Below are 288,358 nucleotides of genomic sequence, written 5' to 3' on the forward strand. Positions count from 1 at the left end.
TTAACAGGTGTAGATTCATCCCTTTGTGATAATTTGTCACTTGTTGTCATAGGTGTGCTTACCAGTTTCATTTTCTACCATTCCTTTGAACAATTTAAACTTTCCAAGTGCTTCTGATTTTTCTGTAAGAAAAGTAACCCAACACATTCTAGAGTAGTCATCAATGATTAGCATGAAATATCTCACACCTTGTAAGCTTTTAGTTCTAGCTAGACCACATAAATTAGTGTGAATCAAATCAAGAGCATTATTGGATTTTTCTGGAATACTTTTGAAACTAGCTCTAACTTCCAAATTGACATTCCTTACATACTGTATTATGAGGTTTGACAATTTTAGGTAAATCTCTAACTGCCTTAGTAGTACTGATTTTCACCATACAATCAAAGTTTACATGATAGAGTCTCTTATGCCATAACCAACTTTCATCTATATGTGCAATCAAGCATATCTTTTCACTGTAATTCAAATAAAAGATATTACCTCTAGTCTGATTACCGGTTGCAATTTCCAAACCAGTTCTATTCATGATTTTGCATTTTCCATTTTTGAATTGTAACTGAAATCCTTTCTCAACTAATTGACCAACACTCAAAAGATTATTCTTTAATCCTTCAACAAAGTAAACATTGTCCGTGTTGTGCTTACCATCAAGAGATATTGTACCCTTACCTTTGACTAAACAAGCTTTGTCATCTCCAAATCTCACTAAGCCCCCATTGTATTCTTGAAAGTTCAAGAATTTACCTTTGTCTCCTGTCATATGATGTGAGCATTTTGAATCAATGATCCATTCATCCTTTACTTCAACTTTAGCTACCAAGGCCTATTCTACCGATTGAGCAGTAGGTGTCAGTTGATCTTCTGTTATAGAAACAAAAACCCATCCATTGTCTGTTGGATCCTCATCAGAATCATCAGTCACACCTTCATCAACAATGTAACAAGATTTGTCTTTATTCTTCTTAAATCTGTATCTCTGATATTCAGGGTTAGGCTTATATGTTCTTCTAGCTTCTTCTCTTAGTCTAGCATGTCTATCAGGGCATCTTGAAGCCATATGACCAATCTTATTACAGTTAAAACATTTAAAGGGTGCTTTACCTTCATACTTACTTCCAACTGGACCTTTAGGCATTTTTCTTGCAAATAGTGCTTCAAGTTCTTCATTTTCTTTCCTGCTTTCTTCAAGTTCTCTTGCATAAAAGGTTTTCCAATCAGATTTGTCAAATGATGGAGTAGATGATGTTGATTCTTTAAAGGCCAAATCTATCTTTATAGTAGCAACAAGACCAAATTCTTCAATTTCAAAAGATGAAAGTTTCCCAATCAATGTATCCCTAGTTATTGATGTATTAGGCATTGTTCTTAACTCATTTATAGCAGTGAATTTCATTTTATATGCTGGTGGCAATCCTCTTATAACTTTTGAAACAATTTCATCCTCACTTAAGGTTCCTCCACAATATTTAATACCCAAAACAATCTCATTTACTCTTTCCATAAAAGCAAAAATCCTTTCATCTTCTTCCATTTTTAGATGTTCATACCTGACCCGGAAGCTTTCAAGTTTTGCAATTTTGACTGTGGAATCTCCTTCATTCAGTGTTTCCAAATGATCCCAAATAGCTTTAGCAGTAGACCTATCTGATAGTCCCATGATTTGTTGATCTGATAATGCGCTCAAAAGTGCTTCTCTAGCTTTGCAATCATTTTCCTCATCTTTAGTCAAGCTGGGTGGAGTGGGCTGACTCTGAGTAGGAGCAGTATAACCATTCTTTGTAACATCACAGCTGTCCTTTCTAATGCAATTTAGGTGTGTCTCCATTCTGATCTTCCATATGCCATAGTTGGTTCCATCGAGTTTAGGACTGTCCTTCCTGAAATAGTTAGTAGACTTTGGATCTCCTCAAGCTGTTAAACTTCTGCAAAAGAGGACTACACTCTGATACTAATTGTTAGGTCCCAAAGACAACCGAGAGGGGGGGGGGTGAATCAGTTGTCAAATAAATTCAAACCAAAAATTTTTTAACCAACTTAATGCTTGATACCGGTAAACCAATTTAATATGTCGGTAGACAGTTTTAACAGTTAATTGCTATACCAGTAAGGATTAGTGCATGAAACATAAAGACAAAGTCATCCACAACACATAACACCAATATTTGTACGTGGAAACCCTGTAAGGGGAAAAACCACTGTGGGAAACCTTACCCATGATCAGATGATACTACTACAGATAGTAAGTGTACATAAATGGGGTCTGCACATGTAGAAAGGCCAAGCGCCTAGAGCTCATTGCTCAATCACAAAATGGGAGTCACACTGACTATAGTTGGATGGTTAAATCCAATAAGAATGTACTGCACAAAATAGCATCTTCATATGTTGGATTTAGTACCGGTGTAGTTCTAATTGTCTTCACAAAAAACCCTCCTTCAATCTTCAAATGATGTCTGTGTGTATAGCTCTGCTTATTCTCGCATATACCTTCACACAATCCTTTTTTGCATTCCCCATTTGATCTTACAAATAAGATCTTACATTTATACCATAATCGAAGACCAATTTTAGTAGGTTGGCTCTACAAGATATTATAATAAAAACATTTTACAAATAATACTATATCCGATGCAATAACCGATTCAACATGTTGGCTTAGCCATGCTGATCTGGAAAAGATAAACCTATCGGTGTAACCTGGACCTATTTGCCGGTAACAGTAAATATGCAAATATGAATATACCAATAAACAAAACTCCAAGACAAAGTGTCCACACGATGTCTTCGATATAACCAAGTGTTTTCCATATCATTCCAAGTGCCGGTGATCATTATATCTTTCCGGTGTACCAGATACTGGTGACTGTGCATGAGTCACTTGCTTGCCGGTGAATGTTGCTGATTCTCCAAAGTGCCAGAGTTGATAAGTGTTTAGTAGGTGTTGACATCAACGACAAAACCATACCAAAATACCAACAGTCGATATCACCACTCTGATCTCTTTTAGGAAAACTCCTCTTTTTTTGTTCCACTCTGTATGTAACTCTTTCTGCGAGGTTGTTGACTACTCAGACATCGTGTTATATGCACTTGTAAGAGTAGCTTCTCTCTTAATACTCTATTTTTCTTCACTTCTTTGTATTCTTTCTTTTTCACTTACTCACACTTTTTGTATATATTCAAAACTCATACTTTTTTTTTTAACCAACTCTAGCACATTCAATACATTTTTTCTTGGCAATTATCTCCATTCTTCAAGAGTTTTCCCTCCAAAACATAACAGGTTTTTCCAACTGGACTTTCATTCTAGAAACTACAATCCCCAAATGATTTTCCTCCAAAATAAAAATTTTGAACAAAAAAACCCACTAATAACTCTTTCCCTCTTTTAATTTTTGATCATGACTGGAGATCTTCTTTGATACGAATACATCTTGCAGATTCAATGTCCAACCAAAAAGAATGATATTTATTTGTCCATTCAACATTCACATGTTAAGCCAGATGGCGTACGATGAGACCCATCAATAACTGCCTCTAATCACAAAAGTTCCACATGTAGAATGTAGTGTCCACCCTTGATTTGACCTATTTTGACTAGAGTTGACTTTTATATTATGCTTGATAGACTTATCTAGACTATATTTGATTATTTGGATGATGATTATTCATTTGCTTTAGTTACTTATTATTGATGTTAGACACTATTGGACATATGCTATTTTGATGATCTATATGGATGTTGGTACTATCATGATTGATCATGTGATTTGATGATATATGTCCTCGATGGATTTTATATGCTCACTATGTGATGGATTATCGATAGATTTGATTTATCATGGTTTTGATGATGATTATGATTACGCTAACCCTACTCCATGATTACATTTGATGAGATGTTTATGAGATGTGTTTGACTATTGTTTAACCATCTTCGTGATAGAGATGATTCCACATCACTCATTGCGAGCGGGATCTGTCGTCGCGATTCACTATCACTTGCTTGTTCTATATATGTATATGTATATATTGTATTGTCGTTTTATGGTTGTAGGACTTTGTAGGTACCAAACATCGACTCCACTTGTCTTCACAGGTCTGAGCGTGTCTTTAGTTCCAATGGGTTATATCAGTTAGTAAGCTTGGTCTTCTTGCTATTGTGAGTTCAGTTTATGTTGGTTGATTTACTTGATTATGTTAGAGTAATTATGTGGCTCTTGATGTGTGGTTTTATATTTAGTAATGTTTATTTTAATGTATTTAATTTATTAGTTTTGAATATTTAATTATTTGGCATTTAAATTTATTTGATAATTAATGTTTATTGATTTTATGATTATTTAATATTTGATAAGCCTTATTGTTGTTTAATATTTATTTTATATTTGTGATTTAATCTTTAATGGTATTTGATTATTTAATTATTTATTTGAATTTCTATGGTTTAGTATTTATTTGATATCTTATATTTATTTGGTTCTTTATTTTATTTTATTAGCTTTCGATTTATTTAATTTTAATCCCCATTTGGATTATTTATTTATAACTTATGGTTATTTAATAGTTTGACTTTTATTTCCTAAGTGGGGTGTATGAACACATTAAATTAAAATAATAATAAAACATTCCCACTTAGATGGATAAGTATATTTTATATTTACTATACCTACCCTTTACTCTCATTGGCTAAATTCAAAATGGGAGAATAAATTATAATATATGGTGGGTTGGTAAAATATATCAAAAAATGGAATATTTTGATTGGCCGAGATTGAGGCTAGAGTTTTTGGTTATTGTTGCTTTTTATTTTCATTCCCGTGGTGGTTTTCGGGTTGGCTATTCTCTGGAAATTTTTCCAGCAAGCATTCCTCCCTGGTTTTGGATTTCTTTTACTCTTAGTTTTGGCTAGAGCTTGGTTGGATTTTGGTTTGGCTTTGTGGGAGCTCTTCTTCAACTTCATTCCATCACTTCAGGTTGCAAGTTGGAGTTCTTTTACTCTTGAATTTTGATTCTAATGGTTTCTCTGTGTATGCATTGTGCCTACAAGTGTATTAAGCTTTGGTTGAAATATTACAACATTTTATTGTTTAAATATTGTTTGGAGATTAATATTTGGGGAGGAAACCTTATATTATTTGGGATTTTATATAGTTGCTAGGAATAATTTTCTGGTTGTTTGGGAATACCATTTCATGGCTTTGTCAGATTTATGTATAAGCTTGGGTTGTTGAATATCTTATTTTGTATGGGAATTTGTATGGATATTTTTCCCCTTTGTGATTCTTATAGTCTAAGAGTGTTTGGATTTGGTTTCATTGGTTCTTCTGTGAGTTTTGAAGTGGTTCTATATGTATTTTTCCGTGAAGAAATTTTGGTTGGATCTTGAGTTATGGTCTGAATTTATTTACTTTGTTCATACCAATGTATTCCTTGTTTCTAATGTCTCTATTCATGTGTTTTTTGATCCCCTTTGTTTAAGTTGGAATTTATTTTTCTGCCATAAGTTTTCTAAGTTTTTTGTGTGAAATATATAAATGCGTTGTTCCAATGAAAGCGTTGTTTTAATGTGTAAAAGGGTTGTTCTATATTGTGTAAGCGTTGTTTTGCACAACATATGCACAATTCTAGAAATGTTTGTTCTGTCCTACAGGATGAAAGCGTTGTTCAATTGGACATAAGCACTGTTCTATGGGATAAAAGCGCTAAACTGTCTGTGTTCTATGTTTTCTTAGTTTTGGTCATTTTTGAGGTATTGTCCCGAGTTGATTTTTGTACCAGAGGCTTTATTTGAGGTCTGCTAATATTTCCCAGTTTTGGGTTTGATCAGTTTTTATGTATTTTGATGGTTTAAGTACATTTATTTCTCTATGCCATCGTTGATGTTATGGATCCTCTTCCATATTGATAAGCCATGGTTATTTGAGATGATTATAATATTGTTTTGGACCAACAAGTGAGTTGGCCTTGCTGTGATAGTCTCTTTTATTTGATGGCAGATTTTGATGGCTTGATATGCCTTTGTTTATGGCTGGCCAAGAGACTCATTTTTCTATATTAATGTTGTTGTAGCCTTGTATATATTGTGAGAGTATGCGTGGAAGTTATTGGATACATTGAGTGTCATTTTCATGTTTTATTTTGGATAGAGCCTCTTGTGATTTATTGTTGGGATATGTTAGGAGGAGTGGGCTTCATTGTGATGATCGGGGTCATGAGAGATAGGCTTGTTTGAGGTTACTTATAAGGATGCATGAAGTCTAAATGACCAAGGCACATTGGATTTTACCATGATTTGTAAATAAGTGATAACCTAATAATTGATGGGTTGGGTAGCTAGATTAATTAATAAGATGATAAATTGATTTGTGCCTCATGACTTAGTCCTAGGGAGGATGTTTTAGGATAAGAATGAGAAATCTGTGAAGATGGTAAGCTAATCTCCCTTAGTCTCTCATAGGTTGAGATGGATCCACATGTCCATCTGGCTAGTGCCTTATGTTATTATGTTTTGAGGATGGCATGTGATGACACTCCACTCCTACCTGTGTTCCCCCTTTATGATTTATGATTATTCTTATTGGATGCATTTATGTCTTGACAAGTTTTACGCATCTGGGAGTTTATTCTTGTTGTATTGTGTGAGTTCTTGCTTGAGAGTCCTTGTGTGGTTAGTCTCTTTGGTTAGAGTGTCAGCTTAGGTTTAGAGTGTGTGTTGGGACCTTGTGTCATCTCCTAGCATGGGGGGTGGTTCCTTTGGTTCCACATGGTTGGGTGGTTGGTTCTGTTTATCCATTGGGATGTTCTCTTGGATTCTTCTTGTGTGGATGTGGATTCTTCTTCATGATGGACTATTGATGTACCTTGTAGCAGATTTATGTAATGAATAAGAAGGAATGCATGTAATGTAATATTCTTGTGTATAGTAGATGGATTCTTTTAGTAGAAGGAGCTATTCTCACGATGTATTTAATGTACTTGTATTTGTAAGATGAATTATAGTTGGAATAGAAATGGATTTTCATTATGGTTCAATTGTATTATTTCATGGAATGTTAGGAAGCAAGTTATAATGTAAATTAATCTTGAAAGAGAAATATTCATAGATAAGAGATTAATATGTTAGAAGATGTTAATTGAATTTAGTAAAGATGAATGATTCATATAGATGCATTGGTAAAAAGGAAATTATTCATATCATGAGGAATAAGTAACGTTCTAGGTTGCATATCTCATGGTTAGAGGAATAGAATATGATGCATTAAATAAAGATGAAATATACCTATCATGTGTGTAGTATGTTATTATGGTGGTGAATTAAGTAATGATGTTGAAGTACACTAGGGAAACGTTAATGATGTTATGTTAATTCCGCTTGCGTTATTTCATGAAATGAGCAATGATGTATGTTCATATTGGTTAATTGATAAATGAATGTAAATAGATGGAGATGCTATGTGTTGCATTAGTTGTTATTAGATATTAATTAAGAAAAAAATTATCTCCATTTGCATGTTATTGTTTAGTTTCTTAGGGTATTTTGGCGGGCATTACATAGAAGAAATCCACAATAAATTTTCATGATCCATTGATGTGTTTCACGGATCACATAACATGCATGTTATACACATCACAAGACAACAAATCCTCCTTCATGCAGGCTAGTAGAATAACATGCTTTCTACTGATTCTGTTAACCCACATCATTTCTTCCCATGCCTTTTTCCCCATGTGGGTTGGTTGGATGTGTAGATAGGAATCTGGAAATCATCAAAGCAAGTATAAACATTAGCCTAGCTCAATCATGAAAACTGAAATGCAGTGATAACAATCCTAATTACACTCAATGAAAACATGAAAACAAGACATTCAAAATGAGATTTAAGCAAACCAAATGCAGATGTCTCCTTCATGTGGCTCCATTGTCCTTCTTTCTCCTTCAAATAGCTTTGTTTGTGGATCTCACCTACTAGTGCATAAGCATGATGTGAAAGCAAGTAGACAAGACGATAGCACAAGAATACTAGAAGCGTGATTGATTCGACCAGGGACTTTGATTGAAGAAATTCATCCAATTTATAGACAAATTGGAGAAAAGATTAGATTAGCATGAAAGTGATTCGAATAGAAATTCAAATCAGGAATAGCAAAATTATGACAAGTGTATGACAAATTGCTATGCAAGGATTTATGATGATTTATGACAATTTATAACAAATTTCTATGCAAGAATTTATGACAAGTTTTTGAAATAGAAATAGACATTAGAAGCAATTAGAAAATTAGGTTAGAAATGATGACTTGGAATTTAGGAAATTGATGAAAATTAGGTAAATTAATTAATAATTTCTCATTCATTAATTAATTCACAAAGAGAGGAGAAATTAGTTAGCCAATTAAATAAACATTTAATTGTGACAAGAAGACTTAGGATAAATAAATAAATTATTTAACCTAGAGGGAAAATGACAAACAAGGTTAAATGAATAAATCATAAAACCTTAGAAGATGAATTAGAAATGCAAGGACGACAATTAGGTCTTGACAAAAGATAATTGATGTCGATTTGATCATGGTTCTGATTAACAAAGGACCAATGCTGACAAATGATTTGATTAATAAATGTGCCAATTGACGAGGAACAATGACTAATTGATCCAAATTGACATGATTGAGAAGGACGACGATAGATGACAAATCGATCGCAAAATGACAAGATTGACAAGTTGATAAGGATCGACCAAAATCATGACTGAAAATTGTTATCGAGAAGACCTAATTCGGAAGCGAGAAAAATAAGGAATGCAGAAGAAGGAATCGATGCTCGCAAATGATAAAGATCAAGTGCGCAACATGGAAGAAATGTTAATGTGATGCAAAAACCCTAAAATAAGGCAATGCGCAAATGTTAAAGTATGACTCCGCAAGCGTTGACCATTTTTAGATGTCTACATTTTGCCCCTCTTTGAGACAATGAGATTTTAAGTGTTGTTTCAAAGAACAATAATGAAAATGCCACAGACAATGACAATGACATATGCATGCCCCCTCGAGGAATTGGCCGGAAAAATCCAGAAAAGAGGCCAATTGATCGATAAGAATGATAGAAGATGATAGGTTTGAACGGATCGCCAAGACTGATGGAAGAAATGTTAGTAAGCAGAAATTAGACAGAGGACAGATAGAGATGAAGGAAAACTTGCTTTCACAAATGCACATAAGTAGGTGAGAACCTTTATTTAATGTAGCAAAGCGGATGCAGAGCATCATGGCATTGAAGGCCAGAGCTGGAACGCAACCCCTTTTGCAAAAGATAGACACATTGTACACAAGGAATGAGTGAAGCATCCTAGGGTGCATACATCAAGGGTCGAGGTATGTGCGGCGTTCACAAAGGGAACATACTTATCATAGACACCGAATGATATAGTTGCCCCAGTTTGTGACAAACATTCCACAAACAACAAACACAACAAAACAAGGAAAGGGACCATGAACCATTCCGGTCACTCTAAATCACTCAGTGACATCATCGAGCAACATAGGAACATGATCGAAGCCAAAGATAAATCAGTAAAAAGATAAGACTCGCTAATTCCAACAAGTCAAACAAACATCTTGATCTTCATTGTCAAAAGTTGAAAGTGTTGATAGGATGATCATGCTGTCTAGTTTCAGGACATGCGGTACCCCGTCTAAGATAGGACACAGTCTGGTTTCGAGTATACCACACCTTGTATAAGACCCATGATAGTAGTGACAAGGACAAATCATATTGATGCTGACGTGCGATGGATAAGTCAACTTTGATCAGTTTGAATGTCTAGTTTGATTGAAAAAGTTCATCTGTTAATACGTGAGTTCATTAAAGCACAGTGTGTGATTGATTGTCATTGGAGGTATGCTCAGCGATCTATCTATGCACAAAGGGGATCATTTATTGACAAAATGCAAAATGCCAAAGAAATTGTTTTTTTGGATTTTAATGTTTTGAAATTTTTTTGTTCATTTTTCAGGACTTTATTTGGCTTTTTGGGGATTTTTTCAAGACATTATTTGATTTTTAGGGATTTTTTCAGGACATTATTTGATTTTTTTGGATTTTTTTCAGGACATTATTTGATTTTTTTGGATTTTTTCAGGACATTATTTGATTTTTTTTAGGACAATATTTGATTTTTAGAGATTTTGCCCCCAGTGTCTAGCAAGGCAAGGAATATGACAGGTGAATAAATAGGCTTTCTAAAATGATGGTGGATAGAGGGAAGACAAAGGCCTTTTATCATGGAGACAATACAGATGCAATTTTCAAGGGCTATTGTGTGATGGGACAAGAGACTGGATATGACAATGTAAAGCAGGAACATGGCATGAAGGACATGTCAAGAGGTTTTTGAAACCATGTTTAAATTTTGCGTCCTTATGTTAGATCAAGATCAAGGAATAAAAAAGAGTGTATGGATAGTGATAAGATATGGATAGGATAAGCAAGACCAAGAATGGATAAGGGACATGGACTGAAGGTCGGGATAGGATACGGGATAGTGGCAAAAAGTTGCAATAAGATAGGGAATATGGATGAAAGGTTGTAATAAGCAAATGGATAAATGACCAAAAGCTATGATGGACTAAAAGCTGCAAACAAGATGCGTGATGCTCATGAAGATCCTCAGCCTTGTCAAGATCAAAGGTGGAAAGAGGAAATGGACATGAGGGACAATAGGATATGAAGGGTAATGACAGGGGTTCAATAGGATAATGGAACAATGAAGGACAAAAGGATATGATAGGATAAAACTTGCCCCCAAGTGTGGTGTGCAAGAAGTTCATAAATTACGCATGACACCTGTTTGCCAGGTTTTCATCACGGTACTTTGCCAAGGTGCCTGTTTACCAGGTTTTCACTAGAGGGCGAATTATTTTTGCTTTACTTTTTTTCTTTCTTTTTTTTTTTCTTTTTTTCCATTTTTTTTTGTATTTTGAATTTTTCAATAGAAGTTGGACACATGATAGGGGATGGAAGAAGGACTCAAGCATATTTTTGTTTTGTTTTGGATAGTAGCCTTGAAAAAAATGGACCATGACCTTTAAAAGCATGCTCAAAGACGTTGGTAGGATAAGGACATGGAAAATAAGATGAAACTAAGGCGAGGATTTATGCAAAGGATTGGATCAAAGGGATGGAAGGATGGAAAATATGCATTGGATAATAGGTAGGGTATTGGAAGAATTGGGCTTGAGTGGATGGAAATGCTGGCAAGATCAACATTGGAACACACCTTGATGGGTGGTGGATTGATGGAGGAAAAATGGATCTCAAATTGTGAGATTTGGATGGAGGAAAGGATAGTGATTTTGGGACATAAGGGCCCAAAATGGATGAAGAAGGTGATGGAGGAATAGATTTGAGAGGTTTGGATGGAGGAATAGCAACTTTGGATGCCAAGTTGGATGTTTCTTTAGGCTTTTGTGCTTCAAGGAGCCGCTTAGGGATCCACATGGTTTTTGATTTTTCATGCTTTTGTGGTTCCTTGGAGTGCATTGCCAACACAAGGGATTTAGGAACCCATATAGATTTTAACTTTTGTTTTTGAGCAATGAGCCTTTATGACCTTTTGGATTTTTCCTTTTCTTTTTGGATCATATTTTTCTTTGCTTTGACATGTTGATCCTTGAATACATGTGGATTTTTAGACTTATGACTTTTATACTTGGCATCCAAATTGCTTGGAGGGGGAAAGGAATGCATGGATGGATATGAATGAAATGGAGTTCTTATGGATGGATGAAATTTACTCAAATATGTGTTCCTTTGTTGACCTTTCATACAGGACGAAGGGATATAAGGACCTAAGATGGATGGAAGGTATGATGGGGAAGGGATATGTTTGGATTTTGAAGGGATGTTGGATTTAGTAGGGGTACCCACGTCTTGAGGAATTTCACTGAGGCCATGACCCTTAATATTTTCTTTAACATGAAGGGATTCTTTCTTATGAAGATCTACTCCTTTGCCTTTATGAATATCTTGACTTGTAGGATACTCTTTTCTTTGGGAAGAAGACGCGAGTCCATTATGAGGTGGATATTATATGAGAGAAATAATGAGATCTTGAAGTGGATCAGATTTCACCAAAGTGGAAGAACCCATTGTGCATGTTGAGGGTTCATGAACATCTTGCACTGACATGTTAGAATCATGAGGGGGATTAGGATCATGAGGGGGACTAGGATTGTGTAGTGGACATGGTTCAATGACAGGCTCTTCAAGAGATGGAATGGGAAAAATAATGGGATCATCAAAATAAATGCAATCTTGGAGTGTATATGGAGCATTAGGACAAGGAGATGGAGCAACAAGTGGATCTTGTGGAGGATCTGAAGGAATAATTTGATCTTGACAAGGAGGAAGATCATTGGAATCCTCTTTAAAGGTGCTTTGCTCTTGACTTTCAATGGGATCATCATAAAGGATGGAAAGGATATCTTGATCTTTCTCAGGAAGTGGAATGTCAATGGGATTTGAAAGGACATTGTGTTCATGAAATGGAAGGGGATCATTTGGGACTGGATGAACTGGGATATCTTGATCTTGCCCGGGGAATGGAGTGTCAATAGGACTTTGGATAGGATGGACAAGAATAGGGGAATCATCATGAGTTTCTGGGAAGATGAGATCTTGGTCAACAATTGGATGGGATGATAAGGTTTTGGGATCTTGATCTTGATCTATTTTAACACATGTTTCTTTATGCTCTAAATTATCCTCTTGACATGGGGTTAGACTTTGGATATGCATGGGGGATTCTGACAAGGGATCAATGGTTTGGCATGAAGGAAATGCACTTTGAACATTTGTGATGGATTCTGGCAAGGAATCAATACTTGAACATGAGGAAGAGGGACTTTGAATGGGGTCCTCTAAAACAGGTAATGGCAATAAAGTGCATGGTGGCATTGGGTCTTGTATTTCTGAAACATGACAAGGATGTGCATCATGAATTGGATTATCTTGGCAATCAATTATGGATAGCCCTTGAATAATGTCATCCTTGGGTGTATTTTTTGATGAGGACAATATGGAAGGTTCTTGTGAAACTTCCAAAGGTGTAGGGATAGATGCCACTGGAGAGTCAATTTGCTTGCGAGGGGATGAGGCATTGCTAGACATAAGTGTATTATTTTGATCTTCTTCAAAGAACTCGCTTGGTAGGTTCCTGAAGAGCATTGCAATAAAGCCACCTTTCTTTCGAGGTTTTGACATGGTTGTATCTGGAATTTGAACGTGTTTTTGGTTTGATGTCATGTTTTGATATTGGACTTGGTTCAATTGTTCTGACATGTTTGAAACTTGGCTTGGTGTGTGCTGCAACCTTTGTTTTTGAATGTTTGGTTGTGGTTGTTGACATTGATATGTTGATTGAACTTGTTGATATTCCACCATTTGTTGAACTATTTGTGGACATTGTATAGTTGGTTGGACATATTGTTGAAATTGGACCATTGGTTGTATTGGTTGTATATGTTGAACAATTGGTTGAACCATTGGTTGTATTGGTTGAAAATCTGATTGATAGTAAACACCTTCTTGTTCTTGTTGTGGAGGCACATAATGTTGAAATTGATGTTGTCTCCTTTCTTGAAATTGTTTCATCATCTCTATTTGTGAGAGGAGAGCTGGTATGTCTGATCGTTCAAGAAGAGATCTTACATCAATTGGCTCAATCTTTGGATTTCGACCTGGAAATTTTTGAAACATTTTGGACATTTGTGATCTATTCTTCTCAATGTTTTTCACTCTTTGTTCCAAAATCTCATTTTCTTGAGCTAGTTTCTCCTCTAGTTTTTATGTTTGGAGACTTGTTTCATCATAAAAAGTTTGATCAATGTTGTTTTGTTGTTGGGTTGGATAGAATTGTGATTGCCTTGGATTAAAATTCGATTGCATTATCGGTTGATACGTCAAACTTTGTTGCATCATTGGTGCTTGGAACCTTGTTTCAATAGACATGTCACTATGCAATGCAACTAATGGGATTGACAAATGCAACCTAAAAGGATGACAATGCAACTTAATGTTTTTGTTGTTTTTCAAGATTTTGACAAACTCATGAATGCAATTCTAAAAATGAGACCCTTAGGAAATTGAAATGATGTCTAGACCTCAAAGGACAAAAGGACCAAGTGACAATAGGACAAATGACAATGTCTCCCCTATATGCTTGGATACTAAGCTAGGTTTGACCAAATGACATTGATGACAAAAGACAAAAGTTTGATAAGGTCTAGACTTCCTAACAATGACTTAGGATTTATCAAAGATTTGGATTACTCAAGTATGACAAAACCTAGTGTTGACACTATATGCAAAGGGACAATTACTATGCAAATGACCCTAATATGATATGATAATGACCTAAGCTTAATGAAGAGACCTAGGGTATGCAAATGTGACCTAATGTTATGAGGACAAAGATGCAAATGCAAATATATGACAATGTCAACCTAAGACAAAACCTAAGGTTGAATTATGAAATGGTATTACTCTAATGCAAGAGGACACATGCAAATGGATGACCCTTATTGATATGCAAAGGAGTATGACCTAGGTGAAACCTAACCTTGGTAGTTGACAATGAATTTGCAAAATGCAAACCTAGGATGAACCTAAATCTAAGTGACATGAATGTTGAGGCAAGATTTTGAAAAATGTTTGACAACCATGTTTGAAGATGTTTTGAACTTTGTTGGATGAAATGTTCTTGTGTTTAACCTTGTTTTGAATCAATTTGTCTTGTTTTTTGAAATGAGACACAACTCAACTTTTGACAAGCAAAGAAGACAAGATACTTCAACTTAGACTCAAGACAATCATGCTCATTCACACATTTCTTATGGATGGAAAGGATAGTAGGTACTTGAGAGGTAGACTCGTTATGAGATTCAAGGAGAATACATAGATGCTTGACCCCACGGGCTCCCCTCCACAACACTCACTTCTTAGGGCAGCCAAGCATCAATCCCCATGGAAATATCCCCATGGCGAACTTAGTATCTCTTCCAAGTATCCGAACTTGTCCTTCTCAAGCAACTAGAAGGATTTTTGGCCTCTAAATACAAGGTGTTTAGTAAGGATTTCTGTTAAGTGTTACTCCTTGGTGTCACGCAAGCATGATTGAGACATTAAGCCCACCAAGATACCAAACAAATGTAGTCACGCAAGCATGATTTAGACCATGAGGCCCTACTTAGATGTTGATATGAGAAAGAGTTCAAGGGTCATCACTTCCCAAGTAACTGCAATTCCCACGTAACCCTTCCTTCAAAGCTTTCGCCCCTCAGGTATTTATCTATAGTGAGTTAGAATGCCAAGGTATTCTAGCTATACTCACTTTGGGTCGTTCCCTTCTCATGATTGTCACTTGAGCAAATGGTCGGGAAGGCAGGCCCTCTAAAGGTAACAGACAATCTGAGCCATGAGAATGGTATCAAAGATCTAGATTTCTGATCACCCTAAGAAGGATGAGAGCATACTCTCCTACTCCAATGTCAAACTTGACAAACAAAGAAAACACATGTTCATTCCATCCTATTTAGCAATAATACTAGGTGCCTAATTATGAATTACAAACACAAAGTTTAGTTGGAGAACAAGGCAACCTGCAAAACCACCAAGTCTGAAATTTAATTTGCTTAGTCTTTGTCTAGCGAACCTGCATACAATGTGTTAGTAGTTTCATTTTTTGTCTTTGTCATGCGTAATGCCAAGGTGCTACATAGAGAATCAGTACCAAAAACCAAAAAGCAGAAACAGAATGCAAAACAAAGCAATTTGCAAGTAAAAACACTGCTTTTTACCTCTATTTTTGGCCTTACACAGGCACAAAATGTCTTACACAGGTGCAAAAATCAGTAACACAGGTGCAAAATGCAGTAACACAGGCATAGATCCCTTTGACTTAGGTGCAGACGTCCTTGACATAGGCGCAGATTGCTTGACACAGGCGCATATATCTCCTACACAGGTGCAGAAGTGCCCAGAAAGCCCTGCATTACCTTGTTTCTTGGGTTTTTCACCTGCAAACCAACTCAAAAGCACTCAAAAGAATGGTTAGGGGGTTAGTTCATGTCAGGTTCACCAATTAATGTAGATAGGAAATTGAGGATCATCAAAGTAATATGGGAATTTGGCCTAGGTCAATCACAAAAACTGAAATACAGTGATAACAATCCTAATTACACTCAATGAAAACATGAAAACAAGACATTCAAAATGAGATTTAAGCAAACCAAATGTAGATGTCTCCTTCATGTGGCTCCATTGTCCTTCTTTCTCCTTCAAATAGCTTTGTTTGTGGATCTCACCTACTAGTGCATAAGCATGATGTAAAAGCAAGTAGACAAGACGATAGCGCAAGAATACTAGAAGAGTGATTGATTCGACCAGGGACTTTGATTGAAGAAATTCATCCAATTTATAGACAAATTGGAGAAGATCAGATTAGCATGAAAGTGATTCGAATGGAAATTCAAATTAGGAATAGCAAAATTATGACAAGTGTATGACAAATTGCTATGCAAGGATTTATGACGATTTATGACAATTTATGACAAGTGTATGACAAATTGCTATGCAAGGATTTATGACGATTTATGACAATTTATGACAAATTGCTATGCAAGAATTTATGACAAGTTTTTGAAATAGAAATAGGCATTAGAAGAAATTAGAAAATTAGGTTAGAAATGATGACTTGGAATTTAGGAAATTGATGAAAATTAGGTAAATTAATTAATAATTTCTCATTCATTAATTAATTCACAAAGAGAGGAGAAATTAGTTAGCCAATTAAATAAACATTTAATTGTGACAAGAAGACTTAGGATAAATAAATAAATTATTTAACCTAGAGGGAAAATGACAAACAAGGTTAAATGAATAAATCATAAAACCTTAGCAGATGATTTAGAAATGCAAGGATGACAATTAGGTCTTGACAAAAGATAATTGATGTCGATTTGATCATGATTCTAATTAACAAAGGACCAATGCTGACAAATGATTTGATTGATAAATGTGCCAATTGACGAGGAAAAATGACTAATTGATCCAAATTGACATGATTGAGAAGGACAATGATCGATGACAAATAGATCGCAAAATGACAAGATTGACAAGTTGATAAGGATTGACCAAAATCATGACTGAAAATTGTTATCGACAAGACCTAATTCGAAAGTGAGAAAAATGAGGAATGCAGAAGATGGACTTGATGCTCGCAAACGATAAAGACCAAGTGCGCAACATGGAAGAAATGTTAATGCGACGCAAAAACCCTAAAACAAGGCAATGCGCAAATGTTAAAGTATGACTCCGCAAACGTTGACCATTTTTAGATGTCTACAAGATGCATCTATCCTCTTTGGTATTTTTGCCCCACAAGTCCATAATTCTCATGTTCATCATATTGCGGGATGGCGAGAAACATCACATTTCTTCCTTTTGTGTTACCTCGCAGAACCATTTCTCTCCAATCTTGCATGCTGCGAGATGGTGGGATGCCTTTATCCTTCTTAAAATTCTTATCCCACATGATCATCACCTTTCTCATTTCCATGTTGTGGGATGGTGGGGAACATCATTTTCCTTGCACAAATGTTATCCCATAGGATTATCTTACACATGTATAACATGTTGCAGGATGGCAGGATAACCCCACACTTTTGCCTTCTTGTTATCCCATAGAGCATCCTTCTACTAAGATCCTTAGTCACAGGATAGTGGGGGCACATAACCTGTTGTGTTATTGACTTCTTCGTCACAATTTAGCGACTAGTCCATAAAGTGTTTTTCCTTAGGTGTTTCTTGCTGCAGGATGGCGAGGTGACTAACCCGTCATGTTATTGACTTCATTCGCCACAATGCAATGTTACCCTGCATGGTCACTTATCTTGAATTGTTCATGCTGTAGGATAGCGGGGTCCCCATAACCATCATGTTATTGACATTCTTGAGAAATTTCTTTAGCTTTATAGGTAGTCATAACCTGCATGTTATTGAGAACTATGAATGATACTCCCTATAACTACATGCGACTAACATCGCGTGTTATACACATCTACAACTAACTTTTTATGAGTTAGACCATATTTCACAATATATTTCCAACACAATAGCTAATGAATTTTTTGTCTAATTTCTAGTCCCAATAGCACCTCCCATGCTTGCCTTCTATATCACCATATGGGACTAACACAATGTGTATATGATGTTGCAACAACACTTTTGCCAAACTGTCAATCTAATCTAAATTTGATCTTCAATTGGAACTCTCTACTGCATCTTCTCAATTGTTGACATGAATGATGATATAATGCCAACAACCTCCCCCTTTGGCATTGATGTCAACACACAGACTAGGATTCTCTTCTCTCTCCCTTTGAAAACAATGGCAAAGGGCTTGATAGACAACATACTCAGACTTGTTCACTGTAGAAAATGTGCATTCTCCCCCTGTGAGCAATTCTGCCAATACCGTCTGAAAGCTAGATGAACCATTATTACAATATAAAAAGCAGTGCCAATATTGCTTACAAAAATTTCAAAAACTACCCCTAAGACAAACATGAGATTCAAGGATGAAAAAATGGTAAAACTGTATGCTCCCCTGGACCATAAACTTTAAAATATGCTTAAGTGTTGAAAGGAGGTGGGACAACGCCCAACTTGTATCTTAGATATTCAAAGTTGTCTTTTGGCAGTGGCTTAGTGAAGATATCATCTACTTGTTCACTAGTGCACAAATATTCAAATTTTACCTCTTTCTCCACAACCTTTTCCATGAGAAAATGATACTTGATTGCAATGTGCTTTGTCCTTGAATGCATGATAGGGTTCTTTGATATATTTATAGCACTTGAATTATCTCACATGATATAAATGGGTTTTGAAAATTCTACTTGAATTTCCTTGAGTGTCTGCTTCATCCATAAGACTTGTGAGCAACATGTGGAAGCTGCAATGTATTCAGCTTTAGCAGTTGATAGAACCTAAAAATTTGTCCTGCAAAAATTTTGGTCGCCTGGTAAAAATTGTTTATTTTTGGCTAAACTAGGTCTCTGATGTACCTTTTAGGACTTAGGGTTCTCCTTCATTTGTCAAGATTTTGTTTATCTAACCCTAAGTATGCTCTATTTTCTTGTTACCTTTTTGGGTTTTAAAAATAACTATGGGTCATTGACTCATTGGTGGGGCCATGTTATGTCCCTAGGTCCTTTGTTATGTAATCTGACCCCTTTTAATTTTTTATTTTTCCTAAGTTTGGCCCCCGACTTAGAATTCCCACAATCATTTTTATAACCGAAGTGTTTTTTATTCCTGCTAAGTGTCCCCGTAATGCCACAAAGACTTTTTTTGACCATCCTATCCATTGCGACATTGCGACGAGCTGCCATGTGTCACAAAATTTATGGCTGAAACAAATATTTAAAAAGGCTTTTAATATCCTATTTTGTCAAATGTTAGCAGGGATGAGTTAAAGCTCGGCCCACTAAACGATGAATCTTTTTGCACATGCTGAAAATACATGGAGATGCTTAAAAGTTGATCAAAAGGTGCTCGAGCGTTAGTAGCTTAAGCTAAATGGTTGCCTAGCGGACAAATTAAAGATCGCTTTGAACAGACAACCCTTGTGATCCCGCGATCAAAATATGCAAGGGTGTTAACCATCGCGACATCGCAGGATGATGCCATGTGTCCTCAATGAGAGGTTGGAGTTGAAGGTGGGGCCACATGGATGAGTTGTAAGGTAGAGATGACATGGAGTTTTCTCATTGGATAAAGATGGGATCATATGCCAACATAGATTGTCAATGTCAAATTGACTAATGAAGATTGTTCAATTTGCCAGCATGGAGGAAGATCTATGGTCAAGTTTTAAACTTAATTCAAAAGTATTTTGAGTCATTTCATCACTCGCGCAAGCAGTAATGGCAGATGGGACATAGGTCTGCCAACACAAAGGCATTAAAGGAGCAATTTCCGCCCATTTCCAATCACTATAGACTTTCAAACAAGAGCGGAGAGTGTTTTAGGAGCTAAAGGACATCATTGCAATCTTTCGAAGTGCATAATTAGGGTTCACGGTGTAAAAAATTGTAAGTCAAAGACATAGTTTTCTCTATTGAATTTCAAATTTTGAACATTGGGATTTATTTCAATTTGTAGGGAAAGTGTTTTGATATGAACAAGGGTGGGGAATTTCCAGTAGAATTTTAAAATCCTAGATCTATTGTAGTAGCTATCAGGATTTTGAAAATTCTCGGTTTCCTATAGAATTTAGATCAGGAACCCTTGGTTTTCATAATGGCACCCCAAAGACCACACTCTACCAATATTGAATATCAAAAGAGGAATCTCTATGATGATTTATTGGACCAATTAAAGTCATCAACAAATGATAAACACCATGTGCAGAGGTTTGTGCATGGACACTCTAGGTGAGGGTTTAGTCAACACAACTTACAAGATATTAGATGTAAGGGTGCCTATGTCGAGGTTAAGCATGTTCAAGTTATGATTTGGTTAGAGGAATATACCAGCCCCATTTTCATATGCATGGAAATATGATTTGGGAAAATTGGTTGTACCTACTATGTTTATGGATATGAACTTGTTGAGAGCAGTCGAAGATAAGTATGACCCAATCTTAAGGGTTGTGAGGGGAAGCAAAGGAGAAGTTTTGTTGACCATCTGGAGGGAGGAATTTTAGGAAGTTTTTTATTTGTATGAACCTTCTGCATCCTTGGAACCTATAGATTTGGAGGAACTAAAGAAAGAAAATGAGAAGACAAGGTATCTAATCAGAGCAAGATTGCAACCATCTCACTTGGATATGGTGGCAAATAGACAATATTATATTGGCCCAAGTACTGAAGAACCTTTTCCAATTGATGCCTTTGCACATTATTTCAAAGCCACCTTTTCACACTGTCATATTTTAGGTTTTCACCCAGGCACAGTAATCCCAAAAGCATAGATGCACATGGGGATTCAGATTCAACATCCACATTTTGCAGTGATCTATGATTTTTCTCCATACTTTGCAGACAAGATACCTGAGGGATTGCTATAGATTAAAAAGGGTGACCTTAGTACCTCATTCTACTGGTATTTCATGTTTATGTACATGATCTTGTACAAAAATAAAAATTTCTTTGTAGAAGAAATGGAATTGAGAAGGGTGGTGGATGGAGAAAACATGCCAGTACAAGTTTGGAGCATGGATATGTCATGGGACAGAAATGATGCAAGCTATGTAATATTTGACAATTGCTTTGCATCCAGGCTTAGGGCTTGGTTGATAGTAAATCCACCAAGAATTCCAATAGAATTGCATTTTTTTTAGGCCAATGGAAAGAAGGCCAGAATTGAAGCTTGTGCATAATTGGGGGGATATCATTTTGTATTCTGTGAGCATAGTTATAAGAATATATGGTTTTCATGGACAACCATATATATTGCCTTTCAATAATCCACCGAGGTTAGGATTTGCAGAAGTTATGTGGCAATTGGGCTACATATATGAAGATGTGCTGACCAAGAGAGGTAAAGGCACCTTTATCCTTGATTACACTATAGTCCCATATTTTGTGATTCTTAAAGGAAGATGGGTCCATTTTGAAAAGTTTCTTTCTCCTTATTGCTTGAGAGTTAGCATCAAGAGGCATAGTGACCTAGAGGGTTTTTATCAGATGTTTAGAAAAAGAATCAAAGGAACCCAATTGCCTCATTATTTTGATTTTCCAAAAAACTTGATGACGAATGAGTTTGATTTGGATAAACAAGAAGTCAAAAGAAAAATATTGATGGCTTATAAGAATTTGCTTGATAAAGTCTATAGATTGGACCCAAAGTATGATCCGTTGAGAAAATTCAGACCATTTAATAAGAAAATGGATTATTTGATGAATTTTTTTTATGAAGTCATGTATGAATTAATGGATGAGTTGGAGCAGTTGGAGATAACAAGCGGCCAAGAATGAGGAGAACCTCCAACATTAGCAGCCCAATAAAGGCCATTGTCAAATCCTACACAACAAAAGCACCGAGTGTAGAGATCAACATCACTAGAAGAAGGGGGACTAGAGGAGGTGAGACCTATTCACATGCCTTCAAGAGAGAGGGTTATTTACAAAAGAATAAGAGATGAAAGTGATAGTGAAAATGAACAAGAGATAAAGAGGAAGGGGAAGGGGATAATGGAACAAGAAAAGCCCCTTGAACCTCAGCATGAGCCTCTTAAAGGGGTAATTATTATAGATGTTGAATCATCACTTGAAAAAAACTTTTCACCTCCTCCTTCACCTCCTCCATCTAAAAGGAAGAAAATTGACAAGCCTGAAGAACAACCTACACAAGAACCAGAGGAGGAGAATGTGATCATTCTTACTAATGAAGCATTGCAGGTTGGAGTCCCATCTCCACCAAGGTCATTGGATTGGGACCTTACTCCATGAGACATACAAGGAAAATCCATTTGGGACACGAGGAAGGAGGCATGTGATAAATTCCTGGAAGATGAGACATTTATTCATAGCCAAGCATTTTTATAGTTGGCCTGGGCAACTAAAGTTGAAGAGTATAAAAGTAGATGTATTGAGAGGAATAAGAGAAATCCTGACAACGATGATAAGGAAATTGAAGAAGATGTTAAAAGTGAAATGATGAAATATTTTAGGGCCATCACTCTTATAGAGGGAAGAAGAATTGTTAACCAAGAAGGGGTATTAACTCTTCTAGAATGGGACATTGCAGATGTTGTAGCTTTTGATGCAATAAGGAAAAATGAGCGGCCTTTATATAATTTAGAAGAAGAAGTTAGATTGGCATTGCAGGGGTCTACCTACAGCCAATAATATGCCATATTGGCTATATGGTTGTTAACTAAAGGGACTATAAGACGTAACATAACATATATAAACCCCAATTTAAGGGGAAGTATGATTATAAAAAGAACTTCAAAGACATCGGTGGTGGAACTAACTGCCCTAACAGTAAATGTGGCAAGGTTGGCACAAGAAACAACTAAGAGGGAAAAGACAGATAGAGAAGAATTACCAAAGAAATATGAACAAGTATTTGTAGAGTATAATAAACTTCAATAGAAGAATATTGAATTAGAAACTACAGATCAACTGTTGCAACAAAAGCAATTAGAAGCCCCTCCTGATTTGCCTTCAACATTTAGAACACCTTCAACCACTCCCACAGAATCAACTTCTAAGTCTCTAGTTGGAATTGAAACCTCTATTTCTGCCATGGAGCCAATTATTGAGGAGCCTACATATTCAGTTGATCCAACCAAGGCTCAAATGCTTGAGAAAATTAAGGATTTGGAGTGCCAAATCAAAGACACAGAGGAAAGAGTTGTCTTAAAAAAAGAAAGAGATGGTGAACACAATTTTGAGCCATTTAAATGAGACAATTGATAGTAGGTTACACAATATTCATTCATTATATTCTTTATTGTTTGAAGGCATAAAGAATTTTGACAAGGACCAAGAGGTAGTTGCACCATTATTTGGTAAATAAGTGCATAGAGCTAATGAAATAAAAATGATGTTCATGACTTCCAAGTTTCATACTGATAAACCTCAAGCACAAGTCAACCAACCTATTTGTTGGAGAAGTCATTACAATAATTTTAGTCTCTGCTAGAGAGTCTAGAGAAGAAAATTAGAGAATTGATGAAGAGTTTCAATGAATTGCAAGATACATTATTACTTGGGATTATGGAAGAGAGTGTAAATGTTAAACCATTCCAATCATGGAAAGAGAAGGCAGAGAAGGTAATTAATTCTCAAGTAGAATCAATATGTGATTACTCTGATATAGATATGCTTGAAGATAGTATGGATAAGATTACCAATACAGACACATTTTTTGAAACTTTTGAGAGGGAATCCAACCAAGTAGTTGTTGAATATACTCCATATAGGACAAAGGTAGATGAGGTTATGAATTTTGAATGACTATCAGAAGAGGAGTATAATAATTGGGTTAAAATATATTTGAATGAAGAATAAGGTAGAAACAAGCAGTTAGATACCTACTGTCAGAAAAAACAACTTGGTTCCCAGTTTTGGCATCTTGCAGTGGTTATTACCTCGGGAAGTGAATCCAGAACACCATGGGCCAGCACCAATATCATCTCTGGCATTTCTAAGAAGGCCAAACATAAAGAATGTTTCAAGAAACAATTAGAATATTTTGCCACTAACGAATATTGTTGTAACAAGAGTCACAAGTGGTCCAATTAGCTTGTGACATGTGTTTTCTCAGGCCTGAAGCTTGTTTGCTCCCTTGTTTTATAAAAGGGAATCCAGGGCCGTATAAAAGGGTCTTTTCTGGTTTCTATAATTTTTGGTTCCAGATGAGCCCTAGTAGAGAGTCATAGGTGAAGTTGAGAAAAATTTGTAAATTTGATACAAAGCAAATAGTTAGAAAGTTCAACGTTGAATTCTATCAAGTTTTTGAATCCTTGGAATGTATATTGTTTTTTGGCAGAGCTAGTAATTAAATTCAAAAGGACAAAAGTCAGATCTATTTATCTCCAGTGTATAATTCTATCATATTTTGAATGAAATAAATCAAGGGTTTCTTTTCATTCAGCTCATTGTTGTGGTGTGTGTAATTTCTATTTCTTGCTTTAATCTAATGGATTAATTAAAATGCTTGAATAAAATTATAGGTTGGTAGGACTTGTGTAGGGATTTCAATAAGAAGTTTTGTTGGAATCCAAGAACACTGAGAGGGAGTGGTGAATCAGTGTTTTGCCGATATAATCAATTTTAACCTTATTAACAATGTAGTTCAATAATAAATAAACATGAAAGAATATAACAAATAGAAATGAAGCAACCACAAGAGAATACTGTTGGTATTACATTAAGTTTGTTGGTATGATGATATTGAGAAGGTTGTTGGAGATTGATGATATAATTGATAAAGGATGATTATTATCTTAATGATATTATTTTGTCATTGATGTCAAGCAATTGATTTTCTAATTTAGTATGATGTTGCCATATCTTAAAGAGTATGTTTTGATGAACATAAAGATGTCAGTAAGTGACACTAAAAGAATGTGAAAATGAAGGGGAGTAATAAGTTATTCAATGGGAAACTATTACCAAGTTAGACAGTGATGAGATTTGACAGTTCTAATACTTAATATAAGTACAGATCCAATAGCCAACAAGATGAGAGGGGGGGGGGTGAATCATACAAACTTAATCCTCCATAAAAACATCAGATTCAACCTCGGTAACATATATATCAGTCATATAACCAAAACTGTCAAACATGCAAACTCAAAAGCATATGAACAATATAAACCTCATAACACCAGATTTAATGTGGAAACCCAAATAGGGAAAAACCACTGTGGGATTTCGGACCCACTAAGAAATATACTCTTCTAGAGTATGCTCGGTTAAAAGTAAATCCTATTAAAGATTACAAACACATTGCTAGATGTGACCCGGTTAAGGGATTTCCCTCAGATCTGTTAGGATCTTCACTTTGTTAGAAGTGACCTTGTCAAAGGATTTCAAACACTCAATCAGAATGTCACCTTGCTAGAGGATTTACATATAAGACTGTTAAGTCCACTCGGTTAAGAGATTTCCTGTCACTTTCACAAAATAACAGTAACAAAAATCTATCTGCAACTTCACATCTAAAATGCTAAAGCAGATTCCTATTTGTTCAATACAATCTAGACATAGAACTAATCTTGTCTATCTACTAGGCATCAATACTCTGTTATTCTCACAGGTCTTCAAGCTTTTGTGCTCGATAATCACTATGTAGCATCCCTGTGCATACACTTTCCTACATACATTGTTTATCAATAGTTTCCTATTTATAAACAATCTTCTAACCACTTAATCTCCCTGATCACATTTCCCATGATCAATCATAGCCATCAGATCTTCAATCTTGTCCAGGTTCAATGTATTCTTCGATCTAAAAAATGTTTTGCCTCGCCTTGGAACTTGCATTTTCACCTTGGAACTTGTGTTAGGGTATTGCAGTTCAATCTGAGCTGTAGATCTTCCTACTGACTTTCCATTGCCTTAGATTCGTTAACAAACTTCTTCCATGGCTTGCCAATCATTGATTTGCTCCAGCTCATCAACTTCCTTCATTAAATATCACATGTAAACATTTAATGCATTCTGTTATAGCTCAGTTGTAACTCGGTGAATACTAAACTTCACTCGGTAGACATTCTGCCTTCATTAACTAATAGCGATAACCTTAGGGTTTACTGAATAGGTTCCTTAGGGTTTACCGACTAGGTTCTTTGCCTGATAACATAGTATAGTATTAACCTTTACATTTTACAACGTATGTATGATGTTAAAACAATCTAAAACATCATGATCTCATCATTGTCTGACTCGGTAGTAGTTTCCCATTGAATAACTTATCCCCTTATTCATCATATTCTTTCCCGTGTCTTTTACCGACTTCTTTATAATCTTCATATCATACTTCTCAAGATATGGCAACATCATGCTGAATTAGAAAATCAATTTCTTGAAATCAATGACAAAATAATAATATCAAGATAGTAAAACATCTTTAATCAGTTATGTCCATAATCATCAACAACCTTCTCAATATCCTTATTGAAATGTCAACAATCTTTTATTGTCTATTATAATGTAATATTGCCAACAATCTCCCCCTTTGGCATTGATAGAAAAACCAATTGATTTGATATTTAAAAGATTCAGATTGCTGTGATTCTGAAATGCTTGAAATGCTCTCCCCCAATCATTAGACTTCTCTTCTGTTTTCAGTCTTTATTTCAATCTATAGTGTTTTCTCAATCTTCTCCCCCTTTGGTAGGTCTTCTCTCATACAGTAGTCTTCTCCCCCTTTGACAACAATGCCAAAAAGAAAAGAACTAAAACATAATTTGTTTCTGTTAAGAAGTTATTTTCTGCTGTTGTGTATCAACTGAGTCTCGGTCAGAACATTTGTCTTCAATTCCTGTTCCCTGTATCATTCTTTGTATTATTCTAGTATTAACTCCAGTACACTTTTAGAAAAACATTCTAAAGTGTGTAACTCCAACATCAACTCCCCAAAAGATATTTAATAGAGTCATCAGATTGATGCTTTCACTGAACTTGGTCAGTGAGTAGAAGATAGGGGTAGGACCCCTAACTTACTTCTGAGATATTCAAAAGTGTCCTTTGGTAGTGGCTTGGTGAAGATATCTGCTATTTGCTCCTTTGTGCTAACATATTCCAACACCACTTTCTTCTCTTGAGCTTCTTCTCTAAGATAATGATATTTGATAGATATGTGCTTTGTCTTAGAGTGCATAACAAGATTCTTTGAAATATTAATGACACTAGTATTGTCACAGAATATAGTTACTGGCTCAGTAACTTTTTCATTTATACCTTCTAACAGTTTTTTGATCCATACAATGTTGGTGCAATTCAGTGCTGCAACAATGTATTCAACTTCTACTGTTGACTGTGAAACACATCCTTATTTCTTGCTAAGCCAACTCACTAGTCTTTCTCCTAAAAAGAAAGCTCCTCCACTTGTGCTTTTCCTGTCATAAATGTTGCCTGCCCAATCAGCATCAGTATAAACTTTTAAATCAAAATCATTTCCTTTCTAATATACTAAGCCATAATCCTCAGTGCCTTTTAAGTATCTGAAAATTCTTTTGATTGCCATCATGTGAGTTTCCTTAGGATCTCCAGAAAATCTTGCAACAATACCTACTGCTTGTGCTATATCTGGTTTGCTGTGAACAACATATTGTAGTTTTCCAGTCATGGATCGGTAGAGTGTCTCATCAACAGATGTAGATTCATCATTCTTTGATACTTTACAGTTGGTAGTCATAGGAGTACTTACTGGTTTTGAATCCTCCATTCCAAATTTCTTCAAGATTTCCTTTATGTACTTGGATTGAGTAATGAAAATCTCATTTTTCATTTGCAGTATCTGTAAACCTATAAAATACTTTATCTCACCGATTAATGAAATCTCAAATTCTTTGCTCATTTCATTTCCAAAGTTCTTGCATAAAGAGTCATTTCCACAAAATATAATATCATCAACAAATATGGCTGAGATCAGTATTCTATTTTCATCATTCTTCATGTACATGTTGTTGTTCTCACTTGTCCTTATAAAACCAATCTTAATCAAATAAAAGTGCAATCTCTCATACCATGCTCTAGGTGCTTGTTTCAGACCATATAAATCTTTGTTCAATTTACATACCTGATCTTTATCATTGTCTTCAACAAATCCTTCAGGTTGTTCAATGAAAACTTCTTCTTCTAATATTCCATTCAGAAATGCAGATTTGACATCCATTTGATATATCTTGAAGTTCTTGAAAGTAGCATATGCCAACAATGTTCTTACTCCTTCAAGTCTAGCAACAGGTGCAAAAGTCTCACCATAATCAATTCCTTCTTCTTGGGCATAACCTTTGCAAACTAGTCTTGCTTTGTTCCGAATGACCTCACCCTTTTCATTTAGCTTGTTTCTGAAGATCCACTTTGTACCGATTACATTTTTGTCCTTCAGTCTTGGGACTAGTGTCCATGTGTCATTCTTCTTGATTTGATCAATCTCTTCTGTCATAGCATTTATCCAATCTTCACTATTAAATGCCTCTTTCACTATTCTCAGTTCAAATTCAGATATCAAACATGTGTTCTGTCTTAGTTTGTTCCTTGTCATCACTGGATCATCCTTATCTCCTATAATCTGACTTGGTGCATGATGTCTTCTAACATACTTGGGTAATACAGGCTCGATAGGCTCTATATGATCTTCTTCATCACTCAGTAACTAGATATTTTCTTCATTTTCTTCAACAGTTTTCTCGATAGGACTTCTCAGTTGCACATAGACAAATCCATCATAGTCTTCTGGTTCTTTGGAATTTCCTTCATCATTTCTTTCTGCAAATTCTTCAATTTTCACATTTGCACTTTCTACTATTTTGTTAGATGATTTGATCAGACATTTAAATGCTTTGCTTCTAGAAGAATATCCTAGAAATGTTCCTTCTTCACTTTTTTGATCAAACTTGCCATTTCTATAATCTTTATGAACATAGCACTTACTTCCAAAGATTTTAAAATAACTTACATTAGGTTTCTTGCCATACCAGACTTCATAAGGTGTCTTCAAAGTACCTTTCTTCAATTGAACTTGGTTCAAGGTGTAAACAGCTGTGCTTATTGCTTCTCTCCAAAATGTTTGTGGAACTTTCTTTTCAATCATTAGTGTTCTAGCACAATCCACAATAGATCTATTTCTTCTTTCAGCTATTCCATTCTGCTATGGAGTTCTCGATGTAGAGACTTGTCTTTTTATACCATGATCATTGCAAAATAGGTTGAACTCATCAGATGTGAACTCTCCTCCTCTATCTGATCTAAGATATTTCAGTTGTCTTCCTATTTCATTTTCAACTCTAGCCTTGTACCATTTAAACATTTGAAAAGCTTATGATTTTTCTTTTAAAAACATTACTGACATCATCCTTGAATAATCATCCACAAATAATATGAAATATTTATCACCATAATAACTTTGAACTTTCATAGGACCACAAAGATCAGTATGCACAAGATCTAAAATTCCCTTAGAAGTGTAAGACTTACTTGTAAAGCTTGATCTTGTCTTCTTACCCATCTGACATCCTCGACACATAGCATTCTCAGGTTTTTCAAGACTCGGTAGACCTCTTACTTGGTGCTTCTTACTTATTTTGATCAGATTATCAAAATTAACATGACAAAACCTTTTATGCCATAACCAGGTATCATCAATCTTTGCATACAAACACTTATTGTGAGTTGAATCAAGGTGAAATGTATTACCTTTTGTTTGCGTCCCGGTAGCAGCTAACTTTCCATTCTTGTCATGAACTTCAACAATTCCTTTCTGAAATTCTATTCGGTAACCTGTGCTATTTAGCTGTGCTACACTCAACAAATTGTATTTCAAACCTTCAACCCAATAAACATCATTTCATCTTGCATTATCAAGAAGTGTTATGGATCCTTTACCTCTTACCGGACATGGTGCATCATTACCAAATCTAACATAGCCTCCATCATAATCTTCTAACATAACAAACTTGTGTTTATCTCCTGTCATATGATGTGAGCATCCACTATCTATAATCCAAGAATCATTAGTGTTTATGTGAGATATTAGGGCTTTTTCTTCATACCTTTCTTCATTTGATCCATCCTTGATAGCCACATAAATAACTTCCTATGTATCAGTCTCATCTGATTTATCATCGTTAGATTCCTCATCAGTAATTAAGCATGTCTTTCTATCTCTTCTTCTGAAGTCTCGGTGTCCTCTGTAATGGTTATCTTTCTGTTTGTCATCTCGGTAATCTCTCTTTTTAGTGAAATCTTTGTCAGGACAGTTAGAAGCCATATGTCCAATCTTACCACAATTGAAACATTTCAAAGGTAGTTTTCCTTTATACTTACCTTTGCCTCTCGGTAACCTGTTGGCCAATAGTGCTTCAAACTCTTCTTGCTTTCTGATTTCTTCATACAGTTTGTGTACTTCTTCCATGTTCTTCCGAAATCTTTCACTTGCTCCACTGTGATCTCCTTCAGAGTACTTATACTTTCTTTCATTGTAATCATTAGATTCATTCAGATGAAAAGAACTAAATGCAGATTCAACTTTATTTACCGATGACCCACTGTTATCAAAATTACTTAACTCAAATGCATGTATCTTACCAATAGTAGCATCCAAAGAAACTGGCATATTAGGTACAGACCTCAATTCATTGATTGCAGAGACTCGGATTGTATAGGCAGGTAGAAGGGTTCTTAACAACTTACTTGTTACATCCTTTTCTTCAATAGTTCCTCCTGCTCCTTTGATTTGATTTACAATCTCCTTTAGTCTTGTACTATACTGGGTTATGTTCTCACCTTCATTCATCCTCATAGATTCAAGTTGTCCTCTTAAACTATCTACTTTTGCTCTTTGAACATGTTCATCTCCTCCATATACTGATGTGAGCTTATCCCACATTGCCTTTGCATCATTGCAGCCTTCTAGATCATTAAACTCTGAGTCAGTCAATGCAGATGTTATTTCAATCATTGCTTGAATATGTTCTTGCTTCGCCTTTATCTCTTCCATAGTCAATGGATAGGTGCTCGGTGCAACAAAATCATTCTCCAGATAGTATATAGCATATTCTCCAACTCTTGATATATGTAGCTTCATCCTTTTCTGCCATGTAGAGAAACTTGACTTATTCAGCTTCGGTGCATTCCTCTTATACATCTTTGGATCTTTAACTCAAGTGCCTTTAAATTTTCCTTTCGGAGTCCAAAGCTCTGATACCAATTGATAGTTCTGATACTTAATATAAACAAGATGAGAGGGGGGGGGGGTGAATCATACAAACTTAATCCTCCATAAAAACATCAGATTCAACCTCGGTAACATATATATCAGTCATATAACCAAAAAATGTCAAACATGCAAACTCAAAAGCATATGAACAATATAAACCTCATAACACCAGATTTAACATGGAAACCCATATAGGGAAAAACCACTATGGGATTTCAGACCCACTAAGAAATATACTCTTCTAGAGTATGCTCGGTTAAAAGAAAATCCTGTTAAAGATTACAAACACATTGCTAGATGTGACCTGGTTAAGGGATTTCCCTCAGATTTGTTACGATCTTCACTTTGTTAGAAGTGACCTTGTCAAAGGATTTCAAACACTCAATCATAATGTCACCTTGCTAGAGGATTTACATATAAGACTATTAAGTCCACTTGGTTAAGAGATTTCCTATCACTTTCACAAAATAACAGTAATAAAAATCTATCTACAACTTCACATCTAAAATGCTAAAGCAGATTCCTATTTGTTCAATACAATCTAGACATAGAACTAATCTTGTCTATCTGCTGGGCATCAATACTCTATTATTCTAACAGGTCTTCAAGCTTCTATGCTCGGTAATCACTATGTAGCATCCCTGCGCATACACTTGCCCGCATACACTGTTTATCAACAGTTTCCTATTTATAAACAATCTTCTAACCGCTTAATCTCCTTGATCACATTTCCCATGATCAATCATAGCCATCAGATCTTCAATCTTGTCTAGGTTCAATGTATTCTTCGATCTAAAAACATTTTACCCCGCCTTGGAACTTGCATTTTCACCTTGGAACTTGTGTTAGGGTATTGCAGTTCAATCTGAGTTGTAGATCTTCCTACCAACTTTCCATTGCTTAGATTCGTTAACAAACTTCTTCCATGGCTTGCCAATCATTGATCCACTCCATCTCATCAGCTTCCTTCATTAAATATCACATGTAAACATTCAATGCATTCTGTTATAGCTCAGTTGTAACTCGGTGAATACTAAACTTCACTCGGTAGACATTCTACCTTCATTAACCGATAGCGATAACCTTAGGGTTTACCGAATAGGTTCCTTAGGGTTTACTGACTAGGTTCTTTGCCTGATAACATAGTATAGTATTAACCTTTACATTTTACAACATATGTATGATGTTAAAACAATCTAAAACATCATGATCTCATCATTGTCTGACTTGGTAGTAGTTGCCCATTGAATAACTTATCCCCTTATTCATCATATTCTTTCCTGTGTCTTTTACCGACTTCTTTATAATCTTCATATCCTACTTCTCAAGATATGGCAACATCATACTAAATTAGAAAATCAATTTCTTGACATCAATGACAAAATAATAATATCAAGATAGTAAAACATCTTTAATCAGTTATGTCCATAATCATCAACAACCTTCTCAATATCCTTATTGAAATGTCAACAATCTTTCATTGTCTGTTATAATGTAATATTGCCAATAGAGATTATGTTATTTTGATTGTTTTGATACCTATATATGTGTATTCGAAGACTGAATAAGAAGGAGAAAAGATTTCATGTAATAGAATGAGTAAAGGTTTGATACTATTCTATTTTACCGAGCAAGGAGTTAGTCAGTAAATTCCAAGGTTATCGATGTAAGTTAAAGAAGAAAGAAGTCACCAAGTGTCGTCAGCAAGCAAAGCTACCAAGACAGTAACCGAGATGAATACATAATGTCTACCGAGTAAAGTTCAGATTTAACTGAGTATCAACCGAGCAGTAACAAAATACATTGGATGAATAAATACATTATTAAATGAAGGATGCCAATGAGCTAGAGATTTATAGAAGATTGGAATATCGTGCAAGAAGTTTGTTAAGGATCAACAACAATGAAAATTCAAGAGTTAGATCTACAACACAGATTGAGTGGTCCTAACCGAGCACAAGTACCAAGGAAGGAATACAAGTTTCAAGGCAAGATAAAACATTTTTTAGTTCAAAGGATTCAATGAACTTAGTCAAGTTTGAAGATCTGATGGCTAAGATTAATCATGGGAAATGTGATTAAGGAGATTAAGTGGTTAGGAATTTCTTATAAATAAGGAAAAGTTGGTGAACAATGTATGCAGGAAAATATAAGAACAACGATGCTGTTGAAGTGATTACAAAGTACAGAAGATTGAAGATCTGATTGAAGAACAGAGTGAGAAGCCCAACAAGGAGGAAGATAAGTCTTATGACAAGATTATTTTGAGCACATAGAGTCTGCTATAACATTTCAGATGTGAAGTTGCAGATATATTTTATTACTGTTATTTATTTTTGTAAGTGACAAGAAATCTCTTAACCGAGTGGACCTAACAGTCTTATTTGTAAATCCTCTAGCAAGGTAACATTCTAATTGAGTGTTTGAAATCCTTTGACAAGGTCACTTCTAACAAAGTGCAAGATTCTGATAGATCTGAGGGAAATCCCTTGACCGGGTCACATATAACAATGTGTTTATGTAATCTTTAACAGGATTGGCTTTTAATCGAGCATACTGTAGAAGAGTATATTTTCTTTGTGGTCTGGAATCCCATAGTGGTTTTTCCCTATTTGGGTTTCCACGTTAAATCTGGTGTTAAATGTGTTTTGATGTTTCAATTTTATCAATTTATGAGTTTTAATGATTTACACTTATAGTTGCATGTCAAGTAAGTTCTACCGAGGTTGAATCTAATTAGAACATTGAATTGTGAGTTTATCTGATTCACCCCCCCCTCTCATTTAATTAACAATTGGTATCAGAGCTAGAACTCCAAAAGAAAATTTTAAAGGAACTTGAGGCAAGATCTGAAGATGTATAAAAGAGATGCACCAAAGTTGAACAAGTCAAGTTTCACCACATGGTAGAAAAGGATGAAGCTGCATTTATCAGGAATTGGAGAATATGCAACATATTATCTAGAGAATGATTACACTACACCTAGCACCTACCCTATGACAATGGAAGAAATAAAGGCAAAGAAAGAACATATTCAAGCAATGATTGAAATAACATCAACATTGACCGACTGAGAGTTTAATGATCTAGAAGGTTGTAATGATCCCAAAGCTATGTGGAATAAGCTTACATCTATGTATGGTGGTGATGAACATGTTCAAAGAGCAAAAGTAGACAGTCTAAGAGGTCAACTTGAATCCATGAGAATGAATGAAGGTGAGAACATAATCCAATACAGTACAAGGTTAAAGGAAACTGTCAATCAAATCAAAGGAGCAGGAGGAACTATTGAAGAAAAGGATGTAACAAGTAAGTTGCTGAGAACACTTCTACCTACTTATGCCATTCGAGTCTCTGCAATTAATAAATTAAGTTCTATACCAAACATGCCAGTCTCTTTGGATGCTACTATCGGTAAGCTACATGCTTTTGAGTTAAGTAATTTTGATAACAGTGGGTCTTCGGTAAACAAAGTTGAATCTGCATTCAGTTCTTTTCATCTTGGTGAATCTAATGATTACAATGATAGAATGTATAAGTATGCTAAAGGAAATCATAGTGGAGCAAGTGAGAGATCTCGCAAAAACATGGAAGTACACAAACTATATGAGGAAATTAGAAAGCAAGAAGAGTTTGAAGCATTATTGGCCAGAAGGTTACCGAGAGGCAAAGGTAAGTATAAAGGAAAGTTACCTTTAAAATGTTTTAACTATGATAAAATTGGACATATGGCTTCTAACTGTCCTGACAAAGAATCTAGTGAAAAGAGAGAATACCGAGATGACAGACAGAAAGACAACCAATACAGAGGGCATTGAGACTTCAGAAGGAGAGATGGAAAGATGCCTAGTAGCTGATGAGGAATCCAATGATGACAAATCTGATGGGACTGAGACAGAGGAAGTTGTATATGTAGCTATCAAAGATGGATCAGATGAAGAAAGGTATGAAGAAAAAGCCTTAATATCACATGTAACTAATAATGATTCTTGGATCATAGATAGTGGATGCTCACATCACATGACAGGTCATAAACACAAGTTTGTTAAATTAGAAGATTATGATGGAGGTTATGTAAGATTTGGTAATGATGCACCATGTCCTGTGAAAGGTAAAGGTTCTATCACACTTCTTGACAATGCTAAATGTGATGATGTATATTGGGTTGAAGGTCTGAAATACAATTTGTTGAGTGTAGCACAACTAAACAATATAGGATACTGAATAGAATTTTAGAAAGGAATTTTCAAAGTTCATGACAAACATGGAAAGTTGGCTGCTACCGAGACTCAAACAAGAGGTAATACATTTCATCTTGACTCAACTCGGAACGATTTTTTGTATGAAAAAATAGAAGATACCTGGCTATGGCATAAAAGGTTTTGTCATGTAAATTTTGATAACCTGATCAAAATAAGTAAGAAGCACTGTGTAAGAGGTCTGTCGAGCTTGGAAAAACCTGAGAATGCAATATGCCGAGGATTCCAGATGGGTAAGATGAAAAAATCAAGCTTTACAAGTAAGTCTTACACTTCTAAAGGAATTTTAGATCTTGTGCACACTGATCTTTGTGGTCATATGAAAGTTCAAAGTTATTATGGTGATAAATACTTCATATTATTTGTAGATGATTACTCAAGAATGATGTTAGTTATGTTTTTAAAAGAGAAATCAGAAGCCTTTCAAATGTTCAAATGGTATAAGGAAAGAGTTGAAAATGAAACAGGAAGACAGTTGAAATGTCTAAGATCTGATAGAAGAGGAGAGTTCATTTCAGATGAATTTAACTTATTTTGCAATGATCATGGTATAGAGAGACAAGTGTCTGCACCGAGAACACCACAACAAAATGGGATAGCTGAAAGAAGAAACAAATCAATTGTAGATTATGCCAGAACTTTGATGATAGAAAAGAGAGTACCTCAAATATTTTGGAGAGAAGCAATAAGCACTACAGTTTACACCCTGAACTAAGTACAACTGAAGAAAGGAACTATGAAGACACTGTATGAAATCTGGTATGACAAGAAACCAAATGGAAGTTATTTTAAAATATTTGGAAGTAGATGTTATGTTCACAAAGATGACAAAAATAGAAAATTTGATCAGAAAAGTGAGGAAGGAACATTTCTTGGTTATTCCTCTATGAGTTAAGCATTTAAATGTTTGATTAAATCATCTAACAAAATAGTGGAAAGTGCAAATGTGAAAATTGATGAATTTGCAGAAAGGAATGATGAAGGAAATTTCAAAGAAATAGAGGATTATGAAGAGTTTGTATATGTACAACCAAGAAGTCCTACCTAGAAAGTTGATGAAGAAAATACTCAGTTATCGACTGATGAAGAAGATCATACAGAGCCTACCAAGCCTATATTAGCAAAATATGTCAAAAGAAATCATGCATCAAGTCAGATTATAGGAGATAAGGATGCTCCAGTGATGACAAGGAACAAACTGAGACATAACACATGTCTGATATCCGAGTTTGAACTGAGGATAGTAAAAGAGGAATTAAGCATGAAGATTGGGTGAATTCTATGATAGAAGAGATTGATGAAATCAAGAAAAATGAAACATGGACACTGGTCCCAAGACCAAAAGAGAAAAATGTAATCGGTACAAAGTGGATTTTCAGAAATAAGCTAAATGAAAAAGGTGAGGTCATTCGGAATAAAGTAAGGCTAGTTTGAAAAGGTTATGCTCAAGAAGAAGGAATAGACTATGGTGAGACTTTTACACCTGTGGCAAGACTTGAGGGAGTGAGAACATTGTTGGCATATGCTGCTTACAAAAATTTCAAGGTATATCAAATGGATGTTAAATCTACATTTTTGAATGGTATACTAGAAGAAGAAGTCTATATTGAACAACCTGAAGGATTTATTGAAGAGAAGAATAAAGATCAGGTATGTAAGTTGAACAAAGCTTTATATGGCCTAAAGCAAGCACCTAGAGCATGGCATGAAAGATTGCACTCCTACTTAATAAAGATTGGATTTATAGGACTAGTGAAAACAACATGTATATGAAGAATGATGAGGATAATGGAATACTGATTTCAGCCATATTTGTTGATGATATTATTTTTTGTGGACATGATTCTTTATGCAAGAACTTTGGAAATGAAATGTGCAAAGAATTTGAGATGTCATTAATCGGTGAAATAAAGTATTTTATAGGGGATTCTAAACCTGTAAGTACTCCTATGACTACTAACTCTAAACTATCAAAGAATGATGAATTTGCATCTATTGATGAGACACTTTACCATCTATGATTGGAAAGTTGCAATATGTAGTTCACAGTAGGCCTGATATAGCACACACAGTAGGTATAGCTGCAAGATTTTCTACAGATCCCAAAGAAACCCATATGACATCAATCAAGAGAATTTTCAGATACTTGAGAGGCACTGAAGATTATGGTTTACTATATAAAAGAGGAATGATTTTGACTTAAAGTCTATACTGATGCTGATTGGGCAGGAAATATTGATGACAGGATAAGGACAAGTGGTGGAGCTTTCTTTTTGGGAGAAAGACTAGTGAGTTGGCTTAGCAAGAAACAAGGATGCATTTCCCAATCAACTGCTGAAGTTGAATATGTCACTGCAGCATTGATTTGTACCAATATAGCATGGATCAAACAACTGTTGGAAGGTATGAATGAGACAATTACCAAACCAGTAACTATATTTTGTGATAATACAAGTGCTATTAACATTTCAAAGAATCCAGTAATGCACTCTAAGACAAAGCATATTTCTATAAAGTATCATTATCTAAGAGAAGAAGTTCAAGAAAAGAAAGTTGTGCTGGAATATGTTAGAACAAAGGAACAAATAGAAAACATCTTCACAAAGCCACTACCAAGGGACACTTTTGAGTATCTCAGAAGTAAGTTAGGGGTCCTACCCCTATCTAGTACTCACTGATAGAGTTCGGTGAAAGAATCAATTCTATGACTCTACAAAATACTATTTGTGAGTTGATGCTGATTTACACACTTTAGGAGATTGTCTAAAGTTGTGCAAGAAATAGTGAGTGAAGACAAGATGCCCTGACTGAGACTAAGATGATACATTTGTATATATTTTAACAGTAAGGATATTACTTCACAGGGGAAGTAATCATGGATCAGTTTTACTTTTGGCATTGTTGTCAAAGGGGGAGAAGACTAATAACCAGGGAGAAGATTACAGGAGAAGTTTACAGCTCAAGGATAATAGGAGAAGAATAACAACAATTCAAATCAATTGGAATAAATCAAGTTGGTATTGCCATCAATGCCAAAGGGGGAGATTGTTGGCATTACATTAAGTTTGTTGGTATGATGATATTGAGAAGGTTGTTGGAGATTGATGATATGATTGATAAAGGATGATTACTGTCTTAATGATATTATTTTGTCATTGATGTCAAGCAATTGATTTTCTGATTTAGTATGATGTTGCCATATCTTAAAGAGTATGTTTTGATGAGTATAAAGATGTTGGTAAGTGGCACTGAAAGAATGTGAAAATGAAGGGGAGTAATAAGTTATTTAATGGGCAACTATTACCGAGTTAGACAGTGATGAGATTATGTTATTTTGATTGTTTTGATACCTATATATGTGTATTCGAAGACTGAATAAGAAGGAGAAAAGATTTCATGTAATAGAATGAGTAAAGGTTTGATACTATTCTATTTTACTGAGCAAGGAGCCAGTCGGTAAATTCCAAGGTTATCGATATCGGTTAAAGAAGAAAGAATTCACCGAGTGTCATCAGCAAGCAAAGCTATCGAGACAGTAACTGAGATGAATGCAAAATGTCTACCGAGTAAAGTTCAGATTTAATTGAGTATCAACCGAGCAGTAAAATATTGCATTGGATGAATAAATACATTATTAAATGAAGGATGCCAATGAGCTGGAGATTTATAGAAGATTGGAATGTCATGCAAGAAGTTTTTTAAGGATCAACGACAATGAAAATTAAAGAGTTAGGTCTACAACACAGATTGAACGGTCCTAACCGAGCACAAGTACCAAGGAAGGAATACAAGTTTCAAGGTAAGATAAAATGTTTTTTAGTTTGAAGGATTCAATGAACCTAGTCAAGTTTGAAGATCTGGTGGCTAAGATTAATCATGGGAAATGTGACTAAGGAGATTAAGTAGTTAGGAATTGCTTATAAATAAGGAAAAGATGATGAACAATGTATGCGGGCAAATAGAAGAACAACAATGCTGCTGAAGTGATTACAAAGTACAGAAGATTGAAGATCTGATTGAAGAACAGAGTGAGAAGCCTAGAAAGGAGGAAGATAAGTCTTATGACAAGATTATTTTGAGCACATAGAGTCTACTATAACATTTCAGATGTGAAGTTGCAGATATATTTTATTACTGTTATTTATTTTTGTAAGTGATAGGAAATCTCTTAACTGAGTGGACCTAACAGTCTTATTTGTAAATCCTCTAGCAAGGTAACATTCTAATTGAGTGTTTTAAATCCTTTGACAAGGTCACTTCTAACAAAGTGCAAGATTCTGATAGATTTGAGGGAAATACCTTGACCGGGTCACATATAACAATGTGTTTATGTAATCTTTAACAGGATTGGTTTTTAACCGAGCATACTCTAGAAGAGTATATTTTCTTTATGGGTCCAAAATCCCATAGTGGTTTTTCTCTATTTGGGTTTCCACATTAAATCTGGTGTTAAATGTGTTTTGATGTTTCAAGTTTATCAGTTTATGAGTTTGAATGATTTACAGTCATAGTTGCATGTCAAGTAAGTTCTACCGAGGTTGAATCTGATTAGAACATTGAATTGTGAGTTTATTTGATTCAGCCCCCCCCTCTCATTTAACTAACAAATACACCATAACAAAAATATTTATACATGGAAAACCTTAAAGAGAAAAAACCACAATGGGATTGGTGACCCACAATATCTACCACTGGCCAAATTAATAAATATTACAATAGGGGCCTGCACATGTAGGAAGGCCAACAACCTAGAGCACACTGCTCATCACAAAAGGAGCCTCACTGACTACAAACACCACATATGGAGTTACAAATAAAATTATGAACTTTGAGAGTGCATCTGCTATGCTGGATGAGTTTCAGTTAAAGCACAGTCTGTACCAGTTTACACTATGTCCTTGCTTACTAGTATCTTGCTTCACTTCCCAAACCTCTAAACCAATATCCAAGACTGACGACAAAATATTACATTTGCATTCTGTCAATCAAGACTGCTCGCACAATATCACATCACTATATTCCATTACATTCTATTACCTTCTCAAAATAACCTAACTGGACTAACTTAAATACCCTTCCCAAACACAAACATAAATGCCTTTTGTCGGCTTACAATGATATTACAATTTATTTACATGTTGGCCTAAACAAAAATAAATTCATTAAACTTCGAGACCAATGCCTTTGATCGTTGCTGTGTAGACCCCGCCAGATCAATCTCCCAAGTCGGCCTCATATACTAGTTCCTAGTTTGTCGGTTTCCTTTGCCTTTGGATGCTGTCGGTTGCCAAACAATGTATACTGATGAGTACTGGTTAAGTGACCAACCTAAAATGGTGTGTGTTTCCATCAATGACAACACAACTAAGCCAGATGAGTGTCAATTGCCAACAAGTTTTAGGCCTGGTTACAAATAAGATTTATTGTAAGGCAATAATATCTTATACTTATATACTAGGGTAACATTCTGTCAAATATCAATATGAAATGTGAATTCAATTTCCCAATGGGATAAGGCATCGATCTAGGCTAAATACTGCTCTTGCTATTAGTATTTTGTCTGATTCATCTTTGGTTTGATATTTCTTGATAAGTAACTAATATCTTTTCATTTTTATGTATGTTTGTTGTTATCTCATGCTCCAATTGGTTGAGGATCAATGCAAAATTATCCACTCCTACAACATTCTCCCTTTATGTTGAGCATTTTATATGAGATTATCTGCTTTGTTGTAGTGTTATTTGCAATTGTGGTGCTGAGGTTGTAAATTTGCTAAGGGATCACCCTCCTAGGTTTTGTAGAGCCCAAAGTGCAGAAGGATTTGTTAGAATCCTTTTCAGGTGGTCCAAGTCCTGGAGATTATTGAGTATTGGAGTTGGCTCCTCCATAGATAACTGAAAGAGCAACTTGGTTGCTACATCAGATAGCGTAAATCCTATTGAGGAACCAACAAAATGGAAACTCTCCTGGGGACATTGTTGTGAGATTACTCAGTGTTGTTGTCCATTGTGCATTTGAAAAGAGTTTTCGATGTGTTTATGTGGTTTGAAGGTTGAGTCGGTTGATCTGTGTCTATCGTCCACATTTTCTGTCGTGTTGAGTGTTTCTGGTCATTTGTGAGAATACATTGTTTTTGTAAGTATCCTTTGAAAATTGCCAAATATTTGTAGATATTTGGTATCCCTATATTATTTGGGTAGCAAAAAAGAAGTCTTTGTGCTAGTGTGTGTGTATATTTGAATAACTTCAAAAAATTTCAAAGGATCTTCATTATGAGTAAAGAAAAGAATATTAGAAGCTATGTGAAGCAACATCTAGAAGAGAGATTGGCGGGTGAGCTTCCAAAAACTCAAAAGATGAGTTGTACAAGAAGAGATGTAGAAACCAACAATAATCCCTCATCATGGATACCAAAGCATACAAATGCAATTAGTCTTCTTTATATCTTGCTCCTAAAAGTTTTGAAATGTCCTCCAAAGGTTCTGAATCAGATAGTATGGGATTTGTTGATTAATTATTTAAGACACCTGTTCAAGAGGAAGTGCAACAACAGACTAAGGAAGTAACACAAGTACAATACTCTAAAAAGAGAAGAGGTCGGAGTAGAAGTCAAAGTCACCAGAGAGAAAGTACTACTAGTGTAGCTCCTCCTCTGGGCCTTACAAAAGGAACTTCTTTATCATTTGAAAGAGTTTAGGAACAAGGAGATATGAATTTGATAGATCTAGACGACTCCTCTAGATCTAAAATAACTTTACTAGACCCTAAAGAGTTTTTGGAGAGGTAGACACTTTGAGAAAGGAAATCAAAAAACAAATCGAGCTAAGAAAAGGAGTCTAAAGTTGTCAATGTTGTGATTGAAAGAGATAGGTTATTAAGACAACTAGCCCCACTTAAGGCCTTGAATTATGAATAACCAAAACCAAATGTTGAGGGTCCTGTCTTGAGAGAAAACCTTGATAGGAAAACATAACAGATTCCTAGAGAAAAACCTAAAGACCAAATTAATCCTAAACAAAAGCCATTAGACCCTATTAAGCCTCAAGCCCATAAGACTGAAATGGACAAAGGTAAACACAAGTTATCTGAAATAAATATCAATGATCAGAAGATTGTTTGTGCCCCAGATCTAAATCAACAATCACAAGGATTGTCCCAGGCTGATATGGAACTAGAAAAGGCAAGCAAGGAAAGTGGGGCTCTTAAAAAAGAGTTAGAGAGAGTAGAGATGGAAGCTGCCATAGTAGAAATGAAGAGGAAGATAAGTTTCCTAAAATTGTCTACACAAAATAATGTCTCATCTACTATTGTCTCATCCAATATTTAAGGTATTTCTAGTTCAAGCCCATAGGCACAACATAGTGATAATTTCCCCAGCCAAAATGTCCAAGGTACTAGTTCTGCAGGAACTACCAACAAAGGGCAAGGAGGTCAAAATATTCCTCAAAATACAACTCAGTCCCAAGTTCCTAAGATGCAAAACACTGGAACAAATACAGGTAGCCAAAATGTCAGAGGATAGTCTCAGAGAAGGCCTATCCATCTGGAGAGATACAAACACTTGCATTTTGATGGGATCCCTGGTTACCCTAACCAAATTGTAGATGATTTGAGAGAAAAAATAAGAAAGTTTGTAGGAAATAATTATATAAAAATAGAGGAGCATATAAAAGCCTTCATGGATAAGTTAAATGATTATGAGGTGGAGCATGAGGATGTAGTAATGAAGCTATTTGTGTAGTCTTTGACAGAAGATGCCAGAGACTGGTACAGGGGATTACCTGCTGCAAGCATTAGTTCTTGGGAGGAATTTAAAAATTATTTTAAGGAAAAATATGGTGATAAGGTTAATCCAAGTTTTATGTTGAATGAGTTTAATAACATAAAGAAGATACCCAATGAAGTTGTAAATGATTTCAACATAAGGTTTCAAAAGGCTATGCATAAATTGTTTCAGGTTTTAAGGTTGGAAAAAAATGTTTGTCGGAAAAATTATTTCAATGCATTTGATGGAAATATTGCATACCTTCTAATAGATAAATATCCTCAAACTTTGAGAGATGCATTCAGGATGGCAGTTAACATTGAAAGCAATAGGAGAGCTTCTGGTAAGCTAGGAAGAAGATAGGATCCTAAATTGTTTAAGAGCTCTAAGGAGAAAATAGAAAAGTCTTTAGGCTCAAAATGTAAGGATGAAGACAAATTAGATAAGTTACTTAGTACCCTAGAATACATCAAGTATACTGTTGCAAAGAATGAGAAAGGCAGTGGACAAGAGAAGCAACAATTTAATGGGGTTAACAGACTTCCAAGATTGCAAAAATACTCTTATAATACTAACTAGAAAGATGGTAAGCTAGTTCAACAAAATCAAAAGAGTAAGAAGGAGCACCAGACTCCTGACCCTTTGCAAAAGCCTACAACAAATGTAATTGAGGATAGTCCATGGTATATTTCTTGTCAATCTCCACATTCATCCGAGTTTTATGCAGTTGCACAATTGATTGCTGCCAATGAAAAATCACAAGAGGATGAAGAGAATGAAGTGTTCAAGGATGATAATGTGGATTATCTGATGATTACTTCTTATCTAGAAGAGGTAGATTTCTCTTCTGGTAATGAGTCTTAGGATTTGGATGTGGATGATGAGAGGTAAAGGGAAGAATCATATCACCAACAAGTGTTTTATGATAAATAATCTGATGTTGATGACCAGAGGTGCAATGCTTAGGAAGGTGAAGATACAATGTTATTAAGAAGACCTTTTGATGAGGAAATTGCCAAATTAATAATTGCTATGGCTGCCCAAGTAAAAGGAAATTACCATTTGAGAAATAGGACAGTAGGGGAGGATCAAGGAAAACCTTTTGGTATTTCATTAAACTCCAAACATAAGGGTAAATAAGTGAAAGAAGGTAATAAAAAAGATGCAGTCAAGATAAAAAAGGTTAGAAATAAATCATGGGTTAAGAAGGCTGAGGTCTCAAAACCTAAGGAGGAAACCACTTCACTAAAGGTGAAGACCAAAGTGAGTGAGAAGTCTTCTAAGATTGTTGGAGATAACCTGAAGCATAAACAAATCAATGAAAGTAACAAATTAAAGGAAAGTGAAGAAAAGCTAGGTATGTCTTATGTTGTTCCAGATTGTACACCTATAGATATGTTGCAGTTGCTTTCTCAAATTACTGTTAAAGTCCCTTTATTAGAGATGATGAGCATTGATGACCACAAGGAAAAGGCTATGTCCTAGTTCAAAAGTACTTCATCAGTTAAGATTGAACATGTAAATGATTCTCATCATGTCAAGGGGGAAGGAAGTGAAACTGAAAAGAAAAATAAAGAGTTAGAGAGAATTGTGTCACAAATTCCCCCAATGTATCTTGAGAGTACAATAAATGAGTTCTTGGAAAATGTTCATCCTTTCTTTTTAAGTGTCATTATTAATGGAAAGCAATTAAAAAACTATATGATTGATTCTGGGGCCTCAAACACTATTATGCCAGTAAAAATTATGGAAGCTATGGGTATGGATGTTGATACTGTTCAAGGTAAATGTTATGCTATGGATGCAAGGGAGGTACCTATAATAGGGACTATTAGAGCATTGCCTTACAAACTTGTAGCATTCCCTAAAAAGGAATTGACAATGGATGTTCTAGTTATATATATTCCACCTCTGTATGGGATGTTGTTATCAAGAAAGTGGAGTCATTCTATGGGAGGAAGTTTGTAGTGTGACTTGTCTTATGCAACTTTCTATATTGATGTAAAGCATGTGAAGATTGATAGAGAGCCTAGAGTACCACATATGATTGAGGATGACCCAGATGAGAATATGACTTGTTTTATTGACATTGACATAAATGCTTTCAGAGTTGAGGATATTCCAGGAAAGGATGAAGAAAGACCTGCACCACTTGATAAATAAGTTGATAAGTCATTAAAGGATGAGGAAATTTGGACTATGTACTTTTATGGAGCTAGTTCAAAAGAAGGTTCAGGTGCAAGAGTGTTGCTAGTATCACCCTGTGGAAAAACATTTAAATTTTCTTTCATGTTGTCTTTCACATGTACAAATAATGTGGCAAGATATGAAGCATTGTTGTTGGGGTTGAGACTTGCACAAAAACATGGGATAAAGAAGCTTAAAGTTGTTGGAGATTCAAAGTTAGTCATATCCTAGGTTAGATCCAAGTATGCATCAAAGAATAAGAGATTGAAGGAGTATATAAATGTTGTATGGGATGAACTAGAAAATTTTGATGCATTTGGTATTGATTGGATACAAAGAAGTCACAATGCAGTGGCAGACATGCTAGCTAACATAGCATTGAGGCCAAATGATATAATTTTTGTAGGAATATCAAAGGTTGAGGCTATGACTAGACCATCAATTCCTAATAATATTGAAAATTGGCAAATTTTTAATGATGATGAGGATATATTGGGGTTTATAAAATGTATAGATAAGTATGAAGGTCAATAAATTGATTTTAGTGGTTTTGTAGAAATACCATATGAAAAGGAAATGGTTTTTCGGAATGAAGTAATTCAGTTGAGGACTAACAAGATTCCAAAAGGTTTATTTGTATTGGAAAGAGTGTTTGATCATCAGGATAAGGCAAAAGTAACAACTACTGCTCCACATCCTGAAGACTTGGAAGAGATTATTCTTGGAATTGAAGGAGCACCAAGGAAAGTATACATTGGTAAGAAAATGTCATCCAAAGTCAGGATAATGTTGATTGACCTATTGAGGAAATACAAAAATGTTTTTTCTTGGTCATATGATGACTTGAAGGCTTATCGAGAAGATTTATTCCAACATGAGATTCCATTAAAGGAAGGTGCCAAGCCTTTCAGATAGAAGCAAAGACCAATCAACCCTACTTTATCACCCAAGATGCAAGAAGAATTGATGAAGATGAGGGATGTTGGTATTATCAAGCCTATTATACATTCATCACAGGTGTCTAACTTGGTGCCTATAAGAAAGAAGAATGGAGATATCAGGTTCTGTGTTGATTTCAAAAATTTGAAAGTATTTTCATTAAAAGATAATTATCCATTACCAAATATGGAAGCAATGCTACAAAGAGTCACAGGTTGTGAGCTTCTGTCAATGATGGATGGATTCTCAAGTTATAACCAAGTAGTGGTTAAAGAATTAGGACAATACAAGACAAAATTTACAACACCTTGGGGGATATATGTGTATGTAAGGATGCCATTTGGGCCTACCAATGTAGGAGCAACTTTTTAAAGAGCGATGGATGGTTTCATTTTCTGATTTCATTAATACGTTTCTAGTAGTATACCAAGATGATTTGATAGCTTATTCCAAGAAGGAAGATGAACATTGTGAGCATTTGGAGAAATGTTTTAGTAGAGCTTTGGAATATGGTATTATTTGAACCCAAAGAAGTGTGCATTTGGAGTCAGTGGAGGCGATTGTTGGGCCATATTGTGTCAAAAGATGGTGTGAGGATTGATCCAGAAAGGGTGGCCACAATTGATAAAACACCTCAACCAAAAATTGTAAAAGGGATTCAATCATTTTTTGGGAAAGTTAATTTCCTAAGGAGGCTTGTGACAAATTTTGCAGAGATAAGTAGACCAATTTCTAAGATGCTGAAGAAAGGATCAAAATTGGATTGGGAAGGAAAACCAACCAAGGCATTTCTAGACATAAAACAAGCTATTAAAGATGCTCCAATATTGAAGACTCTAGATTACAACAAACCAATGCAAATATTTTCATTTGCACATTTCCATACTATTGTGGTTGTGTTATTGCAAAAGAAATTAGAAGGTTTTGAACAACCAATTGCATTTTTCAGCAAGTCATTACAAGCTACAGAATTGAAATATAAAATAAATGAGAAGAAATCATATACACCAATGAAGGTTGTTAAGGATTTTAGGAGATATTTAATGGGAGCAAAAGTAATCACTTATGTGCCTAGTGTTGCAGTAAAGGATATCTTCACACAACAAGAAGTATCAGGAACAAGGAGTAGATGGATCAATAGGATCCAAGAGTTCAATATTGATATCCAGATCACTAAGTTAGTGAGGGGTCAAGGATTGGCAAAATTAATGGTTCAAAGAAGCTTGGATGCAAATTAGAGAAATGTTGTAGAAGAATAATACAAAGCTTATCTTTGTGATAGGGATGGTTTTGAGTGGTATGATAATATAATATACTACTTACAGAAAATGAAGTGTCCTGAAAATATGAGTGAAAATGAGAAGAGGACATTGAAATCACATGCTCTCAAATACATCATAGTAAGTGGAAAACTTTGGTGGAGAAATATAGGTGTACTGCTGAAGTGTGTGAACCAAGATCAGGCTAATGAATTATTGTCAGAAATGCATAGTGGGGTTTGTGGAGGACATTATATGGCCAAGACAACTGCACACAAGGTGTTAAGAGCTAGGTTTTGGTGGCCAACAATGTTTAAAGATTGTTAGTCCCCCCCCCGCTTTTTTTTTGAGTTTCAATTCAAAAGTCATTCTTTAATTATTATTTTCATTTTAAGTTGTGTGTTTCCTTCCTTTGAACTTAAGTGATTGAACCTTGTCTTAGTTCAAAGTTCAAGTTCAATGTCCACTTTAAAGTTAGTTGCCTTCATGACTTTGTTTCATGGTAAAAGGCAAGCGCTATTGTTGAAATTTCATGTTGAACTTGAACCTTTGAACCTTTTGGTTGAAGGTTGAAGGTTCAAAGTTAGTTGTGTATCAGTCTTATCTTTGCTCATTCATTGTCTTTTGTTTTTTATGTCATGAAGACTATTTTGTGTTGTGTTCTATGTATCTTCTCAGAGTTGAACTTGAACCCTTGAACCTTTTGGTTCTTGGTTTAAGGTTCAACATTCGAAATTCATAATCTGAGGCCTCATTCAAAAGTGGTGTGCATATCATGGAGGGAAAATGATGGCGGGAAAGGGAATATTCTGGGAAGTTCAGGATTTCAGTTTCTAATTATGGCAAGTAATTATGGTAATTTGTGTGACATGTAATGGAGTGATCAAAATTAAATGCATGTCGGATATCCATCAAATCGGGTGTCAATTCACATAAACTTACTTAATTAGTGAAGCTAGCAAGGATTTGAGTGAGATTTTATTCATTTTTGTTGTATAAACTAACAATCTCTCAAGTATTTTCTCAGTAGCTGTGAAAGCGAAGGAGGTCAAAGGTATTGTATCTGCACTTAGAAGGTTTCAGGAATTTGCTGTCAGGATCAGGTAATGAAAACAAAGGATCAAGAAAATTAAAACTGCAGACTTAGGAGAATCTTATCTAAGTTCCTCCCCTATTTGCCTCACACGCTCCCGCAGCAAGAAGAACAATTAGAAACTTCCCACAAATCCACTTGTGGTAGATTTGGAATCTGAAGAAGAAATTCAAGGGATGATGGATTCCCAGGTACCGAACAAGCTCACTGTTGATGCTAATGACAAGGGAAAGGAGATTCAAGAATCAGGGGACTCTGTAAATGCCATGACTATTGTTATGACTAGCCAACAAACACCTCCACCCAAAGAAACATCTACTGTCCCCAAATGGTTAAGCACTTCACTTAGAAAGAAATGAAATGTAATTCCAGTCTCTATTCCAATGGAAGATATGGTTAGTAAATATTTGGGGAGAACGTCAAAGTCCAAGAAACTCAAAATTGAAGCAATGATAGATGTAGATGATTAAATAGGGCATTGGGTTGCAGAGGTGGCTCAACCTCCAACAGTTAAAGATGCTGAGACCATCACTGAAAAAGGCTTTGTTATTGAGAAAGTTGATTTAGGGTCGGCCTCTCGAGCTGCCGACACCAAACACCTGGAGACCTCCACCAAAGAGAATTCTGACCAGGACTTTGAAGGATGAAAAAGATAAAAATGAAATGAAACAGATTATAATGCAGATGGCTCACTACATCAATTCCATACAAGATCCGAATCTACAACCTCTTTCCCAAGTACCTTTGTCATTTGATTCAAAGTCACCAATGAACCAAAAATTGCTTGATTGGGTTCAGATAAGTCAGATGGTAGAAGACATTTTTAGTGAGTGGCTGGAATTTATTGCTCAGCAAGGCATAATCTATATCTTTGATCTAATTAAGGTATTTGGAAGTGTAGAGTCTGTGGGCAAGGAATTAGAAACATAAATAATCACCTGGGAGAAAGAGAAAAGCAAATGGGTAGCTATGCCGAAACAAATGAGAGATACCCAAAGGTATGGAGTCATGAACTTCTTGGTAGAAAGACCAGTGCATGGTCTAGACAACAATGTTCTTTTTGTATGTAAAGAAAATATTGAATGGAGGAACTCAATTATTGAACAATGACATGAAGAATCAATCAAACTTTGAAGGAGTTAAAAGAATTAATTAATATTATGCAAAAAAAATATGAAGTGCATAGATATTCAACTCCTGAAAGATGATAGGCAGACACTTGAAGATTCAACTAATATGATTCAAACCTTCAAGGATCAAGCTCAACAAATCTAGGAAGCAAAATCCTTAACAATAGAAGACTTCTCAAAAATTGCATGCATTGAATCCATGCTAGTTGTTTGCTTTGATCATCTCGAGACACATAAGGGAAAATTTGTATAGGTGAGAAAGAAGAAGGATGTTTGGAAGCAACGAATACTTCATATTGGTCTTCCACATTACCAGCTCATCCTCAACTTCTCTACATCTCATTTGGAATGGCGCAATATCCGTAGCACTCCTTTGTCTCAGGAGAAACAAGTGGATTCCATGTTAACTGTCGGAGCTTGATCACATAGCCGTTGCTTGTGATTTATGCTGCTTTTCCTATTTTGGTAGTTTCTTTTTAGTTATAGGGATAGACTTTTTTGGACTCTCGGGGAGAGCTAGACATTTTACTCTGTTTTTAATTGTAATGAACTATCATGGCCTGGTGGCTATATATACTCTATTATAAGCCTTGTAAAAGGTCCGAATTGTTTTTCGTTGAGATAGGACATAAGCTTTATATTTTTACAATGCTATGTATTCTGAAGGAAAGACAATTTGATCTCTGAATGAAATTGCAGCATATCTCATCTTTGAAATCTGTGTATTTGTGAATTGAAGTGTGAATCTCTATGGAGATTTGATTCAATTGCGGAATTTGTCATCTTTTTGATGCAATGTATGTGAATGTGCAAAAAGAAAAACTTTTGAAATGTCTATCTTGCCGATTAAAGGAATGAAAGTCTGTGAGCTTTTAAAAAAAATGTGCTTAAAAATATTTGCGGTATTTATTTTGTGTTGACAAATGAATGCTTAAATACCTTTAATGCTTTCTGGTAAAAAGTGTGCATAGAAATTGTTGTAACCTAAGCTTATTGAAAATCATTCTTGGGGAGTTGTACCCATATACAGAGGTTAACTGTTTAAGCAATTATCCAACTGTTGGTGTGTTTTATCTTTTGTTTATGAGCATGCAGAAGTTAAAGAATTAAATTGTGTGAAAGACAAATCTATTAACCAACAAAGATGTATATCAGTTAGTAAAGAAATGTGATGCTTGCCAAAGGTTTTTCTGGAAAGTTAAAGTTTTCAGGGAACTTGCCACTAAAACCACTTTATGTACAAGCTCCATTCCAACAATAAGGGATTGAATTTATTGGGGAGATAGCATGTAAATCAAGTGGTGGTCATTCCTGGATCTTGCTAGCCACTGATTATTTTACAAAGTGGGTTGAGGCAATTCCAACCAAGAAGGCAACAATCAAGGGTGTGATTGATTTTCTGATGAATAATATATTGACAAGGTTTGGATGCCCAGAAAAAATAGTATCAGACAATGCAATGAGTTTTAGGTTTGAAGAATACACAATTTTTGGTGAAAAACATGGGATTTAAATATCATATTCATCACCTTACCACCCACAAGGTAATGGGCAAGTAGAATTGAGAAATAAAAGTTTGATAAAAATCATCAAGAGGATTCTTGAAAAGGATAAGAAGACTTGGGATTCAAAGCTAAGACTAGCAGTTTGGACAGACAGGGTAACATTGAAGAAGGCAATAGGTTGTTCTCCTTTTGATTTAGTATATGGGATAAATGCAAGTTTACCTCAGAATAACCTGATAGAAATGTACAAGTTTTTCCAAGCTTATGATGATGATATTGATAGTGAGATGCAGTTGAGAGTTGATGCTCTAATCGAGATGGATGAAACTAAAAGGGAAGCTCATGCTAGAAATGCTAAGCTACAAATGCAAGTTAAAAACTTATATGATAAAATAGCAACTACAAGGAGTTTCTAAGTAAATGATTTAGTCTTGATGTGGAATGTTAGATTGGAGGACAGGGGAAAGCATGGGAAGTTTGATGATATCTAGTTAGGCCCTTATGTAATCTAGAGTAAGTGGGGAGAAGATTCTTATTTTCTCCAAGAGGTTAATGGTGATATTCTTGAACTTCCAGTTCATGGATTGTTCTTGAAACATTATTTCACTTGAAATAATTTTCCATGAATAGTAGTGTTAGGTCTTGTATATAGTTTAGAGTAGGTTTCTTTCCTGTTGGGTGGTCTTGTCCGCACTTTTCCCTTCTTGGTTTGCTTTGTAATTGGTTTGCTTCACCTAAGATTTTGGATCCTCACTTCATTCTAAAATAATGAATGTCCCCAACTAGAGCCACTAATAGGACCTAAAAAATTGTCTTGCATAAATTTTGGTCACTTGGGAAAAATTATTTATTTATGGCTAAATTGGGTCTCTGTTGTGCCTTTTAAGGCTTAGGGTTCTCCTTCATTTTACAAGACTTTGTTTATCTAGTCCTGAGTATGTTATATTTGCTTGTTACCTTTTTGGATTTTAAAAATAACTATGGGTCATTGACTCATTGGTAGGGCCATGTTATGTCCCTAGGTCCTTTGTTATGTACCCCGACCCCTTTTAATTTTTAATTTTTCCTAATTTTTGGCCCCCGACTTAGGCTTCCCATGGTAATTTTTATAACCAAAGTGTTTTTTGTTCCTGCTAAGTGTCCTCGCAATGCCACAAAGACTTTTTTGACCGTCCTATCCATTGCGGCAATGCGACAAGCCGCCATGTGTCCTAGAGTTGCCATGTGTCAAGAAATTCATGGCTGAAACAAATGTTTAAAAAGTCTTTTAATATCCTATTTTGTTAAATGTCAGCGGGGATGAGTTAAAGCTCGACCAACTAAAATATGAATCTTTTTGCACGTTGAAAATGGATGGAGATGGTTTAAAGTTGATCAAAAGGTGCTCAAGTATTAGCGACCTAAGCTGAATGGTTGCCTAGCAGAAAGATTAAAGATTGCCTTGATTGGATGGTCCTCGTGATCCTACGATCAAAAAGTGTAGGCGTATTAACCTCCATGACATCATGGGATGATGCCACGTGTCCCTGATAAGAGGTCAGAGTTGTAAGGTAGAATTGACACAAATTTTGCTCATTGGACGAAGATGGGATCATATGCCAGTGCAGATTGTCAATATCAGATTGACTAATGAAGATTGTTTGATTCGCTAGCATGGAGGAAGATCTACACTCAAGTTTTAAACTCAATTCAAAAGTATTTTCATTCATTTCATCGCTCGCGCCAGAAGTAATGATGGACGGGACGTAGGTCTGCCAACACAGAAGCATTAAAGGAGCAATTTATGCCCATTTTCAATCACCAGAGGAAATCAAATGAGAGCGAAGAGTGTTTTAGGAGCTGAAGGAGATCAATGCAAGCTTTCAAACCATAAAATTAGGGTTCACGTTGTAAAATTATAAGTTGAAGCCATAGTTTTCTCTCTTGAATTTTAAATTCTGAACATTGGGATTGATTTCAATTTGTAGGGAGTGTTTTGATATGAACAAGGGTGGGGAATTTGCAGTAGAATTTTAAAATCCTAGATATATTGTAGTAGTTTCTAGGCTTTTGAAAAGTCTTTGTTTCTTGTACAATTTAGATCAGGAACCCCAGGTTTTCATAATGGTTCCCCAAAGACCACACTCTGGAAATATTGAAAATCAAAACATGAATCTCTATGATGATTTCTTGGACCAATTAAAGTTGTCAACAAATGATAAACACTGAGGGCAGAGGTTTGCGCATGGAGAGACTCTAGGTGATGGTTTAGTCAACAAAGGTTACAATATATCAGATGCAAGGGTGTCTATATCAGAGTTAAGCATGTTTAAGCTATGGTTTGGTCAGAGGAATCTACCAGCCCCATTTTCACAGGCATGACAATATGATTTGGGAAAATTGGTTGTATCTATCGTGTTCGTGGATGTGGACTTGTTGAGAGAAGTGGCAGATAAGTATGACCCAATCTCAAGGGTTGTGAGGGGAAGTAAAGGAGAAGTTATGTCAACCATCCAGAGGGAGGAATTTTAGGAATTTTTTGATTTCTATGAACCTTCTGCATCCCTGGAACCTATAGATTTGGAGGAACTAAGAAAGAATATGAGAAGAAAAGGTGTATAATTAGAGAAAAATTGCTCCCATCTCACTAGGCTAAGGCAGCAGATAGACAATATTATATTGGCTCAGGTGTTGAAAAACCTTTTCCAATTGATACCTTTGCACATTATTTCAAAGACACCTTTTTCACACTATGTTAGATTTTAGGTTACCACCCAGACACAGTAATCCCAAAATAATATATGCACATGGGGATTCAGATTCAACACCCACATTTTGCAGTGATATATGATTTTTCTCCATACCTTGCAGACAAGATACATGAGGGATTGCTATAGATTAAAAAGGGTGACATTAGTACCTCATTCTACTAGTATTCCATGCTTATGTACATGATCTTGTACAAAAATGAAGATTTATTTGTAGAAGAAATGACATTGAGAAGGGTGGTGGATGGAGAAAACATGCTAGTACAAGTTTGGAGCATGGATATGTCATGGGACAGAAAGGATGTGAGCTAAGTAAGATTTGACAATTTCTTTGCATCCAGGTTTAGGGCTTGGTTGATAGTAAATCCACCAAGGATTCCAATAGAATTGCATGATTTTTTGAAGCCAATAGAAAGAAGGCCAAAATTGAAGTTTGAGCATAATCTGGGGCATATCATTCCCTATTTTGTGAGCACAGTTATAAGAATATATGGTTTTCATGGACAACCACATATATTGTCTTTCAATGTTCCACTAAGGTTAGGATTTGCAGAAGTCATGTGGCAATTGGGCTGCATACATGAAGATGAGCTAACCAAGAGAGGCAAAGGCACCTTTTTCCCTGATTAAACTATAGTCCCATATTTTATGATTCTTAAAAAAGGATGGATCCATTTTGAAAAGGTTCTTTCTCCTTATTGCTTGAGAGTTATCATCAAGAGGCATAGTGACCCAGAGGGTTTTTATAAGATGTTTAGCTACCTCATTATTTTAGATTTTCAGAAGACTTGATCAGGAATGAGTTTGATTTGGATAAGCAAGAGGTTTGAAGAGAAATATGGATGGCTTATAATAATTTGCTTGATAAAGTCCATATATTGGACCCAAAGTATGATCTGTTGATAAAAATTAGACCATTTTATAAGAAAATGCATTATTTGATGGAAAATTGTGATGAAGTCATGTATGACTTAATGCATGATTTGGAGCAGTTAGAGATAAAAAGTGGCCAAGAAAGAGGAGAAGAAACTCCAATATTAGCAGCCCAACAAAGGCCATTGTCAAATCTTGCACAACAAAAGCTTTGAGTGCAGAGATCAACATCACCAAAAGAAGGGGGACTAGAGGATGTGAAACCTATTCACATGCCTTCAAGAGGGAGGGTTATTTACAAAAGAATAAGAGATGAAGGTGACAATGAAAAGGAACAAGAGATAAAGAGGAAGGGGAAGGGGATAATGGAACAAGAAAAGCCCCTTGAACCTCAGCATGGGCTTCTTAAAGGGGTAATTATTACAGATGTTTGATCTTCATCTAAAAAAAGCTTTTCACCTCCTCCATCTAAAAGGTAGGAAATTGACAAGCCTGAAGAATAGCCTGCACAAGAACTAGAGGAAGAGAATGTGATCATTCTCACTAATGAAGAGTTGTAGGTTGGACTCTCATCTCCACCAAGGTCATTAGATTGGGACCTTACTCCACTAGAAATACAAGGAAAAGCCATTCAGGACACGAGGAAGGAGGCATGTGACAAATTCCTAGAAGATGAGATATTTGTTCACAACCAAGCAGTTTTACAGTTGGTCTAGATAACTAAAGTTGAAGAGTATAAAAGTAGATGTGCTAAGAGGAAGGAAAAAAATCCCGATAGAGGTGATAACGAAATTGAAGAAGTTAAAAGTGAAATGTTGAAAGAACTTAGGGCCATCACTCCTACAGAGGAAAGAAGAATTGTTAACCAAGAAGGGGTATTGATTCTTCTAGAATGGGATATTGCAGATGTTGTAGCTTTTGATGCACTTAGGAAATCTGAGTAGCCTTTATATAATTCAGAGGAAGAAGTTAGATTAGCATTGCAAGGATCTGCCTAAAACCAAGAATATGCCACATTTGCAATATGGTTGTTAGCTAAAGGGGATATAAGACCTGACATAGCGGACATAAACCCCAATTTGAGGGAAAGTGATTATAAAAAGAGCTTTAGAGACTTTGATGGTGGAAGAAAATGACCTAACAGTAAATGTGGCAAGGTTGGCACGGTAAACAACTAGGAGGGAAAAGGTAGATAGAGAAGAATACCAAAGAAAATATGAATAGGTATTTGCAAAGTATAATAAAGTTCAATAGAAGAATATTGAATTGGAAACTACAGTTCAACTATTGCAACAAAAGCAATTAGAAGCCCCTCTTTATTTTCCTTCAACATCTAGAACACCTCCAACCACTCCCATTGAATCAACTTCTAAGTCTCCAGTTGGAATTGAACCTTTTGTTTCTGCTATGGAGCCAATTATTGAGGAGCCTACATATTCAATTGATCCAACCAAGTCTCAAATGCTTGAGAAAATAAAGGATTTGGAGCGCCAAATCAAAGACATAGAGGAAAGAGTTGTCTTAGAAAAGAAAGAGATAGTGAACACAATTTTGAGCCATTTAAATGAGAAAATTGATAGTAGGTTACATAGTATTCATTCATTATATTTTTTATTGTTTGAAGCCATAAAGAATTTTGATAGGGACTAAGAGGTAGTTGTGCCATTATTTGGTAAATGGGTGCATAGAGCTAATAAACTAAAAATGATGTTCATGGCTTCCAAGTTTCATGCTGATAAACCTCAAGCACTTCAACCAACCTATTTGTTCATGGTGATTACAAGAATTTCAGACTCTACTAGAGAGTTTAGAGAAGAAAATTAGAGAATTGATTAAGAGTTTCAATGAATTGCTAGATACATTGTTGCCTGGGATTATGGAAGAGAGTGGAAATGTTAAACCATTGAAATTATGGAAAGAGAAGGCAAAAAAGGTATTTAATTCTTAAGTAGAATTAATATGTGATTACTCTGATATAGATATGCTTCAGGATAGTATGGACAAGATTATCAATATAGGCACATTTTTTGAAACTTTTGAGAGGGAAGCCAACCAAGTAGCTATTAAATATACTCCATATAGGACGAAGGCAAATGAGGTTATGAATTTTGAATGGCCATCAAAAGAGGAGTTAATAATTGGGTTTAAATGTATTTGAATGAAGAATGAGGTTGAAACAAGCAATTAGCTACCTACGGTCATAAATAACAACTTGGTTCCCAGTTTTGGCATCTTGCAATGGTTATTACCTCAAGAAGTGAATCCAGAACACCATGAGCCAACACCAGTATCATCTTTGGTAGTTTCTAAGAAGGCCAAACATAAAGAATGTTTCAAGAAACAGTTAGAATATTTTTCCACTAAGGGATATTATTGTAAGAAGAGTCACAAGTGATCCAATTAGCTTGTGACGTGTGTTTTCTCAGGCCTGAAGCTTGTGTACTCCCTTGTTTTACAAAAGGGAATTTAGGGTCGTGTAAAATGGTTTCTTTTTGGTTTCTAGAATTTTTGGTTGTAGATGAGTCCTAGTAGAGAGTCATAGGTGAAGTTGAGAACAATTTGTAAATCTGATACAAAGCAAATAGTTAGAAAGTTCAGTATTAAATTCTATCAAGTTTTTGAATCCATAGAATGTATATTATTTTTTAGGCAGAGCTAGTATTTGAATTCAAAAGGACAAAAGTCAGATCTATTTATCTCTAGTGTACAATTCTGTCATATTTTGAATGAAATAAATCAAGGGTTTCTTTTGATTCAACTCACTATTGTGGTGTGTGTATGATGTAGGAGCACTCCCGATCAATGAGTAATCTTGCATCAACCAAAAATATTTCCTTTCAGTTTTGTTCTTGTTTAGTTCATTGTGCAGTTTTTTGTGTTCTTACCAGTTGGTATCGGTAGTTGCTTTCTTTTCATGGAAAATATTATTTTTGGTTTCTAGGATGGTTCATGTGCTTAATTTTATATTTTTAGTTCATTTGGGTTCTTTTCAGGTCAATTATCGCTTCTAGTTGACTGTTTCTGGGTTCTAGGATAGTTCTTGTGCTTACCGGTTGGTTTTCCTTCGTTGCCGGTGTGATTATTGGCACGTGGATCTATTTTGGGTCTTGTTTGATGTTCTTTGGCATGTGGCCAACCCTCCTACTGAACCACACCTCTTGGTTGTTATTTTCTGGAAAGATTTCTTTAATTCCTAGGGCCGACCTAGTTACACATTTCATTTTCCTGCATTGGTAAATGTAATCTTATGAGATCAACCTGGATATGTTCCAGTGGGTATAAATATGATGTTATGTAATTATTTGTAGGGGTAGAGGAAGTAGAATAAAGAATAAGGATTGAGATTCACATTTTGTGATCCAGTTGATTCTGAGAGTCCTGGTCGGATTGTATCTAGCTAATAGATTGCATGTAACCGATTAACTACCGAATGTTGTTGTTGAAATAATAGCTAGTGTGAGGCCCTACCCTGACCCATCCTAGTATTTCAATGATTTTCTTGTTGGAACTATTATGGATGCTCTATTTTATTGCATTATGGATGTAGGACTTTATATGATCACAGGAATTTGATAACATTGATATATTGGTGCTTCATTTCTATGCTTTGTGGATATAGAATTTTATATGATTCTAGAATAGGATAACATTGAGACGTTTTATATAATTATTTGATTTGCAGGACTTTATTATGATGCTAGAAATATGGTTGCATATCTTATGAATGGATTAAATTATGAGGATTATGATGAATTGCTTCTGTGAATTGCCTTGATATGTGGTAAATTGTATTTTATAATGTCAATTCTATGCAGAGTGATTGAATTGTATTCTTAATTATGTGTTTAATATTATATGAGGCTATTGGAAAGTACTAATGTTTAAATTGAGATGCGCAGGAAATTATCCATGTGACCATTGAAATATTATGGAGAATCAAGCTTAGTCCTATTTAAATTCGTAAAACTAGGGGTTGTCTATTTGGAGAGACAACACCCCATATGTATCATATTTTATTTGTAAATGTAATTGTTTGCATGTGTGTAAATTGTATTCATTAAATTTGTTTAAATCATTCAAGGGACAATTTCCATGTGTATAATTGTGATGTGGAATTATTTTGTAGTGTCACTTGACACATATGTTGTATGTTGTGTTGGCAATTGTCATGTCACCTTTTTGAGAGATTTACTTTTTGTTCAATTGTTATATTTTCTAATTATCCTTGAAGGTTCCAAGAAATCTAGGATAGTGAGCCATAAGGAGGGTCAACTCAGAGTTGACCCGCAGGTTAACTTTAGCTAGACTCTCAAAGGGTTAAATCAACTCCTAGAGTCAGTTTTGGGGCATTTTTATTGGGCCTCATGGGGTACCTATGGGTGAGGCCAAATTTGGCCATGTGTCTTTCCCCTAGGGCTTGTTTAACCACCCAAAAAAGTGGGTTTTTCTAGATGGTCTAATATCATCTTTAGGAGTGCCATCCTTGGTTAGATAACCTTCTTGGTAGATGTTATTCCTCTTCCCCATTTCGTTCCTCTTCTTGAGGTGCCTTGGTTAGGGAGTGTGTAAGAACTAGGGAAGACCAACCAATGGGAGTCCCTCACTCTATCCAAGAGGTTGGAAGGAGTGAGAGAAGCCTTCTTAGGCTAGAGATAGAGGCTTAGTGAGCTAATCACCCACTCTCCATCTTTGGAGATTTTGGACAATTTTTGGAGAAATAAAAAACCAGTTTGAGAATAGGAAATTTGGCTAAGTGTTACAGAAAAGCTTTGTGGATTGGGTTGCTCTTCTCCAAGCTATCCCTAGAAAACCCCTTGGTAGATTCAAGGTTGGTGTTTTTCTTACTTGTTTATTTAAAATTTGTTTGTAGGATGCTTGAATGTAAATGTTGTATCCTTCCTTGCATTGTATTTGTGAAAGTTTTATGTGATTCTTTTCCTATTTCTATTTATGCATTTTGTTGTGTTTTGGGAGTATCCAAGACCATCTTACCCTTGGGAGGGAAAAGTGGTCTTGGGGGTGGAAAGAGTTTGACAGCCTTAGAGTGAGAAGCTCTCATCATGAGAGTGATCTCAAGGGTTTGTCCATGTGACCCTTGTTGGATAGTTTTGTTTATGCATTCGGGGGTCATAAGGGGAGAAAAATGGCATGTTTGCCTATGGGGGTCACAAGAATATGGGGGTTAAGGAGATTTTTGTTGTGTTATTGGATGCCATGAGTTGGCTGTGAGTTACTATCTAGCAGATCTCCTCAAAGGTACTTGGTCCCCTTCCACCCTTGTAAAACATTACAATATGTGATTAAGTTTCAGCCTTGGGAATGGGAATGTGTTTGTTGTGTGTTTCCCCTTGCTTGTTTGTGTTTGCTTGAGTGTAACCCATCTAGGACTTGGTTCTCCAAGCTCGGGGGTGACTTCTAGTAAGCCTAGGCTGGGAGGTGAGCACCCCATGGTCACAGCCCTATGTTTTGTATGCAGGTCGCTTGGAAAGAGGAAATAAAGCTAGGATGTTGCTGATTTGTTTTTAATTGCAAAAAGAAATAAAAATGTAATTATTGTGATTATTTGGAAAGATAGAAATGTGTTATTTAGTTAAGTCCTCATCTAATAGGGATGAGAGACTAATTGGGTATTTTATCCATTTGTAAAAGTTGACAACTTGAGTTTGTACATTCTTATCAGAAAAGCATTTTTATTTAAATTCTGTAATATATTATGCTGCTGTTAATTTTATTTAAATCTGCCTTAAATTGAAATCTGTTATTCATTTATCTCTGCAAATTATATAGAAAAAAAAAGAAGGGATATGTAGAAAATGTTATGTTAATGTTATTAGTATTTTCTGTGCTATTCATATGCTGTTGCAAATGTATTTACTACTAGCATTTTCTTAAATAAATAAAAAAGAAAGGAGAAAATAGAAAGCTAAAGTAGATAGTTTTATTTTCTTCCCACAAATGACCATATGACATAGAAAGTAAATTTGAAATGCATTTATTCCAATATGCAATTAGATAGATGCATTCCTTACATCTATAACAAAAAATAATAATAATAAAACCTATTTATAGTTTTTTTGCTTGATGCTATCATTACTGTCATAAAATGTATGCTGTTTTAAAAAAGAAAATATATGCAAAATTAGACTTAGACAATGAGGGTATAAGTTAACCTTTTCATGTTAAATAAATCATTTCAAAAAAAAAATTTAACTATATCTATCTAAGGGCTGCCTGTACATTCTGAACATTCCTGCATGTTAATGTCTAAATTTATTCTTTGGAAAAGAAAAAAAAAAAGAAACCCTAACCCTAAGAGAATGATATGCATATATATATATATATATATAAAATTGCACATAAATATAAACAAAGTACCAATCCCAAAGGCCGAACCACTATGTTACACATAGTGGGCGACGCCGGAGGTGCCGCCACTATGTTCACACACAATGGACGACACTGCTCACCACTGTGTGTACACATAGCGGACGACACTGACGACCACTGTGTTTACACACAGTGGACGGAACCGCCCACCACTGTGTGTATGCACAGTGGCATCCAGGGGAGCCCCTCACTATAAACTCCGACCTCCACTCGACCTCTGCCCCTCCTTTCGGCCGTCGCCTTGCCTTATTTCAGTCGCCGCCTCATGGCCATCAAACCTGCACAACACACACAGTACACACACACACTCAAAATAAAATAAAATATAACAAACCCTTACCCATTTTAGGTTAGGGCAAAAACAAATAAAGAAAAGAAAGAGTAGAATGCTTGATATAAAAAAATGCTACCCTAACCCAATTTCGGTTAGGGTTAGCATTTAAAATAACAGAGTATAATAAAAATGCAACCCTAGCCCATATTCAGGTTAGGGTTTGCATGTAAAAATAATGGGAGGGAATTTGAATGAAGTTTTTAAATTACAACTTATAATTTAGGGTTATTTATAAGTTGCATTATAAAATTTAATGGGCATAGTTGGTTCTTTTAATTAAAGAGATATACATGTATAAATAGGTATCAAAATAAAATTGTTCACCCAAATTGTTTATATGTATATAATTCATATATATGCTATATTTTTACATATAGGTATATATACAATTAATTATACATATTTAAGGTTAAGTTGAAAACCTATTTAATTTTATTTTACTAAGTTTTATATAGTTATCATATCGCATTATTGACGTAAATTTTATCAAGGATTTTTAATAAGGATATTTCATAGATAATTTTTGTATTTAATTAAATAGGGACGTCAAGTTAAATTTAATTTGAGGGAAATTTGTAAATGAGAAATACTAATTATTCTAAACAAATTTTTAGCCTATAAGGCTAATTTTGGCCAAATGATTTATTAGTCGAAAGTTGAAGGTTTGGGGGAGATTAAAATTGGCTATAGTATAATTTAGATTTATTTGGCAAATAACATTATTAAATTTGTAACCTTATTTGTTAAATTTAAATAATGAATTTGCATGTGCCCAATTAATTAAATTTTAAATTTAAGATAGCATATCCTTGTTTTGGCCTAGGATGTCTTAAATGCAATTGAGATATTTAAATACCCCTCGACTTTAATTAGCGGCAATTTATTTAAGATTATTAAATTAACTAATTAAATTTGCGACAACCCTCTTGAGAATAATTAATCTTCATTAATTAATGTTGCTTAATTGAGTTAGTTAATTAATCCAATTTTAAAAAACAATTCTATTTACATCCTAGTTAAGACAAAACTTATTTGATTCCACTTTAAATGTAGATTATTTTGTGAGTTTATGTTCAAAAAAAAAAATTGTTGTTCTGTTTTTTGCCCAAAAGTTTGGGCACGACATTTTGGTATTAGAGCCAAGTTTCCAACAATAGGAACCTTTCTCCATTATGTTTCACTTTAATTATTTAATTTATTAAAGTTTTTCCCAAAAATTATTTATTTATTTTATTTTATTTTCTCATAAGGATGCCTCCGACTACGTGACAAGCTCACAAGCGTGGAAGGGGTCCTAAGCATATGCGTATGGCATACGAAGATGTTTTCAGGGAGGAACCAGTTCTGGAAGGGAACCCAGAGGCCCCTCTTGAACCACCAATTGACCCAAACCGTGACATCTTATTAGCACTTCAGAACCTGATTGGGATAGTAGAGGATAGGCTTCCAGCAGTAGACCGTCATGCAGAAAACCAGAACTCATGGACCCTTAGATCAATAGATAGGGAATAGAGTAGGAGTCCACCTCCTAATTCCTTAGAGGGCCAGGCTGAGCATGAGCTTGAGTCCTTTCATCTACCTAGACCACCTCCAGTGGCCGCACCTGTTTATATTGAGAGGACACGTCAAGAACTAGGGGATCTGATAAGAGAGGTTTTGCACCTCCAGCCACCATCTTTTGGGGGATCTACCGACGGGGTAGAAGATGAGGCTTGGCTTTTGAGCCTAGATCCGTGCTTCACATTGCGTTCTTACAAAAGCAATTTGAAGGCATGAGTTGTAGTCTACCTTTTGAGATCGACGGCCTCCACATGGTGGAGACAGGAGGAATACAAGTGTGGTCTAGTTGCAAACACCCTCACATGGGAGATCTTCACAGAGAGGTTCAGGGAGAGATAGTTGTCAGAGCACTTTAGGCAGCGTAGGATAGATGAGTTCCACGACCTCCAAAAGAAGAGTCTCTCAGTGACCCAGTACGAGAGAAAGTTCATTGAGCTCCTAACTTATGTAGACTACGTGAAGGACGAGACACTTCTCATCAACCGATTTATCAGGGGGCTTAATGCCATGATAGCAGAACTGGTGAGGATGGATGCTCCAGGGAGCCTTCAGGTTTCTGTGGAGAAGGGCTTGATAGCTGAGGAGATTTAGGTCAGGCTACAGGACACGAGGGATTAGTTTCAGAACCGAAACCCAGAACCCCAGTCTTTCGGGTTTTAGAAACCCCACTGGAAAGGCAACCATAGAAATGCATTGGGGTCCTATAAACCCCCTCCTCCACAACAGTCACAACAGAGTCAAAGGCAGAGGCCCCCTCAGGGACAACAGGGCTCCAAGCCCAAGTAGTGGCAGTCACAGGGTCCTAGATGCGATCAGAGAGCACAGGGTACATACACACTTTTAGCATGAACTTAGCAATCCTCTAGGGGTGGGTACAGTGGTTTGAGCAGGACAGGTGGGCAACCTTTTTCTAGGCCTCAGGGCACATAGTTTCAGGCACGTGGTGCTTGTTTCACATGTGGAGCCATGGGGAACATGGCGAGAGAGTGCCCACAGGGTCAGATGGCAGGTAGTCAGAGGATGGCAACATCACAACCTACAGTTGGAGATATGGGCAAGTCCCATAGGGTCTTCATAGCGATTGACAACCGCCAGGCAGAGCACTAGGCCACGATCATTGAGGCTGTAGGTATGATCAAAGGTATTGGTATTTCTATATTATTTGACTCAGGAGAGACTGAATCCTTTATATCACCATTGGTTGTGGAGCGTTGTAGGCTAGTGGCAGTTAGGCAAGGTGTTAGTTGGGAAGTGGAGTTAGCATCAGGGGCTAGAGTGTTAGTGGATTCAGAGGTTAGGGGATGTCCACTCTAGATTGCTAATACCACCACCCTAGTAGACCTTAGAGTTACACCACTCGGATCTTATGGCATCGTACTTGGTATGGATTGGCTTTATGCCCACAGATCCAAGATGGATTGTTGCTTGAAAAAGATCAAGTGCGAGGATGATCATGGTGCTCCCATAGTAATCACTAGGATTCAGAGGCTCGTGTCTCTTCGTATGATTTCCACTATGCAACTTAAGTGGAGCATACAAAAGGGATGCCAGTTGTTTGCTATCACCATCAGTGATAGAGAAGAAGAAAATGAGAAGGAGCCATCCCTAGATGATCATCCCATCCTTGAGGCATTTGCAGATGTGTTTCCAGTTGAGCTACCTGGTATGCCACTTAGCAGAGAGATTGACTTCCACATAGATCTGGTACCAGGAGCCGAGCCAGTTTTGAAAGCACCTTATAGGATTACCACACATGAACTTAATGAGCTCAAGATGCAACTAGAGGAACTCTTAGAGAAGGGTCACATTCATCCTAGTGTCTCCCCTTGGGGCACACTAGTCATCTTCATGAAGAAGAAGGATGGGTCCCTTCAGTTATGCATGGATTACAGGCAACTAAACAAAGTAACCATCAAGAACCATTATCCCTTGCCCAGGATCAATGACTTGTTTGATCAGCTTCAGGGTGCTAAAGTGTTTTCCAAAATAGATCTGAAGTTAGGGTATCATCAGTTGAGGATTGTGGAGAGTGATATCCACAAGACCACATTTCATACCAGATATGGCCACTATGAGTTCACTATGGTCCCATTTGGTCTTACACATGCTCCAACTGTATTCATGAGTATCATAAATGGGGTATTCTGCACTTTCCTTGACCAATTTGTGATTTTGTTCCTTGATGACATATTGATATATTCTCAGAATGAGAAGGAGCATGAGGAGCATTTGAGGTAGGTTTTGTAGTGTTTGAGGGACAACCAGTTGTTCACCAGTTTGTCGAAGTGTGCTTTCTTTAGATCAGAGGTCAAGTACCTTGGGTATGTTATATCCGGTGATGGGATCTCAATTGACCCATCAAAGATTAGAGCTATTATGGATTGGCCAGCGCCAACCAGTGTGACAGGGGTCAGGAGCTTCATGGGTCTAGCAGGGTACTACAAACACTTTGTTGAGGGATTTTCCAGAGTTGCACACCCCATCACATCCCTCGAGCGAAAGTGAAAGAAATTTGAATGCACAAAGAGGTGTGAAAGGGATTTTCAGGATCTAAAAATGGCACTCACTAGTGCACCTATCCTCATTGTGCTAGACCCCACGACTGATTTCATGGTATGCACGGATGCTTCCTTAGATGGATTAGGAGCAGTCCTTATGTAGGAGGGTCGAGTTATAGCTTACGAGTCTAGGAAGCTTAAGACTCATGAGCTTAACTACCCTACGCATGACCTAGAGCTTGCAGCAGTAGTACATGCACTTGTGAGGTGGAAACACTTCCTTTTGGGTCATCACTTCGAGCTTCATTCAGACCATCAGAGTTTGCAGTACATCTTCACCCAGCCTAATCTTAATGCCTATCAGAGGAGATGGATTGAATTCCTATGCGAGTATGATTTTGTTGTACACTACATCAAGGGGAAAGAGAAAGTAGTTGCAGATGCCTTGAGTAGGAGACAACATGAGGTATACTTTGTATCTATGAGCATAGATTTGAGAGACCGCATATTGCAGCGGTTGCCAAAGGATGGATGGTATCTAGAGGTTTGTCAGAGGATTCAATCTCAAGAGACCCTGGAGGGGAAGTATGTGGATTACTCTTTAGAGTCCAATGGACTATTATGCCATAGAGGGCGCATCTACGTACCTTCTCTTGGGGGATTGTGAGAGTTCATTGTCATGGAGGCTCATAGAGATCCTTATGCAGCGCATCCCAGGGTTAAGAAGATGCATGTAGACTTGAGGCAGTTATATCATTGGCTAGGTATGCGGCAACTTATTGCCGAGTTAGTAGCCTGATGCCTTGAGTGTTAGAGAGTCAAGGCAGAGCACCGCCATCCAGGTGGGTTGCTCCAGTCTCATACTATACCAAAGTGGAAGTGGGATACTATATCCATGGATTTCATCATTGGTCTTCCCATGTCATCTCGTCGCCATGATGCTATCTTGGTGACAGTTGACAAGTTGACCAAAGTGGCCCACTTCTCACTAGTCCAGACTAGATCCATAGCACCAGCAGTGGCACAGGTGTTCTTGTGAGACATTGTCAGGCTTCATGGTGTTCCTCACAAGATTATTTCTGATAGGGACTCCCTCTTCACTTCTTCCTTTTGGAAGGCATTACAGGCAGCAATGGGCACCAAGCTCAACTTCAGCACAACCTATCATCCAGAAATGGATGGACAGACAGAGCAGGTTAACCAGGTGTTAGAGGATATGCTCTACATGTACGTCATGGATCATCAGACCAGATGGGAGGAGTACCTTCATTAAGTAGAGTTTGCCTATAATAATGGGCATCACACTTCTTTGGGGATGCCACCTTTTTAGGCATCGTATGGCAGATCTTGCAGGACACCTTTGAGTGTGGACCATATTGAGGATAGAGTGGCCATAGGCCTTGAGATGGTTTGGGATATGCAGCAGTAGGTAATTTTGATTAGACAATGCCTTAGAGAGGCACAGGATAGGCAGAAGAAATATGCAGATGCAAAGAGGATAGACCGGAGTTACATGGTTGGGGATAGAGTTTTTTTGAGAGTGCGGCCGCATAAGAGTCCAATCCATTATGGAAAGGGTTCTAAGCTCGCACCTCACTTTGTCAGACCTTTTGAAATCCTTGAGAGGATAGGACCAGTTGCTTATCACCTAGCATTGCCACCTAGCCTATCACGCATCCATGATGTGCTTCATGTATCAGTTTTGAGGAAGTATATCTATGATGAGTCTCATATTTTAGATTGGGATGCCTTGCAGGTGGAGTTGGACGGGAAAATAGCTTTGGAGCCCATTCACATTTTGGTTCACTAGATGTTGGCCCTTCAAGGTCGAGAGATGGATTGGGTTAGTGTCTAGTGAGATTGCTATGATGAGGTTACAGCTTCATGGGAGGATGCAACATGTATGAGATCACAGTACCCTCGTCTTTTTTATGAACTCCAGGAGGACGTTCATGCCTAGAGGGGGAAGGTGTGAGGCCCTACCCCGACCCATCCTAGTATTTCAGTGATTTTCTTCTTGGAACTATTATGGATGCTCTATTTTATTACATTATGGATGTAGGACTTTATATGATCACATGAATTTGATAAAATTGATATATTGGTGCTTCATTTCTATGCTTTGTGGATATAGAATTTTATATGATTCTAGAATAGGATAACATTGAGATGTTGTATGTCATTATTTTATTTCTAGGACTTTATTATGATGCTATAAATATGGTTGCATATCTTATGAATGGATTAAACTACGAGGATTATGATGAATTGCTTATGTGAATTTCCTTGATATGTGGTAAATTGTATTGTATAATGTCAATTCTATGCAGAGTGATTGAATTGTATTCTTAATTATGTGTTTAATATTATATGAGGCTATTGGAAAGTACTAATGTTTAAATTGAGATGCGCATGAAATTATCCATGTGACCATGGAAATATTATGGAGAATCAAGCCTAGTCCTATCTACATTCGTAAAACTAGGGGTTGTTTATTTGGAGAGACAACACCCCGTATGTATCATATTTTATTCGTAAATGTAATTGTTTGCATGTGTGTAAATTGTATTCATTAAATTTGTTTAAATCATTCAAGGGAAAATTGCCATGTGTATAATTGTGATGTGGAATGATTTTGTAGTGTCACTTGACACATATGTTGTATGTTGTGTTGGCAATTGTCATGTCACCTTTTTGAGAGATTTACTTTTTGTTTGATTGTTATATTTCCTAATTATCCTTGAAGGTTCCAAGAAATCTAGGATAGTGAGCCATAAGGAGGGTCAACTCAGAGTTGACCCACAGGTTAACTTTAGGTGGACTTTCAAAGGGTTAAATCAACACCTAGATTCAGTTTTGGGGCATTTTTATTGGGCCTCATGGGGTACCTATGGGTGAGGGCCAAATTTGGCCATGTGTCTTTCCCCTGGGGCTTGTTTAACCACCCAAAAAAGTGGGTTTTCCTAGATGGTCGAATTTCATCTTTAGGAGTGCCATCCTTGGTTAGATAACCTACTTGGTAGATGTTATTCCTCTTCCCCATTTCATTCCTCTTCTTGAGGTTCGTTGGTTAGGGAGTGTGCAAGAACTAGGGAAGACCAACCAATGGGAGTCCCTCACTCTATCCAAGAGGTTGGAAGGAGTGAGAGAAGCCTTCTTAGGCTAGATATTGAGGATTAGTGAGCTAATCACCCACTCTTCATCTTTGGAGATTTTGGACAATTTTTGGAGAAAAAAAAAAACCAGTTTGAGAATAGGAAATTTGGCTAAGTGTTGTAGAAAAGTTTTCTGGATTGGGCTGCTCTTCTCCAAGCTATCCCTAGAAAATCCCTTGGAAGATTCAAGGTTGGTGTTTTCCTTACTTGTTTATTTGAAATCTGTTTGTAGGATGCTTGAATGTAAATAGTGTATCCTTCCTTGCATTGTATTTGTGAATGGTTTATTTGATTCTTTTCCTATTTCTGCTTATGCATTTTTTTGTTTTTTGGGAGTATCCAAGACCATCTTACCCTTGGGAGGGAAAAGTGGTCTTGGGGATAGAAGGAGGAGTTTGACAGCCTTAGAGTGAGAGGCTCTCATCATGAGAGTGATCTCAAGGGTTTGTCCATGTGACCCTTGCTGCACAGTTTTGTTTATGCATTTGGGGGTCATAAGAAGAGAAAAATGACATGTTTGCCTATGGGGGTCGTAAGGATATGGGGGTTAAGAAGATTTTTGTTATGTTATTGGATGCCATGAGTTGGCTGTGACTTACTATCTAGCAGATCTCCTCAAAGGTACTTGGTCCACTTCCACCCTAGTAAAACATCACAATATGTCATGAAGTTTCAACCTTGGGAATGGGAATGTGTTTGTTGTGTTTTTCCCCTTCCTTGTTTGTATTTGCTTGAGCGTAACCCATCTAGGACTTGGTTCTCTAAGCTCGGGGGTGGCTTCTAGTAAGCCTAGGCTGGGAGGTGAGCACCCCATGGTCACAACCTTATGTTTTGTGTGCAGGTTGCTTGGAAAGAGGAAAGAAAGCTAGGATGTTGTTGATTTGTTTTTAGTTGCAGAAAGAAATAAATATGTAATTATTGTAATTATTTGGAAAGATAGAAATGTGTTATTTAGTTAAGTCCTCATCTAATAGGGATGAGAGACTAATTGGGTATTTTACCCATTTGTAAAAGTTGACAACTTGAGTTCATACATTCTTATCAGAAAAGCATTTTTATTTAAATTCTGTAATATATTATGCTGTTGTTAATTTTATTTAAATCTACCTTAAACTGAAATCTGTTATTCATTTATCTCTGCAAATTATATAGGAAAAAAAACAAGGGATATGCAGAAAATGTTATGTTAATGTTATTAGTATTTTCTGTGCTATTCATATGCTGCTGCAAATGTATTTACTACTATCATTTTCTTAAATAAAAAAAAAGAAAGGAGAAAATAGAAAGCTAAAGTAGATAGTTTTATTTCCTTCCCACAAATGACCATATGACATAGAAAGTAAATTTGAAATGCATTTATCCCAGTATGCAATTAGATATATGCATTCCTTACATCTATAACAAAAAATAATAATAATAAAACCTATTTATAGTTTTTTTGCTTGCTACTATCATTACTGTTATAAAATGTATTGTTGTTTTAAAAAAGAAAATATATGTAGAATTAGACTTAGACAATGAGGGTATAAGTTAACCTTTTTATGTTAAATAAATCATTTCAAAAAAATATATATAACTATATCTATCTAAGGGCTGCTTATACATTCCTTACATTCCTGCATGTTAATGTCTAAATTTATTCTTTGGAAAAGAAAAAAAAAAGGAAACCCTAACCCTAAGAGAATGATATATATATATATATATATATATATATATATATATATATATATTTATTTATATTTTGAATATTTCAAAAAAAAATATTAGCAAAAAAAAAACAAAGGGGGAGTACCAGTCCCAAAGGCCGAACCACTGTGTTACACATAGTGGGCGGCGCGGGAGGTGTCGCCATTGTGGGTAGACACAGTGAATGGCCCCGGGCCGCCACTGTGTTTACACACAGTGGACGACACCGCTCGCCACTGTGTGTACGCATAGTGGACGATATCGGCCTAAACACAGTGGATGACACCGTCTGCCACTGTGTGTATGCACAGTGGCATCTGGGAGAGCCCCTCACTGTAAAATCTGACCTCCACTCAGCCTTTGGCCCTCCTTTCGGCCACCACCTAGCCTCATTTCGGTCGACGCCTCATGGCCATCAAACCTGCACAACACACATAGTACACACACACACACTCAAAATAAAATAAAATATAACAAACCCTAACTCATTTTGGGTTAGGGCAAAAACAAATAAAGAAAAGAAAGAGTAGAATTCTTGATATAAATAAATGCTACCCTAACCCAATTTCGGTTAGGGTTAGCATTTAAAATAACAGAGTATGATAAAAATGCAACCCTAGCCCATATTCGGGTTAGGGTTTGCATGTAAAAATAATGGGAGGAATTTGAATGAAGTTTTTAAATTACAACTTATAATTTAGGGTTATTTATAAGGTGCATTATAAAATTTAAAGGGCATAGTTGGTTCTTTTAATTAAAGAGATATACATGTATAAATAGGTATCTATATAAAATTGTTCACCCAAATTGTTTATATGTATATAACTCATATATATGCTATATTTTTACATATAGGTATATATACAATTAATTATACATATTTGAGGTTAAGTTGAAAACCTATTTAATTTTATTTTATTAAGTTTTATATAGTTATCATATCGCATTATTGATGTAAATTTTATCAAGGATTTTTAATAAGGATGTTTCATAGATAATTTTTGTATTTAAATAAATAGGGACGTCAAGTTAAATTTAATTTGGGGGAAATTTGTAAATGAGAAATACTAATTATTCTAAATGAATTTTTAGCCTATAAGGCCAATTTTGGCCAAATGATTTATTAGTTGAAAGTTGAAGGTTTGGGGGAGATTAAAATTGGCTATAGTATAATTTAGATTTATTTGGCAAATAACATTATTAAATTTGTAACCTTATTGGTTAAATTTAAATAACGAATTTGCATGCGCCCAATTAATTAAATTTTAAATTTAAGATAGCTTATCCTTGTTTTGGCTTGGGATGTCTTAAATGCAATTGAGATTTTTAAATACCCCTCGACTTTAATTAGCGGCAATTTATTTAAGATTATTAAATTAACTAATTAAATTTGCGACAACCCTCTTGGGAATAATTGATCTTCATTAATTAATGTCGCTTAATTTAGTTAGTTAATTAATCCAATTTTAGAAAACAATTCTATTTACATCCTAGTTAAGACAAAACTTATTTGATTCCACTTTAAATGTAGATTATTTTGTGAGTATGTTGTTCAAAAAAAATTTGTTGTTCTGTTTTTTGCTCAAAAGTTTGGGCATGACATTTTGGTATCAGAGCCAAGTTTCCAACACTAGGAACCTTTCTCCATTATGTTTTGCTTTAATTATCATGTTCTGAGGCCCACTTGGCCAAATAGTCAGCCGCTCCATTCCATTCACGAGGAATGTGGATGAAGGACACCTGTTCCATTAAAGAGCTAATTTGGAGAATCTGTCAAACAATCCCTGCCAACTGCCACTGAATCCCACTCACCTTCTGCTCAGACAACAAGTTAACAACAATTTGTGAATCCAATTCACAAATAACCTTCCTATGACCCAACACCAAAGCCCGCTCAAGTGCATAAAGAATTGCAAAACCCTCCATAAAATTATTAGACTGCCATCCTTTATGCATTGAAAAGAAGAAAACAACCTCCCCCCTACTATTCCTGCCAACACCACCTATTCTAGTAGGGCTTGGGTCGCCCCTAGATGAGTCATCAGTGTTAATCTTGATAAAATCATCCCGAGGGGGTATCCACCTTCCCACACTTTGCACCTTCTTCATAGCCTGTCTACCTCTCCTGACACAAGCTGAGGTAGGAGACAACTCTTGCAAGCCAAGCCTACTCACAATATCTGCCTCATCTCTACCCAGTGGGAAATTCACCTCACATTTAGCTTCCACTGTCTCCCAAATCATAGCAGTGATCCTATTCCAAACTTGTTGAACAAACAGTTTGGCCTCACGAAAGATCCTCCTATTCCTTTTGAGCCAGATCTGCCATAGAATGAAGATGGACCCAATATACCAGACAGTCTAGAGGAAGGAGGATGGGATAGGATGTCTACCCAAACTGCTCCAAAATTCCACCAGAGAATCTGCATGGACACAAGGATGCTTCCACACCCCCCACTGATAGTTCCAGATAAGCATAGAGAAGGGGCATCTGAAGAATAGGTGTGACGTATCTTCCTCTCAGTTATCACACAAGACATAGATAGAAGGTCCCAAGAATCCCCACTTGCAGATATTGTCCCAAGTTAGACATCTATTCCAGGCCAAAGTCAAAGCAAAGCAGTTACACTTCGGCCAAGAAACATTATTCCACACCTGTTTCCACCATTTCACTTCTCTTCCCTCAATTCTTTGGCTCAACAATTCCCAATATCCACTAGCCACAAAAAAAATGCCCTTAGGATTTGGAGACCAAGAAAGCCCATCCCTACCCTTGAGGGAGCTACAATGTCTACTCGCCAATATACCCTGCAACTCAACACACTCTTCCTCCATCCCAACAACCGGCCATTCATTAGGAGTCTTCCACCGCTCCAAGTCCAGCTGACTGCACCTATAAATAGCCTTAAAGTCACTCACCCTTGACCATCCCACTTCCAAAAACCTCTGACTTAGGTTCCCAAGGTTAGGAAACTGATCAAGGATGGGAGGGTATCCATCCCAAGAGTCATTCCAGAAAAGGACATCTTCCCCCCTTCTACAAATCCAAAAAAGACCTGCCTTAATGAGAGAAGCCCCCCTCTTGAGAGTATACCAAATCGACGAGCCCTTTCCTTCAAGCGGATATCTAGGGATTTCCTCCATTGGGATCCTCTGCATATATTTGTTGGCCAAAATTCTAGCCCAACCTCGATCCTGCTCAACACACCACCTCCAGTTTAGTTTAGCTGCAAGTGCTTCCCCAAAAAGAATAAACTATCTTAACCCAAGCCCCCCTGACTACTTCAGGCTACACACCAGGCCCCAATTGACAAGACTCAATTTGGAAGAGGAGAGATTACCTGCCCCTAAGAATTGCCTAGCCAGAGAATCCAAACCCTTCATGAACCACTTAGGAGCCACCTGAAGCATACATCGATAGATCAGAAGAGCCTGAACCACTGACTAAATCAATTGCACCCTCCGAGCAAAGGATAACCATCCATGAGTCTAGTGATCAACCTTCGAGCGAAATTTATCCAAGATCCCCTGCCACGACTCCCTAGGAGGGTTGCCAGGAGAAATAGGAATACCCAAATAAGTCAAGGGCAGGAAGCCAACTTGGAATCTCAAGATAAGAGCAATCCTCCTTTGAATAGATTCAAGAGTGTTGAAAAAGAGGATAGAAGATTTATCATCATTGATCAACTAGCTTGAAGCCACAAGATAAACATCCAGGACCTTATGCAGATTAGTAGCTTCATTGATCCGAGCCAGCCCCATAAGGGTTGTGTCATCCACAAACTACAAATGAGACCATGGCTATAGGTCATTACCCCATCTCCAACCCTGAATAATACCCAGGCCCACATTATGCTTAACCAGCCTCCCCAGACCCTCAGCAAGAAGAATGAATAAATAAGGGGAGAGGGGATCCCCTTGGCAGAGACCCCTAGAAGCACCAAATAGCTCAGTATGGTCCCCATTGATAAGCATAGAGAAAGAAGTGTACATAGCACAACTCATAACCCACTGGATCCACTCATCAGCAAAACCAAAAGCCTTGAGGATCTTCTGAAGGAAGGACCACCAAACTCTATCGTAAGCCTTAGCCATATCCAGCTTGATAAACATATATTTTTCCTTGGAGGTTTCCATAGAATGAATGGTCTCTGTAGCAATGACTACCCCATCCAAAATTTGGCACCCTTCCACAAACCTACTCTGCTCCTCAAAAATAACACTCCCCAGGCACTTCTTCAATCTATCCGCTATCAACTTAGAGATGATCTTATAAATCACATTGCAGAGAGAGATAGGGTAGAACTGGCCTAACCGATCGACCCCTTCACACTTAGGGATTAGAGAAATGAAGGTCACATTCAATGCCTGAAGCATCTGCTTATTCCTCTGGGACTCCTGGACCACTTCCAATAAATCCATCTTGATAATATCCCAGAACTCTTGAAAGAATTCAACGAAGAACCCATCCGGTCCAGGAGCCTTTCCTTTCCTCATGTGGAAGACAATCCTCTCAAGTTCTTCCAACAAAATAGGACACAAAAGCTGCTCATTCATCTCCCTCGAGACAAGAGAAGGAATGCAAGCTAGAACCAAGTTCTCCTCCATTGTTTCCCCCTGAGAGTCCTCCCTAAAGAGGGACTGGAAAAACTTAAGCGACTCCCTAGACATCTCCTGCAAGGATAATCACTTCTCACCTCTATCATTAACCAGAATAGGGATGGAATTTCCATCTCTCCTTGCTTTCACTGAGTTGAAGAAGAAAGCAGTGTTCTTGTCCCCCTCCTTTAGCCAATCAATACGAGCTCTCTGCTTCCAATAAATTTCTTCCCTAAGCTCCCATTCCTCAACCACCTTGACAGCCCTGTCTTCCTCTCTAAGCAAGTCCTCAGACAAACCATGCTCTCTGATTTCACTGGTGATCTCATTCAACACAATTTGAGCAGCTTTCTTCTCATGAAAAATGTTCCCGAAACCTTTTTGGTTCCACTGTTTAAGCTAAAGCTTAACAAATTACAGTTGCTTCGCAAAAGAGTACATGGCAGTGCCAAAGGTCGGCCTCCCTTTCCTCCACCATTCCACAACAAGAGCCTGCAAAGAAGGGTCCCAAAGCCACATAAGTTGGAATTTTAATGAAGGCGAGCGGGTAACTCGAGCCGAAGAAGAAACTATCTTGATGGTCCAGTGATCCAACCCTCTCCAGTCAAGAATCTCAGAACTTGTGGACCACCCTCCACCAATCCAAAAGCTAGAAACCAAAAAATAATCCAACCGTTCTGCAATCCAATACTCTCCCTCCCTCCTGTTGTTCCAAGTAAACAAACCATTGCCAGGCTTAATGTCAACTAGCTGCAGCAAGGAGATACTATCCTGAAAAAGGAAAGAAGAAGGTTCCAACCGCATTACACCCCCCTTCTTTTCACTCAACTCTAGGATGGCATTGAAGTCTCCTGCCATAATCCAAGGATGAAAAGGGGCCAACCTTCGCATACTAGAAACATGAGACCATAAGTTTTGTTTACCTTGAAGATCAGTGGAAGCATAGACATTCAAAAACAAGATGAATTCCTCAGTCTCAAGACTAGATAGCACCTCAGATAATGAGGATTTGGAGGTAGCTCACCAGACAAGGCGAAACCTTAAAAGGTTCCAAAGATAGGCCACCCCTCCTGAGGAACCAACTGCCCCAACACACTGACACTCGCCTCGCCCCCATAGCTTTGGCATGATACCCATCATACTCTCCATTGAAAGTTTAGTTTCTTGTAAGAATAGGACATCAAGTGAATGATTCCTAATCAAATCCTGAACAAATTTTTGTCTAGGGCCGTTGTTAAAACCCCTTACATTCCATGAGAGCACAATCATTTAGGAGGATTGGAAAAGTGCAAATCCAGAGTCTTTACTAACCCTGACTCAACCAAATTCTCCCCCATCAATTTTATCTTATCCAGATCCTTCTTTCTGCTAGCCTTTGAGCTCTTCTCTGAAGCACTTTTCTTAATAACTTTTTGATGTAGACCTAGGTGAATGGAGGACTTATTACTTTTAACCCCAGCCGGTCCCAATTTCAAGTCTATTGGAGAACCCTCCCCCTCAGCCAAATTCACCTCAATACCAAGAACCAGGCCCAACTATACCCCTATTGTCTATTCCATCTCCATTTGTTGGCTTCCAACCACTAGCAGGGCCTGGGTAGAGTCCTCCATTACACTTTTAGGGACCCCTCCTAATGCACCTTGATCTAGATGGGTTAACCCTAGATTTACTTCCTGATGGCTCAGGTCATCCAAGGCCTCAAATCTGTTAAAGGTATCCTCCTCACATCTCTCCTGTAAGGGCCCCTTTTGTCCTCTGTTCCTATTCTTTGTCTTAACTAAGACAAAACCATCAGCACCCTCTACCACAACCGACATGGCAGCTTTCCCTTTCTCAGCCCTATCAAGGCTCGGTTCTGACTACTGAGGTTGTCATACCACCGGTTTGTATCTAGGACACTTACGCTATAAATGACCATACTCATGACATAGACGACATCAAAATGGTAAAGTCTCATAATCTAATTGTTGAACCCAAGAATAAGAGCCTACACACATATCTATAGCATCTGGCAAGGGTTTACTAAGATCTATTTCAACACACATACGTGCAAAGGTCATTACCTTTCTCCCTAGAGTTTGCGAAGAGGATCCCATTGGCCTCCCAAGTAGAGCAGAAAGCATCCATAGTACATCCTCCTAACAACATTCCACTGGAAGACGTGGTAACCAAACCCACACTGGAACCCTATTTGGGAGCTCCTTTGAAGGATTAAACCCCGCATGCCACTGTTTAATGAATAATCTCACCTGGTTGTAAAAATACGGGCCTCCTTCAATGACCCTATTGTGATCCTCCATGCAGTGGAAAGTAACCATTAAGTAGTTATTTGCTAGAAGCATAATCTCCATTTGCCCTTCCGGTGCCCAAGTCCGTTGCGCCCAGTTTTCCAAAAACTGCAGGGAAACCCTCATTCCCAAAAACTTGCAGTATAGCGAGTGATTTGAAAAATATTCAATGTCTTCAGCTATTATCTCAGGAGGAATGATCAGCTTCGGCCTCTCACTACATCTCTCCAGACAACCATTAATCTTCACCATGTGAGAGCTACCAACATTCCCAGATCCTGAATCAGAAGAGAAGAGATTATTGTTAAACATCTTCATACTCTGAAGTGGGGGTTTTGAGCCCACCGCAACACGAAAATCCATGGCTGGAGCAACTTGTGAGGCCTCCCCACCCAAACTCGCCATCGGGCCACAAAAAAAATTGAAAAATAACAAAGACAAAAGGGCCAAGGGCCCACACCCCAAAGGGCCCCCCACGGAGGCTCGGCACCGAAGGCACCTCCCCTCACCAACACCACCAAAGAGAGACCTGCCAAAAATCCTTGTCACACAAGATAGCCATGACTACAATAGGCAAAAACTGCACCCCCACGTAGTCTCCACACCTCCCGGTGACCACGCCCACACCCACAACCGAACCCTACCAACACCTTCCGCCACAGTCTTTCCCTGACACCCTGCACTTCCCACCCCCGCATGAAACTGCACCAGAACCACCTGTGAGCTAGGGTCGCAAAACCCTAGCTTGGCCAATTTGTATGCCAGACCAGGCTGTAGATCTCCTTCACATATGTGCTAAATATTGTGCATGTCAAGCTCCATTCTAGTTCAGATCAGTGCATCTTCAGGTAGTAGACTCATTAGCAGATTTGTTGGGTGATATCAGGTTGTGACAATTATCTACCTTATAGCCGAAACCTTGCCTGTGCATCTTCAAATTAGGGTCTACACATAAAGGAATTCATATTGACAAAGCACTACCCTAGATTGGGAGTTTTATCAGATAAGTGATCTGACCCTTATTGTAATTGTAATTTTCTCATACTAAATGGTTTTGATCTAGATCTTTGATGCTGGGTTTTTCCTCCAAGAGGGCGGTTTTCCTAGGGTATATTGTGTTTTGTGTCTCTTATGTGTTTACATTTAAGTTAATTTATGAGTTTACTTAAATCTGATCACTAAAACTAACATGGTATTAGAGCTAGATTCCTTCTATAAGGCCTAACAACTTGAAGGAAGAACTTGTACTTCATCTTTTGCAGATTAGGGCTAAATAAGTCTACGGTGAATCAGAAAGTTCAACAACAATGTCTGCTTGACAATTTGAAGGCATCAATGGGACAATAGCAAGAATAAGATTTTGGGTGTTCTCATTCCTCTATTATCAATTGTAGGGTCCACTTGGTTTGGAGATTTGCATCTGATTGCCTTATTGTTATTGGTGTCTTAACTAGTGCACACAGTTCTCTTCCTTGTTAACTACTTCATCTGTGGTTGCCTTCATATGTCGGTTTGTGCACTTATTCTTAGATCTTAGTATTCCTTTAAGGGTTGCATAACTATCTTCCTAGGGTTTGTAACAATCACCCTAGTTCGAGCTTTGTTCTTGTGTTAAGAATTTGTTCTAATCCAGTTCAAATAATTGAAGTTAGTATTTGGTTATGCCCTACTCTCTATTTTGAGCATGTTTATTTCTCAACCTATTTGATGTGGTTTTCTATGAATATGTAATGATCCAAATTGATGCATTGATCTAAATACATCCTTGGCACTTAAGATTTCAGCATGTGTATTCAAATATAAAACTAGGAGTATTATGATGGATATAACAACAAGAACAAATAGGAAGATTGAAAGGAATAAATTTATAAGATATCTAGAAATATGGAACTTTTTGTGTCCTCTAATCATTGGTGTGGTAGGAATGTACAGGTAAGATGCCTTAGTCATCCTATTTAGTATCTATGCCCAATGATGACCTTACTATCTTCTTCTGATGATACTTGTTGTACAGTTTTGATGCATCATATTCTATCTAAATATTGAAATGCTTAATAGTCTTGCTGCTCTAGCATTACATACTATCTTGTTGTGTCTCCTAACATCATACGGACTATATTCGCTATTCTATAATAAGGTTGGCATGTAGGACTGGGACTATGTAACACTTGGTTCTCTTCAACTCTTTATAAAATCTCTCATGTTCTTTGCTATACATTTATTATAACCTTGCTTTGTTCCTCTTGTGTAGAGGATTGCCTTTAGCTCTAATGCATTTTCTGTCATGGCTTTCACTATCCTCACATAATATTCATTGTGATATTATCTCTTCAATTTGAGCATACTGCCTATTACATTTTTTGAAGTAAGTATTCACTTGATGATGAAACCTAAGATGAATGAGGTATCTAACTTATTGAAGTTGTCTTTTGATCATACGCTTGTGCTCAACTACAATGTGTATCCTTTTCAGTGGTTGATACTCACATCTGATTTTACACATTGTCTAGAAAGACAATTTGGCTTATATACCTTGCTTATGGATTTTGTAAAATGTTAGATTATCAAGGTTTTCTAAGGTCATACACTTGCCTTAGTTTTCTGATATGATCAGACACAACTAACTCTCTGTTACTCAACTATGTAAAATAATTTTACATTTAAAGAATGTTGTGTAGCTTTACACTATGATTGAGGTTGATCATAGACTGACAATATCCTTTTGAGAAATCTTGGCATATGTTGTCAATGGTGGAAGTCTAGTCAATAAAGAGATAAGTTATTTTACATGTTAATTCATTCTATTGGGATATTTAATCATGTTGATGCTTCTCTTCAAGATATTCTTGAATTACCATGCCTTCAAGCTTAACAGGGTGCTTAGTTTCTTCACTTGAAGGTATGCCATGACCATAATGATTGTGCTATGGGTCCATTTCGTAAAAGTGAATTAAGGAAAAGATTTAAATTTCTCTTCTTTGATTTATGGTAACTTATGTTGGTTGCCTTCCTTGATTGATTCTTATATTATGCAATCTTCATGAGACTTGGTTACCACAATTTTATATTAAGAATCAAGAGGGAGCTCCATATGGAAGTTTTTGAGAAAATATGAAGCTAGATGTGTAGCTCATAGTTATAAGGAAACATTTTCTCTTGCTGCTAGATATACTTATATTAGAACCATTATAGCTAATACTGCAGGCTGGAAGTTGGATATAAAGACTGTTTTCTTAATGTTGTCTATATTGAATAACTAGAAGGTTATGAGATTCAAGATAGAGAATCTCATGTGTGCAGATTAAAGAAAATATCTTTACAGCCTCAAGCAAGCTTCTTGAGCTTGGTATGAGAAGATTGACAAGTATTTGATTAGTTTAGGCTCTTGCAAGAATGATGCTGATTCTAACCTTTACTTTAAAAGTAATTTTTGGTGAAATGTTAATTCTATATGAGTTATTTCTAATTGGTGAAAATAGTCTCATCTCTACATGAAGAAAGAATTACCTTCAGAGTTTGAAATGAAGGACTTAGGATTAATGCATTACTTTCCTGGGTTAGAAGTATGGCATGATCTAATGAAATTATTCTAAGTCAAGGAAGTATATTGAATAGATTTGGAATGATGGATTGTGAACCTATGTCTACTCCTATGGAAACTAAATTGAAGAAATTGAGTTCATTTTTGTAGATCCATCAGAGTAAAGATAGTTGATTGAATCCTTGATGCATTTGTTATCAGCCATTTTATGAACAAACCAAAGCATGTTCATCTTGCTCCAACCAAGCATATTCTGAGATATTTGCCAAGAACAGTTGGCTATAGGCTGAAGTATCCAATTAACATTGTCATCACCCTAGAAGGCTACTCTGATTCTAATTGGGCAGGAAGTGTTAGAACACTTCAAGAATTTGCTTCAACTTGAGTTCTCTAATTTCTTGGGCCAGTAGGAACCAGTCCTCAGTTGCATTGAGCACTGCTGAAGCTGAGTACATTGTGAAGCAGTGTGGCTTCACAAAGTTTCTTTCTAGGTTGTTTGGACAACCTTGGGAACCCTCAGTCATTAATTGTAACAATTAGAATTGTATTGAGATGTTTGTTGATTCTGTGTTTCATGACAAGCCAAAACATGTGAAAACTCATTCTCACTATGTTCATGATATGGTATAGAAAGGTGCCATTCAGCCAAATATGTCAGCACCAATGATAAGATTGCAATTGGCTGAGAGGGAGTCTCAGTCCTAGTGATGCATTAAGTTGAATCTTCCACCCTCTACGGGCAATGAAAGGTGGAGTCACCCTCTATGGGAAATGCAAGGTGACATTGGATCCTTCTCTAGGAGAAGGTTGAGGTGAAAGACCTCCTCCACCCTCTGCAGGTAATGCAAGGTGGCAGGTTATTCTTCTCAGTAGAGAAGTTTTGAGGTGTAGGACCTCCTCTCACCCTTTGCAGGCAATGCAAGGTGGATCCATCCTCTACAGGAAATGCAAGATGGATACCATGAACGAAGTTCATGATGTATATTTTTATATTCTTCTTGCAGGTGTGCACTCATCCTCTGCAGGAAATGTAAGAAGAATTTCATGGAAAAGTCCATCATGCATGACCACACTATGACTTGGATAGTTGGTTAAATCCTCCCTATCTAAGAGGGAGTGTTGAAATTATAGCTAGATCCGATTATGTTTCAAATTTCAATGTTTCTTAAATGCAATTCAAATTTGGTGTATAACTTGTGCGATTAAATTACTATTGGGCTAGGCCAAAATCACACCATGTAACTTGTGATTAAGTTAAATGTAAGGGAGACTCATAATGTAACTTGTAATTGAGTCCAACCTCAAATGAAATGTGTGATATGCAATTATTTATATAACTTGTAATCAAATTATTGGGTTGGGCACCAAACTTGTCAAAAGGAAAATAATATGAAGAATTCAACCTAATGAGGATAGGCCGACCTATGTAAACAAGACTCAATCATGGAAATCACATATATACATTCAATCAATCATTTCTAGCAATAAAATATTTTGCCCTAGCGAATATCCTCTATGATCTTCTTCAACAAATTGGTCTTCACAAAATCAAGGAATTGCTTCATAATAGCTGGGCCAATTCGTATGCTAGACCAGGCTGTATATCTCCTTCACATATGTGCTAAATATTGTGCATGTCAAGCTCCATTCTAGTTTGGATTTGTGCATCTTCAGGTAGTAGGCTTATTGGTAGATTTTTTGGGTGATATCAAGTTGTGACAATCATCTACCTTATAGCTGAAACCCTGCCTGTGCATCTTCAAATTAGGGTCTGCACATAAAGGAATTCATATTGATAAAGCACTGCCTTAGACTGGGAGTCTTATCAAATAAGTGATCAAATCCTTATTGTAATTATAATTTTCTCATACTAAAGGGTTTTGATCTGGATCTTTGATGCTGGGTTTTTCCTCCAAGAGTGAGGTTTTCCCAGGGCATATTGTGTTTTGTGTCTCTTGTGTGTTTACATCTAAGTTAATTTCTGAGTTTACTTAAATCTGATCACTAAAACTAATGGTTCTTTGTTGATTATATGATGATAACTAGATGATTGTCAAAAGTTCTAAAGCAATAATATGATTTGTTTATGTGATCTTGTTATGTTTTCTTGTTGCTTTTTTTGTATTACTCTTATTGCATAAGCTAGTTGATTCTCTTTGAGGGTTTTACCAGTTATGGCTGCATCAAGTGGTATCAGAAGTGGTTATGGACTAACTGGTGGAAGAATTGTTTGTGAACATTGAGAAATTCCTTTGGGTGGACAAATCGCCGATTGGAGGCAGGTTGCGTGTGTGTTCAATAGATCATCGAGGGGAGGCAATTCAAAATGGTAGTCATATCGCCGAGTTGAGGCAATTCACTAGAGTGGAAGAGGAGATGTTGCCTAGAAGGAAAAACACCTGGAGGGTAGAGAAGATGATGGAATACTTCAAGAATGAAGTGAGGAATGAAATCTAAAATTCTTTGGCTGGTTTGCGAAGAAATTATGAATCTGAGGATGAATATGAAGAAGTTGGTGAAGAGCTTGAAGAAGCTAGAGGACCAGAAGATGAAAGAGAGGAAAGATTCCTGAGGGTAGTGGCACGCAAGCTCATAAAGTTGAAGTTTCCAAATTTTACGAACACTGAACCCAGAGGATCTAATCGATTGGATCATAGAGTTGGAGGATTACTTCGAGTTTGAGGATGTCAAGGACCCATAAATAGTCTGATTGGCACAAACTAAGTTGAAAGGGCATGCTGCCTTGTGGTGGAAAGAATTGTAGAAAGATAGAGTAGAGAATGGTGAATTGAAGATCACCCGGTGGAGACAAATGGTTGCAAGATTAAAGGCCAAGTTCATATCAGGAGACTATGAATTGAAGTTATTTAAGAAGTTGCAGAACTTGAAACAAAGAAACATGACTGTGAAGATATATACTAAGGAATTCTACAAGGTGGTGATTAGATCTAGACATAGAGAGATGGACAGAGAAAAGGTGGTGAGGGACATAAATGGACTTGCTTTTAACATTCAGGATGAGATGAGTATGTTGAGGGTTTCCACAATTGAAGAAGCTTACCAATATGATTTGAAGGCTGGGGAGAAGATGAGAACACAACCAAATAGAGGGAAGGAGAAATTCAAAGGACAAATGAGTGACAATATGAAGAAATCAGTTGAGGAAGATGAATCAAAACCTAAGTGGATTAAAGAACCGGAGCAGAAGACACAGAGGAAAGGCACTAGCAGTACCAGTAGAGAATTTCCTCACAAATGTTACAAGTGTGGAGAAACCGGACATAGATTCTATGAATGTAAGTAGGGAATGGAAAGAAGCTATGTGGAAAATGAGGAACTAGAAGGTGAAGGTACCAGATCTGACTGTGCACTGGAGAAAGGAGAATCCCTTATGTTTAGAAAAAAGGATACCGAATCTACTCAGAGGAAGAGTCTTTTCTAGATTGCGTGTAAATTGGGTGGTAAGTGTTGCAAGGTTATTGTAGATAGTGGAAGTACTGACAATTTGGTATTTGAGGAGATGGTTGTGAAGTTTGGATTAAAGAGGCTTGATCATCCTTTTCCTTATAAGGTAAGTTGGTTGCAAGATGATGAGAAGATAGAGATAAAGGAGCAATGTTTGGTGAATTTTAATATTGGGCCTTTCAGGGATGAGGTTCTATGTGAGGTTGTATCTATGAGTGCTTGTCATGTCTTGTTGGGAAAACCTTGGCAATTTGATAGAGGATCTATTTATGAATATAGAAGAAACCTAGTCACTATTGAGAAGGATGGGTAGAAGTTCACATTGATTTCTTTGGAGAAAGAGAAGGAGGTGAAGAATCTGAGTCCTGAGAAAAGTTGTAGTATTGAGAAATCAGTGGCAGAGGTTATACTGAAAGGTTTTAAGAAAGATATTATAGAACCAGTTGCAGAGGTTATACTAGAGGGTGACATTAGTTTGTAGAAGGATTTGACAGATGAGCCTAAAGGACATATAAAACTGGATGACAGAGAGCTTATGGTGAAAAATTGGATGAAGTCTTGTAGCAGAAACAAATTAGAGTTGTAGAAGAAAGAGAGCAGTAAACAAAGACAATGTGCAGATCTAAAGGAAATGAAGATAAACAAAGAGAGTCAGGGGTTGGAGAAGCCGATTGAGGCACCAGAGGAGCTAAAGAAGAGGTTGGCAGATAAAGAAGATGTTTAGATAAAAAATAAGAATGGAGTCTTTATTTTGAATCCTTTTAGATGTTCATGAGTTGCCTCTCATGGAACATATTTTTCTACCTAGGTTGTCTGTGCAGGAGCACCCCCAGTTGATGAGCAATCTTGCATCAACCAAAAATATTTCCTTTCAGTTTTGTTCTTGTTTAGTTCATTGTGCAGTTTTCTGTGTTCTTACCGGTTGGTACTGGTAGTTGCTTAGTTTTCATAGTAGATCTTATTTTTAATTTCCAAGTTGGTTCATGTGCTTAATTCCTTATTTTTCAGCTCATTTGGGCTCTTTTCTAGCCAATTATCAATTTTGGTTGACTGTTTCTGGGTTCTGGGACAATTCTTGTGCTTATCGGCTGGTTTTCCTTTGTTGTCGATGTGATTATTGGTGTGTAGATCTATTTTGGGTCTTTTTTGATGTTCTTTGGCATGTGGCCAGCCTTCTTGCTGAACCACACCTCTTGGTTGTTATTTTCCAGAAAGATTTCTTTAATTCTTAGGGCCGACCTAGTTACATGTTTCATTTTCCTACATTGGTAATGTAATATTATGAGGCTGACCCAGATATGTTCCGGTGAGTATAAATATGATGTTATGTAATAATTTGTAGGGGGATAGGAAGTAGAATCGAGAATAAGGATTGAGATTTGCATTTTGTGATCCAGTTGATTCTTACAGTTCCGATCAGATTGTATCTAGCTGATAGTTTGCATGTAATCGGTTAACTACCAGATGTTCTTTGATGATTATATGATGATAACTGGATGATTTTTGAAAGTTATAAAGCAATAATATGATTTGTTTATGTGATCTTGTTATGTTTTCTTGCTACTCTTGTTGTGTTACTCTTGTTGCATAAGCTGGTTGATTCTCTTTGAGGGTTTTACCAGTTCTAGCTACATCAATGTAATTTCTATTTCCTACTTTAATCTAATGGATTAATTAAAATGCTTGAATAGAATTACAGGTTGGTAGGAATTGTGTAGGGATTTCAATAAGAAGTTTTAGGTCTGGTTACAAATGAGATTTATTATAAGGAAATAATATCTTAGACTTATATACTAGGGTAACATTTTGTCAATTATCGATATGCACTCAATGAATTCAATTTCCCAATGGGATAAGGCACTGATGTAGGATAAATACTACTCTTGTTATTTGTATTTTTTCTGAGTCATCTTTGGCTTGATATTTCTTGATAAGTAACTAATATCTTTTCATTTTTATGTATGTTTGTTGTTATCTCATGCTCCAATTGGTTGAGGATCAATGCAGAATTAGCCACTCTTGCAACATTATCCCTTCATGTTGAGCCTTTTATATGAGATTATCTTATTTGTTGTAGTGTCATTTTAAATTGTGGTGCAGAGGTTGTAAATTATCTAAGGGATCACCCTCTTGAGTTTCACAGAGCCCAAAGTGTAGAAGGATTTGTCAAAATCCTTTTCAGTTGGTCCAAGTCCTAGAGATTATTGAGTATTTTAGTTGGCTCCTCTATAGACAATTGAGAGAGCACTTGGTTGCTACATGAGATAGCATAAATCCTATTCAGGAACCAACACCTTGAATGCATGACAAGGTTATTTGTTATATCTATAGAACTTAAATTATTGCACATGATAGAAATGGGGTTTGAAAATTCTACCTAAATGTCATTGAGTGTCTGCTTCATCCATAAAACTTGTGAGAAAATGTGGCAACTGCAATGTATTCAACTTCAATAGTTGATAATGAGACTAACTCTTGTTTCTTGTTGTGCCATGAAACTAACCTATTTCCAAGGAAGAAATCTCCACCACTGGTGCTCTTCTTGTCATCCACACAACCTGCCCAATCCGCATCAATGTAGACTTGTAAAATGAACTCACCATTCTTTGGATACCATAGTCCATAATTAAGTGTTCTCTGCAGATACTTAAATATTCTTCTTGCTGCATTCACATTTGATTTCTTGGGAGCTCAATGAAACCTTGACACCATGCATACTTCTTGAACTATATCCGGCCTTGATGTTGTTAGATATAACAAAATCCCAATCATTGATCTATACAAAGTCTAATCTACATTGGGTGATTCATCATCTTTAATTAGCTTGCATCCAATCACCATGAGTGTACTAACTAGTTTGTTGTCCTCCATTTGAAACTTCTTCAACATGTCCTTGACATACTTGGTTTGGGAAATGGATATGCCCTTATTCTGATGTGATATTTGCAAACCAAGAAAATATGACAACTCTCCAAGCATGGGCATCTCAAACTCAGACTACATTTAATCAAAAAACTCTTTACATAAGATATTCTTATTTCCTCCAAAGATGATGTTATCTACATATACAATGACTATGATCATGTGATCACCATCCATCTTAATATATAAATTTCTATCAACATTTCCCTTTATGAAACCTTGGTGATGGAGATATTTATCCAATCTTGAATACCATGCTCTAGGTACCTATTTTAATCCATATAATGCCTTCTTCAATATATAGACAAAGTTCTCATCTTCATGAAGTTGAAAGCCTTCAATTTGCTCAATGTAGACCTCTTATTCAAGATTGCCATTCAAGAATGCATATTTGAAATCCATTTGATATACTTTGTATCCTGCATAGGTTGAGAATACCAAGAACATTCTTATAGCTTCAAGCCTTGCCACATGAGAAAATGTCTCTTCAAATTCTATGCCCTCTACTTGAGCATACCCCTTTCATACTGATCTTTCTTTATTCTTTATGACCTTATTGTTGGTGTAAATAATCATTCATCTTGGATATTATTACACTATACCTAATTTTACCTAGGAAATGCATTTCATAGTAGTTTGGGTATGAGACACTTGGGTGTTTGTGCCACATTGGGATAGTGTGTGTAGGAGAATTTCCACCTTTTATGGTGTTGATCTTGTTACTACTTTATCATATCCACTTATTGTGGAGTGATAATTCCACCTTCGGTGGGTGATCCACCTCATGTGGAATATTTTATTGTTTCTCCTACCTACTGTTGGAACCCTTAAATTTTCAAATTTTAGAGTTCTAGATTTATGCTAAAAAGCAGATTTCTATGCTTAATCATGTGTAACATCTATAATCAAGTAAGTTCATTCAATTATATCTTGTAGAGGCCAGGTCTAGTGCATCCATCAAGAGGTCAGCTCGAGGTATGTATATGTTTCACAAATTCTGGAATCAAGCCAGGTATACCTTTTCAAACCATAATTCTTTTTCATCTCAATGCTTCAGGTCAAATTAACTATTCCTTTGTATTTCATGTATATCTCAAGACTTATGTTTTGAATTTCGGATTCATATGAGATTATTTGATATGTTTTCTAAAGGCAAATCTAATTTCAGAGCTTTTCAGTCGGATGTTAGTAAATCATTTTGCAGGAGCATAACTGAAGAACATGGAGCTGCGTCAAAAGAGGGAAAGCCTTTATCCCACATTGTTTGTGGGATAGGCTCTTTTAACACTTAAATCCAAAGTGGCCCGTATGTTAACTGTTGAAAGACAAATGGCTTTTGGCTGGAAGAAGGCTGAACCCAGTGGACCCCATGCATTCAGATGCACATCTTGAGGCAACCAAAGTTTTACGACAGACTGGCGAGGATGGAGGCTAAAGATCGAGCAAGTTAGACAGATCTAATGATTGACTGGATGATCCAATGGTGGTCGCTATACCACAATGAGAAACAACTCGCCGGTTAATCCTCATGACTTGGCGACTAAGCACATGCAGAAAAGGGGAAGTTAACGAGCATGCAAGTTCGAGATTGATCCAACAGTGATCGCTATACCCGATAGGAAGTTGCACGACCTACATCTCCCACGACATAGCAACTGCCAAGGTGGTAGATGAGGTGTCATCCCAATGGATCTGCAAGTGAATCAGGATGTGCCATGTGGCGTAGTGCAAAAGAAGAACCCAGGTCCAGTGGTGGATGAAGTGGCAAGATAGATGGCATCTAGTGGCAGTCAAGGTGGCACCCAAGTAGTGGTCACATGGAAGGTCTAAGTGGTGAGTAGGTGGATCTGTGGATGAACCAAAGAGTGACACGTGACATAGATGGATAAAGAGAAGAGAGAGCCACTCAAGAAAGGTTAAAGGCCAAGTAGATAAGGAATATCGGACGGTCGACCGAGTCGATCCAACTGTGGTCTCTATACCATGATCGGAAGATGTGTGATGTTTATTCACCACGACATGGCAACTGAGTCATGGGGCCTACTAAGGAAGCAGTTCAAAGACCAAATTTTGATGGTTAGTGAGGCCATGCTAAGGTGGCAGGGCAGGGACTCCAAAGCTAATCAAAGGGTGACAAGTGGTGGGTCTAGCAGTGCTGAAGTGGTAGATGAAGTGGTTCCCAGATGGACTCGCAAAACAATTCAAAAATAGCATGTGGCAGAGCACATAAGAAAAACAAAGAGATAAAGGATGATCAGGTCATGGAAGATCCAACGGATGTCACTATTCTGCTATGGAAAGTTGCATGATCAATATCTATCACAAATCAGCGACAAAGATGAACCAAAGTGAAACAGTGGGTCCAGTCAAGATGAGTTAGTAGCTGAAGTGGGAGTCAGGAGGCATGTCATCAAAAAATGACTTATCAAACAAACCTAGGCTACGATGAATCTCTAAAAGGACTCACTGAAAGCAGCAGTTTCATCAACATGAAGTTCATCAAAGAAATCAGAAGCGGTCCCATAAAAAATAAAAGGTATCGATGAAACTACAGAATCGATAAGACATGAGAACAACTCACCGAGGGAGGAAGTTTGGCCGAAAAAATAATAAAAGGGAAGTATTTCTTATCGTATCACAATGCCTTATGTATTATTTGAATGTGCATTAAAGATAAAATTTATGTATATCTATCCTAAATAAGTGCTTTGAATATATATTTTAGGATAAAGCATTATTTTATATAAATGGATGTTATGTTCATAAAATTATTTTCTTAAAGATGGAAATACTTTGATTTAAATGAATTATTTTAAAATTTTTTAAGGAAATAAAGATTATTGACTTTTCAAACTAAAAGGTAAGGTGGAATATGTTTTAATTTTTTAAATAAAGGAATTTGATTGGCTTATCTTGTGTGCAGGAGATAATGAGAAGATGAAAATTTGCTGAGGAATTTTATCGAGGCAGAGAATAGAAGACACATTATTAAAGCATCATTTAGTATTTTTTAGGATTCTTATTTGTAATTATTTATTAAACCAAAAGGTATGTCCTTCGGAGGGAAACTGTCTGTAACTCCCTTCTGTGTATGAAAGGGTGTGTCCTTTCATATATGCCTTTTGATTTACATACTTATAGGGAGTCATTTTGTATAAAGAAGGGGGAGGGTCATAAGAACAAGATATTGTTGTAAGGATCGAATATCATTTTGTATTAGAGAAGTCTATAGGAAGAAGAAGTATCATTTTGCGCAAGCAATTTGTAATCGAATATCTGCAAGTGCAACTTATGTATGCAATTATTTCCTGAAGATTAATATACAAGGTTCGTTGTTTCTTTTTCCAAATATTGTGCACACTTTTGTGTTGATGATTATCTTTGTCTTCTTGATAAATTTGTTTATAGATTTTCTATGATGTGAATCGCATGTTGTTGCATTAAGTGAAATATTGAGTTATTGTTTGCGTAATGCGTACTGAACCTTCATAGTTGATGAGAAATGGTCTCTCGAGTTGATAAGATATTTTGTCCACAAAGTGTCATATATATCCCTGGATAGAGGCACTGGTCTGTTATTGATCTTTTGAGGTTTTGATCTATATGCATTCAAGGTCCTTGATAGAGAAACGTTCTTCCCAAATCCTATATGAACTGATCTATGTAGATTTCATGTAAATCCTGAAAGCAATTTCATTTTCAATATAAATTCACAATCATTTCTTTTCAAAGCATTCGTTTAAAGCACATAATAAAGCATAGTTGAAGAAGAATAATTTGCCAGTTGTGTAAACTTGCTAAAAGGTTTAAATCCACTATAAATAACCTCTTTTGTGCTTGAGAGGATGAGGCACACCCACCTAGGTTTAGTGGAGTCTAAAGTGTAGAGGGATCTAGTCCTTGACTGTCCCAGTTCATTGGCCAAGGCTGATTGGACTACTTGAGGATTTGGCAAGTTTTTTGGTTTTCCAATCTGTGGTTTTGGGCACCAACACCTACCATGCCTATTTCCTACCTACCCTTATTTCTTATTGAGCCACATTTCATGTTTCTATGCTCACATATCCATATAGCCTTGCTTATATATGCAGACTCATATTCATTGTATGAACAATCATTTTTTATCTATTGATGAGAATACAGTTTATTCTTGTCCTATATTTTGTACATTTCATTGAGCTCTTGATCTTGGAAAAATCTCACATGGTATCAGAGCCATTAGAGTTTCATTGATTCGTCTTTGAGAGGTAATCTTACGATGTCAAGAGGTAGATCTAAGGAGAAGCATCTTTTGGAGGCGTCCTAGACTAGATCCAACCTTGCCATTATGTCTGGGTGGCCATTTCCATGAATTTTGGTATAAAGTCGGCCTATTTTGGTGAGAGAAATTTTTTCACCAATTTTGCTATAATGTACAGATTTCAAATTTTTTTGCCAATTTTGCTATATTTGTACCGTTCCCGCCGTTTGCCACCCTCGTGGCTGCTGCTGAGCTGTACCTCCTTGCCGACCCCAGGAGACTCTCAGCTTTTATTGGCCCCTTCTCTCGAGATCTCGACATGTTCCCGTCCTCCCACATCCATTTCTTGGCCTCTCGCGTCCATCTTCCGGCCTCTCGTAGTCCCGTGTTGGCCACCGCACCCACCTACTGGCACCTTCCGACAGCCCCGGGCCTGCTACATCCAGCCACCGGCAGCTTCGAGCCTATCCCCCATTGACGCTCACCTTCGTGCCTCGCTTGCTGCCGCCAATAGTCTTCATCGGCGTTCTACGGCTCCTTGCTTTGGCTCACACTGCCGATGACTGACCACCCTGCCGCCAATCACCAAAGCGACCCCACCGGCACCAATGACTCCACTGGCCGATAGAGCTCCCGACACCGGATGACCACATCACCTGCCACGCGGATAGGGCTCCATATGCATCCGTATGCCCAGTTGGCACCCACATCATCTGACACATCAACAAGATCCGTACAATCCATATGAAATTCAACCAATCAGAACTTGCCACATGTCAATATGTACTGTAGAGACACCCAGTCAGTAGGGAGGTGAAGTTTTTATGATGGCTAGAAGACCATCAAATTTAGGCTCACAGTTTGCTGATGTCATCATTTTTTTGAAATTTTTGTAGGCCCCTCTCATTGAGCTTTTTGATTTTGTAGTTCAACTTCAAATGGCCATAGCTTGCTCATTTTTGCTTCTTTTTTGGTGCAATTATTTTTGAAATGGGATAGAATTTTGTGTAATGTCTTGTGGTGGCATTATTTTCTGATTTTGATGGACAAATTTATTAGAAATATCAGTTTTTGGTGACTATACCTGTCCAATCCTCATTTCTGCAACTTCTAAGACTATATGAACTCCTTTTCAGGTGCCGTTTATTTTGAAAGTGCACTATTTTTTTTCTACTCTCATAATATGCTACCATTTTGCATAAATTTTGAGTATAAATTATACTTTCAGCATATGGTATTTTTTGGCCAATTTGGCACTTGTATTGCATAGATCTATCATGCTGGTCTTTTGTATTGTAGTTCTTAGCCTATTGGGGCAGTTGTAAAATAAAATCATAAGCCTACCTTGCCATTGTTTGCAAGTTGCCTATTGTACATGCACTACATATAAAGTGCCAAAATTATCATTTTTGGGGGGTACTTTGATTGATTGAATCTGGGGGCGTGTCTCTTATGCTTTTGTGCTCTTGTGTTCCTTCCTTTTTTCTACTATAGGTTCTTCTAAGTTTTCTCTCTTAACTCCTCATAATTATGCTACTTGGAAAATTGATTCATGGAGTAAACTTATGGAAAAAGGACTAACTCATTATATTGATGGAACTATTGTTGCTCTCGCTGATCCTAAGACTGATCCCGTTGGTCACTTGGATTGGCTCACTAAAAATATCATGGAAATCGGTACCTTAAGAAAGTATGTATCAAAGGATCTCATTTTTCATATTGAGAAATGTACTCTAATCAAGGATGCTTGGCAAAAGTTTCAAGACTTGTATGGTCAAGTTGATGAGATTAGGGGATATCAGATTGATAGTGATCTCACCATGTTAGATCCCAAGAACTTTGATACTATACAAGATTATGCCACTAAGGCAAAAGAGTTGAGGGCACAACTCAAGGATTGTGGCATTGATAAGAAGGATACTCAATTGATCTTCAATTTGATGGGCAAGCTTCCACAAGAATATGCAGCATTTGTTTCTAGTTTCCAAACCCATAGGATGACAATGGGTTCAAGCTACACAATTCCTACATTTGATGCTTTTGCCAAAATGTTGATGATGGAACAAATGAAGTTGATAAGCATGGGCATTCTTAAGACTTTTAAGTCTCAAGCATTAGTGACAAATGAAGGGAACAAAGGACATCAAGGAAAGGATAGCTCAAACAGGAAGAAATGACAATCAAAGCCTAAGGACAGAGAATCACCTCCTCCACAACAAGGAGATTCATCATCTTCCAAGAGGGACAATTCACCAAAGAGGGAGAGACCTACTTGTGCCTATTGTAAAAATTTTGGTCATGAGGAGCATCGTTTCCATTCTAAGAAGATTGATGAGCTCACACACATCCTCAAAAAGCATAACATTAATTTTCCTAATGTCTACAAGAAGGATGATTCATCAACTTCCACTTCCTCACATTCAAAAGGAAAAGGGAAATAATTTATGGCTTCTACAAGTGGGAAGACTCACTCTTTTGGGACAAGAAAAGAAAAATCTCTTTGTGCTACTACCAGTCATGATTCAGGGAGATGGCTTCTAGATTCAGGGGCTTCTCATCATATGGCATCTTTGCAATCTATATTCTTTACATTTGATCCTTGCACCATGCCACTGATTTTGATGGGAAATCATACATACATGGATGTGATTGGGAAAGGATCTATTGCCATTGGGGATAACTCCTTCAATGATGTGTTGTGTGTACCCCAATTGACAAACAATCTCCTTTCCATCTATCAAATCACACATGGAACAACTAAGAGAATTGTGGAGTTCACACCTGAGTCAGTTTTCATTAGAGACTTGGAGACTAGAGCTATCATTGCGACTAGGGTGGTTGATCATGCATCTCGGTTATACTCCTTTTTAGATTTTGTTGATGATGGTGATTTCACATATGATGATTCTACACATGATGATCACACTTCTTGTGATGGTTCAATTTATAAGGGGAAAACTTTGGGTACTTGAACTTGGGGATTCTCACACATGACCCCGTTCTTGAGCCTTGTGTTTCATCTCCTCCTATTGATATCACATCACCTATTGCACCTGATGATGCAGATAGTGCGATAGTTTTGCCTTCATGTGATTCAGTGCAATAGGATATTTCATGTCTTCCAGCTTCAGTTTCATGGGATGAGTACTTGACAGACATTGCAGGTTTGTTTGTGGAGTCCTACATTGCAGATTTGGGAGACATCATTGATGATATTCATCTTCTCTTTGATGAAGATGATCCTTCTTTGATTGTTGCGAGGGAACACTTTGACCCTCTTGTTCATTCTCTACGTGATCATTCTTTTGAGGTTGACATGATTGTGGATTCTTATGTATAGCAGTTGGAGAAGGTCTTTTTATGCTTAGAGGAGATATGTGAGTCTTTGGGACATGTTCTACATTCATCTCCACTAGATCTTGGAGTGCCTTTTTCAGCAGTGTGGAGCAGTTTACCACCTTTGGAAGGGGCATCTTTCATCTTCGACGTGGGGACACTTGAGCAGTTATCAGAGATTCCTTTCATCATGAGTTTTTTTCATACATCTTCCCTTCATGATTGGGGAGACTTCATGGATACACCTCTGGTTTTGTTTCTTCCTAAGGGGAGGAATGTTGCTCGATGTTCATGGAGCAGTTTCTTCATACATCATCGAGATTATATCATTGGTTCTAATTCTACATTGAGGGGGGGCTTCCTAGCTTCACTCTCATATGGGGGGGACTTTTTCCTCACATGGGGTTGTGTTCCTCACATGCTTCTATGAGAGTTCTCTTGTATAGCTTTCATCTCTCTTTTAGGGAAGGGTTTTTTCCCATTGGGTTTTTCTCTCTTTCCCCGCTTTGTGAGATATTTCATTGCATTGGTTTGCATGCATTTGCATTTATACATGGGTACCTATCATGGCCTTGTAGCCGGGACCCATCTTGCATTTCTTAGTTGCATTGTATATTTAAGTGCATTCCCTTAAGTTGTACTTTAGAGAGGGTGTTGGTGTAAATAATTATTCATCTTGGATATTATTACACTATACTTAAGTTTACCTGGGAAATGCATTTCATAGTAATTTGGGTATGAGACACTTGGGTGCTTGTGCCACATTGGGATAGTGTGTATAGGATAATTTCCACCTTTTATGGTGTTGATCTTGTTACTACTTTATCATATCTACTTATTGTGGAGTGATAATTCCACCTTCGGTGTGTGATCCACCTCATGTGGAATATTTTATTGTTTCTCCTACCTACCACACCTATTTCCTACCCACCCTTATTTCTTATTGAGCCACATGTCATGTTTGTGTGCTCACATATCCATATAGCCTTGCCTATATATGCAGGCTCATATTCATTGAATGAATAATCATTTTTTTTTACTGATGAGAATACAATTTATTCTTGTCCTATATTTTGTCTCTCTATTTTGTACATTTCATTGAGCTCTTGATCTTGGCAGAATCTCACACTTACCTTCTTCATTCATTTTGTTTCTATAAACCCATTTGGTACCAATAAAATTCTTGTCGTTTGGTCTAGGAACCAATTCCCAAGTCTTGTTCTTCTGAATTTGTTGCAACTCTTCTTCCATAGCCTTCATCCACTTGTCACTTTTGTTGGCCTCATCATATGTCTTGGGTTCCATCTATGTCATAAGGCAGAAATTTACTTGTTCATTGTTCCTCACTCTCCTTCTTGTTTACACACCATCATTCTTATTGCCTACAATCTGATCTTTAGGGTGATTTTTCTAAATATACTTATTTAGAGCCTTGCTTGGTTCCTCTTCCTCTTGTTCACTTTCAGATTGTGCTTCCTCTTCCACATATGTTTCCTAAATTTTATTTACTATCTTTTTCCTCCCTTTGTGCATATCCTCATCAATATTGAAATTTTTACTTTCAACCACTCTCTTAAGTCTTTTGTTGAAACACTTGTAGGCCTTGCAGTGAGTAGAGTAGCCCAAGAAGATACCTTCATCAACTCTTGATTCAAATATACCTAATCCATCCTTATTTATTTTGATGAAACATTTTCTACCAAACACCTTGAATTACTTGACTTAGGGTTTCCTATCATACCAAAGTTCGTATGGAGTCATTCTGCTATTTACTCTTAACTGCACCATATTTAGTGTATATCCTATAGTGTGGACTACCTCCTTCCCATTTACATTAGGCAAATTTTCTTCATTTAACATTGTTATCACCATCTCCTTGATTGTCCTATTTTTTCTTTCCACAACACCATCTTGTTTTAGTGTCCAAGGAGTTGAATATTGTCTTCTTATTCCATGTCTTTCACAGTAGTGTTCAAATTCATTTGATGTGAATTATCCTCCACGGTCTAATCTGAGACATTTAAGCTTGTATCCACTTTCTTTTTCAACCATTTTTCCGAAAATTTTGAATCTTCCAAAATCTTGTGACTTATCTTGCAAGAAGGTGACCCATGTCATTCTTGAAAAGTCATCAATGAGTAGCATGAACTACTTTTCTTCATTTAATGCTCTTTTCTTGGTAGGACCACATAAATCAATATGTACAAGCTCTAGTGGCCTTGTAGTTGAATATTCTTTAGCTTTGAAGCTCACCTTAGTTTACTTTCCTCTTTGAAATTCATCAAAAAAGTGCTTCCTGGCTTGATGATCTATGGTATGTGCCTCACATACCCTCTCTTGCTAACATCAAGATTATCAAAGTTTATGTGACCAAGCCTTCTATGCTAAAGCTGAATCTCATCTACTTGTCCCATCATGCATTGAAACTCAAAGAATTCTTGTAAATTATAAAAATTTCCATCAGTTCTCTTTCCTTCTACAACTAATTTTCCATTACTCCCTTTTTTGAATTCACATCCTTTTGAATTAAAAGTAAACTTGTATCCTTTGTCACACATTTGACTTACACTTAGAAGATTGTGTTTTAGTCCTTCCATATAATATACATCATGAGATTTTAATGTTCCATCTATGCTGAGAGTACCCTCACCTTTTATTTTGATTGATGAGTTGTCTCCAAACCTCACCAAACCACCATTCCAATCTTCAAGGTTGATAAATTTATTCTTATCACCAGTCATGTGATTGGAGCAACCACTATCTACTACCCATAATTTCTTCCTTTCAGCATGTAGGGAAGTTTGTACAATCAGACCTGACTTAGCCTTATCCTTTTTTTTCTCTACCCAATTTTGTTTAGTTTCTTTCTTCTTGTTTGTTGTTATTTTTTGAATTGAATTTTCTTCAAACTCTAAGGTTGACATTTTCTTCTTTTGATTAGCTTCTCTAAGTTTAAAGTGCTTGGCTATATGACCAATTTTTTGAGAATGATGAAATTTAACATTCCCGTTGAATGATGAACTTGGGAAGTTGCTATAGGCTTGAGACACTTTTCTTCTACACTCATTTCTATGACCAGAATCATTGCAATGATAACAAATAATATCAACATTTCTAAGCACATCAAAAGGATTACTTCTTTCATCACTAGGAGGAGACCTAAGCATAAGCTTACAATCAACAATTCTATGACCATATGTATTACATTTATAGCAGTAGCCATGGAATTGAGGTACATACCAATTATTGTTGAATGTGTTTCTCATTGGTCTCCATGAAATAGAATAACTCAGTCTTCTTGAATTATTCCTTGTGTAATTGACCTTTGTGAAGCCTCCATCATCTATCTTGGCTTTTCCTTTTGCATCAACATGTTTGTTCATTGTAGTGGTAGCATATGTCCTTTTCTCAGTGGGTTTGCTAATTGTTAAAGTTTGTTTGTTTTCATTTTCACTTGATGAGGTTGTTGGAATACAATGAACCCAAGAACACTGAGAGGAGGGGGGGGGCTGAGTCAGTGTCCAGCCAGTAACACACGATTTTAACCTTTTATAACATACACATATAAACCGATAAATGAAGAAACACATAACATGAACCAAATAAACCAGCCACAATGAAAACCATAACACACAAAATTTATATGTGGAAAACCTCAAAGAGGAAAAACCACGGTGGGATTTGTGACCCATAATATCAATTCACTAGCCATATGAAAGATATTACATAAAATGGGGGCCTGCACATGCAGGAAGGCACATTACCTAGAGCACGCTGCTCAACACAAAAGAGTCTCACTGACTACAAGCTTCTTCTGAAATAAAAAAATACTAATGAACTCACAAAATGCATCTACAATGCCAAAAAGTTTTGGTTAAAGCTCTGTTCTGTTCTGTACTGGTTCATAATTCCTGAACCTTCTACTAGTATCTCCTCTTCCTCCAAGAATGCTTTTCAAACTATCTACTGATCATAGAATGATATTACATTCACATACAAATGATCTACATACATATCCTTTGCATCACATAGTTCTGCTATTATTCTCCTATGTCACTCATCCTCAAAATGACCTAACAGACTAATTTATATACCCTTACAAACAATATGCCTCATGTCCGTTTACAATATCAGCCCAATACAATAATTACAAAATTATTTTACAATAAAACCTTTCAGATCTAGACTGATGTCGCCTTCACTGAAATGTTGGATGTCGATGATGACCTTGAATACTGAATGTCAGTATCCACTGGTGTATGCCTCCAAGTACCGGTATATGCCTTCAATATAATCTTGTTGCCATCAATGACACCATATGATTCCAATGAGTGTCAATTGCCAATAATCTCCCCCTTTGTCATTGATGGCAACACTCATGTGAAAAATGATTCATGCTCCCCCTGAGTTGATTGACCCTATTAGCAATATATTATGCCTATCCTCCCCTTAGGATTACATACATATTTTTCATATACATATACTCCCCCTTTGGCATAAATGCCAAAGACTGGTGAAATAATTAAAGAATAATTACGGATACTTTATCGGATCTCAAAATTTCTGAGTAAGGTTTCTCTAGCAACTATACATGGGTATCCCAACCAGTTTTGAATGTCTTAGATATGGATACAAGTCCACTCAGTAAATGTGCTAGTGTTTCTTTCTCAATGACTTCTTCCTATGTTGGTTTTGCAAGCATATCCATACATTCTCTCTTATGTACACTGAGTGAATCCAATCTTGGACTCACCAAACCTCTAAGATTCCTTCCTTTCCAAATGATCTTGTCTCTTTCCTTTTCAAAAGCAAAAAATTGGTTCTACAAGGTCAAAATTTGTCCATGAATGGAAGTTGTAAGTGAAGTTAGTCCATCAAAAGAATTAACAATATTAGCTATCTTTTCATGTAATTTCTTTAACCTCTGATCTACATTAGCTGTAAGAATTTGTTTATTACAACAGACCCTGTAGATGTTAGTACATTGTTCCAAAGAATTTTCAATGAGTACAAGTTTCTCTCCAACCTTCTTCTTTTCTATCTCAATAATCTGGTCAAAAGATGCTTTCTTGGCCAAAGTAAACCTTTTAAGTGCCTTCTTGTCTGAAATCTATTGTAATGACTGAAAGTTTTTAGATATGTGTTATGTTAATACCTTAAGCTTTCTGGAAGGGATTGCTTCATTTTCAATAATACAATCAGGAATCAATCTATGCAAACTTGTTATTGATTGATCTATTATTCCTTTGTCTGCAGATCCCTCCTTCATTAGCTTTTGAGTAGCCATCATCATTAGCTCTATGGGACTCATCTCTGTAATTGATTTCTTCTCAACTTGAGAAGTGTCAATTGCCAAAGATTTTGTTGGGGAAACTATTGTCGATTCAATCTCCTTTTCCTTATCTACCTTATCCTCTAGCGGTGAATCTCTTTTCTTCTCCTCTAATGTACTAGTGGCTTCGCTACTTGGTGCAGTATTAGTTACTACCGGTGGAGTATTATCCACAATATTATCTATAACCTATACATTATCTATATTATCTTGCCCAGACTGCACAAATATAATCTCTATCGGTTTAGTCTGTACAATCTCATCAGTTTTGGGTTTAATTGTCATTTCACTCAAAATTTGAACTGAACTTCCCAAAATTCCCTTCCCTTTAAATTTGTCCAGAATGGTGGGAGTTGTTGCCTTAGAAAATTCTTCTTTAGAGGTGAGAAAATTAGGATTCTTTTGGAATAATTTGATCCAACAATATCTGGTCTCATTTACTATCTCATTTACTCTACCCATCATTAGGCCTATTTTCTAGTTTTTGCTACTAAAGACTATTCTATTAGAAACATCTATACATCTTTTCATTTCCTCATTATTTATAGAGCCACACATATTCAAAAGTTCAACTTCTTTGATTTCCCTGTCCCTTCTAATTGCATCTAATCTTCTTGCATCTAACTTATTGTACAATGTTAAAGGAATTTCCTTCAAAATCTCTACCAAAGCCTTCTTATATATGTCTAGATGTAACAAAATTGCTTCCTCTATTTCATCTTTCTCATTATCTTCTAAATCTTTATAGAAATTTGATACATTCTTCAACATTCCATCTTTAGTTATCTCATCAATCAATTATGAACGTCATTGGGGGTATGATAGTAACATTACCAGATTCAATTGCTTCATCAATTGCACTCTTTTTCTTCTTTTTGGGGGTTGCAAAAGCAGATGGAGAAGGTTGCCTCTTCTTTTTCAGAGGTGGGGGTGCAGTTGTTACCTTTCTAACTATCTTCCTCCTAGGTTCCACCTTCTTCTCCTCTACCCGAGGCTTGTCAGTTTTCTTCCTCTGTACCCTTCTGAATGCAAGAGGTTGATTATCCTCTAGATTAGAATCATAAGTGATAGAAGAAATGAAAGTCTCAGGCTTCTTCACCTCAGGAGCACTAGTTTCTTTCGGTTGATCTACAAGTTTAGATCCAGAACCTAATTTTGTATCTATCATGTGCATTACATCCTAAACAAATGCAAACATTTTGTCAAACTTCTTTTCTCTTCTTTTCCGGTTCAAACTAGTTTTAACTTCAAAAGTCTTTTCCTATGAAGTGCCAAAGTGTTCAGCCTTATCATCCAAAGGAGCATCAATCAACATTTAAGCATATAACTCCAAAATGTTGTCATCTACCTCATAACCTAATTTAGTAATCCATATAGTTTTGGGTTCCACTGTTTCCATCAGTGTCTCATCTGTTTTGACCATATAGAAGATATTAGTGGAGTATTTCTCCACAATATGCTTGGAAATTCTCTTCCTCTGTCTCATATTCTCCTAATTTTTTTTGAAATAGTCCCATAACTTTTCATCCCTATTACTGCCAAGACCGGTGATTGGTTCTTTGATTTGCGTACTTACCGGTATGTCATGTGCCCAACACTTCTTTCCCAGACTTGGTAGCTCATTCATGAAGTATAACATCAAGCAAACAATCAGATTGCCAAACTTGAATGTTCCTTTCTTAACCCCTTTAATTTGCTAAGATTAATCATTAACTCATTCCTCAAACATTCACACAAATCATATTTTTCATTATTCTTTATCATCTGATAAGCAACATGGATGTAGGAACTAGCAACAGAGTTCAATTGACTTGATTGAGTTACCTTATAGCTGATTATTATGCTGGTAAATTTGACATCAGTGTCTTTGATGGTGCTAACCCTCATAGATCTTCCATCATGGGTTGCACCAGTGAGCTTCTCAACCGCAGTGGTGGAAATCTTCTTTCCTAGTTCCTGTCCAACTTTAGGTAAGCTGGTGACCACTTGGATACCTTCTTTAGTAATCATGTGGGGCCGGTCCAGCCAGATAAATTCATTATGGACCTTGCTCAAAACATATCTGATCACTTCATCCTTGAATTCTGGATGTACAAGATTCCGGTTAACCCTAGATCCTTAATGATTTGATATTCCAGTTTGATAGTACCAGAGCTACCTAGTATCATAGATTGATACATCCCCTTGACTTCCTCAGTGCCTAAATCCTCCAAGATGTAGTGAATGTAGGCTTTGACATCTTCTACATAAACCACGCCATCGAGAACCCTCAAAAATGCGCCAATAGAATCTTCCTTCTTAGCAATTTGGAGAAATTCCTTGACAATAGGCCTAAGCCTATCCTTGACCTCAACAAAAATGGGATTTTCAATAAAAGTAGGAGCAGATGATGATCCGGATGCCATTTCAAGGAAATACCTGGATAATAGTCGTCGATTGAAGGGTTTTGATTACTTCTCAGATGACTGCTAGAAATTATTTGGAATGCCTTTACTTGCTCCTGATCACCTAAGATTCACCTTTGCTTCGCTCTAGTTTGCTCGAGTGCTGGGTGAGTAAAAATAAGTCTATTTCCCCTTTTTTATTAGCAAGTAAACCCTAATTCATCACTATCATAGATGCTTAGCAATGTGCCCTACCGAATGCCGGGTAAACATCCATCAATGATCAATACCACTCTTTAGATCTCTTCCAGATCTCTTCCGAAGAATATACAAGATTTGTAATGAACTTTCCAACCCCTAAGGTGTATGCCTCAGTTACCAGTTGAATTTCCTATCGGTGGACGATTGCTCTAGTCTACCGGTGGAGTTATAGGTGTCGTTACCAGTGTAGTTGCATCTCCACATGGTTTTTCAGATTTTCTAACCCATCTCATGGTGTGATCTTATTGTATTTCATCTACTTTCTTCTTTCCTTTCTCATTTTCTTTATCATTGCTAACTGGTGTAGACTTGCTTCTACAGTACTTAGCAATATGTCCTATTTTGTTGCATGCATAACATGTAACATTGTTCTTTTGAATTGCTTTGACATATCCAGTGTCATTCCTTGACCTACATTGATTAGCCAAATGACCAGACTTTCCACATGCATGACATTTAACATTCATCCTGCAATCTTCTGACTGGTGACCATATTTCTTGCAATTTGTGCATTGACTAGGAATTGAATTGTAGTTTTGATTTTCTCTATTTCTAAATTGTCTAGCCATATGCCCAAATTTATTACAAATAAAACATCTACCATTGAATTTGTAAGCATTAGATTTCCTTACCTATTTCCTCTAGTCTGATGAGTTCTGCATACTAGTTATCTGATCTTCATTTGCAATACCGAAGCTTTCACCTTGTACAGATCCAAGTCCTCTAGAATCTTCACTCTGCCTTAATCTTTTCAATAAATCATCCAACTATGTAGTACTAATCCTAAATTTTTCTTTATACTCACTTGTTGTAGTCAGATCATCTCTCAGAGTTGTTATTTGTCTTTCAAGCTCTTGTTCATTATTTTGGGAGTGTGTCAAATCAGTTCTCAACAGATTGTTCTCATGAGTCAATCTGCCACATTCATCAAATTTTTTCTTCAGAAATATAATAAGATTTTCTTCCTTTTACTTTCTATCCTCAATATCTTTTGATAAACTTATAGTCAGGTCTTGCATTTCATTCTTCATGAGCATGTTTGCTTTACTCAGCTTCTGACATTGTTCCTTAAGTGCATTTTTCTCTTCATCATCCCAATTTTGCAAAAGTTCCTTTCTCTTAGCTTGAGTAGATGATAACCTTTCTTGCAAAATAAGAATGAACTCATTAGAAGAATTCAATTCATCTTGTAGTTTCAGGTTCTTCATCCTTTCAACATCATAGTCCTCAAGAGCCATCTCAAGTTGCTTCTCCATAGCCATGTTCAGTTATTCCAGTTTTAGGATCTTCCTCAAGCAGTTAAGCTTTCTCTAAGGTACCAAGATCCAATACCAATTGTTGGAATATAATGAACCCAAGGACACTGAGAGGGGGGTGAATCAATGTTCTGCTCGTAACACAAGATTTTAACCTTTTATAACATACACATATAAATCGGTAAATGAAGAAACATATAACATGAACCATATAAACCAGCCACATGAATGAACACCATAACACAAAATTTATACATGGAAAACCTCAAAGGGGAAAAACCACGATGGGATTTGTGACCCACAATATCAATTCACTGGCCATATGAAATATATTACATAGAATGGGGGCCTGCACATGCAGGAAAGCACATTGCCTAGAGCACACTGCTCAACACAAAAGAGTCTCATTGACTACAAGCTTCTACTAAAATAAAATAGTACTGATGAACTCACAAAATGCATCTGCAATGCCAAAAAGCGCTTCGATTAAGGCTCTATTCTATACCGGTTCATAATCCCTGAACCTTCTACCGATATCTCATCTTCCTCCAAGAACGCTTTTAAAACTATCTATTGATCATAGAATGATATTACATTTGCATACAATGATCTACATACATATCCTTCGTGTCGAATAGTTTTGTTATTATTTTCCTATGTCACTCATCCTCAAAATGACCTAACAGATTGACTTATATACCCTTACAAACAATATGCCTTATGCCGACTTACAATACAAAAGATATACAATGTTGGCCCAATAAAATAATTACAAAATAATTTTACAATAAAACCTTTTGGATCCAGACTGATGTCGGCTTCACTGAAATGTCGAGTGTCAGTACTGGTGTCGATGATGACTGTAAATAATCAATGTCGGTATTTGCTGGTGTATGCCTCCAAGTGCTGGTATATGCCTTCAATAAAATCTTGTTGCCATCAATGACAACATATGATTCCAATGAGTGTCAATTACCAATAGAGGTGAAGTGTATTTCTTTCTTGGATGAGCCCTGACCTTTAGAATATTGACCAACACCAAATCTAACACCCTTTGTGTCTTTGGAGTGGTTTTGTTTGTTAAACATTTTATTCAATGCATGGGTTTATTTTAGATCATCTTAACATCTAGCACAAAGAAAAACAACATGCATGATATCTTGTCTAGTCTGAGTTAAGTACAACAATCCACCAACCATAGATCTATACAAAGTCTGATTAGTTTTATGAGATTCATCATTCTTAGACAATTTGCATCCAGTCATCATAGGAGTTCCAATAGGTTTAGAATCATCTAGCCCAAAATTATTCAATAATTCCTTCATATACTTAGATTGAGAAATGAAAATACCTTTATCGGTCTGAGTAATCTGCAATCCTAAAAACAATTTCAGCTCACCAATCATAGACATTTCAAATTATTTTTATATATCATTAGCAAAATTCATACTCAATTCATCATCTCCTCCAAAAATGATATCATCAACAAAGACTTGAACAATCAAAATATTATCATTACCAACCTTAAAGTATAAATTATTGTCAACAATTCCTTTACAGAATCCCAACTTCATCATTTACTTATCTAATCCAGCATACCAAGCCCTAGGGGCTTGCTTAAGTCCATACAAAGATTTCTTTAATTTGCATACCATATCTCCTTCATCTGATAAAGAAAATCTATCTCAATGTAGACTTCCTCTTCAAGATCACCATTTAAAAAGTTTGACTTAACATCCATTTGATACATCTTGAAATTCTTGTAAGCAGCATATGCAAGCATCAATCTAACAACTTCAATTCTAGCTATCAAAGGAAATGTCTCCTCATGGTCAATACCTTTCATCTAAGAACACCCTTTACACACCAATCTTACTTTGTTTCTCACCACTTCACTGGCCTCATTAAATTTATTCCAAAATACCCACTTAGTACTAATCATATTCTTGTCTTTAAATCTGGGAACAAGCTCCCAAGTGTTATTCTTCTCAATCCAATACAACGCTTCTTCCATTGATTTTATTCAATTCTCATCTTTACATGCTTCTGCAACATCTTTAGGTTCAATCTTTGAAATCAAACATGTCTCTTTAGCAACAATCCTTCTCCTAGTCATCACACCTTTATTCTTATCACCAATAATCTGATTTTCTGAATGATTCAACCTTACATACCTCAAAGTCTTTTGATTATTCTAATTCTCAAGCTCATGAAATTATTCACCGACAACAACACTATCCTGATTAACTATCTCCACCCAATCATTCTTCTTTAAGATCCTAGTCTACACGAGCTTTGAAATAATATATTCATCATCAAAAGCATATCCGCATGCTCTGGTCTGTTTTCCAAAATATTCATCAACCTTCACATTTGCACTCTCCACTATCTTCTTCAACCTCTTATTGTAACATCAATAGGATTTTCTCTAGGTAGAATATCCCAAGAAGATTCTGTTGAAGCCCCAAATTTCAATACTTAGTATCCTTGGCATGTCAGTCATCACCAAGACTTTGTATTTAGGATGATGAAAGGTTGAAGATACATAAGTTTTCTTTTACCTAGTATAAAAACCCACATACTATCCCCATTGTGTCTCAGTCTTACATGAAGAGTTCCTCATAAACCCAAGAAAGATTAGTAAAATAACCTCCACCAATTAATATTTCATGTCTATATCAAAATAGCTATTCTGATCTGATAAGTCAATGTTAGACACCAATATCAAGATAGTATAGTCAAGCATGAGGTCCTAACTACCCATCGAGATAACCAATAATGACAAAATAAAAATTATTTATAATCTTGAAGGAACAAACTATCCCAATATCACTACTTCAGTGTAACTATACCGAATAGGGCATATAGATGTCTATCCAAATAACCACCAAAGGTAGCGTAGAAGCATTATGTAATACCGACAGAGTAAGATATCTTGATAAAAGAAAATGCAAAAGAATGTATTATGAACCTTGATTGGGATAACTTATGAAGTCGAAATAGCATACCAATAGGGTTTCAATCATTAAAACTATCTCGATGACAAATAAGTGGAACAACGTCGGTATACGTATCCCAATTATAAATTCAAGACTAAAAAAATCAATATCGGAGAAACCTATGACAACAAAAGGAAAATGGAGAAGGAATACTTATCAATATAACTAATGAGATCGAGATAATGTATCACCTATGATTTGATGGCATAACTTATTCTAAAATAGGCATCAAAATATTCACTCTAATGGTGTGCTTTTCGTTGGAATACCTCTATTGGCATAACTCACAACGAATTCAAAAGTAGAACCTTCATCGAGATGACTTGTGAAGTCGAGAGTACAATTTTTGGATATGTCGATAATGAAAGTAACATTGATAGGTATCATCAAAGATATGTTCGGTATAGGTAACTCGAAGATCAAAATCAAACTAATGGTTACTTATTGATATAACCCATGCCAAAATGATGCAAAAAAGGATACAATTATATAAAGCACCATATTTATCCACAATGGCTAAAACTGTCAGAAAGGTGCCAAATTTAGAAATATCAACATAAAGAATTTAGCCGATGTCACGTTGTTAGACAGTTCAAATAATGAGAGGACAACTAAGAGGGTGGGTGAATCAGTTGTCACCAGATTACTAGAACCTTAAGCAATTAAAACTTTAGTATTGGAACACATAAGATCAATACTAGAATACATAAACCAATTACTAAAATAACATATATACCAATTAAGAACAACCAACAATTAGAGAATAGATACTATCCACATGACACCAAGATTTGTACGTGGAAAACTCGGTGAAGTGAAAAACCATGGTGGGAAGTGTACCTACAATCAGATAATACTTCTGCAGTAAGTATGTGATTACAAATTGAGGGGCCTATACTTGCAGGAAGGCCAACAACCTAGGGAACACTGCTCATTACAAAAGGAGTCTCATTGACTACACAGAAATCCAGACTACAGTCTGGAATGAAGAATGAACTGCAATGATAGCATCTCTTATGCCTGGATACAGTTCTAGTTAAGCTCAATATCAAAGGTCTTAAACCTCTTGCATAAACCCAATTTGATCACATATGATCGACCAAATCCTTTACATGAATGATTATTACATTATTTTCTCCTATACCATTCCATCATGATCTATAATGAGATCATACACGCATATATACAAATCCTAGAACTTAAACAATAAGGTCAGCCACCAGACAATAAAGCAATTACATAATTATAAAACATGTTGGCCTAAGACCAAACAAATATCATCCAACCCATAAGACATCTTGAAAACACATCAAGAAGACCAAACAACATGTTACATTAAGCCGGTCCATAACCTAGATAGAACCGGACCCAATTTAGGTCCATACATGCTAAAGAAATGATCCTAATCAGCCAAGTCTCAAACATGATCACCATCAGCATCTGGAATCTCTACTAGAAGCCACACCAATTATGCATAATATCAAAAGATCTTCAACAAATCTCTTCCGGTGAGACCCTCATTGGATCAACAAACTGAGCTTACCAACATATAAGATAGCATCTGACCACCAAATCAATACCAACTGACTAAACATGTATCTGAGTAGCATGAATAGAAGATCTAAGACAATTCCATAAGCGAAAGCATACCGAAGTATACTGGATTAACATGATCTAATCCAACCAGAAACCAAACATCCTACCGGGACCAAAAGGATACCGGTAAACATCCAAAACATCTAGTCTTGACATCAATGACAAAAAATTAATGCAACACATAATCAATTCCTCCAAATTGCTAACAATCTCCCCCTTTGGCATTGATGGAAATACTAGATGTGAAAAACATCCAAGTGCCAAGAAATTCCAAACAAATATCCCATACAAGAATATAGAAATGAAGTTCTGATCCATACTCTCCTTGTAGATGATATTACAGTTAAGTTCTGCAAATTTCTCCCCCTAATGTATATAACTCCTTAAGTTTTTCACATGAATATCTCTCCTCGTTTGACATTAATGCCAAAGATCTGACATAAATATCAAAGCAAAATCATAAACCACTGAATCACAAGACTGACTAATCCCCCTAAGTAGTAGCATCACCACATCAATCCAAAATAATAAAGTAGCTCTGATAATACTGTATTCTTTGATATGTCTATAGCAGCAGAGTTATCACAGTGAATAACTATTGGTTTATTGCAATGCACTTTTATATCCTTTAACATTTGCTTCATCCATAGAACTTGTGTATAGTTAGTAGCAACAACAACATACTCAGCTTCAATAGTAGATAAAGATGTACATGACTGTTTCTTGTTGATCCATGAAATAAGTTTCTTTCCAAGAAATAAAGCTCCACCAGAAGCACTTTTTGAGTCATCAACATCACCTGCCCAATCTGCATTTGTATATGAACATAAATTAAAGTCATCATCTTTAGGATACTGCAAACCATATTTAGATATTCCTTGTAAGTATCTAAAAATCCTGTTCACCGCACTCTCATTATTTTCTCTAAGATCACTTTGATATCTTGATGCAATGCAAACTGTATTCATTATATCTGATCTAGTCTGAGTCAAATATAGCAGACCTCCAATCATAGACTTGTATCTTGTAGGATTTACCGGTGCAGATTCATCTTTCTTTGATAATTTATCACTTGTAATCATAGGAGTACTAACCAGTGTAGAGTATTCCATACCAAATTTCTTCAACATCTCTCTAGCATAATTAGTTTGACAAATGAAAATACCTTTATTAGTCTGAGTGTACGTTAGGAAATAAGGAATCATCAAAGCAATATATAAAAGGACATATTATTCATTATTAGCTCAATCCCAAACACACATTGCAATGATCTAATCCTAAGCACACTCAATAGAGACATAAAAACAAAGCATTCAAAAGCAAATATCATGCAAACCAGATGACGATTTGGATGCTTCTTCCATGCGGCTCCATTGCTCTTCTTTCCTCTTCAAATGGATTTGTGGATCTCACCTACAAGTGCACACATACAATTGAAAGCAAGATTGACATTGATGAAAAGCTCAAGAGTACTAGAAGTGTAAATTCGATAGTCTGATAGGGATTAGCGGCTAGGGATTTGATTGAAGAAAATCATCCAATTTATAGAGAAATTGGAGAAATGAACAAATTAGCATGATAGTGATTCGAATAGAAATTCAAATCAAGAATAGCAAAATTATGACATATCTATGACAAATTGCTATGCAAGGATTTATGACAATTCTATGACAAATTTCTATGTCAAGAATTTATGACAAATTCTATGACAAATTTCTATGTCAAGAATTTATGACAATTTATGACAAATTTCTATGTCATTTCCATAAATTTAGGAGAGAAATAGGAGGAAATTGAATTTAAGAATTAAGAAATTAGAAAAATAGGGAAAAGAGGAATTAAGAAATTAGAAATTAGGTAAATTAATTAATAATCTTTCATTTATTAATTAATTCACAAAAGAGGAATAATTAGCCAATTAAATGAATATTTAATTGTGATGAGAATACTTAGGATAAATAAGTAATTTATTAATCCTAAAGGAAGAAAATGACAAGCAAGGTTAAATGACTAAATCATGAAACCCTAAAGAGATGGATTAGCAATGCAAAGATGACAATTAGGTCTTGACAAAGGATAGTTGATATCGATTCGATCATGATTTTGAATTGATAAATGAACAGTGTTGATAAATGATTTGATTGAGATTGGTTGACAAAATTCAATGACAAATTGACCAAATTGACATGATTGAAAAGGACAAGGATCGATGACGAATCGATCGCAATATGACAAGATTGACAAAAGGACAAAGATCGACCAAAATCATGATTAAAGATTGTTATCGACAAGACCTAATTCAAAAGCGAGACAAATGAAGAATACAGAAGAATGACTCGATGCTCGCAAATGATAAAGATCAAGTGCGTGACATAGGAGAAATGTTAATACGACGCAAAAACCTAAAATGAGGCAATGCGCAAATGTTAAAGTATGACTTCCGCAAGCGTTGACCATTTTTAGGTGTCTACATTTTGCCCCTCTTTGAGACAATGCGATTCTGAGCGTTGTTTTAAAGAACAATAATGAAAATGCCCCAGACAATAATAATGACATATGCATGCCCCCTCGAGGAATTGGCCGGAAACATGCAGGAAAGAGGCCAATTGATCGATAAAAATGATAGAATCGAACGGACTGACAATCAGAGATCGGATGCATGAAGGACAAGCAATGTAAGGTGCACAAGACCGTGACCAACATAAGATGGAGAGGATGCACGTCCATCTATGCACTGACAAAGAGCTATAAATGAGACCAAGAGGGTGAAAATTGCTCATTTGCACTAGCTAAAGAGGAGGATTTGTTGCTCTAGACAAGGACACGTGCAGAGAGATGGTGAACATTCCCATGGCGGATCACCTTGGAGAACATGTATGCACATTCAGACGACCGAAGGCTGTAGGAGCAGCGGTATGTATCTCGAAAACCCATGTGTTGAATTTCATGAATTTGACTGGTTTGCGGGACATTGCGGGGCCCACAGGGGATGCAAAAGAGGACTTCTACGCTTGTGTGGTCTAATTCTGTGCTTGTGTCAGGTGTTCTGTGCTTGTGTAGGAAGACACAAGTGCAATTTACCTAACACAAGCACAGTTTCTCTGACACAGGTGCAAGAGTCCATAAATGACTCACTTTTGATTCGAAACTGCATGCAAATGACCTGACAAGGGGGGAGAAGGGTAGGATAGGCCAATGTAGATGAAAAACACCCTGATTTGGACATGAAAATGAGGATATACAACCCATAGGAGCAAACCCTAAAACTGACAAAAAGATGCCCTGATTGTGATGCAGAGTCGACAGTATCCATTGATCATGCAGGAGAATCGACTTGACTGTTTCATGCTACGACATAGACTCAGGAGCACACAGAGAGACACATTAGCAAGACTGGGGATATATTACATCACATACATGCCCAAGATTAGTGCAAACATAGGATTGCTTACCGCATTGGCAGAGCGATGGCATTCGGAGACCTCCTCATTCCATTTGGCGACTGGCGAGGCGACGGTGACTCTAGAGGATGTATGGCGCATCCTCCGCATTCCGATACATGGAGAGATGATAGAGTATGACCCAGTGATAGGTAGAGATGCATTGTGCAGGCTATTTGAGTGCAACACAGATGATCTGGACATTGTCGAGAGGGAGATTGGCTGGGAGAGCATGGCTGCTGAGTATGACCGACGATATGTGGTGATAGCAGTTGTGATAGCATGTCTTCTAGTAGGGGATAGACGAGGACATGGATTCCCTATTGGCTGGGGAAGAGTACTAGAGCGGATGGCGACAAAGGGGACAGTGTACGCGTGGGGACCATGTGTACTTGCTATGTTGTATTTCTAGCTACATCAGATAGCATATCAGGGAGTGCAGACGCTGAGCTGTGGAGTCACATTGCTGCAGGTATGGGCATTTGAGCATATTGCCATATGTCGACCGATTACAGAGAGACAGATTGTACCACACTGACCATATGTGTATTGCTATAGTGGAGCTCTGAGACAGGGTCCGTTTGGATACATATTATACTGGCGACATGAGCTAGACAGACTGAGAGAGTTCATATGGAGGCCATATCGAGATTTCCCCGGATGGTCAGATGATCATGATGAGTTACCATATTGCAGACAGGAGAGGTACCTGATTGGGCGACCAGTGAATCGCCAGAGAGTGATTGAGTTGTACCTACCAGAGAGGGTCAGATGACAGTTTGGAGAGCGATAAGATGTACCTAGGAGGATGGCATGCTTTGCCCGATCTCACAGAGAGACGAGTCAGTGGGGGAGTATGATTCAGCCACACATAGCATATGCCGACTTTGCACAACTACAGCAGAGACAGTGGGAGTGGTGGTCAGATGTGGTAGATGCTGGGATGACAGAGGAGTATGAGATATGGTTTGCACCACGACGGCCAGTGCCTTTGACTGACCTTGATATTCCAGTACTGAGGAGACAGGAGGACTTCCCACTCACAGGAGAGGAGGGAGATGATGAGGACGAGGAGGATGATGAGGGTGAGGATGATGATGGAGACGAGGATGAGGGAGTTGGGGATGATGGTGGGAAGGACGATGACGGAGATGATGGTGAGGAGGATGATGATGAGCCAGACTCAGCTGATCAGGAGACATTACAGGATATTCCCATAGAGCCAGAGACAGCTAGGACAGAGGAGATGGACATGTGCAGGGCTACCATAGCGAGTCAGCAGGATTATATTGCAACATTGGAGAGACAACATGAGTAGTTCAGAGTGGAGATAGCGAGACTCACAGAGGCTCGAGATACAGCCATAGCTCAGGCACAACGAGAGGGACAGAGAGTCACTGAGTTCATTGGGTTGATTAGGGATGCCAGTGCACGGGAGATGGCACAGATGCTGGTAGAGACTAGAGAGGAGAGACTGTATTGGAGGACACTATATGAGAGTGTAGTTCCACCGGAGCGGAGAGCACCTTTATATCGGGCACGATCGAGGACAGAGAGCAGGTCACGCTCTCGGAGGTCATTGAGCAGTATGGGGGTGAGTGGACCGATGAGACCACCACAGCCAGGACCAGGAGGGACATCATCTGTGAGACATGGCAGGGATGAGGAGGATAGAGGGAGCACCCACTGACAGAGGCACATGCTCCGTATGACAGACAGTGGACATTATGTAGTTTGACATGTTGTAGTCAGCCTGCGGGCCATACTTAGGACAGACAGTCCGATTTTGTACTCCGATATTATTATGATATGTGATATGAGATGCATCGATATGATGGGATGCAATATGTTATGATTTGTAATTATTTTTTCATGTATGGATGATTTATGTACTTGTTTATGAACATGTATGGATGCATTTTTATGTATTTTTGATGTATTTATGAAATGAAATGGATAAAATGCTTGATGTAATGCAAATGTACTAACCAATGAATGCAGGATGCAGCATATGTGTTTGGATATCGGAGCACTAGACCGAACTGACTATCTGGACTAACGGAAGAAATGTTAGTAAGAAATGAGACAGAGGGAAATTAGAGATGACGAAAAACTTGCTTTCAGTAATGCACTTTGTAGGTGAGAACCTTTATTTTTATGTAGCAAAATGGATGCGTAGCATCATGGCATTGAAGGCCAGAGCTAAAATGCAATCCCTTTGCGTAAGACAGACACATCGCAGACAAACAACAATCACAACAAAAAGAAAGGGACCATGAACCATCCTGGTCACTCTAAATCACTCAGTGACATCATCGAGCAACATAGGAACATGATTGAAGCCAAATCAATAAAGAGATAAGATGCACAAATTCAAGCAAATCAGACAAACATCTTGATCTTCATTGTCAAAAGTTGAAAGTGCTGAGAGGACGATCATGCTGTCTGGTTTCAGGACATGCGGTACCTCGTCTAAGACAGGACACAGTCTGGTTTCGAGTATACCACACCCTGTATAAGACCCATGATAGTAGTAACAAGGACAAATGATTTTGATACTGATATTCGATTGATAAGACAATTTTGATCAATTTGAATGTTTGAGTTGATTGAAAAAGTTCATCTAGTTAATGCGTGATTTCATTAAAGCGAGTGTCATTGGATGAATGCTCAGTGATGTGTCTTATGCACAAAAGGAATAATTTATTGCAAAATGTTTGTTTTTGTTTTGCTTTTCGAGTTTTTACAATTTTTTTTCATTTTTTCAGGACTTTATTTGATGTTTAGGGATTTTTTTCAGAACATTTTTGGATTTTTTTTGGATTTTTTTTTCAGGACATTTTCCAATTTTTATGACTTTTTCAATACTTTATTCAATTTTTTTATGATTTTTTCAGGACATTATTCGATTTTTTTGATCTTTTTTCAGGACATTATTCAATTTTTTTGAATTTTTTCATTTTTTAATGACTTTGCCCCCAATGTCTAGCAAGGCAAGGAATATGACAGGTGAATAAATAGTCTTGCTGAAATGATGGTGGATAGAGGGAAGACAAAGGCCTTTTATCGTGGAGACAATACAGATGCAATTTCCAAGGGCTATGGCGTGATGGGACAAGAGACTGGATATGACAATGTAAAGCAGGAACATGGCATGAGGGACATGTCAAGAGGTGTTTGAAACCATGTTTAAATTTTGTGTCCTTATGTCAGATCAAGATCAAGGAATGAAAAAGAGTGTATGGATAGTGATAAGATATGGATAGGATAAGCAAGACCAAGAATGGATAAGGGACATGGATTGAAGGTCGGGATTGGCTAAGGGACAGTGGCAGAAAGTTGCAATAAGCCAGGGAATATGGATGAAAGGTTGAAATAAGCAAATGAGAAAATGACCAAAAGCTATGATAGACTAAAAGCTGCAAACAAGATGCATGATGCTCATGATAATCCTCAGCCTTGTCAAGATCAAATGTGGAAAGGGAAAATGAACATGAGGGATGATAGGACAAGGAAGGGTAATGACATGGTATGATAGGATAATGAAGGGCAATAGGATATGAAGGAGGAAAACTGCCCCCAAGTGTGATTGTGCAAGAAGTTCATAAATTACGCATGACGCCTGTTTGCCAGGTTTTCATCATGGTACTTGCCCAAGGTGCCTGTTTGCCAGGTTTTCACCAGTGGACGAATTATTTTTCTTTACTTTTTTTTTTCTTTTGTCTTTTTCTTTTTCACTTTTTTTTTTGTATTTTGACTTTCTCAATAGAAGATGGACACATGATAGGGGATGGAAGAAGGACTCAAGCATCTTTTTTTTTTGGATAGTAGCCTAAAAATAAATGGACCATGACCTTTGAAAGTATGCTCAAAGATGTTGGTAGGATGAGGACATGGAAAATAATATGAAACTAAAGCGAGGATTTATGCAAAGGATTGGATCAAAGGGATCGAAGGATGAAACATATGCATTGGATAATGGATGGGGTATTGGAAGAATTGTGCTTCAGTGGATGGAAATGTTGGCAAGATCGACATTGGCACACACCTTGAGGGGTGATGGACTGATGGAGGAAAGATGTATTTTGGATATTGAGATTTTGACGGAGGAATAGCTTGGGATTTTGGGACATAAGGGCCCAAAATGGATGAAGAAGGTGATGGAGGAACAAATTTGAGAGGGTTGGATGGAGGAATAGCAACTTTGGATGCCAATTTTGATGTTTCTTTAGGCTTTTGTGCTTCAAGGAGCTTCTTAGGGATCCACATGGTTTTTTATTTTTCATGCTTTTGTGGTTCCTTGGAGTGCATTGCTTGCACAAGGGATTTAGGAACCCATATATATTTTGACTTTGCTTTATTTTTCTCAGTGGGCCTTTGTGGCCTATGGGATATTTCTTTTTCGTTATAGATCAAATTTTTATTTGTTTTGACATGTCGATTATATTGGACATGTTGATCCTTGAATACATGTGGATTTCTAGACTTATGACTTTTATACTTGGCATTCAAATTGTTTGGAGGGGGAAAGGAATGCATGGATGGATAGGAATGAAGTGGAGTTCTTTTGGATTGATGAAATTTACTCAAGGATGTGTGCCTTTGCTAACCTTGCATAAAGGATGAAGGGATATAAGGACCTAAGATGGATGGAAGGGATGATGGGGAAGGGATATGTTTTGATTTTGATGGAGGGATACCAACATCTTGAGAGTGAGCTCTGTAGCCATGACCATTAGTATATTCTTTGATATGGAGGGATTCTTGCTTATGGAGATCTACTCCTTTGCCTTTATGAATATCTTGACTTGTAGGAGACTCTTTTCTTTTGGAAGAAGACACGAGTCCATTATGAGGTGGATATGATATGAGAGAAATAATGAGATCTTGAAGTGGATCGGATTGCACCAAAGTGGAAGAACCCATTATGCATGTCGAGGGTTCATGAACATCTTGCACTGACATGTTAGAATCATGAGGGGGATTAGGATCATGAGGGGGACTAGGATTGTGTAGTGGACATGGTTCAATGACAGGCTCTTCAAGAGATGGAATGAGAGACATAATGGGATCATCACAAGAAATGTGATCTTGGAGTGTATATGTTGGATTAGGATGAGGAGATGGAGGAACAAGTGGATCTTGTGGAGGATCTAAAGGAATGATAGGGTCTTGTGTTGGAAATGAATTTGGAAGGATACTTTGACCTTGACAAGGAGGAAGATCATTGGATTCCTCTTTAAAATTGCTTTGCTCTTGACTTTTAATGGGATCATCGGAAAGGATGGAAGGGATATTTGGAATGTCAATGGGATTTGAAAGGACATTTTTTTCATGAAATGGAAGGGGATCATTTGGGATTGGATGGACTAGGATATCTTGATCTTGCTCAAGGAATGGAGTGTCAACAGGACTTTGGATAGGATGGACAAGAATAGGGGAATCATCGTGAGTGTCTGGGAACATGGAGTCCTGGTCAACAATTGGATGGGATGATAAGGTTTTAGGATCTTGATCTTGATTTGTTTTAAGACACATTTCTTCATGCTCTAAATTATCCTCTTGACATGGGGTTGGACTTTGGATATGCATGGGGGATTCTGACAAGGAATCAATATTTTGGCATGAAGGAAATGCACTTTGAACATTTGTGATGGATTCTGGCAAGGAATCAATGCTTAAACATGAGGAAGAGGGACTTCGAATGGGGTCCTCTAAAATAGGTAATGGCAATAAAGTGCATGGTGGCATTGGGTCTTGTATTTCTGAAACATGAAAAGGATGTGCATTATGAATTGGATTATCATGGTAGTCAATTATGGATAGCCCTTTGGTAATTGCATCCTTGGGTGTATTGTTTGATGAGGATAATATGGAAGGTTCTTGTGAAACTTCTAAAGGTGTAGGGATAGATGCCACTGGAGAGTCAATTTGTTTATCGGGGGATGAGGCATTGCTAAACATAAGTGTATTATTTTGATCTTCCTCAATAAACTCACTTGGTAGTTTCCTTAAGAGCCTTGCAATAAAACCACCTTTCTTTCGAGGTTTTGACATAGTTGTATCTGGGATTTGAACTTGTTTGGCAAGAAGTTGGTTCTGGTCTGATGTCATGTTTTGCAAGTTTTGTTTTTGAATGTTTGGTGGCGGTTGTTGACATTGATATGTTGATTGAACTTGTTGATATTCCACCATTGGTTGAACTATTTGTTGACATTGTATAGTTGGTTGGACATATTGTTGAAATTGGACCATTGGTTGTATTGGTTGCATATGTTGGACCATTGGTTGTGATGGTTGAAAATCTAATTGATAGTAAACACCTTGTTCTTGTTGTGGAGGCACATAATGTTGAAATTGATGTTGTCTCCTTTCTTGTAATTGTTTCATCATCTCTATTTGGGAGAGGAGAGCTGGTATGTCTGAGCATTCAAGAAGAGATCTTACATCAATTGGCTCAATATTTGGATTTCGACCTTGAAATTTTTGAAACATTTTGGACGTTTGTGATCTATTCTTCTGAATGTTTTTCACTCTTTGTTCCAAAATCTCATTTTCTTGAGCTAGCTTCTCCTCTAACTTTTGTATTTGGAGACTTGTTTCATCATAAAAAGTTTGATCGATGTTGCTTTGTTGTTGGGTTGGATAGAATTGTGATTGCATTGTCGGTTGATATGTCAAACTTTGTTGCATCATTGACACTTGGAACCTTGTTTCAATAGACATGTCACTTGTGCAAATGCAATATTTTTGGAATTTTTCAAGGATAATATATGATATGCAACTAAATGCAAACTAAAATAGATGAAAATGCAATCTATGACAAGAGTGCAACCTATGTTTTTGGTTGTTTTTAAGATTTTGACAAACTTTTTGGAATGCAAACCTAAAGACTCAACCTTGGGAAGTTGAAATGAAGCCAAGACCTCAAAGGACAAAAGGATCAAGTGACAAAAGGACAAATGACAAAGTCTCCCCTATATGCTTGGATACTAAGCTAGGTTTGACCAAATGACAATAATGACATAAAAAGAAAAGGTTTGACAAGGTCTAGACTTCTTAACAATTACTTAGGGTCATATCAAAGATTTGGATTACTCAAGTATGACAAAACCTAGTTTTGACACTATATGCAAAAGGACAATTAATATGCAAATGACCCTAATATGATATGATAATGACTTAAGCCTAATGAAGAGACCTAGGGTATGCAAATATGAATGTATGACAATGGTATGACTTTAATGCAAGAGGACACATGCAAAGGAATGCAACCTAGGATGAACTTAAATGTAAGTGACATGAATGTTGAGACAAGATTTTGAACAATATTTGACAACCATGTTTGAAGATGAGTTTTAAACTTTGTTGAACCTTTGTTGGATGAATGTCTCTTATGTTTAACCTTGTTTCAAATCAATTTGCCTTGTTCTTGAAATGAGATGCAATTCAACTTTTGACAAACAAAGAAGACAAGATATTTTAACATAGACTCAAGACAATCATGCTCATTCCCACATTTCTTATGGTAGGCAAAGACATTAGGTACTTGAGAGGTAGACTTGTTATAAGATTCAAGGAGAATACATAGATGCTTGACCCCACGGGCTGCCCTCCACGGCACTCACTTCTCAGGGCAGCCAAGCATCAGTCCCCATGGAAATCTCCCCATGGCGAACTTAGTATCTCTTCCAAGTATCCGAACTTGTCCTTCTCAAGCAACTAGAAGGGTTTTTTGGCCTCTAAAACAAAGTATGTAGTAAGGATTTCTGTTAAGTGTTACTCCTTGATGTCACGCAAGCGTGATTGAGACATTAAGCCCATCAAGATACCAAACAAATGTAGTCGTGCAAGCACGATTTAGACCAAGAGGCCCTACTTAGATGTTGATATGAGAAAGAGTTTCAAGGGTCATCACTTCCCAAGTAACTGCAATTCCCACGTAACACTTCCTTCAAAGCTTTCGCCCATCAGGTATTTGTTTATAGTGAGTTAGAATGCCAAGGTATTCTAGCCATACTCACTTTGGGTCGTTCCCTTCTCATGATTATCACTTGCTTACAAAGCAAAGTGGTTGAGAAGGCAGGCCCTCTAAAGGAGACACACAATCAAAGACACGAGCATGGTATCAAAGATCTGGATTTCTGATCACCCTAAGAAGGATGAGAGCATACTCTCCTACTCCAATGTCATACTCAACAATCAAAGCAAACAAATGTTCATTCCAACCTATTTAGAAATCACTAAGTGCCTAAAAATTAAATGCAAACACAAAGTTTGGTTGTTTCTCCAAGGCAACCTGCAAAAACCCAAGTTAGGAGTTTGATACATTGTCTTTGACCATCGATTCTGCATAACACATGTTAGTAGTTTGATTTGTAGTCTTTGCCATGCGTATGCCAAGATTCTGCATAGATAATTAGTACCAAAATCCAAAGCACAGAAAATAGAATGCAAAAACACAACAAATTTCAAGTAAACACTGCATTTTTTACCTCTGTTCTGGACTTTACACAAGCGCAGAAGTCATGACACAAGCGCAGAATGTTTGACACAAGCGCAGAATGTCCCCTACACAAGCGCAGAATGTCTGACACAGGCGCAAGTTGTCTTACACAGGCGTAGAAGTCTCCAGAATGGATTTGTGGATCTCACCTACAAGTGCACACATACAATTGAAAGCAAGATTGACATTGATGAAAAGCTCAAGAGTACTAGAAGCGTAAATTTGATAGTCTGATAGGGATTAGTGGCTAGGGATTTGATTGAAGAAAATCATCCAATTTATAGAGAAATTGGAGAAATGAACAAATTAGCATGATAGTGATTCGAATAGAAATTCAAATCAAGAATAGCAAAATTATGACATATCTATGACAAATTGCTATGCAAGGATTTATGACAATTCTATGACAAATTTCTATGTCAAGAATTTATGACAAATTCTATGACAAATTTCTATGTCAAGAATTTATGACAATTTATGACAAATTTCTATGTCATTTCCATAAATTTAGGAGAGAAATAGGAGGAAATTGAATTTAAGAATTAAGAAATTAGAAAAATAGGGAAAAGAGGAATTAAGAAATTAGAAATTAGGTAAATTAATTAATAATCTTTCATTTATTAATTAATTCACAAAAGAGGAATAATTAGCCAATTAAATGAATATTTAATTGTGATGAGAATACTTAGGATAAATAAGTAATTTATTAATCCTAAAGGAAGAAAATGACAAGCAAGGTTAAATGACTAAATCATGAAACCCTAAAGAGATGGATTAGCAATGCAAAGATGACAATTAGGTCTTGACAAAGGATAGTTGATATCGATTCGATCATGATTTTGAATTGATAAATGAACAGTGTTGATAAATGATTTGATTGAGATTGGTTGACAAAAATCAATGACAAATTGACCAAATTGACATGATTGAAAAGGACAAGGATGGATGACGAATCGATCGCAATATGACAAGATTGAAAAAAGGACAAAGATCGACCAAAATCATGATTAAAGATTGTTATCGACAAGACCTAATTCAAAAGCAAGACAAATGAAGAATACATAAGAATGACTCGATGCTCGCAAATGATAAAGATCAAGTGCGTGACATAGGAGAAATGTTAATGCGACGCAAAAACCTAAAATGAGGCAATGCGCAAATGTTAAAGTATGACTTCCGCAAGCATTGACCATTTTTAGGTGTCTACACTGAGTAATCTGCAAACCTAAGAAAAATTTCATTTCCCCAATCATAGACATCTCAAATTCATTCTCCATATTGTTAGAAAATTCCATGCACAACTTATCTTCACCTCCAAAAATGATGTCATCAACAAAGACCTCAATAATCAGTATATCATCATGAGTTACTTAATAATATAGAATAGTGTCACTATTACCTTTAGTGAAACTGAGTTTTAAAAGATATTTGTCCAACCTTGCATACCAAGCTCTAGGTGCCTGTTTCAATCCATATAAAGCTTTCTTTAACTTGCAAACCATATTTTTATCATCTGAAAGTGAATAACCATCAAGTTGCTCAATATAAACTTCCTCATCAAGATCCCCATTTAGAAAATAACACTCAATATCCATCTAATAAACCTTGTAGTTTTTATGTGCAACATAGGCAAGAAATAATCTTACAGCTTCAATCCTAGCTATAGGTGCAAAAGTTTCACCATAATCAATTCCTTCCTTCTGAGAATATCCTTTACAAACCAATCTAGCTTTATTCCTCACAACTTGTCCATATTCATTTAATTTATTCCTAAAAACCCATTTAGTTCCAATAATATTCTTATTTTTAGGCCGGGGAACTAAAATCCATTTGTTATTGTTTTCTATTTGATCTAATTCTTCTTCCATAGCTTTCATCCAACATTCATCTTTACATGCTTCTGTTACTGATACTGGTTCAACTTGAGAAATTAAACATACCTCATTAGCTTCCAATCTTCTTCTTGTCATCACTCCATTGTTTTTATCCCTAATGATTTGATCTTCTGAATGATTCAACCTTACATACCTAGGAGTCTTTTGACTCTCTGTTCCTCTTTCATGTTCTTCAGCTACTATTGAATTTTTTGATACTTCTGGAGTAACTGGTTCAGCATTTTGTTTTGGTAAAGGTGCTACCAGTTCAGTTATGATCATTTCCACTGCTGGTTCTCACTCATAAATTTTGATTTGGCTTCTATTATTCTCATCCACCTTGAAATTAGCGCTCTCCACAATTCTCTGCAATCTTTTGTTATAACATCTATATACTTTGCTTTCATTAGAATAACCAATAAATATTCCTTCATCACATCTAGGATCAAACTTTCCAATGAAATCATCTCTCTTGATATAACATTTACTACCACTGATTCTGAAGTACTTAACTATAGGTGTATTGCCAAACCACAACTCATAAGGTGTCTTACTAGTTTCTCCTTTGATATGAACTCTATTGAATGTATAAACTATATTGCTCATTGTTTCTCTCCAGTAGATATGAGGTAGATTAGCTTCCATCATCATGGTTCTAGTAGCATTCAAGATAGTTTTGTTCTTTGTTTCCACAATTCCATTCTATTGAGGTGTCTGGGGAGTAGAAAATTGTCTCCTTATTCCATGCTTCTCAGAAAAGTTATTAAACTCATTGGATGTGAATTCTCCACCATGATCTAACCTTAAGCACTTAATCTTCAATCTCATCTCAGTTTCAACCTTAGCTTTAAAGATTTTAAACTTTTCAAAATCCTCAGATTTCTCCCTTAGAAAAGTAACCCATATCATTCTAGAATAGTCATAATGATTAGCATAAAATATCTATCACCTTGAAAACTTTTGATTCTAGCAGGACCACACAAATCAATATGAATAAGATCAAGAACATTAGTAGATTTGTCTTGTATACTCTTAAAAGAGGTTTTGACCTATTTTCCCATTTGACATTCCTTACATACCAGATTATAGGGCTTCACAATATTAGCTATATCTCTAACTACCTTAGTTGAACTGATCTTTACCATGCAATCAAAATTAACATGACATACCCTTTTATGCCATAACCAACTCTCATCAATTTGTGCAATCAAACATGTCTTCTCACCAGAATTCCAATGAAATATATTACTTTTTGTCTGAGTACCGGTTGCAATCTTTGTTCTAGATCTATTAATGATCTTGCATTTACCATCCTTGAATTGTAATTGAAATCCCTTATCCACCAATTGTCCTACACTAAAAATATTATGCCTTAAACCTTCAACATAATAAACATTATCAGTATTGTGCTTACCATCTAATGATTGTTGGCAAATGCACACTCCAATGAGACATTGTAGGTGATTGAAGGTTTTGTCATTGATGGCAACCTTACAATCCTATGACACCGGCAAGGCAATCCACTGGCACCAACAAAGTCAAATTCTACACCGACACATAGACCACCAACACTAGCAGTGAAAGGAAGCATACCGACACAGAAGCTGACATGAATTTTGTTTGTAATTTATTTTGTTTATTATTATAAAATCATTGTAAGCTGACTTGGCAAATTGTAAAATGACTCATATATATAAGATATCATTGTAGAACAATTAGGAAAGTATGGAGGAACGTAATTAGGCGAAATAAGGTAGACCTATTATGCGAATTATAGGTTAAGGGTTTATGTAAGAAGTAGAGCTATAAACAGGTACTGGATCTAGCATAGTAGATGTTATTTTGAATTAGTACAAGACATTGGATTTATATAATCCACTTTGTAAGTCAGTGAGACTTCCCATTTTGTAATTTAGCAGTGAGCTCTAGGCACTTGGCCTTCCTGCATGTGCAGGCCCCTCTTGTAGTAGTAATATTCTCTTATTGGTCAGTAAGTGAATATTGTGGGTCACAAATCCCACCAAGGTTTTTCCCACACTGGGTTTCCTCATTAAACTACTATGTTATGGTGTGTTTCTCATGTGGTTGTTGTTATCTTTGTTTACAATATTATTTCTTGTTTATCGGTATACAGTATTAATATGCTTTACATGTTTTAAGTCAAGAAAATATTATAACCAGTTAGATACTTATTTACCCCCTCTCAGTATCTGTGGAAATCCTAACAATTGGTATCAGAGCTTGGTCCTCTATTTTTAGAAGCCTAACAGCTTGAGGAAGATTGACATCGATAGAGATAGAAAACTTGATGAAGCAATTAGAAGCAGCTCTCTCAGACTATGATGCAGAAAAATTAAAAAATATCAAACTTGAAGATGATCTAAAAGCTGCACAGGATATTATTCAAGCACTTCAAAAAAATATTACTATTTCAAGAAACAAGAGAAGAGAACTTTGTGAAAAGATGCAAAATGAGAATGATGAAAGGGAAACTCTTAGTGATCTGATGAATAAGATGAAACAAGAAAACATGACAACAAAGAATGAGATGCAAGATATGACTATAAGATTTTGTAAAGAAATTGAAGATAGAAAGAAGAATGAAGAAGACTTGACTAGAAGACTGAATGATGCTGCAAATGAAAACACAAGACTTAGCTATGAAAATGATATGTTGAAGATAGATGTGATGCATGCACAAAATAACTCAAATGAACTCATGAGAGAAAAAGGTATCTTGGAAGGAGAACTGGCTGCTGCAAATCAACATAAAGAAAAATTCAAGAAAATCTCAGAAGAACTTGGTGACTTGTTCAAGAATCAGAAACCTAATGGTGACACTAATGGTCTTGGCTTTGAAGCTGGTGAAAGCTCTGGTACTGCAAACACACAAGATCATGGCAAACCGGTAAGACAACCTACTACTTATAAATTCAATGGCAAATGCTTTAACTGTAACAAGTATGGCCATAGAGCAAATCAATGTAGATCTAGAAATTATCAGAATACCAATACACCCACCGGTCAATGTTCAAAATGCAACAAAGTTGGTCATAATTCTGAAAATTGCAGAATGAATGTGAGATGTTATGTTTGTGGAAGATTTGGACACTTAACTAATCAATGCAGAACACAAACTGGCATAGGTTATGGGAAAGCTATTCAGAAAAACAATGTGACTTGTTATGCCTGTAACAAAATTGGACATATTGCTAAATTTTGTAGAAGCAAGTCCTCACCGGTAAAAACAATGGTGCTAGTTTGAAAGGTAAAGCAAGAATTCTCAAAACAATGGATCAAGAAATTAGAACTAAATGTTGATAGGAATACTCCTCCACCAGCAGAAGAAAGTAACACTCCACTAGTAGGAGAGTCTTCATCTAACTGAAGAAATATTTTTTGAGGGTTTGGCAATCAAATGTAAAACATGCTATTATTCTCTCGGTTGATGGTGAGAAGTTGAAATTACTTCTATACCGGCAGATAAGTTAAGTGATTACTTAACCGACAAGAATTAAATGTGGTGGTTGGCAAAATTAGCATTATAAATCAGTGTTTTTGGCTCCATTCTACTTCACCGAGCATTCAAATATTCGAAGAGTGCGAAAATTCCGAGCAAAGACATTTCGAGTAAAGTAGCAAAGCAATTCAACAATCAATCATTCCTAAGGTAGAGAAAGGTATTTATAATCATGGCATCTTCTTCTGTACCTGAATTCATAACAAACCCTACTGTAGTCAAAGTAATCAAACGCCCTAGGCCCGTATTTGAGTTAGTTCCTGAAATAGCAAAGAAGGATGATAATGTTGGTGCATTTTCTCAAATTCCCAAAGGAGTAGTTTTTGCAGAAGACCCTAGAATGTACATTCATTGTCACATAGAAGAATAAGGTGATGAGGAAATTAAGAACATGTATAAGACTATAATTTGTGATGATTCTGGTAATGTGAAACCTAAACACAAAATAGTTGAAACCCTAGGATTCACTGAAATCCTCAGTATTCTGGAATTCCCTAAGGATGTTATAAGGATAGTTTTGAGTAGGGTTCATGGTGAATTTTTTTGGTTAGACTCAGTTCACAAAATAAATAAAGAGGCAGTAAAGGCTGTGATAGGGTTACCCTCCACTGGTAATAGACCTAATAAGACAAAGAAGGTCTCAAATGACCTAGTGACTAACCTAACAGGTGCAACATCTGACAAGAGATCTTTAAGAGTGAATGATGTAACCGACATCAATGTCAGATTCATTAGCATGATTTTAGGGTATAAAACAACACATGCAAATAGGTTAAATTCAGTTTCTAGTTTATGCATAAAGAGTGCTTATGATATGATCAAGGATAATGCAAAAATAGATGTGTGTGAATGGTTGAAGAATGAACTGATTGATAATGTTGGAAAAATCAAGAAAGACAAAAAGGGGACATTTAGATTTGGTAACCTACTTGTCTATTTAATGTTGTACATAACAAAATAGGTGCCCGGTATTGGCAACAAAAATCTAGGTTTTGACATATCAGTAGGCAAACAACTATCTAATTTACTGCACAACATGGGTGAAAACAGAGAAAAGAATATAAATGAGTACTTTCAGGCATTAAAGGCCCGGATGAATACTAGAGTCAGACTTTCACAAGCAATTGTAGATAAGTATAAAGATGAAATATGCTTTGTTATTAAGAAGGATGAGATTTGGATGGAGGTAGTTGTCCCAAGAACCATTTGGGTTACTGAAATGGGTTATGAAACTGATGACAACATAATTGAAACATATGCAAAAGCCCTTCTGGAAGCACCTAAGGAACCAAAATAAGAGGTATTTGGCAGTGCTTAGACTATTGAGAATTAAATTCAATCAAAGAAAAGAGTAAAGAAGGTAGAAGCAACAGTAACAAGAGGATCTAGGCAAGCAAAGGCTATCAAAGAAGATGTACTTAAACAAACTGGTATCACTGAAGATGACTTACAAGCACAATAGCCAAAAACTCACCTTTCACCGGTAGCAACTTCTTCGAAAAGTGACATGCCAGCTGCATTTAAAAGAGTTGTGAGGAAAAGAGAACCTTCACCGATATCCACACCTTTGCCTAGAAAAACCAGACAAAAACAACAGGAAGTAACGCCCCCGGCTAAGAAGACAACTCCAAAGAAGAAAAAGTTAACACCAAAGAAAAAGACTCAACAAAATATTGCTCCAATTGACAAACTACTAGATGAAATAACAGAGGATGGACAGTTGAAAAACATCAACAAATTATATGATTCATTATCAGTTGATGACAAGGAGAAAGTTGAAAATAGTGTAATTCTACACTTGGATATCTATAAGAAATTTTTGATGCAAGTTGTAGATGAATTACCGACAGAACTGTTTAAGAGACTTGAAGCTAGAAGGCAAGCTATTGTAGAGCTTGACAAGAAAATAAAAATTGAGAAACTACTTGTTGTTTATCCTGTTAACTCACCAAAGGAGATAGATGATATGATCTCAGAGGCTAACCAGACAGTATTCTCAATTGCACACTGGCATGTAGCACTTATGGTTGGTAGAGTAAATGAGGTTGCAGAGGAAACTGCTAATGAATGGGACATATTCCTTGTTGAGAAAGAAAAGAAGGAAGAGTATAGAAATCCTAAACCTATCAAAGTATATCAGAAAGATAAGGATAAGGATAAAGGCAAGGTTGGTGGACCTCTGAGCATAAAAATAAAAGATAACTTATCCCCACCACCTTTGAATACTCCATCGATAGTTACAACTGAATGTCAACCGGCTAATGAGAGTATGGAGATACCACAAGAGGACACAAATCCAAACTCTGAGGTGTTATACACAATTGACATTAATACTCAGAAATTTAACATTGTGGTAGATAAGGACACAACTGGAAAGACAGATATGGCTAGTGAGGCACCAGTAATAGATAACACAGAAGGTAAATCGACAGATGGTAACATGGAGCAACAAGAAGAGCAACAGACTCCATCACTGCAACAGGTTCACATAGAGTCAGTACCACCGGCATCAGCTGAGAAATACAAACCTTTGCTTAAGGAAATGGAAACACAAACTGACCTACCAGAGGTCACCACAAGCAAGGATATTGCTCCCAGCAGTGGGATACAGAGTGTTAACACTTCAACTACAGGATTCAAATCAACTAATGTAACAGAAGTTCTTTTGGACTCTTTAAAGAAAATAACAAATTGTAGCTCACAAGCATACAAGGCTATAGATGATACAATTCCAATTCTGAAGATGATAGCTCTGAAATGTAATGTAGATAATAAAGATTCTTTGAGTCAACTTGACATTTTGTCTAAGTATATTACTGAAAACACTATGATAGTTGAACAAATAAAAGAGGAAGCATTCAAGGAGAGATTAGAGAAGGAAAAACACAAATTCTTTGAGGAAGAAATAAATAAGTGTACAAGGTAGTTTGACACACTTCTATCAGAATTATGTAGCACATTAAAGGAATTCAAAACTTTGTACAGAGATACTTGTAAGACTAACTTTTTGATAGTTGATATAGACAAGAAGATCAACAAGATACAAGAGGAAATAAATCAACTAGCTGAAAATTTCATTAACTCATCTTATTCATTATCAGTTTTTGAGCAGAAGATAACAGGTTTTGAGGAAGAACTATTAAAGTTGGAAAGAGAAAAGGAAAGAATAAAAGGTAAGGCTAAGGATCTTAAATGGAGACTAAGTCCAAAACTGGACTACCTCGCCACCTTAAGGAAAGAAATATCTAATGCCCTAGTTCAAGGACAGAAAACATCGGCAGAGAAAATGCAACACCTCACCGGTGCAGTTTAGAGGACAAAGGCCGCAATAAAAGACAACAAAAAATTCATTGAGAGCTTGAATCTAGTTTTGGCATATCTTTTTCAGATTATAACCAACTGGTTACAAGGATGAAGCAGGAAACCACACTCTATTAACACTTTGATAACCTTTGTCATTGATGCCAAAGGGGGAGTAGTGGTATGAGAAAAATCCAATAACTTAGGGATCATCTGCTTAGGGGGAGCACACATTTTTGGTAACAATTTTTGGACTTCAATTTTTGGATACACTTCTAAATTTTTCTCATGAGTGTTGCTATCAATGCCAAAGGGGAAGATTGTTTGCAAATGCACACTCCAATGAGACATTGTAGGTGATTGAAGGTTTTGTCATTGATGGCAACCTTAAAATCCTATGACACCGGCAAGGAAATCCACTGGCACCAGCAAAGTCAGATTCTACACTGGCAGTGAAAGGAAGCATACCGACACAGAAGCTGACATGAATTTTGTTTGTAATTTATTTTGTTTATTATTGTAAAATCATTGTAAGCTGACTTGGAAAATTGTAAAATGACTCATATATATAAGAGATCATTATAGAACAATTAGGAAAGTATGGAGGAATGTAATTAGGCAAAATAAGGCAGACCTATTATGCGAATTATAGGCTAAGGGTTTATGTAAGAAGCAGAGCTATAAACCGGTACTGGATCTGGCATAGTAGATGCTATTTTGAAGCTTTACAAGACATTGGATTTATATAATCCACTTTGTAAGTCAGTGAGACTTCCCATTTTGTAATTGAGCAGTGAGCTCTAGGCACTTGGCCTTCCTGCATGTGCAGGCCCCACTTGTAGTAGTAATATTCTCTTATTGGCTAGTAAGTGAATATTATGGGTCACAAATCCCACTGAGGTTTTTCCCACATCGGGTTTCCTCATTAAACTACTATGTTATGGTGTGTTTCTTATGTGGTTGTTGTTATCTTTGTTTACTGCATTATTTATTGTTTACCAGTATACAGTATTAATATGCTTTACATGTTTTAAGTCAAGAAAATATTATAACCGGTTAGATACTGATTCAGCCCCCCCTCTCAATATCTATGGGAATCCTAATAGTGATATGGTTCCTCTTCCTTTGATCATGCATGCTTTGTCATCTCCAAATCTAAGCAAACCGCCATCAAATTCTTGCAAAGATAGAAATTTCCTTTTATCTCTAGTCATATGATGTGAACATCCACTATCTATTACCCATTCATCCTTATCTTCAATTTTAGTAGTAAGGGCCTTTTCCTTAGGAAAATTCTCTTCCAGTGCTAGATCATCTTCCTTGATAGCCAGGAACACCCATTCCTTTCCATTGCCAGAACCACTAGCAAAGTCTTGTGTCGGTTCATCATCAGAATTAGTCACACCTTCCTCATTCACAAAGTAATATGATTTCTTTCTGTTTTTCCTATACTTATGCTTGTTCTGATAACTAGGGTTAGGCTTAAAATATATTCTTTCTCTTTCTTCAAATATTGAAATCCTTTTAGGACATCTAGATACAAAATGACCTATCTTATTACATGTGAAACATTTAAAGGGTGATTTTTCTTCATACTTACTTCTTACCAGTTCTTTAGGTACTCTTCTAGCGAATAGGGCTTGAAGTTGCTCAAATTCTTCATCTTCTCTCTTCATATCATCCAATTCCTTTGTATACAAAGCTTTCCAATCTTGCTTTCCAGTTGATGATGTAAATGCATGAAAAGCAGGTTCAGACTTCATAGCTCTAGAAGGTCCAAATTCTTCAAGCTCAAAAGCAAATAATTTACCAACCAAGGTATCCCTATTGACAAAAGCATTTTCCATTGTTCTCAATTCATTAATTGTAGTAGCCTTCATCTTGTATGATGGTGGTAAAGCTCTCAAAACTTTAGAAACTATTTCATCTTCACTTAGAGATCCACCACAACATTGAATTGCCATGACAATTTCATTTACCCTTTGCATAAATGAAGTAATCCTTTCATCTTCTTCCATCTTCAAATTTTAATATCTCACTCGGTAACCATCAAGTTTAGCAATATTAATAGTAGGGTCACCTTCATTTAGATTCTCCAACTTGTCCCATATAGATTTTGATGATGATTTGTTAGTCAATCCCATTATTTTCTGATCATAAAGTACACATAAGAGGGATTCTCTAGCTCTATATTCATTCTCAAGCTCCTTATCCAAATTTGTTGGAGGAGGATTGCCAGAGGCCAGATTAAAAGGATTAACCCCATTCTCAGTGATCTCCCAAATTTCCTTACCAAGACATCTTAGATAAGTCTCCATCTGAATCTTTCATACTCTGTAATTTGTTCCATCAAGCCTAGGAATTTCTCTCCAAAAGACAACTGTAGATGAACTAGATGAACTTGAATTGTTAGATGCCATAGGATCTTCCTCAAGTGGTTAAGCTTCTACAGAGAGGACCAGAGCTCCGATACCAATTGTTAGACAGTTCAAATAACCAGAGGATAACTAAGAGGGGGTGAATCAGTTGTCACTAGATTACTAGAACCTTAAGAAATTAAAAATTTACTATCGGAACACGTAAGATCAATACCAGAATACATAAACCAATTACCGAAATATCAGATATACCAATTAAACACAACCAATAATTAGAGAATAGATACCATCCATATGACATTAATATTTGTACGTGGAAACCCAGTAAAGGGAAAAACCACAGTGGGAATCCTACCCATAGTTAGATAATACTTTTGTAGTAAGTATGTGAGTACAAATTGAGGGGCCTACACTTGCAGGAAGGCCAATAGTCTAGAGCACACTGCTCATTACACAAGGAGTCTCACTGACTACATAGAAATCCAAAATACAATCTGGAAGGAAGAATGAACTGCAATGATAGCATCTCCTATGCCTGAATACAGTTCTGGTTAAGCTCAGTACTAGAGGTCTTAAACCTCTTGCATAAACCCAATTTGATCACCTATGATAGACCAAATCATCTACATGAATTATTATTACATTATTCGCTCCTATACCATTTCATCATGATCTACAATGAGATCATACACATATATATACAAACCCTAAACCTTAAACAATAAGGTCGGCCACCAGACACTAAATAAATTACATAATTATAAAACATGTTGTCCTGAGACCAAACAAATATCATCCAACCCATAAGACATCCTGAAAACACATCGAGAAGACCAAACAACATGTTACATTAAGTTGGTCCATAACCTAGATAGAACCGGACCCAAATTAGGTCAACACACGCTAAAGAAATGATCCCAATCAGCCAAGTCTCGAACATGATCACTATCAGCATCCTGAATCTCTACTAGAAGTCGCACCAACACCACTTATGCATAATATCAAAAGATCTTCAAAAAATCTCTGCCGATGAGACCCCCACCAGATCAACAAACTAGGCTTACCAGCATATAAGATAGCATCCAATCACCAAATCAATACCAACTAACTGAACATGTATCCGAGTAGCATGAATAGCAGATCTATGAAAATTCCATAAGCTAAAGCATACCAGAGTATACTAGATTAACATGATCTAATCCAACTAGAAACCAAACATTCTACCGGGACCAAAAGGATACCGGTAAACAGCCAAAACAACTAGTGTTGACATCAATGACAAAACATCAATGCAACACATAATCAATTCCACCAAATTTCCAACACATGTGCCATCAGAGCAATTAAAATTTTAAAAATACTACCCCAATGATTTACAGACTTGAACATTTATTGTTACTTAAGTGACATTCACTGAGAAATACAATTCAAGAAATTGTCACACGAGAATTATAGACACATAGAGGAAGACTACCGATGTGTCATTCTCAGATGATGAAGAGTCATCAAAAGGGGATGAGGTTTCATTTGAATAGTTCTCCAAAATGCTAATTGAAGAGAAAGTGTCACCTGTTAGGGATCCTGATGAAGAAGTCTCAATAGAAGAAGATCCAAGACAATTGTCCTGCAAGGATTTCATATCTGTTGATAATTTTATAAGGTCTCCTGAAATCATGTCCTTTTTATATAAAGTAAAAGGAAAAGCAATTAGAGAAAGTGTTGGCCAGGGAGATACCTCTAATTAAAAAAAAATTATCAGCTACTCTAAAAAATGAAATAGAATAGGAAATGGGCCAAATGACTCCTAAAAGAGGGAAAAAAATACTTGAAGATGCAGGTGTCCTGATCTTTCCAGGATGGGATGTGAATTCAACTTTAGTATTTGACAGTTTCCTTCATAATATTGATGCTGTTGGTGTAAATAAATATTCATTATGGATATTATTACACTTTACTTAAGTTAACTTAGGATAATGCATCTCTTCGTAGTTTGGATTTGAGACACTTAGGGAAGTGTGCACATAGGGATAGAGCTTGTAGGAGAAATTCCACCTTTTGTGGTCTTATTTTTCTGTTACACTCCACATTCGGTGGGTCATCCACCTCTTGTGGAATATTATATTATTTCTCCTACCCACCCCTAGTATTTCTTACCTACCCTTGTTTCTCATTGAGCCACATGTCATGATTGTGTGCTCGTACATCTATATGGCCTTGCCTATATAAGCAGGCCTATATTCATTGTATTGGTGAATCCAGTTGATCATTTTCATATTGATGAGAATAAAGTTTGTTCTTATCATTCTTTTGTCTCTATTTTAATACTTTTCATTGTGCCCTTGATCTTGGCAAAATCTCACATGGTATCAGAGCCAATGGGGCTTCATTGATTGGTTTTTGGAGACATCGTGGAAGGCTTCTATTTTCAGATCTAAGGGACTGCATTTTTTGGAGGCATCTTAGAGCGTTTTCGACCTCACCATTGCGTCCGGGAGGCCGTTTCCATAAAAATCGAGTATAAATTCGACCTATTTTGGCGAAAATCGATTTTTGGGTGTGGAGGAAATTTTCTGCCCAATTCAGGCGATACGGTATGGAATTTTCGGATTTTTTTCAAAAAAAAAAAAAAAAATTATTTTTTTCTGAAAAATAATTTTCTAGCTGAAAATTTTTTTGAAAAAAAAAAATAAAAAAAATTGAAAATTATTTTTGGGATCTGTACCTTCTGCCCAGTCAGCTTCTGCCCAATCAGCAGCGCACAGTTAGTGCCCAGTTAGCGCCTAGTCAGCATTTTCTTTGGAAATTTTTAGACCCCTCTCCGTTGAGCAGTTTGGTTTTTTGGGTCAACTTTGGAGGCCCATAATTTGCTCAATTTTGCTCCTTTTTGGGTGTAATTTTTTTTTATTTGGGCTAATTTTTCGTGCTCTTCACAGTGGTGTGGTTATTTTCTGGTTTTGGTGCACATGTTTTTCAGAATTTTCAGATTCTCTCAGCTGTACCTGTCCAATCTTCAATTCTGCAACTTCAAAGGCCTCATTTGAGCTCATACAACCTCTTTTCCAGGTACTAATTTTTTTTGAAAGTGCATGTTTTTTAATGTAATTTCATAATCTATGATAAGATTTCAGAGATTTTGAGTAGAAGTTATACTTTCAGATATTGGTCTTATTTGGCCTATTTGGTACTTGTAAATTTCTTGGATCTTAGTTTAGATCTCTTGCATTATTAGTTTGAGTCTCTTTTGGGCTTATTGAAGCGGTTGTAAAATTGAAATTATAAGTCCACTTTGCCATTTTTTGCAAGTGGCCCATTGTACATGCACTAAGTATAAAGTGCAAAATCATCACTTTTGGGGGGGTTATTTGATTGAGTGAATTTAGGGGGGTGTCTTGTGTGATTGTGCCTCTCTTTCCTTGTGCTCTTTCATTTTTGTTGCAATGAGTCCTCATAAATTTCCACCTTTAACTCCACATAATTATGCATCATGGAAAACTAAAGTATAGAGCAAATTAATGGAAAAAGGTCTCACACATTACATAGATGGAACAATAGAAACACCACCTGATCTTAAGGCTGATCCTAATGCTCAATTAGAATGGCTCACTAATAATTGCATGGCTCTTGGAACTTTGCGCAAGTATGTATCAGATGACCTCATCTTTCATATTGAGAAGTGTACTACAATCAAAGATGCTTGGGATATGTTTCAAAAATTGTATGGTCAAGTTGATGAAATCAGAGGTTATAAGATTGGTAATGAGCTCACCAGCTTGGATCCCAAGAGTTTTGATACAATCCAAGATAATGTCACCAAAGCAAATGAGCTAAGAGCAAAGCTTAAGGATTGTGGAATTGACAAAAAGGATGCTTAGTTGATATCCAACTTGTTGGACAAGCTTGCACCAGAATATGCAACATTTGTGTCTAGCTTCCAAACTCATCATTTGACAGTGGGGAGTTCCTATGTTATGCCTTCATTTGATGCTTTCATAGAAATGTTGATATTGGAACAATCTAAGTTGTTGAACATGGGGTTTCTCAAGTCTTCAAAGTCCAAGGCTTTGGTGGCTAATCAAGGGAATCAAGGAAGTCAAGGCAAAGATTCCAACAAGAAGAAGAAGCAATCTAAGTCACATCCACAACAGGAAAAAGGACAATCATCCTCTCCATCACAAGGCAATTTTTCATCCTCTTCCAAGAAGGGGACACCACCTAAGAAGGATAAGCCAACTTGTGCATACTGCAAGAAGTATGGTCATGATGAGCATCGATGCCACACAAAGCAAGTTGATGAGTTAACTAATCTTCTTAAGGAAAACAACATCAACTTGCCATCTGCCTACACAAAGAAGGATTCATCTCCTTCCTCTTCCTCACAGTCTAAGGGAAAAGGGAAAGCATTTGTGGCTACAACAAGGTCTACCTCGAATTAGTTTTTCAGAGGGTGTACGTTCAGGTTGTTCCATGGGCAAGCATCCCGAGGTGAAGTTTGATAAGGGGAAAGCTTGGAGAGCTCTGGAAGTTCTTCAACTTGTTCACAACGATGTAGCAGGTCCATTTCCAGCACCTTCATTTAGTAAGCCCGCTATGTCCTCACCTTCATTGATGACTACTCTCGCTTCACTTGGGTCTACTTTCTTATTCATAAGAGTGAAGTATTTGACATATTTTAGGACTTCAAGACTCGTGTGGAGAAGCAATCCGGGAAAGTGGTCAAGATTCTTCATACAGATAATGGAAGGGAATATGTGAACAAGAGGCTTGAGGATTTTTGTACACTTGAGGGAATTGATCTTCAGCATTCTGTTGCATACACTCCATAGCAGAACAGAGTTGCAGAACATAAGAATAGAACTCTAAAAGAAATGGCTAGCTGTATGATTCATGCATGTCCGCTTGATCCCACTTTTTGGGCCGAAGCTATTAGCTGTGCCACACACATCCAGAATCGGGTTCCTCACAAAGCTTTGCAAGGTATTACTCCTTTTGGGGCTTGGGCTAGTAGGAAACTGATTGTGAGACATTCCAGAGTCTTTGGGTGTCCAGCATGGGCTCGCACACCTCTGCAGAAATGCAAGGCATTGGAACCATAGAGTCGACCTTGCATATTTGTTGGATATCCTAAGGGTGTTAAGGCATATAGATTGATGGATCCTGAGACACATGAGGTGTTCATTGAGAGGAGTGTTCACTTTAAGGAAAGCTCTTCTAGCTTAGCCTCTCTACCTCCTCCACCTCTCTCCATTGTGGATAGTGACGCTAGTGATTCAGATGATGAGACTCCTTCAACTTCGACTCGCAGGGTTACACCTCCGCAGGGTCCACTTGTAGTTGAGGAGCCTCATTCTCCACCTCCACCTAGACCTCGTTGGGCTTGACAGACACTTGAGTCCATGGGTTCTCTTGTTGGGGATCCTTCAGATACACGGAGAACTCGATCACAACATTAGGATCTTCCACATGCATTCATTGCTATTGCTTCTGATCCACAGACATTTCGGGAAGCATCAGGGGTTCCTGAGTGGGACCAAGCTATGGAGGAAGAGTATAGTTCCTTGATGAGGAACAACACATGGGATTTAATCCATCTCCCTGAGGGGAGAAAGATGGTTCGATGTAATTGGATGTATTGGACCAAGTATGTTGTGGATGGTAGTGTGGATAAGTACAAGGCTCAGATTGTTGTGAAAGGTTTCTCCCAGGTAGCAAGTGTTGACTATACTGAGACCTTTGCACCCGTAGCCAAGATGAACTCCATTCGCTTGACACTTGCTATTGTTGTAGCTCATGGTTGGGCTATACATAAGATGGATGTGAAGAGTTATTTTCTTCATGGTGATCTTGATGAGGAGATTTATATGGAGCAGCCACAGGGTTTCATTAAGGATACTTCCTTGGTTTGCAGACTAAGGAAATCTCTCTATGGCCTTAAGCAGGCCCCCAGGGCTTGGTATGCCAAGATGGATTCCTTTCTTCTCTCAGCAGGGTTCACCAGGTGTTATTCCAATCTGAATGTCTATATTTTGTGACAGGATGACTCTCACTTGATCTGTGTGCTCTATGTTGATGATTTGATCATTACAGGGAGTACCACATCCATCATTAGCAGGGTCAAATCTGCTTTGCATGACAGATTTGTTATGACTGACTTGGGTATTTTGCACTACTTTCTCAGGATAGAGATTTCACAGTCACCTTCCGGGATTACACTATCGCAACCCAAGTATGCTCTTGATCTACTTGCATGCTTTCATATGGCTGATTGTAAGCCTACACCGACTCCCTTTCTTTCAGGAGTCAAGCTTGAGGCTCAGTGTTCTTCTCCACCAGTTGATGCCACTTTGTATCGTCAGCTTGTGGGTAGTCTCATCTACTTGACCCATACATGCCCTGATATTTCATTTGCAGTTGGCATGGTTTCCTGCTTCATGTAGGAACCACATGAGCTTCATTGGAAAGCTGTCAAATGCATCCTTCATTACATCTAGGGTACACATCACTATGGGATTCTCTATGCAACAGGCACAGGACTTCGCTTGGTTGGTTACACAGACTCTGATTGGGCTGGCGATCTTGATGATCGTAAGTCTACTTCCGGTTATAGTTTTCACCTTGGTTCAGGCCCCATTTGTTGGCAGAGCAAGAAGCAGCATGCTATTGCTCTTTCTTTGACTGAGGCTGAGTATCGAGGCACTATTAATGCAGCGACTGAGACCATTTGGCTTCAACAGATTCTCACAGAGTTTGGGTTCACCACTCCATGGCCGATAGTTCTACATTGTGACAATCAGAGTGCTATTGCAATCTCGAAGAACCCGGTCCAACACCAGTGGACCAAACACATCGAGATTCATATGCACTATATTCGAGAGCTCATTCAGGAGCAAGTCATTGATTTGCAGTATTGTCCTACAGCGGAGCAGGTTTTTGACATATTCACCAAACCTTTCACTGAGAGTAAGTTCCAGTAGTTGCGAGCTCTCTTGGGGGTGCAGGATGTGTCATTAGGGGGGGTTATCTGACTTCTCCTTCCTCTCTTATGGGGGGGACTTTTTCCTCTTTGAGGTTTTGTCCATCTTCTTTGAGAGTCTTTTGTACTTTCATCTCTCTTTTGGGGGGGAGTTTTTTCCCACTGGGTTTTCTCCTTTTCTCCGTTTGTGAGAGATTGCTTTGCATAGTTTTGCTTGCATTTGCATATTGTACATGGGTACCTATCATGGCCTAGTAGCCGGGACCCATCTTGCATTGTTGACTTGAGTCTTCATTCTCCTAAGTTGCACTTAAGGGGGGGTGTTGGTGTAAATAAATATTCATTATGGATATTATTACACTTTACTTAAGTTAACTTAGGATAATGCATCTCTTCGCAGTTTGGATTTGAGACACTTAGGGAAGTGTGCACATAGGGATAGAGCTTGTAGGAGAAATTCCACCTTTTGTGGTCTTATTTTGCTATTACACTCCATATTCGGTGGGTCATCCACCTCTTATGGAATATTATATTATTTCTCCTACCTACCCCTAGTATTTCCTACCTACCCTTGTTTCTCATTGAGCCACATGTCATGATTGTGTGCTCGTACATCCATATGGCCTTGCCTATATAAGCAGGCCTATATTCATTGTATTGGTGAATCCAGTTGATCATTTTCATATTGATGAGAATACAGTTTGTTCTTATCATTCTTTTGTCTCTATTTTAATACTTTTCATTATGCCCTTGATCTTGGCAAAATCTCACAGATGCAAACCATAAGTTATCTCCACAAGGTGTGACCCAAGTATACCCGAGATCATTATACAAGCCTGACAAGCAGTCTATGTTGATTTGGTTGTTGTATCCTCCAAACAAGAAACCCATAATAATTGATACACAAAAAGACTTTGGACATATCATGACTTTAAACATTGGCGAAACAGACCCCATAGTTACAATTTATTTGGGGGTGAACATTGCTAAATTAAATAAAGCTAAGATTCAATTATTGTTGAGAGAGAACAAATCTGGTAAACTTGAAAATATCAAGCTGAATAAACAAATTGATCATCTCAAGGAAATATTGAAACAAAAGGTACCACAAAGACTCTTAGTGCAAGGTGAGAGCTCACATCCTCAAACCAAGGCTGGTAAGTCAAGAGAAGTCAAAAGTGAAACCATGTCAATGATTATCCAAAAAAGGTTTACTAACCTGATGACATGGATGGACAAATAATGGGATGTATACACTAAGAATCAAACCATTATTGAGGAGCATGAAAGACTAGATGAATAATTGCATGAGAGATTCAAAGAGATACAAGGTAAAGATGAAGAAGATCCTCAAGCCATGCAAAATTATGAAGGACTCATGAAAGCCCATAAAGAGTATTTGGAAACACTAAGATATGAGGGTGCTTATTTCCTTAGTGATTAATCAAATGGCATCCCCCCCTTGATGAAAGTGGAGATCAAAAGGAGAAGGTGGATTGGATAAGAGAATGCCAACAGGTACTCAAGGATGCACTGAAGGCTGCCAAGAATGAAGATGTTGATGGGGTGGCATAACACATCAAAAGAATGGTGCTAATGGAGGTGGAGGCTCGAGACATAATTCATGATTGTGACACTCGATATAATGAGAAATACTTGGCACATTTAACTAGTGTGCATTTATGTTTATCTAGATGATTAGTTTTATTTAATTATTTAGTTTATTTCCAAAAGACTTCTTTCGAAGGGTGTAACCCTTTAATATGTTTTAAAGTATTGAATGCAATCATTTACAAAGCATCGGAAGTTTAGTAAGTTTTCAAAAAGTTTAAGTTTCAAGCATTTTGATGTCCCGAGAACAATATTTCATTTCAAAGTAATACAAAGAAATTAGTTTCCTTATTTGCAAATTGTGTTGTGGAATCTTTCATTTTTGAATTAATTCTCTGTTATAATTATCCATGGTTGATAATTTCTACTCTTAGTCAATGTGTAAATAAATTGTGTTGTTACATAGTTAGAGTATCAAGATACATCTGAGAATCATTTTGCCTATTGTGTCTTGCTATTGGTCTTTCATAAGGAAACTTAATTTCAATTAAACTAACTGTGAAGAACATCATACAATTATATAGCATTGGAGGTTGGGTAGTTGACATATCCATCCAAGAGAGCATTTAAAAATTGTCTTTCAGAGTTATATATAGGGTTTGCAAGTGAATGACTCTATTGCCCAAAAGAAATAAGGCATTGGTCTAAATTGCACACAAAATTCAATTCAAGATCAATCAAGTTATTTTCAGTTTTATTCTTATGTTAGTAGGAGATATAAGTAGGATTCAAAATAGAAATAGTTAAAGGAAATACAATAGGAATTGGATTAAAGTAGAAGAATTAATCAGTTAAAAGAAGATAACTAAGAAAGTAGGAGAAATCAAATAATCAGAATAGTAAAATAATCTATCCCAAAGGTATATACCACTTTGAGATAAAACTAGAAGTAGAAGATACAGTGTGAAATCTGCTATAAAAGGCACCAAGTGGAGAGTTAGTTGGTGAGAAGGTACACCCGCCTAGGTTCTGCAGATCCTGAAGTGAGGGAGTTAGCAACCTTGAAAGTTTTACTCTATTAGTTGGCCAAATAAATTGGAATATATGATCATTGAGCAAGGCATACTCATAGAATTTTCCAATCTGTTGATTTGAGGACCAACAGATTGGCAACTCTATTGGGGACAAATAAAGAACTCTGATGTGAGAAAGAAATCAGGAGATGATAGTAACAAAAGATTCTTTGTGACTCTAATATAAGAAAACACATTTGCATGTACGGTAGGAGGTCTCTTAGACAAGGACATCCCCTCATAGAATTAGAGTTCAATCAAAAGAGAAATAAAACTAATCAAAAGAAAAAAAAACTCCCTAAATAATCCAATGGGGCCTAAAAATCTAGTCCTGGATGAACGATACAATCAATATAATGCTGAAAAGGAATGTATTCAAAATCCATCTTTCAATGTGTAAAAAGATCTATTTTCGGTTGGTGGGGGAGGTGAAGACATGGATTTGACTACTCTAGATAGGGCACGAAAATAGAAACATAAAGTTCATTCACAAGGAAGATTTAGTACAACTCCTGGTTTCTCTTTTGGACCATCTAGCTCATCTTTAAGAGATTCTATAACAAATTCTACAATTTTAGGAAACCCGAATTGATTACCGGGGTGGTTTGAAGGATTAATAAAATAGGTTATGGATACAACTCTTGAAATGAGAAATCAGGGAATGACACAAGAAGCCTTAGATTCTTGTGCTAGGTTAGGCATAAAAATTTATGAATATGACTTGGTCCATGATTTACAAAGACATAACAGAGAGGGTGAAAGATAAAGTCAATCCCAAAGGCCCCCTTAAGGAGGAAATTTTGTATCGGGGACACACAGTGGAGGTAAGAATTTTAGAGTACATGAAAACCCTTTATACCAAAGACCTGACCAAAATCATAGGTTAGGTAATTTGGCACAAAATAAAAACCCTCCTCAATATAATTTGTATAACCAGCCCCATCCTGAACAACAATATAATCCATATAATCAATTTTCTCAGCATTCCCATTTTCAACCATAGTATAATCAAGCACCCCCTTCCACCCATCCCTATAACAATATGAACCAAGGCTAGTAATATGGAGGTAAATATCAAACAAACTTGGGATATAATGCTTTGGGTGGATTTGTGAACACTGATTAGTCCAAGTAGTTTTATTTCTCAGGAATCATAGGTTACCCACACCCTATCTCAAATGATTTAAGAACTACAATTCCAAAATTCACATGGAGTGGTGCCATAATAGGAGAAGGGCATTGTAATTCATTTGATACCATGATAGAAGACTTTGGATTTCCATCGAAAGACGTCAAAATGAGATTGTTTATGCAGTCACTAACTGAGGATGCAAAGGATTGATTTAGAGCATTGCCAGATGCTTGTATTAGTAGCCTGGTAGAATTCAAAAGACTCTTTTTGAAGTAGTATCAAGATCAAAATAACCTTGAATTTACTCTACACAAAATTATGACCATACAAAAGGGACATAATGAATCAGTGATTGAATTTAACAAAAGGTTCAATAAAGTGCTAAACAAATTTCCATGACACATGAAGCCAATGAATGAAGTAAGTATTCTCCATTATATAAATGCATTCGATAGCAAAACTAATTATGAGATTAGATCAAATAACCCATCTACCCTAAAAGAGGCCTTGAAGATTGCAATTACCATAGAAAATAACAAAAAAGATACTGGTAGAATCAAAAAGAGGGATGACATAAGGTTGTATAACCGAAAAACTCCTAAACAGAACAAGGAGGAAGACAAGTTTGATAAAGTATTAAGTGCCTTGAAAGATCTATCTATGAAAGTAGGTAAACCTAATAGACCATAGTTTTATAGACATGATAGACTAAAACTCCATGATATTCCTTACAATACAAATTGGAAGGATGGAAAACTAGAGGTTCGAAAACAAAACTCTAATAAGGATTTACCTGACCCACTCAGTAAAGGAAATTACATGATAAAGGACAATCCTTGGTGTGATGCATGTAATCTACCACATTCTCCACTACGATGTGTGGTGGCTCAAAGTTTGAAAACTGAAGAAGAAATTACATATGATCAATATGACCTTGGTCAATCAATAAATAAAGTATCACTTCAGCCTTTTAATGGAGTGAATGATTATGACTCATGTGAAGAGGATTATAAATATGATGTAAGTGATTGAAGGTATAATCATCAGTGTTGCAGGTAACAAGTGTTTTCAGATCATGATGAAGAGGAGGTCCCAAGGTTAAGAAAGCCCCAAGAGGAAGAATGAAAGGCACTGACCATTGCAGCTCTAGCTCAAGCAAGGAGCAAATAGAATCTAAGAAATAGAATTGGCAATCCAGATCAGGGGACACCTGTAGGGTTATTTATAAAAGAAAGCAACATGAAAACCAAATCATCAGCCACAATAGAAGCCAAGCCACATGATGGAAATATGGCCAAAACAAAAGAAACCAGCACTAAGTTATTCAATCCATTGAAGAATGAATATATTGAGAAGATTGAGCCAAACAAAGGAGCAAAAAGAAGAAGTTGCACCTATGGTATACTTCGGAGACACAATAACAAAAGATCCTTCACAAGTAGATCCCTTTTATATGAAATTGATGATTAACAATAAATTTGGTAAGACATTGCATTCTAGATTCAGGAGCTTCGATGAATATTATACCTTTTGGGGTAATGAAAGAATTGGGGATGTGGGTAGATACTACCTATGGATTTTTTTATGCCATGGACAATAGGTCTGTCTCGATGGTGGGTGTAATAAAGGACATAGAATTCAAAATTGTTTCTTATCCTGAGGCTTCATACAAAACAGATATAATAGTGGTGGATATCCCCCCTAACTATGGGATGTTATTGTCTAGACAATGGACAGGCCTGGTGGGAGGTCATGTTCAATTAGACCTATCATATTCTACTATACCAATGAATGGAAAGGGAGATAGAGTGGATAGGGAACCAAGATCCTCTTACATCATTGAAGACATAGATCCTAACCAAATAATCCATTTCTGTCATTTAGACATGGAGAATTTTGTAGTCCAATTGGGAAAGCCAGAGATAAAAAAATATAGACCCCATTAGCTTTAGTGCCCATGAAAGCGTGAATCAAATATGGCGAATGTATTTTGATGGGTCTTGTAGCAAGGATGGAAATTGAGTAGGAGTTGTTTTCATTTCACTAAAAGGAAAAACATTCAAATATTCATTCTTTCTATCATTTGATTGCACCAACAATACAATAGAATATGAGTCTCTTTTGTTAGGATTAAATTTAGCATCCAAGTATGGGATACAACTCCTTAGTGTTTATGGAGACTCAGAATTGATCATTTCATAGGTCAAATCCAAGTATACCACTAAGAACACCAGGCTAAAAAGATATAGAAATGAAGTTTGGGATATTATTGAATGTTTTGATACCTTTTCAATAGAGTGGATTGATAGATCCCAAAACATTATGGCAGACTTTCTAGCTAATGTAGTCATCAAACAAGATGATATAACATGTTGTGGTATATCCAAGGTGGAAGTTAAAGCGAGACCTTATGTCTCAGATAACATACATAGCTAGCAAGTTTTTGAAAATGATGAGGATCTATTAAAATTCCTACATTGTGTAGATAAATATGAGTCCCAACAGATTGATTTCAATGCTTACGTGGATGAGATTGATGGGAAATAAAATTGTATTTGGGAAAGAAATAGTACAACTAAAAACAAACAAGATCCCTAGAGGTCTTGTTTCCTTGGAGAGAATATTTGATAAAGATGATAAGACAAAAACTAAGGCAACACCAGTTAAAGATGAGGATGTTGAAGAAATCAATCTTGGAACAGAGAATTCCTGAAAAATTGTGCTCATTGGGAAAAGGCTCACACCAAAGATAAGGGAGGAATTAATAGGATTGCTGAGGAAATATAGGCATGTGTTTTCTTGGTCATATGATGATATAAAATCATATAGGGAGTACTTATTTCAGCATGAGATTCCACTAAAGCTTGATGCAAAACCATTTAGACAAAAGCAGGGACCTATTAATCCCACACTGTAGCCTAAAATGCATGAAGAGATATTAAAAATGAAGGAAGTAGGGATAATCAAGCCAATTATATACTCAACATGGGTTTCAAATCTTGTGCTAGTAAGGAAGAAGAATGGTGACATTAGATTATGTGTTTATTTCAGGAATCTAAACATGTCTTCCTTAAAAGATAATTACCCCCTGCCAAACATGGATGCACTATTGACGAAAGTAACATGATGTGAGCTATTGTCAATGATGGATGGATTTTCTGGTTATAATCAGGTAAAAGTCAAAGATTCAGAACAATTTAAAACTGCATTTACCACCCCATGGGGGACATATATGTACACTAGAATTCCTTTTGGTCTGACAAATGCAAAAGCTACTTTCCAAAGAGCCATGTATGCAGAATTCGCAGAGTTGATCAATGTGATCATGATAGTATATCAAGATAATATGACCGCATACTCAAAGAAAGTTGAAGATCATTGTAACCACCTTGAAAAGATATTTATAAAAGCTCTAGAATATGGTATCTCTTTAAACCCCAAGAAATTTAATTTTGGTGTCATAGAAGGGAAACTACTGGGACATACAGTTTCAAAGGAAATGGTGAAAATCGACCCAGAGAGAATTGTTGTCATTGATAAAATTCCCATTCCTAGAATAGTCAAAGCCATACAATCATTTTTTGAACAAATAAATTTTGTGAGGAGATTTACATCTAGTTTTGTAGAGATTGTGCAACCTATATTTAAGATGTTGAAGAAGGAAGCAAAATTGGATTGGAATAGTGAATCTAAGGATGCATTTGTGGGTATTAAGAAGGCAATTAAGGAAGCTCATGTGCTAAAGTCTCCTAATTTCTCTAAGCCATTCCAAATATTCTCTTTTACCTCTTATCACACCATTGTTGTTTTTATGTTGTAGAAGAATGGTGAAGGTCATGAAAAACCTATTACATTCTTTAGAAAAGCCTTGCAAGAAGCTGAATTGAAGTATGACATATCTAGTAGGGGTGAAGGTGGTGGCATATGTTCCTAATGCAACAGTCAAGGATATATTAAGACAATCAGAGGTGACTGGTAGGAGATGTAGATGGATAAATCAAGTACAAGAATTAAATATGAATATCAAAATAACAAAACTAGTAAGAGGACATGGGTTTGGCAAGTTGATGGATGAATCAAATTTGGAAGCTACCCAAGTTAATAATGTTAGCCTAGAAGATGCTGATATGAGTATCGAACAAGTTCCTTGGTACTCAAATATCATCTACTACTTGAAACACATGCGATGTCTTGAAGTTTTAAATGAAAACTAGAAAAAATTTCTCAAGTTACAATCATCTAAATATGTCTTGATAAGAGGGTACTTGTATTGGAGAAGCATAGATGGTGTGTTATTTTTTTTCTTAGACCAGCATCAATCATAGGTGGTGTTGAAAGATATTCATGATGGAGTATGTGGAGGATATTTTTCAGCTAAAACTATGACCTACAAGATTTTAAAGGCTAGATATTATTGGCCTAGCATTTTTAGGGATGCATTTACATACGTACGAAAATGTGAACCATGTCAAAAAAATTTAGGGAAATTGAAATATCAAGGAACCTTACCATTAATACCAATACATGTTGAAGAGCCTTTTCAACAATGGGGGATTGATTTCATAGGAGGGATTACTGACAAGTCTAGTGGAGGTCATAGATGGATCCTAGTTGCCACTTATTACTTTACTAAATGGGTAGAAGCTATTCCTACTAAAAGAGCAACCAAAAAAGTGGTAATGCAATTTTTGATGGAAAATATATTGACTAGGTTTGGTGTCCCTTTTAGATTCATAATAGATAATGGCATGTGTTTTAGATCCATTGAATTCAATAAGTTCTGTGAAGAATATAGCATTACAATATCTTATGCTTCACCATATCATCCTGAAGGAAATGGTCAAGCCGAATCAAGCAACAAGAACATTTTGAAAATCATAAGATGGATGCTTGACAACAACAAAAGGGATTGGGATTCCAAATTGAACTTATCTCTTTAGGCAGACAAAATTACCACTAAAAAATCCATAGGAAAATCCCCATTTGAGTTGGTATATGGGAAACGAGTTATTCTTCCATTGGAAAATTTATTACTAGACTACAAGTTTTTGAATGAGGAAGACCTTTTGGATCCAATGGAGGAGAGGTTTATACTTTTGGATCCAATGGAGGAGAGGTTTATACTATTGGCAGAATTAGATGAGATGAGGCAAGAAGCACAAAAACCAAATCTTAAAGCCTAATCACCGATGAAGCTTCTTTATGATAGAAAATCAAATGATAGGAAGTTCCATGAAGGAGAATGGGTTCTTATGTGGAATGCTAGACAACATGACAAATGAAAGCATGGAAAATTTGAAGCATTATGGGTTGGACCATATATTGTCATAGGAAAAGGAGGTGAAAATTCATATTTCTTACAAAACACATCAGGAGAGCGGAAATAATTTCCAGTGCATGGACAATTCTTGAGGAACTTATTTTCTTAGGAAAATGAGTTCTTATCCATGCACGGTAGATTAGGATTCATTTCATCATTCCATCTGTACATATCCCACCCCCATCATCAACAAAGTATATGTAACATATTACTTGGTCTACTTTTCCCAAAGATTGGTCTGGATTCTTGCAGATATTCTATTGAACACCTCATCCTTAGATAGAGCCATTGTTGAAGCCCCAAAATTTCAATACTTAGCATCCCTCGCATGTCAGTCATCACCAAGCCTTTGTATTTAGGATGATGAAAGGTTGAGGCTACATAAGTTTTTTTTTACCTAGTATAAAAACCCACATACTTCCCCATTGTGCCTTAATATTACATGAAGAGTCCCTAATAGACCAAAGAACAATCAGTAAAATAACCCCCACCAATCAACATTTCATGTCTATATCAAAATAGTTATTCCAATCTGATAAGTCAATGTTAGACACCAATATTGGGATAGTATTGTCGAGCATGAGGTCCTGACTACCCATCGAGATAACCAATAATGGCAGAACAACAATTCTTTGTAATCTGGATGGAACAAAATATCCCGATATCACTACTTCAGTGTAACTACACTGAATAGGGCATATAGACATCTATCGTAATAACCACCAAAGGTGGAGTAGCAACATTATGTAATGTCGATAGAGTAAGATATCTCGATAAAAGAAAATGCAAAATAATGTATTATGAACCTTCATTGGGATAACCTATGAAGTCATAATAGCATACCAACAAGGTTTCGATTAGTAAAACTATCCCGATGACAAATAAATGGAACAACATCGAGATAAGTATCCTGATTATAAATTCAAGACTAAAAAATAAATATCGAAGAAACCTATGGTGATAAAAGGAAAATGGAGAAGGAATACTTATCAATATAACTAATGAGATCAGGATAATCAATCACCTATAATCCGATGGTGTAACTTATACCGAAATACACATCGGAACAGTCACTCTAATGGCGTGATTTTAGTTGGAATACCTCTATTAGGATAACTCAAAGCGAATTCAAAAGCAGAACCTTCATCAGGATGACTTGTGAAGTCAGGAGGATAGTTTTTGGATATGCCGATAATGAAAAACATCGATAGGTATCATCAAAGATATGTTCAGTATAGGTAACTCGAAGATCAAAATCAAACTAATGGTTCCTTATCAGTATAACCCATGCCGAAATGACATGAAAAAAGAGAAATTATAGAAAGCACCATTTAGACACCTAAAAATGTCTCATTGATCATGTACTAATATTCCTCTAATTGATTAAATAACTCTATAATTATTTAATTAAGTTAATTAATCTTATTCTTCTAATTTCATATTTCCTCATCTTACTAATTATTATATTTCCTATTCTATCATCATTTAATCATTTTAATCATTTTCTAAATATTAATTCTATTCTCAATTTCTATCTCTAATCATCTAATCATTAACCCTTTTCTAAATATTAATTAAATATTAATTATTTAATTAATTATGATTTAATCATTTAAATTAAATAATCTTTATTATTTAATTAAAGTCCATTTCTAAAATAATTAAACAGTTTCTTTAAATTATTTAATTATTTAATTAACTAATTAATTCTTCCATTTCCAAAACTCCAAATTCTAATTTCATTTAATTTCTTCCAAATTCAAATACATGTGCATGATTTCAAAAACCAAATTGAAAATCAAAGTCAAGTTCTAAATATATTCAAATACTAAATTGAATTAAAATAAATTCAATTATTTGAATTAAATTTCATGCAAAGATTAAATTGAAAATCTAAGTTAAAGTGCAAGCACATGCTAAATTAATTAATTAAATCAATTAATTAATTGAATCATTTATCTCTCTAGTCTCTATTTCCATCTTTGAGTTCTCTTTGTCGTCTTCTTTATTTCTTCCAATCATTTCTTTTCTTCTTTCAGTTAGCTTTTTCTCAATCAATTGACTCAATTAATCTATTCAATCTATTTTGTTTCACCTCCAAGTCAGCAGTTCAACTATCAATCAACATGTGAGCTCACCTAAGTGCCACCTCTTGATCATTTTGTTCCACCTTTCAATCAATCTCATCCAAAAATCTATAAATTGAGAATTCAATCCTCACAATTCCTCTAGATCATGAACTTTGAATCTTTGTGTCAATTGTAGGTTGCTAGTGCAATATCTGAGAGCCATCATACCACAGAGAGAAGAAGAACAATGGAAGCCATGATGCACAATAGGGAGTTTCATATTGTTTAATTTAATTCCATTTTGCATCTATTTCATTGGTTTTATGTTTGATTTGCTTAGATAGTTAAGGAATTTGTGATTTTCCTTATTTCCTATTTAGCAATGATGTATTTGAGCATAGCACATTTTGGTGAACCCGACATGAACAACAACTAATTAACCTTCTCTGTTTTCTGTGTTGTTTCTATAGATCGTACGAATTTTTTCTTTTTTTTTTGTGCAGGTTTTGCACAGATTTCAAGACAGACCTCTTCATCATGCATTCGCGGTTATATCATCATGCAATCGCATAGACAAATCTATGCAATCGACCAAATAGGGTTACACATTCATGTAGAATCCATCACGCAATCTCCCTTACAGGATCCCGCAATCGCCCTTATAGAATCACGTGATCACTCTGATACTGTCACACATTTGTTTTGAATCTTTCTGTTCTGATAATTTTAATTTCATTCCTTTTCTATTCTCTGATCTATTTAATTCTGCATGAAATTGAGTAAATATGGAAACAGATTATTTTTATTGCATGTTTTTGTTTTAACGGTTTATGGCACGTAAGGTACAATTCAGGATTTCAGGTGCCAGAAGGACAAAGGAACAAAGAAGACAGGCCAAATCCTATCAAAGGGTTCTCAAAGCAGAAAAGCAAATAAAAGATTGGGAAGATCAACTAGCCTTTGATAGATACAACAACTTAGTTCTCTCATATCAAGTTAAATATGATTTAATTAACATTGAATGGATGATGAGAGATCTAGCTAGGGCCTCACAATTGGTTTTGCAGGTTTCTGATCAGGTTTAGTTTCAATTTTTTTGTGTGTTATCTTTCTATGTGTCATGCAATCATCTTGTTATCATTACGCAATCGACCTATTAATGTCACACAATCGCTCTGTCAAAATCATGCATTCAATTTGACATAATTATGCAATTGATTGTCCAGAGTCACACAATCGGGCAGGTATAATCATGCATTCGCTTCTGTCAATTTTGTTTTCTTCATTTTTTGTTGATTTGATTTTACTGCTAATCATCTGTTTGTATCTTGTGGTGAATTTATAGAAAGGATCAGATTAGTATTAAATCAATTGCACTCATAATCTCACACTTCATCTTTTGGTGCTTAAAATTAACAATGGTTAAAATGGACATGCATGTATAACACTTCAATTTGGGCTTAAAATCAACAATGGTTAAAAGTGATATGCATGCATTCACTTTTTAATTTGGTGTTTAAAATGGACATGCACATGCATATTCAACACCTCAATTTGGGCTATAAAATGAATGCGAATCAGGCTGCATTAGATTAAATCACATTTGGTTTTCTTAAAGGAAAGAATTTTTATCGTGTTTGGAGTGGACCTACTGTTGCATTAACTAAATTTCCACCCACCTTCGGAGTCTTGGGAGAAAGGAAGGAGGTGACAACGACACCCAATTTTATTTTATTCCACATAGTGAGGGGTATCTTTGACTGGGAATTTCATCACCCCACAAAGGTACTTCAAATTGGGATGCATTGGGGATATCATCTCTCCCAGCGTACTCTTGAGCGGGTTTTTCAAGCCGCTATATAAATATATTGGTCAGACAACTAGAGTGTTGAGTGAATTCAACATATGTGGGGGCCTTCTCTGCATCGATAAGCTCAGCTAAAGTCTTAAGTGGCTTTCTCTGAGAATTTGTCATTGGATTGGGACCCCTCAAAACCTTACAATAAGAACCAACTTAGTAGCCCAAAACCCTACATTCAGTGATTCCAGGAGTGCGGATCATTCCCCATAGATACCTTTCATGTACCTTACACTATGATATAGAAATCCCTTGGTTATAAGATCTTCGGATCTTCGGGGTAAGAGAGATTGGCATGCTTGAGAAGTGTGTGTCGTGGAGTGGAGCCAGTGCTGCCAGACTCTCTATCTGTTTGTTTTGTTTCGGTATTTCATAAGGGCCTCATTTGAATGGTTTCCAATTTCCATCCTAAGCTTGTATTATGTGTCTTTATATGTATCATTGTATCGGACCAGTATTGAATCAATTCTTTGGGCTATTTCGGGCTCTATCCTGCATATCTTTGAATTCTCTGAGATTATTTGAAAAACATGTTCAGTTAGCTATATCTACCTCCAAATAATTGTTCTTAGGCTTGGAAAACCACAAAACTTGTCCTACACACAGAATTACTAAAAATGAAGTCCATTTTGAAACATCAGATAGTCCAGCAGACTCAAAGTTTTACACACTTGTGACCATAGGAAGTCCTTGCATAGTCCTCATTTATGTCCTTACTATCATCCTTAGTCCTTGCATAGTCCTCATTTATATGTTTATTATCATCCTTAGTCTTTGCATAGTCCTCATTTACGTCCTTATTATTGTCCTTAGTCCTTGCATAATCTCTATTTAATGTCCTCATTATCATCCTCATATATGTCTTCATATAGATTTCATATACATCTACCTTAGTCCATCATCATTTGCATAATCATCCTACAAAGTCATAGCATGCATCTCAATGGGTCTCCCAGGTGATGGTTTTCTCCCCTTCGAGCAACCTAATCTAGCTCCAAATGGCGGTCAGTGAGAAATTATTGACGGTCTAACTAACTTGGCTTGGGACTCATGGAGAAACACACCCTAGTATATAGGAGTCGAGTATGACATAAATATCGAGTATAAAATTGCCCATATGATTGATAGAGAAATCACTACAGAATGTCTAAGACAAGACATGGAAAAACTTGTATTACAGAAATCCTGAATTACTCAACAAGTCTCACGTCAAAATCCCCAATAGAGAGTCTAGTCTAGTTTTGCATACCTCATACCTATATCTAGAGTCTAGCATTAGTCATCATCTTGCATAAAACAACCCTCATATAGTAGTCTTAAATGTCTGTCACAAGGTCACAAAAGGCAAAAGGTATAATGGACCCAAACAATGACTAGTCTATAAACCCAACTTGGAATATGGACATATCAACTAGTCAACAATCAGGTTCCCAGGAAATGTCTACCCTAAATGAATTACAACAACATTTAACAAAAGAAGAAATTGAGTCAGCTCAACAAGATCCACATGTCCTTATGATCTTAGATGCACTTATACATAGTGATAGGGACAAATATCTCTTATTGTTATTACAAAATGGGGCGAAACTACCTAAAGATTTTGATGTCACAAAAATATTACCACTAGGAAAAACTTTAGGTCAATATAACAGTCAAACACCGCCCATAACACAAATGCAAGCAACAACCTCCATTTTTCTTCGGAATGCACCTATGCAAACAAATGTTAGTACAAATGCAAACTTTCAAACAAGTGCATCATCTTCAGTGATAAATGTTAGTATACGAACATAGAGCATACCGATAATATCAAGTGTCTTAGAACCTATTCAAACACAGGAAACAAGTGCAATCCAACCTCCGGTTTGCTATTCTATAGGATCGACATATAGTCACCCAAATGGAAATCTAGGTCTTACCAATACAACAAGTACAACTCAACCAAATATGGGTTCGCATATCACTTATTTCATGGTACCTAGTGGAACGTACAACACGCAAAATTATAATCATGGTACCTTCCAACAACCTCCTAGTTATGCAACCACAAATCCTTTTGTGGGACATACACAGACACAAGGTGTACCTTTGACCCAAATAGATATTCTGACACAACAATTACAGAATTTGCAACAACAAGTGATGACCATGCAGACCAGTAACGATAAAAAGAGCTACACAATACAAGACCTACGTCCTTATCCTTTTGATAACACATTATACATGTCGTTGTTCCCACCACATTTTGAAACAACCAAATTCAACAGATATCGAGGAAATGGTGATCCTAGAGACCACATCAGAGATTTTTTTATGACATGTATAGAGGTTGCAACAGAAGACACTTACTTAATAAGACTATTTCCCAAAAGTCTAGGGGGCCTGACCTTAGAGTGGTTTTCACATTTACCACCAACCATCACATCATGGGGAGAACTAGCTGAACATTTTATTCCAAATTTATCACATAACATCGAAACCCCGATTACTTTGATGGACTTATGTACCGCAAAATAATACAAGAATGAAACATTTGCATCCTTCATACAACGATGGAGGGTTCTTTATAAGAGATGTAAGACAATTATCCCACAAACAGAGCAAGTGGATATGTTCACAGAAAACTTGATTCCCAAGATTAAATATCCGATACAAATGCAATGTTTAACCACGTTCAAACAAATCATAGGAAAAGCTCTAAAATGTGAGAAGGGACTAATGGAACAAGGTCTTCTTAAGTATGGCAACACCAACAATACTGACAAATCCAAGTTTTGGTCGAAAAACAAAAATGTGACCAATGATGGTGTTGTAGATGCTAGAACAATAAATAGAACTCAACCAGTTTTATCTTTGGGAATAAGTCAATCATCAAATCCACATATGGATAGTAACCCTGCTTCAACAAATGTTAACACTACACAAAACATGAACACAAGATACCCTAGGGTAAATGCTCCAAGAAGGAATTACACACCTCTAGGAGAACCTATTGAGTCAGCGCTCAAAAAGTTCATACACACAAACATGATCACTTTACCAGAAATAAGAGTATATGAACAAGGTCCTTTCAAACCCACATGGTGGAATGATAATGATTTATGTGATTATCATCGGACTAAAGGTCACAAAATAGTGAGTTGCTACAAATTGAAAAACTTGGTCCAAGATATGATAGACCAAGGTGACATCACAATCGATACTGATAAAACCTCAACAAACAAAAATCATACAATCTTTAAGGATCCATTTGTTAAGCATGACAAGGGGAAAGCTACCACATTAGGTACTTAATATAATACAACTAACTACACAAAGGTCTCAAACAACTACACTATTCATGCCATTAGCTCAGGAGATATAGTAAACATTGATTCACAAGAAACATGTGATCAAGATGAGCAATATCTAGATACTCACACAGATGATAACCAAATTTGCATGCTATCAGAGGCACCAAAATACGATGATGATAGAAATATTTGTCTCCAAGACTAGGGGCATGATGAACCATCTCATTCAGGATGGTTTGAAGATGAGCTCATAGAAAAAATCATGGATGTCAAACATACACATGAAGACTATGAAGGGATTTAAAATAAACCTTGATAACACATCATATGATACCGACAATACCTGTAAGTCATCTGATACAGTGGCTACAATCACCATAACTCCTAGAGATAGAGACTATGTAGTAGTTACTCTCATATCAAAGGTAACTTTACAAGGAATACCATAAAATCATCCAACAACAATAGGGACCTACAATGTTGTTGAGCAACTTAAGAAAACTCCGGCATAGATATCATTATTCAAACTTGCATATTTCACCTACTCATAGAGCTATTCTAGACAAAGCACTTCAAGATTCGATAGTGGATAGAGATATAGATGAAAATGCCTTCCAGTCCATGGTAAGAAATTTGACACAAGGAACTTGTATTGCACTCACAGAACAAGACATTCCTAGTGATAGACTGTTCCATAATGACCCGCTACATCTAGAAGCTTACATACATAAGAGAAGAATCAGAAGAGTACTCATAGACAGAGGATCCGGTCTCAATATTTGTACTTTAAAACTAGTTAAGGCACTAGGATATTCTGAACTTCACATTGACTCATCCAAGAGGATAAATATCAAGGCATACGATGATGAAGAATGCCCCTCAAAAGGCATTGTAACATTACTCGTACAAGTGGGACATATAACAATAGAGGTCGCTTTTCAAGTCTTGGATAGAAAACTGGGATATAAGATGTTATTGGGACGCCCATGGATCCACACCATGCAAGAAGTACCATCCATATTTCATTAGTGTGTCAAATTCCCATATAATGGTATTGAAATCACCATAAAGGGTGATCCAAATCCCTTCCAAAATTGCAATTACTTGAAAGAAAGTGTGGATAATTAGGTACCTATTAATCAAGCAACACCTCTCACTATAGAACTAGAGGCATTAATGATCACAGAAACAAAAAAGAATATGCCTACAACGTCCTCCTTAAAAATACAAGATATGGGTTGTGGAGAGTATTCTATGGCAAATACTTCAAGTGGGAAACAATTGTCTCTATCTCCTAAGTCATTTGGGAAACCTCAAAATGTAGTACAAAAACAAGATAAAGGAAAATAAATTGTTAGATACACAGACTCATGCTCTTTCATTAGATGGGGTGACTTACAAGAAGAATCCCTGAATGAGGATGTCAACCATTGGATATAGAGAAGAGGATCATATGACAATACCCAGAATACCCATAGATCAGTATGTCAATGGATTCAAAATGCTCCAAAGACATGGATATGATGGTACCATAGGCTTGGGGTTATAGATACAACAAAGACTAGAGCCTATTGTTTCTAATGACAATCCAGGGAATCAAGGATTGGGGTATAAGAATGTACAGCATATCACAGAAGCAAGACAACATACCCTTGATATACTCTATAGACCAATGAAACCATTAGACTACATACCACAAAGGGATTTGTCCATGCAGGTGCTTCCCTCTTCATCTCAAACAAGTAATAAAGTACCCACATCGCATAGCATGGAATTAGATGGGGAAGACATGTGACAACTCTTGCAAAAGCCTAGCACTAAGTCACAAAATGATGCAGTTGTTGACACAACAGTACAAGCTAATGTTGCAACAGATGCAGGTTTACCACCAGCAGATGAATCTAATCCATGGTTATTATCAATACTTATGCCACAGGAAACAACTCAATCTCAACCTAACAAATTAGATGAAGAAAGATTGCAAAGGCTTATACCAGGCTTAAGAAGGGTAACTATTGACCAAAGAAGACTAGTCAATTTACAACAGAATCAGTGACATGAAAAAGAAGAGATAAGTGATGATATCTCAGATGATGAAACATACATTGAAAGTGAGACAGACTCTCACGACTATGAGTTCTTATCACTCCATGATTCTAGCCCATGAACAAGTGTCATACTAAGGTATCAAATAAAGCCTACACAAAATGAAAATACATCAAGTCATTCAAACAATCAAGTCTTCATATTATCAGAATCTACTATAGAAGGGAGTAATGACTTAGCCCTTGTACATTCACACTTGATTGATTGGGGGCAAGAAGAAAAACCAACATTGGATTGGTTTGAAAATGATGAAGCAATTGCATAATCCTTGGAGTTAGAGAGGGATTTCCACAAGGTGACCACAAAGCAGGGTTTGTTGTAGACCTGGATAGAACATCATACTTTGGAGAATAAAGTACCTCTACAATAAAAGATATAGATCAAATCACCCATAATGGAAGGAGCGATTTGGGTAACCTTCCTATCGAAAGAGAAATTTCAACATTTCTTAAAGAAGAAACTGAAGAAGTAAATATAGCAGGAGAGGTTGTACATAATATCCACTTGGAAAAATCACTAAGCAAAGAAGAAAAAGATAGATTCATTCATTTTTTCAAGCAATGACCTATCAATTTTGCTTGGTCCTATGCAGATATGTTAGGCTTAGACCTTGAATTAGTGTTGCATCATTTACCTTTGATACCAAGAGTTAAACCTTATAAGCAAAAATTGAGAAAAATGCATCCAAGTATTGCATTATTAGTTAAAATAGAACTACAAAAGTTGTTGGGTGTAGGTTTTATTTGACCCATTGACTATGTGAAATGGATATCCAACCTAGTACTTGTAACTAAGCCCATAGGAGGCATAACAATTTGTACTGATTTCTGGGATCTAAATAGAGCTTGTCCTAAGGATGACTTCTCGCTACCCAATATGGATATGATAGTTGATCTAACAGCTGGGAATGAAATGCTATCATTAATGGATGGTTTTTCAGGATACAACCAGATTAAAATTGCACCAGAAGATCAACATAAAATGGCCTTTACCTGCCCATGGGGAACATACTGCTAGAATGTGATGCCATTTGGTCTCAAAAACATCGAAGCAACATACCAAAGAGCCATGACAATGCTATTTCATGACATGATCCACAACATAATGGAAGATTATGTGGATGACTTATTGGCTAAATCATAGACAAGAGAAGGTTATCTTACAGTCCTTGCACATATATTTGATTGGTTGGAGTAGTATAATGTTAGACTAAACCCAAAGAAGTGTGTGTTCAGCGTAACAATAGGTAAATTGTTAGGGTTTATTGTGTCCAATAGAGGAATTGAAGTAGACCCTGCCAAGGTCAAGGAATTCATAGATATGCAACCTCCATCAACACTTAAATAACTAAGAGGGTTACAAGGAAGACTGCAATCCATAAGGAGATTCATAGCACAGTTGGCAGATAAGTGTCACCCCTTCCAGCATTTACTCAGGAAAGGAGTTACTTTTAAATGGATAGAACAATGCCAAGAAGATTTCCAAGCACTGAAAGATTATCTTCTAAACACACCAGTGTTAGTATCACCTACTCTATGAAAGCCTCTATTGCTATACATATCAGCAACAAACTCAGCTCTAGGAGCTCTATTGGCACAACATAATGAACAAGGAAAAGAAAGAGTCATTTATTATATAAGTAGAACTCTAATCGGTTATGAGCTTAATTATACTCCTATAGAGAGAGCATGCTTAGAAGTAATCTTCACATCCCAAAAGATCAAACATTACATGTTGAGTCATAAAGTACATCTCATTGCATGCTTTGACCCACTCAAGTACCTATTGAGCAAAGAAACATTGATCGGGTGATTGGCTAAGTGGGTCATGATCCTGAGCGAGTTTGATATAGAATACATAGACAAAAAGGCCATCAAAGGACAAATTATAGAAGATCATTTAGCAGAGGCTCCTTTTCAAGACAATCACCCATTGCTGATAGACTTTCTAGACAAATCAATGTTTACATTGACTGCATCTATAATGTGGAAATTATATTTTGATGGGTCATATACAAGTCATGGATCTGGAGCAGGGATTCTTTTCGTCACCCCTCAAGGGGATTCTATACCTAGGTCATTTAGGATCAATTTCCCATGCACAAACAATATAGCTAAATATGAAGCTCTCATCATAGGGCTTCGTACAACTGTATAGTCTATGGTCTATGGTGATTCGCAATTGATTGTAAACCAGGTCAATGATGACTACAACACGAAATATTAAAAACTCATACCTTATAAGAAAATAGTAGAAGATTACAAGGAGCACTTCAGCAAAATTACTTTCGAATAGATCCCAAGGATACAAAACAAGGTAGCAGATGCCATTGCTACCATAGGATCTCTTCTGAATATGCCTGCTAATGAAACTCAGTTTGAGTTTATTATAGAATAGTTGATGATACCAGCATATGTGACTCCCTCAACAGAATATGTATGTGCAATTGTGGGTCCAGAATCCCCATGGTACAATAAAATATATACATATTCACACACTCAATACATGTCACCGAATCTATCCAAAAATCAAAAGAAGACTCTTATTCATCAGGCATCTAGACACACTATTATAGTTGATACATTGTATAGAAAAGGCTTTGATGGAACTCTTCTATGATGTCTTGATAAAAATGAAGTGCAGCTTTCTCTAAAGGAAGTCCATGATGGAATTTGTGAGGTGCACCAAAGTGGTCCACCATTGTCAAAGAAATTGTTGAGAACAGGTTATTACTAGCCAATTATGGAAAAGGACACTTATAAATATGTGCAGAAGTGTAAGCAATGCCAAATTCATGGAGATCTCATTCATGCACCAGCACAAGATATTCAGCCCATTATGTCACCATGGCCATTTTCACAATGGGGATTATATCTAATGGGTAAAATCAATCCTACTTCATCCAATGGGCACAAGTTCATCTTAATAGCCACTGAGTACTTTACCAAATGGGTTGAGGCAATTCCTCTTACATACACCATTGGAAAGCAAATAGAAAAGTTCATGCTCAATTACATTATTTGTAGATACAAGATTCCAATGTGCTTTGTAATAGATAATGGACATCCATTTAAAAATCAAGAAGTGAAAGAATTATGTGATAAATTTCAAATACAATAGATGTTTTCCATGCCATATTATCCACAAAGAAATGGACAAGTAGAGGCAACAAATAAAATAATATTGAAAATCCTTAAGAAAGTTGTCACTGACATAGGACGAGACTGGCATCTCCAGGTTAAATCTCATTCTTTGGGGTTACATAATAGGAGTACATGCCCCTACAAGAGAAACACCATATTCCTTGGTCTATGGTATAGAAGAAATACTCCCCATTGAAATAAAAATACCATCTCTAAGAGTCTCCTTATAGAACATCATATCAAAGGAAGACTACCGGGTAGCAAGATTACAAGAGCTAGAAACGTTTGATGAAAAGAGACAAACAACATTCAATCATCCACAAGGTTATCAAAATAGACTGAGATAGAGTTATAATAAATGAGTCCTCCCATGAACTGTTGAAGTGGGAGATATAGTTCTTAAAGATAACCAAAGGAACCTAGAGGAACAGGAAAATACAGGGAAATTTGAACCTAACTAGCTAGGTCCTTTCATCATAACAAGGGTTATAGGTAATGGAGCATATAATTTGGCTACCATGGAGGGAGGTCCACTCTGTGATCATATGAACAACATGCACCTTAAATTATATTATACCTAAGGGATGGGTAGTTTAGGTTTCACTTTCTGCATTTCATATCATATTATTCAAAGCACTGCATCACATATAGTTTCTTTTTCAAATGCATCACATTCTCAAAGTTTCTGCATTTTTCATATAGCAGCATCAATAAATCAAGGTAACTATTCAAGTTTATCATTCATTTGCATTCAAGAGAAACAAGGGTCATCTCTTTTCTTAGATATTCAGGCATGAAGTCTTTGAGGTTCTAAAGCCATTCATTTTCAACATTACCCTGTGATGACTCTTTACTTATGGTTGGGTAGTGATTTCACTATTTGAGACTTGTTAACCTAAAATCTCTCAATTACTATATCTTAAACACATTAAAAAAATATCTAATTCATTCTAGATACCTAGTTGATCATATGACTAGTGAAAAATCTAAAATTCTACTTCAGTGCTACTGTAATTGTCACACCCAAGTAGGTTTCATTACTTACAAGTCAAGGCAAGAAAATAAAAGAAAACAAGTTATGCCAAATTCATCTCAAGGAAAAGGAACAATGATATATAACTGAAATATCATGCATGCAAGTGCGACAAAAAAACTTGACTATGGGAACATACAAGTAACTCCATCGGGGATATGAACACCTACTGGCAATGGAGCAATATTTGATAAGTTACAGTCTATAACCTCGTCGGAGCTGTAAAATCTTGCTGGCAGCGAGGCTCTATTCAGGATGCTTTTGAAGTTAGGATAATCCATGTAGCTAGTCATATAGGATGCTAAGGAACTTTAGTGAACATACGAGAAAGAATTAACTCATCTGCACACACATGGGCAAAATAATATCAAAGTTTCAAGAATCAATGGGGAAGTTTTCCGTCTCTCCCTTTGTATATCCTAGTCACTAAGTGTGTTGAGTTGGATCTTCCAAAGCACCTTAGGGATCGATTGACTGCTTATCTATGAAATGTTTTGCACCTCCATTTCAATTGGTGTATTACAAAAGGCTAAACAAACACAATCAACCTTGTTCGAATAGGAAATGCATCTTCATCATGCATATTACATTAACATAGGTCATGTTGAAAATTTATTGTCTCCACATGCATTCTATAGACCATCATGTCATATAGGTCTATAGACTAGGGGCATAACTGAAAAAATACTAAAAATCAAATACGATCATAAAAAATCTTAAAAATAAAAATGATCCTAAAAAAATCCAAAAATACTGAGAAACTCAAAATCTAAAAACATCAAAAAAAGCTCTTTGAAAAGAACTAAAAATCAAAAATCAATCAATCAAAAAAAAAAATGTCTTGAAAGAAACAAATACCCTAGCAGATATCCAGCAAACACTCCACACAAAGTTAATAAAGGATACGACTATCTAGTCAAACATCTACAATCAACTGATTAAACTATCTTATCAATCGTATCATATCCATATCAAAGTGATCATTATCTTGTCTTAAACAGAAGAGGATACACTCAAAATTAGTCAGGCCAGTCTTAAATGGGGTCCACAACTTTCTGAGATCATACATTATTAACCATCACATCAAGCAACTAAGAACGAAGGCATAAGGTCAGTATAGCTGCTTAATTTTGTTTGGGCCAGTCTTTATCTTTTATCATTTGGCAATAGATTATGTTCCTATGCTACTCAAGGATGTCCACAAGTGACTAGAGGAGACATGATGGGCATTATCATTTTATTTGTTTGTTGTTTGTGGTGTGAACCGATGAAGTTCTAGAGAAATTTCTCTAGTGGGTGTTTGTGATAGGAGCATTTAGCTATTGAATGCCACACATACCTTGACCCCTAGTGTATTTCCTAGAATGGAGGGTTTGTTGAGCATTGAATTTGGAATCAATAGAATCCCATAGTTTCAACTGAAGCTACATAAGTTTTCTTAAAACAATATGAAAATCAACCATGCCCTTAAGAATTTTGATAGAACCTTTAGCACTTTCATCGACATTAGAATTCAAAAGACTATCAATCAAGCCTAAGCCATCAAATATGTATATTAATCCTCTACCTAAGTATATAATCTGATCGAAATGATATCAATGAAACCCATCAGTGTTTCACTGACAATTAACTTATCGAACAGACTCGAGCCTTGATGATTTTCAAAAGTGGCTCATCAAAAATATTATTCACATCGACAAGTAATATGTCGAGAAAACCACAGAAAGACTTCATCGAAAGGAATTTTCGAGGAAAAGAACGTATCGAAGAACCACCGAAAATGTTGACCGAAGATGTTTTTACACCGAAGAAAAGAGACATTGATAAAACACAAGAGATTCCCATCGAAGACCCATTATCGGCCAAACATAGAGAGTCGAAGGAGACCATTTGTCTACCATCGAAAGAGGATATTTCATCAACACTAGTGCAAATATGATGTGTGAGATAAATATTTTCGATGAAAGTGAAGAGGTCGATGAAGTCACAAATCCCCCTGACGATGATGGTAGTTCCATCAAAACTAAGGAGACATCGCTAAAAGATGACATTTCAAGGAAAGATAAAGTCAAGATACCGAAGTGCATAATTTCATCGAGAAAGGGTACGGCCATAAAATTGATGGGCATCGACAAGCAGTGTGAAGTGTTGCTAGATGAATAATTATTTTCTGCCATGAGAATCAATATGAGTATTAATAACGTCACTTTATCATGAATTCAAATAAATGACTATGTGACCATTGTGCAACTGGTAATGGTAACCGATAAAATCACCATGAATGCTTGATAAATTGGCCAAAGAGGGATACTTTGGAGCAACGCTTGAAGGATTCATAGTGAGTTTCAGAAAGTTGAGATGAGTCGAGAGCAAATTCACCAATGGTCTACCTTGAAATCAAGTAAGTCGTTCACTCTTAGAGCTCTGTAGTGATAATGGAGGAATCATCTTCTAAAAAGAGTAGGGCTAGGAAAGATAAAGAGACCCAGGCCTTGAAAGATAAACCTAAGAGGCAGAAAAAGGAAGGGTGCTCTTTGGCCCAGGACCTAATTAACCAATTTCCTGCATCAAGCCTTAGGTCTAAAGAAATTAAAATGGATGAGGAAGGACTGGAAGATAGATTTGAAGGCCTAGGGGATACATGGATAGAGATAAGGGGTCATGAACTGTTTATTTTTGGGTATATACAAAGGAGTACACCCAAACCTGTGAATAATTTGTGGAGATTAAATTTGGGGAAATTGGCAGTGGCTAATGTCTTTGTGAATGTTGAACTCATGAAATCCCTAGCCAACAATTATGAACCCAAGACCAGGACCATATGTGATTATATGGGGAGACCAATACTGCCAATTACCAAGGAAATTATCCACACTGTGTTTGATTTGGATTGGGGGTTCAAAGAGCAGATTGATACTAAAACAATGACACAGGAGTACTTCAATTTGGAGGAAGTCTATAAGAGGTGGAGACTCCCTATCTATAGACCTAGAGTTGCAGGATCAATAGTACCATTGATAAAGATAATAAAGCTCCATATGATGTTAATTTGTTTCATCCCCACTTTAAGTATACATACTACTGCACTACTCAGGTTTTGGGAATAGAGGCTCACCCATTGATGGATATCACGGCTATGGTCATTTGTGCGGACCTGCAATCTAAATATCCTTAGTTTTTTTATTTTTCTACCTATCGTTTTGATGCCATCAATCATGGACTGGAGAAGTTGAAAAGAGATGTGATTAATGTGCATTTCAAGTATTATTTTGTTCTTATGCATATGTTATTATATGTCGGACAAGACACAAGGTTATGGCCAGACAACTTGTGCATTAGGGCATATGATAAAGATGGGGTAAGGAAGCCTGTGCAGTTGTGGGTATCTTCATGGGACCAAAGATACAACAACTGCCAGTACTGGCATTTCAAAGAATATTTTGTTAAGAAATTACACAAATTATTGGGGTACCCATTGATCATGAATTGTCCCCTAAAATTCAGAGATTCTTGAGGCCAAAGGATTATGGTGAAGATACTACAATTGAACACAACTGGGGAGATTTTTATTGTTATTTAGATTGCACTCAAATAAGGGTGTATGGATTTGAAGGAAAGCCATATGTATTCCCTATCACTATGCCTAACAGAGTGGCCTGCTTAGAGATTGTTAGGCAGTTGTCAATAGTAAGCGCCCAATATCTAACTGATCATGAGAAAAAATCCATCATGCCTAGATTTCTTGTCTTTTCAGACTTTTTTGTCAAAAGTTCAAAGAGTTACGGTTTGCTGTAGAATAATTGGATTACTACAAAATGGCAGAGGGAGACCCTAGGCCAAACTTTGATCTAGAAGGATACATAGAGGCCGCAAGGTCATCCCAGAAACTCAAGGCTGGAGAGCATGTGTCACTCATGCCTAATGATTTCATCAGAAATATAAAAAGAGAAGCCAATGAAAAAAGAGCCAAGTATGAGCAAGTGTTCTGAGCCTACAAATGGAAGCTCTTCTGAGGGAGAATAAATGAGGACATGCTCTAACACATCAAATATCCCTTAGATCAAGAAAATAAACTTATCGAGCATGAGCTAGAATTTCTTGAGGGAGTGCCTTCTTACATCTATGGAAAGCATATTAAAACTGTCAGGGATACAAAGCCTTTAGCCCAATTGTCTCCACAATTTGTTTCTAATGTTTTTCCATTTGACTCTCCCAGAGAAGAATATCCGCCTAGATTTGAGGATGATGTTCAGATGGATATGAACACAGGGTAATACAATATCCAAGACCTTGGAGATATAAGGATGTTTGAACATGAGGGTTTCATTGCTGATGATGATTTCATTTTTTCCAAAGAATTTGACACATTTATGTACCAGCATAAAGGAACACAAGTTAGGGCTGCTATGAAAGATAAGATAGAGGATGAATAAGCCAAGAGGTTGCAAGAGGAAGTGGACCTTTCTAAAAGGGAGATGACACCCAAGAAAGGAAGGCAACTACTTAAGGATGCTAGTGTGTTGATCTATTCAGGGTGGGATATGAGATCTGCATTATTGTTTGATGGTTTCCTCAAGAAGCAATACCCTAACAAGCGGATCATACCAGAAGAGATAGAAAAAATCTTTATGGGCTCAGGATATGATATAGACCAAAAGGCTCTCATAATATGGGCCTTATATTCGAAGGAAAAGAGACCTATTCTAGTTGATACAGATCAGGTTTTTGGCCATCTAATGGTCCAACAGGTTGGGAAAATTGATCCCAGAATCACAGCCAAGTTAAATATGGATGTGGCAAAATTGAACCAAGAAAAAATGAAGTTTTTTATTCAAAGAGAATAGTATTTACAAGGGCTTGTATGAGAAAGCTACCTAAGAAGTCTAGAGGTTACAAGGACAGTTGTCACAAAAGGCTCCTATTATGGGAGAACATGAACCAGATATGGGTTATCAACCTAATTTCAGGGTCTTAGATGCTATATCTGATGCTACCTACTAGACGATAAAGACCAAAAAGTTATCCAAACAATTAACTTATTCCCAACAAAGGATGAACAAATTGGCAAATGATATTATTGAGCATAGGCTCAAGGCTATGTTGCCATATGCTAACCGATATTGGAAAGAATACACAGGAACTGTAAAAGCCCTTAAGCAGCATGAAAGATTAAGGGAGAGATTGCAAGATGTACTAAAGGACAATATGACCATGACTACAGAAGAGAGAGCTCAAGGGGATCAATATCTGGTAGAACATGATAGGTACACAAACATATTGAATAAAGATCTCTAGATGTTGGACAAAGACTGTATTGCAACGATACCGACTATCTACAAGGATGGTGAATTGACCCCATTAGAGCAATGGCAAGAGGAATTTGCATTGATTAAGAAGAAGGTAGTGGCCAAATTCAACCAGAATGAGGATATAGCCCCATATATCAACTAGGCGGTGTTTGATCTCTTCTCACTAAAGACAGATATGAAGCAAAGAATTACAACCATTAGATGCCATAAGAGTGATAGTTACATTAATCATCTTAGCATGATTAATCTTTTCATCTTTCACTTTGTTAACCAATTATAATTTAGTTGTTAATGATGAAGGGACATAACTCTTCATAGAATAGGTGTTGCTCATTTATTTATATGAGCAAGTTTTGTAAAAGAAAGACATGATTAGAAGGGAAGATATCAGATAGATACTACAGCCTTTGGCATACTACTGTACTATTTTTGAAACTTTAATAGAATCGGTTGTGTTTCTCTGCATATGTGCTATGAATTATTCCATTTCTTATAGGTAGATGTTTGTGATATTATCTAAAGGAGATTAGGTTATTTGTATTCTTGCAGTTAAGTTTATGTTTCTATATTATAAACTTGGATTAATAAGATCTACTTGTGAATTGTAATTGTTCCTTGTAGTTCTTCCTTGAATGGTCCTTTAAAGTAAAGGTTAAATTCATTCAAGCAGTTTTATGATATAAACATTTAGCAGATCTCATAAGAAGTAGTAACTGACAGACTTTCCAAAGGGGGTAGGTTTAAAAACTCTCACAAATCATACATTTAGTCATAGGGAAATATAAGACTTTGTAGCCCAGATAATAGGAAAGACACTGGTCACTCACAAATCACAATTTTTACCATACCAATCACTTTTACTTTAAATCAATAGGAATAGTTGAGTAGGATATATATAATTAATTAGCAATAGTGTATACATATAAATTTCAAGCACAAAGATCAAATAGCTTCCATAACAACAATCTTGAACTCATCTAGAAGACATCTATTCCAATAACCTTTTCCATTTTGAGATAGGGGTCAATTAGATCAAAATAGTCAATCTACTATAAAAAACATTAGTTATCAAAAGGCACTAGTGAATAGGTATGCCCGCCTAGGTCTTGCAAAGCTTAAAGTGAGAGAGTTAGTAACCAAATTGGTTCACTCTATAAGTTGGCCAAGTCAATTGGAGGGTTTGATCATAGGAGTTGGGATTTCCTTAGAACTTATCCAATCTATTGATTTGAGATCCAACAGGGTTCACTCCTTGTCTGCTACGTGTTTGTTTCTACAATGAGATATCTTACATCTTGGTTCCTTATACCCTGATGTGCTAAGCTTCATTGTTCAATAATAAGGCTCAGTGATGAATATATGTTGCACAATAAAATATGTGACACAGGTTCCTGATTCTTTCAATTTCATTCTCATCTCATGTGTTTCTTGATAGTCTATTGATTTCCCATCTTCTCTCTAAATCACATTCTTTCTAACATTAATTCTTTCATCAATCTCTTCTCTCTATCATCTTACTAACATTTCTTCAAGGTACATTTGAGTTAAAAATTTGTTCTGGCATTATCATACAAAAAAATATATATGCATTCATAAACATCAATTTAATATGCATATATTATAAGATACCATTGCATTCATAAGCATCATTGATGCATACATGTAGTAACCATTGCATTCATGAATCATATAGAATCAAATAGATATACATCATATAACTCATAACATCATATAATCATACATGGAAAACAAAGCATAAATAGATCGTTGCCAAAAATTGCATATCATTAATATATAACTCAAAGTTGATAATGTGTATGAATACAATAAATAGGCCCGAAGCTCAGATAACATGATCAAAATGTCTCAACCAACACTGCCTCTGTCAGCGGGTGGATCCTATCCACTAGGTCCTGTCCCAGGATGTCGAGGTGGTCCCATAATACCACCACTATTGGTCCTCCATGTGGAAGTCCTACTAGAACTAGAATGACCTCTAACAACACTAAAACTAGGAGCTCTCTATCCCTCAAGAACAATGTTATGATAAAGTTGTCGGTAGTAAAAAGCCTCCTGTGTAGCGTAGTAAGGTCTGTCAGACTAAATTCATGCATTGGTACTTGAAGCAAAGTGTTGCTCATATGTAGCCTGAATCATCTGTGACTGTCTAACTGCATCATCTCTCGCCATCTGGAGATGATCCCTCTCAGCCTCCAAAGCACCATAGTTTGCATGGTAGACCTCTCACTCGACATCTTGTCTAGTGACCTCCTCCTCCAAACTCTGAATCCACGCTTTAAGAATCTGCAGATCATCCTCATCACCCACCCATCCTCTCCCATCCTCTATAGTAGGCACATCTTCTAGCTCTGACATATCATCATCATCATCTCCATCATCACTGCTCGTTGACTCTAAAGAATCATCGCTATCCCCACTACTGATAGACTCAGTGTCTCCACCAATGTCTACATCCTCATCTCCTCCCTCATCCTCTTCCTCTGCTCCTCCATCTCCCTCAACTCCACCTTCCTCTCCTCCTCTAAATCTCTCCCTTAACTCTAGCCTCAATCTCGGCCTAGGATGGCGAATTTGATGTGCGGTAATTGGAACAAAGGATCAGTAAGTGGAGTGGGCATATGTCTAGAAAACCATGCATCATACTCCGACATAGTTCTTGGATCCATTGCACCTCTACCCCAACCCCAGACTAATGGATGAAGAGCATCAAACTCAGCAAAAGCAACATGTGGCTATATGCACACCCCCCAATCAGATGCCTCCAGAGATACACAAGAAAAGTAAGTAGTAACAACTGGTGTCACCTGTGCCTCTCCAAATTGTCTCAATACCCGACCTGGGAGATACATCTCTATAATCCGCTAGGTCTCAAAAGTCCTACCAATCAGATACCTCTGATGTCGGCAGAAAGGCAAGTGTACTACGTCATCCGCCCAACTAGGGAAATCTAAGTATGGTCTCCAAATAAAATGTTGAAGTATGTCAAACTAATGTCTCCAATACAAGGTGTTACCTGAACCCTTGTGTCTGATACTTGTTGTGTACCTGAAAGCATAAGGCTCACCAGGCTACAAATCAACATGAGTAACAGGCCTCGAAATAGAAATATGCTCCCATGCCCAAGTCTGGAGCAATGTCACACCACAACTAATAGACCGATACCCAAGATATGCAATCCCATGCATCTAATAATACAACATAGCAAGAAGACATGGACCCCAAGCATATACTCATCGATGAACAATCATATCATGGAGCACTCTGCCCCATCCCACTGGAAATCTGTGACCTCGTCTATCAGGTATCAACAAACCACCAACAATACTACACAGTACAATAGTCATGTCATCATAATCTAACCGGGCCCAAGGGATGTCATATCAACCATTGATCTGTAAGTCTTGTATCTCACACTCAAAAAGTACACATAATCCATCAATGCCATCATCATGGTCATACACAACTCTCTCACCATGAATTGAAATACGTAGTATACACCATACATCCTCTAAGGTAATGGATGCCTCCTCGGTCGGAAGATGGAAAGAACATGTCTCAGGATGCCACCATTCTATCAACATTGTAATCATGGCCCTGTTGGCCATCACCTCTGGCAAGTGTAACACATAGTACAAATGAAGCTGTCAGATATGCTCAATCTCCTCATTAGGTAAATCAACACGAAGATCAAGTCCACTAGGTCTACTCTGTCCACACTATAACACTCCAATGTTCTGTTACCACTTACTAAGTTGCCATTAGTTTTATGTCCAAAGTCATTCTATATACTCTAGTCAGTTACTACTACTGAAATATTCAGTTGGTAAGCACAGAGCAGTCAGTTATAGAAGGAAGTAGTCACAGAGCCTAGTATACACCGAGCTATCTACCGAGTATCACTCTATGTCTACCGAGCAGCAATAATGATACACCAAGCTGATAAACACCGAGTGAAATGTTTTACCAGATTCATTGAACCTAGACACATGTGTGGAAACATGTTACAAGATTGAGGAACAAAGAACCGTTATCACATTGGAAATTGCACTTAAAGATTTTGTATGATTTTGAGATCATCTATCCAATGAAATATTTTGTATGGTTATTCATTCAATAAATCATGTTTGTAAGATCAAAGCAATGAACCAGATCATTGACATAAGAGATCTATTTATATAGCATGAATTAAGGATCAAAGAGAAGAAGGTACATGAAGCAAGACATGTGTAATAGATAAGAAAGCACTGAGTATTGCAACTGTCAGAGACACAGAGGTCACCGAGAAGGATTTCAGAGAACAGTCAAGGAATAGAGTAAACATAAGGGTTTACCGAGTTATCTTATGGGTTACCGAGGTATGCTATAAGAAAGGTAATCTCATTTTGAGCATATAGAATCTGCTATAACATTTTAGATGTAAAGTTGCAGATATTTGTAAAGATTTTATTGTAATATTTTGAGTTGTAAGAGAAACCTTTAACAGGGTAAAAGACTCTAACAAAGTCTATAAATTGTAAAGCCTTTAACCAGGTGCAACATTTAGAATAAGTGTTGTAAAATCCTTTAGCAAGGTAGATCTAACGATCTTGATACTCCTAACAGGGTAAGCTATCAAAAATAGCTAAACATGTAGCTCTAACCGAGCAACCTTTATTATTGCAGTAGTGAAGTTGTGGGTGCCATCCCCACCGCATTTTTTCTCTCTAACCAAGAGTTTCTACGTAACCAACATATATGTGTTACGGAGTGAACCATGTATGATTGTTATTTATTTGTTTTAGCTTTATGTTATGTTACAGCAGTTTTTGGTTTATGCATAACAGTAAAGTTATTGTTGGAAAAAGGATTTGAAATACTGATTCACCCCTCCCCTCTCAGTACATTAGCTTTCCATATTGGGCCTAACAATTGGTATTAGAGCTTCAATCTTGGAAAAGGGTTTAACAGCCTAAAGAGAAAGATCTTATCAATGGAAGGCTCTAAACAATCTCAGAGAATTGTGTATCTGCAAGAAGAGTTGGATCATGCTAATCAAGTGATTGCAGACATGCAAAGACAAATGCAAAAATCATTGAAAGTTAGAAGAAGATTATCTGATGATTTACAGGACTCTCAAGAGTTAGTGGAACAAATTGAAACATCATCTGAGAATAGTATATCTGAAGAGACTGAAGAAATGATTGAAGAACTGAAGGGAAAGAAAAAAGCACTGACTGATCAGCTAAAAGCAATGAAAAGAGGACATGAACATTTCAGCACAAAGATGACTGAAAATCTTGATGCATTGAGGACAACCGAGGATAAAGTAAGAGATCTAGAAAGAGAAAATCAATAGCTTGAAGCATTAGTATCTAAAAAGAATGATGAAATCACAAGGTTGATTGGGATTCAACAAAATCTGTCAGATCAATTGGGTTATGCACATCATGAAGCAAATTTGAAAGATAATGAGAATCAAGCATTGAAACTTGAAGTATCAAGGTTGACCGATGAAATTGAAATAGAAAATAAATCCAAAGAAACACTGAAGAAGAGTTATGAAGCATCAAAAATGTTGGATGAGCAACCGAATACAAAAAGACCCAACAAAGTTGCATGACTCGGTTACAAAGGAAAAGACTCTACCGAGAAGGGAATCCAAACTACCGAGAGAGGAGAATCATCAAAACAAGCTGGAAACAAGAAGAACATCAAAGAAAAGAAGCCTATTTGCAACTACTATGGAAAACAAGGACATACTATTAATATGTGTCAAATCAAAAAAGGTAGGCAATCGAATGTCACTAGGTCTAATGGTTATTGTTACAATTGCAATAAATATGGTCACACATCTAACCAATGTAGGACAAAGTTTGCTAGCAATTATCAGAAGGCAAAATTCAAAGGATTTTGTAAAAACTGCAATAGATATGGACATAGTACTAAGAAGTGTTGGTTTAAGCAAAAGAACTATATGTGGTCTGCACACCGAGCAAATACTAGAGGCTACCAAACTCACACAGATCCTAACCGACAATATTCTGCAGTACCATGGGATTACAATACAAGGATATGGTGTGAATGTTGTGGAAGATATGGACATATAAGTGCCAACTACTTTATAAGGTTTAGAATGAACAACCGAAGATCATGGAGAAATCCTGGTATGGCATGTTTTCATTGCCACAAAGTTGGACACTTGGCTAGAGGTTGCAGAGATCAACCTAGAGGAGACACTGAGGAAATAAAAGGCAAATTACAGATGATTTGGAGAAACAAGGAAATTATGTCAAATGAAGAAAGCACCTTACCTACTGAATTAGGTGCACCTATTCCAAATTAATCAGTAAAGGTATGAAGGGACTGCATTCTTTCAAAGGTTAAATCTTAACAGTTCCTATTTTATCATGTACTTAATTCCAAAATCTGCATAGCTAAGATGCATTAGGAAATTTTAAATTCTATCTAGTCTTTTGGAGCACTAGTCTAGTTGGTAAATACAGGAAGCCTGTCTAGTCGGTAAAAATAGGAAGTCTGGCTACTCGGTAAAAGCATAAAAAGTAAGTGGAACCGAGTGCATTTAATGTTTCTAACCTAACTGCATGGAGCCTGATAAGGTATATTGTGTACTTAAAGCTTTTCCGCAGTCATTTTACACTTACCAAGTTTTCAAGAGAGTAGAGCAAAGCGATTCAAAGGTGATCAAACCTCCTCCGAAGTGAAATTCAAGGTATTTACACATCGATCTCAAGCATTTCTAAGAGCTAGCTACTAGGAAATATTAGTGTGATTATCTATTTTATATTTGCTAAGTGGAAAGCATCTGCCATCTAAAAGTCTTCAAACCCTAAGAATCTTTTGTTAGTATTTATCTGAAATTTGCAATGGCACCTAAGATCCAAAAGCCCATTGTTGTTGAGAATATTGAAAAGCCCTCACTGAAATACTCTCTAACTCCCAAAGTAGCATCTAAACCGGATGATAAAACTACATTTTCACTCATTCCGGATACAGTTTTACTAGTTGAGGATGTCAGATTCTTCACTAAGTGTCATGTTGAGGAACTAGGTCATGTTGAAATCAAGGACACATATGATGAATTGTGTACCGATGGGAAATTGGATAGCAAGTATGAACACATCAAAATCAAGGGATTGATCGAAGCCTAACCTATCCCCGTGTCTTCAAACCCAATGGGTCAAGTTTGTTCTGAGCAAAGTTCATGATGATTTCATGTGGCTAGCGGAACAACCATTTAAAATCACCAAGGAAATCATTCATTTGATCACCAATTACCCTATTTTTGATCATGCCCGAGCTCAGAAAATGATATCACAAAAGGAATTGATCACTCTAACTAGAGTTGAATCTGATTGCAGAGGACAAAAATTGAACAATGTGACAGATGCAGAGCTGAAGTTTTCCATTAGAGTAATAGGTTATTGTTTCTTCCAATCGGCAAGGGAAAACAGTGTACCCTGTGCAGCAGTCGATTTAGCATATAAAATTGTGAAGAAGGGAATGAAGATTGATCTTTGTGAAGTATTGTTGAAAAACCTGTTTGAGAATCTAAACACCATAAGGAAGCCAAAGAAGAACAACTCGGCTAACACAATAAAGTTTGGATCACTTCTAGTATGCATGTTTTTCTATTTTGAGAAATTCTTTCCATCAGTCGGTAATGTAGTTTGGGAGATACACCGACCAATCACCCATCAAATCAATGACTTCATCAAATGGCTAGGTGATAACTTTAATGATATTATGGATGATTACTTTAGCAAGTTTCAAGAAAAGATGCATAAGAGGTATAGAATTCCACCCTAGTTAGTAGAGAAATACAAGGATGACATATGCTTTGAAGTAGACACCGACTATTGCTATGTTAATGTTGTGGAACCAAGAACTCAATCTTTGCCACCTATGGGTTATGAGATTGATTTTGACATCACACAACAGTAGATAGATGCTTTTCTTACATTACCAAGGCATGCTACCGAGCTGAGATATGGTACATATGAAGAAGTTAAAGAGAAAGCTAAGATGAGTATTGTAGTACCTAAGGCTACAAGGAAAGCAAAAAAAATGATCAAGGCATTAACGGAGAAATTTGGAGAAGGTTCTTCCTCCACACCTATCAAAGGCACTCCAATAATCACCGAGGAGGAATCTAAAGCTCAAGAGGCAGCTATTAAATTCAGCACCAAATTGCCTAAAGGGAAAGTTTTGAAAAGGAAGAAATAGGATACATCAAAGGTATCACCGACTCCTTTAGTAAAGCGCCCAAACACAAGATCATCTACAACATCACCGAGTAAGAAACCAAAGAATGTTGTCACACCAAAGGTAACAAAAAATTATAAGAAATCTACTCGGAGACTCATTTTGACTAAAGAGTCCAGTGACACCAAATCTGAAGACAAAAACAAATTTTAGATCATCAAGAGTAAAAAGGTAGATGTACATAGTGTTGATAATTTTTGTACTAATCTGAAGAAATATGGTGGATTTGGAGCATTCAGATATGTTAAGTATGAATCCAGATCTGATGATGAAAAGAGACAAATTGAAGAAGCCGTAATCTGCACACTTCTGAAATTCTGATTGGTCCCATTGGAAGTATCTAAATCTCTTTCAAATGAATTATATTTGCATATTGATAACAGATGGAAGTATGCTATGGACTTAGAGAAACAGATGAGAGAAAGAAGTCTGGTACATCTCTTTCTAGACATGATGGTAGATGAGATCAAAGAACATCTAAAAAACTACCACACAAACTTCCTAGTCAAGCAAAGAGCCTTGAAATTGATGAATGGCCTTTATTTGGATGTAGAGAATGAGACCAAAGAAAAGTGGCAAGAAATATTTTGAATCAAGAATGCTGGTGAACAAGTTGAAGTTGAAATAGTTGATGTCACCGAGCAAGATCTTGATATCACCGAGAAATACCCTGCTGACACTATACAAGTTGATGAGGATATCATGGACACCGAGGCACAAGAACAGGAAATGATAGAAGGGAATGCATGTGCCAAACTGGTATCCAGTGAGTCAGTTTTGGAGCAAGTTCAGCCCTATCCTCTGGTCACTCAGCCTGTTTCAACTGAGGCCCCTCAAGATATTGAACAAGGAATAGAGGATCATAAGTCTATAGAAGGAGAATCTACTTCTCAAGCCATCGGGGAATAGACCTCTCAAGCTCCTTCTAGCACTGAAAATGTTACAACCAAGACCTCAAGCACAGAAGCACCAAAGGACACAATAAAGGCTACATCAGAGGTTCAAGAAATTGACAAAAGTGTTGCCTCTACCGAGCAACCTACCGAGGGTCAACAAGCCTCACAAGCCATTGTATTAGTTCAACCAGTGAAAGAAAAAGACAAGAAGATGAAAAAGAATAGTTTCAAATTCTATTTGTCAAAACCAATAGTGTTGCCAAATGTAGACATATCCAAATTAAAAGGGCAAGCACTAATTGAATTTGGTGAACTATGCAAAGCCAAAGCAAAATAGAAGCAAATGGCTATTCAAAAGAAAAATAAAGTACTTCAGAAGATGAAAGCACTATTAATAGATATGCTACCTAAAGCTACAGTGACAAAAGATGCAGCCATACATATTCAACTGGATGAATTCCTAACCAAAATAGAGACATCTGGAGTAGACGCATCTGAATATTTGAGCAAATTGAAGGACAAAGAGCTCACTGCTAAAATGATTGAAGAGGTACAGAAAGCTAATGCTATTGGCAAAGTAAAACTTGTCAAATTTATTACTGAGTTGTCCCCTCAACTCAAGCACATTCTTTATTTATTTCAGAAACTCTGTACATTTTCTTTATTCATTAAGGATATCAAAAATAAAATAGAAGTGATTGAGAAAGAGATCACCAATCTCTCAAATAAGTTGACCACTGAGCCAAATTCTATTCAACATTTCTATACAAATTTACAAAAGCTCATGGCTCAACAATTGGAACTTAGGAGTGAAGAGCACAAGATCAGGATGGATATAATAACTCTTTAGACATTATTCATTCCTCATCTTTCATCCGTCCAAGAACAGATCAACAAAGCTACCTCCCTATCCACTCAGCCAGAGGGAAGCACCTTAGATGGAATAATTTCACTATTAGCTGGCATTAAAGCTCAGAATTCACTCATGGATAGTATCAAGGATGCCCTCTCTACCACTCTCATTGATGCAAGGACAAAGTACAAATCCATTTTTGACCAGTTGCCTCCACCGAATGGTAACTAAGTTTTGATGTTTGTCAAAAAGGGGGAGTGAGTATAGTATCAAAGTATCAAAGGGGGAGTATAGTATACAGGGGGAGTATACCAAGCAGAACAGAGTATCCAGATGCACAGCACCGACCAGTGATCACCGAGCAGTGAACCAAGCGGTTAATGCAGAATATTGATCACCATGCATGCAAAATCAGAGTTTTGTACAATATATTGATAAGGGGAGTTTATCTGAATATACTATTTCATTGACTATCGTATATACTATCAGTTTAGTCAAATTTTGTAGGTATATAGATTTTTGAGTTATGAATTTGAAAGTAGTTTTGTCAAACATCTCAACTAATGTCAAAAGGGGGGATTGTTACCACTTACTAAGTTGCCATTAGTTTTATGTCCAAAGTCATTCTATATACTCTAGTCGGTTACTACTACCGAAATATTCAGTCGGTAAGCACAGAGTAGCTAGTTATAGAAGGAAGTAGTCACAGAACCTAGTATACACCGAGCTGTCTACCGAGTATCACTCTATGTCTTCCAAGAAGAAATAATGATATATCGAGTTGATATACACCGAGTGAAACGTTTTACCAGATTCATTGAACCTAAACACATGTGTGGAAACGTGTTACAAGATCAAGGAACAAAGAACCGTTATCACATTGGAAATTGCACTTAAAGATTTTGTATGATTTTGAGATCATCTATCCAATGAAATATTTTGTATGGTTATTCATTCGATAAATCATGTTTGTAAGATCGAAGCAAATGAATCAGATCACTGACATAAGATATCTATTTATATAGCATGAATTAAGGATCAAAGAGAAGAAGGTATATGAAGCAAGACATGTGTAATAGATAAGGAAGCACTGAGTATTACGACTATCAGAGACACAGAGGTCATCGAGAAGGATTTCAGAGAATAGTCAAGGAACAGAGTAAATAGAAGGGTTTACCGAGTTATCTTATGGGTTACCGAGGTATGCTATAAGCAAGGTAATCTCATTTTGAGCATATAGAATCTGCTATAACATTTTAGATGTAAAGTTGCAGATATTTGTAAAGATTTTATTGTAATATTTTGAGTTGTAAGAGAAACCTTTAATAGGGTAAAAGACTCTAACAAAGTCTATAAATTGTAAAGCCTTTAACCAGGTGCAACATTTAGAATAAGTGTTGTAAAATCCTTTAGCAAGGTAGATCTAATGATCTTGATACTCCTAACAGGGTAAGCTATCAGAAATAGCTAAACATGTAGCTCTAACCGAGTAACCTTTATTATTGCAGTAGTGAAGTTGTGGGTGCCATCCCACCGCAGTATTTCTCTCTAACCAAGAGTTTCTGCGTAACCAAAATATATGTGTTATGGAGTGAATCATGTATGATTTTTATTTATTTGTTTTAGCTTTATGTTATGTTACAATAGTTTTTGGTTTATGCATAACAGTAAAGTTATTGTTGGAAAAAGGATTTGAAGTACTGATTCACCCCTCCCCTCTCAGTACATTAGCTTTCCATATTGGGCCTAACATGTTCTTTTGCAAAGAGAAAAAGTTCAAAATTTTAGATATCGGATTACGAAAACACAAAACAAAAATTTCTCATACGCATGACAAAAAACATTCACATATAATGAATGCATGACATTTACTACTAATGCGGTACAATTATGGCTAATGCGTAACGTTTATAGCGAATGCGTAATGAAAGGAGCACATGCGTAACAATAAACACTATTGCGTAAGGAAATCAACGAATGCGTAAAATTATGAACTAATGCATAACGTTAATGACTAATGCGTGACATTATGAGCATTTGTGTAACATTAAGCACGAATACATAAAAACCCACAAGCGAATGCGTGATGCAAAGGAAAAATTGAACACTGAATTTTTTTTGAAAAATAGCAAAAAATAGGCAAAAAATCAAGAAAAAATGAGAAAAATACCATGCCGCCAGTCCGAGGAGGTCTCTGATATGAACGTACTCGGTCAAACATGTGCAATCAAGCTCTATAACTAGCCATGATGATCAAATATTCAAAAGAAAGCACAAGATTTGCAGAGAAAACAAAGAACTTACCAAATACCAAATGAGCAAATGAAAACCTAAAATCTCTATTTATAGCTCAAAATTAGGGTTTTTTTGACAACTCGACACCCGTGGTCCCCGCTAGCTTCAAAAAAACTTGTAGCTTACTCAAAAGATATCAAAATCGCACAAAACTTCACACAATTGCTTATTACACTGATATCAAAAACATGGTCTCAATTTTTGAATTTTTCGACCACCTTTTTCGAGGGGGCATATTTACACTATACAGTAGTACCAAGGCATACTAGGCCAGAATTTTTCATTTTCTTTGAAACAATATCGTTTTGACATTGTCTCAAAGAGGGGCAAACATAGACACCTAAAAATGTCTCATTAATCATGTACTAATATTCTTCTAATTGAATAAATAATTATATAATTATTTAATTAAGTTAATTAATCTTATTCTTCGAATTTCATATTTCCTCATCATCTTACTAATTATTCTATTTCCTATTCTATTATCATTCAATCATTTTAATCATTTTATAAATATTAATTAAATATTTATTATTTAATTAATTATGATTTTTAATTCCATAATTTAAATAATCTTTATTATTTAAATAATAATTCTATTCTCAATTTCTATCTCTAACCATCTAATCATTAAGCCTTTTCTAAATATTAATTATTTAATTAATTATGATTTAATCCTTTAAATTAAATAATCTTTATTATTTAATTAAAGTCCATTTCTAAAATAATTAAATAGTTTCTTTAAATTATTTAATTAACTAATTAATTCTTCCATTTCCAAATCCCCAAATTCTAATTTTATTTAATTTTATATTCTTCTAATTTCTTCCAAATTCAAATACATGTGTATGATTTCAAAAACCAAATTGAAAATCAAAGTCAAGTTCTGAATATATTCAAATGCTAAATTGAATTAAAATAAATTCAATTATTTGAATTAAATTTCATGCAAAGATTAAATTGAAAATCTAAGTTAAAGTGCAAGCACATGCTAAATTAATTAATTAAATCATTTATCTCCCCAGTCTCTATTTCCATCTTCTAGTTCTCTTTGTCATCTTCTTTGTTTCTTCCAATCATTCCTTTTCTTCTTTCAGTGAGCTTTTTCTCAATCGGTTGACTCAATTAATCTATTCAATCTATTATGTTTCACCTCCAAGTCAGCAATTCAACTATCAATCAACATGTGAGCTCACCTGAGTTCCACCTCTTGATCATTGTGTTCCACCTTTCAATCAATCTCATCCATAAACCTATAAATTGAGCATTCAATCCTCACAATTCCTCTAGATCATGAACTTTGAATCTTTGTGTCAATTGCAGGTTGCCAGTGCAATATCTGAGAGCCATCGTACTACAGAGAGAAGAAGAACAATGGAAGCCATGATGCACAATAGGGAGTTTCATATTGTTTAATTTAATTCCATTTTGCATCTATTTCATTGGTTTTGTGTTTTAATTGCTTAGATAGTTAAGGAATTCATGATTGTCCTTATTTCCTATTTAGCAATGATGTATTTGAGCATAGCACACACCATATTTATCCACAGCGACTAAAAATGTCAAAAGGCTCCAAATTTAGAAGCACCGATGGAAAGAGTTAAGCCGATGTCACGCGTCATCAGAGAAATTCAAATTTTGAAAAGACTCCCTCATTGATTTATAGTCTGGAACATTTATTTCTGCACAAGTGACATTCTTTGAGAAACACAATTCAAGAAATTGTCACTCCAAAATTACAGACACAGAGGCAGACTATTGATGTGTCATCCTTAGATGATGAAGAGTCATGAGAAGGGGATGAGCTTTCATTTGAGAAGTTCTCCAAAATGCTAATTAAAGAGCACATGTCACCTGTTAGGAATCCTGATGAAGAAGTCCCAATAGAAGAAGATCCAAGACAATTGGCTTACAAGGATTTCATATCTGATGATAATTTTATAAAGTCTCCTGAAATCATGTGCTTTTTGTATAAAGTAAAAGGAAAAGAAACTAGAGAAAGTGTTGGACAAGTGGATACCTCTAATTAAAAATGATTATCAACTACTCTAAAAAATGAAATAGAACAGGAAATGGGCCAAATGACTCCTAAAAGAGGGAGAAAACTACTTGAAGATGAAGGTTTCCTGATCTTTCCAGGATGGGATATGAATTCAACTTTAGTATTTGGCAGTTTCCTTCATAATATTGATTCAAAACATAAGTTATCTCTAGAAGGTGTGACCCAAGTATACATGAGGTCATTGTACAACCCTGACAAGTAGTCTATGTTGATTTGGTCATTGTGTCTATGAAACAAGAAACCCATATTAATTGATACACAAAAGACCTTTGGACATATCATGACTTTAAACGTTGGTGAAACAGATCCCATAGTTACAATTGATTTGGGGGTGAACATTGCTAAATTAAATAAATCAATTATTGTTGAGAGAGACCAAGTCTAGTAAACTTGAAAAATATCAAATTGAATAAAGAAATTGATCATCTGAAGGAAATGTTGAAACAAAAGGAACCACGAAGACTGTTAGTGCAAGGTGAGAGCTCACAACCTCAAACCAAGGTTGGTAAGTCAAGAGAACTGGTGTAGGAGCACCTCATGACTAAGATGATAAGAGAAAAAAAAGGCTAAAGGTCACACATGGGAATGTGACCTTTTCAATCTATGTAATAGGGTAGTCTTGTTTGTTTGATTTTTGTAATAAACCCCACCTTGTCACCCAATGATATGGATTGGAAAGTTGATAAGCCATCATGGGCATATGGGCCTAGGGGTATTTAGTTGAGTATTTTATAGGTGTTTATGTGTTGGATATGTCTTAGGAAGGCTTAAGATAGGTTGACATAAATCTAGGTAGGTGGATTTAACATGTGTCAAAAGTTGCTCAAACTTGACAACTTTTAATGACAACTTTTGGTTGCAAATAGCAACTTCCTTCCAATGGTCACCTCAGTTTAAAAGGTGGTTCATAACCATTGAGGAAGGTATAAAATTTAATTCCCAATCATAATTGGAGAGAGATGAAAACTTTGTAAACTTTTGGCATCATTGAAGTGATACAATTTGAGAATTTCCTACAATTCTGTTATTCTGCACGGGGTATGGTACTGTACGAACATTTTGGGATTAGGAAATAAGTGGGATGTGCTAGAGTGGCCAATAACCTTTCAGATTCATCAATTTTGAGGTCTTAATTCACCAAGACAAGGAAGAAACCTACAAATTTTGTGGAAGTGGTCTAGATTTGACAGTTTTGCCTAGGGTTTTGCAAAGAAATGGCCTCATCTTGCTGATCCTTCATTGGTGGTTCATGGATTTGGAGGGGATGCAAGTATGGACAATTTATTTTAGGACTTTGAAGGCCTTTTTCAAGTTAGGACCAGTTGGAGGCAAGGGTTTGATGCATTAAGGTGGGCAACTCCACGTGGCCACCGTGCAAGTGTAAGTAAACAAGTCTCACATCAGGGGTTAAAGGTCTGATCATGGCCTAAGACTTGGATGGGTGCATTTTCCATGTCCTAAGAGTGTTCCTTGAGTTGGTTTGGTGAGTTAAGGTCTATGTCTACACACTCCTTTGTAAAGTAGGCCTAATTGGGGTGTTATTAGGTCTCCTAGCCAAAATAGGGTTTGGATTATTGTGTTCCCAACTGGTCAGAACCCTTAGGATATGTTTTGTAACTCTCAAAAGGGTATCCAAATCTTGGATTTTTTGTCTAGGTATTTTGGAGAAATAAGGAGTTAGGTATGGAAAAATAGTCTGGCAGGGCTACTAGGATTAGTAGACCTTGTTGTAGCAATTACACCAAACCAGTAGAGGGAACCTAGATTAATGATTGAAGGGGGTCTCCTTAGCCTAAGGGACTTCAAACCAAACCTTGAATAGCTATTGTTTCATTAGGGAAGAGGCCAAACCATTGTTGGCCATAGGATCCTTAGGAGCCTCTTGAAGACCTTATGAGATGTTCAATAGAAGAGACCTTGTGAGGAAGTCTTTTTGGAAGAAAGGGATGTGGGACTTGTAAAGTTGATATTCCTTGACCCCTTGTAGTGTTTTGTGATTGCTAGGGTCCTTGGTGTGCTCTTGGATTAGGGGAACCTATCCTATTCCTATGCTAGGACTCTACATCAAAGCATAGGAGGAATCATTTTGGCAAGAAGAATAGTACATGTCAGCAGAAGAATTAAAGTGTGAGGCTAGTAGAATTCTTCCAAAGATGACAAATGTTGAACTTTCCAAGATGGTGCAAGAGAACAAAGAAGATAATGATCGACTTAGGAAGTTGATTGAGAACTTGGAAGGAAGACTAGAGAGAGGAGGACCTGATGGCTCGGAGGAAGTGGGAGAAGAAGAGGAGAACCAACAAGGGTAGGAAGAAGAGGAAGTTCCTACAGAGCATAGGCACCTAGTCAATGCCTTGAAGTCTGTGGAGAGGAGAACCATGGACCAGAAATCAAACCTTCCTATTTTCAGTGGGAAGATGGATGTCAATGGAGTGATGGACTGAATAGAGTCCTTGAACAACTTCTTTGAATGTGAAGACATTGCTAACAACCAAAAGATGAAGATTGCCAAGTCAAAAATGTAGGGAGCAGCCCTGACATGGTGGAATTTTGTGCAAGGAGAAAGAGTAAAAGAGGGAAGAGGAATGATCACCTATTGGAAGAAGATGATTACAAAGATCAAGGGAGTATATGTACCTGAGTTCTATGAAGTCCAATTACACAAGAGAAGGCAGAATATTAGACAGAAAGAGATGGATGTGTGTGCCTATACTAAAGAATTCCAGAAATTGAGTATAAAGTCTAAGAAGGTTGAGGATGAAAGTGAAAGAGTGGCAAGGTATCTAAACGGCCTAATGTGGAACATACAAGAAGAGTTTAACCTCTTGTGTCGCGACATTTTTCATAAATTCTATCAAATAGCATTAAAGGTAGAGGAGAAGCTCAAAAGAAGACAAGAGAAGAGCAATAGAGGAAGGGGTAAGCAACCAAGAGGAAGGAGTAACTTCAGAGGATGAGGATCAAATTTTGAGTTTCAAGGAGAAAGCAGTCAAGACTCCTCAAGGAATGATAGAAAAAACAAAGGCAACTTTAGAGGGAGAAGGCCTAATTTCAGAGGTATATAATCAAGAACAGGAGAAGGACCAATAAAATGTTTTAACTATAACCAAGAGGGACACATTGCTAACAGATGCCCTGAGAAGATGGGGTCTAGTTCCCAAGGAGAAAGGAGAGCCAACCTAACCCAAGAATCATATTACCAAGGAAATAGTAAACCTAATTCATATGGTCATCTAGAGACATGAGAGGCACTAATGTTGAGAAGAACCCTCTTGAAGGTACCAACACCTATGCAGCCACCTCAGAGGATGTCTATCTTCTACACCACTTGCCAATCAGGAGGAAAGGTATGTAAAGTTTTGATTGACTCAAGGTCTACTGAGAATTTTATGTCAATAGAAATGGTAGAGAAGTTTAAATTGAAGAGGATACCCCATCCATACCCCTATAAGGTGTCTTGGCTCACAAAGGGGCAACAAACACTTGTAGAAGAGCAGTCATGGGTAGAATTCTAGATAGGTGCATATAAAGATAAGATTTTGTTTGATGTTGTTAACATGGATGCTTGTCACCTCTTATTTGGAAGACCATGGCAACATGATCTCAAAGCATACCATAATGGGTTTAGGAATACTTACTCCATCACAAAGAATGGCAAGGCCGTAGAGCTATTGCCTTTGATTGAAAACAATGAAGAGTAGAAAGAAACTGGGTCCAAAGTAATGATGATGGAGGGAAAACCATTCCTCAAGGAGATAAAGATGGAAGAAGGAATATTCTTTGCATTGATTCCAATACCAACCTCAAAGGATAAGCCTACTATAGATGACAGAGTAGAAGGAAAGGACAAGGATCTTAGTCCAGAAGTGAAGGAGATTATTGGCAGATACCAAGGAATAGTTGCAGATGGAGTGCCAAGGAGTTTTCAGCCAATGAGAGAGATCAATCACTTTATTGACTTGATCCCACGGGCCAAATTACCTAACAATGTTGCATACAAACTCACACCACAACAAAATGAGGAGATGGCAAGGAAGATTCAAGAGTTGCTAGATTCTGATCTGATTGGAAAGAGTCTTAGCCCATGTGCAGTCCCTAAAAGTTTGGCACCCAAAAAGGATGGAACATGGAGGCTTTGTACTGACTCAAGAGCTCTCAACAAGATCACCATAGGGTATAGATTTCCAATGCCTAGGATAGAGGATTTGCTTGATTGTTTGGGGGGTGCAAAATATTTCTCTAAAATTGATTTAAAGAGTGGATACCACCAAATTAAGATTAGGCTTGGTGATGAGTGGAAAACAACCTTCAAAAAAAATGAAGGTTTGTATGAATGGAAGGTTATTCCATTTGGTTTGTCTAATGCCCCAAGTACATTCATGAGACTCATGAATGAATTTTTGAAAGAATTCACAGGGAAGTTTGTAATAGTGTATTTGGATGACATCCTAGTATTTAGTAGGACAAAGGAAGAACACTTGAGGCATCTAGACATGGTTTTGAAAAAGTTGAGTGAAGAGGAATTGGATCAATATGGAGAAGTGTTTGTTCATGCAGGAAGAGATCATATACCTAGGATTTGTGATCTCCAAAGGTCACTTGAAGATGGATCAGGATAAGGTAAATGCAATTATTTCTTGGCCTACTCCGAAGGCTATTGGTGAAGTTAGAAGTTTCCATGGATTAGCCACATTTTATAGAAAATTCATAAGAGGTTTTAGTCAGATATGTGATCCAATGTTGGAAACCATAAAAGGTGGTCAAAAGTGTAGGTTCTCTTGGACAAAGGAGACAGATGAGGCATTTGAAACTCTCAAGAAAAAGGTAGCCCAACAACCGATACTTGCCTTACCTGATTTTAACAAAGTGTTTCAAATTGAATGTGATGCTAGTGATGTGGCCATAGAAGCAGTCATAAGCCAAGAAGGTAGACCTATAGTATTCTTTAGTGAAAATCTCAATGAGGAAAAGAGAAAATATTCTTCTTATGACCTAGAAATGTATGCACTAGTTCAATCTTTTAAAAAATGGAGACACTATCTTCTACCAAAGGAATTTGTGGTCTATACTAACAACCAAGCCTTGAGTTTTATTAATAGCCAAGAAAAGTTAAGCCATAGGCATATGAAGTGGGTAGAATCCCTACAAGCCTATACCTTTTCCATAAAACAGAAGAAAGGAGTAGCCAAAAAAGTGGTTGATGCCCTAAGTAGGAGAGTGCTAACCATATCTAAAATCCAATTAGAAAGCATTGGGATTAATGCATTGAAAGATATGTATGCTGTAGATGAGGACCTCAAGGAGATCTACAAGGCATGTACTGAATTTGGTGAAAGGTATCATGTGGAGTTTTCTGATTTTCTAATCCAAGATGGACTACTTTCAAAGGTGGGCAATTGTGCATACCAAAGTGCTCAATGAGGACTAATATCATTAAGGAAAAGCATAGTGGGGCTATGGTAGGTCATTTTGGCTTGGACAAGACACTTGAATTGGTAACGAGGCACTACTTTTGGTCTAAATTGTAAGTTGATGTAAGAAAGTTTGTAGATGCATGCACCATTTTCCAAAAGGCAAAAGGAAGAAGCAGCAATGCTGATCTCTATCAACCCTTACCCATTCCCTCAAGACCTTGGGAAAGTGTGTCAATGGACTTTGTAATGGGTTTACCTAGGACCCAAAAGGGGTCTGACAGTGTATTTGTGGTAGTAGATAGGTTTAGTAAAATGGAACATTTCTTGCTATGTAAGTCCACTAGTGATGCATCCTATATAGCAGATTTGTTTTCAGAGAAGTAGAAAGGATTCATGGACTTCCATTGAATATAGTGTTCGACAGGGATGTCAAATTTGTTGGCCATTTTTGGAGAGATTTGTCGAAGAAAATTGGCAGCAATCTATCCTTCTCATCAACCTATCATCCACAAAGGGATGGACAGACATAGGTAGTAAACATGTCATTAGGGAATTTGTTGAGATGTCTTACAAGACAACATGGTGAGAAGTGGGATTCAATCTTACCTCAGGCTGAGTTTGCCTACAATGACGCTGTAAATAGAAGCAAAAGGAAGTCACCATTTCAGAATGTGTATGGGTTACACCAAAGAGGGGTATTGGAGTTGAGAAAATTACCCCATATGGATCCCCTAAGTGTAGATGGTGAGAGGTTTGTTGAAGCCATAAAAGAAGTTCATCAGCATGTCAAAATGCAACTTCAAAGTTAATCAGACAAGTACAAGGAACATGCAAATTAGAAAAGGAGAGAGGTACAATTTCAGGTTGGAGATTTGGTTTGGGCAAATTTGAAGAAGGAATGGTTACCCAAGGGAAAACACACTAAACTCATGCAGAGGAAAGTAGGACCATGTCAAATATTGAAGAAGTTTAGCACCAATGCTTATGAAATTCAATTACCACCAGACCTTGGCATCTCTCCTATTTTTAATGTTTGTGATATAACTCCTTTTAAAGGTGATTCTAATGTAGATAACTCACAACAGGTCCTAGAAGATGCAACAGATATAGACCTTACCAAACATGAGCCACCTAAGCTTGAGAAAGTGTTGGACACCAAGATTGTAAAGAAGACCAGGAGCAATGAGTACAAACAACACTTGGTCAAATGGAAAGGAAAACTAGGCTCTGAAGCCATTTGCTTGGATGAAGATCAGATCAAGAAGCATGGCACTACCTTACATGACCTCATCTCAAGTGGACTTGAGATTCATTCACCCTGAGAGTATGGTGCAGGAGCACCTCAAGACTAAGATGATAAGAGAAATAAAGGCTAAAGGTCACACATGGGAATGTGACCTTTTCAATCTATGTAATAGGGTAGTCTTGTTTGTTTGATTTTTGTAATAAACCCCACCTTGTCACCCAATGACATGGATTTGGAAAGTTGATAAGACACCATGGGCATATGGGCCTAGGGGTATTTAGTTGAGCATTTTATAGGTGTTTATGTGTTGGAGATGTTGGCATTATAACAAACAATGGGAGATTGTTGGCATTTCAATAAGGATATTGAGAAGGTTGGTGATGATTATGGATATAACTGATTAAGGATGATTTACTGCTTTAATATTATTATTTTGTCATTGATGTCAAGAAATTGATTTTCTAATTTAGTATGATGTTGCCATATCTTGAGAAGTATGATTTGATGAGTATAAAGATGTTGGTAAAAGACACAGAAATAATATGATGAATAAGGGGATGAATAAGGTATTCAATGGGCAACTATTACCGAGTCAGACAATGTTGAGATCATGATGTTTAGATTGTTTTGACATCATACATATGTTGTAAATTGTAAGGTTAATACTATACTATGTTACCGAGCAAGGAATCTAGTTCGTAAACCCTAAGGAACCTAGTCGGTAAACCCTAAGGTTATCGCTATCGGTTAATGAAGGCAGAATGTCTACCGATTGAAGTTTAGTATTTACCGAGTTGTAACAGAGTTATAACCGAGCTGTAACAAAATGCATTAAATCGTTACATGCATTATTTAATGAAGGAAGCTGATGAGCTAGAACTGATTAAATGATTGGTATGTCATGCATGAAGTTTGTTAATGAATCTATGTCAAAGGAAAATTGGCATAAAGATCTATAGCGCAGATTGAACCACATTACCCTAGCACAAGTTCCAAGAAATGTATGCAAGTTCCTATGGGGGGTAAAACATTTTTCAGATGAAAGGATACATTGAACCTGGACAAGTATGAAGATCTGATGGCTATGATTGATCATGGGAAATGTGATCAAGGAGATTAAGTGGTTAGCTAATTGTTTATAAATAAGGAAGTGTTGATAAACAATGCATGCGGGCAAATGTATGCATAGGGATGCTACATAGTGATAACCGAGCACAAAAGCTTGAAGACTTGTTTGAATAACAGAGTATATAAGCCCAGCAGATGGACAAGATTAGTTCTATGTCTAGATTGTATTGAGCAAATAAGAATCTACTTTAGAATTTTAGATGTGAAGTTGCAGATAGATTTTTATTACTGTTATTTTGTGAAGTGACAGAAAATCTCTTAACCGAGTGGACTTAACAGTCTTATTTGTAAAACCCTCTAGCAAGGTGACATTCTGATTGAGTGTTTGAAATCCTTTAACAAGGTCACCTCTAACAAGGTGAAGATCCTAACAAATCTAAGGGAAATCCCTTAACCAGGTCACATCTAGCAATGTGTTTGTAATCTTTAACAGGATTTGCTTTTAACCAAGCATACTCAAGAAGAGTATATTTCTTAGTGGGTCCAAAATCCCACAGTGGTTTTTCCCTATTTGGGTTTCCACGTTAAATCTGGTGTTATGAGGTTTATGATGTTTATATGCTTTTGAGTTTGCATATTTAGCAGTTTTACTTATATTACTGTAGTATATGTTACCGAGGTTGAATCTGATGTTTTTATGGAAGATTAAGTTTGTATGATTCACCCCCCCCTCTCATCTTGTTGGCTATTGGATCTGTACTTACATTAAGTATCAAAACTATCAATTGGTATCAGAGCTTTGGACTCCAAAAGAAAAGTTTAAAGGTACTTGAGGCAAAGATCCAAAGATGTATAAGAGGGATGCACCAAAGTTGAACAAGTGAAGTTTCTCTACATGGCAGAAAAGGATGAAGCTGCACCTATCAGGAGTTGGAGAATATGTTGTATATTATCTAGAGAATGATTTCATCACACTGAGCACCTATCCATTGACTATGGAAGAAATAAAGGCAAAGCAAGAACATATCCAAGCAATGATTGAAATAACTTCTGCATTGACCGATTCAGAGTTTAATGATCTAGAAGGCTACAATGATGCAAAGGCAATGTGGGACAAGCTCATATCTGTATATGGCGGTGATGAACATTTTCAAAGAGTAAAAGTAGATAGTCTAAGAGAACAACTTGAATCTATGAGGATGAATGAAGGTGAGAACATAACTCAGTATAGTACAAGACTAAAGGAGATTGTCAATCAAATCAAAGGAGTAGGTGGAATTATTGAAGAAAAGGATATAACAAGTAAGTTGTTAAGAACCCTTCTACCAGCTTATGCAATCTGAGTCTCTGCAATCAATGAATTGACGTTTGTACCTAATATGTCAGTTTCTTTAGATGCTACTATTGGTAAGCTACATGCATTTGAGTTAAGTAACTTTGATAATAGTGGATCTTTGGTAAATAAAGTTGAATCTGCATTTAGTTCTTTTCATCTTGATGAATCTAATGATTTCAATGAAAGAAAGTATAAGTAGTCTGAAGGAGATCACAGTGGAGCAAGTGAAATATTTCATAAGAACATGGAAGAAGTACACAAACTGTATGATGAAATCAGAAAGCAGGAAGATTTTGAAGCACTATTAGCCAGAAGGTTACCGAGAGGCAAAGGTAAGTATAAAGGAAAACTACCTTTGAAATGTTTCAATTGTGATAAGATAGGACATATGGCTTCTAACTGTCCTGACAAAGAATCTACTGAAAAGAGAGATTACCGAGATGACAGACAGAAAGATAATCATTACAGAGGACACTGAGACTTCAGAAGAAGAGATAGAAAGACATGCTTAATAGCTGATGAGGAATCCAATGATGATAAATCAGATGAAACTAATATAGAGGAAGTAGTTTATGTGGCTATCAAAGATGGATAAGATGAAGAAAGGTATGAAGAAAAAGTCCTAATATCTCACATAAATACTAATGATTCTTGGATCATAGATAGTGGATGCTCACATCATATGACATGTGATAAACACAAGTTTGTTATGTTAGAAGATTATCATGGAGTTTATGTAAGATTTGGTAATGATGCACCATGTCCAGTGAAAGGTAAAGGATCTATAACACTTCTTGACAATGCAAGATGAAATGATGTTTATTGGGTTGAAGGTTTGAAATACAATTTGTTGAGTGTAGCATAGCTAAACAATACAGGTTACCGAATAGAATTTCGAAAAGGAATTGTCAAAATTCATGACAAGCATGGAAAGTTAGCTGCTACCGGGACACAAGAAAAACGTAACACATTTCACCTTGACTCAACTAGGAATAAATGTCTATATACAAAGATAGATGATACCTGGTTATGGCATAAAAGGTTTTGTCATGTAAATTTTGATAATCTGATCAAAATAAGTAAGAAGCACTAAGTAAGAGGTCTACCAAGTCTTGAAAAGCCAGAGAATGCTATGTGCCGAGGATGCCAGATGGGTAAGATGACAAGATCAAGCTTTACAAGTAAGTCTTACACTTCTAAGGGAATTTTAGATCTTGTGCACACTGATATTTGTGGTCTTATGAAAGTTCAAAGTTATTATGGTGATAAATATTTCATATCATTTGTGGATGACTATTCAAGGATGATGTCAGTAATGTTTTTAAGAGAAAAATCAAAAGCTTTTCAAATGTTTAAATGGTACAAGGCAAGAGTTGAAAATGAAACAGGAAGACAATTGAAATGTCTTAGATTAGATAGAGGAGGAGAGTTCACATCTAATGAGTTCAACTTATTCTGCAATGATCATGGTATTAAAAGACAAGTCTTTGCATCGAGAACTCCACAGCAAAATGGAATAGCTGAGAGAAGAAATAGATCTATTGTGGATTGTGCTAGAACACTGATGATTGAAAAGAAAGTGCCACAAACATTTTGGAGAGAAGCAATAAGCACAGCATTTTACACCCTGAACCGAGTTCAACTGAAGAAAGGTACTTTGAAGACACCATATGAAATCTGGTATGACAAAAAACCTAATGTAAGTTATTTTAAAATCTTTGGAAGTAGATGCTATGTACACAAAGATGATAGAAATGGCAAGTTTGATCAGAAAAGTGAAGGAGGAACATTTCTAGGTTATTCTTCTAGAAGTAAAGCATTTAAATGTCTGATCATATCATCTAACAAAATAGTAGAAATTGCAAATGTGAAAATTGATGAATTTGCAGAAAGAAATGATGAAGGAAATTCCAAGGAACCAGAAGACTATGATGAATTTGTCTATGTTCAACCGACAAGTCTTACCAAGAAAACTGTTGAAGAAAATGAAGAGAATATTCAGTTACCGAGTGATGAAGAATATCATACAGAGCCTACCATGCCTTTATTAACCAAGTATGTCAAAAGACATCATGCACCAAGTCAGATTATAGGAGATAAGGATGATCTAGTGATGACAAGGAAGAAATTGAGACAGAACACATGTCTGATATCTGAATTTGAATCGAGAATAGTGAAAGAGGCATTTAACAGTGAAGATTGGATAAATGCTATGAAAGAAGAGATTGATCAAATTAAGAAGAATGACACATGGACATTAATCCAAAGACCAAAGGACAAAAATGTAATCGATACAAAGTGGATTTTTAGAAATAAGCTAAATGAAAAAGGTGAGGTCATTCGAAATAGAGCAAGACTAGTATGCAAAGGTTATGCTTAAGAAGAAGGAATTGATTATGGTGAAACTTTTGCAGCTATGGCTAGACTAGAAGGAGTAAGAACATTGTTGGCATATGCTACTTTCAAAAACTTCAAGGTATATCAAATGGATGTCAAACCTGCATTTTTGAATGGTATATTAGAAGAAGAAGTTTTTATTGAACAACCTGAAGGATTTGTTGAAGACAAGAATAAAGATCAGGTATGTAAATTGAACAAAGCATTATATGGTTTGAAACAAGCACCTAGAGCATGGTATGAAAGATTGCACTCTTATTTGATTAAGATTGGTTTTATAAGGACAAGTGAGAACAAAAATATGTACATGAAGAATGATGAAAATGGAATACTGATCTCAGCCATATTTGTTGATGATATTATATTTTATGGAAATGACTCTTTATGCAAGAACTTTGGAAATGAAATGAGCAAAGAATTTGAGATGTCATTAATCGGTGAGATAAAGTATTTTATAGGTTATAGATACTACAAATGAAAAATGAGATTTTCATTACTCAATCCAAGTACATAAAGGAAATCTTGAAGAAATTTGGAATGGAGGATTCAAAACCAGTAAGTACTCCTATGACTACCAACTATAAATTATCAAAGTATGATGAATCTACATCTGTTGATGAAACACTTTACCGATCCATGATTGGAAAGCTACAATATGTTGTTCACAGCAGACCAGACATAGCACATGTAGTAGGTATAGTTGCAATATTCTCTACAAATCCCAAGGAAACACATATGACAGCAATCAAAAGAATTTTTAGATTCTTGAAAGGCACTGAGGATTATGGCTTAGTATATCAGAAAGGAAATGATTTTGATTTAAAAGTTTATACTGATGCTGATTGGGTAGGCAACATTGATGATAGGAAAAGCACAAGTGGAGGAGCTTTCTTTTTGGGAGAAATACTAGTGAGTTGGCTTAGCAAGAAACAACGACGTGTTTCACAGTCAACAACAAAAGCTGAATACGTTGTTGTAGCATTGAATTGTACTAATATAGCATGGATCAAACAACTATTGGAAGGTATAAATGAGAAAGTTACCGAGCCAGTAACTATATTCTGTGACAATACTAGTGCCATTAACATTTCAAAGGATCCTGTTATGCACTCTTAAGACAAAGCACATCTCTATCAAATATCATTATCTTAGAGAAGAAGCTCAAGAGAAGAAAGTGGTGTTGGAATATGTTAGCACAAAGGAGCAAATAGCAGATATCTTCACCAAACCACTACCAAGGGACACTTTTGAATATCTCAGAAGTATGTTAGGGGTCCTACCCCTATCTTCTACTCACTGACCAAGTTCGGTGAAAGCATCAATTCAGTGACTCTACAGAATATCTTTTGGGAGTTGATGTTGATTTACACACTGTAGGATGTTTTCTAAAGGTGTGCAGGATATAATATAGGGAACATGAATTGAAGACAAAATGCTCTGACCGAGACTAAGTTGACACATTACAGTAGGAATTCACTTCATACAGGAAGAAATTATGTTTTAGTTATTTACTTTTTGGCATTGTTGTCAAAGGGGGAGAAGACTAGAGAAGACTGGAGAAAAGAGGAGAAGTCTAATGTATGGGGGAGAAGTCTGATGATAGGAAGAGAGCATTTCAGTAATTCGAATCATATTTGGTCAAATCAGTTGTTTTTGCCATCAATGCCAAAGGGGGAGATTGTTGGCATTATAACAGACAATGGGAGATTGTTGGCATTTCAATAAGGATATTGAGAAGGTTGGTGATGATTATGGATATAACTGATTAAGGATGATTTACTGTCTTGATATTATTATTTTGTCATTGATGTCAAGAAATTGATTTTCTAATTCAGTATGATGTTGCCATATCTTGAGAAGTATTATTTGATGAGTATAAAGATGTCGGTAAAAGACACAGAAAGAATATGATGAATAAGGGGATGAATAAGGTATTCAATGGGCAACTATTACCGAGTCAGACAATGTTGAGATCATGATGTTTAGATTGTTTTGACATCATACATATGTTGTAAATTGTAAGGTTAATACTATACTATGTTACCGAGTAGGGAACCTAGTCGGTAAACCCTAAGGAACCTAGTCGGTAAACCCTAAGGTTATTGCTATCAGTTAATGAAGGCAGAATGTCTACCGAGCGAAGTTTAGCATTTACCAAGTTGTAACCGAGTTATAACCAAGCTATAACAGAATGCATTAAATGGTTACATGCGTTATTTAATGAAGGAAGCTGATGAGCTGGAATTGATTAAATGATTGGTATGTCGTGCATGAAGTTTGTTAATGAATCTGTGTCAAAGGAAAATCAGCATAAAGATCTATAGCGCAGATTGAACCACATTACTCTAGCACAAGTTCCAAGAAATGTATGCAAGTTCCTAGGCGGGGTAAAACATTTTTCAGAATGAAGGATACATTGAACCTGGACAAGTATGAAGATCTGATGGCTATGATTGATCATGGGAAATGTGATCAAGGAGATTAAGTGGTTAGCTAATTGTTTATAAATAAGGAACTATTGATAAATAATGTATGCGGGAAAATGTATGCACAGGGATGCTACATAGTGATAACTGAGCACAGAAGCTTGAAGACTTCTTTGAATAACAGAGTATAGAAGCCCAGCAGATGGACAAGATTAGTTCTATTTCTAGATTGTATTGAGCAAATAAGAATCTACTTTAGCATTTTAGATGTGAAGTTGCAGATAGATTTTTATTACTGTTATTTTGTGAAGTGATAGAAAATCTCTTAACCGAGTGGACTTAACAGTCTTATTTATAAAATCCTTTAGCAAGGTGACATTCTGATTGAGTGTTTGAAATCCTTTAACAAGGTCGCCTCTAACAAGGTGAAGATCCTAACAGATCTAAGGGAAATCCCTTAACCAGGTCACATCTAGCAATGTGTTTGTAATCTTTAACAGGATTTGCTTTTAACCGAGCATACTCTAGAAGAGTATATTTTTAGTGAGTCCAAAATCCCATAGTGGTTTTTCCCTATTTGGGTTTCCACGTTAAATCTGGTGTGATGAGGTTTATGATGTTTATATGCATTTGAGTTTGCATGTTTAGCAATTTTAGTTATATTACTGTAGTATATGTTACCGAGGTTGAATCTGATGTTTTTATGGAAGATTAAGTTTGTATGATTTACCACCCCCCCCCCTCTCATCTTGTTGGCTATTGGATATGTACTTACATTAAGTATCAGAACTATCAGGAGATGTATTAGGAAGGCTTAACTTTTAATGACAACTTTTGGTTGCAAATAGCAACTTCCTTCCAATGGTCACCTAAGTTCAAAAGGTGGCTGATAACCATTGAGGAATGTATAAAACTTCATTCCCAATCATCATTGGAGAGAGATGAAAACTTTGTAAACTTTTGGCATCATTGAAGTAATACAATTATGAGAATTTCCTATAATTATATTATTTTGCACGGTGTACGGTATTGTATGGACATTTTGGGATTAGGAAATCAGTGGGATGTGATAGAGTGGCCAATCACCTTTTAGATGCATCAAGTTTGAGGTCTTAATTCTCCAAGACAAGGAAGAAACCTGCAAATTTTCTGGAAGTGGTCTAGATTTGATAGTTTTGCCTAGGGTTTTGCAAAGAAATGGCCTCATCTTGCTGATCCTTCATTGGTGGTTCATGACTTTGGAGGGGATGCAAGTATGGACAATGTATTTTAGGAATTTGAAGGCCTTTTGTGGGTTAGGACCAATTGGAGATGAGGGTTTGATGCATTAAGGTGGGCAACTCCATGTGGCCACTGTGCAAGTGTAAGCAAACAGGTCTCACATCAGGGGTTAAAGGTATGATCATGGCCTAAGACTTAGGAATGGGTGCATTCTCCATGTCCTAAGAGTGTTCCTTGGGTTGTTTTGGTGATTTAAGGTCTTTGTCTACACACTCCTTTGTAAAATAGGCCTAATTGGGGCTATTAGGTCTCCTAGCCAAAATAGGGTTTGGATTCTTGTGTTCCCAACCAATCAAAACCCTTAGGATATGTTATGTAACTCTAAAAAGGGTATCCAAATCTGGGATTTTTTGTCTAGGTCTTTTGGAGAAATAAGGAGTTAAGTGTGGAAAACCAGTCTAGCAGGGCTACTAGGATTAGTAGACCTTGTTGCAGCCGTTACCCCAAACCAATAGAGGGAACCTAGATTAATGATTGAAGGGGGTATCCTTGGCCTAAGGGACTTCAAACCAAACCTTGAATAGCTATTTTTGTATTATGGAAGAGGCCAAACCATTGTTGGCCATAGGATCCTTAGGAGCCTCTTGAAGACCTTATGAGATGCTTAATGAAAGAGTCCTTGTGAGGATGTATTTTTGGAATAAAGGGATGTGGGACTTGTAAAACTGATATTCCTTGACCCCTTATAGTGTTTTCTAATTTCTAGGGTCCTTAGTGTGCTTTTGGATTAGGGTAACCTATCCTATACCTATACGAGGGCTCTGCATCAAGAAGTCAAAAGTGAAACCATGTCAATGATTATCCAAAAAAGGTTTACTAATTTGATGACATGGATGGTCACATAATGGGATTTGTACACTAAGAATCAAACCGTTAACTAGGAGCATGAAACATTGGATGAATAATTGCATGAGAGATTCAAAGAGATACTAGGTAGAGATGAAGGCATTCCTAAAGCCATGCAGAATTGTGAAGGACTGATGAAAGTCCATAAAGAGTATTTGGAAACACTGAGATCTAAGGGTGTTGATTTCCTTAGTGATGAATCAAATGGAATCCCACCCCTTCTTGATGAAAATGGAGATCAAAAGGAGAATCTGGATTGGATATGAGAATTCCAACAAGTACTTAAGGATGCATTGAAGGCTGCCAAGAATGAAAATGCTTATGGGGTGGAATAACACATCGAAAGCATGGTGCTAATGGAGGTGGAGGCTCGAGACATCATCCATGATTGTGACACTTGATACAATGAGAAATACTTGGTACATTTAACTAGTGTGTATTTATGTTTAACTAGATGATTAGTTTTCTTTAACTATTTAGCTTATTTCCAAAAGACTTCTTTCAAAGGGTGTAACCCTTTGATATGTTATAAAGTACTCAATGTAATCATTTGCAATGCATCAAAAGTTTAGCAAGTTTTCAATAAGTTTAATTTTCAAGAAGTTTGATGTCTCAAGAACAAGATTTCATTTCAAAGCAATACAAAGAAATCAGTTTCCTTATTTGAAAATTGTGATGTGGAATCTTTCATTTTTGAATCAATTCTCCATTATAATTATTAGTGGTTGATAATTGCTACTCTAAGTCACCGTGTAAATAAATTCTGGGTTGTTACATAGTTGGAGTATCAAGATACATCTGAGAATCATTTTGCCTATTGTGTCTTGTTTAATTGGTCTTTCATACGGAAAGTTAAATTCAATTAAATTAATTGTGAAGAACATCATACAGTTATATATCATTTGAGGTTGGGTAGTTGATAGATCTATCTAAGAGAGGATTTAATAATTGTCTTTTAGAGTTATGCATAGTGTTTGCAAGTGAATGACTATATTGCCAAAAAGAAATAAGGCATTGGTCTAAATTGCACATAAAATTCAATTCAAGATCAATCAAATTATTTTTAATTTTATTATTATGTTCTAATCGATTAAAAAATAGGTTTTAAGGACCCGAAACCTTTACATCATAGAAAGAGAAAGAGCAGCAAAAGGATTAAAAGTCTGCATACATAACAACTGGCCATGAGACTAGCGAACAGAAAGAACAACAAAGCAACAAAACAACAAAACACAGCAAAGAAATCGGGGAGACGCTACTCAGCAATTTTCTTTAGTAGGTCCTCTACCTTTATCACCAACTCATCATAGGTAGCCCCTATAGTTTTCAGCTCTTCCAGATCCTTGTTCATTTTCTTTTCCTTCCTCTTGCTTCTGGTGCGGGTTCTAGGACCTTGAGCTTCCCCTATACCTTCAGCATCCAGGTCAATTTCCTGGATTTCCTTGTCATCATCAAGCTTACTGATGAGGGTATGAGTATTATTGGCCAAGATTTTCAGAATACTAAGGCTCTACTCCGTGATATTCTTAAGGCACTCCTTAACTTTTCCCACTTTAGTGACAGTATCCGAGAGTGTTTTTTCACTAGTTTCCGCAAGGCTTTTTCTGTCCATCATCTCCTTTTCAATCTTCTCAAACCTAGGGTTGAAAGCATCTCTGATGTCTTTCGCTTTAGCAATAGTGTTTTTCAAATCCTCAATATAGTCAGCCATTATATTCCCCTCCCCTATATTAATGGTCTCCAGAATTAGGACTCTGTTGCATAGTTTTTTATGCTCATCCACATCTTTCTTGTAACCATTAATGAGCCATTCCATAGTTTTCATAAAACCATGCAAGCCCTTGGGAGGAGGGCCATCGGGGGGAGTCACTTTTCCAGGGGTTACCTGTTCATCTTTAGGGATATGGAGGGCAGAGATAGTGTCGGCAGCCCTGAGAGTCTCTTCCATTGCCTCCTTTTCCAGGCCGTGCTCGGCTTCCAGGGTCCTAGCTTGCTTGTCAGCTTCTGGTTCCTTGCCAGTCTCCTCTTTTTTCTTATGTTTTTTCCAGGTCTGGGCTTGGTTTTTGATTTTCTTCTTTAGCAACCCTTTAGGGTTCTTCTTCTCCTCAGAATAATCTGAATCCTCTTCTTCCGAAGAGATGCTGATCAAGGGTTTGATTTGAAGTTTTTTGCCCTTAGAAGATGAGGGTCTTGTTTTCCTCTTCTTACTACTCTCATACTCTGAATCATCAGATCTATCCTCAGTATCAGATGAGGAATCATTATCGGATTCCTCCTCCTCTGAAAAATTAGAATCAGACATATCTTCCTTAGAGTCCATAGAGGGCTGCATCCAATTAATTTGACTGGCCTTTAAATGGTCATAAATTAGGACCATTAGGCCTTGGTGCATTGTTGTATTGCCTAGAGGATTCTCTTTGTAGGCTTTAAGGGAAGCATTCATTGAGCAAAGCAAGAAATAAGGAAAATTCACCTTATCATTATGCCTAAATTGGTTTAACAAAACAAAATGATACCCATAGACTTTCGTAAACCTACCATCTAGAGTTATATACCGCATTAAAACAAAAAGAATTTCCCGCCAGGGTTTGGCAAAAGCCCTAGGCGGGTAGTAGGTTTTGCTCAACTTTACCAGTCATTTTTTCTCTTTCTCAGTAACCGGGTACCTTTCAATGGCTTCCCTACTGACCTTCCTATCTCTGTAGAAGTTGTAGCCTTCCCTGTTGAGATCCATAGCTTTAGCAATTAAATCTTCATCAATTTCCACCATTTGGTCACCCATTTTTAACATGCCCTTCTTCCAATTTTTGCAGAAAAGGCTAGTTACCATTCCATCATGGTCGTGGAGTCTCTCTATGAAGTTCAAGAGACCGCCCTTCTGCAAAATACCCCACACTGCTTCCTTCTATTTCCACTCTTTGCAGCTACTTGGCTCATATCGTCTCCTATTTCCGCCCATGATGTCGCTTCTCACAGCCAATTTTTGAAACTTGCAGAGCTGGTTATACAGAGAGATTTTCAGAGCTAAAACAATTACCCAACAAGCGTGGGAGTTTATGGCATTGATGTTATAATGAGTGATTTTCTCATTATAGAAATAACTCGAAGTACTCACATCAGTACTTTTCATTATTACCCTGTCAATCAAGAGTCTTTGGGGTACTCCTATATCTCTCATCACTTATGATTTGTCTGACATCTTCGAGGAGTCCGCTCTCACCCATCCACGTGGTAATTGTCTCACTTTTAACCGCCACATTGGCAGCCCAATCAGTAGAACAATTGGCCTCCCAATAGATATGGGAGATATGGTATTTTTTAAAGGCTCTAATAATATCAATAGTAGAAGTGATTATGTTGTGAATTGACCATGAAGGTTTTGAGGTCCCATTGAGGCACTTTATTATATTATTTGAGTCCCCTTCTATCCATAGATAGGGGCAATTCCATTTTTTGGCTAGGATTATGCCTTGAAGAGATGCCATAGCTTCAACTTTATGGTTAGTTTGGGTTCCAATAGGGACAGCAATCATCTCTTTGCAAATTCCTCTATGATCTCTAAGAATAGCTCCACAACCTAAAGGACCTGGGTTACCTTTGGCTGCACCATCAAAATTGATTTTGAGCCAGCCTTGGGGAGGGGTTTGCCATTTAGCTTCAAGCCTTTTATTGTAGCTAAGATTAGGACCATCAGTGATCTTCATATTCCAAGCCCTTAAGATATTTGACTCCAGGGAGTTATTTGAGTAACAAGGACCCTCCATGATTCCCATATTTTCTTGGATAGCCCTTTGAATTTTCTGGAATACAGTATCTTGATTTAGGGAAACATCCCTGAAGATTCGGTTGTTTCTTTCTTTCCAAAGACCCCACAAGATGTGAGGAAGAGAGAGCTGCCACATACATCTCAAAAAAGAGTTAGTCCATTGAATATTCCAGGAGGAGAACAAATCTCTGATGTTACTCGGAAACACCCAAGCTAAATTAAAGCTCTTGAGGATATTTTCCTAAACTGAGGCTGAGAAGGAACCGTGGAGGGCAAGGTGGTCCATAGACTCTTCCTCTTGAAAGCACAACACACACCTATTAGGAAGGGCAAAACCTCTGCCTTTTAGGTTGTCAATGGTAAGGATCTTATTTTGGAGGATAGTCTAGAAGAAAAAAATGATTTTGGGGGTGAGACCTTTTATCCATGCTTTAGACCAGAAAGGATTTATAGGAGGGGGGGGGGAAAGGACACAATACAGTGAAGACACAGTTAAAGTACCTTTGGGATCATGTTTCCAAATCAGGGAGTCCTCTTCATTATTCAACCATTTAGCAGATAGATGGGTCTTAAGTTTAGAAAGGCTAGGGTGGATACTATCAATGTTCTGCCAATTGTTCCCATCCCAGTATTTTGCCACTAAGGAGCCAAAAGAGCCAATACAGGAAGGGGCATGGGAGGCCCATTCATGGAAGTCCATTAGGGGTTTATCAAAATGCCAGGGATCCTCCCAAAATCTAACTTTTCTGCCATTTCCAAGTTTCCATATCACTCCTTTAGCAATCACATTTTTACATTTAGAAACATGGTTCCAAATATGGGATCCATTTATAGTGAGATCCAAATTAAAGAGAGAGAAGAAGACAGAAGAGAGTACTTACTTCTCCAAATTTTGCACCATTCAGAATCAGAATGAAACCATCTCCAATCTTGTTAAAAGAAGTAGGATTCAGAATAGAAATAGTTAAAGGAAGTACAGTAGGAATTGGATTAAAGTAAAATAATTAATCAGTTAAAAGAAGATAATTGAGATAGTAGGAGAAAAAGGTATGTGCCACTTTGAGATAAAATTAGAAGTAGAAGATACAGTGTGAAATATTCTATAAAAGGCACAAAGTGGAGAGTTAGTTGGTGAGAAGGTACACCTGCTTAGGTTCTATAGAGCCTGAAGTGAGGGAGTTAGCAACCTCGAAAGGCTCACTCTATTAGTTGGCCAAATCAATTGGAATATTTGATCATTGAGAAAGGCATACTCATAGAATTTTCCAATCTGTTGATTTGAGGACCAACAGATTCCTTCATCACATCTTGTATCCAACTTTCCTATATCCTCATCTCTCTTTATATATCATTTACTTCCAAAAACTAAAATATTTAATTGTATGAACATGACCAAACCATAGCTCATAACAAGTCTTATTGGAATCAGATTTTATATTCACCTAGTTGAATGTATAAACCGTAGTTCTAACAACTTCTCTCCAAAAGGTCTATGCAACATTTCCTTTAATAAACATAATCCTAACACCATCCAAAATAGTTCTATTCTTCCTTTCAACAACTCCATTTTGCTAAGGGGTTCTAGGAGCAGATAACTCTTCTAATTCCATTCCTCTCACAAAATGTATCAAATTCTCTTGATGTAAATTCTCCTCCTCTGTCGGATCTCGGGAACTTCAACTTCAATCCTGTCTTAGTCTCCACTCTAGCTTTGAATATCTTGAATTTATCCATTGCTTATTATTTCTCTCTTAGAAAGGTAACCCATATCATTCTAGAATAATCATCAATCAGTAACATGAAATATATGTCACCCTGCATGCTTCTCACTCTAGTAGGACCACACAAGTCAGTATGCACTAGATCTAACAATCCACTAGATGAATACAACTTACTTTTGAATGGAGTTCTTCTTTTCTTTCCCATCTGATATTCCTTACATACCAGATTAGAGGCTTCACAATCTTAGGCAAATCTCTAACAACTTTAGTAGAATTAATCCTTATCATGCAGTCAATATTAACATGACATATTCTCCTATAGCACAACCAACTTTCATCAATCTGAGTAATCAAACAACTTTTCTCACCAGCATTCAAGTGAAAGATATTACCTTTACTCTTATTTCTAGATGAAATCTCTATATTGAAGGCATTTAGGATCCTGCATTTACCATTCTTGAATTGCAAATCATATTATTTGTCTACCATCTATCCAACACTCAAAATATTATTCTTCAAACCTTCAACATACATGACATCATCAGTATTATGCTTACCATTGAAAGATATAGAAACTGTACCATGAATCACACAAGATTTATTATCTCCAAATCTCAGTATAACACCATCATACTTCTCCATACTCACAAATTTCTTTTTATCACCCATCATGTGATGTTAACTATTGGAATCCAAGAACACTAAGAGGGGAGGGGTGAATCAGTGTTCTATCAGAATGATCATCTTAACTTTATTAAAACATGCATTCACCAACTGGTATACTGATACATATATAATTGAAAGAAGTAAAGCAATCAATAAGCCAATCACACAAATGAATACCATAACACAAAGAATTATACATGGAAAACCTCAAAGAAAAAAAACCACGGTGGGATTTGCGACCCACAATATCAATCCACTGGCCATATGAAGAGATATTACAAAATATAGGGGCCTCCACTTGCAAGAAGGCTTATAGCCTAGAGCACACTGCTCATCACAAAGGAGTCTCACTGACTACATACAAATCCAGACTACAATCTGAAGAAATGAGTTAACTGTAAAGATAGCATCTCCTATGCTTGAATACAGTTTTGGCTAAGCTTTGTTTGTTCCGGTCTAAAACCCTAAGCCCTTACTGGAATAACCTCTTACATAAATGTGCTCACATACATGATCTCTCTTACATATTTCACATTACAAAAAATCATCACATTCTCCTATCCTTACATATTACAAAATGATCTAATCAACTGACCTATATACCCTTATAATCTTTCATGCTTTATGTCAGCTTACAAAGATAATTACAAAATGAATATACATGTCAACTCAATTACATATATACATAAGTGTCAAAAACAATTGTCGATTGTTGGATCTCCTAAAATGATGTCAGCCTCCAATACTAATAACCTGATGAAGTCATGTCGGCCTGCAATGCCGGTACCCAAGGAATTCCTCCTACTAGTGAATATACCTACCGGTGCCGATATCGGTGAAGTGTCTATTGGTAAACAACCAAACCAAAATATGAAGATGGAACATGTTTCCATCAATGACAATATATTGAAACCAATCAAATGAGTTTCAATTTCCAACAATCTCCCCCTTCGGCATTGATGTCAACACTCATGTGAAAAATGATAATGGTTTCCATCTGCCAGTTTCATCTTGAGACTGCTCCCCCTGAGGTGAATATCCATCTATGATCATGATCAATACAAAATACTCCATACCTCCATATCTCCCAATGCCAAGAATATATTTTTCACCTATACTCCCCCTTTGACATCAATGCCAAAAAATACCAAAAACTAGGACGAAGAATGAAAGTTTGTACAAAGAATGTCCCAAAATACCTTACCGGAGCTGAATATATTTAAAAAATTCTGCATAGGCTTTCTCCAAAATCTCTAGATAGGTATCCCAACCTGATTTGAGTATGCCCAAAATAGATACAAGTCCATTAAGCATATGGGAATATGACTCCTTATCCTTAAGTTTTGTTGGTGTGGGCTTACCAACCATATCAATACACTCCTTCTTATATACACTTAATGAGTCCAACTGGGGACTCACCAATCCTTTAAGACCTCTGGCTCTCCTTATGATTTTATCTTTATCCCTCTCAAGAGCTGAAACTTGGGCTTCCAATACCAAAATATGACCATCAATAGATGTATTCAAAGAATGTGAACCATCAAAAGAACTGACTATACCTACAATCTTCTCCTGAGTATCCATAATCCTTTTATCTAAATCTAATGTAAGTAAACCTATGTTACAACATACTCTATAAATATTAGTATACTACCTCAAAGACTTATCAATCAACTTCAACTTATCATTAATCTCCTTCTTCTCAGACTCAATCATCTGATCAAATGTTGCTCTCTTAGCTTGTGTAAACCTCTCTAGTGCTCGTTGGTTTGATATCTGCTGTAAAGATTGAAAGTCCTTAGAAATGTGTTTTGTGATTACTTTAAGCTTGTCGGATGGGCTTGCTTCTTTGTCAAATTTTCACTCTGGGATGTCTATGCAAAACAATGATAGATTGATCAATAACTCCTTTGTCCATAGATCCTTCCTTCATTATCTTTTGTGCAACCATGATCATGAGCTCAGTAGAACTCATCTTAGTTAATCTTTTTTGTTCAACCTATGAGGTGTCGATTGACAAAAATGATGGGCTCACTACCAGTTCCCTACCAGATTCCTCTCTCTTCTCCTCTGATAGTTTATTAACTTTTATAGCTTCCTCTCTTGCACTGGTAGTTTCACCACTTGGTGCAATAACAGTTACTGCCGGTTTCTCCTTATGAATTGTGACCTCAACCTGTGCATTCAGATCTAGAGGACTATTGTCCTCAACATTAGTAACATGTACACTTGCAATCTTTACTCTCTGAATCTGTCGGTATCTCTACATTTATCGGTATCTCAATATTTACATTAGATTCTACCAGGGCCTCTATATCCAATATCTTAATATCCTTCAAAATTGAGGTACCCATTATATCTTTACCTTTCCCTTCAACCAGGATCTCAGTAGTATCTGTTTTAGCCTTCGGTGAAGTATAAAAACTAGGGCTTTTTGCAAAGAGTTGAACCCATGCCTTGTGGGTCTCAGTGACTATCTCATTAACCCTACCTAACATAAGACTAACTATCTTGTGCTTGTTGTGAAAGATCTTTCTGTGTGGAACCTCAAGATTTCTATCCAAGTCCTTTGGAGTAATAGTTGAACAAGTAGTTAACAACTCTTGAATCTTAATATGCTTGTCCTCCTCTACTATAATAATCTTCTAGCATCTAAGCTGTCATATAACTGTGCCAGTATTTGATTTTCAATTTATAACAAGGCTTTCTTATATATATCCAAATACAATAAAATTACTTCCTCAACTTCTCTTTGTTCATCATTATCTAAATGCTCATAATAAAATTTTTACACTTTTCAACATACCATTCTTAGTTATTTCATCAACCAATTCTACATAAGTCTTAGGTGGAATAATAGTTACATTATTGGTGACAAGTGCCAGATCAATGTCATCCATCTTCTTTCTTCTTCCAGTACCGGATGGAGAAGAATGTATTTCCTTTGGAGCTCTCTCATGTGCCAGTACCCTAATTGTAACCTTCCTAACCGGTTGCTTCTTAGCTTCTACCTTAGTCTCTCTAGTTTTCTTCCTCAATACCCTTATTGATCGCTTGTTTGATGTTGCATCGGTGATTTTGTTGACATGATCATTATAAACCTTCTTCTCTGAACTTCCGGTTAGGCTTATAGGTCTTATCATTATTTTTATGCTTCTTAAATCTATCATACTTAATAGATCTATCATGCCTTTCATTCTTATCATATCTAGACATTCTCTCAGGGAACCTAGAAGAAAAATATCCTATCTTATTACAAGAGAAACATTTCAAAGGTAACTTTCCATCATACTTACTAGCTCCCTTAGGCAATCTCTGAGAAATGAGTGCTTCAAGATCATCCAATTCTCTTTCTTTCTCTTCCATCTCTCTCTTTTCTCTTTCATATCTAGATACCCAATATGAACTTTCTCCCGAATTATACTTCTTCCCGAATACATGGGCTTTAAATGTAGTCTTAGATTTTTCATATGATTCTCCAAATTCACTCAACTCAAATGCAACAAGCTTTCCAACCAACATGTCTCTTGTCACAATAGTCACACTCCATATTTCATCAATAGAAACTACTTTATGTTTGTAAGAAGAAGGTAAAGATCTCAACACCTTAACAACAATCACATCTTCTTCAAGAGTTCTACCGGCACATATGATGTTCATGACAAGCTCATTCACCTTAGCCATAAAGGATATTATTTTCTCATCTTCTCCCATCTTCAATGCTTCATACTTTCCTTTCAAACTCTGCAACTTAGCCACTTTAACTTGTGCATCTCCTTCATACAAGGTTTCTAGCTTCTTCCAAATTTTGTGTGCAGTCTGCAAACCCATCACATTAGTCATCTTTGAATCGGTCAAGGCACTTAGTAATGTTTCCTTAGCTCTTATGTTATGTTCAAAATCCTTGATCTCAGTAGCAGTAACCGGTCCATTTTGAGGAACATTGTAAACATTCTTTGTAATCTTCCAATACTCATTTCCAAGGCACTTCAAGTGTACTTCCATTCGGTCCTTTTAGAAAATATAATTGCTTCCATTAAATCTAGGACTCTCCTTCTTGAATACATAAGTTTCCATCCTAGATCTCCTCAAGTGGTCAAGATTCTTCCAGAGGATCTTGATAGTTCTGATACTAATTGTTAAGTACAGATGCCAAGCTAACAAGATGAGAGGGGGGAGGGTGAATCATAAAAACTTAATCTTCCATAAAAACAATAGATTCAACCTCGGTAACATATACTTCAACAATATAACCAAAACTGCTAAACATGCAAACTCATAAGCATATAAACATAATAACACTCATAACACTAGATTTAACATGGAAACCCAAATACGGAAAAACCACTGTGGGATTTCAGACCCACTAAGAAATATACTCTTCTAGAGTATGCTCGGTTAAAAGCAAATCTTGTTAAAGATTACAAACACATTGCTAGATGTGACCCGGTTAAGGGATTTCCCTCAGATCTATAGGTGACCTTGTTAAAGGATTTCAAACATTCAATCAGAATGTCACCTTGCTAGAGGGTTTTACAAATAAGACTATTAAGTCCACTCGGTTAAGAGATTTTTTGTCACTTCACAAAATAACAGAAATAAAAATCTATCTGCAACTTCACATCTAAAATGCTAAAGTAGATTCTTATTTGCTCAATACAATCTAGTCATAGGACTTATCTTGTCCTTCTACTAGGCTCTATACTCTGTTAATCAAATAGGTCTTCAAGCTTCTGTGCTCGGTAATCACTATGTAGCATTCCTGTGCTTACACTTGCCCCCATACATTGTTTATCAATAGTTCCTTATTTATAAACAATTTGCTAACCGCTGAATCTCCTTGATCACATATCCCATGATCAATCATAGCCATTAGATCTTCAAACTTGACCAGGTTTAATGTATCCTTTGATCTGAAAATGTTTTACCTCACTTTGGAACTTGCATACATTTCTTGGAACTTGTGCTAAGGTATTGCGGTTCAATCTGAGTTGTAGATCTTTTTGCCAATCTTCCATTGCCATAGATTCTTTAACAAACTTCATGCATGTCATGTCAATCATTTAATCAATTCTAGCTCATCAACTTCCTTCATTAAATAATGCTTTTAATCATTTAATGCATTCTGTTACAGCTCAGTTGCAACTCGGTAAATACTAAACTTCACTCAGTAGACATTCTGCCTTCATTAATCGATAGCAATAACCTTAGGGTTTATCGACTAGGTTCTTTGCTCAGTAACATAGTATAGTATTAAACTTTCAATCAACAACATATGTAGGATATCAAAACAATCTAAACATCATGATCTCATCATTGTCTAACTCGGTAATAGTTGCCCATTGAATAACTTATTTCTCCCCTTATTCATCACAATCTTTTTGTGTCTTTTACCAACATCTTTATACTCATCAAATAATACTTCTTAAGATATGGCAACATCATACTGAATTAGAAAATCAATTTCTTGACATCAATGACAAAATAATAATATTAAGACAGTAAACATCCTTAATCAGTTATATCCATAATCATCAACAACCTGCTCAATATCCTTATTGAAATGCCAACAATCTCCCCCTTTAGCATTGATGGCAAAACCAATTGATTTGACCTAATTGATTCAGATTCAGATTACTGTGAGATTCTGAAATGCTCTCCCCTTGTCATTAGACTTCTCCCCCACACATTAGTCTTCTCCCCCTTTGACAACAATGCCAAAAAGTAAAAGAGCTAAAACATGATATCTTCCACCGAGAAGTGAATTCCTTGTTGTTATGTGTCAACTCAGTCTCGATCAGAGAATTATGTCTTCAATTCCTATTCCCTATATTTGTTTCCTGCACATCCTATAGTGTGTAAATAAGCATCAATCCACACATAATATTTTGTAGATTCATCGAATTGATGCTTTCACCGAACTCGGTCAGTGAGTAGAAGATAGGGGTAGGACCCCTAACTTACTTCTGAGATACTCAAAAGTGTCCCTTGACAGTAATATGGTGAAGATATTTGCTATTTGTTCCTTTGTGCTAACATACTCCAACACCACTTTCTTCTCTTGAGCTTCTTCTCTAAGATAATGATATTTGATAGAGATGTGCTTTGTCTTAGAGTGCATAACAGGATTCTTTGAAATGCTAATGGCACTAGTATTGTCACATAATATAGTTACTAGCTCGATAAATTTCTCATTTATACCTTCCAATAGTTGTTTGATCCATGCTATATTAGTATAATTCAATGCTGCAGCAACATATTCAGCTCCTGCTGTTGACTATGAAACACATCCTTGTTTCTTGCTAAGCCAACTCACTAGTCTTTCTCCTAAAAAGAAAGCTCCTCCACTTGTGCTTTTTCTATCATCAATGTTTCCTGCCCAATCAGTATCAATATAAACTTTTAAATCAAAGTCATTTCCTTTCTAATATACTAAGCCATAATCCTCAGTACCTTTCAAGTATCTAAAAAATTCTCTTGATTGTTGTCATGTGTGTTTCCTTGGGATCTGCAGAAAATCTTGCAACTATACCTACTGCATGTACTATGTCTGGTCTACTATGAACAACATATTGTAGCTTTCCAATCATGGATCAGTAAAGTGTCTCATCAATAGATGTAGATTCATCATTCTTTGATAATTTACAGTTGGTAGTCATAGGAGTACTCACTGGTTTTGAATCCTCCATTCCAAATTTCTTCAAGATTTCCTTTATGTACTTGGATTGAGTAATGAAAATCTCATCTTTCATTTGCAGTATTTGTAAACCTATAAAATACTTTATCTCAATGATTAATGACATCTCAAATTTTTTGCTCATTTCATTCGAAAGTTCTTGCATAAAGAGTCATTTCCACAAAAGATAATATCATCAACAAAGATGGCTAAGATCAGTATTCCATTTTCATCATTCTTCATGTACATATTGTTGTTTTCACTTGTCCTTATAAAACCAATCTTGATTAAATAAGAGTGCAATCTTTCATACCATGCTATAGGTGCTTGTTTTAAACCATATAATGCTTTGTTCAATTTACATACCTGATCTTTATTCTTGTCTTCAACAAATCCTTCAGGTTGTTCAATAAAAACTTCTTCTTCTAATATACCATTCAGAAATGCAAATTTGACATCCATTTGATATACCTTGAAATTTTTGTAAGCAGCATATGCCAACAATGTTCTTACTCCTTCAAGTCTTGCTACAGGTGCAAAAGTCTCACCATAATCAATTCCCTCTTCTTGAGCATAACCTTTGCAAACTAGTCTTGCTTTATTCCAAATGACCTCACCTTTTTCATTCAGCTTGTTTCTGAAAATCCACTTTGTACCGATTACATTTTTGTCCTTCGGTCTTGGGACCAGTGTCCATGTGTCATTCTTCTTGATTTGATCAATCTCTTCTATCATAGCATTTTTCCAATCTTCACTGTTAAATGCCTCTTTCACTATCCTCAATTCAAATTCAGATACCAGACATGTGTTCTGTCTCAGTTTGTTTCTTGTCATCACTGGATCATCCTTATCTCCTATAATCTGACTTGATGCATGATTCCTTCTGACATACTTGGCTAATATAGGCTTGGTAGGCTCTATATGATCTTATTCATCACTCGGTAACTGGACATTCTCTTCATTTCCTTCAACAGTTTCCTCGGTAGGACTTCTCAGTTGAACATATACAAATCCTTCATAATCTTATGGTTCTTTGGAGTTTCCTTCATCATTTCTTTCTGCAAATTCATCAATTTTCACATTTGCACTTTCTACTATTTTGTTAGATGTTTTGATCAGACATTTAAATGCTTTACTTCTAGAAGAATAACCAATAAATGTTCCTTCTTTACTTTTCTGATCAAACTTTCCATTTCTATCATCTTTGTGTACATAGAATCTACTTCCAAAGATTTTGAAGTAACTTACATTTGGTTTCTTGTCATACCAGATTTCATATGGTGTCTTCAAAGTTCCTTCCTTCAGTTGTACTCGGTTCAGGGTGTAAACTGTTGTGCTTATTGCTTCTCTCCAAAATATTTGTGGCACTTTCTTTTCAATCATCAGGGTTCTGGCACAATCCATAATAGATTTGTTTCTTCTATCAGCTATCCCATTTTGTTGTGGAGTTCTCAGTGCAGAGACTTATCTTTTTATACCATGATCATTGCATAATAAGTTGAACTCATCAGAAGTGAACTCTCCTCCTCTATCAGATCTAAGATATTTTAGTTGTCTTCCTGTTTCATTTTCAACTCTTTCCTTGTACCATTTAAACATTTGAAAATCTTCTGATTTTTCTTTTAAAAACATAATTGACATCATCCTTGAATAATCATCCACAAATAATATGAAATATTTATCACCGTAATAACTTTGAACTTTCATAGGACCACAAAGATCAGTGTGCACAAGATCTAAAATTCCCTTAGAAGTGTAGGACTTACTTGTAAAGCTTTATCTTGTCATCTTACCCATCTGGCATCCTCGACACATAGCATTCTCAGGTTTTTCCAAACTCGGTAGACCTCTTACTTGATGCTTCTTACTTATTTTGATTAGATTATCAAAATTTACATGACAAAACCTTTTATGCCATAACCAGGTATCATCTATCTTTGCATACAGACACTTGTTCCTTGTTGAGTCAAGATGAAATGTATTACCTTTTGTTTGTGTCCCAGTAGCAGCTAGCTTTCCATGCTTGTCATGAACTTTGACAGTTCCTTTCTAAAATTCTATTTGGTAACCTGTATTATTTAGCTGTGCTACACTCAACAAATTATATTTCAAACCTTCAAACCAATAAACATCATTATATTTAGCATTGTCAAGAAGTGTTATGGATCCTTTACCTTTTATCGGACATGGTGCATCATTGCCAAATCTTACATAACCTCCATCATAATCTTCTAATTTAACAAACTTGAGTTTATCATCTGTCATGTGATGTGAGCATCCACTATCTATGATCCAAGAATCATTAGTATTTATGTGAGATATTAGGGCTTTTTCTTCATACCTTTCTTCATCTGATCCATCTTTGATAGCCACATAAACTACTTCCTCTGTATCAGTTTCATCTGATTTATCATCATTTTATTCCTCATCGGCTATTAGGCATGACTTTCTATCTCTTCTTCTGAAGTCTCGGTGTCCTCTGTAATGATTATTTTTCTGTCTGTCATCTTGATAATCTCTCTTTTTAGTAGAATCTTTGTTAGGACAGTTAGAAGCCATATGTCCTATCTTATCACAATTGAAACATTTCAAAGGCAACTTTCCTTTGTACTTACCTTTTCCTCTCGGTAGCCTTCTGGCTAATAGTGCTTCAAACTCTTCTTGTTTTCTGATTTCCTCATACAATTTGTGTACTTCTTCCATGTTCTTATGAAATCTTTCACTTGCTCCACTACGATTCCCTTCAAAGTACTTATACTTTCTATCATTGGAATCATCAGATTCAAAAAGATGAAAAGAACTAAATGCAAACTCAATTTTATTACCGAAGACCCACTGTTATCAAAGTTACTTAACTCAAATGCATGTAGCTTACCAATAGTAGCATCCAAAGAAACTGACATATTGGGTACATACCTCAATTCATTGATTGTAGAGACTTGGATTGCATAAGCAGGTAGAAGGGTTCTCAACAACTTACTTGTGACATCCTTTTCTTCAATGGTTCCTCCTACTCCTTTGATTTGATTGACAATCTCCTTTAGTCTTGTACTCTACCAGGTTATGTTCTCACCTTCATTCATCCTCATAGATTCAAGTTGTCCTCTTAGACTATCCACTTTTTCTCTTTGAACATGTTCATCACCACCATACACAGATATGAGCTTGTCCCACATTGCCTTGGCATCATTGCAACCTTCTAGATCATTAAACTCTGAGTCGGTCAATGCAGATGTTATTTCAATCATTGCTTGAATATGTTCTTGCTTTGCCTTTATCTCTTCCATTATCAATGGATAGGTGCTAGGTGTAATGAAATCATTCTCTAGATAATATACATCATATTCTCCAACTCCCGATAGGTGCAGCTTCATCCTTTTCTGCCATGTAGAGAAACTAGACTTGTTCAGCTTCGGTGCATCCCTCTTATACATCTTTGGATCTTTTCCTCAAGTACCTTTAAACTTTTTCTTTAGGATTCTAAAGCTCTGATACCAATTGATAGTTCTGATACTAATTGTTAAGTACAGATGCCAAGCTAACAAGATGAGAGGGGGGGGGGTGAATCATACAAACTTAATCTTCCATAAAAACAACAGATTCAACCTCGGTAACATATACTTAAGCAATATAACCAAAACTACTAAACATGCAAACTCATAAGCATATAAACATCATAACACTCATAACACCAGATTTAACGTGGAAACCCAAATAGGGAAAAACCACTGTGGGATTTCGGACCCACTAAGAAATATACTCTTCTAGAGTATGCTTGGTTAAAAGCAAATCCTGTTAAAGATTACAAACACATTGCTAGATGTGACCTGGTTAAGGGATTTCCCTCAGATCTGTTAGGATCTTCACCTTGTTAGAGGTGATCTTGTTAAAGAATTTCAAACATTCAATCATAATGTCACCTTGCTAGAGGGTTTTACAAATAAGACTGTTAAGTCCACTCGGTTAAGAGATTTTCTATCACTTCACAAAATAACAGTAATAAAAATCTATCTGCAACTTCACATCTAAAATGCTAAAGCAGATTCTTATTTGCTCAATACAATCTAGTCATAGGACTTATCTTGTCCCTCTGCTGGGCTCTATACTCTGTTAATCAAACAGTTCTTCAAGCTTCTGCGCTCGGTAATCACTATGTAGCATCCCTATGCTTACACTTGCCCCCATACATTGTTTATCAACAGTTCCTTATTTATAAACAATTTGCTAACTGCTGAATCTCCTTGATCACATATCCCATGATCAATCATAGCCATCAGATCTTCAAACTTGACTAGGTTCAATGTATCCTTCGATCTAAAAACATTTTACCTCGCCTTGGAACTTGCATACATTTCTTGGAACTTGTGCTAAGGTATTGTGGTTCAATCTGAGCTGTAGATCTTTCTGTCGATCTTCCATTGCCATAGATTCTTTAACAAACTTCATGCACGACATACCAATCATTTAATCAATTCCAGCTCATCAACTTCCTTCATTAAATAACACTTTTAATCATTTAATGCATTCTGTTATAGCTTGGTTGCAACTCGGTAAATACTAAACTTCACTCAATAGACATTCTGCCTTCATTAACCGATAGTGATAACCTTAGGGTTTACCGACTAGGTTCTTTGCTCGATAACATAGTATAGTATTAAACTTTCAATCAACAACATATGTAGGATATCAAAACAATCTAAACATCATGATCTCATCATTGTCTAACTTGGTAATAGTTGCCCATTGAATAACTTATTTCTCCCCTTATTCATCACAATCTTTTTGTGTCTTTTACTAACATCTTTATACTCATCAAATCATACTTCTTAAGATATGGCAACGTCATACTGAATTAGAAAATCAATTTCTTGACATCAATGAAAAAATAATAATATTAAGACAGTAAAAATCCTTAATCAGTTATATCCATAATCATCAACAACCTTCTTAATATCCTTATTGAAATGCCAACAATCTCCCCCTATCTATTATAGTGCCAATAGATCTATCTCTGATACCAATTGTTGGCAACAATAATGAAGGAAAATTGAGAGGGGGTGAATCAGTTTTCATTGGATCAAAAAAATTAAGTACAATCTCAAATCTGATCAACTACAACAAGAATAAAGATAAAGACAATAATAGAAGCACGCATAACACTAAGATTTTTGATGTGGAAAACCCGATTAAGGGAAAAACCATGGTGGGAACCTACCCACAATAAGATGATACTCTGTAGTAATATATGTAAATATTACAATGGGAAATGCACATACATTCAGGCACACTACCTAGAGCTCACTACTCAAAATATGATAGCTTGGAAGGCTCAAACCCTCGAGGAAGGTTCACTACCTTACAATGATGATCAGACTACAATCTAGAATATATGAACTGCAAAGATAACATCTGCTAATGCCTGATGATAGTTTCGGTTAAGCTCATTTGTCTGTCCTATAATAATCTCTTCTAAATACACTACACTAAAAGATGAGTTAGCTTATGCGCACATACACAACTCTCTGATAATGCATACACAACAATAACACCTAAATTACATGAATATAACACCTATTTATATAGATCATCAACCTTGACTACAAGGTCGGCCAAACCCTCAACCCTTAATTTATAAAATTATACCATACGATACATAAATAAACTAGCAGACCAATAAAATGACATAGATGACATAACATGGACCTAAATCAAATCTCAAAGCATGCATCACCACTGGAAATATCACTAAGATCAACCACAACATGTTACACCACTGAAACTACCGCATAACATGAAGAGTATCATTGGATCAACAAAAGATCTTCAAGAATGTGCACAAGGATCAATGCAGACCATCAAAACAAATAGGACATGATCAGGAAACACCAACAAGAATGTTAGAACCATCCGCAATAGCTGCACCAACACTGCTTATTCAAATCTTCATCAATCAACACGCTAACACTCAAGAACACTCATCAATGACAATTCAGACTAGAAAGATAGCTTGCCGAGCATGAAATCACAAACCATCTAAATTGATGATACACACGAGCATCCAAAATATTCTCTAAAATCTGCAACCAAAGATATGTTCATACCAAAGTACATCAGATCAAATACTAGAATACTATAATACTGAACATAGAAGAACAATCTTCATACCGAAATCCACTACTCGGCCAAATCATCACATACCATCATGAAATCAATAAAGAATAAGGTATCTCTAGTTGATTCAACATCCCAAATAGATAAACCAATTACATCAATTCACTGCAATCACCAGAACACCAAAACATAGGAATATGTTAACATCAATGACAAAACATATCCTAGCAGTATCAATATCCAATAGGATGAAGAAATAAACAATGGAAAACATCATGAATGCATGAGAGAATAGGCGGTAGAGAAAGTCAAAAGGAAAATGGACCAATCCTCTCTAAAACCTCAAATGGACCCACAAAATGCAATGCAAGCTTAGACCCCTTTCCGTATTAGATTGGACTCTTTCACAGATGCACACTTAGGAACACTTGATCATTGACAAAGAATAGATGATCCACCCTATGTACATCGGTGTATTTCTTTTGTCAAGCTTATGGTGCCACTAGATTCTCTCTGATCCTCTCCACCTGTTGGTTCATATCTTGAAGCATATCTATACCCAAATGCACCCTACCCTCTAATCAGTCCCAAATCAAGGGAGTCTAACAAGGACAACCATATAATTCTTGAAAGGGAGCCATACTGATGGAACTTTGGTATCCATTATTATAAGAGAATTCCACCAAGTATAGGTAGTCCTCCCAATGGGACTGTTGGTCCATGATGTACATTTGAAGCATGTTCTCTAACACCTAGCTGAATCTCTTTGTCTATCTACCAATCTTTAGATGATAGACTAAATTGAAGTTCAATTGAGTCCCTAATGCTTGTTGAAGAGATTTCCATAAGGTTAAAGTGAATATGAGATATCTATCATAAATGATCTTTCATGGGATTGTTGGAAACCAATAACACTGAGGAGGGGGGATGAATCAGTGTTATACCAGAATAGTAGATTTTAGCCTTAACAAGACATTCATACACCAACTGGTATATCGGTATAAATAAAATTGAAAGAAGCAAAGAAACCAATAAGATAAACACATAAATGAGAACCATAACACATAGATTTATATGTAGAAAACCTCAATGAGAAAAAACCACGGTGGGATTTGTGACCCACAATATCAATCCACTAGCCATATGAAGAGATATTACAATATATGATGGGCCTGCACTTGCAGGAAGGCTTACAACCTAGAGCACACTGCATAATCACAATAGGAGCCTCACTGACTACATAACATTCCAGACAACAATCCAGAGAAGTGTGAACTGCTAGGATAGCATCTTCTATGCCATAATATAGTTCCCGTTTAAGCTCCTTTTTTTCCGGTTAAAACCCTAAACCTCTTTACCGGAATAACCCTTACAATGAATTCCTCACGTACATAGTCTCTCAAAATGATTTCACATCATATCACATTTCCATATCCATTACATTATATCCTTACCATCATCATCTCAAAATGAACTAATCAATCTCCCCTATATACCCTATACAAATTTATGCCTTATGTCGGCTTACAAGGATATATACAATAACCGATTACATGTCAGCCATATAACATAAATGAATAAACATTAAAACAAGTTGTTGATGCCAGATCCAAGATATGTCAGCCTCCAATATTGATGACCTTTACTATACCATGTCGGCCTGCATTGTCGATGACCAAATAAATCTTCTATCTTGTCGATGTCGGTGCCGATGTAGAGTCTATGAAGTGCCTGTTGGTACAACATATGAAGCCAAAACCCAAAATCATGTTGTCATCAATGACAACATAGTTAAACCTAACCAATACAGTGTCAATTTCCAACAATCTCCCACTTTGGCATTGATGTAAACACTCATGTGAAAAGGTGGTCATGGTTTCAACTGTCGGTTTCATCCTGCCATGCTCCCCCTGAGCTGAATATGCAAAATACTCCATATCTCCAAAATTACAAAAAATCTGTAACTCCCCCTAATGTATGCAACCCTTTGTCCTTTTTCACATCTATACTACTCCCCCTTTGACATCAATGCCCAAAATAAAAAAGAATGTCAAAGAATAAGAACTTTACACTGAATACCTCCAAAAATGTCTTACCGAAGCTTGACCAGTTTCAAGATTTCTGAGTAAGAATTATCAAGTAACTCCATATAAGTATCCTAGCCAGTTTTGAATGTGCTGGAGATAGATACAAGTCCACTCAATAAATATGTAAGAGATTCTTTCTCATTAACTTCTACCAGTGTGGGCTTTCCCAACATATCCATGCATTCCTTCTTATGTACACAAAGTGAATCCAATCTTGGACTCACTAAACCTCTGAGACTTATGGCTCTCCGAATGATCTTATCTCTTTCCTTTTCAAGAGAAGAAATTTGGTTCTCCAAATTTGTCCATCAATAGATGTTGTTAGTGAAATTAGTCCATCAAAAGAGTTAGCAATATTAGCAATTTTCTCCTGTATCTCTTTTATCTTTTTATCTACATTTGTTGTAAGTATCTTAGTATTGCAACATACCCTGCATATATTAGTACATTGTTTCAAAGAATTTTCTATCAAAATTAGCTTCTCCTCAATATTTTTCTTTTCTCTCTCAATGATCTGATCAAAAGTAGCTCTCTTAGCCAAAGTGAATTTTTCACGTGCTTGTCGATTAGAGATCTGTTGTAAGGATTGAAAGTCTTTTGATATGTGCTCAGTGATTACCTTAAGCTTGCTAGAATGGATCCCTTCATTTTCAATCTTACACTCTGGGACCAATTTGTGCAAAATAGTTATGGATTGATTTATAATCCCTTTGTCTATGGTTTCCTCCTTCATCAATTTCTGAGCAACCATCATCATTAGTTCCATGGGACTCATCTCTGTGATGGTTTTCTTTTCAACAAGAGAAGTGTCAATTGTCAATAATGTTGTGCCAACAACTAGTTCCCTACTAGATTCCCCTATTTTCTTTGATGATTTATCCTTTAATACCTCCTCACTTGCACTGGTGGCTTTGCCACCTAGTGTAGTCTGTGCAACTGTCGGTTCCTCTCTAGGAACAATATCCTCAACCTGTACATTAGTATCCGGAGGACAATTTTCCTCAATGTTAGTATCCTATACAATGTTTTCAGCATTAATCGATGTCTTTGTATTTGTCTGTACATTTACCGATGGCTCAATTTCCACTATCTTGATATTCTTCAAAACTAGGGGTGGAGTACCCATGATCCCTTTACCTTTCCCTTCAACTAGTGTATCTACAGTCTAGGTTTTGGTCTCTGATGAAGTAAAGAACCCTCTGTGTTCTCCTAAAAATTTGATCCAAGCCTTTTTTGTTTCTTTTATTACCACATTCATCCTTCCTAACATTAGGCTAGTTATTCTATGTTTGCTATTAAATACCTTCCTTTCTGCAGTCTCAATTGTCTTATCCATTTCATTTGGAGTTATGCTAACACATATAGCTAAAAGTTCTTGCATCTTAATGTGTTTGTTTTCTTGTATAACAATTAACCTTCTAGCATCCAACATGTTATATAATTCTGCCAATATTTTATTTTCTATCTCTATTAATTCTTTCCTATAGATATCCAAATACAATAGAATTGCTTCCTCTACCTCTCTTTGTTCATCAACTTCTAATGTATCACAATAAGACAACATTTTTCAACATCCCATTCTTAGTAATTTCATCAACAATTTCAGCACAAGTCATAGGTGGTATAGTAGTCACATTACCAGTCTCTAGTGCCAAATCAATATCACTCTTCTTCCTCCTTCTAGCAGTACTAGATGCAGTTGTTGATGTGGCATTAGGTGCCTTATTTTATGTCGGTAACTTGATGGTGACCTTCCTAACTGATTGTTTCTTTTCTTCCACTTTAGGTTCTTCTGATTTCTTCCTAATAACCCTTTTGAAAGATAAAGGTGTGTTATCCTCTGACTCAGATTCAACAATAACAGGTTCAATGTGAACTACCAGATCCTTCCTCTTTCTCCCTTTCTTCGAGACAACATCAATGAGTGCCTTAATTTCCTTTGAAACCTCCTGTACAAACTTACTTGCCTTTCCTTCTTGTTTTTCCCTTTTCATTTGGTTGAACTCAGTTTCAACCTCAAGAGTCTTCTATTGACAAGTTCCATAGGGTTTCTCTACCTCATCTATTTCTGCATCTAGTATAATTTTTGCATATTCATCAAGAATCAATGCATCTACCTCATAGCCCATTTTCTCTATCCAAATCTTCCGGGGCTTGACTGCCTCCATGAGAGTCACATCTTGTTGGCATTATGTGAACTGGCATGAAGACATAATGATATTGTATGTTGTCATTGATGTCAATATGAGACATGGTGAGAACCGGCACATGTGATAGGTGAAGAGAGAGGAACCGGCATATGTATGAACTGGTTTATATGCCAAAGTGAAGCGGCACATTTGTTCAAGGTGAACCAGCATGTAGTTATGTGAACCGGCACATGGAAGCATTGTATGGTTACCGGTTGGTAGGTAGCTTCCACTTCAGGGTTTCCGGTTGGAGCAACTCAAGTGACTCAATCGGTAATCTTCATGTGATGAGTTAGCAGTATGATGGAGGACAGATCGTGTTGCCACGTAAGTTCTATGCGCATGAAGGATCTTGCATGAAGAAGACTATTCCTATCCACCTCAGGAAAGTGTGAAGTCTGTCAAATGGTGATATTGCATTATGGGTTATCAGCCGCCATGAAAATGGTGGATAATGGATGATGGAGAATGTCTTGAGATTGATTCAAGATTGTTGTATTTAATGCAGTATGATTCAACGATCAGGATCAAACCATTTGAATTGCTTAACCTAACAGGTTCAGGGTTTAGGGTTTTTGCTACCGACTTGTATGTTTCCTATAAGGTCAATGTTGTGTTTCTTTTTGAGGTTGTTGGCAAAAGTTGTGAGTGTGTATCCAAGGGAAGTGATACGTGATTCTTGCTAGACCAAAGGAGAGAAGAGATATCAGCAAAGTGAATGTCCAGAAGGTGAAGAGGAGCCAAAATGGATCTGCACTAGCATTGAGTGTTGTTAACAGATCATTGTAATACATGTTGATCTCTAACCACTTCAATAGTTGTAAAATCCCCTAACAGGGTAGCCTTAACTGGCTTGATTCAAAATCCCTTAAATCGGGTGGTCTTAACCGGCTTGTTTAAAATCCCTTAACTGGGTAACTCGAGGCTAATGAGTTCTGAGAAGCTTGAGAAGCTTAGGAGATCCTTTCAGCTATTGAGTTCTTGAAATCCTCTAATAAGGTGACCCTATCGGGTTTAACCCTTAACCGGGTATCCCTTAACCGGGTGATCCCTAACAGGATCGGTTCCTACCAGAACTTATTGTAATGTCCTTAACCAGACAAGGTTGCTAACAAAGTGGACTTCTAAAGAGTTCAAAAAGTAGCTTGTGGGTATTCATCCCTACCGTGGTTTTTCCCAGTTGGGTTTCCACGTGAAAAATATGTGTGTCATGTGAAATGCTTTTGTCTTGTGATGCTTTGTTTTACCTATTAAGCACATGAAGGTTCTATGTTTTATGTCTGTCTATAAAAACATATTGAACTCAGTGATGTGAAGATTTGATGGTTAATTTTACTTGTTTATGCATGAGAATATAATGATACTATGGTATTGAACCAAGAGGAAAGCTTATTGATTGACCGGTTCATGACTGGTTGAGCTATACTGGATGTTGCCGATTGCACTCTGTTTTATCAGTATCCTTGTTTGTTAGTCTTTTGGAGTATTTGTTGTCAAACCATTTTTGGACTGTATTAGTGTTTGTACTGATTCACCCCCCCCCTCTCAGTATCGGTTTGGTACTAGTGGTTCATCATTGAGTTATCAATTGGTATCAGAGCTCCTCCAGGTCCTCTATGCTGTAAGCCTAACCACTTGAGGAAAAGATCCTAAACAAATGATGAAGAGGGAAGGTCCAAAGTTTAACAGGGAAAATTTTGGTATATGGAAAGACAGGATGAAGATATTCATCAAAAGCATGGGTGTTCAACACTGGAGTTATGTTGAAAATGTATATGTTGTTCCTACCGGTACTCTCACCGATGACCAAAAGAGAGAGATACAAGAGAATGGGCAAGTCATGGAAGCCCTCATCAATAGTTTATCTGACATTGAGTTTATTGGTGTTCAGGACAAGGCAAACCCCAAAGAGGTATGGGATGCTCTTGAAAATATCTATGGTGGTGATGAGCATGTAAAACAGGCTAAGGAAGAAATCCTGAGAGGGAAATTTGAAGACATGCGGATGGTTGAAGGAGAGACCATTCAGCAGTATGGAATAAGAATCAAAACAGTTGTTGGAGAAATAAAGAGTGCAGGTGGAAAAATAGAAGATTCCACTGTGGTAAGTAAAGTCCCGAGATCCCTGTTGCCGGTCTATGCAATAAGGGTTGCTGCTATTCAGGAGCTGAGATCAATAGACAAGTCTAAGGAATCCTTGGACTCCATCATAGCCAAGTTGACAACCTATGAGCTGAATAGTTTTGATGGTAGTGTTCAAAAGTCAGAATCAGCTTTTAAAGCTTCTACCATACCATCCAGAAAAGGAAAGGAGGCTAGCACTAGTGGGGAACCCAGTCAGAACAGAGAAATGAAGGATGAAGAGTTTCTGATGGAATTTAAAGCTCTTCTAGCCAAGAGATTCCCAAAAGGGACTAGTAAATACAAAGGTAAGCTTCCTTTGAAATTTTTCTCCTATAACTAGATAGGACATATTGCTATGAACTGTCCTAATAGTGACAACAAGGATAAACTAGAAAGGTCCAAGAAATTCAAAGGAGGAAACTAGAGAAATTGTTTTGTGGCAGTTGATGAAGGTGTCACAGATGAGGAATCAGTAGATGAAGAGAATGAAGACATTGTGTTTGTTGTTGTAAAGGAAGATGTGGTAGACAAGAAGGCTCTTGTCTCCCGGTTTGATGATTCCAATGAGTGGATCATTGACAGCAACTATTCTCACCATATGACTGGTGATCGGAGCAAGTTTCTATCCTTAGAGGAGTATGATGGTGGTGTGGTTCGCTTTGGCAATGATGCACCATGTATGGTCAAAGGGAGAGGGTCCATCTCTTTGAATGGAAAGAGTAGTGCTGACAATGTGTACTGGGTTGATGGTCTTAGACACAACCTTCTAAGTGTTGCCTAGCTAAATGACAGTGGTCTCACTCTACACTTCATGAATGGAGTTTGCAAAATCAAAGGTAAAGATGGTAAATTGGTAGCCACCAGCATGCAGACTAAAGGTAACCTATTTCATCTAAATGCTAATATAAGTACATGTCTTATGGCTAAGCTTGATGATAGCTGGATATGGCATAGGAGATTCTGTCATGTGAACTTTGACAACATTGTGAAGGCTAGTAAGATCAAGGTAGTTAGAGGGTTGCCGGTGCTGAGCAAACCGGATAATACCTTGTGTAGAGAATGTCAATTGGGGAAAATGTCTTCCTCAACCTTTAAAGGTAAATCTTTCACTGCTGACAACTTGCTTGATGTTGTGCATACTGATCTATGTGGTCCTATGAAAACTAGAAGTGTGCAGGGTGATAGGTACTTCATGATTCTCACTGATGATTGCTCAAGAATGATGTGGGTCACATTCTTGAAAGACAAGTCTGAAGCTTTTGGGAAATTCAAAGCATTCAGAGCATTAGTGGAGAAGGAAAGTGGTAAAAGGATCAAATGTCTCAAAATTGATCAAGGAGGGGAATTCACTTCTAGTGAATTCAACAAGTATTGTGAAGAATTTGGCATCAAGAGACAACTGTCTGCCCCCCGAACTCCATAGAAAAATGGCCTAGCAGAGAGGAATAACCGGACTGTGGTTGAAGCAGCTAGAACCATGTTGATCCAAGGAAAGGTTGCTCACACCTTTTGTAGAGAAGCGGTGAGCACTGCAGTCTACACTATGAACCAAGTACTCATAAAAAAGAGTAAGGACAAAACTCCTTATGAGTATTGGACCGGTAAAAGACCTGTAGTTAACTACTTTAAGATATTTGGTAGCAAATGTTACATCAAGAGGAGTGATCATCAGGGTAAATTTGAAGCTAAATGTGATGAGGGAATATTTCTAAGATATTCCACCAAAAGTAAAGCTTACAAGTGCTATAACAATAGGACTCAAAGAATTATGGAAAGTATCAATGTAAAAGTTGATGAATCCTCTGAGAAGACTGAGGAAACCGACAGTGAGCAAGTTGTAAATGAACCAGTTGCAACCTTCTGGGAATCGGTTGTCAGTCAACCTAGTACCACTAACAGTGTTCCTGAACCAGTGAATGTTGATACTGATGAAGATGAGGATGAAGAAGAAAAGCAAGAAGAACCAATTAAGACCATTCCTTGGTATGCCAAGTTGAATCATGATCCCAAGCAGATCATAGGTGATAAGGATGCAGGAATCCTTACTAGAAGAAAGATCAGAGAAAACTTATGTATGATCTCTAAACTTGAGCCTACGTCATTCAAAGAGACTCATAAAGATCAAGACTGGATCAAGGCAATGGAAGAAGAACTTGACCAGATAGAGAAAAATGGTACATGGTCCTTGGTACCTAGACCAGAGCATAAAAATGTCCTTGGCACCAAATGGGTGTTTAGAAATAAGTTGAATGAGGATGGCACATTGATTAGGAATAAAGCCAGACTGGTATGCAAAGGATATGCTCAAGAAGAAGGTGAAGACTATGGGGAAACCTTTGCTCCTGTAGCCAGACTAGAAGGAGTTCGTATGCTTCTTGCATATGTAGCTTTTAAGAGATTCAAGGTATATCAAATGGATGTAAAATCTGCATTTCTAAATGGTGTACTTGAAGAGGAGGTGTATATTGAGCAACCAGATAGGTTTGCCCTATCTAAAGACAGTGACATGGTATGTAGGCTCCATAAAGCATTATATGGTCTAAAGCAAGCACCTAGGGCATGGTATGAGCGCCTACATTCCCATCTTGTGAAGATTGGATTTGAGAGAACAAGTGAAGACAACAACATCTACTTGAAATCTGAAGGAGATCAGATCCTGATCTATGAAGTTTTTGTTTATGATATCATCTTTGGTGGAGATGATAAGATGAGTCATGAGTTTGCTGATGAGATGAAGAAAGAGTTTGAGATGTCACTCATAGGGGAGATTAAGTTCTTCATTGGACTGCAGATCCAGCAGATGGAAGATGGAATCTTCATCACTTAGTCCAAATATGTCAAAGAGGTGTTGAAGACTTTTGGCATGGAAGATAGCAAACCGGTTGGTACACCGATGGTGACCGGTTGCAAATTGACAAAGGAAGATGATTCCGCACTGGTTGATGAGAAGGAATACCGATCAATGATTGGTAAGTTGCATTATGTAGTGCATAGTAGACCGGATATTGCCCATGCAGTTGGCATCACTGCAAGGTTCCAGAAGAGTCCAAGAGAGTCTCACTTAAGTGTAGTCAAGCGGATTCTTAGGTATCTGAAGGGAACAATTGACTATGGATTGTGGTACCCATACAGCAATAATTTCAATTTGAAAGTATTCACAGATGCTGATTGGGCCGATAATGTGGATGATCGGAAGAGAACAACCAGTGGTGCATTCTTTCTCGGTGGTAGACTAGTCTCATGGATGAGTAAAAAACAGAGTTGCATCTCTCAGTCTATAGCAGAAGCAGAGTATGTTGTAGCTTTCATGAACTACACTCAGACAATTTGGATGAAGCATGTACTGGAAGGCTTCAAGATCCCTGTATCTGAACTGGTAAGTATATTTTGTGATAACACAAGTGCTATCAATATATCAAAGAATCTAGTTTTACATTCTAGAACCAAGCATTTTGAGCTTAAGTATCATTTCTTGAGGGAAAAGGTTCAGAATAAAGAAATTGCACTAGAGCATGTGTCCAGTAAGGAGCAGTTAGTAGATATATTCACCAAGCCTCTCCCAAAAATAACATTTGTGCATTTGAGAGGTGAATTAGGGGTATTGCCCCTTCAGGAGGTGAACTAAAAGTGATTGTTCCACATCATTCAGGTACTGGAAAGACAAAGTTTTGGTTGATTGATGTGTTGAAGGATGCTACTCCTCAGGGGGAGCAACATGATGGAACAGAAATGTTTGTACCTCCACTTTGACATTGTTGTCAAAGGGGGAGAAGGAGTGAAGTGAAAAGATATCTATTGCAAATGGGGAGAAGATGTGAAGCAGAGAAGATATCTTTTGTATATTGCCATGAATTCCAAAGGGGGAGATTGTTGGCATTATGTGAACCAGCATGAAGACATAATGATATTGTATGTTGTCATTGATGTCAATATGAGACATGGTGAGAACCGGCACATGTGATAGGTGAAGAGAGAGGAACCGACATATGTATGAGTTTATATGCCAAAGTGAAGCGACACATTTGTTCAAGGTGAACCGACATGTAGTTATGTGAACCGGCACATGGAAGCATTGTATGGTTACTGGTTGGTAGGTAGCTTCCACTTCAGGGTTTCCGTTTGGAGCAACTCAAGTGACTCAATCGGTAATCTTCATGTGATGAGTTAGCAGTATGATGGAGGATAGATCGTGTTAACACATAAGCTCTATGCGCATGAAGGATCTTGCATGAAGAAGACTATTCCTATCCACCTCGGGAAAGTGTGAAGTCTGTCAAACGGTGATAATGTGTGATGGGTTATCAGCCACCATGAAAATGGTGGATAATGGACGATGGAGAATGTCTTTAGATTGATTCAAGATTGTTGCATTTAATGCAGTATGATTCAATGGTCAGGATCAAACCATTTGAATTTCTTAACCTAACAGGTTTAGGGTTTAGGGTTTTTGCTACCGACCTGTATGTTTCCTATAAGGTCAATGTTGTGTTTCTTTCTGAGTTTGTTGGCAAAATTTGTGAGTGTGTATCCAAGGGAAGTGATACGTGATTCTTGCCAGACCAAAGGAGAGAAGAGATATCTACAAAGTGAATGTGCAGAAGGTGAAGAGGAGCCAAAACGGATCTGCACTAGCATTGAGTGTTGTTAACAGATCATTGTAATACCTGTTGATCTCTAACCACTTCAATAGTTGTAAAATCCCCTAACAGGGTAGCCTTAACTGGCTTGATTCAAAATCCCTTAAATCAGGTGGTCTTAACCGGCTTGTTTAAAATCCCTTAACTGGGTAACTCGAGGCTAATGAGTTCTGAGAAGCTTGAGAAGCTTGGGAGATCCTTTCAGCTATTGAGTTCTTGAAATCTTCTAACAAGGTGACCCTACCAGGTTTAACCCTTAACCGGGTATCCCTTAACCGGGTGATCCCTAATAGGATCAGTTCCTACCAGAACCTATTGTAATGTCCTTAACCGGACAAGGCTCCTAACAGAGTGGACTTCTAAAGAGTTCAAAAAGCAGCTTGTGGGTATTCATCCCCACCGTGGTTTTTCCCAGTTGGGTTTCCACGTGAAAAATATGTGTGTCATGTGAAATGTTTTTGTCTTGTGATGCTTTGTTTTACCTGTTAAGCACATGAAGGTTCGATGTTTTATGCCTGTCTATAAAAAAATATTGAACTCAATGATGTGAAGATCTGATGGTTAAGTTTACTTGTTTATGTATGAGAATATAATGATACTGTGGTATTGAGCCAAGAGGAAAGCTTATTGAGTGACTGGTTCATGACTGGTTGAGCTATACTAGATGTTGCCGGTTGCACTCTATTTTACCGGTATCCCTGTTTGTTAGTCTTTTGGAGTATTTGTTGTCAAACCAGTTTTGGACTGTATAGGTGTTTGTACTGATTCACCCCCCCTCTCAGTACCGGTTTGGTACTAGTGGTTCATCATTGAGTTATCACATCTTTCTTAACCATGAAACATATCTCGGTAGAGTATTTCTCTACTATATGCTTAGGTACTCTTATTCTAGACCTCATAGATTTTTGAAAAGATTTAAAGTAACCCCATACCTTATCATCTCTCAGACTTCCCAAGCTTGTCAAAATCCCATTGTTTCCTACCAGAACCGAGAGTATCATTAAAAAAGTGTAACATTAAGCAGACTAATAGGTTTCCATACCAGAAGGTGCCCTTCTCACCTTTAATTTTACCTAAGTTGATCAATAATTCTTCAAGCATCCAGCCACGAAGATATAACTTGATATTATCCCTCATCATCTTATATGTAGCCAAAATACATGAATTGGAAACTGAATTCAATCGATTAGACTGAATTACCTTGTAGCATATAACCATGCTGCCAAACTTGATGTCGGTGTCAGTGATAGTTATCACCTTTATCAATCTCTTGTTTGATGTAGCACCAGTGATGTTCCTCACAAATTCATTTGACACTTTCTTATCTGGATGTTTCCCTATTGATGACAAGATAGTAATTCCCCAGATGGCTTTCGTAGTAATTTTATAGGGTTTGTTTAGCCATATGAATTCCCCATGTACTCTGCTTAGTACATATCTGACTATTTCATCCTCAAACTCTGGAATATCCTGAATATCTATGAACCCTAGATCTTTGATGTGTTGATATGTCAGTTTGATCTTACCAGATTCTCCCATGAGTTCATTCATATACATTCCTTTGATCTTCGAGGTGCCTAAGTCCTCTATATGACAATGGATGTATGCCCTAACATCCTCTACATATACCACTCCCTCTGGGACACGAGAAAACACTCCAACTGAATCTTCCTTGGTAGCCACATGTGGATAGCGCTTGAAAATTAGCCTAGGGTGGTCCTTAACCTCTACTACAGTTGGATTTGCAATGAAAATAGGAGCAAAAGATGATCCCGCTTCCATGATTCAAGAAAAATACCTTTAGATCGCTGCTGGTGAAAACTTTCAACAAATCCTTCCAGACGTCAGTGTGATCTCTCAAAAATAAATCTAATTGCCTCTAAATAGATTTTGATTGCACTAAGTTTCTCTGAATCGCTCTGAAATCACTCTTAATATTGGGTGTTTAATAATGAAGTGTATTCAACCTTTTATCTATCGAGAAAAAAAACCCTAATCTTCCATTGACATAAATGACTATTGGCAAAAGATACCAGATCTCACTCTGAACATATCAATGCCAGATAATCCTTTCCAATATTTGGAACATCTTCCAAAATATCCTCTAGGGGCATATGCATCATCTTCCATGATATTTTTCCTACCCCTAAGGCATCTACCTTAGTTACCAGATGAGCTTATTGTTGATGTAGGAGCAGCCTCTTCTGCCAGATAGGTAACCGAGACATTCCCATCTGATGATTGCTCTTTAGTCTTCCTCACCCATCTCTAAGGATGATCTTGTCGGATTTCATTAACCTTCTCTTTTCCTTTTTCATTTGATCTTTCATTTCCAATCGATGGATTTTTGCTTCTATAGAACTTAGCAATATGTCCAACTTCATTGTATGCATAACATGTAACATTGTTCTTTTGAATTGCCTTGCTAAAACTGGTAAAATTTCTTGACCTGCACTGATTAGCCATATGTCCAAATTTTCCTCAAGCATAGAATTTTACATTCATTTTGCAGTCTTCTATCTTATGACCAATTTTATTGCATTTAGAACATTTACCGGGAGCAGAACCAGGGTTTTGATTTTCTCTATTTCTATATTGCCTAGCCATGTGTCCAAATCTATTGAAAATAAAACATCTACCATTTAATTTATAAGCATTGAATTATCTTACTAATTCCTTATGGTTTTGATCTTCATTAGCAGTATTGGAACTTTGTCCTTGCTCAAATCCAAGTCCACTGGAATCTCCAATCTACCTCTATCTCTTCAATAACTCGTCAAGTTGTGTTGAGCTGATCTTGAATTTTTCTTTGTACTCACTTGCAACAGTTAAATCATCTCTTAGTATTATCATTTTTCTCTCAAGCTCTTTCTCATTGCTATGGGATTGTAACATATCATTTTCATGAACCAACCTACCACATTCTTCAAATTTGCTCTTTAGGGATACAACAAGATTTTCTTCCTTTTTTCTTTTTATCCTCAATTTCTTTAGACATCCTCATAGTTATAGCTTACATTTCATTATTCATAACCATGTTCTCCTGACTCAATTTTTTACATTGTTCTTTAAGTGCATTTTTCTCTTCATCATCCTGATTTTGCAAAATTTCCTTCCTCCTAGCTTGAACATATGATAGCCTCTCTTGTAAGACAAGAATAAATTCTTTAGCAGAATTCAACTCATCTTGTAGCTTTAAGTTTTTCAATCTTTCAACATCATAATCTTCAAGTGCCATCTTGTAGAGCCTCTCCCCGATTAAGCTCTCATTAACCTAGTTTGACCATGGTTGACCTTATTAATAGATGTTATAATTCAATAGGATGGGCTATGTTAGATGGATAAATTAGTGAGAAGAATAATTGAACCATGTTATGGAATCATTTTACCTTGCAGTGCACCTTTTTATGTGTTATGGATTTAGATTCTATATGATCCATTGATTGGATAACCTTGATATGATGTATGTCAGTTATCTCTGAAATTGCAATATTTCATTATGATGTTAGAAAACATGGGTGCATGACTTATTAATGATTGGATTTCATGATGATTATGATGATGCCATTGAGTAAATTATTTCATGTGGATTTTATTGGATAATTAATAATTTGATTTTTATGGTTTAAGATGTTTGCAAAGTGTCTGAATTGTATTCTTTTCATATGCTAATATTATATGTGATTTTTGGAATTACTAATGTGCAAAGTGAGATGTGCAGGAAAACTGATCTATGTGACCATGGAAACTATTCAAAGAATCAAGCCTAAACCTATGTGTGTTTGTGAATCCAAGGGTTGTTTATTTGGAGAGACAACACCTTGTATGTAAATGTGTTTTAATTTGTAAATGTTTATGCTTGGATGTGTGTTTAATTTGAAAATTGTTTAATTTATTAATTGCAAAAAAGGGACATTGCCATGTGTATTTAAGTGATGTATAATTTGTGGTGTCACTTGACACGTGTTGTAAAGTGAGTTGGTCGTGACATGTCCCTTGGAAGAAATTTGTTTTACCAATGCATTTTTCAAATATCCTGGTATGGTCCCAAGAAAGTCTTGGATAGGGAGCCATTAGAAAGGTCAACTCAGGGTTGATCCGTAGGTAAACTTTGGGTGAGTTTCTAGAGAGTTAAACTAACTCCTAAGGTCAAATTAGGGGTATTTTTAATGGGCCATATGATATACCTATGGATGAAGGCCAATTTTAGCCATGTGTCCACTCCCTAGGGACTGTTTAGTCACCCCAAAAGTTGAATTTTTCAAGATGGCCGAATTTCAACTTTTGAGGATCTTACCTAGGTTAGACAACCTTCCTCATGAGTGATATAACCCTTCCCTATTCTCTTTTACCTTTTTGAGGTGTCTTGGATAGAGAGCTTGTAATGTGTTGGGAAGACCAACCTATGAACATCCTTCACCCTTCCCAAGAGGATTGGAAAGAGTGAGAAGTGTCTTCTTAGGGAATGGGTTGGGAGGGAGAAAGTTTGCTCACCCACTCTCCATTTTTGGAGACATAGATTTTGAAAAGTTTGGTTTTTGGATATGGAAGTTTTGGCTAAGTTTTGAGAAGGAAAAGATAGTGGATTTGGTCAGCTCTCCTACAACTTTTATTCATCCCCTTAGCAGTTTTAAGGTTGGTTGAATACTTCCTCATGTATGTTGTTTTGTAAATTTGAAAGGATTGTTTGTTGTTTTTCATTGTTGTTTTCTTAGTAAGCTTAGGAAGATGTTGAGTTCTTCCTTGTGTATTTTTATTGCATGTATTTATGTTATTGTTTTGGGTGTTTCAAGGTCATACTCACCCTTGGGAGGGTAGAGTGGCCTTGGGGTGAAGGGTTGTTTGACAAGATAAGAGTTTAGAGGCTCTCTTTGGAAGAGAGTGATACACAAGGGATTATGAGACCCTTGTTGTATAGTGTTTTGTTTATGCAATGGGGTTCATAAGGAGAGTTTTTTGGCTTGTATTCTTTGGGGGACATAAAGATTTGTTGGGACAAGTTTGGAACTTGTGGTTACTCTTCTTGGAAGCCTTGCAAAGGAAATATGTTTTCTTACTTGCAGAATTCTCCTCTAGGTATTTGGTCCACCTTCACCCCACAAGTTATAGTCACTAAGTGACTTTTTTCATCCTTGGGTTGGGAGTGTTTGTGTTGTGTATTCTTCTTGCTTGAGTGTAACCCATTTAGCCTTGGTTCTCCTAGCTTGGGGGTGGCTTCTTGTAAGACTAGGTTGGGAGGTGAGCCTCCATGGTCACAACCTTCAAACTTTTATTGCAAGTTGCTTGGGAAAAGATTGGAAAGGAAGCTATGGATTGATCCTATTTTTATTTGTATTAAGTTGAAAGAAAATAAATGTATTTGGGCAAGCCCTCATTTAGTAGAAATAAGAGGTTTGATTTTGTAATATTCCTATTTTAGTGAAGGAAATCATGATGTAATAAACATATTTATTTGATTAGTTCATTACAAGGAATAAAGAGTAAAGAAAGGCTTGAGTTATTTCATTGTATTTATTTATTTCTAAAAAAAAAAATATGGAAAGAAATATGTTTTTTGTTTATTTGTTAATAAAATGTATGCACGTAGGAGATGGGAAAGAAAAAAAAAATAGATGAATATTTTGGTAGTTCATTCTGTTTTTTTTCATTCTGCAAAATAAGTCTTAAAAATAAATAAATAGGAAAAGCTATTTTTGTCTATAGTTTTGAAAGGAAATATAGGGAGGATACTTTTAAGTGTTAGTTTTTAAACCTTCTTAAAATCTTTATCTTGTTGTTTTTATTTATCAAAATAAAGAGAAAGAATTAGTGTAGTTGTTAAATAAATTATTCCTATTATTTATGTTGGTATTTTGGTATGGTTTTGTCATTGATGTCAACACCTACCGAAAACAAGCACTTTGGAGATCCAGCAACATTCACCGGCAAGCAAGTAACAGTTGCACAGTTACTGGTATATGGTTCACTGGTAGGATATAATGTTCACCGGTACCCGGAATGATATGGAAGACACTTGGTAATGTCGAAGACATTGTGTGGACACTTTGTTTTGAAGAATTGATCATTGGTATATTCATATTTGCATATTTGCTTTTACCAACAAATAGGTCCAGGGTTATCTAGGGTTACACCGGCAGGTTTATCTTTTCCAAATCATCATGGCACGCTATGGAGATGATTTATTATTGATGTAAATGCATTAAGCCAACATGTTTAATCAGTTAATTACATCGGATATTATATTGTATGTAAAATGTTTATTGTAATATCTTGTAGAGCCGACCTACTAAAATTGGTCTTAGGTTATGGTATAAATGTAAGATCTTATTTGTAAGATCAAGTGTGGAATGTGAAAAACAATTGAGTGAAGGTATATGCAAGATTAAGCAGAGATATACATGAAGACATCATTTGAAGGTGAAGCTAGGTTTTTGTATAAGCATATCAACATTACACCGGTACTGAATCCAGCATATGAAGATGCTATTTTGTGCAGTATATTCTTATTGGATTCAACCATCCAACTGTAGTCAGTGTGACTCCCATTTTGTGATTGAGCAGTGAGCTCTAGGCTATTGGCCTTTCTGCATGTGCAGACCCCATTTATGTACACTTACTATCTGCAGTAGTATCATCTAATTGTGGGTAAGGTTTCCCATCGTGGTTTTTCCCCTTACAAGGTTTCCACGTACAAATATTGGTGTTATGTGTTGTGGATGACTTTATGTTTATGTTTCATTGATTAATCCTTATCGGTAAAGCAAATTACTATTAACACTGTCTACCAGCATACTTAACTGGTTTACCAGTATTAAGCATCAAGTTGGTTAATTGATTTTTGGTTTGAATTTATTAGACAACTGATTCACCCCCCCCCCTCTCAGTTGTCTCTGGGACCTAACAATTGGTATCAGAGCTTAGTCCTCTTTTGTAGAAGTTTAACAACTTGAGGAGATCCAATGTCAACTAATTACTTCAGGAAGGACAGTCCTAAACTTGATGGAACCAACTATGGGATATGGAAGATCAGTATGGAGACACATCTAAATTGCATTGGTAAAGACATCTGGGAAGTTACAAAGAATGGTTATACTATTGCTGTAGCTGGTCAGATTGCTCCAACTACCTTAGCTAAAGATGAAGAGAATGATTGCAAAGCAAGAGAAGAACTTTTGAGTGCATTATCAGATCAACAAATCATGGGATTATCAGATAGGTCTACTGCTAAAGCTATTTGGGATCATTTGGAAACACTAAATGAAGGAGACTCCATAGTCAAGATTGCAAAACTTGAAAGCTTCTGAGTCAGGTATGAACATCTGAAAATGGAAGAAGATGAAAGGATTTCTGCTTTTATGGAAAGAGTAAATGAAATTGTTTTGGGTATTAAATGTTGTGGAGGAACTCTGAGTGAGGATGAAATTGTTTCAAAAATCTTAAGAGGATTGCCACCGGCATATAAAATGAAGGTTACTGCTATAAATGAGTTAAGAACAATGCCTAATACATCAGTAACTAGGGATACATTGATTGGAAAACTTTCTGCCTTTGAAATTGAGGAATTTGGTCCTTTAGCTACTATAAAAACTGATTTGGCCTTCAAAGCATCAACATCATCTGCTCCATTATTTGACAAATTAGACTGGAGAGCCTTTTATTCAAGAGAACTTGAAGAAACCAGGAAGGAGAATGAAGAGCTTGAAGAACTTGAAGCACTATTTGCAAGAAAAATGCCAAAAGGTCCAGTTGGAAGTAAGTATGAAGGTAAAGCACCCTTTAAATGTTTTAACTGCAATAAAATTGGTCATATGGCTTCGAGATGCCCTGATAGACATGCTAGACTAAGAGAAGAAGCTAGAAGAACATATAAGCCTAATCCTGAATATCAGAGATACAGATTTAAGAAGAACAAAGACAAATCTTGTTACATTGTTGATGAAGGTGTGACTGATGATTCTGATGAGGATCCAGCAGACAATGGATGGGTTTTTGTCACTATAACAGAAGATCAACCGACACCTATTGCTCAATCGGTAGAACAAGCCCTAGCAGCTAAAGTTGAAGTAAAGGATGAATGGATCATTGACTCAGGATGCTCACATCATATGACAGGAGACAAAGGTAAATTCTTGAACTTTCAAGAATACAATGGAGGTTTAGTAAGATTTGGAGATGACAAAGCCTATTCAATCAAAGGTAAAGGTTCAATATCTCTTGATGGTAAGCATAACACTGACAATGTCTACTATGTTGAAAGATTAAAGCATAATCTTTTAAGTGTTGGTCAATTAGTTGAGAAGGGATTTCAGTTACAATTTAAAAATGGAAAATGCAAAATCATGAATAGAACTAGTTTGGAAATTGCAACCGGTAATCAGACTAGAGGTAATATCTTTGATTTGAATAACAGTGAAAATGCATGCTTAATTGCACATATAGATGAAAGTTCATTATGGCATAAGAGACTATGTCATGTAAACTTTGATTGCATGGTAAAGATCAGTACTTCTAAGGCAGTTAGAGATCTACCTAAAATTGTGAAACCTCATAATACAATTTGTAAGGAATGTCAATTTGGAAAACAAGCTAGAGCTAGTTTCAAAAGTATTCTAGAAAAATCCAATAATGCTCTTGATTTAATTCACATTGATTTATGCGGTCTAGCTAGAACTAAAAGCTTACAAGGTGATAGATATTTCATGCTAATTATTGATGATTATTATAGAATGTGTTGGGTTACTTTTCTCAAAGAAAAATCATAAGCACTTGGGAAGTTCAAACTGTTCAAAGCAATGGTTGAGAATGAAACCAATAAGAAAATCAAATGTTTAAGATTAGATCAAGGAGGAGAATTCACATCTAAGGACTTTAATACATTCTGTGAAGTGAATGGAATAAGAAGACAATTATCAGCACCTCGGACACCACAGCAGAATGGAGTTGTTGAAAGGAAAAATTAAACTATCTTGGATGTAGCAAGAAGTATGTTATCAGAAGCAAATCTACCACATGTGTATTGGAGAGAGGCAGTTAGCACTGTTGTCTATACATTCAACAAAGTTCACATCAAAGGTGAAACCGGTAAGACCCCTCATGAACTATGGTTTGGTAATACTCCTACTCTTAAGTATTTCAGAATTTTTGGAAGTAAATGTTATATTAGAAGAGATGAGTATATTGGCAAATTTGATGCTAGAAGTGATGAAGGAATATTTCTTGGTTATTCATCTAAGAGCAAAGCATATAGATGTTTTAATAAGAGATTGCAAAAAATTGTTGAGAGTACAAATGTAAAGATTGATGAACAATTCAAAGGAACTTCAAGGTATATAGACTCTGAATTGGCAACAGAAATTATGACAAATGAACCTACACTGAATCCACCGGTATAGAATGAAGATCCAGTTACCCCGGTATCATCAGAGGATTCCATAGTAATTGAAGAACAACAGCAAACTAAGACACCCTGGTATGTAAGATTGAATCATTCTGAAGATCAAATAATTGGAAACAAATTTAAAGGAGTTATGAAAAGAGGAAGATTGACAAATGAAGAGGTATGTCTTATTTCTCAAATTGAACCATCATCTATCAATGAGGCATGTGAAGATAAATTTTGGATTAAAGCTATGGAAGAAGAATTAGGACAAATTGAGAAAAACAATACTTGGACATTGGTTCCCCGGCCTAAAGATAAAAATGTAATTGGAACCAAATGGGTATTTAGAAACAAACTTAATGAAGATGGTAAAGTTGTCAGAAATAAAGCAAGACTAGTGTGTAAGGAATATTCTCAGAAAGAAGGAGTTGATTACAATGAAACCTTTGCACCGGTAGCCAAAATTGAGGCAGTCAGATTATTCTTGGCTTTTGCAGCTCACAAGGACTACAAAGTTTATCAAATGGATATTAAATGTGCATTTTTTAATGGAGATCTTGAAGAGGAAGTATATATTGAACAACCTGATGGATTTTCCTTGACAGATGACAATGATATGGTTTGCAGGTTAAGAAAATCTCGGTATGGATTAAAACAAGCCCCAAGAGCTTGGTATGGAAGGTTGGATAAGTATATTTTAAAGATTGGTTTTACTAAAGGAAATGCAGATAGAAATTTATATTACAAAATAACTAATGATGACATCTTGATTATTGAAGTATTTGTTGATGATATAATCTTTGGAGGAGAAGATGGATTATGTAAGGAATTTTCTATTGAAATGCAGCAAGAATTTGAAATGTCTATGATTGGAGAAATAAAATTCTTTTTAGCATTGCAGATTTCATAGATTGATAAAGGTATATTTTTGAGTCAATCCAAGTACTTGAAAGAATTACTAAAGAAATTTGGGATGGAGAACTCTAAACTGGTAAGCACACCTATGACTACAAATGACAAATTATCTCAAAGGGATGAATCTACACCTGTTAATCCAACTAGATACAAATCTATGATAGGAGGTTTACTGTATTTGACACAAACCAGACCTGATATTATGAATGCAATATGTATTGTTTCTAGATTTCAAAGTAATCCTAGGGAAAATCATGAATCAATAGTAAAAAGAATTTTCCGATACTTATAAGGCATAGCAAATCTTGGATTATGGTATCCTAGAGATGAAAATTTTGATCTATGTGCATACACAGATGCAAATTGGGCAGGAGATGTGGATGATAGAAAAAGAACCATGTAATGCCCTGCCAGGAAACCCCTAAGGGTTTAAGTTAAAAACACTCAATTAGAGTGCAAATTTTTTTTTTATAATAATTAGAAGCGTTAATACAAAGTTACAACATTAAGATAGTTGAAGTTAACTCAATTCATAATTAGGCACGACATTAAAATACAATGGAGATTATCTGTCAACTTAGATATCACAGTGGAAGGCTCAACCAATCCTAAGGAGTTTCCTAACGCGATTACATAGCCTTACACCTAACTCAACCTGCGTCATTAGATCTATTAAACTGGGTAACTTAATTTCGGGATAACGCATAGATCTTGATTAATGGTTTGGCATCTTCGAATTTTAGGAATCGATCATCTACTTCGGGTGGATAGGAGGCCCTTGATAGGTTATTTAATTAATGCACTTAATTTCCATAATTTCATTAAGAGGTCTCCCAGAAGGGTTCATGCTTTTAATATAGTGAGGTTCATTCTTTGGGTTTGAGGTATCCATTCACAAATGATTTTATCCTTTAATGTTTAATAATAGGCTTAATGAGATTCATACATTTAAGGTTAAACTACGATTAGTAAAACAAGGATGCCATCATTTGGTTTTATAATACTCACCAACATTTGATATATATTTCTTAAATATTAAAAAGCATGGTTAATAAGAAGAATTTTCGTTTCTTAAGGATTGACCACAATTATTAGAGTGAAGTCCCCTCATTTGGTTTCATGCATATTCAACTAATGAGTTTTAGTGCTTATATGAAGGGTAAAGTATGAGTAGCCATAGATCTCATTTGAAGTTTTAAAATAATACTACTAGATTGGCTAGAATCATTACGTTGAAAATGTATTGAGCCACAAGAGTTCATCCTTTACCTTTAAGATGTAGTTAGCTAGATAATATCTTACATTTCAAGATTAGAGTAATAAGATCATAATGATGTTCTTCTATTCGGATTAAAATACCATTATCTTTTTGCATATCTCTTGTTTTGTTCTCTTCTTGTTAAATGATCTTAAAATGAGAGAGATACTTTTACTAGGATTTAATGTTTAAACAACAAATCAATTACTTTTCCATTTTAGTTTAATTTTAGCAATCATGAGGGATTCCTTTTATAAGGGATTAAAAAATATGGATATCCAATTGAGTTCACCCAATTATAAATGTAATCTGGTGAGGATTATTGATTATAATTACAACATGGATTATTAAGTATATCCATCCAATATACAACATGGATGCCTAGTTGAGTCCTCACGAATTATCAAATTAATCTGATGAGGATTATTGTTAAGATTTAAACGTGAAATAACTTATCAAATTCATTCAATGTAATGAAACATAATTGACATGGCGTGAATTCATTTACTAAGGTAAGCAGATAGATATTTATATGATGTTCATCCTTTAGTTTTAAATCTAGGAATTATGACATGAATTTTAACTTTATTTCCTTTTTACATTCATTCCATTGATATGCTCAATATCAAGTTAATCCAATAAAGTAATTCTAATTAAATTTCTTCCACTATTACATTTTAAATTAACATTACCAATTTACCTTTTTTTTTCACACTTTAATTTCAATATTTAAATACCATGCCATATTCATAATTCACAACATTTTATGAACTTGAATAATTACGTTTATCCATCTGAAAAAATGTTATACATTTGAATTTGAATTCGTTTAATTTACACTTTACACTTTGCAAGAATACAACCATTCAAGATAATTTAAAACATAAAACAAAGTACGCTATGAACATCGCATGACACAGAATATGATCTCGGAGTTCACCCCGGATGGGCTACATCTCCGGGTCTGCTCAATTGCAAGACCCTTTTGGTATTTAATATAGTTAAGGTTACATATTTACATGTCTTTACAATCTTGCCTTTTAGGCGATCACAACCAACTACGAATGACAATTTCAATCAGTAAATACAACTCTACAAGTTTTCCAACTAAGTTCACATAAATGTAAGCATTTCTCATTCGGGTATTTTACTAAATCCTTAGATACACATCACTAACATGTTGGTCTGGATCTATACACTGGCACCCAAATCAAGGGAAAAATACTTTAAAAGGGACCTTTGAAATGAAAAGAAGACACCCCCCAATGTTCTATGATTCTTTGCGTAAATAAAAACGAGTATACAGGAACCCCAATCATTACTAGCCAAATTAGAAATAAACCCCACGTTTAACCATGGCTTATGATTAGTAATTATCAATGCCAGATATATAAATCCGATTGTGGCAAAAAGAAAGCATGTATCTCTATATGAGTTTTCGAGCTCCCAATATTCTAAATTCCATATATTAATCATTACTCAGCTTAAATAATATTAACTAAATAAGGAGAAAAGTCTAAATTTAGATAATAAAAGGAACTCCATATAAAACCAATATAATTTCTCCCTTTTTTTTTTTGTTTTATTAATTTACTAAACCTATCCGAAATTTATTATTTTATTCCGGAATTTATTATTTTATTGTTTCTCTCTTTTAAAACAATTGAAAATAAATAAAAAAAACTAATTAATAACAAAAGTTTTTGTTTTAAAAAAAAGGCATATTAATCTGGGGTTACCCACGTGGAATACCACGTGGGCCCCCTTGGTAGCCACGCTACCATTGGTAGCGCTGCTACCAAATGGTAGCAGGCGCTACCCTTGGTAGCGCTGCTACCATTTGGTAGCAGTTCTACCAGTGGTAGCGCTGCTACCAACTGGTAGCAGCAGCTACCGTGGTAGCTTTGCCTCCTCCCAGCGATGGGGGGGGGGCATAAAACAACAATTTTTTTATATATTTTTTTTTCATTTTTGTTTTATTTTAATTCATTTTTTATCAGAAACCCTCTGGTAAAATCAATAAAAAAAAACCCAGACCCAGTTTTTAGTCTGCCAGCATGCAGTCAGAATTTGCCAAATGAATACACATAGATATATTTTTTTTTAAAACAAAAGAACAATATAAATAAGTAATACAACAAAATGTAGGATTATCTCACCAAAAACATAGTCTGAAAACACAAATTTGAAGTATTTTCCAGCAACCCCAACTTTATTTTGAAAACAAACACAGTCACAGCCAGTTCATTTTTTTTTTGTAACAAAATTTTGAAATAAACCAAAATGATTGACAAAAAAGAATGTAAAAACCCCATACCCATTTTTTAACAGCCATAAAATGAATTTCCAGATTGTTTAAACTAAGAATGGAGAAGATTTTCTCTTTCTCAAAATATCCCAAAAACCATGGCCAATCTTAGAACCAAGAACAACCAAACTGAAAACTAAAACTAAAAGAGAACACTCATGCAACAAAAAGGGTAGATTAAAATTTCTTACCTCCAAACGCTTTCCGGGAAGAGATTTTGATGAAGATGAGCTCCCAAATCAGCTGCTCTCTTTCCTCATCCTTCTCCAAAATCCCCAATCTCCCTTCCAAGAACCCTGTTTTTCCCAAAAAAAAACCCCAAAAGCCAAGAAGCCCCCAAAATGCTTACCAAACAAGATTTAAAAAGAAACCCTAATTTTTGCCCTAATTTCAATTTCGAAATTAGGTATTTATTTTTGAATTTAAATGAATGAAAATCAAAATAGGAGTCATTCATTTCCATTCTCTCTTACCTCTTATTTGTTTTCCTTATTAAATTATAATGCTTCTATTTCTTTATTGAGTTCTAAATTTTAATTTCCCAATAACGATTTGGGTCTACATTTACACTTTGGAACTATTTACCGGGTAGGGCGTTTTGATTAAATTTTAAATTTTCTAAAAGTCAAACTTTTATACTATATCGACTTTGCGAGTAAAGAGAAAATAATTTCATTTAAATAATAATAATTTACCCCTTTTTCTTCCAAAAATGCGAAAATGAGTGATTTAATTCTATCTCTCCAATGACTTAAAAAATTTTCCTTTCTAAAATGCATAACTCAATAAATTCGTTATTTTAAAATTAGCTATTAAATTAACTCGCTATAACATAATAAAGCAACATTTTTAAATAAATGACTAATCTAATGCAAGAGTCTTGTTTATTCAAATTTCTCAACTACATATGCATAAATGTTACAAATGCGTAAATGAGTACACTAACCCCAGTTAAATACCTTAAGCTAGCTACAATCATAATTTAAAGCAAATCTCTTTAATTACTGATTAATCGTATAAAAGAAACTTCCTATTTAAATTTCTATATCTCTAATGTGTACGTTTAATCATAATTTTAAATTTAATACTTAGGATAACATACCTCACTTACCTCGCGCAAGGCACGCAAATCGAGGAAGTCCTCCAAATCTCTCGACATGCATCCCAATGAAAGCAAGCTCCACGAATCCACGCACGATGCTCACCTAACCATGGCTAAGGCAAGACAAGAGTTATACGACCACTAAATCCGAATTCAAAAGATGAAAGAGCATACTCAACCTTGCAAATTCCAAGGGAGATGAACCTTGCCCTAAGCGATGTTGTACCTGAAATCTCCTGCACCCATGAATTCATACAAGCATGCATATACAAATACATATTCAATGAAGACGTCAGCTCAAGATTTATCACAAGGGTTAGGAACAATTGCATTTACATGAAAATCAATGCAAAAGCACAATAATAAGTATGCACAATTTATTTATATTATCTAAGCTACTCATTGCATATCGGTTAATGTACCATTCAAGAATGCCACAAAGGAAGTCAATCAAGGTTAAACGGGTTTTAAAAGTCCGACTAGGGTATGGGCATTACAAACCACTGGAGGAGCATTCTTTCTTAGAAAGAGATTAGTTTCTTGGTTGAGTAAGAAATAGAGTTGTACATCTTTATCAACAGTAGAATCAGAATATGTTGTAGCAGCAACTAACTATACACAGGTACTATGGCTTAAGCAAATGTTGAAAGATATAAAAGTAAAATGCAAGGAACCCATTACTATATATTGTGATAACACTGTAGCAATTGATATATCTAAAAATCCGGTATTACATTCTAAAACAAAACATGTTTCTATCAAACTGAATTTTCTAAGGGAAAAAGTTGAAGAAAAAGAGATAAAACTGTTTTATGTGAATACTAAAGAACAGCTTGCAGATATTTTCACAAAACCTTTGCCTAAGGAGACTTTTGAATATCTCAGAGATCAACTTGGAGTCATACCACCACCGGTAGAGACTTAGATAGTTGATGATTGTCATCAACCGGCAGAATTAAAAGACAAATCTTTTATTTCGGTCTTTGATGAGGAAGCTACTTCTCAGGGGGAGTAGTTGGTATTTTGTATGAACTTGATATTTTTTGTATCTTTGGCATTTGATGTCAAAGGGGGAGAGATATCTATGGAAAAACACATTATCTTTTAAGGAGAGATTGGTATTGAAAATAAATCTTTGGATAAACACATGTTGCTCCCAGGGGGAGAAATTGAGATTGTTGGTTTTTGGTATTTGGCATTTCTGTTTTGGCACTTTGATGGTTTTTCCATCTTGTGTTGCCATCAATGCCAAAGGGGGAGATTGTTGGTATTTTGGTATGGTTTTGTCATTGATGTCAACACCTACTGAAAACAAGCACTTTGGAGATCCAGCAACATTCACCGACAAGCAACTATTGCACAGTTACTGGTATATGGTTCATCGGCAGGATATAATGTTCACCGGTACCTAGAATGATATGGAAGATACTTGGTAATGTTGAAGACATTGTGTGGACACTTTGTTTTGAAGAATTGATCATTGGTATATTCATATTTGCATATTTGCTTTTACTAACAAATAGGTCCAGGGTTATCTAGGGTTACACTGGCAAGTTTATCTTTTCCAGATCAGCATGGCACGCTATGGAGATGATTTATTATTGATGTAAATGCATTAAGCCGACATGTTTAATCGGTTAATTGCATCGGATATTATATTGTATGTAAAATGTTTATTGTAATATCTTGTAGAGCCGACCTACTAAAATTGGTATTAGGTTATGGTATAAATGTAAGATCTTATTTAGAGATATACACGAAGACATCATTTGAAGGTGAAGCTAGGTTTTTGTATAAGCATATTGATGCTATTTTGTGCAGTACATTCTTATTGGATTTAACCATCTAACTGTAGTCAGTGTGACTCCAATTTTGTGATTGAGCAGTGAGCTCTAGGCTGTTGGCCTTTCTGCATGTGCAAACCCCATTTATGTACACTTACTATCTACAGTAGTATCATCTGATTGTGGGTAAGGTTTCCCATCGTGGTTTTTCCCCTTACAAAGTTTCCAAGTACAAATATTGGTGTTATGTGTTGTGGATGACTTTATGTTTATGTTTCATGCATTAATCCTTACCGGTATAGCAATTTATTGTTAACACTGTCTACCGGCATACTTAACTGGTTTATCGGTATTAAGCATCAAGTTGGTTAATTGGTTTTTGGTTTGAATTTATTAGACAACTGATTCACACCCGCCCCCCCTCTTAGTTGTCTCCGGGACCTAACAATTTATACTTATTTTTCTGAGTTAAGTGTAACAAAAAATTAAAGTGCAGATTGTAGGAATGTAAATACACACACACACACACACACACACACATATATATAGGTACATGTATGATTAAATATTCAGAAAAACAAAATCTTCTATTTTGCATCTAACAAATATGATGTTGTAAGAATTAGTTAATAAAATATGTGTTGCATCTCATATACATTTTAAATCATATTTGTTCATGCATTTAATATTCTGGTAAAAAAAATGATTATTAAGTCTGTGCAAATAAATTGTAACATTTATATGTTTTGGTTAAATAGATTAGAGTATTTAAATCATAATAGATATTTTGTGCATGAGTATATATATATATATATATATTATATATATTAAACTGTCCTTAAAATATAAAATAAAATAAAAAGAAGGAAAAAATATTTCATTCAATTTTTTTTTTACCTTGCCCTCCATGGGCGCCACCATGGATAACCACGGTGGAGGTTGTTAGGACTCAGAGGAAAATGAGGGGGGGTGGGGGTGGGGGTGAATTAGTTGTCTATTAATTTCAATTCAAGTATAACTTAATCAAACTTGATGCATAATACCGGTAAACCAAATTACTATCGGTTGACAGTTTAATAGTTAATAACAGTACCGGTAAAGTTTAATGCATGAAACAGAAAGACAAATAACATCCACAACACATAACATAGATATTTGTACGTGGAAACCCTGTAAGGGGAAAAACCACGATGGGAAACCTTACCCACAATCAAATGATACTAGTGCAGATAGTATGTGTGTACAAATGGGGTCTGCACATGCAGAAAGGCCAACTGCCTAGATCTCACTGCTCAATCACAAAATGAAAGTCACACTGACTACAATTGGATGGTTAAATCCAATGATAATGTACTTCTCAAAATAGCATCTTCATATGATGGATTCAGTACCGGTTAAACTCTGATTGTCTTCTTCATACCTTACTTCAATCTTCAAATGATGTCTATGTGTATAGCTCTGCTTATATTCACATATACCTTATTACAATCCTTTTCCACACCTTCTACTTCTACATAATCTCACAAATGAGATCTTAAATATATACCAAAACCTAAGACCAAATGTGTAGGTTGACTCACTAAAAATATTACAATTAAATAAATTACAAATGAATCAATAAGCAATGCATCATGTCAACTCAATGCATTTACAATAATAATCAATCAATAAAACTTCTCCATAACGTGTCATGCTGATCAGGAATAGATAACGCTTGCCGGTCCATAACCTAGACCTATTTGTCGGTAACAACAAATATGCAAACTCGATTAGACCAATAACCAAATCACCAAAACCAAGTATCCAAACCATGTCTTTGACATAACCAAGTAATCTCAAGATGATAACAGATCATCCTCAGTGTCAGTGAACAATATAACCCATCGAAGAACCAAATATTGGTGACTATGCATAAGTCACTAAACATGTCGGTGAACATAACCAAAGATATCCAGTGTTGATAAGTGTTGACAAGTGTTGACATCAATGACAAAACCAATGCAACACATCCATAATACCTACAATCTCCCCCTTTGGCATTGATGGAAACACAAGATGGAAAAACCATCTAAGTGCCAAAGGAGAAATGCCAAAAACCAAAAACCAACAATCTCCCAAAGAGATCAATTACTAAAAATCAAAATACATAATATTCTCCCCCTAGGAATAATCTCTCCAAAAAGATAATCTGTTTTTCCATAGATATCTCTCCCCCTTTGACATCAAATGCCAAAGCAATACAAAACCAGATATAATCAGTTCATAGAACCAATTACAAATACCAATTGTTATAACCAACTACTCCCCCTGATAAGTAGCTCTCCTTCATCAAAGTCAGAAAAAGATTTCTCTGTTTAATTCCTGTCAGTCTGATGCCATTCTTCAACTATCTAAGTCTCTACCGGTGAGGGTATTACCTCAAGCTTCTCTTTGAGATATTCAAAAGTTTCCTTAGGAAAAGGTTTAGTAAAGATATCTGCAATCTTCTCTTTAGTATTCACATAAACCAATTTCACTTATTTTGCTTCAACATTCTCTTTTAGAAAATTGAATTTGATACAAACATGTTTAGTTTTAGAGTGAAATACCAGATTCTTTGATATATCAATTGCTGTCATATTATCATAGTAAATAATTATAGGTTCTTTGCATTTTACCTTTATGTCCTTCAACATTTGCTTAATCCATAATACCTGAGTAAAATTAGTTGTTGCTGCAACATATTCTAATTCTACTATTGATAAAGATGTACAACTCTATTTCTTTCTTAACCATGAAATCAATCTGCTACCAAGAAAGAATGCTTCATTGGTGGTTCTCTTTCCGTCATCTACATCTCCTACCCAATTTGCATCTATGTATGCACATAAATCAAAATTTTCATCTTTAGGATACCATAAAACAAGATTTGTTGTGCCTTGTAGATACCGAAAAATCCTTTATATTGCTGATTCATGATTTTCCTTAGGATTACTCTGAAGTCTTGAAACAATACATACTACATTCATAATATCAGGTCTTGTTTGTGTCAAATACAGTAAACCTCCAATCATAGATTTATATCTTGTTAGATTAACAGGTGTTGATTCATCCTTTAATGATAGTTTATCAGTTATAGTCATAGGAGTACTTACCGGTTTAGAATTTTCCATACCAAATTTATTTAATAGTTCCTTCAAGTACTTTGATTGACATATGAATATACTTTTATCAGTTTGTGAAATCTGCAATCCTAAATTTTTTTTTATCTCCCCAATCATAGACATTTCAAATTCTTCATGCATCTTATTAGAAATTTCTTTACACAATCCATCTTCTCCTCTAAAAATTATTTCATTAGCAAAAACTTCAATAACCAAGATGTCATCATTAGTGACTTTGTAATATAAGTTGTTGTCAGCATTACCTTTAGTGTAACCAAGCTTCAAAAGATATTTGTCCAATCTAGCATACCAAGCTCTAGGAGCTTGCTTTAATCCATATAAAGTTTTCCTTAACCTACAAACCATATCTTTGTCATCTGTTAAAGAAAATCCATTAGGTTGTTGAATGTAAACTTCCTCTTCAAGATTACCATTCAAAAATGCACATTTAACATCCATTTGATATACTTCATAGTTCTTGTGTGCTACAAATGCTAGAAATAATCTGACTGCCTTAATTCTAGCTACCGGTGCAAAGGTTTCATTGTAATCAATTCCCTCTTTCTGTGAATATCCCTTACACTATAATCTTGCTTTGTTTCTGATTACCTTACCATCTTCATTAAGTTTATTTTTGAATACCCATTTAGTTCCAATTACATTTTTGTTTTTAGGTCGGGGAACCAATGTCCATGTGTTTTTCTTTTCAATTTGTTCCAATTCATCTTCCATAGCTTTAATCCAATGTTTATCTTCACATGCCTCATTAACTGATGTTGGTTCAATTTGAGAAATTAGACATACCTCTTCATTTGTCAGTCTTCCTCTAGTCATTACACCTTGATACTTATTCCCAATTATCTAACTTTCAAAGTGATTCAATCTTACATACCTGGGTGTATTCACTAGTTGTTGTTGTTCAGTCACTATGGAATTCTCAGATGATACTGGTGTGATTGGATCAACATTTTGTACCGGTGCACTCTGTATAGGTTCATTTGTGATTATCTCAACTGTCGGTTCAGGGTCCATAGACCTTGAATTACCTCTAAACTGTTCACCAATCTTCACATTTTCACTCTCAATGATTTTCTACAATCTCTTATTAAAACATCTATATGCATTTCTCTTAGATGAATAACCAAGATATATTCCTTCATCACTTCTAGGATCAAATTTACCAATATAATCATCTCTCCTAATATAACATTTGCTTCCAAATATTTTGAAATATTTAAGAGTAGGAGTATTACCAAACCATAGTTCATGAGGGGTCTTACCGATTTCACCTTTGATGTGAACTCTGTTGAATGTGTAAATTATTGTATTTACTACTTCTCTCCAATACACATGAGGTAGGTTTGCTTCTGATATCATGTTTCTAGCTGCATCCAAAATAGTTTTGTTCTTCCTTTCCATAACTCCATTTTGTTGGGGTGTCCAAGGAGCTGATAACTATCTTCTGATTCCATTCAATTCACATAATGTATTAAATTCCTTAGATGTGAATTCACCTCCTTGATCTGATCTCAAACATTTGATTTTTTTATTGGTTTCATTCTCTACCATCACCTTGAATAGTTTGAATTTCCCACAAGCTTTTGATTTCTCCCTGAGAAAAGTAACCCAACACATTCTAGAATAATCATCAATGATTAGCATAAAATATCTATCTCCTTGTAGACTTCTAGTTCTTGCTAGACCACATAAATCAGTATGAATTAAATCAAGAACATTATTGGATTTCTTTGGAATACTCTTAAAAGTTTCTCTAACTTTCTTTCCAAATTGACATTCCTTACATACCGGATTGTGAGGTTTTACAATCTTAGGTAAATCCCTTACTCCCTTAGTAGTACTGATCTTTACAATGCAATCAAAACTTACTTGAAAAAGTCTTTTATGCCATAACCAACTTTCATCAATATGTGCAATCAAGCATGTCTTCTCATTATTATTCAAGTGAAAGATATTACCTCTAGTCTGATTACCGGTTGCAATTTCCAAACCAGTTCTATTCATGATTTTGCATTTACCATTCTTGAATTGTAACTGAAATCCCTTTTCAACTAATTGACCAACAATCAAAAGATTATGCTTCAAACCTTCAACATAATAAACGTTGTCAGTATTGTGCTTACCATCAAAAGATATAGTGCCTTTTCCTCTGATCAAACAAGCTTTATCATCCCCAAATCTTACTAGACCTCCATTGTATTCTCGAAAGGTTAAGAATTTACTTTTATCACCAGTCATATGATGTGAACATCATGAATCAATTATCCATTCATCCCATTCTTTAATTTTAGCTACCAGGGCCTGCTCTACTAGTTGTATAGTAGGTGTCGATTGATCTTCTGTTATTACAACAAAATCCCATCCATTGTATGTTGGTTCTTCATCAGAATCATCAATAACTCCTTCATCAACATAGTAACATGATTTGTCTATATTATTCTTAAATTTGTATCTTTGATATTTAGGGTTAGGCTTATATGTTCTTTTAGCTTCTTCTTTCAATCTTGCATGTCTATCAGGACACCTAGATGCCATATGGCCAATTTTATTACTGTTGAAACATTTAAATGGTGCTTTACCTTCATACTTACTTCCAACTAGACCTTTAGGAATTTTCCTTGCAAATAGTGCTTCAAGCTCTTCCAATTCTTCATTCTCTCTTCTGATTTCTTCAAGTTCTCTTGCATAAAGTGCTTTCCAATTAGATTTCTTAGATGATGATGATGATGTTGTAGATGATGATGCTTTGAAAGCTAAATCTATCTTAATTGTAGCAACATGACCAAATTCCTCAAGTTCAAAAGCTGAAAGTTTTCCAACCAAAGTATCTCTAGATACTGATGTATTAGGCATTGTTCTTAATTCATTAATAGCATATACTTTCATTTTGTATGCCGGTGGCAATGCTCTTAAAACTTTAGAAACAATTTCATCTTCACTTAAGGATCCTCCACAACATTGTACACCCAAAATAATTTCATTGACTCTTTCCATAAAAGTAGAAATCCTTTCATCTTCTTCCATTTTCAGATTTTCATACCTGACTCGAAAGCATTCCAGTTTTGCAATTTTGATAGTGGTATCACCTTCATTCAATGTCTCCAATTTGTCCCAAATAGCTTTAGTAGTAGATCGGTCTGATAATCCCATGATTTGCTGATCTGATAATGCACTCAAAAGTGCTTCTCTTGCTTTGCAATCATTCTCCTGATCTTTAGCCAAGTTTGGTGGATTAGGTTAACTCTGTGTAGGACCAACATAGCCATTCTTTGTAACATCCCATATGTCTCTTCCAATGCAATTTAGATGTGTCTCCATTCTGATTTTCCATATACCATAGTTAGTTACACCAAGCTTCAAACCATCCTTCCTAAAATAGTTAGTTGCCATAGAATCTCCTCAAGTTGTTAAACTTCCACAAAGAGAGGACTTAGCTCTGATACCAATTGTTAGGACCTAGAGGCAACTAAGAGAGGGGGGGGGTTGAATCAGTTGTCTATTAATTTCAATTCAAATATAACTTAATTAAACTTGATGCATAATACCGGTAAACCAAACTTAATGTCGGTTGACAGTTTAACAGTTAATAATGGTATTGGTAAAGTTTAATGCATGAAACATAAAGACAAATAACATCCACAACACATAACACATATATTTGTACGTGGAAACCCTATAAGGGGAAAAACCATGGTAGGTAACCTTACCCACAATCAAATGATACTACTACAGATAGTATGTGTGTACAAATGGGGTCTGCACATGCAGAAAGGCCAACTGCCTAGAGCTCACTGCTCAATCACAAAATGAGAGTCACACTGACTACAATTGGATGGTTAAATCCAATGATAATGTACTGCTCAAATTAACATCTTCATATGCTAGATTCAGTAACGATTAAGCTCTGATTGTCTTCTTCATACCTTCCTTGAATCTTCAAATGATATTTGTGTGTATAGCTCTGCTTATATTCACATATACCTTATTACAATCCTTTTCCACACCTTCTACTTCTACATAATCTCACAAATGAGATCTTACATGTACACCAAAACCTAAGACCAAATGTGTAGGTCAGCTCACTAAGAATATTACAATTAAATCAATTACAAATGAATCAATACGCGATGCATCATGTCGGCTCAATGCATTTACAATAATAACCAATCAATAAAACTTCTCTGTAACGTGTCGTGCTGATCTGGAATAGATAACGCTTGTCGGTCCATAACCTAGACCTATTTGCGGGTAACAACAAATATGCAAACTCGATTAGACCAATAACCAAATCACCAAACCAAGTGTCCAAACCATGTCTTCAACATAACCAAGTAATCTCCAGATGATAACAGATCATCCTCAGTGTCGGTGAACAATATAACCTGCCGATGAACCAAATACTGGTGACTGTGCATGTCACTGAACATGTCAATGAACATAACCAAAGATCTCCAGTGCTGATAAGTGTTGACATCAATGACAAAACCAATGCAACACATCCATAATACTAATAGAGGCTCAACCACCATTGTGGTATCCACAAGGGGCGACATCCCTGCCACCACTGTGGATAACCACAATAGGCGACACTAGGGCTGCCACTGTGGGTATCCATAGTGGACAGCTTCGCTGCCACCACTGTGGATAACCATAGTGGATGACACCATGGTCACCACTATGGTTATCCATAGTGGTGCCTGCGAGTCACCGTGCTGCCACCACCTCACTGCCTCCACTAATCCGTCGACCTCTTCTCTGAACTCCACTGCCTCCTTTCAGCCTTGTGCCTTCCTTCACCTGCACACACACACACACACAAAAGAGAAACCCTAACCCAAATTTGGGTTAGGGTAAAACCAAATAGAAAGAAAAAGAAAGAGATTATGTTAGAAAACATAAACCCTAACCCTATTTCGGGTTAAAATACAAAATAAAAAGAGTCATAAGGATTTAACAATGAAACCTAGTTAGGAAATGTAGGTCCAATGTCCTTCTCATGTTCTGTTGGTTTTGTAGGGGCGAGACCCCAAGTAGTTGCTTGTTGATGAACATCTATAAAGTATGTAATCTTTTATTAAGTAATATAAATCTATCTTAGTTATTGATAAAAAAAAAAAGAGACAACCAGAGTGTTGGTGGTGATGTCGATTAGAATACCGGTAGTGAAGACCCCAAAAATGAGTAGGCCAAGGTTGGTGAAAAATACCCCCCTTCTAACCCTTCTGTTGAGGGTTTGAAGGGGTTTGTGGACACCCTCGACTGGCTCATAAATAGTCACAAGAAAGTTGTGAAGGAAAACAAGAAACTGAGTCATAGGATTCAAATTCTGGAGACTATTAGCATCGGTGAAGGTAAATCCATGGATGAGTATGTTGATGATTTGGCAAAGACTATTGCCAAAGCTAAAGAGATTAGGGATGCCTTCAATCCAAGGTTTGAGCAAGTGGAGAAGGCCCTAGAGGAAATAAAAAACAATGACATTGTTAGGGACCAGAGAATGGTGGATGCTGAAAACAGACTCAAGAAAACCGATACCTATCTTAGAAGCATTGTTGAACAAAGTTATAACATTCTGAAGGCCTTGACTGACATCATCAATATCCTGATCAGTAAGCTAGAGAATGAGAAGGGATCCCTAGAGCAAGAATGTGACATGGAGGGTGTGGAAGGTGTGCAAGGACCAAGAACGAGGACCAGAGGCAAGAAGAGGGAGAAAAAGCCAAACAAGGAAATCGAGGAGCTCAAAGTTGCTTTGGCTAATTATGACCTATTGGTCATCAAGGTTGCTGAACTTCTTAAGTCTCTGTTGGTGTTGCTAGCTGGCTAGGTCTTTACTTCTAGTTTTTTCTGCTTTGTTGTTCCAATTTTTTTGCTGTCCGTTCGGGTTGCTGGCTTTCTTGCCAATCTTCTGTATGTTATCTTTATGTTGGTCTAGTTGATCTTTGCTGAACTATCTTTTGATCTTTTTGTAAAAGGTTTTGGGTCCTTAAAACCTATTTTTCTAATTAATCAATACAATAAGAGACAAAGATAAAAGAAATAAAATAATAAAGAAGAAAAGAAAAGTTCTTTTAAAATTTGAAATGGGGAATTCCCATTTGTTTAGGATATTAATTAATTTGGTTGACTCTTTAGGAATTATAATTAAAATTTGGATTAATTATTTATTTAGTAATTTAGTACTCATATTGGGTAGATTTAATGAAGATGGTTGTAATGAGAATTTTATTGTTTAATGATCAAATTTAAGTAAAGGAGGCATTTTAAATGTTGAATAATAAATATTTGATTATTTAAATGTTAAGGAGGTAGTTTAATGACAAATATTAAATATTTAATATTTATTGATGGGGAAATTTATTTCGTCAATAAAATGAGATTATTGACTAGGTTACTATTATATTTGATTTAGCTAGTTTTAATAAACGATTTAAAAAAAAAAAAAATGTTATTACTATTGTTCAATTAATTATTTTAATTTCAATAAAACATGTGTTAACATGATTTTAATTAGTCCAAGAGAAATTAAGTACTTTATGAGATAATTAATATCTCTTGATTAATTATTGGAGAATTTAATTTGGGAAAATTAAGTAAATTAAGTAAATTAATTAAATTAATAAATTTTGTTGTGATGACCGCTTTTGAAGTATAATTAGCCTAGTTTAAATTGTAACGTTATAATTGTGGAGTTAATTAAATTAACTTTAGGAACCCAATTATTTATGCATAAGTTAACCTTTAGCTTAGATAAATTTATTTATCTCATCTTTATTTTTGAGTAATTAGTATTTTAAGTTGTTTAAAAAAAAAAATTGTTGCGTTTTTTTTGCCCAAAAGTTTGGGCATGACACATCTCAAGCTACTTATCCAAAGCCATATTCAATGATTCCATTTTTAGGATCTTCCTTAAGTTGTTAGACTTCCTCGGAGGCACAAGGCTCTGATACCAATTGTTGGAAACCAATAACACTTAGAGGGGGGGGGGGGTGAATCAGTGTTATACAAGAATAGTAGATTTTAGCCTTAACAAAACATTCATACACCAACCGGTATACCGGTATAAATAGAATTGAAAGAAGTAAAGCAACCAATAAGCCAAACACATAAATGAGAACCATAACACACAAATTTATACCTAAAAAACCTCAATGAGGAAAAACCACGGTGGGATTTGTGACCCACAATATCAATCCATCGGCCATATGAAAAGATATTACAATATATGATGGGCTTGCACTTTCACGAAGGCTTAGAGCCTAGAGCACACTGCTCAATCACAATAGGAGCCTCACTGACTATATAAAAATCTAGACAACAATCTGAAGAAGTGTGAACTTCTAGGATAACATCTTTTATGCCAGAATACAGTTCCATTTAAGCTTTGTCTGTTTCGGTTAAAACCCTAAACCTCTGTACCGGAATAACCCTTACAATGAATTCCTCACATACATAGTCTCTCAAAATAATTTCATATCATATTACATTTCCATGTCCATTAAATTATATCCTTACCATCATCATCTCAAAATGAACTAATCAATCTCCCCTATATACCCTATACAAATTTATGCCTTATGTCAACTTACAAGGATATATACAATAATAGATTACATGTCAGCCATATAACATAAATGAATAAACATTAAAACAAGTTGTCAATGCTAGATCCAAGATATGTCGGCCTCTAATAGCACCTTTACTATACCATGTCGTCCTGCATTGCTGGTGACCAAAGAAATCTTCTATCCTACCAGTGTCGGTATCGGTGCTGGTGTAGAGTCTGTGAAGTGCCTACCAGTACACCATATGAAGTCGGAACCCAAAATAATGTTGCCATCAATGACAAAATAGTGAAACCTAACCAATAGAGTGTCAATTTTCAACAGGGATGCCATGAAGTCTAACAATATCCCTCATGAAGAGGTTGGCCACTGATTTTACATTATAGGAAGATTGGATAGGTGAGAAATGTGCAACTTTGGTCAACCTATTCATGGTGACCATGATGGCATCATGATGATGTGAGGACTTGGGTAGTACCACAATGAAATCCATGGAGATAATACCCCACTTCCACTCTTGAACAAGATGCTAATGAAAAAGACCTATCGGGTGTTGATGTTCCACCTTCACCCTTTGACACTGTAAGAATCGTTCCACAAAATCCGTTATCTCCCTCTTCATACCTAGCCAAAAATATACCTGTCAAATATCTGTAGACATCTTCGTAACACTGGGATGAGAAGAATACGATGGTTGATGTGACTCAGATATGATCAAAACACAAAGACCCTCGGTAGAAGGAACATAAATACATCCCATATGCCAAAAATACCATCAAAATCGAGGGAATAACTTGCAAATCTACCATCCAAGGCTCTACTAGACTCCACCTTAGATCTAACATCCTAATACCAAGTGTCTATAGGGATTTCTACAACAAGCTGATCTCTCAAATTCACTCTAAGGGATACTGCCAAAATCTTATTCCATTGATGACTCAGGGCATCCGCAACCACATTATCTTTCCCTTGAATATATTTGACCTCAAAATCATACTCACACAAGAATTGCATCCACCTCCTTTGTCTCACATTCAAATTTGGTTGCATAAAAATATACAATAAGCAATGATGATTTGTTTGCAACTTGAACCTATGCCTCAAGAGAAAGTGTCTCCAACAAACCAAAGCATGCATAATGGTTGCCAACTCAAGATCATGTGTGGGATAATTAAGCTCATGGTTATTGAGTTTATGAGACTCATAAGAATCACTCTCCCATCCTACATCAATATTGCTCCTAACCCCTCCAAGGATGCATCTATGTAGACCATGAAATCCCTAGATGTGTCAGGAACTGCCAAGATAGGCACACTAGTCAACTTCTCCTTAAGAACCTAAAAGGCTTCCTGATACTTCTTTGACCATACAAAATTCTTCCCTTTTCTTTGTAGGGAAGTGATGGGATGAGCAATCCTAGAAAACCCTTGAACACATTGCTGATAGTAATATGCCAAACCCATGAAACTATGAATCTCAGAGACATTCATGGGTGTGAGCCACTCAAGAATAGCTTGGATCTTTGAGGGATCCATTACAATACCATCTCCAAAAATGACATGCCCAAGGTACTTGATCTCTGTCTAAAAGAATTCACACTTAGCCACATTAGCATACAACTGGTTCTCCTTGAGACACTTCAAATCTTGCCTCAAATATTCCTCATGCTCCTCCATGGTTTTAGAATATATCAATATGATGTAGGAGCATCCCCGGTTCTTGGCAATCTTGCATCAACCAAAAAACATTTCTTTTTCAGTTTGTTTTTGTTTTGCAGTTTTAGCATTTCCTTCTGCATTTTCTTGCATTTTCTCACTAGATCTTGTGGAGCTGGATTTTTCTTGTGGATGTGATCATCTTCCTTTTCCCAAAACTGTGGGACATTTGGATCATTTTTCGGCAAGTTATTGCTTCTAGACTCCAAGACAGTTTTTTGGATTAGAACACCGGAGCCACTTGGACCTATTTGCTATTGGCAAATCTTGTGGATCCTTTCCATAGCTTGTGGAGCCCTAGTTCATTGATTTTGATGTTCCTTGGCATGTGGATGACCTTCCCTTTGTTCCACACTTCATCCTTTGTATTTTTCAAAGGATTCTCTTTCGCAGAGGCCAACCTGGTGGTATTTCACATTTCAACATGCTCATCATTGTTTTATCCTTCTTGGGCCGACTGGATCTCCCTAAATCATATAGATCATTCTAGAAAATATTATAGATATATCTTAGGATTTAGAGGTTTGGAGTTGACCAATTCTATAATTGAGCATGTATTTAGCAGTTCAATGAGCCGAATCTTGTAACTAGATGTTACCAGTGATTTGTAATCAGTTTTAATGATCTAATTCATTCAGTTATGCATTACCTCCATCATTTTCTCATGTTTTACATTGTGTTTACTCTTTTTTCCCGGTCTGGATTGATCTTATTGAGGTCCCTCCTACCCGGTGACTACATGAAGTGGTATCAGAGAGAGATTTCATTCTGGAGATTGTGTTGTCCTGAAGATCTTATTGTGGGGTGACAAACTATGAATCTGACCTGCAGTTGCAGAGGACTGGCATGAAGATGACGCGAAGTGGAAATAGGAATGGTGGAGTGCGTAGGAATGTAGACCTTTCTATGATGGAAATGTTGAGAGTAATTGCAGGTAGGTTGGAAGTTGTTGAAACAACCCAGAGAAGAGGTCAACATATTGAAGATGTGAGCAAATATGAAGAAGAAGAAGCACCAGTAGAACAAGTAGAAATTCCATCAGTGATTGATCCTGAAAAAGAGAGGTTCTTGAGGGTTTGAGTAGGCTGAAAACTAAACCACATTTTTCCCTACCAGAGTATGATGGAAAATTAGATTCAGATGAATTAATAGATTGGATCTCAGAGATAGAGAAGTATTTTGATTTTGAGAACATCACTGAAGAAAGAAAGGTGAAATATGCATGTACTTGATTGAAAGGTCATGCATATGTTTGGTGGGAATATTTATATGTTGACAGATAGAGAAGAGGTAAAGAGAAGATTAAATCATGGGAGTGGATGGTTTCCAAGTTGAAATTGAATTTTATGCTAGTTAATTATCAAGTGAATCTATTTCAGAAGTTATAGAACTTGAAGAAGAAATAATCTAGTGTGAAGGAGTATAACAAAGCATTCTACAAGTTGAATATCAGATTCAGACATGTCGATGATGAGGTTGAACAAGTTGCAAGATATTTGAATGGGTTGTAGATGTCTATACAAGATGAACTCAGTTTGATCAAGTTGTAGAGTATTTGATGTAGTCAAGGTAGGGAGATCCAATGAAAGACATCCCTATCTTGTAGCCTATAACACAAAACACCATGCAAGGTACCAACAACTAGTAATACAGCATAACATCTAACTGGTAATAGATAAAGAGAAACCCTAAATGGTAGAAGTAACACATGATATAATCAATAACCATATAAATCAATTATTATAACCATTTAATGAATTACATATGCCTTCAATGGCTACACATGTTTGATCACAACCCGAGATTACAAAACAATCCTTACAACACAACTCTAAGATCTGTAGATTTTCTTGCTTGACAAATAGGCATCTGGTAACAGTCTGCACTGATCCGGACCTTAGTCCATCCCGACTTAAGTCCCCCCATACCAGAATCTCTCTGAAAACTACATATGTTGCTTGATCTATTCTTCCTCAGACCTCTATCCCCAAAATGAATCTCAAAACTTTCCCTTTATACCATCTGCAAGAAATAATAACTCGATCAAGTCAGACAAAGACCAATTGGTTCATGATGAATCATGTAAATGATAACATGGCCCAAATCACCAAGAACATCTTCAAATACATAAAACTTCACGCGGTCCTCCAGAAACATAGCACAAGGCCCGAACAACATCGCTTAATGATCCGCAAGTTATGGGAACCACCCGCAACCCGATTCATCTTCACTCCATACACTACAAGACCAACCAATAAGAACATACCAATACCAGACTACTACCAGGATCAATGTCTTACTCAAATCAAATCCAAATTCTGGTTTGAACTACTCTGGTGCTCCTACATCAAACTCTCAGGGTTAACTGAAAAGTGAGTCTACAAGTTGCCTCAACTTCCTTTCCAACCAACTAGTACATAAACAGGTCTTCTTTGATCAACAGGTTCATAAACTAGCTCTGATATCACTTGACACAGTCAAGGTAGGGAGATCCAATGGACATCCCTGCCTTGCAGCCTATAACACAAAACACCATGCAAGGTATCGACAACTAGTAACATGACATAAGATCTAACCAGTAACAGATAAAGAGAAACCCTAACTGGTAGAAGTAACACACGATATAACCGGTAACCAGATAAATAAATCATTATAACTATTTTATGAATTACATATGCCTTCAATGGCTACACATGTTGGACCGCATCCTAGGATTACAAAACAATCCATACAACACAAATATAAGGTCCTCAAATATTTTGCTCGACAAATAGGCCTCTGGTAATAGTCTGCACTATTCTGCATTGATCCAAACCTTAGTCCATCTAGACTTCAGTCCCCCTGGAGCGGAATATCTCTAGAAACTACATTTTTTTCTCAACCTCTTCTTCCTCAGACCTCTATCCCCAAAATGTTTCTCAAAACTTTCCCTTTATACCATCCCCAAGAAATAACAACTTGATCAAGTCGGCCAAAGACCAACCTGTTCATGATAAAATGTGTAAATGATAACATGTCAGCCCAAATCACCAAGAACATATTAAAATGCATAAAACTTCATGTGGTCTTTTGGAAACATCGAACAAGGCCCAAAACAACATCACTTAATGATCCACAAGTTATGGGAAGCACTCGCAACCCGATTCATCTTTGCTCCATACACTGCAAGACCAACCGATAAGAACATATCAATATCGGACTACTACCGGGATCAAATCTAAATGTCGGTTTAAACTACTCTAGTACTTCTGGCTTTGTATTAAAGAGGCTTACCAATATGCCCTAAAAGAAGAAGTGAAGTTGAACAAAAGATATGAGCAGAGATAGAGAGGTAGAGGTGGAAGGTTTTTTGAAGGAATATTTCAAGGGGGATATTGTGGAGGAAGAGGAACCTGTGCAGATCAGAAATTTCTATTGGAGGAGAGAACCTAATGGCTACTAGAATGAAAGTTTTGGAAAAGATGATAGAAGACAAGATAAGAGAGTGTTTAGAGGAGCTTTCTAGAAGTGTGGAGGAGAAGGACATTGTTCTTTCAAATGTAAGAAGGAAGAGAACACTGGGAAAACAACATTGGTGGAAGAAAGCCCTACTTGATCAGCTAACAAACCAGAAGATGGAGAACTACTGATGATGAGGAGAGATTTGTGTCATATCAGAGAAGATGAAGAGCCCTTATAGAGAATAAATTTGTTCAAGACCATATGTAAAGTATCTGGTAAATGTTGTAAAGTAGTCATTGGTAGTGGTATTTTAAATAATCTTATTTCAAAAGAAATGGTGAATAAATTGAAGTTGGAAAGATTGAAACACCCTAAGCCTTACCAAATAGCTTAGATTCAGGATGATCATAAGTTGTTAATAAGTGAGCAATGCTTGGTGCAATTGAAAATTGGAAATTATCATGATGAAGTTTTGTGTGATATTATGCCTATGGATATTTGTCACCCTTTGTTGGGAAGACCTTGGGAGTTTGATAGATAGGCAATACATGATGGAAGGAAGAACATATACACTATTGTAGAAAATGGGATGAAACAAACCTTGTTACCCTTGGAGGAACCCCTGAAGAGTAAAGTTTGTACGGATGCTACAATCTATTTGGTGGATGGAAGGAAATTTTTTGATGGAATGAGACATGAGAATGTGTGTTTTTACTTAGTTCCTAAGTAGACTAAGAACTCGGAGCATGAAGAACAACCGAAGGTAATAAAGGAGTTCCTGACAGAATACACAGACATCATTTTAGATAATGTGCCTGATGGATTACCACCTATAAGGAGTGTAGTCACATAAATCTGTCCACTTAATTAAATGAATACTTAGTATTTATTTGATTATTTAACCATCAATTAATAATTAATTAAATTAATATTTAATTAATTCATCTTAACCCTCTTCTCCTATTAATTAAATAAATTATTCAATTTATTTGATTTAATTCACTTAACCAAATTCATACCATTAATTAAATAAATAAATCATATTTGTTTAATTAAATCTTCTCTCACATTTAAATAAATTAATATTTATTTAAATCCCACCTCTCACATTTAAATAAATTAATATTTATTTAAATCCCCCAAAATCCCACCTCTCACATTTAAATAAATAAATCATTTATTTAAATCACCTTTATCCTCCACCCACTTGTATTTTCCTACAAAAGCAAGTTGCACAACTATTTTAAATAAATTATTTATTTAAAATCTTATTTATCCTCACCCACTTGAAGCCTTTAATGGTTTCCCTTAAAGTATTCAAACTTGATGGCTTTAAAGTCTTCAAACTTGATGGCTTCCTTCTATAGTCTTCTTAAGACTTTAATGGTTTTCCTTCAAGTCTTCAAGCCTTTAATGGTTCCCCTCAAAGTCTTCAAGCATTTTAATGCTTTATCTTCCTTTTTTTCATTTAAATAAATTAATATTTATTTGAATATTTATCCAAATACAACTTGCACACATTTATTGAAATAAATGAATTTTTATTTTAAATAAAATCCTATTTTCCCTCACCCACCAAATCCACTTGCAAAATCTAATCCCCTTCTAGATTCTTCTAACCCCTTCCTAATTAGCCTAATCCATCCCCTAATTATTGTCACATTCCTAAGCAAAATGGAGTCACTTCTCAAAGCCTAAAAGTCTTTGATAACCATTAAAGGCTTCCAACCTTCAACCACTAAATATCTCAAAGTCTTGGATAACCTTTGAAAGCTTCCAACCTTCAACCACTTAATCCACAAAGTCTTCAAAAACCATTAATGGTTAACCCAAACCCTCCTACATGGTTAAAACATTTGTTTTGACTCAACCTCTACCCAACCCAAGGGTCTCATCAAGCCTTTAATGCTTTGACCATGATTATCTCTTAATCATTTGCACAAAGGTTTATCCTTGCATTAACTCCTAATCCAGTGGGTAATCCTAATTTAGGCTTGACCCTTACCTTCTAGATAACCATGAGGTCTCCTCAGGCATTTAATGCCTCCAACCTCTTCTCTCAACCCAATCTTATGTTGACACTTGTCACCATTTCATTGGTGCAAATTGTGCACATGGATCCCCAACTTTCAAGCTTGACCCTTGATTAAACCTTTCAATCCTGGCCATCCATTGCTCCATTTTTCCTATAAATAGAGCCCATTCCTTCATAATCCAGATCCTGAAAACTTGTATGCATTTAGGCTATAGACATTTTTAGAGAGCATTTAGCATAGCATAACTAAAATCTTGTCTTTTTGGTAAAATCAATCATTTTAGCATCAATAGCATAGTATTTAGCTTTTCATTTCATATTTGAAGCTTAATATTAAATCTCAATCCTCCATAAGCATCCATAGTGCAAAAAGCTGCTGAGAGCTACACTCATTTGGGACTTGGAGAGGAGAAGAACAAGGGAGGAGCAACTATGAGCATCTTGATTAGCTATTTTATTCTATGTTTATATGCTTTCTATTTCATGCTTAATATCTCTCTTGATATGCCTATTTAGGATAATCTTTTGTTGCTAACACTAATGTTTGTTTCTTGTGCTCTTGTGTGTGTTGCCATCAAACAGATTTTCTAATCCTTTTTGCAAAGAATCAAGGAGTATTAGTTATTGCATGGACCTGATTCCTGAAGCTAGTTTGCCTAACAAAGCTGCACACCAGTTGACACTAGCAGAGAATGAAGAATTGAATAGACAAGTGCAAGAATTGTTGAAGAAAGGTTTGATCAGTGAAATTTTCATTCCTTGTGCAGTACCAGGAGTATTAGCACCTAAGAAGAATGGAGAATGGAGTCTGTGTACCTATTCTAGAGAAATAAATAAGATCACAGTGAAATATCAATTTCCTTTGCCTAGGATGGACGACATAATGGATTGTTTGAGCAGAGCCAAATACTTTACAAAGATAGACTTGAAAAGTGGATATCATCATATCAGGATCAGAGAAGGAGATGAGTGGAAGAAAACATTCAAGACAAATGAGGGATTTTATGAATGGTTGGTGATTGCTTTTAGATTGACTAATGCACCAAGTACTTTCATGAGGTTGATGAATGAGGTATTGAAGAAATTCTTGGGTAAGTTTGTTATTGTATATTTGGATGACATTCTGATTTTCAGTAAAATAAAAGAGGAGCATTTGTTGCATTTAAGGCAAGTTTTGTAGTGGTTGAGAGAGGAGAAGTTGTTGATAAATCTTAAGAAGTGTACTTTCATGAAGGAAGAGTTGATCTATTTGGGATTTTTCATATTTGCAGATGGATTGAAGATGGACCCTAAGAAGATAAGAATAATTTTTGAATGGCCTACACCAGAAAGCATTGGAGAGGTAAGATCATCTCATGGACTAGCTAATTTCTATAGAAATTTTATCAGAAATTTTAGTTTAGTTTGTAGCCCTATGACTGAAACAATGAGAGGAGATAGGAAAGAATTCAAATGGACAACAAGAGCAAATAAGAGTTTTGAATTATTGAACCAAAAGGTCACTGAGCATCTTTTGTTAGCTTTACCGGATTTCAACAAAGTATTTCAAGTAGACTATGATGCAAGTGGGAATGAAATTGGAGCCATGTTAAGTCAAGAAGGGAGATCAGTAGCTTATTTTAGTGAAAATTTGAACAATGCAAGGAGATATTCGGTGTATGATTAAGAATTTTATGCCACAGTTCAAGCACTGAAGAAGTGGAGACATTACCTACTGCCTAAGGAATTTGTGTTGTATAGTGATCATCAAGCCTTACAATATTTAAATAGTTAGAGTAAGTTGAATCAGAGACATAAGAGATGGGTAGAATTTTTGCAGAGTTACACCTTTGTGCTAAAGCATAGGAGTGGGAAGTCAAACAAAGATATTGACGCATTAAGTAGGAGAAGGAATTTGCTAGCAGAGATGAAAGTGACAGTATTAGGCTTTGAAGAGTTGAAGACCTTGTATGATGATGACCCGGATTTTGTAGAGCCTTGGAAAGAATGTAGAAGATCAGTTGTGGTAGATAGAAGTCAATGGCTATATTCTTACATTTAGGATGGGATGTTATTTAGAGGAGTTTAGTTGTGCATACCTAAGAGTTTTATGAGGGAGAATCTGATAAAGGAGAAACATAGTGGAGGATTATCCAGACACTTTGGTGTTGACAAAATAGTAGCGTTGGTGAGTGAACATTAATTTTGGCCTCAGATTCATAATGATGTTAGGATATTTGTGCATAATTGTAGAGTTTGTCAAGTTGCAAAAGGTAGCAGTCAGAATGTGGGATTGTATACACCTTTGATAGTACTTGAGAGACCTTAGGATGATATAAGTATGGATTTCATACTTGCATTGCATAAGACACAAAGAGGGAATGATTCTATGTTTTTGGTGGTGGATAAAATCTGGTGTTGGCAATTGACACTCATTGGATTCATTTTGTTGTCATTGATGGCAACAAGATATGATGGAAGTCATAAACTGGCACTAGGAAGCATATACCGACAAATACCAGCTTTGGAGCATTTAGGGCTACACCGGCACCAGTATTAGCACCAACATCAATACTTCTTTGGAAGCCGACATCAAGGAGGATTTACTTAAACCATTTTGTAATTATTATTGTCAAGGCCGAAATTGAATATCTTTTGTAAATGTATTGTAAGTCGAAATAAGGCATATCATTTGTAATAGGTATATAGGTTAGTCTGTTAGGTTATTTTTGGAAAGAAGTAAGATATATGAAATGTGTGGATATAGGAGAATATAGCATAATTGTATGATGTGAAATATATGTATGGATATCATTTTGTATGCAAATGCTATATCATGCAATGATCTATAGATATCTTGGAAAGCATTCTTGGAGGAGAAGTGATACCAATAGTAGTTCAGGGTTTATGAACCGGTACAGAGCAGAACCAGAACCAGAACTCTATTTGGCATAGCAGATGCATTCTTGAGTTCATTTACAGTAATTTACTTTGGCTGAAAGCTTGTAGTCAGTGAGGCTCTTTACTGATGAGCAGTATGCTCTAGGCAGTATGCCTTCCTGCAAGTGCAGACCCCTATTATATGTAATATCTTTTCATATGGCCAGTGAATTGATATTGTGGGTCACAAATCCCACCATGGTTTTTTCTCATTGAGGTTTTCCACCTATAAACTTTGTGTGTTATTGTGTTCATTTATATGGATGGTTTATTTGCTTCTTGTTATATGTTTATTTATTTACCGGTTTATATATGCATGGTCTAGAAAGTTAAAAACTGCTCCTTCTGACAGAACACTGATTTACCCCCCCCCCCCCCCCCCCGTCTCAGTGTTTTTGGATCCCAACAATTGGTATCAGAGCTTGGTACCTCAGAAGAAGTTTAACAACTTGAGGAAGATCCTGAACCCAGAATCTTTGAACATGGCTATGGAGAAGTAACTTGAGATGGCTCTTGAGGATTATGATGTTGAAAGGATGAAGAACTTGAAATTGCAAGAAGAATTGAATTTTGCAAATGAATTCATTCTTAACCTGCAAGAAAGGTTATCATCTACTCAAGCCAAGAGAAAAGAACTTTTACAAACAATTTATGATGAGGACAAAATTGCTCTTAAGGAACAATGTCAGAAACAAAGTCAAGAAAATATGCTCATGAAGAATGAAATGCAAGATCTGACTATGAGGTTATCTAAAGATATTGAGGATAGAAAGAAGAAGGAAGATAATATTGTTATATCTCTAAAGAACAAATTTGATGAATGTGGCAGATTGACACATGAGAATAATTTGTTGAGAACTGATTTGGCACACTCATGGAACAATGAACAAGAACTTGAAAGACATGTAACCACTCCAAGAGATGATCTTGTTAGGAATCCCACAGATACTGAGAGGGGGGGGTGAATCAGTATCTGACCAGTGATTGGAATTTCTTAACTTAAAACATGCAGAACATAATATAACAGTGTAACGGTATGCAAGAAATAATGCAATAAACAGAATCAAGAACATCCACATGAAAAGCACACCATAACACAAGGTTTTAATGAGGAAACCCAGTGTGGAAAAAACCTCGGTGGGATTTGTGACCCACAATATTCACTCACTAGCCAATAAGAGAATATTACTTACAATAGGGGCCTGCACATGCAGGAAGGCCAACTGCCTAGAGCTCACTGCTCAATGGGAAGTCTCACTGACTTACAATGAGGATTATACAAATCCAATAACTTGTACTACTTTACAATAGCATCTTCAATGCCAGATTCAGTACTGATTCATGCTCTATTCTTTACATATACCCCTTAACCTATATTTCGCATAATAGGTCTGCCTAATATTTTCCTTAATGCTTACATCTCCTATATCAAATGTCTACAATGATTTCTTTTATATATAAGAGTCATTTTACAATTTTCCAAGTCGGCTTACAAATTTTTACAATAATAAACAAAATATAATATAACAAAAATCCTATCGGCCTCTGTGCCGGTATACTTCCTTTCTTCTGTGCCGGTGCCGATGTCTTGAGTGCTGGTGTAGAGTGTGATCTAGTGATGTCGGTATAATGCCTTTGCTAGTGGCATAGGATTGCAAGGTTGCCATCAATGACAAAACCTTCAATCAACATACAATGTCTCATTGGAGTGTGCATATGCCAACAATCTCTCCCTTTGGCATTGATGGTAACACTCATGAGAAATTTCAAAGATGTATCCAAAAATGTGAAGTCCAAAAAATGTTACCAAAAATGTGTGAGCTCCCCCTAAGCATATGATTCCTATGATTTGAATTTTCTCATCCCACTACTCCCCCTTTGGCATCAATGACAAAGGTTGTCAAGATGTCAGTAGAGTTTGTAGTTTCAACCTTGTAACTGGGTAGTTACAATTTGAAAAAGATCTCCCAAAATCAAGTTTATACTATCCATAAACTTTTTGCTATCCTTTATTGTTGTCTCTGTTCTCTTCACTGTACTGGTGAGATGTTACAAATACTCTGCCAGTGTTTTCTTTCCCTGTATTAGTGCCTTAGATACTTCCTTTCGTAGTGATGCTAGATAGTCTAATCTTGGACTTAGTTTTGATCTCAAGTGCTTTGCCTTATTCACTATTCTTTCTTTCTCTCTTTCCAATTTAAGTAATTCTTCTTCATAATTTGTTATCTTCTCCTCAAAAACTGATAGTGTATCAGGTGAGTTGACAAAACTATCTGCAAGTTTATTGATCTCATCCTGTACCTTGCTCATTTTCTTGTCTATATCTACAGTCAAAAAGTTTGTTTTATAGGTATCTTTGTATAGATTTTTGTATTCTTTCAATAAATTACATAATTCTGGTAGAAGTGTGTCAAAATCTCTGTGACACTTCTTTATTTGCTCATCAAAGAATTTCTATTTTTCAACTTTTACTTTATCCTTCAATGTCTCTTCCTTTATTTTCTCAATTTTTTCTGTGATATATTTACACAGTGTATCAAGTTGTCCTAAAGAATCTTTATTGTCTATATTACAGTTAGGAGCAATTACCTTCAAAATTGGTATGGTATCATCAATTGCCTTGTAAGCTTGTGAGCTGCAGTCGGTTATTTTCTTGATTGAATCTAATAGTACCTTAGTCACATTAGTTGATTTCAAGCTTGATGATGAATCAACAATTTGAGTACCGGTGGAAGTAACCAATCTTGTATTGACCTCTGGTAGGTCTGTTTGTGTATGCATTTCTTTAAGCAATGGTTTTTCTACTTCACTAGTTGCCGATGGTACTGTTTCTTTATGTACCTGTTCCTATTGTTGTTGTTTCGGAGCCTTTAGCTCTGTTTGTTTCTCTGTTTGTTGCATTGCCTCAGTCTGAGTCTAAGTCTCTACCTTTTGCTCTTTGTCTTCTGCCAGTTTCTTCTGTGTGTTATCAGTTTCCTTAACTACCAGAGGCTCACTAGCCATATCAGTCTTATCTGTTGTATCTTTGTCTACCACTATGTTGATCTTTTGAGTAGCAACATCCATAGTATATAAGACTTCAAGATTAGGATTATCATCCTTTATATCCATACTCTCAGCTGCCAGTTGATCTTCTGTGGCTGTTGTTTTTACCGGTGGAATAATTAAAGGAGGTGGGGGTAAGTTGTCTCTAACCTTGATACTAGGTGGTCCACCAACTTTACCTTTACCCTTGTCTCTATCTTTCTGATAAACTTTTATGGGTTTGGGGTTCCTGTACTCTTCTTGTTTTTCTTTCTCAACTAGGAATATATCCCATCCATTTTCTGTCTCCTCAGTCACCTCATTAATTATTCCAACCATTAAAGCAACGTGCCGGTGTGCAGTAGAAAATACGGTCTAGTTGGCTTGAGCAATTAGGTCATCAATTTCTTTGGGTGAGTTTACCAGATAAATAGCAAGTAGCTTTTTAATCTTTATTTTCTTATCTAGTTCTATTACTGCTTGTCTTCTTGCTTCTAGTCTTTTAAATAGCTCATCTGGATTTTCATTGACTACTTCCATCAAAAACTTCTTATACATATCCATGTGCAATATAACACTATTTTCAACTTGCTCTTTTTCATCAGCTGTTAGAGTGTCATATATTTTCTCTATATTTTTTAAGTTATTTTCCTCTGTGATTTCATTCAGCAGTATATCAAGAGGGGCCAAGTTTTTGTTTGTCCTCTTCTTCTTTTTGGGTGTCAGTTTCTTCTTCTTTGGTGTAGCCTTTCTTACCAGAGATCTCACTGCTTGTTTTTTTTGCCTTGTCCTCCTGGGTGAGGGTGTGGTTGCCGGTGAGGGATCTCTTTTCCTTACAACTCTTTTGAAAGTTGTAGGCATGTCACTCCCTGAAGAAGTACCTATCGGTGATAGGTGAGTTTTAGGTTGTGGAGCTGCTAACTCATCCTCTATTATACCGGTTTTCTTCAACACATCTTCTTTGATGGCTTTTTAATTTCTGGAACCTTTCCTTACAACTGCCTCAACCTTTTTTACTCTTTTCTTTGATTGTATTTGGCTTTCAATGGTTTTTGCACTACCAAATATTTCTTCCTTAGGTTCTCTGGGGGCTTCCAAAAGTGATTTAGCATATGTTTCAATTATGTGATCATCTATTTCATAGCCCATCTCGGTTACCCAAACTGTCCTGGGGATGACTACTTCCATCTAGATTTCATCCTTCTTGATGACAAAGCATATTTCATCTTTGTATTTGTCAACAATCTTTTGTGATAACTTGATTCTTTTCTTCATTTTGGCCTTTAATGCTTGAAAAAAGTCATGAATATTGTTTTCCTTGTCTTCTCCCATGTTATTGAATAGTTCTGTTAACTATTTGCCTACCGGTATATCATATCCAAGTTCTTTGTAGCCTATACCGGGAAACTGTTTTGTTATATGTAGCATCAGACATACTAACAGCTCTCCAAACCTGAAAGTTCCTTTCTTGTCCTTCTTAATCTTTCCAAGGTTGTCAATTAATTCATCCTTTAACCACTCACATACATCATTTTTTGCATTATCTGTGACCATATCATAAGCACTCTTAATGCATAAACTTGAAACTGAATTGAGTCTATTTGCATGAGTAGCTTTATATCCTAATATCATGCTAATAAATCTCACATTAATGTCTGTTACATCATTAACTCTTAAGGACCTCTTGTTGAATGTTGCACCAGTTAGGTTTGTAACTAGGTCATTGGATACCTTCTTGGTTTTATCTGGTCTTTTACCAGTGGTCGATAACCCTGTGATAGCTTTCACAACTTCCTTGGTGATTTTGTGAACTGCATCTAACCAGAAAAACTCACCATGTACCCTGCTTAAGACTATCCTAATCACATCCTTGGGGAATTTAGGAATGCTAAGGATCTCTGTAAATCCTAGGGTCTCAATGATCTTGTGTTCATCTTTTACATTGTCGGTTTTATCACATATCACAGTTTTAAACATGGTTTTAATTTCTTCATCTCCTAGTTCCTCAATGTTACAGTGGATGTACATTTTGGGGTCTTCAGCATAAACAACTCCCTTAGGAATTTGAGAAAAAGCACCTAAGGTATCATCTTTCTTTGCTACCTCGGGAACTAACTGAAATACGGGCCTAGGTCTTTTTATCACTTCAACAACAGTAGGGTTTGCTATATATTCAATTGCAGAGGTGGATGCCATGATTAAATGCCTTTTACTTCCTTTGGGATGGATGATTGCTTGGAGTGTTTTTGCTTTTTTCTCGAAATTCCTTAGCTCGGAAACTTTGCGCTCTTCGTAGGTTTGAAATCTCGGTGAAATGAAATGGAGCCAAAACCTCAATTTTATAGTGTCTTTTCACCATCTACCACATTAATTGCATGCCGGTTAAGTATTCACTTAACATTGTTTGCCAGTAATAAGTAATTTCCAACTTCTTATCTCTAATCGAGGGAATAATAGCACGTGTCAATAGATTGCCAAACCCTCAAAGAAACTTTCTTCAATTATATGAAGAACTTCCTACTGGTGGAGCACTGCTCTATCCTTCCGGTGAAACATCATTCTGTCATGTCAGTGAAGCATCACTCTGTCATATCGGTGAAGCATTGGTTTGTTCTACTGGTGGAGGAGTATTCCCAATATTTAGATCAGCTTTTGTAATCCATTGTTTTGAGAATTCTTGCTTAACCTCTTCAACTTTTTCTTTACCTTTCAAGATAGAACTTTTGTTGTCTACCGGTGTTCCTTTACTTCTATAGAATTTAGCAATATGCCCAATCTTGTTACATGCATAGCAAGTTACATTATTTTTCTGAATAGCTTTCCCATAACCTATGCTAGTTTGTGTTTTGCATTGATTAGATAAATGTCCAAATCTTCCACAAACATAACATCTCACATTCATTCTGCAGTTTTCAGAGTTGTGACCTACTTTGTTGCATTTAGAACATTGACCGGTGTGTTGATATTCTGATAATTTCTAGATCTACATTCATTTGCTCTATGACCATACTTATTACAGTTAGAGCATTTTCCATTGAATTTATAAGCATTAGGTTGTCTTACCGGTTTGCTGTGATCCTGAGTATTTGCAGTACCGGAGCTTTCACCAACTTCAAAACCAATTCCAAAAGTGTCACCTTTAGGTTTTTGATTCTTCAGCAAGGTGCCAAGTTCCTCTGAGCTTTTTTTGAATTTTTCTTTGTGTTGATTTACAGTTTCTAGTTCTCTTTCTAAGACTTGTTTTTGTCTCATCAGTTCATTTGAATCATTCTGAGTATGCATCAGATCTATCTTCAACATGTCATTTTCATAGCTAAGTCTTGTGTTCTCATTTGCTACATCACTTACTCTTCTGGTCAATTCTTCTCCATTCTTCTTCCTATCCTCAATCTCTTTGCAAAATCTCATAGTCATATCCTGCATCTCATTCTTTGTTGTCATGATTTCTTGTTTCAAATTGCTTATCATATCATTAAGTGATTCATTTTCATCATTCTCATTCTGCAATTTTTCAAAAATTTCTCCTCTTATTTCTTGCAACAGTAAAATTTTATTGAAGTGCCTGAATGATATCCTGAGCTTCCCTTAAATCATCTTCTAGTTTGATATTTTTCAATTTCTCTGCATCATAGTTTGTAAGAGCTCCTTCCAATTGCTTCATCAGATTTTCAATCTTTACCGATGTCAAGATCTTCCTCAAGCTGTTAGGCTTCTAAAAATAGAGGACCAGGCTTTGATACCAATTGTTAGGAATCCCACAGATACTGAGAGGGGGGGGTGAATCAATATCTGACCGGTGATTGGAATTTCTTAACTTAAAACATGTAGAACATAATATAACAGTGTACTGGTATGCAAGAAATAATGCAATAAACAGAATCAAGAACATCCACATGAAAAGCACACCATAACACAATGTTTTAACAAGGAAACCTGGTGTGGGAAAAACCTCGATGGGATTTGTGACCCACAATATTCACTCACTGGCCAATAAGAGAATATTACTTATAATAGGGACCTGCACATACAGGAAGGCCAACTACCTAGAGTTCACTGCTCAATGGGAAGTCTCACTGACTTACAATGAGGATTATACAAATCCAATAACTTGTACTGCTTTACAATAGCATCTTCAATGCCAGATTCAGTACCCATTCCTGCTCTGTTCTTTACATATACCCCTTAACCTATATTTCGCATAATAGGTCTACCTAATATTTTCCTTAATACTTACATCTCCTATATCAAATGCCTACAATGATCTCTTTTATATATAAGAGTCATTTTACAATTTTCCAAGTCAGCTTATAAAGTTTTACAATAATAAACAAAATATAATATAACAAAAATTTTGTCGGCCTCTGTGCTGATATACTTCCTTTCTTCTGTGCCGGTGCTGGTGTAGAGTGTGACCTATTGATGCTGATATAATGCCTTTTCCGGTGCCATAGGATTGCAAGGTTGCCATCAATGACAAAACCTTCAATCAAATACAATGTCTCATTGGAGTGTCCATATGCCAATAGATCTGACTACTGCAAGTGAGTATAAAGAAAAGTTTAGGATCAATGTTGCACATTTGGATGACTTACTGAAAAGGCAAAGATAGATTGATGATTCGAGAGGACTTGGATTTGTACAAGATGAATGCTCTGGTACTGTAAATGAAGATCAGACAACCGGTATGCAAAACTCATCAGAACAGAGGAAACTAGTAAGGCGATCTAATGCTTATAAATTCAATGGTAGATGTTTTGTTTGCACTTTTAGATATGGAAACTTGATTGTTTGTTTAATGCTTTACTTCCTAAATGAGCTACCTGATATAGGGAAGAAACATTGGGCTCATGACATACTAGTAGGTATGCAGATCAAGGAAGCAATCATCGGTCTTGGTACTGACAGAGATGAGAAACTTTGAGGGTATTTTAAGACTTTTCAAGAAAACATGAGGCAAAGGGAGAGAATTTCAAAGAACATTGTGGAGAAGTATTCCATTGATATCTATTTCATTGTAAAAACTAATGAAACTCTTATGGAGGTAGTTGAACCTAGGCAAATCTGGATTACTGAGCTTGGATATGAGGTGGATGATAGAATTTTTGAACTCTATGCAAAGATGTTGTTAGATGCCCCATTAGATGATAAGACAAAACATTTTGGTACAACAGGAGAGAAGGCTCTTGATGTGAAAACCAATTTTAATAGGAAAAGAAGAGAGAAGAAAATAGAAAATATGTCTGCATATGTACAATATGTGATCTATAAGATAGACACTCAACTGGGTTCCAAATCTAAACAGGTAGCTAAACCGATAGAGGTTGGTATTGCAGAAGTGAAGAAGCCACAAGTTCACATTTCCCCTATCACTTATGAGTCTGAATCTGAGGATAATGGACCTCTAGCTTTCAGAAGGGTACAAAGGAAGAATGTGGTAAAACCACTAGTAGAGCAGAAGAAGGTAGAGGCTAGGAGGAGACTTGTTAGAAAGGCAACTAAGCCTACTGCGCCTCCACCACAGGCAAGGAAGCCTATGCAAAAGAGGAAACCAATCACACCAGCAACAACAAACAAAAATAAGAAGGGTAATGATACTGGAACCGGTAAGACCACAATGACCTGTGCTAAGCTTATTGATGAAATTACAAAAGATGGAATATTGAAAAATATATCAAAGTATTATGAAGATTTTGAAGAGAATGAGCAAAATGAATTAGAAGAAGCTATTTTGTTATATATAGACATTTATAAGAAAGCCTTAATTGAAATTTTGAAGGAGATACCTTTATCCTTGTATAATAAACTTGAGGCTAGGAGACTTGACGTTGTCAAGAGAGATAGGGAGATTAAAGAAGTAGCACTTTTGGAATTGTGTGGTACTGTAAATAATGAGGAAATGAAAAGATGTATAGACACTGCAAATAGGACAATCTTCAGTAGTAAATCCCAAAAAATAAGCCTTATGATGGGGAGAGTAAATGAGGTGGTAAATGAGACAAGTAAGGGATGGACCAAATTGTTTCAGAAAAACCAGACTTTCTCACATCTCAAGAAGAATATACAAGGGCAACAATTTCCACCATTCCTGACAAATCAAAAGGGAAAGGTATTTTGGGCAGTTCAACTCTAGTTTTGACACAACTGACAGTAACTATAGATACTCAAACACAACCGGCAACTAAGGAGAGTGTACAGTCTGTATCGGCACAAACCATTTTTTAGCAAGGCAATGTACAGGACACTAAAAATTCTATGGATAATAATTCATTGGCAATAACTGACACTGCACCAAGTGGTGAAGCCACCCATGTAATAGAGGTTGAGATGGATAAGGTAAAAGCCACTGAGTCCATACCGGTAGGTAAAACTAATTCCTTGACAAAGGTTTTGGCAATTGACACTTCTCTGGTTGAGAAGAAATCAGTCTCTGAGATGAGTCCAACTAAATTAATGATGATGGCTACTCAGAAATTACTGAAGGAAGGTACTATAGATAAAGGATTAATTGATCAATCAGTCTCTGTGTTGCATAGATTATTACTTGACTGTCAGATTGAAGATGGAGCAAGCCCTTTTGGTAATCTCAAGACTCTAATAAAGCACATATCCAACAATTTCCAATCTCTAATGCAGATTGTAGACCAACAGGCTTTGGATAATTTCATAGCAGCAAAAAGAACAACTTTTGATTAGCTTATAGAAACAAGGAAGAAGAAAATTGAGGACAAACTTATCCATATTGAGGTTTGTTTAAAACAATATACAAATATCTACAGAGTGTTTTGTAACATAGAAAGTCTTATAGCTAATGTAGATAGAAGATTGAAGGAGTTATATGATAAGATGGCTAAAATTGCTAACTCTTTTGATGGACAAATTTTGTCCTTGGAGAACCAAATTTTTTCTTTTGAGAAGGAGAGAGATAAAATCATGAGAAGAGAAAGAAATCTAAGAGGATTGGTAAGTCCTAGACTAGATTCATTGGGTGTTCACAAGAAAGAGTGCATGGATATGATAGCTAAACCCACACCAATAGATATCCAAGAGAAGGAAACACTTTCCCACTTAATAAGTGGACTTGTATCCATTTCTAATACTTTAAAATCCGGCTAGGATACATATCTTCAGTTATTACAAAAGGCATACCCAGAAATCCTGAAGATGACTAAGCTCCAATGGAACTAACAATATTCTTTTATTCTTTTAATTCTTTCACTGATCTTTGGGATTAATGTCAAAGGGGGAGTATGTTCATATGTGAAAAATATCAAGGAAACCCATTTTAGATGGAGTGTATTGCTCAAGGGGAGCATACCGGTAGGGAATCAATTTTTCACATGAGTGTTGCCATCAATGCCAAAGGGGGAGATTGTTGGCAATTGAGACTCATTGGATTCATTTTTTTGTCATTGATGGAAACAAGATATGATGGAAGTCATAAACCGACACTAGGAAGCATATACTGATAGATACTGGCTTTGGAGCATTCAGGGCGGTGCCGACACTAGCACCGACACTGGCACCAGCACCAACACTGACATCATTACTTCTTTGGAAGTCGACATCAAGGAAGATTTACTTAAATCATTTTGTAATTATTATTATTGTCAAGGCTGACATTGAATATCTTTTGTAAATGTACTATAATTCGACATAAGGCATATCATTTGTAATAGGTATATAGGTCAGTCTGCTAGGTTATTTTTGGAAGGAAGTAAGACATATGAAATGTGTGGATATAGGAGAATATAGCAGAGTTGTATGATGCAAAATATATGTATGGAAATCATTTTGTATGTGAATTACATATCATGCAATGATCTGTAGATAGCTTGGAAATCATTCTTGGAGGAGAAGTGATACCGGTAGTAGTTTAGGGATTATGAACTGGTACAGAGCAGAACCAGAACCGAAACTCTATCTGGCATAGTAGATGCATTCTTGAGTTCATTTTCAATAATTTACTTTGGCAAAAAGCTTGTAGTTAGTGAGGCTCTTTAGTGATGAGTAGTATGCTCTAGGTATTATGTCGTGCCCAAACCTTTGGGCTAAAAATGGAACATTTTTTTTTTTGAAACACCTAAACTCTCAAAATAATCTACATTTAAAGTGGGATCAAATAAGTCTTGTCTTCACTAGGATGTAAATAGAATTGTTTTCTAAAGTTGGATTAATTAACTAACTCAAATAGTCTTCGGACATGTAGTGTCATGGTTAAAACACTTCATTGGTGAAGCGGCCACCAAGGTTCAAATCCCTGCTGGGCCACTATGCTCACAAGGCCTTGTGCCTTCGCTGGGTCGTTGTGCTTGTGGATTTTAACAAGTGAAGTGTGGGGATGAGGTCCCCCATTTGTGGCCTCACTGGTTCATAGCTCCAGGTCAAAAGCATTCACGTGGAGCCGAAGGACGTGTCATGCCAGTGTCACCGGTCACGCTAAAAAGTTTACCATGCATAGTTTAAAAAATAAATAAAAAATTAACTAACTCAAATAAGCGATATTAATTAATGGAGATTAATTATTCCTAAGAGGGTTGTCACAATTTAATTAGTTAATTTAATTATCTTAAATAAGTTGCCACTAATTAAAGTCGAGGGGTATTTAGATATCTCAAATGCATTTAAAAATTATGTCGGGCTAATTGAATGATGATGAGGATATCTTAAATTAAAAATTTAATTAGTTGAGCACATGCAAATTCACTATTTAAATATAACTGATAAGGGTTCAACTTCCATAATGTCATTTGTCAAATAAATCCAATTTTATGCTATAGCCAATTTTAATTTCCCCTAAACCTTCAAATTTGACGATATAAATAATCTGGCCAACACTGGCCTCATAGGCTAAAAATTCGTAAAAATAATTAATAATTTTCAATTATAAATTTTCCCCAATTTAAAATATAACTTAACGTCCATATTTAATTGAATATATCAAATAACTATATAGTTTCCTTAGTTGAATAATTTAAATCAATTATGCGATTAATGTGACCATCTAACATTAATCTCCATTTTTAAATCTTATAAAATAAACTATATTAAAAATTAATTTTCTCCCAAATCGAATAAGGAGTTTTAAATTAATAACACATATGGCTAGAATTATATGGGGGAAATCTCTTTCAAAATTTGAAAAGTATTTCCCCCTCTTCCTATTTTAATTTATATTTTAAATCTCAAACCCTAACTAGGGTTGAGTAATTATCCTCTCCTCTATTTTGTTTAAAATCCATTTAATAATCCCTCTCTTTTATTTTTATATTATTAGCTAACCCTAATACTTTATGTCTTTTATTTGAATGCAAACCCTAATCCGGATTTGGATTAGGGTTGCATATTTTATCCAACTAAAAGCTTAATCTTATTGTTTTTCCTTTACCCTAACCCGAAACTGGGTTAGGGTTTATCTCCTCTCTTCTTTTTTTTGCGTACACTATGTGTTATGCAAGGCCGAACAGGGCAAGGCGGCGGTCGAGATAGGGCAAGGAAGTAGCCGAAATAGGGCAAGGCGATGGCCAAAAAGAGGTCGAGTTTTATAGTGTGCCCCCCCCCCCCCCCCAGACGCGGGCGGTGTCGTACACTGTGTGCACCCACAGTGGCGGTCGGTGCTGTCCACTATGTGTAAGCACAATGGCGGCCACGGTCTGTCTACTGTGTCTACACACAGTGGTGGCACCTCCCACGCCGTCCACTATGTGTAAACACAGTGGCTTGGCTCGTGAGCCATCCACTATGTTAACACACAGTGTTTCGGCCCTATGCCCCCCCTAATGCAGGAATGTAAAAAAAAGAATGTTCAGGTTGTTCATAGATAGATGTAATTATATATTTATATTTCTTTTCTGAAAGGATATAATTAATCATAATTAGATTAACTTATACCTTCATAGTCTAGGACTAGATCCACATGCATTTTTATTTTTTTTTAACAACAATACAATTTTTTTGATAGTAATACTGGCAGCAAGCTAGAGACTATAATTAGGTTTTATTATTATTTCTTTTGTTTATAGATTAATTTTCTACTATGTATAAAAAAAATTAAAAATGACAGAAATAACAACATTTAAATATTGCAAGTAAATACTTAAAACACATTGCATTTCTTTTTCTTTTTAAAATGACAGTGACAACAACATTTAAATATTGCAGGAAAATACTTTAAAACACATTGCATTTCTTTTTCTGCATCTATCATTTCTTTACAAAAATTGTAGAAATAAACAACAACAGATTTCAGTTTAAGACAGAATTAAATAAAAATAACAACAGCAATATATTACAGAATTTAAATAAAATTGTTTTTCATATATGAATGTATGAACTCAAGTTGTCAATCATTACAAATGGGTAAAATACCCAATTAGTCTCTCATTCCTAATGAATGAGGACTTTACTAAACAACACATTTCTATCCTACAAAATAATTATAATAATTACATTTTTATTTCTTTCTTTCTGCAACTAAGAAAAATCTGCAACTCGTAGCTTTCCTTTCCAAGCAACCTACATTTAAAATTTAAGGTTGTGACCATGGGGTGCTCACCTCCCAGCCTAGGCTTACTAGAAGCCACCCCCGAGCTTGGAGAACCAAGTCCTAGATGGGTTACACTCAAGAAAACACAAACAAGCAAAGGGGAAAAACATAATAGACACATTCTCATTCACAAGCTGAAACTTCATCACATAATGTGATGTTTTACTAGGGTGGAAGTGGACCAAGTACCCTAGAGGAGATCTGCTAAATAGTAACTCACAGCCAACTCATGGCATCTAAGAAACACAACAAAACTCATCTTAACCCCCATATCCTTATGACCCCCAAAGGCATACCTGCCATATTTTCTCCCCTTATGACCCCCGAATGCATAAACAAAACTATGCAGCAAGGGTCACATAGACAAACCCTTGATATCACTCTCATGATGAGAGCCTCTCACTTTAAGGTTGTCAAACTCCTTCCACCCCAAAGACCATTCTGCCCTCCCAAGGGTAAAATGGTCTTGGATACTCCCAAAACACAACAAAATGCATAAACAGAAATAGGAAAAGAATCACATAAAGCTTTCACAAATACAATACAAATAAAAAATACAATATTTTCATTCAAACATTCTACAAATAGATTTTAACATGTAAGCAAGAAAATGCACCTACCTTGAATCTGCCAAGGGTATTCTAGGGAAAGCTTGGAGAAGAGCAGCCCAATCCACAAAACTTTTCTGCAACACTTAGCCAAATTTTCCTATTCTCAAACTGGTTTTTCCTTCAAAAATTGTCCAAAATCTCCAAAGATGGAGAGTGGGTGATTAGCTCACTAAGCTTCAATCGCTAGCCTAAGAAGGCTTCTCTCACTCCTTCCAACCTCTTGGATAGAGTGAGGGACTCTCATTGGTTGGTCTTCCCTAGGTCTTACACACTCCCTAACCAAGGCACCTCAAGAAGAGGAATGAAATGGGGAAAAGGAATTACACCTATCAAGAAGGTTATCTAACCAAGGATGGCACTCCTATAGATGGAATTCGTCCATCTTGGGAAAACCACTTTTTTGGGTGGTTAAACAAGCCCTAGGGGAAGGACACATGGAAAAATTTGGCCTTCACCCATAGGTACCCCATGAGGCCTAATAAAAATGCTCTAAAACTGACTCTAGGAGTTGATTTAACCCTTAGAAAGTCCACCTAAAGTTAACCTACGGGTCAACTCTGAGTTGACCCTCCTTGTGGCTCACTATCCTAGATTTCTTGGTACATTCAAGGATAATTAGGAAATATAACAATTAAACAAAAAATGAATCTCTCCAAAAAGGTGACATGACAATTGCCAACACAACATACCACATAGGTGTCAAGTGACACTACAAAATAATTCCACATCACAAATACACACATGGCAATTGTCCCTTGAATGATTTAAACAATTCAATAAATACAATTTACATTCATGCAACATTTTATGTTTACGAATAAAATACAATACATATGGGGTGTTGTCTCTCCAAATAGACAACCCCTGGTTTTACGAACACACATAGGCCTAGGCTTGATTCTCCATAATATTTCCATGGTCGCATGGATGATTTCCTGCACATCTCAATTTAAACATTAGTACTTTCCAATAGCCTCATATAATATAAAACAAATAGTTAAGAATACAATTCAATCACTCTGCATAGAATTGACATTATACAATACAATTTGCCTCATATCAAAGCAATTCATCATAACCCTCATAATTTAATCCATTCATAAGATGTGCAAACATATTTCTAGCATCATAATAAAGTCCTGCAAATCAAATAATGACATACATCATCTCAATGTTACCCTATTCTAGGATCATATAAAATTCTATATCCACAAAGCATAGAAATGAAGCATCAATATATCAATGTTATCAAATTTGTGGGATAATATAAAGTTCTATATCCATAATGCATAAAAATAAAGCATCCATAATAGTTCCAACATGAAAATCACTGAAAAGCTAGGATGGGTCGGGGTAGGGCCTCACATAGTATGCCTTCCTGCAAGTGCAAGCCCCTGTTATATGTAATATCTTTTCATATGGCCAGTGAACTAATATTGTGGGTCACAAATCCCACCATGGTTTTTCTTCATTGAGGTTTTCCACATATAAAATTTGTGTGTTATGGTTTTCATTTATGTGGATGGTTTATTTACTTCTTGTTATATGTTTATTTGTTTACCGGTTTATATATGTATGGTCTAGAAAGTTAAAAAATTGTTCATTTCGACAGAACACTAATTCACCCCCCTCTCAGTGTTCTTGGATCCCAACATTTGGAAGATCACTAATTTCATACCTTGTAAGAAAACATCAGATGTAGTGCATGTAGTGGGCCTATTTTTCAAGGAAGTAGCGAGATTACATAGATTACCTAAGAGCATAGTTTCAGATAGAGACACGAAGTTTGTTGGTTATTTTTGGAGGACACTTTGGAAGAAGATGAAGATAGATTTGATATTCAGTTCTACTTTTCACCCACAAGCTAATGGACAGACAAAGGTAGTAAATAGGAGCTTGGGAAATTTTTTGTGGTGCTTAGTTGGAGAGAAGACTGGAAGTTGGGATTTGATTCTGGCACAAGTAAAGTTTTCCTACAATAATTTAGTGAATAGGAGTACCAGAGCACACCCTAGAGGTATATCAGAATTGAGGGATATCAGTAATGAAGAAAATAGGACTGCATAGGTAGAAGAGTTTATAGATCATATGAAGGCCTTACATATTTAGGTTAAGAAACATTTGGAAGAAATGAACAAGTACAAGGAGAATGCTCTTCGTTGAGGAGATCAAAAATGTTGACCAAGTAGGTTTTGAGTGATGAGGAGTAGGAGACTTCCATGAAATTGAACTAATAATATACATGTTTCATGTTTGTAAGTGTATGGGGTGTGAGGAGAACCCTTGCATACTTGGATTGAGCAACTTGGACACTTGATTCATTCTGGCTGATTTCAAGACCAAGAAAAAAGTTGAGGAGACCCATGTCTACCATGGCAAATCTATCATGTAAAGCTACTTTGGTTGCAACAATGGCTTTGATTGAATCACCTGTTATTAGTAGATCATCTACATAAAGTACTATGTTGAATTAGACGTGCAGATGAGGAAGTTTGGACTTTGTAAGATCTTAAGGAAGTCCAGTTCTAGAAGTGCATATGAAGTAGAGCTACCAGATTGTTTTGAGTATTTCACCTGTATTCAACATTGTAGATCTACATAAGTATCATAAATTAGAATTCAACAAAGACAATACTACATACTTGGAGAAATAGTTTCCTCGAAAGGAACCAGATCAGATTGAAGACATTTTGGACAGTAGGATTGGGCATAGTACCTAGAGCAGTCAATTCAAGGAGTATCTTGTGAAGTGGAAGAACAAACCCATTGAAGATTCATCTTGGATTTCTCAAGCAGAGGTGGAATGCCTTGGTTTTCCTCTGACTCTAGCAAAGTTAGGGACTCACTTTTTTTTAACAACCGTAGATGTGTGATGTAGGAGCATCCTTGGTTCTTGGAAATCTTACATCAACCAAAAAACATTTCATTTTCAGTTTGTTCTTGTCTTGCAGTTTCAACATTTCTTTTTGCATTTTCTTGCATTTTCTCACTGGATCTTGCAGAGCTGTATTTTGCTTGTGGACATGATCATCTTCCTTTTCCCAAAACTATAGGACATTTGGATCATTTTTTGGCAAGTTATCGCTTCTGAATTCTGAGACAGTTTTCTGGCTTAGAACACCATAGCTGCTTGGACCTATTTGCTATTGGCGAATCTTGTGGATCCTTTCTATAGCTTGCAAATCCCTAGTTCATTGATTCTGATGTTCCTTGTCATGTGGCCAACCTTCCCTTTGGCAGAGGCCAACCTAGTGGTCTTTCATGTTTCATCATGTTCATTGTTGTTTGATCCTTTTTGGACTAATCATATCTCCTCAAATTATATTAAGTATTGTAATTGAGTATGAGAAATCATTCCAAAAAATATAGAAGATATATCTTAGGATCTAGAGGTCTGGAGTTGACCAATTCTGTAATTGAGCATGTATGTAGAAAGGTAGTAAGTTGAATCTTGTACCTAGATGTTACCCATTATTTGTAATTAATTTTCACGATCTAATTCATTCAATTATACATTGGCTTCATCATTTTCAATTATTTTCTGTTGTGTTTACTCTTGCCGCTCGGTCTGGATTGATCTCATTGAGGTCCCTCCTACCTGGTGACTGTACCACAATATGTCATCAAGGAACACAAGGATGAATCTATCAAGATAATTCCTGAAAATGTCATTCATAAGGCTCATGAAAATGGATGGTTCATTAGTCAACCCAAATGGCACAACAATAAACTCATAATGGCTATAGTGAGTACAAAACACTATCTTATGAATATCCACCTCCATAATCCTCAACTGATGGCAGCTTGACTTGAGATCAATCTTAGAAAATACCTTGACACCCTTGATATGATAAAATAAATCATCAATCCTCGGCAATGGGTATCGATTATTCACTGTTACTTTATGGTGGAGGAGCACCTAAGGGTCCACAAAGATCTCAAAGGAAAATATGGAAAGGTTGAGTCTATTTGGGTCATTCATGACCTAAAATAATGTAATAAGACCCTTGAAGGTCAATTTATGTAATGGTTGTGTCAAGTTGAGTCAAGTTGCCTAGGTGAGTCATTATTGGTCAAATAATGCCATATGGGCAAATATATGTAATAATTGCCAAGAAGGAATATTAGGTGTTGATTTGGGGTTCATGAGCTGTTTTAAAGATGTTCTAGGCATTAGGTTGGGTTTTTGATATCATATGGTTTAAATTGTCAAGTTTGTCAATACAATAAATTCAAATGTGAACTTCAATGACTAGTTGGTTCAAAAGTTGGCTAGGGAGGTTGCAGTCGGTTTGTGAGTCTAAGATAAGTATAAAAACCTCATTATCATGTATGGGAGGGGTTTTTGAGTTTGGTTGGTGTTTTTATCAAAATGAGAAAACCCAAGTTCACCTGCAATTTACCTATGAAGTAGCCAATTTCAATCAATGAAATACTGTAGGGCTTGGGACAACATAATAAGGATAAAAATCCTTCTACTCTTTAGGCTTTGCAAAGCCTAGGTGGTTGTACCTTTGATACATAAAATTAGACCAATGACAGCATCAACAAAAGCAGATAGATCCCATTAAAGGTTCAAAAACAAGGAGGGTATTGTAGATAGGCTAAATCTACATTGACAACTCAACATGTTTTAACATGAGATAGGTGGAACAATTCCATGAAAAAGAAAATAAAGATATTATGATTTTATTTTCAAAATGTTGATGCAGGTAACCTCTCACCGTAACATATTAGTGCCTCAATCTGGGCATATTGTCAATACAAATAGCCACAAATGAAATCCAAGCTACAAATCAGATCTACTAAAAGATATCCCTATATTAATGTTTGACATTAATACATTCTAAACTCAAACAAAGGATCATACATATCCAAACCTTAATTCACAATTCACAATTTCTGCTCATTGAATTTAAATCCTTTCTATAAAGGATACCTAAGAACAGGAATTACACTCTACCATGGGAGGATAAACCCAAACTCCATGAAAATTGGATTTCTTGAAATTGAAAAGATGCCTGAAGATAATCCAATGGAACTGCATACATGCCTTACATATATGCGACCTGCAACCAAGAATTTACAGCTAAAAGTATCTATTCCATAATAGAAGAATGATAACATCAACAATTACAACCCAAAAAATTAAAATGCACTAGACTGGAACCCCTCTTGGAAATCTCCCTTCAAGATTTCTCAAAAATTGGAACCCTTACAAATGAGAAGAATTCAGAATAAGAAGGAAGATAAGAATTCTAGATTTCATCTATCAATGACAAGTGTCCCACTCCTTCTAAAAATATTCTTTCCATCCTTCCTGTGGAAACTGCTCTCAAAATATCTGATATATGTTGAGACCAATTGTAGAAATGAACTCCTCATTTTGCAAGCTTACCAACGGTATATAACACTTGTATATTTGGGTAAAAATAACTCATCAACCATTAATCTTTCATGCAGTCAGGTGCATCCAGGCATTTAAATCTCTTCATTTTCACTATAGTCTGAAACTATATATTTAATCTTGATTTATTCCCTTTCTGCTCCACCACATGGCACCTTCTAGTTTGTCCATGAATCCACTAGTTCGCCACCTCATCTGCCATGTCAGCACCGCCAGACCCACCTTAGGCCTTGGCTCTTCTTTGTCGCTGATCCACAATGGATATTCATTGTGCAACTTCCCTTCATGGATCAGTGACCACCATCAAATCATCTTCAACCTGCTTGCTTTTTATCCTCCATTCTTTACTGCATGTGCTTTGTCATTGGGTCACAATGAATAACCAGTGAGCATATTTCCATTATGGTATAGCGACCACCGTCGATCATCATCTAACTTGCATGTTCTTTAATCTTTGTACATCTCGTACCACATGTCAGCCTCTGGTTCACTCGCGGATCCACCTGAGCACGACCTCATCTGCCATGTCAGCACCACCAGACCCACCATTTTGCTTCGGTTCTTCTTTGTCGCTGATCCATAATGGATATTCATCAAGCTACTTCTCATTGTTGTATAGTGATAGCCATTGGATCTTCCTTGATCTGCTCACTTGTGAGGTCTCTAGTTCTTTAAGGGTTAGCATTTTATGCTAGCGAGCTGGAGATTGGGTTTAATTCATGAGGTCTCGAGTTGGTTTTTTCTGCTCACCACTTCTGTTGGGCCCACCACGTGTCAACCTCTGGTTCTCCTTTGGATCCAACTAGGCACCACCTTAACCACCATGTTACCTTAGGTCGGACCCCTCCACTGGACCTGGGTCCGCCTTGTCGCCAAGTCGTAATGGATATTCATCGAGCGGTTTCTCATTGCGGCCTAGCGACAACCGTTGATCTTCCTCGGATCACCGTCCGATCATTTGCAATCTGCTCTCTCTTTATCTCTTTGTTTCTACTCTTCGACCGGGTCCCACCACATGGTTGCCATGTCATGAGGAATAACATTTTGGGAACTTCACAACCATGGTACAATGACAGTCATTGATAGTCTTGGAATTTTACTTGCGTGCCACTTGTCCGCCACCTCGCCTTGAGCTGGACCCACCTTTTTACCTTGGGCCTTCTTTGTCACCAGCTTGTCCCAAAATTTGGACACCTTGAGATGCGCGCGCGTGCAGGGTTCACTGGGCCACGAGCCACCTCTTGCCAAAAGCCCTTAATCTTTGATACTATAGATGTGTGCGACTTTGTATTAAAATATAAAAAATGCCCCTTGCACAACCAATGTGGGATAAATGTTCATGCCTAGCAGCATTTACATCAAAGGTTCTCTGGCCTTTTAAAACCCTCTTTGGCACCCAAGTAAAAATGTTTTACACAGGCCGATATACATTTGCCTTGAGTTTCTTTAACCCTCACGCCACACTCTAGCTCACAACATGGAGGACTAGCAAAGGTCGTGGGTTTAATCTTTGCACCTGCCAATGGAATTTGCTTGGTAGTTTTTATTGTCTACCGTTTAACTCACACAGGGGAGGATTGTTGGCTTCATTTTACCTGCCTTCAAACTAGGTGATTCAGGTTGATTCATCAAGTGCCATTCTGAAAGTGCAAAGAAAAATTTTGAAATTGGCCTCTAAAAGTTTCAAAATTTATGAGTCCCAATAGTGGCTCTAACTGGGGATGGCTAGATGCAAGACCAACACAAGAACTTATAATTCTTTGGTTAGTGCAAACCACCCAAAAAACAAGACACTTCTCTTCTTTTTAAATTCTTCAATGAGCTTCACTCTCCATAACAAGGGTTCCATATTATACCCGAACAATAGGGTATTTTATTGAAAACAGACCTACAATTGATTATAAGTTGCCCCAAACAATCTCAACATTTACCTCTATCAAAAATCTGATTCTCATTAGTTGATGTCATGATCCAAATGAAGGCACTTTTCAACAACAACTGAGCACAGTCCTTATGATTAACCCCTTCCATCATATTACTGTAATAATTGGTGTGCATGTCTTTTTCTTGATTTGGAAGTTTATATCCACACACTATTTCAACAAAGGTAAAACCATGAGACCAATCACTATAGAGGTCTTCCCACAAATTGCCATACATTTCACTATCCCAATCAACTCTATCCTTTGCAAGGGTATCATCATGCTTAATTTCAAAAATAAAACATTCATTTTCAACATTGTAGTTCTCATCAACACATGCCTTATTATCATTTAGATTCATAGAATGAGGGACATTAATAACAGATTGATATAAACAAGGAACATAAACATTTTGGTCTAGATATGGTACTTCACTATGCTGACCACAATTTATATTATCCTTGTTCATCAAACTCAACACATCAACATTCTCAATATCACAATCATGGAAAAGAATGCATACTTCTGGCTAAAGCAACTCCTCAGCTAAGTCTTTCTCATTCAGACTTACATCCACCTAAAAAACTTCCATTTGTGGTCTGAAATAATCATCACACAATGCATGCCTCTTATCTTCATCATGAAATAACTTTTCACAACACATGCTATTGCTGCTAGCAACTTTATCAGCATCAAAAATTTGTTTAGCACAAGGGGAAACTTCAGCATTTTCATCAATGACATCAACACTATGAACATTTAAATCAAAGGCAAAGAACTCCATATCTAGTTCAAACATGCTATCAACATTCACATCCTCTTCATAGTATGTCCCACTTTGAAAACCTTCAAATGTAGGCTCATCCAAATCTGAAAATGAATTATAATCATTATTCTCATTTTCATTGGAATTATCTTGGTGAGGAATATCAGCCTATATATTAGGGTAACAATGAACTTCAATAGTTTCATCATTGCTGCTAGAATATGAGTAATTATCCACATCTTCACAAGCAATAAGCTCTTCATCAGCATATGTAGAAATGTTTTCAGGATAATGCACATCAATATTTATGTCAACAAAAGAATTATTGTTGTCTTCGGCTGTATCTTCATGACTGTGGTTCTCACATTCTTTTGTTGATAATTCCTTGTCATAAGACTTATCTTTAGCCTCTACTGAAACATGGTGAGTATTTGCAATTTCCTTCATGTTATCATTAATTGATGCATTCAGTTGTTCAATCCTTTCAAGAAGAGTTGCACCCTGCCATTCAACACTTTCATGTTTACCATGATATGCATTAGTAACATGTAAAGACCAATCCTCCTCACCATCATTATTTTCATCATCATCATCCTTATGAGATGCATGATTAACTTCATCAGATGAATTCCAGCATGTTCACTTAATTTTTTTTTCACAAAACTATCTATTCGATCAGCATGTTGTTCATCCAGTGTATAAACATTCAATTCACAGTCCTTTTCTAAAAAATTCTCTTTACCACTTTGCAGAAGGTCTTCATTCATAACTCTAAGGCTCTCCAACATTTGAACTTTCTTGTCCACAACTTCAAGAGCTTCTCTAAGTTCTGCAGTTGTCTACAATTGCACTACACTTTATTGTTCAATGTGACATTCTTTATAAATCTGTTCATCAATGTGAGCTATATTTTCATTGCAATCATGTGTACTATTAAAAAAATTTGAATTAATTTTGTGCTCAAATTTCATATCAGAAAGATCATCAACATGATTACAAGAAGTGAAATCTGAAAATACTCTCATTTCATCTTCAGCACAATTGGCATTATCAATATCTATATAAGGATCAACCATTGTTTGCACCAAACAACTCTGATTTTCATTTGGAATTAAATTATTGGTGTTGCTAGCACAAGTATGAATACCAAAGCTCTAAATATTACTTCTCACTTCATACT

This window comes from Cryptomeria japonica, chromosome 2, assembly GCF_030272615.1.
Source record: "Cryptomeria japonica chromosome 2, Sugi_1.0, whole genome shotgun sequence".
Lineage (NCBI taxonomy): Eukaryota > Viridiplantae > Streptophyta > Pinopsida > Cupressales > Cupressaceae > Cryptomeria > Cryptomeria japonica.